Here is a 284658-nt window from a genome sequence, read left to right as displayed (position 1 = left end):
GGGATAGATCTGCAAAGCTTCTGTGCAGTCCTCCACACCCACCTTGGCTAGACATTTGGAGGAGGCATATTTGTCTCCGTAGAAGCATTGCTTGGTAAAACTGTTCTAGCTTCTTTTCTTCAGACATAGTCCCACACTGCTCTTTAGAAGGAATGCAATGTAGATCTCTCCTCCTTAGAAACTGACTTTGGCCACTCAGAGTACAGACAACTTTTATTAGCTGTAAATAGTGTTTTCCAATGGACAAAGTCCGTGCTGTCTACACAAGGAAAATGGCCCGTGGTGCTCCTAACATGCCTCCATTGAAGTTGAAGCAGTGCGGTTGCTAGTGTAGACAGGGTTAGCCCATTTTCAACACTGATGTAGAAAAGTGCACAGGATGTCTTATTCCTCCATGCATCTAGCTCACATTCTGTAATGAGTGATGAAAAAAATTGACCCTCATTTACACTAGTAGTGGCTAAACCACTTTTAACAATCACTGCAGGGTAGATGCCAGAGGCGGAGTTGTGGTTGACACCCATACCACAAGTCATTTTCCTAGTGCAGGAGTTCCAAGCCTAGGGGAACCCCAGAGAATTGGGAACAGATTTCAGAAGCATTATGACCACCCATCCTTTTCCCCTCTTGCCCTTACATGGGGGAAAAAATGTTTTCAGCCTTTACAATTGTGGAGATAATCTGCAGAATATGAATAGAGCATAAACCTATGCAGCAATGCCTGCCTGAATCTGCAATCAACCTGAAACGATAGCTCAAGGATTCTTAACTACCATGTCCACCTCATCTCACTAAATGAGAGGGAGATCCTGGCTAGATCTCAGCTAGATGGGAAGGCAGGTCCCTGTGGGATCACAGTATGGAAAACATTGAGAACCACTGTCCTAGTGTAAGCAGGGCCTTAGTCATTCGCTTTTATTGCCAGCTGGCAATAAATTAGCTTGCTACTGTCCTGTTTCTGAGGCATCTCTAATAAGGACAGTGTCTGTTAGTGATTTATACTTGGCATTTTCTAGATAAAAGTTTTTCCACTTTAACTAAACTTGAGTGAGATGCCATTATTTCTCTTGCCAGCTTCATTCCTACCAAGTGTCTCTCACCATCCCGCTTCTGCTTCTTTTTATAGTTAAGTGCTATAGGGGAAGATAAGAGGAGACTTGAGCCAACCTGTGCCAGCTCAAAAGTTCTATGGCTTCTGCCTGTTCCAATGTTCACTCATTTACCTTGTCTGTGGGGAAATATTCGTTACAGGTAAGAAAAATTATCTAAGGGCCAGCTCCTCAGTTGCTGTAAATCACTGAAGACAATGGAGCTATGCTGAATTACACTAGCTGAGGAACTGGAGCACCAGAAGGATTTTAGAAAAGGGAAAAGGAGTGTCTTAAAAGATTATTTAAAACTGATATGTGTGCTGAATGCCTCCTGAGGCCTAGTTGGGGGTGGGAGGGGGGGCTTATCACATATGAATCTGGGATTAACTCAATATTCATGAGAGTTTTGCTGTTCTCCTTTAACACTTTCCAGCTCAGTATTAAATCCAGCATGGATATCTCACAAACTTCCAAGGTTTCTGCCCAAGCTTTGTATGTTCTCCAGCATGAGAACTTATGGGGCACATACCATGAGTAGGACAGAAATCTGTTTCATCACTGTGGACGCACTGCAGCGTGTGAGGAAGGAATCTTCAGATGGCCCATCTACCTACCTCAGATAGTCCCCGTCTGATGTCATGGCTACATCTGACGGAGAGCACAGCACTGTGCTTGGAGAATGCCCATCTACAGTCATTCCAGTTGAGGCAAAAGCTCTAGACCATTAGAAACTCTCTGATGGCTTCTGCTGGTACCAAGTTTTTGTGGCCATTTCTTACAGTGGGAAAGGCATATCACTGAAGCTCCAAATCAACTCAATCAGAGAGGGCAGTGTCGAAAATCCCTGCCACCCACTTCTCTCAGTAATTAGGAAGCCAGAAACTCTTCTCCCAAAAGAACAAGAAAGAAATATCCCCATAATATGAGCTCCTATATTCACCCTCTTAATTCATTTTTAATGTCTCCAAGGATTTTGCCTCTCAGTCCATCTTGGTTTTTGGCTTGGCAGCAGGGGCGGCTCTAGACATTTTGCCGCCCCAAGCACGGTCCCACGGCTGGTCCCACTGGTCCCACGGCTTCGGTGGACCTCCCGCAGGCGTACCTGCGGAGGGTCCGCTGGTCCCGCGGCTTCAATGGACCTCCCGCAGGCGTGCCTGCGGAGGGTCCGCTGGTCCCGCGGCTTCGGTGGAGCCACAGGACCAGCAGACCCTCCACAGGCATGCCTGTGGGAGGTCCACCGGAGCCGCCTGCCACCCTCCAGGCGACCAGCAGAGCGCCCCCCGCAGCATGCCGCCCCAAGCATGCGCTTGGCGTGCTGGGGCCTGGAGCCGCCCCTGCTTGGCAGACTCGATGAGAATGAACCATTAACCAAGTCTGATCAACTGTGCAGATACAGACTAACACGGCTGCTACTCTGAAACCTGTTAAGAGGGAAGGAAACAGAAAGTTATCCTGGAAAAGGTACAGATCAAATCTCTGAACATAAAAGTAAATTTCAAGCTAAAGAATGAAAAGTGGAATGACATGTTTCATGCCTGGTTTGATAAAATATTTTGCAACACTGGCAAACTTAACAGCTATTATTTTTAAGTATAATCTTTATGACCTTAAACAGTCGATAAGGCAGTTAGAGAAAATGTTTGTGAAAGGTTGTGCACTTTCCTAGTGAACTAAGATTTTCCCTCTCCCCTCCCATCCAAGGCTAACATTCAAAATGGAAGCTTGGCACTTGCACCCTGTGTCGGAACTTGGAAGCTGTTTGTTTAGCTTTCCCCAAGATATTAGCTAGGCAGCCTTGCAAAGCAGGGCAAGAAAGGGAGCCCTGTGGAGTGGCACAGACGTCTGAGAAGCCGAGGGTGCATAACTCAAACTGCTCAAGTTTATTAAAACAAAGTAGGTCAGTGGAGTTGCCCAGAGGGTTACGTAAGGCAGAAAGCAGCACTCCACAGGAGAGAAGGGAGCCGTTTAAAAGGCAAAGCCACTCCAGTTTGTTTATGGCCGGAGATAACTGACTTGTGGTGTGTGTCTCTTCTCCGACCCTGACAGAGTAAATCACGCTATTTATCTACAGAGCTGATGAGGATTTGGACTGGCTGTTGTTTTGTGAGCTGTGAATTAAAGCAAATGAGGTTTTAATAATTATTAACATTATTCTATTGTTGTTATCAGAGCTGACAAGGGGGAGCGGGGGAAGCCGGTACAAATTACCGAGGCCCGGTGGTCCAGAAGGGGGCCCAGGGCCTGGCTTCCCCGGCTTCGTCATCCCTGTTAACCTGTCCGTCCTTGCTGGGGGGCATGAAAAAAAATTTTCACCAGGGCCCGAACCCGCTCTCGGCGGCCCTGGTTGTTATCATAATTGCATTTGGTCCCTGAGAAGGAAGTGTCATGGCTTGCAAATCGTTTACTTGCAGGAAATCTTAAGGATTATAAAAAAAACATATCCCTGATTCCTCTGAAAAGGGTGTGTTGTGAAGGGTGGGTTTTAAATGGTTTGTAAGCACTGGACACAGCAGTGTGTGCATGGAAGCAAGGGTTCGGAACGTCGCGGTGTAACAAAAAGTCCATTTCAGGCAGCTGGCATTCTCCCTCAGACCTGGAGATTAGAGCAGAGGAGAATAAGGTATTTGGGGAAGCAGGAAATGCCTATTTGGCCTTCAAATGGGCCTGTGCTGTGCTAATTTAGCCTTCTGGCTGCCTGCAGCTCCTCCTTGCTTTCTGCAGCTCCAAAGACACAGCCTCCAATTTTGAACAGCATCGACTCATTCTGGGTATTTTGGGTGCCGGCCTCAGGCAGCCTGATTTTCAGAAATGCCGAGCACCTGTGCCAACTCTTGACTTCCAGTGCAGCTGTAAGTGCCTCTTCCCCTCTGAAAATCGGACCCTAGGCATCCAAATGAGGGTACCAAAAAAAAGAGGCATCCAAAATTAGAGGCCATGCTTGAAAATGTGGCTCCCTCCCATGGTCCCTTTTCATGTGGCCTCCCTGGTAGCCCTCTCCTGGCTCATGAGATAAACTGGACCCCATATTCCTGCAACCTCAGCCACATGGCAAGCCACAGCCCAGCCTGCAACACTGAGAGATCCCCAAGAATAAGACATAACCCCCATGTCGCACAGGAGACCATGCGACTGAAGGGGATCTGATACTGTGGAAGGACACCTGACATTCTTTATACAAGTATCAGAGGGGTAGCCGTGTTAGTCTGGTTCTGTAGAAGCAGCAAAGAATCCTCTGGCACCTTCTAGATTAACAGACGTTTTGCAGCATGACCTTTCGTGGGTGAATACCCACTTCTTCGGATGAAAGTGAAGTGAATACCCACTTGCATCCGAAGAAGTGGGTATTCACTCACGAAAGCTCATGCTGCAAAACGTCTGTTAGTCTATAAGGTGCCACAGGATTCTTTGCTGATTCTTTATACAGTTAAGACCGGTGTGATACATCAACCTTCTTTGTTCCTATTCATAAAGTGAATGGCTGGTCCAAAGACACTAGTTAAATCCAGCCTGGATGAATGGCTCCCCATCCATAGCAGATAAGCCAAACCGCCCATTTAGCATCTCACAGCACAGGTCCCTTTGCAGGAAACGCTTGGTGCAGCGATGGGGACATTTACCCACTCACCAGTTTGATGGAACTGTTTGCATTTTATACTGATGCGAACTTGCCTTTGAAAGTTGCCAAGGGAGGCTTAATCCTCCCCGCTGGTTCTTCACCAGCCCCAAACCCCGCGCCCCAGTGGGCCTGCACAGCTACACAGGCACAGGCACTGCTTGCTCTATCTTTCCTGCTCTAAAGGGGTGTGTCCCTGCAAAGGTGAAATTGGGCAGGGGTGGGAGGCGAGCTCTCTGCCCAACTGCCATGGCAAGGACCCTGCTTTCACTCTCCCTTTCATGAGCACTTTCCCTTTCAGGCATTTCATGAGACAAGAAGGTGGAGCCAACAACCAGCAATGGCTACTCTGACTTCAGTGGTCCTACACTGAATCACACCAGCTGCTGATCTGGCTTTACAGAGCACATCCAATAGTGTCCTAGTCAAGCACTCAGCTCTTTCTGAAAGAAACCCACAGAAATGCAGCAACCCATCAGAGGGTAGTCAAACTGTCCAACAAACCCCCTCTTTGCACCCAAACTCTCTTCTTTAGGGCCATTCCCCTCCCCTGACAGGCCTGCCCCTGTCTTGCAGGGCCTTGCTGCTCTATGAAATGTATTTCGCTTTGGCACACAGATACCTTTGCTCAGCTGGATCTGTTCTCTTATAGGGTCTCCCTTACTCTCGGGTGCCCCTGGAAATTTGCCCTTTTTGCTGCTTTCTACCAAGACTCATTAAAAGGGGCCAGTTACATTTTGCTATGCATGGAGGTAGCCATGGAAGTGGCTACAGTGGAAAGGATTTTGCTGTTGCATGTGACCAGGAGCCTAAGCCCTGGGAGGGGAGAGGGCAGTGTGAGTGATATTCCCCGCAGTGTTGAGTCTTTGAAAAGCTGCATTTTCTAGCCCTTAAAGATTGCCAGATTCTCACAGGCTCCAAGAGGCAAAAACTTAAAGCAGGTCTGTGCTCTAGTGAGTAACTGATGTAATTACGCCCACTTGTTACACGGCACAGCTTTCTCCAGTGGGGGGAGGGGGTGGATTCTATCCAGGAGGTGTGTCCCTGATGACAAGCCATTTGGCCAATCACGGAGCGGAAAGATCATCACATTCATACCAAAAAGAAAAGAAACCGCCCTGGGGTATTTATACTGGGGGTGGGGATCAGAGAGCGAGAGCTGGCAAAGAGAGAGAATAGGAGCTTGCAACTTTGTTAACAGACTGCAGCTGAATCTAACAGGCCAGGTCCTTCCTGCTGCAGATCTTGCTTGCCTCTCCCACTTTCCTCACGCCATCGGAAACCTTTGTGAGCTGGAGTGAAAAGTTCAGCTGCTTTGACTGGCCCTTCTGTCCCCCGCTTCCTAAGCGATCCCTACACTGCATGCCTTGGGACCCTACCAAGGGCTGATCCGACCCACCCTTCGCCATCAGGGGCCTCCAGGAACCCAGAAGGGGAACCAGAGAGGCAGGCAGTCCCCCCCACAGGGCAGTCACCTGTTCTGAATAAGCATTGTTTGACATTTCTGTGTTCCGGTGACAGGGGCTGCCTCAGTGCTGACTGGGAGCCCCGCTGATTAATAATTACCCATGCAGTGCGCTCCAGCTGTGCCTACCAGGGTGGGATCCGGGTTCGCTCTATCTATGTTAAACAGCCAGAGAAAGAGAAGGCAGGTTTACTTTTAACCAGGGGGCAAATGGTCAGAATTTAGAAATGCTGAACAACCAAAAAGATGCAGGTTGAACTTTTTGTTCTTTCCCTTAGAGGAGAGAAGCAGGGGGTCCGAGGGAGAGGGCACCGAGCCGGCACTCAGGAGACCTGGGCTCTGTCACTGGTCTGCTGGGTGAGCTTGGGAAAGGCTCAGCCTCTCTCTGAGCATCTGTATCTTCTCCTACCTTTAGTCCTGGCTCGTAAGCTCTTCGGCAGGACTGTCTGTGACCGTGTGTTTATATGGCACAATGGAGCCCTGATCCCAGCAGGCGCTACTGTCACACAAAGAGTGCATAATAATAGAAGTGCCTTTCACTGCACAAGGGGGACAAATAATAGGCCGGATCCTTCTCTCAGTTAGGAGAACAGCCCTGGAACCGAGAGGGGAAACAGGACCAAGATGCCTAGCTCTGTGGACCAATGTCAGCTCCGGAAGGCTCCCATTCCTCACCAAACAATAAGCCACTCCCCACACTAGAGCTCTGTCTGGGCAATTTTAGAAAAAACACCAGGCGCCATCTGAACCTTGTCAACACTAGGGCAGCTGCTAGTGCAGTGGAACTGGTGGGAGGATGGGGAGGGGGAATAGTTTCCTAATGCACAAGCCAGCCTCAGAATGATAGAGGTTAGGAAGAAAAAATCCCTGCATTCACGACTCCATACCTGCCTACTGTGGAGTTTGTTACACCTTCCTCTGAAGCACCTGGTGCTAGCCACCATCAGAGACAGGCTACTGGGCTAGATGGATCTCTGGGGTGATCCTATATGGCAGGAGTAGTCAATTATTTTTTGTCAAGGTCCAAGTTTCTTGGTTGAAGTCCAGACTCCAGAGAAGAAAATAATAATAGAAAATAACAATAATGATCAGTAAAAAAAGATTTCCAGGTCTGTTCAAAAGCATCTGGTGCTCCAGATTTGACCCACGGTCTGCCTATTGACTACCCCTGCCATATGGCCACTCCTGTGTTCCTAAAATTCCCTAGCATCGATATGGCCTGGTGGAAAGGCTTGAGGTGTACATAGAGCCCTGGAGGCCAGCAGACTCAAGCTATCGTAGGTTAAATTATTTCTTTTCATTTTATGCTGAACCAGAAGGGTCACAGCTGTAAGAAGAAAGAATCCCTCAGCAGCAGAGAGCTGATGACAGGCACCAGTAGCATTCCAAAGCTTCAGATGCACATGACTGAGAAGATATTTAGATCAGAAAGGGGCTGATTTGACATGCAGGTGCCCAAGACCCGCATTTGCTCAGAGGCCTTGGTTAACTCAGCTAGGAGCAGGGAGGAGCAAATGGCACTGTTGGCTTTTTGCTTTGTTCCTGAGTGAAAGAGATGGATCCCACCCCCAGGGAAACCATCTGGCAAAGGATTTGAGGTGACATGATGAAAAATGATTTGCTTTCTGCCGTGAAGGTGGGAACTACTGGGGGTAAGAATCTTTCCTCTCCGTTGTGGTGGTGGGTGAGCAGCAAGGACACACACACAGACACACACACACACGAGTCCTCATGCTGCTGCTGTCACTGGATCCAGGATGGGAAGGCTCAGAGAGGGATCAGGGGCTCATCAGGAAGCAGTCAGCTCAGCCTCTTGCTCTTCTAATGTGACATTCAACCCCTATGCAGAGGGCCCACTCCAGGCCAATGCACCACTTAAGTTGGGATCTAAGTAGTGCCTGGGCCTTACACAGGTCCTTTGTATGGGGGTGAATTTCACCCCAGTGGGTTTATCCCACTCACTCATTTCTGTTCTCTGTAAGGACTGGAACGCCCCAGCACAAAGGCATGAGCAGCCCCGCCGGGGTGTAATGGGAGTTCCCAACCAGCAGTGTATGGCCAAGGCAGAGAGTGTGAGTCTGACCTCATGCTGGGCTAACTCCACTGCCTTCAACACAGTTTTACTACCTGGAGTGGGAGCAGCTAGATGACTCATGCAATGACTGACACAAAATGGACTGGCCCAGATCCTCCACTGGTGTAAATCAGCAGAGCTTCACTGATGTCAGTGGAGCTATCTTGATTTACCCCAACTGAGGATGTGGCCCACCAACATCAATGGAGCTGCGCCAACCTACACCAGCGGAGGCTCTGGCCTATAAGCTTTGCCCCCTGGATGTGACCTATAAATTCTGCCCCTGGTGCTGAGCCAGGCAGGAGTCACAGGGTAACTCCAACGGGGTTTTCTCCCTTCCAGGCTCAGCTGCTTTTTCATGGCCCTTCTGCACAAAACTGTGCCTGGCTTTAACTTCCAGAGAGCCAAGGAGATGGGTCCAAACCAAACCCCACCAAAAGGCCAGGCATGTGCTTTGATTTATTGTTTGTGGGGAGAGGGGCGTTTTATTTGCTTGTCTGTTTGGTTTGAATGAATCACAGAGCAGGTGAAGGCTCTTGCATTTTCCCTGCTGGATGGCAGCTTTTCCTTGGTCATGGCACGGTTACCTCTGGCCAGGCAGCTCTGGGCCTCCATGGAAGTGAGGGGGTGGGGGACCTCACTCAAAGAGCTGCCCTGCCACCTGCTGGCAAGAGGGAGACAGCAGGCGACCTCAGTCAGGCTTAATTAAGAACTTCCTCTCTGGACACTCAAGAGATTTAACCCTTCTGAGGCTCTTTAGCCTTCTAGGACGTGTGTGTAGCAGGAAACTTCTTGTCCAAGGTGATGGGCGAGAACATTGGTGCTCTGCTCAGAAGACATCCAGAAGATACAGAAGGATGTGGCAGGCTTCTGTGATACCCCGCCCTGCAAAGCTTCCTATCCCACAGTACAACTTTGGGCCACGCAATGTCGTCATTCACACACAATTGTCTCACCAAACCCTGAGCAAACAACACCCAAGGGAGAGAGATGGGACTGGCTGGAGAGGCCAGTGATGAAAGAGATGTTTCCAGCTGAGCTGGGACATGGGAGATTCAAGGAGGGTGTTCCAGGAGGCGGGCACTGCAGAGGGAACAGGGAATGGCTCTTGTTCTGACAGTGGCAAGATTGTGTGAAAGGAAACCAAAGATAAAAGCGAGGCGGGAGCAGGGAGAGGAGGAGAGAGAGAGAAGGTCTGGGAGGTCAGCTGGAGTGCAGCCATGGAGGGGTTGAAGACCAAGAAGGGTGACTTTTAAATGAACAATGGGGTGGAGACATCTGAGGATGGGGTGATGGGGTGAGTCGCAGCATTCAGCACGTGTTGCAGGCTGGAGAATGGGGACTTTGATTATTTCAGCTCCTTATTCAGTGGAGTCCCAATGCCCTAGATGAGTATTCCAGCCCTGGTGGAGCCCAAGCAGCAGCATACGCAGGCACTGACACACACCCCTACCCCCGATCGTGGCCTCTGATTGCCTGGTCAAAGTGGCACGGGTGAGGTTTTCAATTAAGGAGATGTGTGGAGGAAGTTGAGGGTCAATGATCATACCAGGTGTACAAACAATGGGCCTGATCCTGGTCTCACACCAGTGTAGCTCCCTCAACTTCAATGGAACCAGGAGGAGGGAGAGGGAAATCAGGCCCAGTGGCTGCAGACAGGAGATCTAAGTAGAGCGAAACAGAGAGGGAGTTCTGTTGGGGATACACCACTTGCTCAAGAGAAGCTGGGAGAAAATTGTACGTTCGAGGAAGGCAAGAGAGTAATGGAGAAGCCAGCAGATGAAAGAGATGAAAAGCAGAGTATCATCAGGGTAAAAGCAATAGCTAAGGTTACAGGCAGAGATCAGTGACAGTGAAAGGGAAAGCAGAGAAGAGAGCTGAGAACTGAATCTTGTGAGGTTCCACAGAAGCATGGAGGGAGTCTTGAACCAGAGAAGGCCTCAATGCCATAAGACAGAGAACCCGTTGTTACTGATGGGTAGATGAAACTCTCCCCTGTGCACAGTGCCAGCATGATGTCTATATGCCAGGGCTGCCCAGAGGGGGGGGGCAATTTGCCCCGGGCCCCACAGGGGCCCCCTCGAGAATATAGTATTTTATAGTATTGCAACTTTTTTTTATGGAAGGGGCCCCCAAAATTGCTTTGCCCCAGGCCCCTTGAATCCTCTGGGCAGCCCTGCTATATGCAACATTTTAAGCCCTCAGAATTAAGAAGGGGATGGGTCTTGTGCTGTCCCGTGTGCACAGGACTGAGGTTGACCCTGTAAGAAGAGAACCCTGGAAACTCCCATCTGTTTTGCATGAAATGAATCATGATATCCTTTACTCCCACCCCTATCGGTCCATTTCATCACCCAGTGTTGGCTGCCCTTGCCAGAACTGATGGCTTTCTAATTCTATGCATGGAAGGAGGCTGACTCAGAAGTACCACTGGCACTGGCCCTGCCCCATATTCCCTGAGACAGAATGTACCAGTTGCCCTGCACGCCTTAGCCTAGGGAGCAAGCGCCCAGAATTTCTTCCTAAACCCGAGGCTTACTCATATGCTGCCAAGACAGTAGGCTGTCCCTCCCCTTTTCAGATGGAAAGTCTGTCATTAACTGCCCAACCTGTTGGTCTGCACAGCCACCTCCTTGGTCCCCAACTAAAGGATACCCCCATAAGAGGAAGGGACACATAGGGCTTCACAAATGACAGGAACAGAGTATAAGCTAGATCTACAGGTGGTATAAATCCGCACGGTTCCCATTATATCAATGGGCCAGACCCTCAGCTAGTGCAAATCTGAGCAGCACCATTGACCAAAGTGGGCTGGGGCCTCGGGATGGGGAGGGGGAAGTTTGCTGCCCTACATTTCCCTGTGAGCACATATATGGCCAGCTCTTCAGCTGGTATGAATTGGTACAGCTCCATTGAAATTAAATAGGCCAGATCCTCAGCTGGTGTAAGCCAGCACAACTCCATTGATAACAATGGAGCCATAAGAACATAAGAATGACCACACTGGATCAGACCAAAGGTCCATCTAGCCCAGTATCCTGTCTTCAGATAGTGGCCAATGCCAGGTACTTCAGAGGGAATAAACAGAACAGGTAATCATCAAGTGATTCATCTCCCGTCACCCATTCCCAATTTCTGGCAAACTGAGGCTAGGGACACCATCCCAGCCCATCCTGGCTAATAGCCATGGATGGACCTATCCTCCATGAATTTATCTAGTTGTTTTTTGAACCCTGTTATAGCCTTGGTCTTCACAACATCCTCTGGCAGAGTACCACAGGTTGACTGTGCATTGTGTGAAAAAATACTTCCTTTTGTTTGTTTTAAGCCTGCTGCTTATTAATTTCATTTGGTGACCCCTAGTTCTTGTGTTATGAGAAGGAGTAAATAACACTTCCTTATTTACTTTCTCCACACCAGTCATGATTTTATAGACCTCTCTCATATCCCCCTTTAGTCATCTCTTTTCCAAGATGAAAAGTCCCAGTCTTATTAATCTCTTCTCATATGGAAGCTGTTCCATGTCCCTAATTTTGTTGCCCTTTTCTGAACTCTTCCAATTCCAATATATCTTTTTTTAGATGAGGCGACCACATCTGCATGCAGTATTCAAGATGTGGGCGTACCACTGATTTATACAGAGGCAATATGATATCTTCTGTCTTATTATCTATCCCTTTCTTAATGATTCCCAACATTCTGTTCGCTTTTTTGACTGCTGCTGCATATTGAGTGGAAGTTTTCAGAGAACTGTCCACAATGACACCAAGATCTCTTTCTTGAGTGGTAACAGCTAACTTAGACTCCATCATTTTATATGTATAGTTAGGATTATGTTTACCAACATGCCTTACTTTGTATTTATCAGCACTGAATTTCATCTGCCATTTTGTTGCCCAGTCACCCAGTTTTGTGAGATCCCTTTGTAACTCTTCGCAGTCTGCTTTGGACTTAACTATCTTGAGCAGTTTTGTATCATCTGCAAATTTTGCCACCTCACTGTTTAACCCTTTTTCCAGATCATTTATGAATATGTTGCATAGGACTGGTCCCAGTACAGATCTCTGGGGGCACCACTATTTACCTCGCTCCATTCTGAAAACTGACCATTTATTCCTACCCTTTGTTTTCTATCTTTTAACCAGTCACTGATCCATGAAAGGACCTTCCCTCTTATCCCATGTCAGCTTACTTCGCTTAAGAGCCTTCTGTGAGGGACCTTGTGAAAGGCTCTTTGAAAATCTAAGTACACTATATCCACTGGATCACCCTTGTCCACATGCTTGTTGACCCCCTCAAATAATTCTAGTAGATTGGTGAGGCATGATTTCCCTTTACGAAAACCATGTTGACTCTTCCCCAACAAATCATGTTCATCTATGTGTCTCAAATTCTGTTCTTTATTATAGGTTCAACCAGTATACCTGTGCCAATTTATACCAGCTGAGGAGCTGGCTGTATATGTGCTCATGGGGAAATGTAGGACAGCAAACTGCCCCCCTTTCCACAGCCAAACATAAGAAAGGCCATACTTGGTCAGACCAATGGTCCAGCTAGCCCAGTATCCTTTCTTCTGACAGTGGCCAATGCCAGGTGCTTCAGAAGGAATGAACAGAACAGGGCAATTATCAAGTGACCTATCCCCTAGTCTAGGGACATTCAGAGCATGGGGTTGCATACTCTGACCATCTTGGCTAACAGCCATTGATGGACTTATCCTCCATGAACTTATCTAGTTCTTTTATGAACCCTTTTATTGTTTTGACCTTCACAGCATCCCCTGGCAATGAGTTCCACAGGTTGATGGTGCATTGTGTGAAGAACAATCCCAGTTCAACAAGTGACTTGAGAAAGGAGAAAGTTTACATCTAACAAGAAACCTACCCAAGAGCTTGGCATCTGGGCATCCTTTGTGCTGCCAAACCAGGTCGCTCCAATGCTCAAGCCAGGAGCAGCCCAAGGACAACATAGCCCATGCCACATTCCAAAATAATAATAAGAAAAGCCTGAGTTTTGTTTGGCAGTTGATGGTGGTGTGCTACCTTCAGCACTGGTGCTTTGGGAGTAGGGGAACAATCACTTGGCTGTATAATGTACTTGATGCTCCACCTTTTACCGCTATCCCCTTGCAAGAAAAAAAACAAAAATTGAGAAGACCAGAAGAACTCCTCACCTGTCCAAGGTCTCATGCAAAGTGGAGGAGACCTTCAGCTGTGTTACACTGCATTTTTGGAGAGCCGTGGTGTTTCACTAGACAGGATCACAGGATGACTGAGAGCCGCCAATGTGATATGGCCGTTAAAAAAGCTAATGCAGTTTTAGGATGCATCAGGCGAGGTATTTCCAGCAAAGACAAGGACGTGTTAGTACCATTATACAAGGCACTAGTGAGACCTCATCTGGAATACTGTGTGCAGTTCTGGTCTCCCACGTTTAAGAAGGATGAATTCAAACTGGAACAGGTACAGAGAAGGGATACTAGGATGATCTGAGGAATGGAAAACCTGTCATATGAAAGGAGACTCAAAGAGCTTAGCTTGTTTAGCCTAACCTAAAGAAGGTTGAGGGGGGATATGATTGCTCTTTATAAATATATCAGAGGGATAAATATTAGGGAGGGAGAGGAATTATTTAAGCTTAGTACCAATGTGGACACAAGAACAAATGGATATAAACTGGACACTAGGAAGTTTAGACTTGAAATTAGACGAAGGTTTCTAACCATCAGAGGAGTGAAGGTCTGGAACAGCCTTCCAAGGGGAGTAGTGGGGGCAAAAGACATATCTGGCTTTAAGACTAAGCTTGATAAGTTTATGGAGGGGATAGTATGATGGGATAGCCTAATTTTGGCAATTAATTTGGCAACTGATCTTTGATTATCAGCAGGTAAGTATGCCCAGTGGTCTGTGATGGGATGTTAGATGGGGTGGGATCTGAGTTACTACAGATAATTCTTTCCTGGCTGCTGGCTGGTGAGTCTTGCCCACATGTTCAGGGTTTAACTGATCACCATATTTGGGATCAGGAAGGAATTTTCCTCCAGGGCAGATTGGCAGAGGCCCTGGAGGTTTTTCGCCTTCCTCTGCAGCATGGGGCACGGGTCACTTGCTGGAGGATTCTCTGCAGCTTGAGGTCTTCAAACTGCAATTTTGGGACTTCAATAACTCAGACATAGGTTAGGGGTTTGTTACACGAGTGGGTGGGTGAGATTCTGTGGCCTTCATTGTGCAGGAGGTCAGACTAGATGATCATAATGGTCCCTTCTGACCTTAAAGTCTATGAGTCTATGAGTAGTATCTGGCAAGTTTTGACTCAGCCCCCTGGGTTTCCACTGCCAGGTGAGCTCTCTCTTGGAGCCACAGGGCATTTGTTTTGGGGTGGGGAGCACTGCTTCTACTGAACAACACCATCACAAATGAAGCCTATGGGGACTGAATGACTCAGGGGAATGGGAATGGTATGGTACATAACCCTTCACTTCTAGATCCCTGGTTCAAATCCAGCTCAGGCTGTAGTGCCTGATAGCCATTCCCTTCTCATGGTGCTTTGACAGCCTGAGTGGAAGATACCAATGATCTCAGTCCAGGTTTCAGCAGACATATCTGTCCACACCAGGCAAATTCAGAAGAGTGGGTAGAAGAAGCAGCCTTAGGAGTGGACAGGGAGGGGAATACAGGCTCCCACACTCTCTATTTTGGCCACTCCCTTGACTTGGTCTTTGCCCAGCATGGTTCTCTCCCAGTCTCTCAGTCCCACGAATTCCCTCTCTGGCCTCTTTGTGAGAGAGGGTGTGACACTGCGCCCCATATTCTTCATAGAAACATTGTTATAATATGATTATAGCATAACTCTGATCGACAGGGCCAGCGACGGGCAGCGCGGGCGGCGGGCGGCGGCGCCGGGCGGGGGCATTTTGGCGCTGTTGAGCTCGGTTGAGCTGCGCGGCGCGCAGGTCCCACCACCTGAGCCAGCGGCGCGCCGCGGGGCATGACCGCGGGCGTCCCGCCTTTCCCTCCCCCCGCTGAGCCCGCCGCAGAGCTCGCAGCGGGCGGGGTCCGTCCGGGCGTCCCGCGGACCGCCCCGGCGCCGGCGGCAGGAGCTCAACCGAGCCGAGAGGACGAGAGACCCGGGACGGAAGAGGGCGCGGCGCGCGCCCGCCGCGCTTGGGGCAGCGTGATTTGTAGAGCCGCCTCTGACTCTGATATGTTTTGTGCAAGATAAGGCATGTGAAGTATCACTGGAAAGGTTATGATTTGCTAAATATGATTATCCTATTTGTATGCATGTATCGTGTATGTATCTAAAGTTAATTGACTATGCATCTGTACTACCAAAGTATTTGCGTCTGGGAAATGCCCACCAGACAAAATGCAATCAGTCTGGCTGGCTAGCTAACTGGGGACCAGTCAATGGACCATTAGAGAGAACAATAGGTCTTTGAAGATGCTAATCTCTCACCTTCCTGAGAAGCTTTCCTGGGCTGCTACAAACAACCTCTAACTCTTGGCTGCTTTGACACTGCAGGGTCATGTGATTAAGTCATCTGGTACTGCATTCCATGTTAGAATACCAGTATTTTTCCACCAGGGGAGGGGAGATGGGAACCACACTGGAAAACAATGGATTCTCGCCATATGTAGAACCTATTTAAGGCAGGGGAGAGACATAATCAGGGTTCATTCTTCACTGATGTGAACATCGAAGAAACAGAGACAAAGTTGGGGAGAGGACTGAGCCCAGGCTGGGAAGGTGTCTGGTCTGTGAAAGAAATATCTGAAGGTTTAAGCTGCAAGCAAGAGCAGCCTGCCTTCAAGAACCTCTGCAATCTGCCTAAAACAACATTTAGGGTGAGAAATTACTACTTGTAACCAGTTTCTTTAGTGTATTAGGCTTAGCTTGCATCTTTGTTTCATTTGCTAGGTAATCTGCTTTGATTTATTTGCCATCCTTTATAATCACTTAAAATCTATCTTTTGCAGTTAATAAACTTGTTTTTGTTTTCTCTAAAACCAGTTTGTGGAATTCATAATGCGGGGGGTGGGGGACAAAAAGCTGTGCATATTTTCCTCCACATTGAAGGAGGGAGCAAATTCCATTACCTTACACTGTACAGTTCTCTGTGCAGAGCAAGATGATACAGTTTGGGGTTTACATTCCAGAGCGGGGGTGCACTTGAGTGCTGGGCAGTTCCCTAGCTGAGCTTTCCCATGCAGAGCTTATCTCAGCATCAGTGTGAAATTGCAGCTGGGTGTGTCCCTACCTGTGTGTGTGCTGGATAGCAGCACAGTGTAAAGGGAACCCAGGCTGCTGGGGCAGGCGAGCTCAGTGGTACCCCAGTTCCAAGTGGCACCCTGGCAGGGGGTAACCTGTCACAGAGGGAGCTGGCCCATTGGAGTGGAGGGTCAATGTCACTCTCGTATCTTCCAGGAAGCAGGGCCCAGGTGAGGGCCCATCTCCTGCATATGCAACTCTTGAGTCCCACTGTTCCAGTGGACTACAGCTGTCGTGGGAAGTTGCAATTGAGCAGGGTGAGGCGGTTACTTCAGGTAACATGGGGCAGCCCCATGGCGGGCTTTAGAGATGGGGATTGAAACCTTGAATTTGACCCAGAAGCCAGTGCTGAGAAGGGAGCACTTCACTCTCTCCTCTCCATCCTCCTTCCTTCTGGATAGCTTCGCTGCTCCGCCCTGAGCAACTCTTACAGCTGTCAGCTCCCCGCTTACTCCTCTTTACCTCCTGTTCCCACCTTAACCTCACTTTCCTGCCCCCTCCCCATCTTCTCTGACCATCCTGATAGTGTCAGGTGAGAGCTCTTCTTCTCCTTCATTCCCCTCTCACCTCTCCTCCTCCTTCACTCCTCTTTCTGTCTATGAGGTCTCCCAAGGACCAATCTCCATCTGGTGTAAAAAAGCTCAGCTCCAGGGTCAAATGTCCCAAACACCTCAGCCAGTCACTGTGACCTCCTTCCATCCCACCTGCTGTCCTCCATGACACCCTCCTTGATCCCTCACCTTCAGCCAGCTCTCTCCTCTGTCTCCCATCCCTCTTGGCACATGGCTGTATTCCCTCGCTTGAAAGGCCTTGCCTCAGTCCCACTCACTCTAACTTTGCACCTTCATTCATGCGGCCCCTACGCTCAGAACAGCCTCTTTCTTCCTGCCTGCCACAGCCTCTCTCTCCCCTCCTTCAAATCCATCCTTAACCCGCACTTCTTCCAAGAACTCTACCTGCCTTGTTTGCCTCATGTCGATCTCCCCACTCTGCCTCATGCCAAAACCATTGCACCGACTCTTGTGTTTGGATGGCTCAACCCCCTGAGGGCTCGTCTATAGCTAGGATTTTTGCCTCACTGCAAACCCTGGGGTGCTGCATTGGTGTAAAATGGGACTTACTCTAGTGTGACTTGCCAGACCGGTGTGATGTGTCTGCACTGTGGTTTTGCACTGGCCATGGTTAAAAAAAAGAGAAGAGGGTAAACAAAGCATTTTGGTGTTCCAGGCTGGGCTATGGCATGGTAAGCACTTAGGGTGTGCAGAGATGTCCTTATTTTGAACTGGGTTTAGGTTAGTATATTGCATAAAGTTGAAAAAATAAATGTATGTTTTTAATGGTTGGCAAATATATTTAGCCAGTCCACACATGCTGTAGCACTGGGTAGCTCATTGCAGATTTTTACAGGCCACAGTTTCCTCAACTGATCCTTTGCTGAGTGTAACTAGCTGGTAGATAACACACCATGTCAGCTGTGGTGATCGTGGAGCCAGCATTTACTTATCACAGGAGAGTAGGAGTGTGAAAACACTTTATTCCCCAAATGAGATGGGAGCCAACTCCATATTCCCCAAAGGAGAAGTGGATAAACTCCCTTTACCCCCATCTACACTACCGTGCATTGGTGTAGCACTAATGGTGCAAAACGACCAAATGCAGACACACCCTTTGGTTGTAAGCTCTTTGGTGTTGTCAGTGGGTTGGACCATATGTTTGTAACACGCAAGCCTTGGAAGCGATTTTTATTATGAACACTAACAACAAAGGTATTAAAAAATGGCTGGCATGATCAGACAGGGAGTGATGTCAGTGAGGACTGTTCTTCTGAAATCCCCAAGAGCATGGGCAGATGGGAAGAAGCTAAATGGAATTGAGTGAAAAGGAAATTTATTCTCTTGTTTTGTTTTGTTTTTTCCAGGAGATGGGGGACTCCCAGAGGAAAACTAGAGATCAAAGCAAGCTAAAGGAAGTGAACAGCAGGGGTTGCTCTAGACATTTTACCGCCCCAAGCACGGTGGCATGCCTTCAGGCAGATAGGGGTTGCTCTGCTGTAATCTCTGCTTAGCCTGTTGGCATTTCTCTCGTATGCTTTTCCTTTAATGCCATGCTTCCTAGAGATCTCACCAACATACCCGCACACGTGCTTTACCAGCCCGGATGCCATGTTGATAACTCACTCCTTGCCAACCTGCCCGCCTGTGGATCAGTCTTGTCTCCTCTCCTCTGACCACAAAAGCAGGCACCTTGGTCTTCCTCTCTCAGATCAAGCATTGCCACCACCCTAGCCCTTGTCTGGCACATCAGAGAATGCTCTGGTAACATAGCCTATTTTTGTTCCATTCTCCCCCTTCTTCCTTCCTAATGACAGATGTGCCACAACCGCATGATTCTCTTACAAATCCTCTGCCATCATCTACCAGTCTGGGTTCCATTGTTTGGCTGGCTGGACAGCAACAGAGCTGGCAGGTATTGCCCCAGGGCTGTGAGGTTTGCCTTGCTCAACTGGAGCTACCCACTTCTAGCCAGGGCATGGAGGGGCATCCAGAAATCCGGTTACTTTCTGCTCCTCCTCTTCCCCTGTATTTAACCATATTATCCCCAAGTCACGAGAGGCACAAATTACCCAGCCCTCTCTGCATGCCTCTGGACCTCAGGCTGTATACCATGGGCCGGATCGTCAGCTGGCATAAATCAGCACAGCTCCATTGACTTCAAAGGCTTTATCCCAATTTATACCAGTGAAGGATCTAGCCCCGTCTGCCTTCTAGAGAGAGGCAGTCCTTAGCTGAACAAGGCAAGTCTCCTAGGCCGCTAGACTCTACGCTCTTCTTCGCCCTTCAATTAAATAAACTTGTGATGCTGGTAGGAGTGGGGGAAAGATGCCACTATAAACAAGTATGTACACCTCACACGCTGCCCTCTACGCTAAGCCAGCTTCACCCCACAAAGGCGCCCTGCCAAACTTGAGTACGCTGGCAAAACAGGTTGGCAGAGCTGTTAGACTTCGCACAGCCATCCTGGGAATCAGCAAAGCCACCATGTTGTGTAATCACAGGCTGGAAAGATGGCTTTTTGCCAGCCAAAAATGAGATTGACGTGAAAAGAACGTGTTCCGGAACAGTGCTATTGTGGAGCATGTACATACAAGGATTCTGTTCATACAGCTCAGGTGGTAGCTAGGGGATTTCTCATGATGGCTGCCCTTTTTTCTGTTCCACCCACTTATATATCTTTTGGATAAGGCGGGAATCCTTTGTCCCTCTCTGGGTTCCCACCCCTCCTTCTCAATGGAAAAGCACCAGGTTAAAGATGGATTCCAGTTCAGTTGACATGATTACAGGTCACTGTAAGACTTCATTACCCACTTGCCAGCACACATGTATACAAGGAGACTTACAAGTAAAACAGAGACATCTGCGGTCAATTGTCCTGGTTAATGGGAGCCATCAAGATTCCAAACCACCATTAATGGCCCACACTTTGCATAATTACAATAGGCCCTCAGAGTTATATTTCATATTTCTAGTTTCAGATACAAGAGTGATACATTGATACAAATAGGATGATCACACTCAGTCGATTATAAGCTTTGTAATGATACCTTACAAGAGACCTTTTGCCTGAAGCATATTTTAGTTACATTATATTCACACTCATCAGCAGACTTTCATAAAATCATATAGAGTGCAACGTCACACCCTTCTCCTGAACTTACTGCCAGAGACTTGGACACTGACCATGGCGGAGGCAGTATACCTAAAATTCGGTTTGGGGCTCCCCTCTGGGACAGACACTCCTGTGTCCCCCAAAAGGGAAAGAGACCCTGATCCAGCTGTGGGCTCACAGCTACCAGCTATGACAGACCTTTCACTGGCCCTTTCACTCAGGTTGGGCTTGCTTCCAGCTACAGAGCTCTGCCACTCACCCAGCGCAGAACAGCCTGTGCAGAACAGCAATATCTTAAGGTCAATAACTCAAAACCTCCTCATTTAATGGTGCCCAGTGGGAAGGGTCACTACCTACCCAGGAGCCACAGTCCCCTCTCCAGCTTTGCCTCCCATCTCCTGTGCATTCCAGGGACAGGCAGCAGCGTCCCCTCAAGGGGAAGGTTCAGTTGGATTGCCACTCCCACACAGGTCATATACATGACTTTGTGCCAAAAATGACATTTATGGGCCTGTAAAATGTTAATTGGGCTTGCGATGGTCCTGGAGGCTGAAGGCTTGTCGTTTTCATGGCAGCGCTGAGATTTTCATGCCAGGGTGTGACACAGATGTAAGTGACAGGGCACGCATTCTCTCTCCTTCACACTGATCAAATGGAAGGCTTTGTTCTAGAATAATAGCGAAAGAAGTGCAGGCTTCCAAAAACTGATCTTGCTGCCTCTTCCCATGCAGATGTATAACTGTAGAAGTCTGTGGGATGTACCCACACTAGCTAGACATACCTGCATGTGCACCCGTAAATAGATACCTGCACCCGCAGTCATCAGGGTTGTTCCTAGGGTCACATGTACAATCACACACATTTAATTTGCACATGTACTTGCACTTCTGCATGCCTGATGTCAGTGCCTCAGCTCACCCACAGTGATGGCAGCTGAGGATCTGGTCAACATAGTCCGACTCCTCTGCTCCTAGGGTGATGCCCCTCCCCTGACATGCTGACACACATGATCCCCTAGACAGCACTCTTCTGCACATTCACAGGGATGCTGTTCCCTGTGCGACATCTGGAGGAACTGGCCTAGCGGGCTGAAGGTTGGCTGGTCTGATTAGGGGGATTTAGACTAGGAAATGAAGTGGGAGTGCAGAGTTTGCTTCATGGGGAAGATAATCCTAAAGGTCAAATTGTAACAGAGGAAAAGGAGATGGAGCAATTTGCCAGGAAGTAGCAAATAACCTCTTAGATGCTAGGAGATGGACTGAACTAGCCCCGCAGAGCTGTGGTGGGGTCAATCGGATGTAATCTATTTCAAAGTGCCTGTGAAGGGGGAAAGCAAGGGGTAGCACTCTGCAGTGAAAGCCTTTGCACACTGTGACCCAAGGAGTGAAATAACCAGCAGACCCCGAAGGACAGGACAAAAAGCAAAGCTTAATGGCTAAAGTTAGACACACATCATAAAGGGGGCGGGGGGAGCAGAATCAGAGTTAGCATCAGCTACAAAACGTGCGCAGCAGAAAAAAAGCAATCAATAAATTCCTGCCTAATCACATACCATCAATGGCAAAGTCCCAGCACTGGTAGTCATGGAGGATTTTAATTACAGTTCCCACGTGTCTGCTGGGAAACACACAAGACTGAACACCAGCCAGCAGGTTCAATGGGTTCAATACCATTTTTCTGATTCAAAGAGACCAAGTGGGTTGCTGGCTCAGGGAACCAATAATGAGATATGAGCCTTTCACCTCAAGGTCACTTTCTAGTGACCCATGCTTCTTACCACCAGATTGCTGTTCACGGCCTGTGTGAAATGACGGGGGAAACTTGGACCAGTTCCTAGTGGACCAGCACCTGTCACACAAAACGCACGTCCACAACCGGCACTAATTGGCCCCCTGCTTGACAGCCTCAGCAGAGCCGCCAAAGAGTGAACGGGCCACCGTGACTGAACTCCCCTAGAGGTGGTGTCTGTAAGTCAGAACTGTGATACACCTGCCCTGCTCCTGCCTGTGCTGAAGCTATTTGGGGATCAGCCATGGGGAGACATCAGCCCAGCAACTTGCACCACGGCTAAAATCATTTACAAGCCCAGGCACTCTTGGGAAGGCTTTCGAAGGAGAGCAGTTCCTTCCGTCCGCAGCGAGAAAGAGGATTAGGAAGGTCTGTCCCCTTTAAGAAAAGAAGAAAAAACCCATTCAGAAGGCTCTCCCAGCTGACGCACAATGGAATTCCACCTCCTTGCCTAGCACAGAAATGATAATTAGAGGTTCAGCAAACAGGAGAGAAAGAAAACTGCTCCTTGCCCTCCCCCAGTCTCATGACTTGTGTCACACGAGGGGAGGTGGTGGGTGTGCTGTGCGGGGCCCAATTAGCTTTTTTAACCCTTTCCTTTCCCTCCCGGGGCTGCTCTTGGGGAGGCCCTTCCCCCACACTGTGAGCAAGTTCAAGCTGTTTGCATTATTGGCTGGGCTGATGTCTCAGTGTTGCACCTGTTTGTTCAAAGATCACATCTAGACAGAGCTATTTGGATCCATCCCATCTACATTTCCCAGCAGTCGGCATCTCTTATAACCTTCCCGGCCACAGCCTGGCGGTTTATCAAAGGTGGTGGCCGTGTGCGCATGGCATGCAGGTGAGGAAATACTTGATGAAAACTGCTTCCTATGCAGCAGCTCTGTCCAGTCTGCTTTACTGGAATTTTTCTCCTTTGGGGGCAATTTTTCTCTTCCCCACCTGCTTTTTCACATGCTGCCAAGTTCTCTCTGTCGACTGCAGAACAGACTTTACCAGGGACAGTTCATTTTCAAAGCCCAGCAGCATGGGGCCTTTCCAGCCCCAGAGCCCCACTGGTTATAGAAGGGATTGTGCAGCTCCATGTACCCACAATGCCTTGAGATCTTCACTTTGGTTTTCTTTTCCAGTGGAAGTAGGACCATTCAAAGTAAGAGCCACATGCTGTGGTCAGAGCTCTGCCTGAGCGTCTCAGCTGCTCTTCGCTCCCAATTATAACACCTCTCTTGAATCCAGAGTTCCCTCTGACCCACAGGGAACCTGGCATGATGCCACTGCTTATAACCGAACAGTATTGACATCAGAAATGCTGAATCCTGACACCAAGATTCAGGGAGATTTGGGGCATCTTAAATGAATTCCACAGCACTTGGAGCATTCTTTGTGTGCATGTGGGGTTTGTTGTTGACATGTATTTTTCATGCATTTTTTAAAAGCCAGGACCGTGCACTGGGTCCTCAGTAATTAGGGAGCTGGGTGTGCTGTGCTAATGCACCTCGATGCTTTGTTTGTTAGTGACTTCCACACATTTCATGCACCATTCTGCACTGCAAATGCTATCTGGATTGGTACAGCTCAGCCAATGCCCCTCACCCCTGACCTGCAGCCCCCCTGCTATCCCAGCCCTGGGTTCCCCACACACAGTTCTGCCAGTGCCCCTCACCCCTGACCTGCAGCTCCCCTGCTATCCCAGCCCTGGGCTCCCCACACACAGCTCTGCCAGGGCCCCTCAGCCCTGACCTGCAGCCCCACTGCTATCCCAGCCCTGGGCTCCCCACACACAGCTCTGCCAGTGCCCATCGCCCCTGACCTGCAGCCCCCCTGCTATCCCAGCCCTGGGCTCCCCACACACAGCTCTGCCAGTGCCCCTCACCCCTGACCTGCAGCCCCCCTGCTATCCCAGCCCTGGGCTCCCCACACACAGCTCTGCCAGTGCCCCTCACCCCTGACCTGCAGCCCCCCTGCTATCCCAGCCCTGGGCTCCCCTCACACAGCTCTGCCAGTGCCCCTCACCCCTGACCTCTGTTACTCCAGTCAAATGCAAGTTCAAACGCTTTCCAAAGATGTCAAGTTTGCACAGTACACTGTACATATCTTCTGTGTCTTCTTCAGCAACAGGTCCGCTGTTGGCGCTCAACAAATACTAAGTACTAATGACATTAATCTCTGCCTCGACGAGGTGTCACAGCAGTAGCAGCGTCCAGGAGTGTAGGGCATTTTTCACACATATGGCCATTTAGCGTTATTATCCATTCAGGATTCCAAGGCAGGCTATCACAGGTGGAGATGCTATTTCTGCCTGGCAGCAGCTCCTGAACCAGGATTCACCAGCAAGCCAAATTTCCTGGAGGCTTTTTGATTTGGTCACTAGAGGCAAAGACAAGCTAGCCCTGAAGTCAGGTGTCCATGTGTGCAAGTCGAATAGTCCTTCTGCTTCCCCTCGCTCAGGCTCCCAATCTCAGTCACGCAGAGTTTGAGAGGGCAGGGCCCTTTGGTTCAGCTAGGAGAGTTCACAGATCAATGCCAGTGCAACTGTGATGTGAGCAACACTGTAAGGGCTTGGTTTTGTGCAGCCTCCCCACCCGCTGCCCCTCACCGTCCCTTTACCAGGGCTGATGATATTCCTGCTCTCAAAAAGGTGGTACCAAGATTGCTCCATATCCAAAAAAGACCTGTGGCTTTAAGAGTCTGATCCAAAACCCACTAAACTCAATGGGGAATCTTCCCATTGACTTCAGTGGACATTGGTTCACGTAAGGCATGAGCCAGAGTCCAGTGTGTAAGGGAAACATGGAGTAGGATGTGCTTCTCCCTTCCCATCAACCATCAATCAAGCACAGGGAGCGAAAGGCTGGCCATGCTGAGCAATGCTGCAGGGAGCAGCTCCAGCCACAGTTGAGTTTTAATCCATTTACACTCATGTTGGTGTCTTCAGAACTCCAGGGTCCCCAGTCCAGGCTGTGCCGTGTTTCCAAGCTGGAGTCAGGATTGGCAGGTGTCACGTGAGGAGAACGAGCTCTAACAGTGGAATCCAAGAGCACAGGGCTGCTGCTGACTATGGTCAGCATGGGAGCCATGTCCTTAGCCTGAGGAGCTGTGTTTGTCAGACCCACCCAACAGTGACACGGGGTCTGTAAGAAAGTACAGGTGTGAATCCTTTCAATGCACACAGCTTGTACATGCTGAGCAGCTGGGTGGCCTTGTTGCTGGCCTCTGGTGACAAGAGGACCCCAAGAGGTCGTTGTGTCAAAGGGCAGCAGATTCTATGGGATTCATGTCACTCAGTAAAACTTGGATTAACCAAATACACCCGACTTTAATGGTTTCTGACTCCCCCTTGTACACATGTTTCACAGGATGGTTACATTTGTACTTTATCAAATACACCGGGTATAGGAAAGGAAGGGACCATTCTCCCCACCCCCGCTCCCTCAGGCTGCCATTAAGTCTGTTTGCCTGTGATTCCTTCCAGCTGACAGAGCCAGTCTGCTAGCCGTTAAGTTAAACAGAGCTTGTCCTGTAATAACCCCGTTGAGGCTGCTAATTGGTACCAGCACCTAGTCGATGCCTTGTCCTAGCCTCTGGCTGGCAGTTAGCTGTGCGGAGCTCCAGCACCGAGAGTTCAGCTGTAGCCCCTGCTCCAGTCACCTAGCTAAGGGGCCCTTACCTCACTGTTGCCACTTCTGAGCCTCCTCTCACGTTTTATTCTGGAATAGGGACTTTTACATCAGAGCAGGCCTGGGGGCATAAAAATCCTTATTACAGAAAGCAACTGACCTCGTCCATGTTCCCCCACTGCTAGAGTTAAAGACAGAAGTGTTTCTTTCTGCCAGAACCAGCCACAAAGTCATCATGAACCTCTCCTTATGACATCACAGTGCGTTGCCAAGTAAATGATGGTGACATCACAGCCTCACAGCAGCATATGGCTTCACTGCAGGGAGAGACTACATTGCAGTTATACACCGTGGTACATGCATTAGCCCAATAAGAAAGGCTGTGAAGAGGGCTGCCTCTGCTGAAACACTGAGAGGACTGGAACTTTGAAATACACATTGTTCACTAAGAATGCATAGCACTCATACAGCATTGGGCTTTATGGCTTGTTAGGGACAGGCAAATAACCAAAAATAGGTCCCAGGGATATTCATCCAGTCCATTTGGGATGTGTTCATGTATCACACTGGCAAAGTAGATGTTGCAGCCCATGCTACAGGCCAGTCCACCACAGGATAAAAACCTAGTACTCCTAACAGAGTTATTCCTGTAGCTCAAGTAGCAGCACTGCCTCTTTTGATCCTGGGGGTTCTGAGTTCAAATCCTGATGATGGCCTATCCGGATGTGATTATATTTATCCTCTTCACATTCATTTTCCAAAAGTATTTGAGAAATTGAATTTATTGGCATAAATGTTGGCGGGACTCAAATTTCAGAGTTGCGTGTGCCAGCATTCACAGAAACTAATTTTTAAAAGTGCTCACACAACTATTCACTGCACAAGGGCTTGTTTGCTCACCCACTCAGGGAACAGAAACAAATACCACAGGACTTATATGAGGAGTCACCGCAATAGCACTTGTGGAATTTCAAATATTTGCCATCGGTCAAGTGAAAAATTTCAAAAAAGGTATTTATCACATCAACTAAATCAACAAACAAAATTCAGGGAGATCACACCTACCTGTGAATATTCTGCAGACTGACAAAAGGGGCAGAATCTGTCTGACAAATTGTCTATTGTTAAATATTTGCTCAACTCCAGTTATTGTTGGTCTTTTGTTGCACATTTCCTAAGTGATTAACTAATTAATCAGTGTCATTGTCCTTGTTTTACAGATGGGAGAATGGGCTGGTGTTCAGAGGTGCTGAATATTGCTGCTCCCAGGGATATTACTGGAGTTGTAGTGCTTAGAACCTCTAAGAATCAGGACCCTTTAGGGGTCTCAAGTTGGGCACTGAAAGCACCTCAAATTAGAGGCCACTTATGAAAGTTTGGTTCTAAGGCCCAGATCCACAAAAGTACTTCAGATCCTAACTTCCATTGAAATCAGTAGAAGTTAGGAACCTAAATACCTTTGTGGATCTGGGCCTAAATGACTTGGTCAAAGTCACCTATAGACTCCAGAGCAAAACTCGGATTAGATCGCAGAAGTTCTTGGTGCCCGAGTTTGATCCTCTAGGCAACGCTGCTTCTCTCTGACGAGCCTGCTATTTGGTAAAGCTCCCCTGCAGCATGAAAGTCCTTCAGGAGGGCTCCCAAACAATAAAGAAATAACCTCTTTGGCATCCTTCACTGTACGCCTTCTGTGTACACATAGGGCAGCGTTCTCCTGGTGAAGCCCTCAGACCCCCAAACGTACACAGGAGCCTCAACCAGACCAGACACAGATGCCATTAACCCCTGGGTACTGAGTCCTGACACTCTCTAACTATTCCTCACATGGGATCCACTTCAGAGGGATTGGGATAGGAGATCCACAAATCAACAGCAGACCATTCTCCTGGAGTCCACTGAGGCAGCGTGGCCCCGGAGGCGCATTCCACTGCCTGAGAAATGCACTATCCAGTAGTCCCTCCACAGGGAAGTGGGCCACACCAACACACGCAGCGTGGGAGAACAGGTATCGAATATAATTGCCCTGCTCCCAGGAAATATGTTTATGCAGCCACACTCTGGGGTCCTGGGCAGTAACAGAGAAGGGGTGTTGGGATCCCCGCTGGGACCCCATTACAGGAGGGGATTCTCTTTCTTTTGCTCTTTACAGAGTTACAACCTTGAAAGCCTTTTGCGGAGACAGTAAGGTCCTTTGAGCTTATTTACCAGATTCTCCTCCTCCTAGTTAGGAGCTGACCCAGCCTCCCAGGGCTTCTTTGCATGTTTGTTATGGAGCTGCCCATGGTTTGTGCCACACAGCTAATTCTGCTTACAAACACACAGCTCCCTGTGCTGCCCTGTAGCCTCCAAAACATCCCATAGAGTTCAAGCAATCATTCAGCCCAGACCTGAAAATCTCTGCACTTGCTTCCTCTGCAGGGATATTAATGAGCCCAGGTGGCAGGGGAGACTGTTCAGAGGAGCAGAATTCACCCTGGTGGTGGTCTTAACCAAAATATCCTCCATCCTCAGCACTGCTATGTTTCAAGGTGGGGGCCTGTCTGCTCCCCTCCATCCCAGTGGTACTGCATTTCCATGGCACTGCGCACAGAGAATGTGCTGTGGGATGAAAGAGGCTCTAGCAATGGAGATTGATAATTGATTGTGATTATCTACTGTGATTTGTTAATTTGGGGGAATACCATGAGGAGGGAACCTTCTTTAATCAGGGAAGAGGGTTTGTAACTAGGTGATCTTAATTGAGGTGCATCAGCCCCAGGAGGGAGATGGACTAAACCTGATGTCTATGACCTTAAGTGATGTGAGAACCTTATTGCGTGGTTGGAGTGGTGGGAGTGTGGATTTTCTTGCCCCACCCAGAAGGACCAGCTCCATTTAAAAGCGAGCAGCTGCACTGGTAGCTGGAGAGAAAGAAATTGCATGGGTTTGGCAGGCTGTAGAAAGTCTGGGTACTTAATAGTTGGGGGGTTGAAATGTGCCTGGGCTGGCAGAGCAGAGGTTAGGCTAAGTCCTGAGCAGCAGCAGAAAGGATCTGAAAGCCAGATGGTTCTTGTTAGAGGTTAATTTCCTTGGTGTGAGGGATAAAAGAACAGGAGGGGCTGAAGTAGTTCCTAGTGTCTGAGGAGGGGAAAGCCCAGTGAAAAGTACTTGGGGAGGGGAGAGCGCCACTAGCACTCCCCCTTTCAGTGTGTCCTCCAGCCATCCCAAGTCTTTCTGCGTGACCCTGCAGCAGGGCAATAAGAGTAAATTCCAAGGTCTCTGCTGAGCTGAAGGCCAGGCTAGGTCTCTGCTCCACTCACTGTGGCTAGGCCAGAGCAGGGCTGTTGGGAGAGGAAGGGGAGCCCTGGTTGGGTGAAAGGAAGGGCCAGGAAATGGGTTAGGAGGAGTGCTGTCTGCAACCCACAGGATGGCAAACTGTACCCAGGTGTGGGCTGCTGGGTGATGTTGGCCCTGGATCCCCCAGACCACAGAGAGTCCCAGCATGGTGGTTATTTATCTGCCACGTCACCCCATGGAGATGAGAAAGGGAAGGAGACTGGGTTTGTCAGGAGTGGGGAGGGTGTGCTCCGGAGCCCCAGATGAGCAGATCACTAAGTCTAGTACATCTTCCTGTGCATGGGGAATCCTGGGCCAGGAGCTGAAAGAGCAGCTGGTTTCCCTGGCCACCTCTAGACAGTTTATTTTATGTTAGCATTGGTGTGATGGCCCTGTTCCTCTTATGCACGTGAATGGGGAAGGGGACACATGCTCACCACACCACTCCAGTCAGCCTTTCCATCTGCTACAGTAAGGGCCCCATGGCTGCCTCAGTCCTGCATCCAGCTGGGGTGTTGTAAGGAAGCCAGGAGTTTAGTCATGGTACTTTCCTAGGTTCCACCCACTAAACACCAAAAGGGGATTTTGCAGTTCATCCTATCACCCCTCTTCTGTCTTGTGCACTTTGATGAGCAGTGAAACTGCTAACAATGGTCACCTTCCAGTGTCATCATTAGAGTCCAGAGTTAACATCTCATTGCAGTAAATAGAAGATAGTTCATGTTTCTTGGTGCTTTTGTTTCAAGCTGTTTGCAGACTCACTCCTTTTTAGTGCTATCAGTTTGCATTTTTAAAGTTATAGCAACCATAAAGGGGGGAGAGACTGAGGTTGCTTCTTTTATGGAAGCCTAGATTTTGGAGCACAAGATGACAGCCTCGAGGTGAAAATAACAGCTCACCAAGCTGGCCAAGTTCCACCCCTGCAGGAAGCAGTGGGAAGGGGGCTGTGAGCAGTGACAGTCCCTAAATCTGAGGTGCGCAGTGGCAGAAGAGCTGGGTGATCATCAGAGAGGCTTGCGAGGGGAACAATGGGGTGGGGAGAAGCAATGAGTTTGGAACTGCCTCAGGCACCGCGTCTTAAGACCGGTCCTGTGAACTGGCAAACTTCCCCAGAGAGACCTGAACCAGACGCTGATCTGACCACTTGGCATCCAGAGGAACTTGAAGAGCGAGAGTCAGGAGGTGGTTCCAGGCCATTAACTTCTGCCAGCCACCAGAGGAAAGAATGGAACTCGATCCCAGATATGCTGAACGCTGATGGACAAACCTCATTCATTCATCTCTGAATTATTTAAAAGTATAAAAAGGGATGGGAAGGCATGGAAGAAGCAGGAAATAGCAATAAATAGGCACGCATGACATCCTGCATACACAATAAAGCTGCTTGAATTATTCTTTATGAACGGTTTGGCAAACGTAACTCCTTTTTCAAACCAGTTCTACCCACTTGCTATTTGTAATTACCTGGTGGGAAGTTTGTGAGGGGATTTTAGCCCACAGATTCCCACAGGTACTCTTCGTAGACAGATTATTGGAGGAATACCACCTACCTAGGCATTTGTGGCTCTCGTTGCTATAATATCAGCCTGCCTCCTTAATATCCATGCACTTATCTACACATACCCCCTAGCAGGGCAGGAGAGGGTTGTTATTCCCATTGTTCTGATGAGGAACCTGAGGCGTAGAGATTGTGACTGGTTCAAGATCATGCAGTGAGTTTGTGCTAGAGCTGGGAATTGAACCCAGAGCTGTCGAATCCCGGGCCAGTGTCCTTTAATCACAAAACCATCTTTCTGAATTCATTATTTGAGTTGTCACATGGTATTGTTTCTGTTCTCTGATTGGCGGCCCTAAACTACTTCCTCTAGTGAATGTTTCAATGAATGCATCTCAGCTACAGGAGCCGTCTTCACTTTTGATGAACAAAACTTCTCCTGCCCTAATGCTGATGGACAGAGAATGAGAGAGCTATGAAGGGGGCTCAACCAAAATTCAGTTCCAAATTTGAGAAAATTACTATTCGTAGGGATGATTTGTATTACAGCAGTACCTGGGGGCCTCCACTGAGATTGGGGTCCCAGGCTGTTATGTTCAGAACATACATGTGGCAAGAGACAGTCCCTGCCAAGAGCTTACAACCTAGGCAAGATAGATACAAGTTGGGAGAAAGGTGCTATTTTCCCTGTGTTACTGAGGGGGAGCTGAAGCACAGAGAGATTAATCAACTTGCCCAAGGTCCCACAGTGAGTCTGACAGAACCAGGATTGGAACCAAAATCTCCTGGGTCCCAGTCCAGTGCCTGACCTACAAGCCCATCCTTCCTCTGGTGAAAACTTTTCCCCTCTGTTCATCAAGCTCTTAATTCACAGCAAACATACAGAGCAAAATAGAAGGCATTGGGGGAAATGTTATATTCCCAGATACGTCCTTAACGGGGGTCCTGACAACATCCTGCAAACCAGACCCAGCACTGCAAGTATATATGACCGAGTCACTTCAAACAGAGGTTGCTCACGTTCACAATAGCAAAGATAAATGGTGCATCCTAAACCTGGAACCTAAACACATACACTGACCTTTAATTAGTCATCTGTTTCCAACGAGGCGGACAAGCCGGCTGTGAACTTACCTCTATCTTAATTGCACTGATAAGCTTTCCCTTTGCAGCACTATCAAGCTCAGCTCTGTGCTGCTGTATGTGCCCAGTTGCCAAGGAGCGATGCAGCAGGCTGGAGCCCTTCACAGGCACTTGCAGGGTTGTTACTCGCCACCTTCTGAACAGCATGCGCTGTGCTGGGCAGGGTCTGGGGTAGCGCAAAAACAATGAAACTCCGTTCGTATATATCAGCGAGAGAGCTGGTCTGTGCCTCTGAGCAACCTCGGAGGGTGGGAGCAGAGATGTTACAAAGAGAGTTTAGGGTGCAGAGAGAGAGGCATAAGAAAAGAAGCTGTGGTGAGTAAAGATCAGTTTCCCCCAGTCCAATGGGTGAAATCTCACCCCATTATTTAAAATAAACTCCTCCTGGTTCTTGTCACGCACCCATCAAAATCTAAGCCAAGCCTGAAAGCTCCATACCAGATATGAAGAGCTCCCTGCCTCTGCTCCTGGCTCTGCCCTATGGGAGAGTGATTGCAGGCAATCCGACCCCATTTATATCAGCACTGATTGTCTGCCTTCGTCTGCTCTAAAACGTGGAGCTGCAGGAAACCCCATGGCAGGGCCAGTGGGTCTGAGAAACCCCTGAGAAGGATGAGCCGTGTAAAGGGTTTCGCTGGCATAGCTTCCATGGTATTCCTCCCAGTTCTCAGACCCTCCGGCATTTCCCCTCCACCTATGGTTTTTATTTCCACGGACTGAGCATCACCCTATGGAGCCCTAGCAAGGGACATAACACGGGGTAGGTCACTCTTGTGTCAGAAGCAAGCCCCAGGATTTAGGCTTGCAATCATTGCCCCGCGTGCCGTGGCGTAATGCCAGGGTGCAGCATTGCTCATGGCTGTGTTGGACTGGACGTTGCAAGGCAGTGGCTCTGCACAGTGACATCAGTGCTGCGGGTGAGATGCTAAAGAGAGAGTTTCACTACTGGCATGTGTGGCCAGTGCATGCTGTGAGCTCCCTAAATCTGGTGCCAAAGCAGGATTTTTCCCAGGTTTAGTTCAGGAGGAATTTAATGGGTCTCTGCGGCCTGTGTACGTATCTGGGCTTTGCTCTGTAATGTCCTATTATGCTCAGGTTCTTATATCACATGGATCACCATGACCGCTGAGTGCTCTTGAACCCAGGGCGGCCCACTCCCAGCTCTCCTTTACTTCTCTGTTTGCGGCACACGTTGTGTCACATGACTGTCAATCATCCTCACTACAATCAAGCTTTAAAGTCAATGGCATTGGAGCTGCAATCACATGGCACGTTCCTGTGCAGCCCCTTGAGGCACAGCCAGACGGCAAGGGGCCCCCAGCAACCAGCCAAGCCAAGGTGATCTGGAGCAAACAGGTCTCTAGCTTGTCCTTGGGACACTGAAGAGCCCTCAGGCTGCTCCCTCATCCCTTCCACTTTTTGCACATTTTTTGAATTTTCTTTTAGCTAGAGATTACTAGGTGCTTGGGGATAACACAGTCTCTCCTAGGCTCCACCAGCCCACCTAGATGGTGCAAGGTAGGAAAAGCAGTCAGGTGATTCAATCCAGATGCAGAAGGAAGATCTGATGTCGGTTCCGAAGCATGCAAGAGCCTTGTTCTTGAGCTCAGGCTAGTCTAGGAGAGGAAAGTAGAGTCAGGGTATGTCTACACTGCAGCTGGACACAAGCCTCTCAGCCCAGGTTGATAGTAAGGCTCACACTAGCTGGGTTCTAGCTAGGACCCTAAAAATAGTAGCTTTCAAGCCCACCTGCCCACCTGGGTCTGAACTCAGATGGTGAGACAAGTCTCCGCCGGAGCTGCAAAGTCCACACTGACATAACCTCAGTATTTGTAGGCAGTTCATCTGGGAGAAATAATGTATTTATACTGCTTCAGAGGCCAATCCCACACTCACTGAAGTCAATAGGAATATTTACTTTTACTTTAGTGGGTTTGATCAGTCCTTAAATGTCAAACACTATGTACTGATGCACAGTCGTGCACTGGCTTTTCATGAAATGTCTGTGCATGCTTCTCCCCCCAGCAAAAAGGACATGAACCCCTGCTCTCCCCTGTGTATTCTGCTGTGGCACATGGGGGCCTGTTGGGCAGCTGGCATTGTCAGGTCTGCAGAGATCACCCAACCACAAACACAATCAGAGCAGGTGACTATAGAGTGAGGCTGAGCGCAGGTGGTGGTGACAGTAGCCTCTCTCTCTGGCTGTTACCTGAACAGACATCAGTGGCTGTATTGCCATGATTTCCCTCATATCTTTATTACAGGCCCTGTCTGAGTCCAGTTCTGTATCTCCACCATTGCATACAGTGGCCTGTTTTGCACCTTTAGGTTCTGCCATTCCAGATGTCCCACAATGAGTGCAACACTCCCTGATTGCTCCAGGCTGGAGTTTGGGGCTAATCCACTTTTGCCCTTTGTCCATCTGCATCTTCAAACCAGCCTTGTCAGAAGTAGTAACTCTTCTTTGCTGCTGGCGGCTATAAAAGGTGGACAGTGGGGCCCTCAAGGTTCTGTACTAGGTCCCGTGTTGTTGAATACATTTATTAGTGATCTGGAAAGGGGAGAGAGCAGTGGGATAGAAAAATTTGTAGATAACACAAAATTATTTAGGCTATTCGGGACCAGAGGAAGGTCAGAGGGATCTAACCACACTAGGTGAATGGGCAACATTACGACAGGTGAAATTCAGTCGTGACAAGTACAAAGTAACACGCACTGAAGGGAAAAACTTAAACTACGCAGACACCTTTCAGCATTCTAAAGTCACAAACTCCAATAAAAAAAACTTGAACAACAGTCTCCAATGAGAAACTGCAGAATTGGAATTAATTTGCAAACTGGACACCATTAAATTAGGCTTGAATAAAGACTGGGAGTGGATGGGTCATTACACAAAGTAAAAACTATTTCCCCGTGCTATTTTTCCCCCTACTGTTACTCACACCTTCTTGTCAACTGTTGGAAATGGGCCAGCCTGATTGTCACTACAAACGTTTTTTTTCCTCCTGCTGATAACAGACCACCTTAATTGATTACTCTTGTTATAGTTAGTATGGCAACCCCCATTTTTTCATGTTCTCTGTGTATATCTATCTTCCTACTGTATTTTCCACTGCATGCATCCGATGAAATGGGTTTTAGCCCACAAAAGCTTATGCTCAAATAAATTTGTTAGTCTCTAAGGTGCCACAAGTACTCCTGTTCTTTTAAATTAGCTGTATCAGCTCAGAAAACCAACCTGGGTATCACTGCAGACAGCTCAAAGGAAACCTCTGTTCAATGTGCAGCTGCGGTCAAAATAGCTAAATAGAGGTTCAGATGCATATGGAATGGGATGGGGTATAATACAAAGAATATTATAATGCCATTCTATAAATCGGTGGTGCAGCCTCAACTAGAATACCGTGTGCAATGTTGGTCACCCATTTCAGAAAGGTTATTACATAACTAGACGGGGGTTCAGAGATGGGCAAAAATAGCCAAGGGTTTGGAAAAACTCACATGGGATGAGAGATTGAAAGGACAGGGCTTGTTTATCTTCGAAAGGAGACAAATAAAAGGGGACATTAAACCAACGTATGAAATGATGAATGGTCTAGAGACAGGTGATCCGGCACATCTGTTCTCCTTCTCTCACAATGCAGGAACGAGGGAAATTAAATTCAAAGGTGGAAAATTCAAAAGTGATACAAGGAAATATGTTTTCACACATTACACCAGTGGCTCTCAAACTTTTGTACTGGTGACCTTTTTCACACAGAAAGCCTCTGAGTGCGACCCCCCCTTAGAAATTTAAAACACTTTTTTATATATTTAACACCATTATAAATGCTGGAGGCAAAGCAGGGTTTGGGGTGGAGGTTAACCCTTCACCTCCCTCCATGTAATAACCTTGTGACCCCCTCAGGGGTCCCGACCCCCAGTTTGAGAACCCCTGCATTACACGATGGAACACATTACCACAAGATGTTGTTGAGTCCAAGAACTTGGCAAGATTCAAAAGGGAACTAGACCTTTATATAGGCATCGAGGATATCCAGAGTTATAAATAACACCAAAGTTTGAAAGAGGTATTACACCTCATGCTTCAGGGCTTAATCCATCTCTGTGTTACAGAGCAGGTTGAGACCTAATGTGGAGGTAGATTATCCCACATGGACCTACTGTGGAGTTTTGACACCTTCCTCTGAAGCATCTTGTATTGGCCACTCTCAGGGACAGGATACAGGACTGGATGGCCTTGGGTCAGATCCAACCTGGCCATTGTGATGTTCCTATGCTATCATAAAGTGCCACCTCCTGAAGGGTGATTCAAAGTGTTAGGAGCAGGATTCAAGTATCAGGAGGTAGCCATGTTAGTCTGTATCCACAAAAACAACCAGGGGTCCAGTGGTACCTTAAAGACTAACAGATTTATTTGGCCATAAGCTTTCATGGGTAAAAAAACCTCATTTCTTCAGATGCATCTGATTGTTATCCTGCTTTCCTGCTCCTTGGCCAATGGCAGAGTTGGGGAACGATTGGGCCAGTGTTCTGGCCTTCTCTGAGATCATTTATTCCCTTTGTGCATCACACTATGAACACAGTTCTGTGTTGTGGCTGATAAATAGACTTAGCACTTCCAAGTTGTATTGCCTGGGGTGGCTAGGCATTAATAAGACCCAGAGCTTCTGAAGTTTACTGCCTGGCGCACTGTAACTACAGGTCATGAGGTGACTTGGCCTGTCCTGGCTAAGGATTGCAGAGCAGCCTGGCATGTCAGAGGATTACTTTCTGGTTCAGGACATTTGACGGCTGTAGGGCGACCTGGAACAGTTGAGGATTATTGCCTGACCCAGCATGGCTAAGGGCTGCAGGGTAATGTGGCCTGATGTGGTTGACGATTGTAAAGAACTCTGGTTGAGGATTATCGACTAGTCCGCCAGTCTGAGGACTGCCGCACCAGAGTCAGGCAGCATTCTATTTGTTAAACAAGCCCTGTTTTCCTGGCACCGTCTTTTCATTGCACTTACATCCCACATCAGTGGAGAGGAAAATGTTGTTCATCACTCACCAAATGCCCAATTGACTATGTGTTTAACTTTTTAGGCAATCATTTTAAGTGCAAACAGCTGTAACAATGGATTTTTATCTTCAGTGTCTCAGTATGGGATGTTTTTCCTCCCCTTTAAACTTGCTAAAGCAACCTCTCTGCATGGTACAAAGTTTCTAGTCTAACCAACAGCAGCCCCATGAGACAGCACAGCCTGGAGCCAGGTAATTTGGATGCACAAAAACCAACAGGACGTCAAGATCAAAGTCTTAGACAAGTCAGGGTAATTAACTATTCAAACTCAATGTGTCAGAGCACATAGCAAAGCCACAGGCTGTTATGCATTCAGGGAGATGGCCCCAAAACACATGAGCATCTTCTCATGAAATTTCCTCACCCCGCTGCTCTCAGCCTTCCTATCTATGACCCTAAGATAGCCCCCATTACCATACCTAGCCTCACAGCGTGCCTGGGAAGTAGGGCAGTGCCGTCACCCCCATTTTCAGATGGAGAGCTGAGGCACAGAGAGACTAAGTGACTTACCCGAGGTCACAAACTACATCTGTGGCAAAGCAGAGAACTGAACACTTCTGAGTCCCAGGCTAGGTTCCCTAATCACTGGACCATCTTTCTATGCCTTGTACTCCCCCATCTGTGGGGCATGATATGAAATCTGGCCTGTTTTCTGCGTTGTTTCCCTTATTCCTCAAGCAGTCCTGGTGATTTCATTGGCACTGTGAGCCCACGCCACGTGGCCAGCATGGAAGAGGTTAAGGAGGTGCTTTGGGCTAGAGTGGGACCTCCCCTACACGCCTGCAAATCATGCCAGGACTGAAGGAGGCGCTGAAACTCAGATGGGAGCAAACCCAGGGAGGGAACAGGCTGCTGAGCTCACGGTGGGATCCCAGATTGAGGTCTGACAGCCAGCAAAGCCTGTGCCCCTGCAGAAAGGACAACGCAGGCCCCCTGGGCTAAGAAGGGGAAAGAGACTGAGACGTGTACTGGAGACCCAGTGGGCTCTGGGGTGGCCTGAAACTTGCAAGGCCCTGTGACGTGGGAGATGGTGGACTCTCCTCCCCAGAGAGTTCTTTGAATTTGCTTTAAAGGTAGAATTGGACAAATCCTCCTTTTGAGAAGTTTGGTATTGTTATACACAGGACAGAAAACCAGCCCGACTTTGCTCAGTGTGTTACTGCAGCATCTATCTATCAGGGACCGCAGCAGCGCCCCAAAATGAGGCATGACCCTCCTCCTGTGCTTCTCTTAAAGTGACCTTGCACGGCATCAGATAAAACGCTACCGTGTATTACAACACACAAGTAAACAAAACAGACAGGGATCCGTTGCTATGTACAAGCTATAGGCCTACAGTATTGTTAAAATCACGGTATCGTTTAGAGGCCTCAGCTGAGGTTTGGGCCCAATTGTGCTAGAGGCTGTACAAACACAGGAATAAACAGTCCCTGCCATGAGGAGTTTATAATCGAAATAGACGAGAGCCAGAGGGCAGGAGAGGAAACAGAGGTGAAATGATTATTCGGGGTCACTAAATAGGTCCCCAGTACCAGACTATATGATGCATCAGTGTTGACCTCAACAGCCAAATGACAGTGTTGTCTTAGAAACTCCAAACCTTCCTTCTATCCATAACCCATTCTTGTCAAGCAGATTTTATTAAGGGACTATATGGGCAGAAAATCTGAGATGCTTTGAATGTGCTATGAGCTTAGAGAGACATTACCCATGTTGTCTATTTCATGCCCGCAGATGAGAAGAAGGCATTTAACAGGGTAGAATGCAATTATCTGTTTCAAACATCTTAAACCCTTTAATTTTGGCCCAAATTTAGGAATAAAACTATATCTTTATAGAATAACACCACAGCTAAAAAATTCTAGCGCTGTTATTCTGTCAGCTGCCTTCTGCCTTGCTTGGGATACCGGACAGGGCTGGCCACTTTCCTCTCTACTTTTGGGTCACGCCCTTAGAGCCTTTCACATTTTGTTGGTGGAAATCGACTTGGCATAAAACGTGTTCAAATGGATATGTGGACAGACACCTGTCAGGGATGGTCTGGATAATACTTAGTCCTGCCCAGAGTGTAGGGGACTGGACTAGAGCCTTCTCCAGGTCCCTTCCAGTCCTATGATTCTATGAGGGGGTGGTGTTTTATGAAGAAGATCTGCTGCTATTCCTTGGGAATTCTCTAGCTGCACCATAGAAACCTAAAAGCAACTATACAGGAGATCACGCTATATCAGGTTACAGAATAAACTGCAATAAAAGTAAAACATTGTCCCTTTCTAGACTTTGTCCTCATATTGAGCTAGTGGAAATTTACACTTGCTCTTTAAAATTGCAATGTACATATGCTGTTACAAAGTCTTGGGATGAAATTCACCCCTGTTTGTGCAGAGGACCAGCAGGACGGCTGTGCATCACTGAAGTCCCACCTATTTCCTACATTTTTCCAAACTATAATTACCGTAATCAAACAGGAAGGAACACAAAGTTGGTCAGTATCCACCCCAAAGCGTCTTTGCATGTGGGAGGAATATAACTTCAAAATATTGAATATTCTGATCTGGCACAGGGTCTGACAGACACATGAGCTGTGGTAGCAGTGAAATGCCTCGGTGAATCATTGAACAGTGCCTGGGGCTACCAATGGCTCAGCTACATCCACATCGTTACCAGTCTGGAAAAAACAACCTGAAAATTATCCAGGCTATAAACATCATTATAAACCAGTTTGGCTCAGCTCTCCTACAATTAACAAAACACACCCTAAACTCCCTCTTCATTCTCAACCGTGTCATCCTTATTGTGACAGACCCAGGCCAGTGGGGTACAGGAGTCTGGTAGAGGGCAAATATACTGGTCACTGGGTGAGTAGTTTTCTGTTCCCTGAGTGACCAGAGCAGGGGCTGCAGTAGAGTAATCAGGAACCTGCTAGAACCAATTCAGGCAGACAGGCTGATTAGATCACCTGCAGCCAATCAAGGCAGGCTAATCAGGGCACCTGGGTTTAAAAAGGAGCTCACTCCAGTCAGGCAAGGGGGAGCCAGAGGAGAGGAAGTGCATGTGAGGAGCTGGGAGCAAGAGGCGCAAGGAACTGAGAGTGAGAGGGTGTGCTGCTGGAGGACTGAGGAGTACAAGTGTTACACTGCTCTACAGCCAAAATGCTTCTGAAATAAATGTAGTCAAACTTTACTAATTCTGGGTCACTGAGAACGAAAATGATGCTTAAAATTGTTGATTGGCTCTAGTTTTCAAGTTATGCTATTGGGTCAGTATATACGACCCTTGACTTGGGAATGGCGGAGGATAAGTGAGTTATAAAGGGAAGGGATCTCAATTTAAACCAGAAATGACTAAAATACATCTTTGACTGGATCTATGAATAAATCTATGACTGGGTTTGGACAGTACTTGCTTTTTAGGCAAAACAATGAATGATGCAATCTGAAGCTGGTATTGCGTCATACATGATATGAATTGCGTCATACATGATATGAATTGCGTCATACATGATATGTTATTCCTAGAAGTCATGGATGATGCAATCATAACGAAGCTTACATCACTCTGCTGAACAAATTGCCCTATATCAGCTCTAGAAATCATACAGTGTCGTGCTCTCTTATTTGTCAGTGTTTGATTTTGCAAAGGGACACATTTCTGTTTAGCCAAAGTGAGCAGAGATGCCTCGTACTTGTGTGAACAGTGCAGATAACTTCTGCTATGTTTGTGGTGAAGTGACTTTTGCATCACAAAAGCGCAGTATAACCACTATGGTTAAGAAAGCCTGTCACCTTTATTTTGGCTGCAAAATTGGAGATCAGGACAAGAGGTGGGCCCCACACATATGCTGCAACACTTGTGCAACAAATCTTCGTTAGTGGTTGAACAGGAAAAGGAAATCTATGCCTTTTGCAGTGCCAATGATTTGGAGAGAGCCAACAGATCATACCAGCAATTGTTACTTCTGCATGGTGCCTCCAGTTGGGAAAGGGTTGTCAAAGAAGAAAAAGTGGACTGTGCATTATCCAAACATTCCATCAGCTATACGCCCAGTACCCCACGGAGAAGGACTGCTGGTTCCTGATGCACCAGAATCATTCTCACTTGAGTCAGACGAGGAAGAGGAAGAGGATGAAACTTCTGGTCCTGAACCATCAATGTCACAGGACCCACATTTTCTCCCATCCTCCTCCTCTGAACCACACCTCATAACACAAGGTGAACTGAATGACCTTGTCAGGAATTTGGAACTACCCAAGAGTAAGGCAGAGCTGTTGGGCTCCAGGCTACAACAGTGGAATCTCCTGGCAGGTGATGTTAGGGTTTCCATGTTCCGTGACCGTCAAAAGGATCTTGTCCCATTCTTCTTCATGGAAGGTGATCTTGTAGCCTGCAACAACATTGGTGGTGTGATGGCAGCCCTCAACATCGTTCACGATCCAGATGAGTGGAGACTGTTCATTGATTCATCGAAGACGAGTCTTAAAGCTGTTTTACTGCATAATGGCAATGTTTTGCCATCAATTCCAGTTGGTCATGCAGTCCATATGAAGGAAACCTATGACAACATGAAACAAATTTTGAGGTGCATAAACTATGACCAACATCAGTGGCAGCTTTGTGGCGATTTGAAGGTTGTTGCTCTCTTGCTGGTCTGCAGACTGGATACACAAAGTACTGCTGTTTTCTCTGCGAATGGGATAGTCATGCAAGAGATTCCCACTACATCAAGAAAGATTGGCCACTCCGACAGTCATTGGAGCCTGGGAGGAAAAGTGTTCAGCATCCACCACTTGTTGAATCAAGGAAGATTTTGTTACCACCCTTACACATCAAGCTGGGTCTGATGAAGAACTTTGTCAAGACCATTGACAAAACACAAGCAGCTTTCAAGTACCTCCGTGGAAAATTTCCAAGGTTAAGTGAAGCTAAGATAAAGGAAGGTGTCTTTATTGGTCCTCAGATTCATGAACTTCTTCAAGATGATGCATTTGACCATGCACTGCGTGGCAAGGAAAAGACGGCATGGAAAGCCTTCCCGTTAGTGGCAATAAATTTTCTCGGAAACAACAAGGCAGACAACTACAGGTTGTTGGTGGAAAACCTCCTCAAGGCATACAAAAGCCTTGGTTGCAACATGTCACTAAAGATACATTTTTTGCACTCTCATCTAGATTTTTTTCCACCGAACTGCGGAGCAGTGAGCGACGAGCACGGCGAGCGATTTCACCAGGACATAGCATTTCTCCATTGTTGCAATCAGGGCAAATGGAGCCCATCAATGCTTGCAGACTATTGCTGGACAGTGACAAGAGATGCTCCATTTAATGAATACAAGAGACAAGCCAAGAAGCGCCGAGTAGACACTGAATAGGACTAAACTAGGTACATAATAGTTTTTTGCCTTTTGTTTCATAATAAATTTTATTTATATAACCCTTTTGCTGATTTTTAAAGTGTTACATAAACAGGTGAAATATTATCATGTAAAGCAACCATAAACACATGAAAAGACCTAGGTTTACAATTTATGATTAAAACTCTACTATCTACACAATATACATAGACATAAAATGTAAAAACTTAAATATCTTAGAAACAGTAGTCAATCAGTTGTTTTAATTGTCATATTTGAATTCAGCACATCAAAATACATAATAAATAGCACATTTTATCTCTGAAGCAGACGACTTCTCAAAAATTGTAGACCAGTGTTATCAGACACCAGGGGAAAGGTCCTGTGGTGAGGATAAGGAAGGTGTTTGGAGGAGGCCATGGGGAAGAAGCCCAGGGAGTTGTAGCTGTCATGCAGCTGTTACAGGAGGCACTAGAGACAGCTGCGATCCACAGGGCCCTGGGCTGGAACCTGGAGTAGAGGGCAGGCCTGGGTTCCCACCAAACCTCCCAACTCCTGATCAGACACAGGAGGAGTTGACTCGGACTGTGGGGAAGATCACTGAGGTGAGCAAATCTGCCAAATAAGCGCAGGACCCACCAAGGTAGAGGAGGAACTTTGTCACATTATATACAGGTGGAAAGTAGAAGCATTAATTAGCCTCCTTAGTTATTAAGTATACACCAAATGGAGACTCTCTTTCAAAACGATAACTTGTTGGTCTTTCATCAATTACAAATCATGTATCCTTTACCTAATCCTTGTAAGCTGAAACGTGATCTATGTACTTATATGGTCCCTGTCAGCAAACCCTCACAAAAATTTTTATTTATCCTTACAACACCCCAATCTGGCAGGGGAGTCTCATTATCCCCATTTTAGAGATGGGGAACTGAGGTACCAAGAGATGCAATGACACGCTTACAGTCATGTAGGGAGCCAGAATCTGAACCCAGATCTCCTGAGTCCTTGGCTAGTGCTTTAATCACAGTGGCATGCTTCATCCAATGAGACATCTGCGGAGTAGTGTAACTGCAGTACAGTCGATGAGGCGCTCAGCTGTGATCCGAAATTACTTGTAGTTCACATTTAATATGGGGATTTAGAATGGGCCTGTTCATTCCCAGTATGAATGATTTCTGTAATGGGACAGGGCCTTCAATCTGGCATTTTCAGGAAAGCATGGGGCTCGTTTTCATAGGTTCATAGCTGCTAAGGCCAGAAGCAACCATTATGATCATCTAGCCTGGCTCCTGGCAGAACACAGGCCAGAGGGTTTTTTTAAAGTTACCCACTAAATTAAATCTCATTAAATCCCACTGTTTCTGAGTGAAGTACACATGGCTGTAGAACCTCTTCCTCGTCTGCCTTCACCTGTAGAACCAAGCGCACTCAGATCCCAGCCCAGGATGGGTTTGACTCAGCTGCAGCGAATGTGTCATATTCAAACCACTGCCACTCACTCTAGCAAACTTGACAGATTCTCTCCTTTTTTTAATGACACTGCGTGACTTCTCCAGCATCAGTGTGGCTCACCCCTGACTTGGGCCACCACCACTGGGGCGATAGGGGGAAGTTGAGATGGAATTACCAGTCTTAGTCTTTTAAACATGGGACAAGATCCTCAGCTGATGTAAACAAAGCAACAGTTTCATTTAAGTCAATGGAGTTACTCTGATTTACACCACTGAGGACCTAGACCATTGTTCCTTAACTCGTTCCCAGCCTAGCGCGGCTGAAACCTTAAAAAAAGAATTCATGGAAACAAAGGAGGAATTTTCCCTTGTCTCATCTGCAGTCTGTCTGCTTTCCCATTTTACTTTCTCATCTTCTTCTGCCATGTAGGCAAGATTGTGACATCCCAGCCCCACGGCCTGTAGAACACTTATGTGAGCGACAGATGGGATCACAGAGTATCTAATATTTTTGATTAATATTTCTATTACAATTTTGACCATAAATACATGAATTACAAAGGAACAGAAGTTGGGGGGCAATTTTGATACTCAACCTTCTGACAGACTATAAATAGCACATAGAATAAATAGACAACTGTCAATTATGGGTTGCAATTCCAGGCTTACCATGTAGACAACACCTGTTAATAGACCACTCTTCCCAGTTTATTTATTTGTTTTTAAGATAAAAACTGTTTACAGTGATAAACCCCAGGATGACAGACTTACTATTTTCTGTGAAAACGCTACCACGTAATGATCACTTGCAGGTGTTTTTTTAACCTACTGTACTGTACTTATGTTATTTCTTTCATGCCAGTGGTGAAGCAGCACTTTAGGGTGTAGATACATGCCAAACACATGCAGAGAAGTTACTTTTGCTTATAAATGAGGCATAACCAAAGAAGGGATTTGATTGGCTGACAAAGCTCTGGACTGTGTGGTTGCCTAGCGGTCACTGGAATGGACTGCAGCTCATTAGTCTAGTGTTGCTAAGAAATGTAACTAAAAATGTCATAAAAATCAGGGAAACAATCTGAGAAGAGGAGCTGAGGTTCCCATGTGGCCTCTTAGGAACGTTCTCCTGGCAGGAGACGACTCCTGGGAGAAATGCTCTTCAGGCGTTTCTGACTAAATGTGCTAGCTTGCAGATTTGCAAAACATACCCATAACTTTACTACAAAAGAAAGAGGTTTGGGACATTTTGATCAGGAGGAAAAGTGAGATGCTTTTAAGCACGATGATGAAAATTTGAGGAAGAAGAGCTGTGGTTTTGCCCTCAGCAATGGAGGTGAGCCCTTTGATTGTCAAGGGGACCTGAGAATGTGGCTTGTTGGACTCTCCTCTGCACTGGACAGCCTCAATGGTCAGAAATGTGTGTTTCCTCTTCAGTGGGCTAAATGATTATGTCCTTTTCTATCAGATGTCAGCCTAGCCATGGCTATGCAGGCCTTTATCTCACACCTGCAAGCCAGGCTATTGCACCATGCTCTATGTGGGGCTACTTGAGGGCCACCTGGAAGTTGCTGATCGTGCTGAATGCCTTCTCAGTAGGGTAGTTTGACATGGGCCCGTCACACCAAAGCTCCATGCATTGGCTGCCAATTCATTTCTAGGTACAATTCAAAGTCTTGGTCAGTATCTTTAAATCACTGACTGGTCTAGGACTGTGAGAACCCCTCTCCCACTGTGGCCTGCCACAGCCTTTGTAGTCCACAGGGATGCTTTGGCTTTTGGTCCCCAGGTATGAATGTATATGGGTGGGCATTACGGCATACTCCTTACCATGCTCTCAGCTCTGGAATTCTCAAGTCTGGCTACACATCTAGAGCAAAAGGCCTTGCTGGGTTCCTTCGAGTCCAGCATCCTGTCTCTAACAGTAGCCAAAGGCAGATGCTTCTGAGAAAGGGGTAATGCTTCCTATAATGCTCCTAAGTGTGCAATACAATGTCAGTAGGGGACAATGCTTCCCACAGCTGGTGATCAGTTTATGCCCTGAAGTTGGAGGATTGTTAGACCTCATCATTTTCATCCTTGCTAATGGAACCATGCACGCTGTTCTCATTCATATAACCATTTTAATTCATCAAATCCTGTTTTGGACCTGGCTAGTATCCTGTGGCAGAGAGTTGCACAGGTTAGTTACATGCTACATTTTTTAGATTGTCTTTTCTCCATTTATTCTGATATTCGTAGATTTTTAAGGCCAGAAGGGACCATTAGATCATGTAATCTGACCTCCTGTAAAGCACAGGTCATAGAATTTCCTCCAGTTACTCCTGCATTGACCCCAACAACTTGCATTTGACTATAGCATGTCTTCCAGAAAGGCAACTAGTCTTGATATGACGACTCCAAGAGATGGAGAATCCACTATATACCTTGATCATTTGTGTCCTTAATGTTAACAATTTGTGCCTTCATTTCTAATTTGTATTTGCCTGGCTTTAGCTTCCCACTATTGGGTCCTGTTATGACTTTGTCTATAGGTTAAAGCACCCAAACGTACTGCCCTTTTACGTTCACCGAGTGTCCTTTTATCTTATTGGGGTACGGTAAATCAAGGGCCTGACTTGCCCTATTACCAGTCATTATTTTATACCCCACTGTCACGTCTCTTTTCCGCAGCAACTAGTCCTCATTTCTCTCATCTGTATTGAAGCCTCAGATCCCTTTCAGCATTTCCATTGCCTTTCTCAGACCTTTTCTATTTCTGTTCTGTCCCTTAGGAGAGGAGGTGGCCAGACCCAAAAGCAGGAGTACAAGAGAAGACATTACTATCTGCTCATAGAATGGCCAATGTAATATTGAGTACAGCCTAACATTTCATTTGTCTTTGGGTTTTTTACTACCACCCTATAGTGAGCTGCCTTAGAGGACAACTTGTTTGTTTACCTTTATAGCTCCACCTCGTTCCAAAGGAGCAGTTTGTACATGAATTTTATTCAGTTCTTTTCAAGGGACGTTACTTTGCATCTATATATATTGAATTTCATCTTTTATCTTGTTACCCAATTTCCCTTCATTAGTGTATTCAAACCGAAATAATTTGGTATTGTATGTTCCCTCCTTCTTCCCCAGACAAAGGAATAGAACTGGCTGATTTCATTCCTACATTTACATTTTCTTAAAAACACAGTTTTAAAAAAACTTAGCCTCTGTGGGAAAGCTTCCAGGATCCCCACATTCCTCCTCTGAGTTATTACATTTTTCATTCAGATATTAGCCCATCCGTCTCCCCAACCATTGCTGCAGTTTGATAATACACGTAAGCCAGGGAGGGAAAATTGATGGATGTCAACAGAGGGCAGTTATTCTGGAATAAGGTAGGGAAGTAGATTAAGCTAACCTGGAGAAAAGCACTCTTGCTCTGGAGTAAGAGAGTGTCCACACAGGGAATTACTCCAGAATAGCTTTGCGGTCAATTTCTCAATGTAATCAAGCCCTTACTAGTAACTGATTCTACACAAAGTTAAATTGATTGGCCTATTTTCATTGCCAAAGCTGAGAGAGACACAAAATCTAAACAATCAGCATAAATAGCACATTCAAAACCAATAGAGGCCAGCTGAATGATCCTAAAGGAGTCCGCTGTAGTCCCTGTGAGGTACAGATAAGACAATGTATTTTGTTTTATATAAAACCTTTCACTTGCCAGTGTCCCTTCAATAAATATATTGAACTGGACTGATACCCTCTTGTCACACTGAGGCCTGGTCTACACTAGGAGTTTATGTCGAATTTAGCAGCGTTAATTCGATTTAACCGTGCAACCGTCCACACCAGGAAGCTAATTAGTTCGACCTAGAGGGCTCTTTAGTTCAAATTCGGTACTCCACCCCGACGAGGGGAGTAGCGCTAAATTCGACATGGCTATGTCGAGTTAGCCTATGTGTGGACGGAAATCGACCTTAGTAGCTCCGGGAGCTATCCCACAGTGCACCACTGTGTTGACGCTCTGGACAGCAGTCCGAGCTCAGATGTTCTGACCAGCCATAGAGGAAAAGCCCCGGGAAAATTTGAATTCCTTTTCCTGTCTGGCCAGTTTGAATCTCATTTCCTGGTTGGACATCGGGGCGAGCTCAGCAGCACCGGCAACGATGCAGAGCTCTCCAGCAGAGGGGTCCAGGCAATCTCAGAGTAGAAAGAGGGCCCCAGCATGGACTGACCGGGAAGTCTTGGATCTGATCGCTGTGTGGGGCGATCAGCCTGTGCTTTCAGAGCTGCGCTCCAAAAAACGGAATGCAAAGACCTACGAGAAGGTCTCCAAAGCCATGGCACTCAGAGGATACAGCCGGGATGCAACGCAGTGCCACGTGAAAATCAAGGACCTGAGACAAGGCTACCAAAAAATCAAAGCGGCAAACGGACGCTCCGGAGCCCAGCCCCAGACATGCCGCTTCTACGAGGCACTGCATGCCATTCTCGGTGGGTCTGCCACCACTGCCCCACCAGTGACTGTGGACTCTGAGGATGGGATAGTGTCGACAGGCAGTTTCTCGGCGATGTTCACGGATGGGGAAGATGAGGAAGGGTTTGTGGAGGACGAGGCAGGCGACAGCGCTTACAATACTGATTTCCCCGACAGCCAGGATCTCTTCATCACCCTCACAGAGATCCCCTATCAACCCTCCCTGGCCGTTAACCCGGACTCTGAATCAGGGGAAGGATCAGTCGGTAAGTGCTATAAACATGTAAACATTTATTTTTTTTAAAAACAGGAATAAAAACTATATGAAAAGAAGGTCAATGTATATGGGGATAGAACAGAAATCCTCTTGGGAGAGTTCCACGAAGCTCTCGTAGAGGTACTTGAAAAGCCTCCGCAGGAGGTTCCTGGGGAGAGGTGCCTTATTGGGTGCTCCGTGGAAGCACACTCTTCCGCGCCAGGCTATCCTCAGGTACTGTGGGAGCATTGCCTCCACGAGCATGGCAGCATAGGGCCCTGGTTTGTGCAGGGTTTCACGCAGCATGCGCTCTCTGTCTGTCTTAGTGACCCGCCTCAGGGTGATCTCGCTCAGCGACTGCTGCATCTAATTAGGGAAATTAGTGTAATGTTACTATTAGGAATGCTTCACTTTTCCTTTGCATAACAATAAGCGTCATTTAACAGCCACGTGGTGGAGGCTGCAGAGGGGAAGCAAACAGGGATCTTTCCCGGAGACAGCCGCGAGGGGGTGGAACAGGGTCAGAGTTTATGCTTTCCGGATTGCCTGCAGCAGGAGGGCACTGCTATACATTAACTTTTAAGCAACCTAAAGTTTACAGCTTACCATGCCTGGCTGCTACACGAATTCTGCTGTCCTGCCCCACTTGTCTGATCTCCAGTGCAAGACCCCAGGCAATGAAAGCGAAGGCCGAAAATTCGAACTTGTCCTGAGAGCGCATGAGATAGGTGCCGTATGGTCTTGTTCACAGAGACAGACTAGACTGTGTTCAGTGTTCGCAAACATGTATCTTTGCAAGGAAATCACTTCCTTTTTCCCATCACACAGCTGCGGCTGTTTCCCGACCTGCCCCGGCATCCCCCTCACAGAGGCTGGGGCAGATTAGGCGGCGAAAGAAAAAGACTCGGGACGAGATGTTCGCTGAACTGATGGCCTGCTCCAGAGCCGAGGCGGCCCAGCAGAGCCAGTGGAGGGAGACCCTCTCTCAGTACCAGCGCTCACACAGCGAACGGGAGGACAGGTGGCGGCAGGAAGACCAGCAGGTGACTCAAACGCTGCTTGGCCTAATGAGGGAGCAAACGGACACGCTCCGGCGCCTTGTGGATGTTCTGCAGGACCGCAGGCAGGAGGAGAGAGCCCCCCTGCACTGTATCTGCAACCGCCCTCCCCTGCCACAAAGTCCTGTCCCCCCCTCACCCAAAATAACAAGAAGGAGGGGCGCTAGGGGCCGTGAAAACTGTCACTTCACCCCAGCAGAGCTCTCATGTACCAAACAGCTCTCATTCCCTAAATTTTGAGAAGTGCTTCCCTTCCTGGCTCACCCAATCCCAAATCCCAGTTTCATCCCCCAACTGTGTAGTTGAGTATTAAAAATAGTTTGCTGTTAAGTACTGTTTCCGTCATGTTTCTTTGCAGAAGACTTTGTGTGAAGGGGCGGGAGGGGTTTGTTAATTGCATAGGACAGCCACCATTACCAGGGTACAGACATGGGGGCAGGATCAACAGCAGGTCACACACAGAGTGCAGTCACTAGGCACCCGGGTCACTCTGGGAGGTGTCTGCTGCCCCAGGTCAGTCTGGGAGGTGTATGCTGCCCCAGGGTCCTAGCGCCTGCCATCCACAAATGGCAAGGCAGGCTGCCCTTACCATGCCCTTCCACCCTAGTCATGAGCCTCTCCGATGCCCTGAGCCCCAGCCAGAGTCCTCATCCCCCTACACCTACTCACCCTTCCCACACACCCCTCACCCCTTCCTGCAAACCCACCCCTTCCTGCACACCCTCCTGTAACCGTCCTCCCCCCAGAGACCGCTGTAGGAGCAGGAGCCTGTCATTCCTCGAGTGTAGAAGCAGTCTGTACATCACTGCACACCGTACCCACCACAGTCTGCGTCCCTGTTTGAACCCTTTAACGCGAATTCATTAGTAAAGAAAACTTTGTTAATTAACAATGTTCCATTAACTTTATTTTTAAACGTCTGTTGGAAGGGGGGAAACCTGGTGAACGGGGTATGTAACCGCAGAAAAAAGTCAACAGTAACTGAAACAGGGGCAGGTTCAGCTTCTCTGTAAAGAAACTGGACAGTCATAGGTTATCCTGCTCTCTGAGGAACCTAGCTTTCAAAGCCTCCCGGATGCACAGCGCTTCCCGCTGGGCTCTTCTAATCGCACGGGTGTCTGGCTGAGCGTAATCAGCAGCCAGGCGATTTGCCTCAACCTCCCATCCCGCCATAAAGGTCTCCTCCTTGCTCTCACAAAGATTGTGGAGCGCACAGCAAGCTGCAATAACAATGGGGATATTGGTTTCGCTGAGATCCGAGCGAGTCAGTAAGCTCCTCCATCTCCCCTTGAGATGTCCGAAAGCACACTCCACCACCATTCTGCACTTGCTCAGCCGGTAGTTGAAGAGTTCTTTGTCACTGTCCAGGGCGCCTGTATAGGGCTTCATGAGCCAGGGCATTAGCGGGTAGGCTGGGTCCCCGAGGATCACCGTAGGCATCTCCACATCCCCAACAGTTATTTTGTGGTCCGGGAAGAAACTACCTTCCTGCAGGCGTCTAAACAGACAAGAGTTCCTGAAAACACGCGCATCATGAACCTTGCCCGGCCACCCGACGTAGATGTTGGTAAAACGTCCCCTATGGTCCACCAGTGCTTGCAGCACCATTGAAAAGTAGCCCTTTCTGTTAATATACTGGCTGGCCTGGTGGGCTGGTCCCAGGATAGGGATGTGAGTGCCATCTATAGCCCCACCGCAGTTTGGGAATCCCATCGTGGCGAAGCCATCTATGACGACCTGGACGTTTCCCAGGGTCACTACCTTTGAGAGCAGTAGGTCAACGATTGCGTTGGCTACTTGCATCACAGCAACCCCCACGGTAGATTTGCCCACGCCAAAGTGGTTCGCTACTGACCGGTAGCTGTCTGGCGTTGCAAGTTTCCAGAGGGCTATGGCCACTCGCTTCTGCACACTCAGGGCTGCTCGCATCCGGGTGTCCTGGCGCTTCAGGGCAGGGGACAGCAAGTCACAGAGTTCAAGGAAAGTGCCCTTACGCATCCTGAAATTTCGCAGCCACTGTGATTCATCCCAGACCTGCAGCACTATGCGGTCCCACCAGTCCGTGCTTGTTTCCCGGGCCCAGAATCGCCGTTCCACAGCATGAACTTGACCCATTGCCACCATGATCTCCGCGGCGCGGGATCCCGTGCTTTGTGAGAGGTCTGTGCCACTCTGACACTTCATGTCCTCACCGTGCTGCCGGAGCCTCCTCGCCCGATTTCTCAGCAGCTGACTGTGGAAGAGGTGGACGATAAGGTGCGAGGAGTTGACAACGGCCATAAGTGCAGCGATGATCACAGCGGGCTCCATGCTCACAGTGCTGTGGCGTCCGTGCTGTCACTGACCAGAAAAGTGCGCAAACAGATTTCCCGCAGGCGCTTTCAGGGATGGAGGGCGGGAGTGACGGTTGAATGACGACAGTTACCCAAAACCACCCTCGACACATTTTTCCCCCAGCAGGCATTGGGGGCTCTACCCAGCATTCCAATGGGAAGCGGGGACGGCGGGAACTGTGGGATAGCTGCCCAGAATGCACCGCTTCCAATGTCGACGCTTGCCCCGTTAGTGTGGACTCACAAAGTCGAATTAGTGTCCTTAGTGTGGATACACAAATTCGACTTCATAAGGTCGAATCCACAAATTCGACCTAAGTTAAATCGAACTACTCTTGTAGTGTAGACATACCCTGAGAAGTGTCCATTTATTACGCCTCTTTGCTGCCTCTCTCCCAACTAACTTTTAATTCATAATCCAGGGTGAGATGTAACGTTCTGTAATCCCTTTCACCTTGTGTGAGGGGCTTTATCAAAAGCCTTTCAAAAATCAAAATCAATTACAGCCCCCGCTTCTCTTTTACTTGCTGCTTTGCGACTTCTCTCAAAGTATTGCACTGCTGTCCTCCCACCCACCCCCCATTCTGCTGATGCACCTCGATCCTGACCTGCAGCCCCCCTGCTATCCCAACCCTGCGCTCCCCACACACAGCTCTGCCAGTGCCCCTCACCCCTGACCTGCAGCCCCCCTGCTATCCCAGCCCTGGGCTCCCCACATGTAGCTCTGCTGATGCCTCTCAGTCCCATGCTGCAGCCCTCCTGCTATCCCAGACCTCTCCTCCTTTCTCTCTGTCCTTCATTCTTTCCCTTTCTCTCTCCCTTCCCCGGGTCTAACAGTCCCTTTACATTCATCACATTAAAGAAAACATTTCATGGCCATCTCTTTTATCTCCTTCACTGAACAGTTAATCAGAAAAAATGCTTTCATGTTGCTAAATCAGGGCCAGTGGGCAAAGCCGGGCTGACAAAAGACATTTCCCTCTGTCATTAACCTGGCCTAAATAGTATTAATTACACAGGCTGCCCTTTGATTGTTGGAGTGTGGAAAGAATTGGGGCTAGTGGCAAGGCAGAAAAACGCCAGGCTTCTCCCCTTCCATCTTCCACCCCAGCCCGGAGATGATGCCTGTTTGCCTCACCTGTCTGGCCTTTAGGAGTCACTCACTCGTCCTCTTCCTCCTTTCCTGAACAGACGTGTGAAGAGGGGGAGCAGGACCTGTGTTGTCGATTGTCAGCAGGGAGAGCACCCTGTGGATTCACTAGGACCTGCAGGGATAGGGACATCTTGGAGGAATGGTTGAGGGTAGGAGCTAAGCCCTCCTGAGCATAGGTGCTAGAACTAGGGGTGCTGCCTCACCCCCGGCTTGAAGTGGTTTCCTATACAAGGTTTACAGTTTGGTTCAGTGGTTCTCAGCACCCCCACCATAAAAACTGTTCCAGAGTCCCTGCTCTCGGGTGAGCTGCTGCTTCTAGCATCGAGTCAGCCCAGCATGGGCCGACTGAAGAAGTGAGTCCCTCGCCACGTCCCTTTGGTCCCGCGGTGTTTGGGAGACGACAGGCGTGGGGGAAAGGCCCCTTGCAAACCTGGACCCAGCAAAAGAAACATCAGGAGAGTCAGTATGCAGCTGTTGCTTCCCCTGATTGGCTGCGTGGATGAAGGGCAGCCGCCCTTTCTAAAACCAAGGCACTGACAGTGGGTTTTCAAGTCTGAATACATTGTTACCCCCTTGCTACAGGTGTGGAGGGCCCTGAGGACAGGGGAGCCCTTCTGAGGTTTGACAGGGAAGGCGGGCTGGGGAGCCACGTGCAGTGAAATCTGGGAGGAGGGCAGGGCCCGGTGCGATCTGGCGAATTCACCACTCCATGATCCAGCATGAGAGACAGCGTGCTCCAGCCCTGGCTGAGAATCAGGAGACCTGGGTTTTATTCACTGACTCCTCCCTCTGTTTCTCATCCCAGCCTTTGTGTGTCTCTTTAGACTGTAAGTCCTTCAGGGCAGGGACTGGCTTACCCTGTGTTCGCACAGTGCCTGGCACAGTGAGGGCCAGTTCTAAGCGATACTGTAATGCAGATAATACGCCTTCCCTCACTCAGCAGCCTCAGGGCCACTCCTCAGCCTGGGGGTGCAGCTCCCTCTATTGCAAACGTGATGCTGTCGCCTGTCTGGCTCTGAGGCAACATCTCCTGGTCTGGGGCAGGGGGTTAGGTTCATGTTGCACTGGCGACATTAGCAATTAAGTGGTTAGTAATTTTGCAGAAATGGTCTTTAACAAAACAACACAAACCCTCAGACACATGACTCATCCCCAGAGCTCTGAGCTGTGTGTATACAGACCCGGACACTGCTCGGCCTCCGAGTGCCACTTCCAGCCGTCCCTGCGCCATTCCAAACTGAGCCCCGGGTTGGTTGGGGCAACCACAGGAGGAATGTGCCCAGCAGTCACTCTGCATTGCGGAGATGCTCCCCTGGGCTCTCAGCCGGGGGGTCTGAGTCAGCGATGCTGCTGTTCTGGTTTAAGCTGGCTGAGACTCCTGTCCGTGGTGACCCTGCACCATGGGGATAAGCTCCATGCTCAAGCGGCTAGAGGGAAATGTGGTGTGAGGCCTGGAAGCAGTGGATACCTCAGAAATCATCCTGGGGCAGCTAGCTGGAGCAGCTCTTTAATATTCACTTCCGGTGCCAGCCCTGTGCACTCCCGGTATAGATCATGATCTGCTTCTCCTTTTGGGACTCGCATCTGGATAGAGCTGCTTTTCTGCAACACAAACCCAATCACTCCCAACTCTGCCTGGCGTCCGCTCCCCGCAAGCCCTTTCTCTCCTACTGTGGCTTTGCCCATGTGTCTCCTCCCCATCCCAGGCCTCACTCACTTTCCACTGAACGATCTTGCTTCATTTGACATTGCTTTGCACTACCACCTTGCTCTCCGGGGCACTGTGGTGCTGTCTCCAATATGGCCTCCATTTGGAGACAGTTAGAGGCAGTTATTCTGACCCATAATACACTTATCATACACTCACACGTTTATCCTATATGTGCTGGGAAGGGCTGCTCTTCCTATGTCAGGATAATGGATTGGCTTCTCAGCTGGCGTAAGTCGGCATAGCTCCATTGAAGTCAATTTATGTCCTCTAAGGACCTGTCCCAGTGTTCTAAAGATGATGGGCCAAATGAACCCCTGGTGTCACTCCATTCACCTCAGTGAAGGTGATACACCAAGGGTGAACGTGGCCCAGTATCTCTGTTTACCAAGGGCTTCTAAATCTAATGGAGTCATTGAGTTTAGGGCCAGACGGATCCACCAGATTATCACTTTGATATTCAGAAAGACAGTAAGGCTGCATGTGCTCCAAGCTGAGTTAGACCTAAGATTCTGCAGGATTCTGGTGCAGCAGACTGGAAATTCTGCAGCAGCTTCATTTACATCTTTAGACACAAGCATTTATTGAATCCCATATGCAAGTGACTAATCCATTCAGGACAGTTGCCCCCAGACTATGCTTTTTTATATTAAATTCAGTGTATTTTAAGTTGTTCACACATTTGCAGTTTTCCATAGGCCAGTGATTTTTGTATCAATAATGTGGAAGTTTGGGCAGCTGTCAGAGAGTTGGAGCATGTGGGGTTGGACTGGGAGGCAGTTAGGGATTGTGGGATTAAAAACACATTCGCTGAAAGATTCTGCTAAAATTACCAGCAAAGAAATAGTAAACAACTCTGACATTTGCATTGTCACCACTAGGTTTCAGGATTAACATCTTATTGGGGTGAATGAGGACAGTACACACCTCTTGCCACGCTTGTTTCTGGCATTCTGCTGATTCAGAAAGATGTGGCTGCATTTGTTAGTATCAGTTTCACGCTTTTAAGGTTTTCTTCATAACCATGCAGGCTAGACACTTTTTTACAATGAAAACTTGGAACATAGGGAGATAGGAATGGCCAGACTGGATCAGCCATGGGGCCCCATCTAGTCCAGTATTCTGTCTCCCACCATGTCCAACAACAACTGCTTCAGAGAAAGATGCATGTAACCCCACAGCAGTCAGTTATGGAATAATCTGCTCGCCAAGAAAGTCTCTCTCCAATCCTCATTAGTTAGAAGTTGTCTTATGCCTTGAAGCCAGGGGGTTTCTAGCCCTTCCAGAACGCCTGTTATTTTTTTAATTTGCTTGTTTTTAATCCCTCCTGTTGTAATTCTGGGTAATAAGATACTGGGTTCTGGAGCATAATTCTGTAGCAAATAGTGGTTTCTGTGGCAAATTCCATGGGCAGCAAATTCGTAGGATAAATATTGCCTAGGCAGAGCAGATGATTGATTGAGAGTTGTGTGTGGTGATAGGCACAAGGTGCTAGTATTACAGATCATCATCATGTTAACATCAGGGCACAGTTCCTAGTGGAGTTTCAGTGAGTGACACATTAGAATGGACTTTAGTCTCTCCTTTGCCCTGGGCACTACGCCAGGTGTCCTTGAAGTTCTCCATCAGTGCTCCTGAGCGCCACATTTGGGATTTCGCTGCCACATGGTGGCATCCATTCTCTCCTCCTGGCCCCGGGATTCCATCATTTGCTGTGGAGAGATTAATGAAGCTGGAAAGAGCCTTGCTCAGCTCGGGGTTCGCTTTATTCTTTGAGCTCTCAGTGAGCCATTTCTGAGCTTCTAGGAGCTTTTCCAAGAACATTTTCCTGCACAAAAACATCAGTGATGCTGGCAAAAGCTTTTGAGTTGTCAGATACTTTACGGGCAACATTAAGGTTTTGTAAATAAAAGGGTTTTACAGAACCTAGTAGCAACAGAAACATTCTCGCAAAATATTCTAGCCTTTGATTGCATTTAACCCCTGCAGGGTTTGTAACCTGAATTCAGTAGCATATCAGGATAGGCGAAGCAGGATGTGAGACTAACGTGTCTGTTTCAGTTGTCCAAGATGAGTGAAATGCAAAGAGCCAGCATTCACCGGAACTAGCGACCAGATTGTCAGATCCTTCCAATGGGGATATGCCAGGCGTTAGGGTAGAGCTATATGGCTGAATATCATTATTTAGCTAGTCCTGTCCAGCGGGGTCCCAGGTGCTCTGATGTTTCCGCACCATGCTGAGGCAACAGACAGACTTGCATGGGTTCAGGTCGGGGTCAATGCAGCCCAAAGAAGCTGAATGAAGGGACACCAGATGTGAACTCAGAGTCAAACCAGCTGCTTCTCTTTGTGCTGTGCATGAGGCGCTCTCAGATGGCAAACTCATGGAGAGATGCTCCTTTGCCTGGTACACTTCCCTCTGAGCCCCCGGGGCCCATCGCAGTACTGCGTGGGACACTGCAGGTGGCAGCATTGGTGAGCAGACATAGGTATCTGGGAAACAGCATGAGCAGCAGAGGGATAGGTTGAGAGTATGGGGTAGCAGGTCCATCTGACTGCCCAGAGGAAAGTCTGAAAAGGGCCACTTGCTTTGCAAAGGATCCTGGGGGTTACTGCCCGGAGGGAAACTCCCAAACTCTGAGGCCACTGACGTATGAATTGATGAATGTCACACATCCAGGCTGCTCCTGCCCGTCCCACGCCAACAAATAGCGTGAGGGCTTCTCAACAGCAGCTCTCTGGACCCACTTCTCCCCAAACCTTTCAAAGACAGTGAGTTCCATCAGCCCCTCTTCATGCTCCATGGGTCTGGGCACACGGTACAATCTCCACCTCCCTCTTCTCCCACTGCCTCCTCGGCTGAAGGCAGTAAATCTAGTCCTGTCAGGACACCTGATGGCAGGGTCACTCTCCAAGCTCTGGCTCGGGGAGGCAGTCAGAACAAGGAGGGCATGGAGAGATCAAAAGGAGAAGGGAGAATGTCATAGCAAAGGGAGAAGACTGAGAGGTGTGACCTCCCTGGAGGGAGAGGACTTTATCTAGGACAGGCCAAGGGGGTACAGCTAAGACTCAGGGATGAAATTACTGTGGGAAATGCAAGCCGAATATCAGGAAAGGCTCTGTGAGATGAGAGCCAGGAGATGGTGGGAACCCATCACTTAGGGGCTTAAACCTGGATGGTGCAAAGAACAGACTATAGAAAGCAATCCTCCACTGGCCCCCGGGAGGGGGAGTAGATGGAACCGAATGGGGCTGCTCTGTCTTCAGTGTCTGTAGTTCTGTGACCCCCAGTGGTGCCTGGGGGCAGAGGGTAGCAGAGGAGGGGGCTGTGTGAAATAGGGGCCCAGGGCAACAAAGAATCTAATCTTTGGATGAAGTGCTTTGTCAAGCCAACCAAGAACCTTGTATGGAAGCAGAAGGAAAGTATCAGAATCATCCGTGTCTAGTTGTTAAGTGTGTGGGCCTTGGAGGAGGAGTTGTGGGTTCTACACAGCCTGATGTGCCCATGAGCTAGCACCTTAGTCTGCCTCAGTTTCCCCATCTCTAACAGAAGACAATAATAATGACCTACCTGAGAGGCCCTGTCCTCCCTATTTCACGGGTAGTCTCTTGTGTTAAGAAAGAGTATTCTTGGATGCAGGAGCTGGGTCTCTGCAGCTCCCCAGCCCAATGGAGCCTGCGTCCAAACGGGGTAGCTCAGTGCTACGGTGACACAAGTAAAGCGTATTAGCATTGGGAGGCGCTGGAGAGGTGATAAGTATTATTATATCCTCAGCATCAGAGAGGCTGTCACAGAACACATCAGAGAAGGTCTCTCTTTCATCTCCGTGCTCTGAGCAGACAACTCTGTGGAGTCTCTTACAACAACAATAGGAAGAACTCTAATAGCCTTGCAGCGTGGAGCCCTGCCAGCTCCTCCGAGCGGCTGGTTTGGTGACCATTAAAGAGGGCACCTTCTTCGCTTCCCCCTCATTACCTTAGCTGGCTCCTGCACCTGGCAGCAGAACAGCAGATGCTCTCCAAGGATCGCTGCGTCGGAGCGACTTCACTCGCAGAAGGGCCACCTCCATCTCACCCCATCCCCTTGCTGCCCAGTCTTGCAGAGCATGAGTTGTTTTCCAGCCCCCTGAGGTGGCTTGGCATGGTGGGCCTGGATGGTGAGCAGCCCAGCACATCTGTCCTGAACAGGAAGGGGCATGCATGTGCCAAGGCAGTGGTTCTCAGCCAGGGGTACACATACCCTGGGGGCACATAGAGGTCTTCCAGCGGGTACGTCATCTCATCTAGATATTTGCCTAGTTTTACAGCAGGCTACAGAAAAAGCACTAGCAAAGTCAGTACAAACTAAAATTTCATACAGGCAATGACTTGTTTATATTGTTCTATAGACTATACTCTGAAATGTAAGTGCAATGTTTATAATCCAATTGATTTATTTTATAGCAATATGGTAACAATGAGAAAGTAAGCCATTTTTCAGTCATAGTGTGCTGGGCCACTTTTCTATTTTTATGTCTGATTCTGTAAACAAGTAGTTTTTAAATGAGGTGAACCTTGGGGGAACGCAAGACAAATCAGCCTCCTACAAGGGGTCCAGTAATCTGGAAAGGTTGAGAGCCACTGGGCCACCAAGGAGATAAGCATAGCTGCTATATATAGCATGGTGGGTGCAGTGTGTGTGAGTTTACATGTGAAACCTGCAAAGAAAATGCCATGGTACATAGCTAGATCTGTGCCCCTTGGGCAGGGACGCACACACACACACACTTTCACCTAGAGATGTACTAGTAACCTAGCGCCAAGGGGCAGCCTCCTGCTGGGAAAGGGGTCTCAGTTCTTGTCTTTAGATCCCAAAGCACTTTACAAAGGGGGGATGGAGGGGTGTCGGTCTCATCCCCATTTTACAGATGGGGATGCTGACCCATGGTACATCAGTAGCAGAGCCAGGACCTGAATCCAGTTCTCTTGGCTCCCAGCCCAGTGCCCGGGCCACTGGCACACGCTGCCTCCCAGAACTAGCTAGCCTCCAGAGCTGGCTTCCCCTGGCAGAGGGAATATTGTGGCTCTCTGGGATGTGCCAAATTTCTATGGGTCTGACTTCTGTTTCCTGCAGGAAACCAGCTTGTGCTGCTGTCCTCTTACACAATCAGTGCCCTTGTGCCACCCAGAGGGTGTGAAGCCACAGAGCTAGATGACGTCTTGTGCCCCATCTGGCTTCCTCCCCAGCTCTGCTTCTGCCCATTCCAAACCCTTGCCTCATAGAGCAGCAAAAGTTAGTGAGCATCTTTCTCCCTCCCTTGGGACCGGCCTGTGTGTCGGCAGCAAGAGTCACATGAGTGATAGGGCCGGTCGGAAAGCTGGCAGGGTCACTGGAAGGCAAACACTGACTCCAACACAAATAAGAGTCCCGTGGAGGGAGATGGGACATCTTTCCCACCGGGGTTATTTATAAACTGTTTATCAAAGGTTTGCTGCTCTTGGCATCATGGGCAGCAGGCTATTTTTGGGCAGATGTTGCAGCTCTCTGCAGAGATGAGCTAGCACTGGCCTATGTCTTGTTCTCCCTTACACTACCCACCCTCCCTGGGACTCTGATGCAGACCTTCCATGGGATTATTTTTGTCTATTTACATACATGCAAACACACATGCTTTTGAAACAAAATCTCTGCACCCAGGCACATTCTCATAATTAATCCCAATCAGCAAACCTCCTTGTCCTTTTCCATCACCACTGACGACCCAGCTATTTCTGTGTTTACAGAATCTTCCTCCCTCTTCCCCCCACACCCACCACCACTTTCTCCTGCTGGTGATGGAGACGCCCATCCTGAAGACGGGAGAAAGTATCTTGTGGTTAAGGCACAGGACTGGGACTCTGGAGATCTGTCTTCAATTCCTGTCTCTGCCACAGGCTTCCGTGGGATCTTGGGTAAATCCCATAGCCACTCTGTGTCTCTCGGGGATATTGGCAGTTCCCTACCGCACCAGAGTATTGTGAAATTTCATTAATGTATGTTTCTGAGGAGCCATACAGGGAGAGAGTTGGCAGAAGTAGGAATTAATAAATGGCAAACTCTCTGAAAGCGGGAGGTGGGCAATGGAGGAGAGACCTCCATGCTTACCAGGTTCCAATGAGCAGCAATGCGCGTTGCCATTAGAAGCAACAGCCACCTTTAAACACAGCTTCTGAACAACCCCAGGCATCTCAACATGGGGCGTGTGTAATGTTCCTGTTTATGAAAGAAGACCATGCTGGGTACATAGGGCTGAAATCCAAGCTGAAGGAAAAGGTGGAAAAGTTTGCTTGGCCACTGGAGACTCTGAGATTCGAAGGAAGTCAGACCCGATAGAGACAGGGGTGGAGATGGAGGGATGTGGAATCAAAATATAATGGAGGACAGAGCTTTCTGAAACAAAAGAATTATTGTCTCTACGTGCATGCAAAGATTATGGAGACAAGCAAGATGCACTCTGAACTATGGGTTGTCATTGTAATCCAGTGGAGTGACTCTTCTAATCATAATTGCAGTACCAATGGGTCCAGTCTACATGGGAAAGATAGTTGGAGAAGAGATAATGTGAGCCTGTGAGCTACAGTTCAACATGAAGAATGTGCTGGTAATGTTCCTGGGTTGGGGATACAAAGCATAAAACCAGAGGAGAAACAGGAGGGTGTGCCCACATTTGGGGTACAAGCAGCCATGATCCAGTGCAGGAACAGACCCAGGCATTTTGTGAGCCAGGGTGGATTTTAAGCACCCGCATGCACACACTTATTCTCCATTTATGCCCCTCTTGCGTCCAGCTTTATGGTAGCTCTTTGCACTTTTACTCCTAGTGCAGAAAAAGTGACAGGAGAAAGCATTACAATCCATCACAGTGCCCTGTCACGAAGACACAGCAGAGAAGATGAATGCAAGGAACAAGCCACTTCCAGCACAGCCTTCCAGGAAGTTAGTACGCGGACCTCAGGTTAGAAAACCTCTGCACTAGAAATGTAAAAGAGGAGGCAGAACTAGAGACTGCGCTAGATGTGGCCATGGAAATGGGCCACATATCTGAAGTGAAACTGAAACATACAACAGGTTGGAAGGAGAGGCAAATACAAACACACATAGATACGTGTGATACAAATAATAACGCTCACGGCACATCACTGGGGTCTGTGTAGGCCAGACTTCAGAACTGCGAAAGGGGCAGTCCCATTTGTTAAAACTCACTATATTATCGGTGCCCCTAAGCTTCCACCAAACCCCACAACCCCCAGCCCGTCTGCAATAGCCCAAGAAAAAAGCTGCCTGGCCAGAAGGTTCACAAATCTGTGCCGTGGCAAACCAAGGGGGAAAATGGGCTCCAGAGTCTTCTGGGAGAACGCCTCGGCAGCAGCCCCCTCATGCTTTACAAGAGGACTCCAGCTAGAGGGCATCTGCTGATCTCAGGGTGGTGCATCATGGGAAGAGAGGTGATCTCTCAGATAAGCAGGACCCAAACCATTTAGGATTTGATAGGTTAAATTCCACTCAGAAGTTTTTAGGGAGTCAGTCCGGATCCCAGAGCGCTGGCTGAACATGCTTCCAACGTGTAGATCTGCCTTCATAAGCAGGCTTCAGAATTCTGCACTGGCTTCAGCTGCTGCAGGGTCCCAAGGAGCAGTGCATTCCAGTAAGGAAGCTGGGGGAATGGGATGGGGTATTTTGCATGTCTTGGGATAATTCCTGTGGGAATCATCCTAGGAGTTGAACTGTGGGACAGAGTATTCTACCAAGCTGCGGTGGGGTTGGGCCCCAGGCTGGCGTTGAAAACCCCAGCTGCCTCTAAGGGAAAGAGTTTTCAATCAGTCAGTTAATGCTGCTTCGGCACTAGGATCTTGCACGTGGCTGAAATGTAGATTCCATCCTCTTCCCCTCTATAAACTAAAACAAAGATCCAGGCAGTGAGGAAGTGACCCCTTTGGAGGCAATTCCAGAGTCGTGATGGCCAGGGCATCTCTCTCCAGACAGACAGACAGACAGGTGACTCTTTCCCCCTTGCATCCTCTCTTTCTCTCGCCTTGAGCCGCGCATGAAATTGGAAAAAACCCCAAATTGCATGTGGACTGGCAGCCAGACAACAAGAGTGGGAGAAATGCCGGGACACTAACGGCTGCCAGGCCCTTCTGGGCAGTAGGGCATGTACGTGCGGCTAGCAGCGTGCGAGCCAGCATGTGCCGGTGCTGAGTGACACGCACGGCTCTGCTGGCAGGCTGAGCAAACGTCAGCTGAGGGTTCTGAATACAGTCCAGATCAGCTGGTAGGGAATAAAACAGAGGATGGTAACTGCTTAGCCCCTGCCCTCCCTTCATGGGGGCTGCACCTGGTTCCTATGGCTTGGTGCTTAGAAAACACAAGAGCAGCATGTGCCTTCCGGCACGTTAGCCTTCTCACACAGCCCATTGACCAGCGCCTCTGAGGTAGCACCGCAGACCCTGTGGTGGTTCACTGTGGGATCCAGGTGCCCACTCTTTTCCAAGCACTCTGGCCAAATTTTAATCTTGGGTTGGCCCAAGTTCTACTGAGCCGTGGCTCCAGCCACCAGCTAACCTGCGTCCCTGTGGCTTAAGGAAAAGAAATCATGACCTTTCAATCAAGGACACAAGCCTCCCACACTGACCTAACGGAGCCTCTCCTGTACAAATCATGCTATTGCCACTTGCGTTCTATTCATCTCAGCCCTTCTCAGCAGTTTGCAGGTCTGAGTGCCCTTGCAGAGTTAACCAAGCACTGAGACATCCCTCAGTTCTACCCTGCAGTCCAGGTCTGGCTGCCACCCTGCAAGGATCCTTGCTCTCACATTATCATTGCTAATTAAGGATGGGGAAAAGGGTTAGGATAAAAAGAATCAAACCCAGGGCAATGGCCCAAATCTCAAATTCAGTCCTCCTCCAAAAACAACTTCACCTCAAATTTTAAACCCAATATTATGCACCTCTGCACCGTATTTCCCATGCCGTCTGGAACCAGACCCTGCCCCCGGAATCTCATGAGAGATGTTCTTATGAGGCTTCCACCCCAATTTCTCTGAATGAAGGGGTTTGGAGAAACACCCTGACTTGCAACTTCTTAAACGAGATGAACCGAAGCCGTGAGTCACCTCTCAGTAGCGTAACTGCTAAGGGTGTTCAGGTGACCCGGCTGTGATAGGAAAGTTCCAGCAGTTTCATACACTGGACCATGGACACGTAGTCACTTGGCTAACCAAACCCATGCTCCGAATGACTAAGGCACTGAAATGCTTGAGGGAAAGATTCAGAGAGCCTGCATAAACCCAAGGGGCTTAAGGGGGATTAAAGGGGCCAAAAGACTTGTTGTGGGTACTCGTCACAGGGCTGAACTTCACTCTGAATGAATAATAGCAGGTCAGGGGGTTAATTCCTTAACTAGGTGTTGTATCTGTATGATAGCCTGGTACGGAATGGTCACACGGCACCAAGATTCTGTGATGGCACCGTGAAAAATGCCACAGGCAGAGAGAGGCAGGTGTCACTCAGGGGCAGAGACAGCAGGTTTGGCACTAACCAAATCTATGCTTGTAAACGTCTCATTTGTTTCTCAGTTATTTACTTTAACAGAGTGTCTGCTTCTGCTTCCAGGCCTCCAGCCACTAGGCAGCAAAACCACTACCAGCTATTAAATACGTGACACATTCCATCCACTAGCTATTGCATTTGGACAGCTTTTTCCATCTCCATGATGTTGCAGGACCTAGTAAGACAGTTTTCTAGCTCTAGTTGCTGCAATCCAAAGGTTCCAACACTCTCAACAAACTTTACACTACAAATTATATACTGTACTGAGAGCTCTTCCGGCCATATTGAAAAGCAGCCAGATCTGGAGCGGAACGTGGGAGCTGTGTAACAGCACACAGCAGCACCACGGGGCCAAAAGTGAAGAATCTCTTACACAGGAGAAATGGAGGTGGCTAGAATTTAGTCAGGACGCCAGGATTAACCCCACATATATTGCACAAATGCTACAGGATCTTTAATGTGGCAAAGAGAGCAGGTTTGGCATCTCAGCTGAAATAAGGCCTCTCTAACTAGGATGAGTTCCCTAACACCATGGGGCGCTGGCTCAAAGTGACGAGCGCCCCCAATGAATCATGCATGCCATTTCTTCCTGCAGCACCTGCATCTTGACTGGAAGCCTCTCCTCCAAGCAATGACCAGGACCAACCCCCTTTAGGTTTAAATCTTGCCTCAGAACGGATGAAACGTGAGTTTGGTCTCATCTGAGTCCTTATTTGGGCCCATCAGATCCTGGTATGATTGCCAGTGTGTCTGGTATCAGGGGTGCTGCAGGCCAGGCCTGAGTGACAGAGCTACAGCCTGGATGTGTGAATTCCTAGCAGGGTTGCATAGGGTCCAGACTGACCTTCTGCTTTATCTGATGGTACAGCCTGAGGATTAGCAGGATTGTTTTAACATTAGTTTTAAGGGAGCCCATCCCTTTAAATAAGAAGAGAGAGCAGGGCCATCATACACGTTCCTCTGGGCTCACTCCATCAGGTCCCAAGGACAGCAGCCCAGCCTGGGGCAGGGTCTAAGAGGTTTTTGCCATCTCATCTATGAGTCATAGGGCAGAGTTATTGGCCCCACGTGCAAATGGGGCTGTTCAGAGAGACTGAGTTCCACTGTGCGCATGTTGGGAGAGGGGCAGGGTGAAGGTAAGGCATAAGGAAGCAGGCTGGGACACAGACAAGTTATGCTGGCTGCAGTTAATGGGCAACGCTTGCTGACAAATCTGGAGTCTGGGATTCCCCACACTATCATCCTGACAGCCATCTAAAAGCAGCCTGGATTGTCCCCAGCCTTGTGCCACTAGGGGAGAAGCAGAGAGTCAAATCCAACCAGGGCTTGCTTTTTGTATGCGCTTGAAAATGAGGGAAGGGGGCTGCAAGCAGTACCTGGCTCTAGGCAGGGAGGTGCTGTGCAACATCCCCCTATGCAGTCCTGTCAATGCCTCCCACCCCTGATCTGCAGCTCTCCACCCCCGCCCCCCCTCTATCCCAGCCCTGGGCTCCCCACACACAGCTCTGCCAGGGCCCCTCACTCCTGACCTGCAGCCCCTCTGCTATCCCAGCCCTGGGCTCCCCACACACAGCTCTGCCAGTGCCCCCCACCCCTGACCTGCAGCCCCCCTGCTATCCCAGCCCTGGGCTCCCCACACACAGCTCTGCCAGTGCCCCTCAGCCCTGACCTGCAGCCCCCCTGCTATCCCAGCCCTGGGCTTCCCACACACAGCTCTGCCAGTGCCCCTCACCCCTGACCTGCAGCCCCTGAATTGTGTAGCGTGAATTAATTACACAGTGGTTTTATTAGGTGCATTCACAGTGAGACCAAAGCTCTCGTCTTCCTTGGTGACGATGCCACATGAGAACCCAGCTTTCCAGAAGCAGTTGAATAACTCGTAAAAATCCTGAGCTCTAGAATGGCGGCAGGTTCCCCTCATGGCTTCATTACCAAAGGGGATGAGTGACATGGAGCCGCAGCATGTTCTTAAGCAACTTTTCCCATAAACATTGTTCTGAAGTATTACACTGAGAAAAGCAAACCTGGCACCGAGCTGAATCGCGACTCGGGTGGGTGGGTGGGGTGGGGTGGGTGGATGTCTCAGGAAACCAGAAATGGCAAATGGAGCATCAGTCACTGGGATCTGACCCCAAGTTGGTGGCAACCAAAAGTTGTTCCTATGTGCTCCTAGTGGACAGGCATCCATGTCACAAAAACCCACAAAAACTATGTCACAAAAACCATTGGCACTAGCTGACATCTTTGCAGGCAGTCTGCAAAGAAGCCAAGGGCTGAATAGGCTACAGAGCTTCCTCTTGGCCTCCAGGAGTGGTCCCTATAGATTCTGAGTCAGATCCTCAGATGGGGACAGCTGCATTGACTGTGAGGCTATGCCCGTTTACACCAATCGAGAATCTCAGATTGATGGAGCTCAGCAGAAGACAGCACATGGGGGTAATTAGCCCCTTCCTTGCCATTCTGGGATAAACTGAGACCTTCACTCTTCAGTGCTATGAGTCCAGCAGCTCAGTGGGGATGTGGGGCCCTATTAAATAATGTCAGATCCTTTGAATCCCTGTAAATGTGTTAAGTGCTGGTACCATAAGGCACTGCCCACAGCTACTCTGCTTAACATGGGTCTTCCTGGTCACATCTGCTCACTTTACAAACACAGTCACGTATTGCCAGCCAGCCAGCAGAGCTAATGTAGCTAGGGAAAAGCAACCTATTCCATTCTGCCTTTCCCATCGTCAACTGGCTATGCTCACAGTCTTTGTTAGGGAGCAAGAACACAGCTAGATTTCCAGAGACGAAGCTAAGTGGGCAAGGCTATATGTGAGCAAACTCAGTAGGTACATAACTACAGACATCATCAAGAAGATGAAGAACCCAGAGATAGAATCATAGAAATGTAGGGCTGGAAGGATCTTGAGAAGTCATCATGTCCAGCGCCCTGCACTGAAGTAGGACCAAGTATACCTAGACCATCCCTGACAGGTGTGTGTCTAACCTGTTCTTAAAAACCTCCAATGATGGGGATTCCACGACCTCCATTGGAAGCCTATTTTAGAGTTTAGCTACCTTTAGAGCTAGACAGTCTCTCCTAATATCTAACCTACAGCTCCCTTGCTGTAGATTAAACCCATTAGTTCGTGTCCTGCCTTCAGTGGACATGGAGAATAATTGATCACTGTCCTCTTTATAACAGCTTTTAACTTATTCTCAGGTTCCCCCACTCAGTCATCTTTTCTCAAGACTAAACATGTCCAGTTTCTTTAACCTTTTATCATTTTTGTTGCTTTCCCTGGACTCTCTCCACTTTATCCACCTCTCTCCTAAAGTGCGGCACCCAGAACTGGACCCAGCATTCCAGCTGAGGCCTCACCAGTACCAAGTAGAGTGGGACAATTACCTTCTGTGTCTTACACACAACGCTCCTGTTAATACACCCCAAAATGTTATTAGCCTGTTTCGCAACTGCATCGTTGACTCATTCAATGTGCAATCCACTGTAACCCTCAGATCTTTTCCAGCACTACTAGCACGTAGCCAGGTATTCCCCATTCTGTAGTTGTGCATTTGATTTTTTTTCCTTTCCAAGTGCACTACTTTGCACTTCTCTTGATTGAATTTCATCTTGTTGATTTCAAACCAATTCTCCAATTTGTCAAGGTCATTTTTAATTCTAAACCTGTCCTCCAAAATGCTTGCAACCCCTCCCAGCTTGGTGCCTGTCACAGAGTGTGGGGAAGTCAGGGCCCTGCACCCCTCTTCCTGAGATTCACCGTGACTCTCAGCCAGCCAGTAAAACAGAAGGTTTATTAGATGACAGGAACACAGTCCCAAGTGGAGCGTGTAGGTACAACCAGAAACCCTCAATCAAGTCCTTCTGGGGGGTTTAGGGAGCTTAGACCCCAGCTCAGGGTTCCCTACATTGCACCCCCCAGCCCAAGACTGAAAACAAAACCTCCTCCAGCAGCTCTCTTCCCCTTTCCCCCAGCTCCTCCTCTCCCTTGTTCAGTCTCCCAGCCAGAAGGTGTCACTTCTCCCAACCCCCCTCCTGGCTCAGGTTACAGCTCAGGTAGCTTCCTTCAAGGGAAGTCCCCCATCCCCAATGTAACTCCCCTGCAACATTCCCAGGTCAAATCCGCCCTGCTTCCTGCTCCGTCACAGAGCCATCCGCAGATTTTATAAGCCTACTCTCCACTCCATTATCCACGTCATTAATGAAAATATTGACTATTGCCAGTACCTGCTCTTTGTCTCTGGGGTAGCTGCATTCATTCAGTTCTGCTTTGCAGCCATTTTAGCCAGTGGAAGACAATTTTCATAGGAGCAAACACACAAAGTGGGGACCTTGCGAGGACACAAGAGGCCTACTTCTCTTCTCACTTACACTAGTGTCAATCAAATGTAACTCAAATGAGATCAATGGTGTGACACCAGTTTTACGGGAGTGGATGTGAGAGGAGAGTCAGGCCAAAGGGGTTTGCCAGCATCACAGGAAACAAGAAGGGTTTGGTGCAAATGCAATTGGGGTTGTCTGGTCCAACAAAAACGTGAGGGCAGATTCTCAGCTGGTGTCAATTGTCATAGCCTCATTTGAGTCCGTGGTGCTAAGACACTCGACGTCAAGTGGGGAGATGCCCCAGGATGACGTGGCTGGCCAGTGGGAGGCAGTGCTTTGCCGTGTTCAGTCTTGCTGTAGCAGGCTGCGGCATGGAAGCATTATAAGGGCTGGTTTCCCTGTTGTGCTGTTGACTGCCTGTGTGGGATCCTCCCCAGGGGAATGAATAAGGGCCTGGTCTTTTATCTCCCCTCTTCCCTTCCCCTCCATTCACTCGCACAGGGAAGCAAAGCTCGGTGCATTGAACTTTGTCCTTAACATCTCCTCGGTTGTTTTGCTAGTAACTCCGGGGTGATCCTGGAAGCTGCTCAGATGACATTGTCACTCCCGATGCAGGAGTGCCCTGTGCAAAGGTGGGGATGACTGAGTCACACAGAGGGAACCTTTGTGCAGCTGGCATGTTCTCTGCATGTTCTCTTTACCTTTCTAAATAAAACCGTGATGACAGAACTGCCAACAGGAAAGGCAGCTTTTATTGGGTTGATGCAATCCATAGTGCTATCTGTCTGGATTGATTGTCAGCTGGGGTTTCCCCCATGCATGCTGGGCGTCATCTCATTCCCAGCAGCCGAGAGAAGGAGGTGAGACTGCTCTCTCCCCTCCAAACCTGGTTCCGGTTTATTATTTGTTTGTGTTACAGAGCACGTAGACGCCCCAGCTGAGATCAAGGCCCCATTGTGCCAGGTTCTGTACATACACATAGTGACAGCCCCTAGCCCAAATTGCTCGCTGTCTGAACAGACAAAGGCCATAAATCAGGGATAAGTAGGAGTGTCTCCCACCATGCCTATGATCCTTGTTCAGTCAGCTAGGTCTGAGCAAATACCGTCCCACTGGTCCCACAGAAACATCACTTTGCCACTTACCCACCTGCTGAAACATTGCCCAGCTGCACTGGGAAGGTGGGAAGTTCCTCCCGCCCGCTCTAGAAAATGAGTTGGGGTTGGTGGTGAGGAAGGGAGGGGCCAGAGGACTAAGGGGATGGGAGAAAGAGAGGGAGAGACTGGGACAGAGAGGGGAAAGGATGAGCGAGTGAAACAGGGAAAGCAAAACTAGAGAGGGGAGAAAGGCTAAATGACAGAACAGAATGGACTGGAAGAGAGAGAAAGGTTTGGGGGAAGGAGGTGGGGGCATTATAGTGTCAGTTTTCTGAAGCAGGGCTTCTCTCTTCTTTTGTCTGTCCGGCCTCCAGCATATAGCCCTGAGGTGGCTGGGGCCTCAGAGCATGGCTGTAACATAAGATTAAATACAAAAAAATTGGGGGAGACAAATGGAAACATTTTGAAATGGTGAAATTTTAGGGAGGGTTCCACGGGTGGAAAACATGGACATTGAAAAGAGAAGAAATCCAGGCACAGAAGGGGAAGCCAAGACACAATCAGATGCAACTCAAATGGGAAAAAGACAATGAACCAAACTATGGAGGACAGCAGGCCTGGTGGGAAACACTCTGGCACTGTTATACACCTCCAGTGGTACTAGCACCACCGTAATTCATTCTGGAAACTCCACAGCTCGCTCCACAGTAAGTTCATTCATCCTTTACAGTTGGAAAGTCTGGACCTGACCACAAACTTATTTTCCATACTACTAGCTGATGATGATGGAAAATGTTGACCCCCAAGGACCAAGTATTTTGGGTCCTGACAGGGCCGGCTCCAGACCCCAGCGCGCCAAGTGCGCGCTTGGGGCGGCGTCCCGCGGGGAGGGCGGCAGGCGGCTCCGGTGGACCTCCTGCAGACGTGCCTGCGGAAGGTCCGCTGGTCCCGTGGTTCCGGTGAACCTCCCGCAGACGTGCCTGCGGAGGGGCCGCTGGTCCCGCGGCTTCGGTGGAGCATCCGCAGGCGTGCCTGCGGGAGGTCCGGACCAGCGGACCCTCTGCAGGCACGTCTGCAGGAGGTCTACCGGAGCCGCAGGACCGGCGACCGGCAGAGCGCCCCCCGCAGCGTGCCGCCCTGCTTGGGGCGGCGAAATTACTAGAGGTGTTGAGGTTGAGCGCTTCCCGGGTTTGTGCAACTATCCTGAGAGCTCTTTGGAATTTCTTTTTTAACATTGTAAAAATGACAGTCTTCCAATCAGGGAACAGATAAAATACCACAGGACTTGGGTAGCCCCTCACCCCTGACCTGCAGCCCCCCCCCCCCTGCTATCCCAGCCTTGGGCTCCCCACACACAGCTCTGCCAGTGCCCCTCACCCCTGACCTGCAGCCCACTGCTATCCCAGCCCTGGGATCCCCCCCCCACACAGCTCTGCCAGTGCCCCTCACCCCTGACCTGCATCCCCACTGCTATCCCAGCCCTGGGCTCCCCACACACAGCTCTGCCAGGGCCCCTCACCCCTGACCTGCATCCCCCCCACCCCTGCTATCCCAGCCCTGGGCTCCCCTCACACAGCTCTGCCAGTGCCCCTCACCCCTGACCTGCAGCCCCTGAATTGTGTAGCGTGAATTAATTACACAGTGGTTTTATTAGGTGCATTCACAGTGAGACCAAAGCTCTCGTCTTCCTTGGTGACGATGCCACATTAGAACCCAGCTTTCCAGAAGCAGTTGAATAACTCCATATATATAGCAAATAGCTGAAGCAACTAGTTCCTAAACAGCTGATTGGCTAAAACAAGTTTGCATGAAGTGCTCATTGGACAATTTTGAATCATGAGCAACTTCATAAAGGTCAAAGCCTGTTTATGGGTAACAACCAAAGACACAAAAGGATGAAATAAATGCTTAGTTTTCATACGTTTTCCCACCTGTGACTAAAGGCAGTCAGTCTTGCTCCGGTCCCCAAGAAATGGAATGGATGAGTCTCGGAGGTGTTTTCTGTCTCTAAGAAGCTCTTATATGAAGGTGGATTGAAACACATGCTCAAAGTCATGGCCTTTGTCACGAAACCATGGCCGTGCCAAACCACTGTCCTACTTCTGAGGTTTGTGAGTAAGAGATGATTCCCACTGACCCATGCTTAAGAGATGAGCTGTTCTGTATGCTTGGTGTCCTGCATTCCACTATGGACTATGGTCTGGCTTATGCTGGGTTTCTCTTTTCCATAAGCATTCATCAGAAATCAGCTGCACGTGGGTGATGATGATTGTCACTCCAAGCAGGTGTGGTAGCTGAACATTGGGATACTAGGCAGTGCTGCAGGTAAGTGTCCCTCATTATGGAGCTGTGTGCGCCTGCTGGCTTTAATGTAGTTAGCATGGGTAACTAGTAGCGCAGATGTGGCGTCATGGGCTAGCAGCCCAAGTATGTACCCTGGGTTTCTGGCAGGCTGGTACTCTGGCTGCTAGCCCATGCTGCTGCATCTCCACTACTGTTGTCACCTGAGCTAGCAAGATTAAAGCTAGCCTGGGCATGCCTGGCTATGCTACACCCACACCTTCCCTTGCAGGGTAGACTTACCCCTAGAGTGGAGCACTGGCTGGGCAGAGTCTAGGCCACGTCCATGGCGTTTGGCGTGGCATGCAATGTTTCTATGGGAGGAGTGCCGTGGCTGGGAGTCCCACAATAGCTGAGAGTTGCTCTAAGGAGGACGCACCTTGTTTGCCTGAGGCAGTGTTTACATGCATGGTGAAGGTCACCATATACCCTCTCCTTGGCACCCCGGGGTGCTTAAGCAAACAGCCAGGCCTGCAGGCATCTCTCCTGTATCTCAGTGTGTCAGTATGGACAGCAAGAAACCTGCACTCCTATCACTCTGTGTAGTGGAGGGCTTCTGGAGCCACCCTGCCAGCTGTGGGACTCCCACCCTCCCCAGACTTCAGAGCACAAGCTCCAGCCCGAGCCCCAACATCTACACAGCTATGTTTAGCCAGTGTGTAGACCTGGGCTCGGAGACTCGCTGCTGCCAGTTTCGGATTGTCATGTGGACGTACCCAAGTGACTGTGGCTGTGCAAAGAGAGACAGGAGGGCAGGGTTACCTAACTGGGAAGGGAAGCCCAGGAAAAACAGCAAGAAACCCGCAGGTCCCGAATGTGCCCTCACCCACAAATATATATGGGGGAACCCCCTCTCCATTAGTTCTTCCCTAGCCCTTCTCTCTGGGATGGTGCTGCTTCCCTCCTCCTCCTCTTTCAGTGCTGTTTTTTCCAGGGCAGATTTGTTTTCCCCATGAGGTGATTAGGATTCGTTGTCGTTTGTGCTGTGCCCTGAGTGCACACGGCGCTTTGCAACAGGTGAACTGTACCTGTCCTGAAGCCCTGCCAGTGGGGAAGCCCAGGCAGGGCAAGCTGTGGGTGCCCAGACAGGCGTGGCTTACCCGCAGGCACCTGATGGAGAGGGAGGAGGAGGCAGGGAGGCTGCTCCCAGCGGGTTGGGTGACGTGGAAGAAGTCACGGAGCCAGGAGTGAGAGAATGAGATTAAGGGTGCGGCAACCAGGAGAGAAACTTGGGAGGAACAAAGTCTCAGGAGGGCGTGTGGGAGAAGGTGAAGGTGGAGAACTTGGCCTGGAGGGTTGTTTCACGGTGCTCAGGAGGAGAGCAGCGTGGAAGGCAGCTAGCAAGGAGGCTTGGGGAGAGGGGGAGATCTTCTCCGAGAGGCTGGAGATCAAGGGTTGAAGGGTGTTTCCCCAGTACAGAGTAATGGGCATGCTATGGTCCCACTCTGTGTGGAAGACCAGATCCAGCCTGGCCATCTGGGGGACCAGCACGTGCTCCCTCCTCTCCCCACCCCTCTGGCTCTGCTGGGTTATCAGCAAATGGGCAGCTGACATGGCTCCACTGGTCTTTCAGTCTCCACGGTGATGGCATAACCCATTCCCAGTGCTAGCTGTTTGAGCCCCAGGGTGGCTAGCTCTGCCATGGACACACAAAGGGCCCCACTCCAGCCTGCTACCCCCTATTTGGCGGTCAGGGTCACTAATGCTCTGCCTGCCCCCTGTGAACCACGGGTAGGAGCTTACACTTAAAATAGGGTCTGTCATTATCAGGGCAAAGACGGCGAGAGAGGCCAGTTTCCACACTGGCTGTGCCATTAGGACGTGTGCCAGCCATCAATGAGTAACCATCATCCATGCCTTATACAAACATTGCTGCATGCGGGCAGATGTGATGGGAGGCACAACCACAGCTCCTGCTCTCGTGGGAGCCCAGCAGAACCGCTCCTGGTTTCCTCTGACCTCCTCTCAGCTGCATGTGGAGATTTGCATTGGCAGAGCTCAGCCAGGGAAGCTTGCCCACCCTGTCCCCACGCTCCGTCTCTTGCATATGTGAACGTTTGCCTCCCTTGAAAGGAGAATATTTTCAAAGACATTGTTAAGCAGCAGCATCTTAATTAGTGGTGGGCAAACGGCAAAAGAGTTGGACTTTCAGCTGAGAAATGGATCCTGTACAGCTCTGCCAATCCACTTCACTCCTGCCCTACAGCACCCCAGCTAATTGCCCCAATAGCTCTGCAGATGCAACTTAACCCTGATCTGTGGCAGCCATTGCTATTCCTACCCTGGATTCATCACACACACAGCTCTGCCTATGTGCTATGTCCCTCAGTCTTGTCTTCTATTCCCCCCGGCAGTTCCAGTTTAAGGCCGCCCCAAGAGCTCTGCTGATGCCCCTTAATCCTGATCTTACTGTTGCTACTGCTGTACGCCCTATATCGATTGCTTAATAAAAAATCCCTTATAAAACCACAGAAAAGCAAAATATTTATGCTACATTCAGAAAGGGAATCACCCAGTTCACGTATCTTGGAAAGTGGGCTGAATTTGACAACAAATGCAGCCAAGTATCAAGCTGCTTATCAGCTAGAGTTCATTAGGTCTATTAATATTGATAGTCTCTCACCATCCAGTACAATCTCACTACAGTGCTTCAGCACTATTGCTTCCAGACTCTACAGTCCTGGCCCCATGATGCAGTACTATATAGACATCACACCAATAGTTAACTAGTTGCCTCTATCTGGCTGTGAATGGGAGCCTTGAGCAATTTCTCTCTGCAAGCTTCCAGGTTCTCTCTTATAGACAATTTGCTATAAAAATGAACCACATAAAGTCCCATGTGCGGCTGGGAAGTCTGTTTCCTTCAGTTTAGCTGATATAATGGAAAAGGAGGTTCTGGGACACCACAGGAGGCCCAGATGCTTTAAGATGGCCATCCTCAGAGCAGTCTGGGATTCCTTGTCTGTCTCCTCCATTCACCAGACCTCTGCTCTGTATTGGCCTTGGCGTACTGCTGGAGCAACCCCCCTTCATGCTTACCAAAGTGACTACCCAGGAGGCCTCGGGGCAACGCCCATTGGGAAAACTCTGCAGCCACTGAGTCTCCTTGAAATTCAAGAAGTTCCATTCATAATGTAATAACCATCTCCATTCCCCCCAAGCACCTGGGCAGGTAGGGGCTCTTCTTCCCCTGACCTTGTGTACCTTCTCCTCCTTTGAATAACCTCTTAAGCATTTTAATGGGTGTAGCTTCCACAGCGACACATTCTGGTGGCAGTGGGTACATGATGGCTTGAAATGAGATATACGTGCCTAGCTGGACAGTGCGAAGGGGTTAAACTTCTTCACTAGGGCATGGGGGAGGAACCTGCCACATCCCATAAAGACTGCCTGAGCTTCCAGGCACTGAAGGGAGGGGCCTTCATCTTGGGCTCATTAAGAGGCAGCCATAAAGAGGGTGGAGGCACTTTCTCTTACACTGATCAGGGGATTTACAACGGCCTGTCCTGAAGCCTAGTGTTTGTTTACTCCTGTCGGTGAGAAAGGGGAGCTTTCACGGCCCTGCCAAGGAGAAGCCATCCTGGAAATCTGACCCTGGCAAGAAGGAACTTGTTTGTTTGCTCCCCTGAGGCAAGGGAACCATCTGATTACCACCTGAGGACTTTGGTTTGCCTTTCCCTCAGAGGACACAGGCTCTCCTTGGAGACCAGGGAGAACTGTTTATTTGTCAGTTGTTCTCCACAGGCGACACTATATTTCTTAACCTCTTCCTGAGGGTCCCTTAATAATAACTCTTGTTTAACAGCTGCTATGGATCTGTGCTCCTTGCTGGCTGGAGACAGGGCCCACTGTGCACATGAGGCAAAACTGACCATGCCCTCTCATGGCTAAATAAAACCCAGTAGGCCAACCGAGGCCCTGATTCCATGTCCTGGTCGAGCACTGGCACTGGTGTGCAGGATTAATGGATTCCAGCATCTGCACACAGAAGGGAGACAATACACAGAACCACCCCCAAAGCCCACTGCTTGCATGTTTGACATTAGAATGGGTGAACAACTTTATAAATGAAAACACCTACGCACACACTTTTCAAGTACGGACACTGGCAAGCATCAATGGTTAGCCGGTGCATGGTCAGTGCTTCTGCACAAACAGGGTGTGTACAATTCTTTAAACAGCCAAAACTGTGTGTGTGCAACAGGGGAATGCTTTTATAAGTCATCCTCTCTTAGTCCCTGGTGAGAGGTCACTGGGCTTCTCTGACTGCTAGCCCTGGCTCTGATATCAGTTACTGTTTTTACAGCAAGAGATTTCCCCCTGCTTGTGCCTCCAGAATAAAGCAGATCACATTACTCCATCTCCTTATGGGCTCAGCTAATCCCAAAGGGTTGGGTGGTTCTTTGCGGTTTAGTAGAAGCGTATTGAATGCACTGATAGCAGAGGAGTTAGTGAGAAGCCATTTTGTCCTTACCAGCTGGGAAATGCATTCCCCAGCCATCCTCCACTGACCAATGGAATTCCACGTGCCAAGGGACTCGCCAATTCCACGAAGCTCAGCTATGGTGCTCGGAACTCTATTGTGTTCCGAATTAGAACCACTGAGTCACTCGGGCTCTCAAACACAGGGGTCAGGTTGGAGCGAGAAGGGGGAGAAAAAAAGCAGAGGTCCTCCTCCAAGCTCCACCCGCAAAATGGGCTCTGCCCAGGGGACTCACTGGAAAGGAGGTGCTATTTACAATAAACGGGAGAGGTTCAAAATACATTGGCATGTGCCCCTTAAATCCTCCCTGAGGTCATCTTGAATATGCCCATGAGCTCTGCTAGACTCCTTGATTTAGGACAGAAGCCAATAATGGTATCTCACAAAAAGCCACACATTTGTGACACCAAAATGAGAGGTCACTCACAGTGACTTCTGGGGATCTACTCCCTCTCCTCTCTTGTACACGAGGAAAGAAATCTTTAATGATGTTAAGTATCAGAGGGGTAGCCATGTTAGTCTGGATATGTTGACATTAAGGAACAGAAAAGGTCATTGGTCATCAGGCCCTTGAAAGCCTTATAAACATGTGAGGTCAATCTCCAAACCACTCCACACCAGTTCTGTGTGTGCAAATCAATGGCCCATTGTTGTGGTCTGAGCAATGATGGCTCACCCTCCAGAGAGGACAGTTAAGTAAAAGTTGCCACCACCTTACTTAGCAATTCCTATAATTTGTTGAGGAAAAAAAAAACATTTTGGGCTGAGGGATAGCTCAGTGGTTTGAGCATTGGCCTGCTAAACTCAGGGTTGTGAATTCAATCCTTGAGGGGGCCACTTAGGGAACTGGGGTAAAAATCTGTCTGGGGTTGGTCCCCCTTTGAGCAGGGGATTGGACTAGCTGACCTCCTGAGGTCCCTTGCAACCCTGATATTCTATGATTTGCAGGGCCAGTTTTCAATGGGGTCTCAGCCCAGCCTCTGCTGGCACACTTGCAATTTTCCATGGGCATACAGTATATTTGCCTGGGCACTACAGCCCCAATCCAGCAAAGCACTGAAGCATTCAGCCCTGATTTCAGTGGGAGTCTTCATGCACCTAAATGCTTTGCTGCATCAGTGTACATCTGACAGCATTTTCACATGCAAATGTCATCACCTGCAGGCATAAATACTAGAGCAAGGCACCAAAGATTGCATGAGCATCAGTAAAAGTCAGGATCTGAAACTCAGGCTGTCTCTGAAGAACTTTCTATAGAACTGTGGGACATGTTTTAGGATCTCTTCTGGATTGGTTGGTTTGTTGAGTCCTGAGGAGACATGACACACTTAGCTCTCAGTTTTTTCCTGAAGAACTTATATAAGATCTGATGAAGATGGGACCCTGGAGATTTCTGCAGCTGTTTTCCACGCTGTGTTTTCCTTGCCTTCAGGAAGGTTCCTGTTGCTAGTTACAGGGAGAAATATTTGCACCCTACCCACTATCCATCTTGGATCGGTGGTTTAATTTCAGCCATAAACACTGGCTTGATTTATCTTTATTCCTCACTTCTTAACTAGGACATAGTTTGTTTGGCGTCTACCCACCATTGAGGTGGGACATTCAGGAAGCACTCTCTTCTGGCTCTCCTAGAGACATGTGATGTAATGACCATTCTCGTGATCATTAATAGGGAGTGAACCTGGGACCTCCAAAGCTAAGAGCCTCTACAACTCAAGCTAAAGCACTTCTTGTGTGGCATCTCTAGCAGACTCTCACCCTCTGTGCCTGATCCAGAGGGAAACACTCACTGAATAGCACTGACGACTGGAGGATAGCTAATATGACACCATTTTTTTTAAAAGGCTCCAGAGGCTATCCTGGCAATTACAGGCCAGTTAGCCTAACTTCAGTAGCAGGCAAATTGGTTAAAACTACAGTAAAAAACAGAATGATCAGACACACAGATTAACACAATTTGTTGGGGAAGAATCAACATGGCTTTTGTAAGGGAAATCATGCCTCACCAAGCTATTAGAATTCTTAGAGGGGATCAACAAACATGAGGACAAAGGTGATCCGATGGATATAGTGTACCTGGACTTTCAGAAAGCCTTTGACAAGGTCCCTCACCAAAGGCTCTTAAGCAAAGTAAGCTGTCATAGGATAAGAGGGAAAGTCCTCTCAAGGATCAGTAACTGGTTAAAAGATAGGAAACAAAGGGTAAGAATAAATGGTCAGTTTTCAGAATGGAGAGAGCAGAGGTGAAAGTAAGCCAATACACCCCAGTACAACGTACCGGCAAGAGCTGGTACGCCAAACCAGAGCAGCCTGGCTTCCCCAGGCAGCAATTTAAAGGGCCTGGGGCTCCCAGCAACGGCTGGAGCCCCAGGCCCTTTAAACTGCCGCCAGAGCCCTGCTGCCAGAGCCCTGGAGTAGCGGTAGGGCTCTGGGGGTTATTTAAAGGGCCAGGGCTTCTGCTGCCTCTACTACCCTGGGCCCTTTAAATAGCCGCCGGAGCCCCGCCACCCCTACTGCAGGGCTCTGGGGGCTATTTAAAGGGCTGGGGCGGTGGAAGCAGGGGAGTCCTGGGCCCTTTAAATAGCCCCCAGAGCTCTGGAGTAGCGGCAGGGCTCCCACTGCCTCTATGGCCCTGGCCCTTTAAACTGCTGCCAGAGCCCCCGGCTGCCACTCCTACCCCAGGGCTCTGTCAGGCTCTGGTGGCTATTTAAAGGGCTGGGGCCATAGCAGTGGCCGAGCCCTAGGCCCTTTAAACTGCTACCGGAGCCCCCAGCTGCCCCTGCTACCCCGGCGGGGGAAGGGAGGGCACTTACCGGTACAGGGTGGGCCGGGACTGGCTCTGACCCCTCATCCCTGCCCCTTCCGCCTCATCCCACGCCCCTTCTGGGGGCCAGAGCCGGCCCCAACCCAGCCCCATTCCGGTAAGTCCCTATGTCTACTTTCACCCCTGGGAGAGAGATAAATAGCGGGGTCCCTCAGGGATCTGTACTGGGGCTAGTGCTGTTCAACATATTCATAAATGACCTGGAAAAGGGGGTAAAGAGTGAGGTGGCAAAGTTTGCAGATGATACAAAATTATTCAAGGTGGTTAAGTCCAAAGCAGCCTGGAAAGAATTACAAAGGGATCTCACAAAACTGGGCGACTGAGTAACAAAGCCGTGGATGAAATTCAATGTTGATAAAGGCAAAGTAGTGCACATTGGAAAACATAATCCCAACTGTACATATAAAATGACGGGATCTAAAGTAACTGTTACCACTCATGCAAGAGATCTTGGAGGAGTCCTTGTGGATAGTTCTCCGAAAACATCCACTCAATGTTAGGAACAATTAGGAATGCAACAGATAATAAGACAGTAAATATAATGCCACTATATAAATCCATGGTACGCCCAGACCTTGAATACTGCATGCAGTTCTGGTTGCTCCATCTCAAAAAAGATACATTAGAATTGGAAAAGGTATAAAGAAGGGCAACAAAAATAATTAATGGTATGCAACAGTGGAACTCATTGCCAGGGGATGTTGTGAAGGCCAAAACTATAAGAAGATACGTTCATGGAAGATATATCCAACAATAGCTATTAGTCAAGATGGTCAGGGATGCAAGCCCATGCTCTGGGTGCCCCTATGCCTTTGACTGCCAAATGCTGGGACTGGAGGACAGAGAATGGATCACTTGATAATTGCCCTGTTCTGTTAATTGCCTTTGAAGCATCTGGCATTGGCCACTGTTGGAAGACAGGCTACAGGGCTAGATGGATCATTGGTCTGATCCAGTCTGGCAATTCTTATGTGAGTTCTTTTGCCCAGTGACAGCTGGACGTTCATGTGCCACATTGTTTGCCAGTGTAGGCTGATGCACCTGTATGAAGCACAGAGTACAGTGACTAGGAAATGCAGCAGGTCGGGTGGAACTAGTATTGATTCTGCTTTCAAAGACATCCTTCTTACAGGCCTGCAAAGTTAAGGTTGCTTACTGGAACCAGTCAGTCAAATCTGCAGATCTGAGGATGTGTGACTAAGAACTTCTTCCCAGATTATTCTTCATACAGTAAAAGTCCCCTCCGAAAATGAGGACTCTGAGGGAAAACCCTCTTTGTGGCTAATTCTACCCTTGGGAGCTGTTCCAAGATACAAAACAGACCTTTAATTAAATGGCAGGGGGAGATGCATTTTCTAGCAACTGGCATTCCACACCATATGGCTTGCTCATACAGCAGTGATTTTTGTTGTCATCAGCAGTTGGTAAATTAGGGAAATTTTACAATTGCACCACGTATCCTGACTCAAAAGGAACAGAGTTTCAAAGTAAAACCTACTATGTGCCCTCAGTCACATACTCTTCCCAGCTGCACAGTGATGTATTTCAGTTGCAAGATAATAGTGGATGACTTGGAAGATTTCTGAACTCTGACTGGATGGATGGGGACCATCTACACAGGCCAGATGCCAAGTATCAATGTGCAGATGGCCAATAGGCAGTTACTGGGGGTGGGGGGTGCAGCATTTACACTGGGAGAGGGACTGGGACAGAGAGAAACAATGCTGATGTGTGAAGAAGTTCCTTGATGGAGATTCTGCTAGCCAGACATCAAGCGGGATAGTTTGGGTGTCATCCCTTTATCAAGGAAGGAACAGGGCAGTTGTGTGTGGGCAGAGGGAAAGACAAGGAAAATGAATGACCAGCAGGAGAGCTGAGACCTCTTTGGGGAGTTCACAACACTGGAGCCCTTTGGTGGAGCAGAGAAATTGTACTGGCACTGCCAAGGCTGCCAGTTGCCAGGGCTGACAAGCCAGCACGTTTCACCAGCACTAACCTCTCTGACTCTTATTTATCTTTCCCACCTGGCCCGTGCAGACTTTTATGAGATTGCTCTCAGTCATGTGAGGGCTGGTTCTGCCGGGACACACGTTACATTCTCTCTCTGTGGCACGTAGTTTCCTTCTTCAGTTCATTTGTTTGTTTCCCGTTCTGTTTCTCTGTTTGCTTTAAGGACTTATTATGTGAATGCTTGGGCCTTATTCTCCCCATACCCTGCACCTTGGGGAGACATGGTCACCCATGCAAAGAGGGTGTGTGGGCATGTTCAAGTCTGAGCATTTTATACTCACTAACTTTGCACAAGTGCCAATGACTATGAAAGGCAGGGAAGGCCTGACTCTTTAGCTAAGTGGCTTAAATGTTACTTACATGAGACAGAAATGACCTGAGAATGACCAGTGTCTGTGTCTGGTGACCAGGGCCGGCTCCAGGCACCAGCGCAGGAAGCAGGTGCTTGGGGTGGCACATCCGGGTCTTCGGTGGCAATTTGGTGGCAGGTCCCTCAGTCCCTCTCAGAGGGAAGGACCTGCCGCCGAAGTGCTGCTGATCGCGGCTTTATCTTTATTTATTTTTTTCCTTTGCCGCTTGGGGCAGCAAAAAAACTGGAGCCGGCCCTGCTGGTGACTGGTCTGCTAATCATTTCCAGAACTCAGGGTGGGAATTAAAGGGCCAGATTCTCCTTTTGCTTACACCAGTGTAACTCCCCTTGACTGCAGTGGAGTAACTCCGCCCTTAAGTGAAAGAGAATAAGATGCAAAGAATAGATGTTGCCCTGCCAAAGTGGCTCAAATGTAGCGTATTGAGAAGTGGAGTCCCAGCCTCTATACCTAGGAGAGGCTGCCCATAAACATTTGCAAAACTACTTCATTCACTGTCCTCCTCCACATCCCTCCTTACGGCTCTCCTCTGTCATGATGCCTTGGAAAAAACTTGACACTGGTTAGGCAGATGGCATGCTGTGCCTGCCACTCATCTCACTGTTCATAATCACAGCATTATCGCTGCCTTCTATTTAGACTGTGAGGTCTTCGGGGCAGGAACCGTCTTTCTGTTATGAGGCTGAACAGCACCTAAGACAACGGGGCCGTGATCCCTGACTCAGCTCCTAGGTGCTACCTCAGCACAACTCCTGAGAGTTCAGCATAGAATCATCGCCTCCTGCAGCAGCGAGAGATCCGTCAGTCCAGATACGCACTTGGCAGGGAGGTGCAGAGATTTATACTGAGCAAAGGATTTGATGTCTGGCCTCCTCCAGAAGAGAAGCAAAGACAGGGCCAGTGGGTTTGTCAGCAATGTCCCAGAGAGGCTGTTACCTTCTCAAAGGTATTTGGAAACACTCTAGCTCAGCACTCACCGCAGACACCCAGACCTTCGTCACCTCCAGTCGAGCAGTTCACTTCTTCTAAGGCTTCCCTTGACATTAGTGTGGAAGCATCATCATCTGCTCAACTGCTTTTTAGTATACCGGTGTATGTAGCTCCCTCCTGGGGCACCCCAATCCCCAAGAGTGGTGGAGCCCCTTATTCCCCCTCCTCAGTGTCTCAGCAACCTACCTTGGGACCCATGCGCCCTGGGTTCTAAGTGCTCAATACCTCCCCCTAGAGGCCAGCAGCATACACTACCAGATAACCCCTACAACCTCTAGAACAGGGGTCGGCAACCTTTCAGAAGTGGTGTGCTGAGTCTTCATTTATTCACTCTAATTTAAGAGTCCGCGTGCCAGTAATACATGTTAACGTTTTTAGGTCTCTTTTTATAAGTCTATAATATATAACTAAACTACTGTTGTATGTAAAGTAAATAAGGTATTTAAAATGTTTAAGAAGCTTCATTTAAAATTAAATTAAAATGCAGAGCCCCCCGGACCGGTGGCCAGGACCCGGGCAGTGTGAGTGCCACTGAAAATGAGCTCACGTGCCGCCTTCGGCACACATGCCATAGGTTGCCTACCCCTGCTCTAGAACATTACAATGTGTAAGTTCAGGAAATCAAGGACGACAAGATAAGGTTAAGCAAATGTTTTATTCCAGGAAACGATAGGGATAAAATAAGGCAGGCGAAAAGGTAGAAGCCAGGAGCAAAAGTACAACTAAATAAGCATCTGGGATCACACATTAATGAGTGACTAGCCAATACCATAGCCACAACTGAACACTCCCTCCTGTAAGTACTCCAAAGCTCACAACGAGGAAATAATAACAGGAATTGTTGTCAGTATTAGTATTAGTTTTGCTGTAGCACGTAGGCGCTCTAGTCATGGACCAGGACCCCATTGTGCTAGGCACTGCAACTTAGCTGATTGGTAAAGTCAAGGAGAAGGATGGTGCCCTTCACCAAGAAGCCAATCTCACTCCCTTCTGGGTGGAGTGGGCCATCCCTTGGCTTCCAGAGCAGGGGGCCCTCCCAGGCTCAGCTGGCAGTCAGTCCTCACTGCTGCAGCTGAGCCTGGGGGCTCAGTCTCGTCTTTGTGGAGCTAGGGGCTCCAGGTTAGTCTCAAGCCCAGTGACCTGAGAGAAAAACGGGGTCTTCCCTTCTGCTGCAGGGAGCGACTCCAGGGTGGCTTCTCCACCAGCAGCTGTAACCTGACACCCTGCAGCCAGCGCTCTCCCACAATCCCTGTCCCTGCTCAGGCTCAGCCCCAACCCACATGTTGGATGGTCCCAGCCACATGCAGGCTCTCTGGAGCCTTCAGCTTGGTTGTCTGCCCACGTCAATCAGACTCCTTCCCGGTAACTCCTCCTCTTTCCAGACATAGCACCTGTTCAGGCTCAGCTCATATCAGGGTGGTCCCACCCATGTGCAGGGTCTCTGAGCCTGCAGTCAGTTGCCCTGCCTGTCAGTGAGGCTTCTGATCTGACTCTAGCTTCCACAGGCAGTTTGTGCCTCTCCAGCACAGACAAGATGGGCCGTCTCAGTCCCCCGCCCAACCATTTTAATTGTTCTCTTTGGGCTGCCACCACTGAACCACTCTGAGAGCTTGAGAGGGAGGCTTAGAAAGATGTATTCTTGAGGTTACCTGGAGAGAGAGGACTATGGGTGTGAAGAGGGAAGCAAGCCTGGGGTGACATGCCTTGAGTGCCATGAAGACGTGTTAAGTAACCATGTCAGAGCAAGAAGAGCTGTGCCGTGAAATAGAGATTAAGAGCTGTCTGCAGGGCATATGCAGAGACAAAATGGGAGCCTTTGGAGAACCAGCCTCCCCAAGCAAGGAATCCAGCTCATACAGCAGAGGTACTAAGGCCTGGTCTGCATTTAAAAATTAAATCAACCTAGTCACATCACTCAGAGCTGTGAACAATTTCACCCTCTGAGCATCACAGCTAGGTCGGCATAACCCCTGGTTTGGATGCAGCTAGGTTAATGGAAGACACTTCCAACTCAGAGATACTTTATGAATAGTCTCTGTTTGCTATGAATGCTGTCCTGAGCTCAGGACTTCCGATAGGTTCAATTAACAGATCTGGTTAAATAACTAAGATAAAAGAATATGTCTGGTAAAGGCAATTTTGGGCCATGTCCAAGGAACTCCATAAATCTGAATCCGAGTCGTTTCATACTGGCACACACTCTGAAGAGCAAACATACAATCAGGAGTGGGAATTAATTACCTGGGCTCATTTATCACCGCTCTCCTTTGCAAACGAACACATGCTCACACCCTGTCTCAGTGCCAGGCTGCACGTACAGTAGGAGCTCCCAAGCTAGGATCTGACTAAGAGTTGCTCAGGGTTACTTCTGCCTTCTCGGTGCTGCTGCAGCACGCCCAATGCCTGCTGAGCCAGATCCTCTCCCCACTCCTCACCCCGACCCCAAGCTGGCTATGTGCCTCAGAGTGCAGCATGTGTGAGGTGCTGGGAGGTGAATCCCAGGAGTCTGCATCTCTGTGACCAGGTGGCCCGTCACATTGTTGGTGCCAGCCTCTTCCAGCTAGTCACGAATAGCAGGTGCTGCATGTCCCCTATGCCCACTGCTGGCTGGGGCATTATTGCATGCCCACGCACCAACGGAGACAGCACTGGGGAGAGCTGAGCCAGCTTCCAGGAGCAGTGGGCCAGTAATAGAGAGCCAAGGCAGCCCTGGGAGAGTGTTGTAGACAGGCATTGGAGAAGCATGGCAGGGTCCATCACTGGGTATATTTACACTGCAGCTGGGCCTGAGCCTCCCAGCCCAGGTAGGCAGACACGCACAAGCTCTACTCCAGCAAGCATGCTAAAAATAGCAGCACAGACATTTCAGCATGGGCGGTGGCATGGGTTAGCCATGCAAGCACACACCTGCGGGACCCCCTGAGTCTGAACTGGGGTGGCTAGCTCATGCCGCCACCTGTGCCCACCACCTGTGACACAACATTCTCACGGCTATTTCTGGAGCACTAGCTCAAGCAGAGCTAGTGCATGTCCATCTGCCCAGACTATCTGGGGCAATCGCCAGGCACACGAGAGCAGTGTAGACACCATAGGAGCTGAAAGTTTAACTGAGCTATAATCTGTGACAGACATTGCATCCTCATGCAATATCCTCAGGGATCCACTGTTTTAAATGACTGGCTTGTGTATGATTTGTGTTCTCCTCCATGGGGGAAGGCTGCCACAGCTCCTCCAGGAACTAACTACAGTGGGTGGGGATTAAGGCAAATCAGACAGGTTGTAACCCCGCCCAGAGGTAGGACTAGGTAAATACTAGTTCAAACTGGATTCTCCACAGACCAACAGGCAAAGAAAAGGCTTTTGGATAAATGGCCTGAGTTTTAAATAATTCAGGATCGTCTTCCTGATCCAGTAAAGGGACAGGCCCTTCGGTCCAAGAAGGACCCCCAATCCTTGTGGAAGGGTTGGAAGGGCTTGACCTACAGGACCCCATAAGACTGATGGGTGACCTTGGGTAAGCTTTTAGCATGCCTGCTGGTTCTTTTGTTGTTGTGTTTTCTCTGTAATGCTTTCACCTTAAGAATAAATGTGCTTGCTTAGCAGGAGCAGTGTGGTAATTTGTAACTGCAGGCAGTACACTGGTCACAGCCTTCGGAGAGAAAGCAAAGCACCAGCAACGGCCTGTTTAGGCAGTCAGGCTTGCTGGGGATAGTACAGCTTAAATTCAGAGACCCCAGTCAGGTCACTACCCAAGAGAGGAGATGGCTCCATTGTAGACCACGGAGGGGGAACACAGGTACAGTTACTCTGAAATTGTGACATCTCCAAATCCATCCTGCGGTTTGAATTGATTGGCCACAGAGACTGGAATATCGATCAGGATGCTAAGCAAAACAACTCATTTAGTTAAATTAGCCACATGTGAGGTCAAGTGTTGCCTAGGTCTTTCTGCACACATAGCATCTCCCGCTACCTAGCTGAATCCATGGAGCAGCCACCATAAGTTCAGGGCGGGCCCTTCATGGGCCCTCCCTCTGCTTCTGATGGGCTCAGTCTATGATCACCCCACATTAGCCTATGACACCATTGGTCACTGAGAGCTGATTCCATCAGGGTCATTCAGCTCAGTCCATTCCAGGCTGCTCAAGTAATGTATAATTCTGTGGCTGAATGCCTGAGCCTTTTAAGTTCTCAATGCTATAACATGCATGTTCTTTGTTCCTTTCTTTTGTGCCCATGCCAGTGGGAGGCCTTGGCTGGAGCACAGAGTATCTTGATTCAGGGATGACGCTGAAAAAGTGGAAATAGAGGAAAATAGCGTTCTGTGATGCCTGTTGTCCCAAAGGATCCCCAAATACCTTGTGAACTATATAAACACAAGACTCACCTTGCCCACAACTGAAATGCAGCCACCACTAAGGCAGAACACAGCAGCTATTTAACAGCATGTGCCTAACCTACGCAAGCTACAGCTGTGTGGAACAAGAAGTGAATAATGTATCCAATTGAAAATGCAGTGGGAATTTAGAGATGCAGGATGAAAATAGCCATTTGGAATTTGGCCAGGACTAGACCCTCTAAATCTTGCAAAAACACTCTAAGATCTATGGTGACCTGATGTGGTCAAGATATCTCTTTTAGATCTCATCTAAAAGATAGCACTACCTGCAGCATAGCACCGCACTGGGGCATCAGTTCAATATTGAGCCAAAGGGACGAATGCCCCTGAGGAATGCATACTTAATAACCAACACCACTACTGCAGCACACTGGGTTTTCCTCTGAGCTCTCTTGTCTATAGATTGACTGGTCCTGACTCGGTTTGCACTGTGAGATGTGTTACAATCACAACATGAGTTTGGTCTGGGATAAGGATGCAAAAGGCTCCCAGAGGCTCCATCTCTGAGAGGTTGGAAGAATGAAGTTCCTGATCCTTAGGAAAGAGGTGGTGTGACTTCAGTACATAACATTCTGAAGTCCCAAAGAAGAGGGAAGACATATAACTCTTGCTGGGGAAAGCAGCTCAGGAATGAGAACACAGAGCTAGCAGAGGAGTGGGCACTGAGCGATGACACAGCACAAGATCTATACACACACCGTAATTCATGTGCGGAATGAACTTCCAAAGCAGTGGCCAGGAAAGGATTCAACCGTGAGTCAGACAGGCACTTACACAGAGGAAGGAAACCACACAGAAGACAAATGCCAAGCAGACAGTTGGAGAGAGCAAGCCAAACTGCACCACCTCCTCCTCTTCCAAAATGCTGCTTTGGCACTCAGGTAAGGTAGATTTCTAATAAAGCAACAAAGTGTCATATTGGGTCACTTCACCTGCCCAACTGGGATCAATGGAAATAGGTGAGATCCAAAACTCATGTACTATTTAAAATACAGTAGCAACAGACCTGTCCAGGACATCATGCATGCAAAGTTTATGTGTGTGCATGCACGCCCATGGATGCCTTATAAATGGAGGGGATGATGCTCTGCAATCAGTAAACTGACACTGTTATCCCACCACCACCATGCACACAGATGGTTTTTGTCTGTGTAAACCACTGCTTGCCTTAAAACATCTGGCCACGTCTCCCCCTCCCAGTGCATTTACAATGTATGTGCATTAGCACTGTACGTTATAAATTAGTGACAGCCCAAAAGATGCAATTTATTTTGGTACAGATAGTCAGCGCAGGGACTAGTCATGCACTGGAGAAGTCTCACGTGTTAAAATTCTGTCACCCTATCTAAAGGGGAGGTTGGGGTGATTCCCTTGACTTTGATGGAGTCTCTCTTTCTCACGCACACACCCCTGGGTATTGCTAATGAGGACTTATTATTGGGGTTTATTCATAACATTTTTCCAAACAGCAAATATATTGCCTTTGGAATGGATCAGCTCACACTCAATGTCACACAACTTCCCAAGGGGCAAGCCCCTCCAGGAGAGGCCCATTTCAGATGACACCAACTGGACAGCACCAGTAATAAACTCTGTATTTCAGGAACAAACTCCATTGCTTTTCCTATCAGATTGTTCCCTGGGGATGCTTCCTTGGCTCTGTGGAAGCATATCTGTATTAAGGGAGCACTTGAGGAATCAATTTTCTTTTCCCTTTATCACCCCTTTCTCTCTGCAGCACCCAGACACCTGGGATGTGGGCTTTATCACATGCTAAAGGTGGAAATTACTGTTGGAGCCCAAGCCCCTTGTAAAGCTTTTCACAGCACATGGTTTCTTCCTTTCAGCTGGATCACTGGGGGAACTCCACGGATGGATCTGTTAATACTCTGCATTGATTCTGATGCTAAGCAGGTTGCTAGAGACAAATCCATACCTGCAGGACCTGATGCTCAATGGGTCCTTAATATTTTTCTCCTTTTGAATATACTAAATTGCACCAAGAAAAAGAAATCCTCCCCCACACTCTGAGGGGGCTGCAAAGTCTTCAAATAACACAAGCTGATCCAGTACCAAGACAATCAATCCGCTCAGTGTATTTGTATGGCCCCGAAGTATCCTGCAAAGCCCGCTTCAGGGGTTTGCCCAGGGGTTCCCCCTCCTTCCTCGTTGATGGGAAAACTTTATTTAAATGGACAAGGGAACGAAAAGATTTCCCCATCTGCCCCTGTGCCCTCCCCCCCCAGCGTGAGCAAGCAAACGCCAGGACCCCAGCCTGCACGAGGGAGGGGCGCCTCCAGTGTCAATACAGACCTGGCTAGTGGCAGGTCTGCACTGCCAGCTATGGGGCTGCCCCAAGCCTGGCCGCCCCACGCATTACTGCCCTTCAGCCCACCCCCGTGTGCCCGGCAGGCTCAGAGCTGCTGCCCCGGGCGCCCCCCAGCCATGAGCCCGCGGGTGGGGGGGGGGGGCGACGGGGCGCTTCCTGCACATTGCGGACACGCAGCCCTGGCTGCTGCACAGGCGGTGGCTTCCCCCCCCTCGCGGCTCCCCGCGGTGAAGTCATCCCCCGCCGGGCGCAGCGGCCACGAGGAAATACGCGCGCGCCAGGCAGGCCGGATGCGCACGGGGCCAGCGGCGCGGCGCGGCGCGGCGCGGCGGGGCGGGCAGGCAAAGCCGCGCGCGCGCGCCGCTCCATGCTTCCCACGTGCTGCCGCCGCGCCGCGGAGGTGGGGACCCGCCGCCATGTGCTACGTGCAGAGCCGGCCGTCCGCGGGGGGGAGAGGCGGGCGGGGCTGCCGCAGGAGCAGCTGCCGCCGCGGGGGCTCGCTGGGGGCCGGGCGAACGTAAGCGAGCCTCGCAGGGAGCGCTCGGCTCTGCCGCGCCCGCCCAGAAGGAAGGTTTCCAAGCGCTGCCTGCTGCTCCCGTCTCCGTGCTCCCCAGCAGGAGGCGGACGGACGGGCTGCGGGCGGGAGAAGCTCCTCCAGGCCCGCCTGCCCCCGCGAGAAGCGCTGGGGAGACGAGATCATTGTATCCTTCTCGGTGTGTTTCCATCTCCCACACCCCGGCAGGCCGAGTGCTGGGGGACCCTGAATCCCCGGGGAGTCTGGAGGGGACCCCGAGTTGGGAGCGGGTGGCAGGTCGTCAGTACAGGCTGGCTGGTGTAGCGATGCAGAGGGAAAGGAGAGAGACTTTCCTGCCTGCCCTGGGGGCAGCATCCTGGCTCAGTCATTGCTGGCACCCGCTCCACTCCCCAGGTGGTGGCTTCTCTGCCTCTTGCTCCTAACGCAGCTGCTGATGGTAGAGAAACTGGGGTTGCACCTGTAGTGACCAGCCAGTGCCACCCACCCACCTCTGCTTGCTCATGACTGAGAGTCCCTCTCACTCTGCAGTAACCCATGAGTTTCAGGACCGTTCTGTGCTGTAGTCTTAGAGGGGAAAGGAGAGGGATGGAATATTCCCTTCTGCACTGCCAGAGGCTGAGAGATGCAGCCTGTCAGTTCAAGGAGCACCCCTGGGATCTCCTGTGTCATCAAAGCAGCCCCCAAGCTCCTACCTCCTGTGAAAGTAAAGCAGGGGCTACAGTACCCAGTATGAGTTCAGTTAAACCCAGCTGGGACTGCATAGTCCTATCCCATGAGATGCTGAGTGTCCTCCATACCCATGTCCTCAGCACCACATAGGAGGCTCTTTGCACCCTACAAGATCAGGCCCACCATCTGTAGGCTCTTTCTTACTCTTCATTGTGCTCAAAATGTGGCGCAACTCCCCACCCCCACCCTACAGTGTGGCCATCACCTTGGGCTGTAAGAGATGCATCGCCCCATGTGTGCACACTCATTCCCACACCACGAGTGAGAAAGGAGGCAAAGGTCCCTGATTAGAAGATCTGACATAACAACCATCTCCCTCCACCAGCTGGGGAAAGTCCATTAATGCCCTGTGGGGCAACCGGGGACAAGCTCATGAGAGAATTTTCCCCTTGGTGCGTGCTACATGTCTCCTGCTATTAAAAGGCATTGCGTGGGGTCTCTATGGATGCACCTCTCACACACATTCCCCTCCCCAGAATCCCTGTCTGTAGGATGCATGGGAAGCACATGAGCTGAAATTCCACCATGATGAGACACTGGGATGCTAAGCATTTCTCCAGATGCAAGTCAGGACTGCCAGGGAGACTGGGAAAATAACTGTTCTTAGCATATGTCGAGGCTGTAAAATGTAAGTCAGTCTGATCATGCTCCAGTGTGGTTAAATGCAGGCCAGGGACCCTATAGTGCTCATTTCTCATCCTGTCTCCAGGCTCCCAGCTGCTCAGGAAGTTATGTCTCTGTCAGCCACTGATTGGGAATCCATTACACTGTCCCAATATGACCCAGGCCCTTGGGGCTTCACTCTGCTCTTGCTTCCGCTATTGTGCAACAAGTGTGACTCCCTGGAAGTCAGTGGAGAGATACCAGTTCTAGCAAGAGCAGAACCAAGCCTGTGGTTCTTCATGTTTGCTTGGAAGAGACAATGTTAGCAAGGGCCTTACAATTAATATTCAAAATGGCCCCTTTAAGAAACAGGGGCTGCAATAGGGAATGGCCAATGGGCAAATATTTTGAAGTGTTTGGGGTCTCCATCATGTCCAGTGGCCATCAGCCCCAGGAGAACAAACCAGGGTGCAGTAAGCCCCATATCATTTCTGAGGGCTCAGAATTCAGTAGAACCCCTTTTTCATTAGCCTGCCTCTTCCTCTGGCATCCTTTGCCATGGGCAATGCATGCCAGGTCATTTAGCAGAGTCTTCTATGGAAAGGTAGCATTAGAGTCAGCAAAATTAATCTTTACTGCCCTGCCCTCTTCCCAGTTGGAGATGAGATGCCATCAAGCCCATAAGGATGGCTTTTAACTCCATGCATATACGTACAAAAGTTCCACTGGGGAGCTCTCCACTGGACATCAGGTGATGCAATGAAACAGTCTGCGACCAGGTTCTCCCCCTGCCTTTTACAATTACCAAATGAGAATAGAACTTACCTCCACTCCAGTCATCTCCAGCCACCTGTGGGTCTTGCTGCACCAACTTCATAGCTTACCGGCAACAAGCTTTGGCACAAAACTTCCCTTGGACAAAGTTTCTGGAGTCAGACCTACTGCAGTGAAGGAGTCAGATGGGGACAGAAGAGTCAGATGGTGTGATCACCACATTTAGATATTGTCAATTGGCTCCTAACGGAGTGTTGCTATCAAAGTCATCTCCGATCAGCCTCCCATTGTGAAGACTTATCTCTATCTATGTATTTATAATAAACCACAAGATTGGTCTCTACCTCACTTCTTTCCATATATCCTACCCCAGTTCAGCTCTAAGGACTGCACATTGTATTCAAGGGTTGAAGCTGCCCTCTGAGAAGGGTCATTCCATGTATCTGCTGGCAAGCTGCTCTCCCCACACTTTGTATCCCGCACCATGTGAGGGGACCAGAAGCAGCCCGGAATGTAGATGAAATAACCACAGTGCCATGAGCTGGTGGCTAGTTCTCCTGGGTATCGGTCTGGTGCCTGGATGAGCTATTGCCACATAAGCGAAGCAAAGGCTTTCCGACAAGGTCCCTCGTTCATCTTCCAGAGGGAAGGATGTCCTCAGCTAGCGGGTGGTGAAGAGAAGGTGAGGAGGATGGTGCAATCATTTGCTACAAAAGAGTAACTCAATGCAGACATCTCCTTCCACTAGGCATCTCTCTCTCTCTCTCTGTTGTTTTCTGACCTTCCCTGCCTCCTCCTCCCCTTGTCCAAGAACAAGAGTCTAAGAGCAAGAAGAGAAAAGCACAGCTGCAAATTGAATCAATCCTCTTCTGGCAGGAATGCCTGCCCAGCTGAGAGCGCTCTTTCCTAGACACAAATCGGTACCAAATGGAACAGATGGAAGAAGGCCAGTGTGGGCCGGAGAGTCACATACCCAGACCTTGATGAGGAGTTTAAGAACTAGAAGCCTCGGCAGATGGTTGAGACTGGTGTGAGGCACTGCCTGCAGCTCCCAGGGCTGACAGCCACCCAGCTTTGTAAAGGAGAATGGGCAAACAGGCTAGGGTGAGGGTTAACTTTTGTCAGTGTGAAAAGGTAGGAGACTCCAACGTTCCCTGTCAGAGCTCATGGGGGGCAGGACGGATGGTCTTGTTTTGTATTTATAGCATCAAGACACCTGGGTTCTTTTCCCCTGGCTCTGCCACAGTGAATCTGTGGCACTTTATGCAAGTCATTGCCAGCTCTTCATGCCTCAGTTTGACCAACCGTAACATGGGAATAACGATACTGACCAAGATGATGAATTCATTCCTGTTTGTACAACACTTTGAGACCCTCCAGTGAAAGGTGCTGTAAATGTGCAAAGCTGAGCTGGGCTTTGACAAGGCTGGCCAATTGAGACAATTGCTTTAGGAGAAAGAACGGTCCTGTGGCTTAAATCAAAGCTAAGTACCCTGGAAATGTGGGTTCAGTTCCTAGACTTGCCATGTGGTCCTGTGTAAATCACTTAGTTGTGCTTTGCTTCCTCAGATGGAGAATGTGATGCTTCCTCAGGCTGCCTTGTCAATATAAGATTTTCAGGGCAGGGACCATCTCTTGCGTTATGGTTGTACAGCACCTAGCACAAAGCGGGCCTTGATCCCAGCGTGGGCCACTGGTGCTATTGTAATATTAATAATCATTAGCATTAGCATCGATTGTGTGAACTGCTGAGAGCTATAGTGGTGCTGCAAAATCAAAAGCGGTACATGAAAAAAGAACAAGTAGTGCTATTTATTGAGCACTGACAGTGTGCCCAGTGCTATTCAGACCATAGCGGCACAGTCCCTGCCAATAGCTTACAATTTAAAGAGGAGTTGGTATTATTAAAATCACAACTTGCCTAGCAAGAACTATGGCTTATTGGTCACTCTCTATTAGCCCCAAAATAGCAAGCAAAAGGGGCCTGTGATGACTAATGGAGCCTGCAAATGTATCTCCAGCACTCAGTGGCTATTAATTTGTTTGTTTAACATTGCCAGGATTTCTGAGAAGTTCCGCACCATAGCACGGTGTCTGAACATGCATTATGTCAGTTAACAATACGTCAACATCTTATCAGTCTGAACGCAGTGGGTAGGTTAGAGGGTGGTAACTGAAACCTAGCCCACTCGTGATGAAATTCAAGACCCTGGATTGGGCCAGAGGCAGGATCAGCAGCCAGTGCAAAGAGCAGAGCATTGGCGTGTTATGCTGTTGCCACTCTGCCCTATTTAAATGACAGCTCAGTGGCTTGTCACTAGTTGGAGTTTCCAGGTGGCCTTCGAAGTCAGCCCTAGTCCCAGCAAGCTGCAATGGTTCACCCAGGCAGTGACCGAAGCCTGGATCTCCATAGTTAGGTCCCCACCCAAGAGGAAAGGGCAGCTGAAGATGAGGAAAAGGTATTAACAGACACAAGCCCAGGTTAACCAATGTGCACTCGATACACTTGCACCAGACCCACATCTCGGGGAACCTCGACAACCAGACTTGGGTAAGTAGTGTTACAACCTGGTGCACAGTGTTGCAGTGTCACTCAGGTTTGGCCCACTCATGAGGAGGAGTGGCCAGGCAAAATTTGAGTGAAGGTGGGGGGCCCAATTTTCCATAGTGCAGGGGACCCCCAAAATGATTTAGTCTGACACTGCTGCCTCCTGTGATTTCAGCAGCCCTGGGGCTGTGCACCATCTGGACAAGAGGGGGACAGATGCATTCCAGTTGGGTTGGGTTGACCACTCCTTCCAAAATTTGCCAACCAAGCCTTCCAATCAACATCACCTCTGTCTAAGTGAGATTGAGCCTGAACCAGATCTTTTGATCTGATCTACCATTCTGAGACATTGGGGAGCCACACTGTCCGTGCTTCACAAGGAGGGGATCTGTAGCTGACTGATCTCTCTGTATTTATGGCATTGCTTTAAAGCAGGCAAAATTGCTTCTTGCCTGGAATTCCCACCCCCTCTCTCTGCATTTTCCAGATCCGCTTGAGTGGTTCCCCTCCTACTCCGGTCAGTTTCATATTCTCTTGGTGCCATGCATCCCTTAGCTTGGTGGAACCCAGACACAATAGGAATTAGAGAAAAAAAAGGCAGTGGAATTACTGTTTCATCAAGTTGTGAAAAATGGTTAGAAGCTATTGTAAGGATCTGAGCACGGGCACTGAACCACATGGGATAGGCTACCCTTGTTCCCCTGATCTCCATTGCAGCTGGTAAGCTGGGTGGGTGAGTGTGTTTCCAATTACTCAAGATTCAGGGAAGGAGGGAAGCGAAGGAAGAAAGTGATGTGAAGACTTTTCTCCTTCTTATCTTCAGCAAAACATGACCACCACTTTACCAGCAGACACCATTAATAGCTTTTATAGGTGGGGCTGGCCCATCACTTCCCAATATCAGACATGGTCTCAGTTGCTTATAATTTTCCAGACTCTAATGGTTTGAGCAGAAATTTTCCAGACGGGGTATCTGCCCAAGGCAGAATTTTTTTTGGAAAATTTAAGCCAAAACAGTTTAGCTGTTTCTGAAAATAAGAAGGGCAGTTCTAGGTGGGCAAGCAGACCTGAACTTCCAACTTCAGGGGGTTTTTGCTCAACCGTTCAGGGAGGGCACCAAAAATGTTTTCCAGCCCAGCCAGCAAAATAGCTAGGGTCTCTTCTGAGACTGAGGGTAGGGGAAAATACCCAGGTTAAAAAATTCTGGTGACCTTTTCTTTGAACAGCTCTGGTGCGCCTCTCCCCGTGCTTTGGAGCAGGGACTTGAAATTTGGCAGGCGGGTCTTTGTGTCAGGGACGTGTAGAGAATTTGTCCAAATTTGTCCAAATTATAAATCCTTGAAAAATCACCATTTGCACGTACTCAGTAAAGGCTTTTTTTAGCACCTAAATTCCCTGAAGAGTCCATCCACACTGGACATGCTCCAGCCTGGGGTTGAGCAGGATTTCCCTGCAATTACAGCTCTGGGCTGTGTTGACTCTGAATCCGGGCACCTGACCTGAGAGCAGGGAGATTGTGTCTCCTGTGCTTTCAGTGACCTCCTTGCTGGTCCCAGGAAATGTGGAGAAGGAAGCTGCCTGATTCAAATGCCAAAGGGACCAGAGCTGGAGCAGCAAGGGGTGGGAATAGACTGGGACGAGGAGTCTGGGGGGAGGCTAGCAGGGAAGAGATAGGGAAAGGCACTGGGTTTGGGGTTCAGGGGAGTCTGGGACTGACTGGGCAAGGAGACTGGGAGCTGGGAGCCAGTAGATGGGGGAAGACGGAGATAAGATGAGGGTTTGGATTAGGGGAGACTGGGACTGGCCAGGCAAGGAGACAGTGACTAAGAACCAGTAGGGCAAGGGGAAGGGAGACAGATCTGATGAGGAGCCCAGGTACAGGGGGAGAACTGGGACTGGCTGGGCAAAGCTATTGGGTCGATGAACTGGGAGCCAGTGGGCATGGGAACGTTGAGGGAGGGGAGGAAATCGAGGCCATGATAGGAAAGAGACAAATCAGATGAAGAGCCAGGGGAGCAGGGAAACGGCAATTCCGTGCCTTATTCACTCCACACCCTCCAACTTCTGCATCCAACTAAGAAGGAGGGTCCTAAACAACAGCTTCCTGCACTACCCAACCCTGATCCATCCCCAGAGCAGGTCCAGCCAGTGCACTCAACGAGGCAGGAGGGCTCCTGTGGAAAAAGTAGGTGGTCATGTAATTAAAGGCTGTATCATAACGCATATACGCAAGGGGGGTGATATAAGATTGCCCAGATAATCTTCACTATGGCATTCCCATTTTTTGAGTACTTGACTTTGCAACTTTAATGTTTTTTGAATGTAGTGTTGTGTGTTTGCATGTGTTTGTAATATAGATTAAGGGTCAGATCCCCAGCTGGTGTATATCAGGGCAGCTCCGTGGACTCCAGCTTAGCATAAGACGTATATGTATGTCCAAAGTGGTGTACAGACATGAACATATTCATCAGAAACTAATCAAACAGTAAATCAAAGTATCACTGCCAAGCGAGCGGGGAGAAACTTTGCCAGATACAGTAAGACCAAACCCCTGAAATGTTTTTGAGCTTCAAAGGAGCTTGGTTAGTTTTGTTTATTGGTGGGGAGAGGGGAGGGAAGTCCTTATTTTCAATGTGATGTCCTGGTTTTGCTTGGAAGCAGAAGCACTGAAATATCACCAGCTGTGAGGACTCCAGCCCTATTTCCAGGCTATTGAAGTGCAGAGGGTTTGGAGAAAGTTCAGACAAATATTTGAACCTTGTGAGTCTTTCTTTGCAGTAGCACCAAGAATCTCCCTCATGATCCTGCCACGTTAGCTCTAGGCATCAATGCAATCAGTCTTTCAAGGAAGTTAGCCCTTTGTGGGGCTCATACTCTCTGCAGATGAGCAGCTAGTGCCGCTAGGCTGGGCTCTACTTCCTACTTTTCTTTTTTCCCCTGAGGCAACTTTTTTCCCCTTGTTTTCTGGAAATGACTCAAAGTCATGAAGTGGCAATACATCTCCACTTTTCAACGAGAGCCACAAATGAAGCACGGCGCAAAGCTTTGCAGCATTTTTTTGGCAAAAATAACAAACAAACCATGAGAGCAGAAAGTTCACGGTCTAGTGCTGTCTGCCACACCAAGCCTAGTGACCCGTCTTTCAGCCAGTGCGCCAGAGTGTGACTCCTCTCCAAAGGAATTAAAAGACTGAACTATGAAAAGAATGGGAACTGTAGATATGTTTATTTGTAGTACCTCACTCAGCCACTAGATGTCTCGGTGCACAGCATTCCAGAGAGGGTATAGAGTGGACCCTGGCAAACAAAGCAGACAAAGCTGGAACTTGAATTGTGGGGAAGCTTTTCTTTTCTTTTCACCATCTGTATTTATAACCATTTTCTTTATTAAATGCCACCTCTCTAGGTCAGGTCAGAATTTTTCCATTAAAACTGTTTTGCACCAGAAAATTAGTGGGTTTTTTTTTTAATTAAATTACATTTTTCACGAACAGTATCTTTCTGTGGAAAAAGTTGATATTTTGTTGAAAAACTGAATGCCTGGAAACAAAAATCAAATTTCATCTGACAACCAAAATACCTTGAATCCAAAATGCCACTGCGATACCACACAGGAGTTATGGTTCAGGGGCTTCGTGCTCCCATTCTTCTCTATGGCTGGGCTCCTGGACTTTTTCATTTTCTATCATGCGCTGTAGTCAGGCAACAGCTGTCATCAGCCAGAGCAAGACCAAGGTGCATCATGGGAGACAGGGAGCCTGGCCTACACAGGAGAATCAGAGCCCAAGAAACTTGAAGTACAACGTCCATGAGGCATCACAGAATCAAAATATTTAGGCTTCAATTTTTTGCCAAAAACCTGACATTTTCTGCAGGGGGAAAAAAACCTGTTTTTTGATCAGCTTTACTCCTCTTTAGGAAGGACTGTGGGGAGAGCCATATATCATGTCAGAAACAAAAGGGGTGAGACAGGCAAGGTGCACATTCTCCCTCTATCTCCAAGTCACAGAGTAGAGCATTCTAATGGTCACCTTAATGGGAAGGCAGCTGGATTCTGGCCATCCAAGAAAACAACAAAGCAGGAGTGTTGGAGATGAGGAAGAGGTTCAACTCTCAGGGACAGGGCTTGGGTGCTGAGGGCATTTTGACATGAGATACTACCAAAGCACCACCAGCTTTGGCAGCACTGCCCCAGGAAATAACCACTGGGCAAACCCAGGTATAGTCCCAAATACACAGGCAAAATGGCTTCTCACTGCCATGAATCAGCGGGCATGTTTCTGCTGGCAGGTCTCTCACCATTCTCCTCATCTCAGCATTTACAGAGTTGGCCATGCCGAGTGGTGAGCTGGTCTCTGTTGTGGTACCGGCCTGAGACCATGCCGGGATACGTTCATTAGTCTTGGTCAGTGCATAGAATAGCTAGGCCTCTCCTCATGACCCTGAGAGAAGCATTAGGCCGAAAACGCTTCCCTTTCTAAACAGTATTGGCTGGACTGGCATTGCCCAGCTCTGTGGCTAGGAGAAGGATGCAGAACTGTTCTGGCTGGGGTAGTCCAGCTCTTTCCTTTTTGTCTATTACTGAATAAGAGAGGGTGATCTACGGCCCCTGATGGGAAGTGACATGGGAGGGAGCAGGGAGCCTGGCTGTTATAATTCACTCTCCCTCATGCCCGCTGATTCATGGCAGTGAGAAGCCATTTTGCCTGCGTATTTGGACTATGCCTGGGTTTGCCCAGTGGTTATTTCCTGGTGTAGTGCTGCCAAAGGTGGTGGTGCCAGGGGACCTGTGCTGATTAAGGACAGTGCAACGTGCAGCAGGCACACTGAGAAGCACTGAATGGTCAGTTATTTGTTGTTCACCTGCAGGGTCTCCCTGGGGCCAAAGTAGACCAAGCGCCAAGGCTCCTTCCATCTTATTCTCTCCCTTCCTGGCAGAGCCTCACATCTTGGTTACATCATCCACCCAGAATCCTCCACAGGATGCATCAGCATTTCTCCTTCAGCTGCATGGATGGGTCAGTGCTGACTTATCTGAGGCTCACCCTCTCCCCAGGGATGGACCACAGCACCTCTCCAACCCCAGGCCCCATTCCCTGAGTGAGAATCCTGTTGTCAGCAGCACGACAACTCACCATAAGGCAGGTTTTTCCAGACCTTGAATCATTCTCAAATCACTCTTTTTTGAACTCTCTCCAATCTTTCTACATCCCTATGGACACAGTATTCCAATAATGATCTCACTTGTAGTGTATACAGTGGTAATACCACCTCCATACTCCTGCTTGCTATTCCCCTGCTTGTCAACTTGCTTATTGTGTGAACTTGTTTGTGTCAAGAGGGTCTTGTGATTGAGGCACTGGACTGGCACTCAGAACACCTTGTTCAATTCCCAGCTCTGCCGCTGACCTTGCTGTGTGACCTTGGGAAAGTCACTTAATCTCTCTGCATCCGAGTTCCCCAGCTTTAAAACAGAATAATAACCCTTCCTTTCCCCTGCCCTGTAAGCTACTCAGGACAAGGATTGTCTCTGACAACAGCGACCATAATGGGATCATGGGTTTATCTAATATACAGTAATAGTGTAAGTACAGTCACAGATATGACTCTAAAGCCCAGAAGATGCACACCTGGTGAGTGAAGGGGGCTGTTTTACCTAGTCATGTTTCTGACCATGACTTCACTTAAGGCAAAAGGACACGCCTTAGTTTGTGGTCCCATCACTGTGCAATTATCGCGGGTCATCGCTATAGCTCGGGTGAATTGCTCCATTTTTTTGCTGCTGTTAAAGCAGAGGAAGGCAGCTTAAGCCCACAGAAGGGAGTAAGCGTGTGAAAAATGTTCCCTTTTTCAAAACTACCATTAGCCATTTGCAGACCTTTGTATTTGCTCCGAAACTCTATGCCAAGTCTCTGTCTGAGGCTCATTGCAAACACTCCAGCTACATAATCCCCTCCGGTCTGGGCTCCTAATGGAAATGCCAACAGACCCTTAAGCACAGCAGCATTGCTAGATTCTCCTGTAATTAAATGCACACACAAAGAAAAAGGTATAAACAAGCATGATAAGTTAACACTGGGGGCTGTGATTGAAGGCATCTCCAGTGAAGTCTGCTGCTTGATTGTGTGTCACCATTTCATGAGTTGGAGAACGGGGTCTGACTGTAGGCATCTGTACCAGATGAGCTGCCATACTAGGTATGGTGTAATGAGAACCTCACAGTGACATGAAGCAACTCACCCAACCAAGGTCACACGGCAAGACAACAGCATCCCCTGACTCCCAAGCCTGTGCTCCTTCCATAGAAGGGAGGTCTGCATCCTGTCTAAGGACATTAGGAGGAAAAAAGCAAAGAATTGCTCCTTCAGAGTCTCACCCACCCTTGCTCTCCGTCTGAGGGCATATTTCCCGTGCGTGACTTTGTCCTCATTTCCAAGACAACCAGCTGAGATGTCACAAACAGAAGATTCTGACACAAGAGCAAGTAAGGGACAAGACACCGGTTTCTCTTGTCCCTCTTGTTTTTTATTGCTTTTTAAAAGATTCCCAAGAGAATGCTCCCCAAGAATTCCCTATGGAGTTCTTCAAGGACAACAAAGCATCCCAAGTACCTCTCCAATATGGAGGTGTTGCTAAGCACCACAGGAGATGCTGCAGGGCCCTGTTTTACCACCCATGTGGGTGAAGAGCTCTCCATCTGGATTATCGTCACTCACAAATCCCTTGCTGTTTAATGTGTGTCTGCCAGTCAACACTGGGCAGGGGTGAAGTAGGGCAGTTTTGACTGTTACGGTTGAGTGATTGTTTCAGGAGGCAGTAGGGCCGGTGACAAAGACACATACAAGGGAAATCCATCCACCAAGTGTTTCCATCACAGCTACCCCGGGGCCCAAGGGAAATGGTGTCATGGAGAGTATCACTAGGTAGCTCCAGGGCTATTGCACATAACCCAATACAGCATGCAACACACACAACCGCTTCCTAGTGCATGCCAGCTGACATGGTAGCAACACCCATCTAGTCTGGAACTTGGGCTAAGAAGTTCTCATGTTTGCTCAGGATGCTGATGTTGGCTCATGATTTCTGAGGAAGTTACTTTACCCGGATTTCTTTCCCTTTTTGTCCAGTAGCGTTTGTCTGGTTTTTTTAGGCTTGTTTTGATTTAGTTAGTTTTCTAATTTTGCACAAACGTCTAGGGTGCTTTAGAAAATAATACAGTAAATATTTGTTTCCACTAAGCCCATGACAAAAAGACATTGAGATGCACGCACAGAGATGTGCTGTGTCTCTCACAGACGTGTACACATAGAGACACACAAATACACACACAAACTAGTCACAGGTTAAGGCTAAAGCCTTACCACTTTTCCATTACAAAAAGTCCTTTTTCACTAGGCTTACCAAAAATTATCCCCACCTGAAACAATTTTATATCTATATTAATCGATAAATAGATAATTTCTTTGGACAATAATCAGCAGAATCAAATGTTGCACTCACAAAGAATTAATAAAAAGACCATTTCCAGCCTGCAACGCAACACCTGACCCCAGCCTGTGCTTTCATAGCTGAGTTAATAAGCCCCACACTAAACAAATATGGAGGGAATTCAGAATGGAAATGTTAAGAGACATAATTCCAGGGGATGTGAATGGCTAATTCTGTACATCCAAATAAAACGGGGGAAATAAACTGAATGGAGCCATGTATAAGATCATATGAAATGTAAAAAGGCTTGTTGTTCAGCACGCACGCTGCCTCGTCAATCTCGAGTTCTGTTTAAACACCCATTCTTTTGGCTTGGCATCACCTCGCCTCTGTGGCTGAATCAAAGGAGGGATGAAATAATGACACAAAGATTTTTAAAAACTCAGCTCCAGCTGCAGCAGGGAGAAGCCTGAAGCGAAACGTGAGAGCGTGTGGCTCTTTGTTAAGGTTTCCTTGGCTATAGAATATGGTATATGAACCGCCTCATGTATCCTATTTGTCATAGGGAGTGAAAGCTCTTAAGGTGGCTCCTCAAGTTCTCTCTCTCTCTTTTTTTTTTTATTGGCTATTGCATTGGGCAAACTTCCCTCCTGAAGGGACCCCCAGTTCCTGGTTATTCCCTGCTGGAGCACCCCAGCCTCTGAGAATTGGATCAGTCTCTCTGTAGATGGTGGGTGGTCTGGTCTTTTTTTCTTGTAACTGCCACTTTGCATCAGGAAGCTGAACTCAGCACTTCTTGTCGGAAGATGGTTCCAATTTATATAGGCCTCATGGAAATAAATACATACATTTTCTCATATGTCAGCTGTAATTTATACATGGCCTTCCTGACAAGGCAAAGCTGTGTGCCGAAGCTGGTCAGGAAGCATATTTGCCAGTTGCACACAGCAAGGATTGGTCAGTAATAGTTTTTTAAAAATATATATATAGGAACCACTACATGATTTGCTTCCCAGTTGATCCTGCCAACGGAGGAGGCAATTGTACAGAGCCAGTTATAACAACCCATTGGCTAAATCCACAGATTTTAGCTCCAAAGCCCCAGCTGAGCTAGAGGGCGGCACCCATTAACTAGGAACAGTAGCAGGCAGCTATACTCTGTGGATCCGCCGCAGACCCACTTGGCGGGTGATGGTGATGGCAGATTTGGGGATGCAGATACATGGGACTGAGACTTGGCCAACTCTTTTCAGACCAGGGCCATGGAAGAGCCCTCAGCTGGGAACTGAGTCACTACCAACCTCAGCCAAATCTAAACCAGCAAATAGAAAGGGAAAAGCTCTTTATCTCATTCCTGCCCCACCAGCTCCTGAGCTGCCTCGCCCCCTGCCTCCCACACCAGCTCTCCTAATAATGTCTGAATGGGAGACAGCCTAATATCTCATTGCAACTGGCCATCCTAAATGTACATAGAGGGCTGGGAGCTCTGCTGTAGTTCGTGAGCATAATTAGCAACCGGCAAAGCCGGAGAGGAGGAACTATTAGGAATGTATCTGACGGACAGAAGGCCTTTCCACAAGCACCTCTGCTCTGTCCAGCTGCACCCTCCTCCCTTCTGGTGCCAGGTCTTCCCACACCAACCCAGCAGCTGCACTGGTTCCGTGTGCAGTACCCTAGAAGGCAGTTAAAACCACGGTGACCAGCGCCACGCAGCTGAGGAGCTATTAGCCATATTGTTTAATCTAAATGAATGCTCTGTAAACATGAGCACTAATTCCTTTCCCGTGAGCTACACAGTTTCTCTTAGATGCTTTCACAGATGCTGTGGCCTGTTGCCCTCATCTCTGTGCTCAGATCTTCTCCTACCCTCCTGGTCACCACGGCCATGACAAGTCATCGTGACCGCCTACAGAGGGTTTTCTCCCTGAGCGTAACCTCCCCCAGGATTCTCTGCCACCAAGGGCACACTGGAAATACACTACAGCCACATCCTCATCCTCACAGACGGCCGAGTCACCGTCTCCTCCATCCTTGTCACCAAATCCATGGCATGGTTCTTAGCAGCCCACTTAGCATTAAACTCTGTGCTGATGGTGAACAACCCCCACTGAACGGGATGGGATGAAGCTGCCTTGTGCTGTGGGAACATTTTTACACGATGTCGCCACAACAACTTTTCCCCATAACCTGTGAAGCCTACGCCCCAGGGTGCAGGTGCTGCAGTGAGGAGAGATGGGGGCCTCCATTCATTTGGTTTTCCTATTGGAATAAAAGTGCTTCCTCAGAACAATTAACCAAGGAGGGAGGCAGCACCAGAGGGCAAACCAACTGATCCTAAGGCAGTGGAGTTTGTTCCTGTACCGGTGGCACAACCAGGCACGGTGGCACGCCCCTGTAATCCCAGCTACTTGGGAGGCTGAGGCTAGTGGATCGCTGGGGTTCTGGGCTGCTGTGCACTATGCCAATCGGGTGTCCAGTGCCACTGACAACCTGGCCAGCGGGTGGCTGATGGAATGGCTAGAACAACATGAACAATGTGTTGTGACGGGCACTCTCTGTGAGGCTGATGGACCGATTGATCAAGGTAACTGCGGGCACAGCCCAGTGGCCAGCTTGTGCCATCTGAAATGGGGGTGGGTTAGGAGTGAAGACCATTCAGCGGGACTGTCGTCCAGAAAAATCTTAGAAAACACTTGGTCTATTCCAAAGACAAGACACTTGGGCTTTGGAAGTATTTGCCCCAGAGATTAGTCCTCTCTGACAGGGAGGCTTTAGCAAACTCTGAGGGGTGAGGGCGGAGGGACGCTATTAGAGGCAAGGGAATCACCCCAACCTCCCCATTCAGTGTGGTGACAGAGCAGATCACTGGGTGGAAGCCAAACTCCCGGATATTCTAGTAGTTGAGCTCCTATTTCCCTGGAGAGGGGCTGTATCATCCTTAGAGGGGCCTGGAGTCACTGCCACGGTTCTTATCTGAGCACATCTCTGCTGCTGCCACATCATGAGACTGAATCACCTGTCTGTCCATAGAGAGCCACTCCTTCAGCTGCCTCCCAGAACGCTGAATCCGTTTCATGACGCAGCGTGTCTGTGTCTGCCAAGGGACTGTGCAGTGCAACGAGAGGGCACACAAGGTGGCCATGTGATCCCTCACTGCTATTCCTAGGCTCTGGGGAAGCTGAAGGATTTTGTCACATGAAACAAGAAGCACCCGATTGCGGAATTTAAGCCAGGTAAATCCAGCCGCGGTGACAGCCAACTCCTAATTAGTTCATTGCATTAGAAAGGCTGGGCGCTCATAATTATTACACTGGGGTGTCCTACGTGCAGGTCTGGGCATTCCATCCCTGTCATCTGCTATCCAAAATGGGGGCGGGAGGAGGAGATGCTAGGCAATGCCTGAAGGCCAACAAACTCAGGCTCTATGGGACCCTTTGGAAAACAAAGTTCAGTGTAGAGGGTCCTCTACTCAGAATGTCCTGCTTCCATGATCTCCCACTGGTTTCTTTGGTCCTGGGCCTCTGAGTTTTTGAGGGGACATAAAGTGAACAATTTGCACTCACCAAATTCATGACCTTTAGCAGATGATCAAGATTCCAATAACACAGCTCACTGATTTCCTTACCCCATGGCTTGGAAATGCTGCTGGCCATTCATCGGTCTGTTTTTCCTGTCACTTATGGCATAGAGTAGCATGTGCCTCCCAAGGAGTGCATGCCTGTTGAGCAATACACGCATACATGTGAGCAGCGTAGCATAGCACAGTATACACGAGCCGTACAGGCCTGCTGAATAGGCTCTGTTACCTACAGACGCCCAGTTTGAGGTACAAGAGAACTGGGGATGTTTGCAGCCTGACGTATTTTTATGGCTTGACAAATGGGCAGAAATATTTTGGGCCCTCTCCCGCCAGTTTCCACTCCCCTGGGTTTTATTATTATTCATTCATTTCTCAGAATTTTGTGAAGAGATGCCAAAAGCTGTGGGCATATTTGAACAAAGCTACTGATCATTAGCATGGCCCTGCCAAATTCCCTGAGTGCCAGTACTACGCGGTGACCCTTTTCCCATAAACCCCATCAAGCAGGGCCAGAGCCGCAGCATGCGTGCCATTCGGCAGCTCAGAGTCACACCATGAGCATATTCCCTTCAGCACCGGCTGGCCCAGGTGGAACGGCATTGCAGGGAGCAGCGACATGTCTGGCAACGAGCTGTGTACTTTGGAGTCACTTTCCCAGTATTGGTGGCCGGAGCCAATCCATGGAGACCAAATAGCTTCAGCTCCTCCTCAGAATAGGGGCCAGCCACGTGTTTGGAAAGCACAGAGCAAATAAGGAGGCACTATCACAAATCAATAATAACAATCCTCCCAAATAACTGGCGCTTCCATTCTGAGAAGAGAGTAACACAAACTAGAGGTGGCAACGGCCCACTAGACCAGCCAGGATTGTTCCATGCACTCTCCAGAACTTCGTATTATTCATGCTCAGTGGGCTTGTAACAGTGAAAAGCTCATTTTAACTTGCCAGCCAGGATTTCATTGCTGATAGGCCAGGCGAAGGTGTTAGCCAGACACGTCTCCCACCAGGCAGGTACTGTAGTGCAATAAGGGGATTATTGAGGCAACTCCAGCACTGTTGGGTCTTGTTCTGCTTTTCCTGTCTCATCCTTCAGGTATATGGCACGTCGCTGTTAAAAATAACGCCACTTTGCTTTGCTCAAGCACTGCTCTGGCTGAAGGATCCCAAAGCATTTTAGAAACCAAACATATCAATCCCTAAAGTCACCCCTGAAGTGCAACCACCTCTAGGGTGGGATGCCGCAGCTGCTTAACGCCCCACGGTAACACTCCACATCTGCTTCAGTTGAAACTTCAGTGGAATTTAGAGAGACACGGTGGGTGAGGTGGTATCTTTTATTAGACTGATTTCTGTTGGTGAGAGACACAAGCTTTCAAGCTTACACAGAGCTCTTCTTCAGGTCTTCTTCAGGTGGAATTTAGGTCAGGCAGCTAGAATTACCCAGATTGGACTAAAAGCAGAAGCCCAGAATAGTGTCCAAATTGTACTAAAGGTACAATGGGACCTTTAATTACCACAAATGGTCAGGGGCTGAGTTTTATGTTTCATCTGAGACAATTCCTTCCCCACCAACACCCATACTGGGCCATTGTGATGGGTCCTCACTCAGAGGCAGAGGGCAGAATACCAGCTGAGGCACAAACACCACTTTCTGCGGCACAACACTGCCCCTGCTGCTACCATGCTGGGAAATCGGTTCAGCGCTCAGAACAGGTGCTTCGGCTCCACTCCAAAAATCACCTGCTGCTGACAGTTTGTGCAACCTAGCCACCACTTTTCATAGCACCCTGGGTTTCTCCAAGGCAGTCTCCCATCTGTGCCATTGACTCAGCCTCCTCGGCCTTATCTCGTGCTGACTGACATGATCCCAGCACAAGGTGATCTGGCTGCAGTCCAAGAATTAGAACAAAGGGTCTTATGGAAAATAAAAGGCTCTTCCTCCTGCAAAGAGTCCTGCTCTTGGGGGTCTTCTTGAAGGTCCCCCTCTGAGCCTCTTTGCCCCAGGACCTCCCAGACACAGAAAATGGAGCCTCATAATCTCAAACTGCCAACTCAGCCATCTGCCTCCTGAGAAATGTTATTATATTACCCCCCACATGACACCGTGAATCAAGTGGGGGAAAACCAGTGACTGTAGGTTTTCTTCCTGCCGGGAAAGGAGAGAGACTGACTCTGCCAGGACTGTGGGCCTCATCCAAACCAGTGAAAACAATCCAAAGCTTCCCATTGACTTCAATGAGCTTTGAATCAGGCATAAAACCCCTTCCATAACCCACACAACCTTTTCTCTTGTGGGACTGCTAATGTTGCATTTAACGCCCCCGTCCCACCCAAGATCCCATCAGTAACTGGAAGCCACTGCCACATATATGGCCCTATGTGATGACCAAATCTGGAATCTCCAAAGTTATTCCAAAGTGCTGAACTATTTATTCTGTGTCCCCAACTCCACCCACAGCAAAATGCTGGGAGTTTGTTCTCCTTTTTCTCTCCATTTTCAACCTAAAGGGTGATGTGTAACTCCTGGGAGTGGGGCAGGGGATTCCAGCCTTTGCCTGTGTCACTCCCCAACGGCAGCCAGGAGGAGGTTTCGGGGGGTTCTGATATAATCCATAGAAGTGGGGGAGCAAACTAGGTGTTTTTACCTTCTTACATCAGAAGGAAATGGCAGCCATGAACACTTTGTCCCACATCTCTTAAAATCTCACAAAAAAACACACACACAATCAGTCCTGACAGTCAAAGTGGCCCAGGGCCAAAATTCAGATAGAAGGTCCACAGGGCAGAGACTGTCTTGTCCTCTAGGTTAGTATAGCACATTCAAAGCACTTGACAAAAGTGGTTCAGCAGCCTGATCTCCAATTTTTGGAGGGGGAAATTGTGACTCCAACAGGCTAAGGGACTTGGACCCAAAGTCAGGAATAGAACCCAGGAGTCCTGGCTCCCTGCCCCCCTACTCTAACCATTAGGACACATGCCCCTGGCAGAGGCTGGAACAGACCGCAGGAGTCCTGGCTCCCCGTCTGACCCCCCCCCCTCCAGCTCTACCCCCCTGCAGGGCAATTTGAGCCCTTTCTGCCCTTACCTGGGCAGCAGGGGGAAAAATCTGTGCCCAGCACCCGAGGCTGGGAACTGCGCTAGGGCACCTTAAAGCGGGGCTTGCCCCGTGCGCTGCCTCCCGCGCCGCTCGGAAGCAGCTGACTCGCTGGGCGGCCGCCAGGGCAGGCGGGTGTTGGATCACAGAGCTGCAACGTGCAGCCTGACATGTAAACTGCGGGCCGGCCTATGCTCCGCCAGCTCCCTCCCGCCTCCAGCGGCTTCTCCATTCATAAAATCGGGCGGCCACTGCCCCCTAGTTTGCAAACGCGAACTCGCCTCCCGGCCGGCCCCCTTCCGCGGGGCGGTTGTTTCCTCCACGCACAGGGACACGCACACACACACACACACCCCCTCCTCCAGGGACCTGCCTGCTGCGGGGGTGCTATGCCACCCCACCAGACAATCAAACCCCAGGGCGCCCCTTCCCCAGCCCTTCACCCCTCCACACACACCCCCTTAGCGCTCCCCATCCACCACATACACGCCCCCCAACCCCTGCCCCAGCCTCCTCCTCTGGTTCCAGGGCTGAGCTGGACAGAGTCTTTGTCCCCTGCTTTGTGTTTGAGCTGCATGGTCTGGGGCTGCTTTTCAGTTCCTAGGAGCAGGGACCCAGCCTCCCAGTGACAACAGGGAAGAAGCCCCACTCCATGGCCAGGTGCCAGCCCTAGTCTGGGGTTTCATAGAATTTCTCCCGGAATTGCCCTCCATAAGTGCCTCACTTCAGGCCAGCAGGAGCACTTGTTGGATGGGCCAGGTGACCCAGTACTGCCTTCCTTGGGGTGTTCACAAATCATGAGACTGGCTTAAAAATCAGGAGAGTTTAAGAAACAAAAATTAGGATCTTCTTTCTTTGGCTTCTGCACCTCCAGGACACCCCAGGTTACGGTTTCAAGTGTTTCTCTGCAACCATGTAGGCTAGACACTTTTTATTTTTAAGTGACAGCTGAGAGTCTCCTGTCACATGACTCCAGGAACTGGGCCTTTACAAAGAACACCGACCAGCAGGTGACTCACAATAAAATTGTGAGAGCTGGCAACATTTCAGATCTTTGCATCCCAAGCCCCATGCAGCAGCTTGGTATGTTCCCCATGCTCCATCGAATTCTACACATGGCCAAGGAGGATTTTTGCAGGGAAGGGTGGAGGGGGCAGATACAAACTCAGCCCTTTTTCCACTGACAAGTGGACAATGGTGACAGTTCCAGGGCCCTTTCCCATCTCACCAGGCTCTCACTTTCTCTCAGGCATGGGGAAAACACACAGTTCTGTGCTCCCACGTTGGTATGCACCAGGGCAGATACTCCTTTCCATGGGGAGCAGGAGACAGTGGCTTGTGGGCCATTTGGTTTGGAGCCCTTGCAGTCTCTTTGCAGTAAACTTGGTTCAGTTAGAAGCCCCATCTCCTTGAGCTGACCAGCACGGGTAAAGTTAGGCCTGGTCTACACTATGGGGTTAGGTCAAATTTAGCCCATTCCGTCGACCTAAAGGGCTCTTAAAATCGACTTCTGTACTCCTCCCCGGCAAGGGGAGTAGCACTAAAATTGACTTTGCTGGGTCAAATTTGGGGTAGTGAGGACACAAATCGACGGTATTAACCTTCCTGGAGCTATCCCAGAGTGCTCCATTGTGACCGCTCTGGACAGCACTTTGAATTCCGATGCACTACCCAGGTACACAGGAAAAGCTCCGGGAACTTTTGAATTTCATTTCCTCTTTGGTCAGCATGGCAAACTCAGCAGCACAGGTGACCATGCAGTCCCCCCAGAATCATAGAGCGTAGAATGTTTCTATGCTCCCCCTATCATCTCCATCTCTGAGGTTATCGCAGATTAGAAGGTGAAAAAAACACACTCGTGATGACATGTTTTCTGAGCTCATGCAGTCCTCCCGCACTGATAGGGCACAGCTTAATGCTTGGAGGCATTCAGTGGCAGAGGCCAGGAAAGGACATGATGAAGCGTCTTTTGGGGGAGCAAACGGACATGATGATGAAGCGTCTGTTGGAGTTGCAGGAAAGCCAACAAGAGAACAAACCCCCACTGCATTCACTGTATAACCACCTACCCTCCTCCCCGTGTCCCATAGCCTCCTCACCCAGATGCCCAAGAACGCGTGTGGGGGAGGCTCCGGGCACCCAGCCACTCCACTGCAGAGGCTGGCCAAAGCAACAGAAGGCTGTCATTCAAACAATTTGATTTTTAGTGTGGCTACAATAAGCAATGTGGCCTTGTCCTTCCCTCCTTCCCCACCCTACCCAGGCTACCTTGTCCGTTATCTCATTTTTTTAAATTAATAAAGAAAGAATGCCTGGTTTCAAAATAATAGTTACTTATTACTTAATAGAAGGGGGGAGGGTGGTTGGCTTACAGGAAGTTAAAATTAACAAAGGGGGTGGGTTTGCATCAAGGAGAAACACACAAAATTGTCACACCGAAGCCTGGCCAGTCATGAAACTGGTTTTCAAAGCCTCTCTGATGCACAGCGCGCCTTGCTGTGCTCTTCTAATCGCCCTGGTGTCTGGCGCAAAATGATTGTCTGCTATTGCTTTCATGGAGGGAGAGATGACTGACGAAATGTACCCCAAACTACCCGCAACAATATTTTTTGTCCTATCAGGCATTGGACGCTTAACCCAGAATTCCAATGGGCGGCGGAGACTGCGGGAACCGTGGGATAGCTACCCACAGTTACCCACAGTGCAACGCTCCGGAAGTCGATGCTAGGCATGGTAGTGAGGACGCACTCCGCCAACTTAATGCGCGTAATGTGGACATACGCAATCGACTATATAAAATCAATTTCTAACAATCGACTTCTGAAAATCGACCTAATTTCATAGTGTAGACATACCCTTAGAGACCTATCAGCATTGCAAAGCCAACAGCCCATCTTAGTCAGTAGGAAGAAACAAACCAAAGCCCCTTGATTCCTATCATCCAGCTGCTTCTCCATGGCAGCAGAGCAGTCCTCCCTCTTCTGCTTATTACCCCTTGGATTTTCCAGTTGTTCGTTATCATACCCCCTCTCCGGATCATTATCCCCATGGAACGGAGCGTGAAATTGCGGCACAGTGAAGGGGAGTTACTTGCCCAAGGTCATGCAGCGATTCAATGCCAGAGTCAGGAATAGAGCCCAAGAGTTCCCAGGCCTGTTTTCAGAGCAGCAAGGTCTAGTGGTCTGAGTCAAGACAACGGAAGCTTATCAGCTCAGGCCTCTCCCTTCTTGCAAGCTGTCTGTTCCCTGGACCTCTTCCATGCCAGCTAGGTCCACTCAGCCAGCAGACCCAATATCATAGCAAAGCAGGAATTGGAGGGGGCGTAAATCTTGGCCCGCCTGTGTGCTTGTGGAACAGAACTCCTTGCGCATGCACACGCATGTCAGTGTGTGCATACGTGTCTGTAGCGTGTGCATGTCTGCGGTCTGCTGGTTAATAAAGCTGAATGGAACACACTGCCTGACTTTCTCCAGGGAACAGAAACCACCCACTAGTGAGTGCAGTGTGTACAGAATGAGCTAGCCGTAAATAGCTGGAGGATAGACAGCGTCTCTGTACGTGAGGCAGAGCACGGAGAGCTGCACCTGAGGTAGGCACGGGCGCTGCTCATGTCAGCATCATAATGGAGACATCATTTACTGATGCATCCGCGCCAGCCAGCCAGCTGTCCCTGTGCATCTGTGCCCCCCTCCACTTCCTCCAGGAGAATGCAATGCTAAAAGGGTCCCTAACACCCAGTGCTGGACACAAAGGAGATGGCAGGCAGAGAGCACAATGGGGCTTGTTTTAGAGGCTGTCTGATGCCAGGCTCTGTGGGCAGGGATATTCAATCTATGGCACTTGCCTGCTAACCCATTTTCCTGCTCTCTACTCACAGTTGCTTCCGCCCCCTTCACAGGCTTTCCCCTAAGGAAGAGAAGACTTGGCGCCAACACACCCGGCTGATTTTTTTCCGTCTGCATCACTGTGCTGAAACCTCTTTGTTCTCATGCCAGCCTGTTACTCAGAGAGGCTGAGGCCAAGTAGAACTCATTCCACACGTGTGACCCAGGCAGGACCCTAGCCACGCAGCTGGGAACGACCTAATAGACCTCATGTCACTTACCCACGGGATATCTGGCACACTAAGCATCCCTCCATCCCATCGAAAGAGGCACAGAAGCTCCCCGCCCCATTCCCACAGGAAGAGTTGTGTAGGCCCTACAGCAATACAGCCCTAATAGTAGCCAATGAGGTGTCATTTCCAATGGCCCCACCCCAGGTCCACTTCCTTTCATTACACTTCCTAAACGCCTTCACTCCCCGTCAGCCCTGCCGAGGGACACCAGATGTCGAGGCCCACGTGCACGCTGGGAATCCTGCACATGGAGAGCGCTGTCAAAGTGCCACTTTTACTAGACACCTGTGGCTGCCCCATAGCTCTTGCCTTGTAATAAAGCTCAGCAGCTGTTGGTGTGGAGCCGGGGTCCCCGGGAGATCACAGTGTCGTGCAGCACGAGCACAGTAAAAGGAGGCTGCTGGCCACTCGCTTAGGCCAAGCACATTAAACATTAGAGGGAGGCTGGCCAGAATCAGGGCGCTCGGAGGGTAACTGGAGGCAGCTGAGGGAGTAGAATTTTCCAATCCCAGACTGATTCTGGGGGACAGATCAACAGTTTCTGCCTCTCACCCCCGTCCGGTCTCTCCCCCCCCACCCACCCCCATCACTTCATCCCTGCCGCTTGCCTGTTTCAGTGGCTGGCTATTAAATGCTGCCTCCACAAGGATCCCAGCCCCTGAGTGACACCGTGTGGCCATTGTCTGTTCTGAAGGCTTCTCTGCAGACACAGTTGACAATCGAGCTATTTATTGCTATCTTCACACACTTTCCCTCCTTGCTGCTGTTTCTAGGATTCCGCCTCCCTCCCCTGCTTTAATCTGTTTCCTGAAATATACCATTGATCCTGCATTTCTCCTCTGCTTCACTATCACCACAATAACTGGCTGCCAGGTCAGAACCCGAGCGGGACGGACAGTAAATAGAGAAGGATTCAGTTGATGAGAGAGGTCCATGCGCCCTCTGCCTGGTGCTTCTGCAAATCCTGTGAGCTGAGCTACGTCTGTTCTGTGATCCCACCCTGAGGCAGAGCCATCACTTCCTAAGACTGCACCGCTGCGCAGAACACAACCCACCATTCCCACACATGGTGCCCAGATGACATCTCCAGCCTGGCCCCCAGGAAGTGACCCGCATCCCCCACAGAGCAGCGAATTTGTCAAGTGTGGACAAAGTGAGCTGCAGGTGGATACTGCGTGGAGCTGACAGCCTTGAGGAAAGGAGGGAGGGACTTAGCCCACTGGCTGCTTGGGGCAATGATCACTGGAAGGTGCTCAGATGCCATGGTGATGGGCATGGTATAAAAACCCAGATGGAGATAGGTCAGACAACAGGAAGAGTTGTCTGATCTCCAAGTTCTAGCCCTGCCACTGTAAGAAGGGAGAATTGGGTATCAGCAGGGATACAATGGGGAAGGCCAGGAGGCCGGCCCCGCCCCCCTTTTCGGCCCTGATCAGAGCCAGGGGGCGTAATGGTAGAGCCCCTTCACTGCTGCTATGACGGATGGACGCCAGGGTCAAATCCCAATGAGTGGTGTTGCAACCTGGCGCATGGGGTCACAATGGTACTCAAATTTGATGCAGCCGGCAGGTAACCTGGCCCCCTCCTTAGCTAAATTCTGTTTGTGCTCCTGGGTATCAATTGGGGGATAACCCTGCAGCCCAGAAGGAATCTGTCTTTGTGTGAGAAAGCTGGTGTTGGTCTCCAAGCCCAGACTGAACGGTGCCGACATATGAGCCAAGTCCCTGAATCGCACACCCGCACTGGAGACCTGAGGCTGTGCCCATCACAAAAGATGCCCAGAGCCTTCTGCACAGGGACTGAGTCAGAGTGAAGCCAGCAGGGAGGATGGGCTGGGAAGGAGCAGGCCAGCCCTTCATGCAAACCGACTTTTAGCACGTTAGCAGAGCAAAACTAACACTCATGGGACGGAGCCACAAACTGGGCCTGAGCACACAGCATGTGGCTGGCAGTCCTGCTGCCCATCAGCCAGGGAAAAAATAACAAATGCTTTGATAAAGCAGCACGCATGTGTCCAGGCACTTCCTGCAGGTGCTAATGCATGTCTGGAAGCTAAAGAATTTCAGTTAACGTTAACTGATGTTACATTCTCTTACACACACACACACACACACACAGAGTAAACATGGGGCTGCATGCAGAAACCTCTGTGAGCACACAAGTAACGTGTGAGGCAAGTGTGAGCAAAAGTGCAGCGTTCACACACAACCAATCGTGCTGCAAGCACTCTCCCTTGCGATTTCTGCCAGTTATATAAGTTGGCCTTCTCCCTGGCACAAAGCTGAATCACTCATATTGGGGCCTCATCGGGTCCCTGTTCCCTGGTGAACTTTACCAACCAGAGAGCACTCAGGCTGCATATATCATATGTGTGGGACAGGAGGTAAGAGACAGAAAGCATGAAAAATGGGTCAGATTCTTACACTAAAGGTGGAAGCTGCAGGTCAGAGGTGAGGAGGGGGCACCAACAGAGCTGTGTGTGGGGAGCTCAGGGCTGGGATAATAGGGGGGCTGCAGGTCAGGGGTGAGGGGCACCAACAGAGCTGTGTGTGGGGAGCCCAGGGCTGGGATAGCAGGGGGGCTGCAGGTCAGGGGTGAGGGGCACTGGCAGAGCTGTGTGTGGGGAGCCCAAGGCTGGAATAGCAGGGGTGAGGGGGCATTGGCAGACCTGGGGTGGGGCAAGGATGGAATAGTAGGAGGCTGCAGGTCAGGAGTGGGCTACTTCTCTTGAAAGCATGGGACAGGAAGTTCTGAGAGGCTCTGTGCAACCTCCCCTTCCACAGCTCCGCACGCCCCTCACTCCTGATCTGCGTCCCCTTCTTTTCTGCTCCTGAGACGACCCATCATTCCACAGCGTGTGGTGGTCTTGTGCCGGGAGCCAAAGTTCACTGGGGAGTAGAGAGAAACCCATCAGAGCCAAGACCACGTCACTTGTGATCTCTGAAACTTTCACCCCTGCTTTTCTGAGGCACCTGGACAGAGCTTGACTGGGGAGGACACTAATTTTCAATTCAAAGTGCTGAGTTGGGTGGCTGAGGATGTGCTAGGTGGAGCTTTTCAGTCATTCACAACAATGCAGATATGAAACCCAAGTCTTCCCTCTGCTCAGCTCTGCAAGGTGCAATGGAGCCCAGAGGAGTCTCCAGTTGCTACTTCTGCCTATGATGGGGGTAAAGCGCCCTCTGCCAGCCAATCCCTAGCAATGCAAACACCAGCTCCAGGTTGGGACTGGAAGGCTGTTTCCAGTGAGACTTAAAGCAGCCAGAAAAACCCATTGCTTGGTGCCAAAACCCCTGTGGCAGGTTTAGCGTGCCAAGTATGTCTGAGCAGGGGCTGTTTAACTCAGAAACACTAGAGCAGGGGTGGCCAACCTGAGCCAGCACACCAGGTGTCCGTGGAGGGGTCGTAACTCTGCCATCCTGCTCAGGACTTTCTCAGATGCTCCCCAGAGCTCAGGCGTGTGCAGGGGCAATAACAATCACTATCACTATCACCAGGCATCCAGTGGGCCCTGGCTTCCCAGAGCCTTGGGCAGGGTTTGCCCCTATCTCTAGAAGTAATTGGCAAAGGTACTGGACAGTTTAAACAGCTTTCCCTGCTTGGAACTGGTTGGAGTTCAGAGAGATCTCAGATTGTTCAGCCCCTCTGTCCCAAGCCCGGCAAGGGAGATCATGAGCCATTCGAGCAGCACACGGCAGTGGGCCCGTTCAAATTAACATGTGTTGCAATCAGCAGTGTGGGGGCTTGTTTAGGGATGCTGGGGGAGAAGAAGGTGTTATATTTGTAACCAACATGTGAGGGGAAAAATGAACTCCCAGTGGGTTGTACAACTGGATGGCACAGAGCCAGATTGCTAGGAAGCGTGTCCAAAAGTCCAAAGTCCAAGCTGGGAATGCTACTGAATTGCGAGTAGGGAACAATCGCATATTCTGATATAGCCCCCTCCCCCTCCTCCCAAATCAGGGCTATGGGACTCTTGTATAGAAAACCAGCAGGAAGAAACCTCAAGAGCAGGAGAAACTTCCGTTTGTGCAGTGAAATTCACCCCTCTGGCAAAGGGGCAGCAGCAAGCCTACGCGCCATCTAAGCGGAATGAACAATGAACGAGAGGAAAGTCAGATCAAAAGCTAAGAAGGTCTTATACCCGTGGGACATTCCTGCAAACCTGTGCTTTCGGCTCCACATTTGTGTAGGTTGTTCTTGCCTCCGGTTATTGATGGGGGTGGGGCAAGGAGGAACAGGGTGAAAATGAACAAAGGAGAAGATAGGCTGAAGAGAAATGTCCTCGCCGGAAGATGGAATTAGGCTGTAGAATTTTCTCCACAGAGATGAGGTGGGGAGCCCCAAGACATGGGAAACTTAAAACTGGACAGGACCAAACACTAGTGAATGTATAATAAGAACCAATTCTGCATTGGTCCCTAGGGTATAGGCTGGATGGGTCGCTGAATCCAATCTCAAATCACTGTGATTCTCCTACATCAACCTTGATTCTCTATGACAATTCTCGGGAAGTCCCCCCTGGACACAAACACTGCCTGGCTTTGAATTGCCAGAAATGCCTTCACCTCTTCCCTGGAATCCCTGTTTTCCACTCTCTGCGTTATCCATGAAGATCAGCAAGTTGGGCCAGATTCGCCCCCTCTGCATTGTGCAATTCCCACGGGTGCAAAATGGGGAGAAAAGGCCATTACTGGTTTGAGTGAGTGGACAATTCTGATTTGGGAGCTCTTGCCCCACCCTTTTCATAGGCGTAAGTCCCCGTGGGCAGGGGAGGGTTGGGTCCCATGGAGTCTTTGCACTACTGCCAGTCACCACTACTTCCGACACAGAAATAATTGGATAGATGAGAACCAGAAATCCACAGCCCTGGACGGAGACCAACATCGCGTGCTACACTGGGCCACTGAAAAGCCAGCAGATGAGGACAGCTGCCCGGGCAAGCTCAGGAAAACCGGCAGTCTTAGCGGTGAAGCCTTTGGTGTCTCATTCCTAGTTTGCTGAACAGCCCCCTAGTTGGGCTGGATTCAAACAGGTGCTGGTAGAGAGTCCATTCCCCATCTCTGTTCATGGGAGCCAGCCATGTTAAACCACAGGGACTTTTCAGACAAGGTGGAGAGTCGCCTGTGGAATGTTGGCAGCCAGAGGTTACTGGGCTGCACGGCCAATCACAATAATGAGCCGTATTTGCTGACCAGCGCCAGCAAGACTCGCTCCGCCTTGCGGGAACCAGAAGAACCCGAGACCAGGATTCAGCTGCCGGGACCGCATGCTGGGCAAGGAGGAGGTCTCCTGGCCACATGGGGATCCTCTGCAAATAGGCCAAGTCTCAAAGATCCCCGAGAGGAGCACGGCTGGGAGATGGCACGGGGACAGCAGGAACAGAACAGCTAGGAAAGGGTAGGGAGAGGCTACGTGATCCTTCTCAGGCAGACCTGATCTTATTAATAAAAGCTGCTTCTTCCCAAGGCCTTGATAATCTCTCCCGCGGCAGATTATTTACAGCTGTGGAATTTAATACTCCAATGAACAAAGCTTCCCCAAGCACGCTGGAGAGAGTGGAGGTCAGACTGTTAACCCTTCTCAGCAGCACCTAAGGCTTTCAGCTCCGCTATGGTGCCTGTTGGTGCAGCTGTACCCCATTGCACCCTGGTGCTTGGTAACTAAGAGAAACATTCGAACACCCACCTGGAGAGAAAATGTTTTACTTAAGCAGGCACTCCAATTAACAGGGCACAAGGGAAGAGCTTGGTCCCAGCTGAGGGTGAGGAGAGGTGTCATGTTCTTTACACTCCAGGTGAGTCTGTAGGGGGCGCTCTCCCATCACAGCCCGTGCTGCCCTCACTGCTCCAGCACCGGGCTAGGGGGCACCGCACTGCGAGAGGGCCTGTGAATCTAACAGCCACCCGCAGGGCTGAGGATGCTGGAACAACTTGTATAGTGGGGGTGCTGAGAGCCATGGAACCAAACTGTAAACCCTGAATAGGATGGAAACCGCGTCAAGCCAGGGGGTGCAGCAGTACCCCTACTCCCAGCAACCATGCTCGGGGCTGAGGCACGCTGGCAGGGAATGGAGAAGGTGTTAACCAGACGCCTGCACTGACCCCAGCCATTCTGGGGCAATGCTAGGGTTTATGCTGTGGGCAGCTTGCGGGTCGGCGGTGGTAGTGAATGAGCGTGCATTGCTGCAGACTCAGGTAACTGAGGGAGAGGCGTGTTCATGCAGAGCCAAGGTGCCTCAGGGGCCGCTAGGGTCCCAGCCCCGCCCCTATCAACCTCCTCCTCAAGGGGCTGCAGTACCCAGTCTCTCTCTGCAGTATCCATGAGCTCCCATCTTCCTCCCCTCTTCTCCAGGCCATTGAGTCCCAGCCCCTTCCCCCACACCCCCCGCCAGTGGCACTGAGCTCTAGCCTGGGTGGTATCACGACATGATATATGTATTGTTCCTAAAATTAACACATGGTATGAAGCATAAGGGGGGCAACTGCCCCTCCCCACCGCCCTACCTAAATGGCACTCCTGCTCATTCCACCCCAGAGGTGGCTGCATGTCAAGGGGCCGGGGGGGGAGCAATTCCTGTCAGAGCAGTCTGTGCCGTGCTTTGAGACAAAGGCACCATGAAGACGTGAGCTTCAATGAGTAGTTCTGTATAAAGGCTCAGGGCAGGCTGTTCGGCTCTGGGCCAGGGCTGAGTGTCTCACGCAAGCCCCTGCTGACCTCAGAGAATCCAGCTCTGATAATACAGCAGGGCAGGCACCTGACATCACAGACACTTGGCCAACAGACTCAGCCTTCAGAATGGGAACATTACTGGCCACAGCTAAATTGTCCAGCACAGGGCTCGCCCCCGCACATTGGATATCAGGCTTCTCCAGTACAGGGAGTCATCACGCCCTGAGAATCCCCACAGAGGACCTCTGAAAAGAACCCGAATCCAAGTTTGGGTAACAGGACAGGAGCAGGTGAGGTTATTAGCAACCAGCCTGCTAGGTGGATGAGACACGCTGTTAGAATTCTCTAAAGACAATCACAGGCAGCAGGGTCCATAATAACTGACACCAGAGTCCAATTAAAGCAATAGATACAACCATTTGGGGCTCATTAGACAGCCAATCTCACCCTCACACACACCCAGGACAGAAGTGGCTCCTTTCCTTTCTGGCCCCCACCAAATGAAAGCAAGGCCCAGTCTACACTTAAAACGTGGGTCGACATAGCAACGACACTCTGGGGTGTGAAAAATCCACCTGCCTGAGTGCCGTAACAATGCTGACCTACCCTGGCTACTGCCACTCTGGGAGGTGAAGGTCCTACAGCAATGGAAAAGCCCCTTCCGCTTCTGTAGTCTGCAGCTACACTACAGACTACACTATGCCAGCATAGCTATGGTGCCAGAGCTGTGCTGCTGAAATCCCCGTAGCATAGACCTGGCCTAAACCACCCAACTCTACATTTAAATTGCACAAGAGGGTCAGGGCTTGGATCACCCAAGAACCAATAAATTCACAGCAAACCCCCAATTGAAAGTGTCCTTAACTCACCCCTCTGATATGACCCTCTCTTCCATGCGGCAACACTATGGCACAGCAAGGCAGCTCACGGCAACCTGCCAGAGCAGGACCCTATGTAAGCCACACACTTAACACTATTAACTGTCCCACACCTTCATTAAACAGAGTGAAGGTGGCCTAGTGCTGCTTCATGCCCTCCCTGAACCCAGAGGGTCACTAAACTTAAACCTCTGAATACCAGGAAATAAAGAGTAAGCATCCTCTATACCATACCCCATATAACCTTAACTCTGCCCCCTTTGAGCAATGGCCCTATCAGATCATTGGATGGTATCCTTCCCCAATAAAGTGCCAGAGAGTAATGAGAGGCAAGGGGGAATTAGCTCGTCTCAGATAGGATTAAGGTTAGTTTTAGCCAACATGAGCTTGCTGAACTCAAACTACACTCCGACAGTCTGCCTGCTCCCAACAAACCCCGGAAGACTTGCCCAATGGTAACACCTGTTCGTCCTTCTCCCAAAGACTCCATCTAGAGCACTGGCTTCAGTCGGCCCTGACTCGGCATTGTGGAGCACTGCGACATGTGCCCCAGACATCGTGGGGGATGGGTCAGGTTTGGTTTGGCCCCAGTGCATGGCCACCTCCGTGGCCGGGGGGGTGGTGGGAAGGGACAGACAAAGGGTTTGGGATGTCACCTTAACTCAGTCTTGCCTGGTGTCGCCACTCTCCCCGTTCTGGGTGAGCACACGGCAGTGCCAGGCAACCTTCCCTCCATGTTGGGGATGTTTTGGGTCAGTGAATTTCCCTTCTTTTTGAAGAGGTAGTGAGAGGGCCATGATTGAATGGCCTTGGGTGGGAGGGGACGTAGGGGCTTCATGGGCACAGCCCATTGCCACTCCACTACCAGCAATTCCCTCCTCCTGGCCCTACCATGTTCCTGCTAGGGATGGGGGGACAGAGGGCACAGGGGGAGAGGGAAGGTGGTAGCTGATGAGCTGTCAAGTAGACATCTGGAGGCAGGAAGGAGGAGTGTTTCAAAGGTCCCTTTCCCGTTAGTTGGTAGGGATGCATTATCCACTGCCTGCCCAATAGAGTCACATTTATGGCAGCTCCATTAGTCTCAGGCAGCAGGCCCTCCGCCTGGCACATGAACTCCCTGCCCCACCAGTGAGTTCTGCTAGGTGGAATTGCCTCCTCTTGCTGTAAAGTGAAGTGATCGGGTGTAAAGGTGCTACTCAGACTGCAAATCGTCCTCGCTTCAGACCTGCCAAGCCTCACTCAATGGGATTAAGCATCAGCCCATTTTTCCAGGCTCTTGCCAGTAAGGATTTTTCAATGAGACATTTCACATAGGGAGATTGCTCCAACTTGGGGCTTCCCGAGACACAACTGGCCTTCAGGGGCGGCTCTAGGAATTTGGCCGCCCCAAGCACGGCGGCACACCGCAGGGGGCGCGCTGCCGGTCGCCGGTCCCGCGGCTCCAGGGGACCTCTTGCAGACGTGCCTGCGGAGGGTCCGCTGGTCCCGCGGCTCCGGTCGACCTCCCGCAGGCACGCTGGGGTCTGGAGCCGGCCCTGCTGGCCTTAGCCTCTCCCACTGGACCCAGGGAAACTGTTTGCAACTGCCCCCCAAATCTAACTAATCCCCGTGCCCTGCGATCACCACTATGGACAGCACCGGGCTTGGGATCCTGCGAATGGGGAGCTAGCAGACACTTTGGGCCCCAGCCACTGCAGGGTGTTGGGAGCATTCTGGGCAAGAGGAGGTTCTTACCTCAGGTCTGGAACTCTGGGATCCAGGGTAGCCAGCACCCATTGTATAAAAGCAGTGCTCCTATGGCCCTCCCTTCCAGGCAGAAATCTAAGAGCACAATTACCATCAAAACCTGGGGGGAGGCAGGTTTCCCTCCAGTCCACCCATTACTTTTCTCTCTTCCTCGCCAGCTCATTTTCTCCCTCTCATTTCTATTTCCTCTCTTCCATACACCCACCTGTTCACCCAGGGGCGGCTCTAGTGATTTCGCCGCCCCAAGCACGGCGGCACGCCGCGGGGGGCGCTCTGCCGGTCGCCGGTCCCGCGGCTCCGGTGGACCTCCCGCAGGCACCCCTGCGGATGCTCCACCGAAGCCGCGGGACCAGCGGACCCTCCGCAGGCACGCCTGTGGGAGGTCCGCCGGAGCTGTCTGCCGCCCTCCCGGCGACCGGCAGAGCGCCCCCCCGCGGCATGCTGCCCCAAGCACGCGCTTAGCATGCTGGGGTCTGGAGCCGGCCCTGTGTTCACCCCACCCTCACCTCTCCATCCTCCCCAGTACTAAGCTGCTGCTTCTTCCCTATCATTCCCAATTCCCCCCACCTTGCTCCTCTCCTGTCATTCTCGATTTCCCCCACCACATCTTTCTCCTGTCCCACCCCTCGTCTCTGTACTACAGACTATCCACAGCCACCTTGCTGCATGCTAGATCCATATTGTTGTCCTGGTACTGTTCATCCTACTGGCTCTGTTATTTTAGAGTGGCCCTTGTTGTTGTCAGGGAAGCAGCAGCACTGAGAGGCCCGAAACCACGGGGTTGCAATCTAGAAGCACTGAGAAGTTCTGTGTCCTCCCAAAGCGGCGGAGGTGAGGGCAGAGGCAGATCCTTGCCATCCGTCCTGTGCTCACTCCACTCCAGCAGGCAGCCTGTCCTGCCCAGTAAAGCCGCTGGCTTTGTTAACAGGGGGGAGGCAGCTTGTGGCAACCCGAGTACTCTCAGCAGTAGCCCCCGATAGCCACCATTTGTGCAGGGGTGGTGGTGTCCATGCTGTGCGTTTATGCCCAGCTGTAGGGTGGGTGTGGGGGGAAACCAGGGAATCTCCAGGAAAAGGTTTCAGCCTAGGGAACGGTTTCCATTTCGCAGGCCCTCTGCAGTGAAAACGGCCAGACTGTGTCTTATTTCAGTGGAAGCAGAGATTACCTTTGACACTTAAGCCTCAAATCACTAGAAGCAAGTGGCTACAGACTTCACAGGCCCTGTGCCAGCACCTCTCAGCTACAGCATGGGGAGGGCTTTAGAACAGGGGCACACAGATGCCCACACAATAGGAGGGATCCCTGAGCCACAGTGATTACAGCTCCCCCACCCTGTTCCTTAGCTGGGCCCAGGCTGAAGTGGGAGCTCTCGCCCAGCACATACTTCACAGGTAGAACCTTTCCCCCTGGCTGGGACCAGGCCGGTTTGCCAGTGCAACCTAGCCCACAGCCCTCAAACTCACCAGAGCAAATTCCCCCAGGGCAGGGGAGGCCTCCCAGAATGAGGCCAAGCTGCCTCCCCACAGGCTGCCACTCCTTTGTCCTGCTGTGGTTGCCTGTGGCTTGGGAACGCGCTGACAGAGAGAGATTTCAGCTATTTCATGTCAATCAGGCTTAGAGATTGCACCGTCCCTGGGAGCTCATCTTCACAGCCTCCTGGGCTGCATTTTCACCCCCATGCCGCCCTCTAGTGGCCAAAAGAGGGTCTTTGTGTAGAGATCTGCTCTGGCTTATAACGCCACTAACCTGTAAGTTCTGGTAAGGCTCTCCCTAATAGAAAACGGGAGGTGCACTATCTGGACACAGCTGGTAGAGATAAGGACAGCAGCAGTCTCACCTTTCAGTCTCCTGCTTTTGTGGTGCTGGTGGTAGGGGCTCAGGCTGGGCTTTGCTACGTGATATCATAACAGGGTCTTACTTCATTCAGTATCAGACCCCCATTGCAGCCTCGCTTTCGCTGCTCTGGTCAACGCTCATGCTTCCCCCAGTGGTCCTCTGGCTCCTGGCCCTTCACTCTCCCACTCTTTGATGTACCAGTTCTCATGCTTCTTAGTGACTTAGCCCTCCAGCCCTCATAGAGTCCCTGCCCCCCTCCCCCAGGCGGGGGAGGAATTTAAATGCAACAAACCAGATGTCCAGCAACCTCATGCTGGGTCTTCCCATTTGATCCAGGTGCACCCTCAGACACACCAGGCTGTAGTTCTCTTCCTGGGCTCAGCTGGTTCACAGAATGGGGACTGCCTCCCACTCTCACTGGAAGTCCCAGCCTTGACTCCTAACCAAGAGTGAGTGTCAACTCCCTTCAGCATCCCTCAGCACTATCCTGTCAAGGCTACTTCCTTCCTCAGATACTCCTAGTCCCCTTGTAGCAGAACTCCAGGCCCTGGCGCTCTCTCAGCTCCCAGCGCTCTCTCAGCTCCCAGTCTCCTTGGGGTAAGGAAGCATAACCTGGGCCTCAGGAGAGACCTCCCCCACATCTTTCCTAACCAAGCATCTCCTAGAAGTCTCTCCCTCTCTAGCCAAGCACGCTGTTTCTTCTAGGAACGTTTCACCCCACTGTGCCATCACATTATATCTGGGTACCTGAACCCCAAACCCACCACCAGAGCAGGACCCCACCTCCCTTTAAAGGACCAGCCCACCCTATAACAGTAGTTCAACGTCTGGAGCTTTTAATCCTATGCAAGCTCCACATCCAGCACATCGTCTGATAACAAACCCTACATGGGCCACCCCGGTGGTTAGCGCTCTGGCCTTTCACTATGAGAAAACAGGTTTATTTGGCAATCCGCAGGCCAGCAGGACTTCAGAGTGCCTCAGAGGCAGCACTCCCCACAACCATGACTTGGGGTGCAAACAGAACATCTATTACTAGTCACTAGGACAGGGGCAATGTTTGGTCGTCTTGTAACTCCGCCCCCTCTCCCTTTGCACAGGGGCTCAGTGGCAGGGCTCCAGGAGTGGCTGCTTGGGAGACACAATGGGAAGAATGCCTTTGGGAAAATCAGGCTCCAAGCCAGCTTCACAGGACTGGGCAGGACTCCACCCACACTGGGCAGATTTTCTGTTTAGTATATACATCACTTGGCTCTTAGGTATGAACATGAACGGGAGATGGAGGAAAGAGACAGAGCTGTATTGTTCTCATCCATCCTGTGACAGACACCTTAGCAGGGAAAGGATTTGAGAGACTGGTTGTAGGGTAAGAGGCAGAACTAAGCCATGAGCAGTGCAGATGTACAGTAGAACTCTAGTTTGGACAGTTCTGTCTCCACCTCTGGGGCCCTTGGTTGCATTTCCTACTGGGCGGCTGCTTGAGCCTGGGCACTAAAAAAGGCATGTTCCAGGTGACAACTTTCTCCCCAAAGTATAACTAGTGGAGGATGCTTGTTGCAAAGTTAACAGGCAGCCCTGAACTAGACACAAGGCCTTGAGTTCCCCACGGGAGTTATCTACTAAATTATTGGTAGCCTCTGTCTCCATCTGAAGGACTCCCACTGGGCTCCTCTGCACATAGCAGAGGCAAACACGCGTAGAGAGAGCATAGGTGGCAAGAGAAGAACATTGGAAGAAAAAGTGAAGATGGAGGAAGAAAATGTAAAACAAAGCCCATATTGCCCTGAACAAAAACCAGCAACAAAGGAGATAGAAATTTTGGACTGATCAAGGGAGGAGCCAGGCAGAAAACAGGGGGAAGCAGCCTGTCTACCTCAATACATTAACTCTATAGCTATCCCAACCCACAGTTATTGGGGATCCTATAATTCACACTAGCATTGGGCCTGTTGGGACATATGCCTCTCCCAGCCATGAGCGAAGATAATTTTGTAGGACACAAAGAAATTACTTAATATCTTCTGTGCAAGCCATGCAGTTCTTTTTCCCCTGTACCAGCCCAGATGCAAGAACCGTTACCTGGCATGAAATCACTACAAGCAAAAGGACTGGAGCCAGAGCGCATAACACCAGGGCCACATTTATTTCTGGTGGGCCACTCTCCAGCAACTCATTCCTTGCTGGGACAAGACTGGTAAAAAAAACGGCAGTAGGTTCTATACAGGATATTAGCTTAGTTGTCTGGCATGTCTGCTTACTAATCTCATCTGTTAAGGATTTAGTTCCACGTATTTATTTGCTTGCAAATAAAAATGTCTCTTTACTGTTTAATCCTAAATACATTCCATTGTCTTGTCCACTTCCCCCTCCCCACAGCAAAATGCTGGAGAGTTTTGAGACTCCCCTGTGAAATATTTAATATCCTAACAGCAGGGTCCACTTATCCCAAAAGAAATGCATAAGCCTGATGTTCAAAGGTTAAAAACTGGAGGATGTTTGCAAACTGTTAGAGACTCCAACCCTTTCTAAGATGATTGCAAGACTTGAGTGGTTGCTTATGCAAGAAACACACATAATGAAATGGATGTTTAAATGATTTACAAAGTAATAAGACAAGTTGGCTGTCCCAAGTTCCTGCCCATAGTGGATCTTATAATCATGATGGTAAGGATGGACCCCTTGCTGAAGCCTAAAGCAGTGGCAAGGGACACACTTTGGAAACATATTTTTATCCTTGCAAGTTCTGGACCCAGTGAAAGAGCTTGTATAGCAATTTTCCAATGCCTCATTTTCCCCAGTATTTACATTAGGAGGAAGTCTGACTTCTCCATGTCTTCAGGAAGGATGGATAGGACAACTGAGCTGATGGGACTTGACAGGAAATACAGCTTCCTGGAGATGAGGGTGGCTGTTGAGGTCAGAGGAAGGTTTCCTAAAGGTAGCATGGCAGAATATTTAACAATACATATACTCATTCGGTGAGTTTTTACTTGAAAGGCTTTAGTCAGTAGCACACGGTTATGATGAGCACTCAGACAGCTGTACTCGAAAGCACTTTAACTTTAATGATCTAGTAGCAAACTATACCATGGTGTGCTGATTTTTCTAAATCTTGGTTGGTTTAACTCAGGTCATTTTAACTGTAACTGCAGTGGCAGAAGCTGTGCAGGAGCAGGGATTTAGCCCTGCAAGCCTGATGCTCCCTGAACCAGGTGGATTAGCAAGGTTCCTCTGATAAACATTCAACCACTCAGCACTGAAATCCTTCACAAACCAAGAATTCTATTTTTCCAGGTAGACCTTTGCTCAAAGTTCCTAAACATAAGTATGCTCAATCGCAGCAGTCTAACATATTTATGATCTGTGTAAGGATCTCCTGGGATTCTAAACAACTTTAAAACAGGGAAAAGTTTGTCTTGGAACCATTTGACAGTAATCCTTTCAAGTTACTTCTGTAAATCAGTGACAACCACCACATAAATTACACGCTGAACAATGCATTTTAGTTCATGGCTTGCTTTGAGTTGAGTAACATTTAATTTCAGGGAACAGAATCTGGGTTAAACAGGCAGCAGATCATTGTTCAAGTTAATTTTTCAAGAATGGCCTTCATACAAAGCATCAAATGCTTAGTAGTAAAACAAGGCTTTGCAATGCACACATGCAAGCTTCAGCTCATAATCACCTATGATGAAAAGCTAGTACTTTAAGCAAATGCACCTTCTAAGTGCCTTTGGTATTTACTACTACTGGGCAGCTGGACCTGCCTGGAATTCAGTAATTTTGGATTACTTTTCTCTCTCCAACTTTAGCATATTTAACTTCAGCTGACAGCATGAACAAACCTGCAACAAGCACAGCAAGTAACTGCTAAAGATGGCAAAGCTTGGCCCACCCCAACAAGAAAAGCAATGCTGAATGTCTGGAGTGCCTCCACATATGGTTTATAAATAGGCAATTCAGATTAAAGATGGCTTTCAGCGTTATAAAATCCCAGCTGCAAGACTCATTCGGGTGGTAGGGAGCCACTAGAGGGCACCAGGAGTGCAGAAATAGTGAATGCTTAAGTCTTCATTCCCTTTAAGTAGAATCTTGTGATTCCTTTTAGGAACCAATAGGGTCATTTCCTCTGCCCATGGCTAAAACGGATCAGTAATATTGTTATAACAAATAAAACACCCACTGCTACTCCTCTAGGTGGAGCATTTTAAAAGGGTTACAGATGTGATTTAACTTAACTCATGGGATTTTCATGAGTTCTTTTTCAAACCGGAGCCCTAATTGTATTGCATCAGCTTTATGCAATCTCCCCCAGTCCTTAGCCCGCACTTCCTAAGCCCTGATGCAACATCATAGGACAGGTGTTTGCTTCCCATGGTAGCAGATGCCTATGCCACTCTGTGGAACATTTCAATTCTGCTTTTAGAATAACATTCACAGCAGCTGAGACTCCCTAAAAGTATCCCTTATAGTTCTGGGCCCACACTCAACCAAAAAGGACTTTATACGTCGACATGTTTGCAACTCCCTACGTTATGGTGGAACGATAGCAAACGCAGGTTCAGGCATCTAATCTAGCTGCATTTATCACTGTAAACCATCAGAAGTGGAGTTCCTATTGACCATAGAATCACAGAAATGTAGAACTGGAAGGGACCTTGAGAGGTCATCTAGTCCAGCCCTCTGCACTGAGGAGGACCAAGTATGACTAGACCATCACTGACAGGTGGTTGTCCAACCTGGTCTTAAAAACCTCCAACAACATGGATTCCACAACCTCCCGTGGAAGCCTACTCCAGAGCTTAACTGTCCTTAGAGTTAGAAAAGAGGCCCTTCCCTCTATCAAAGACACAACAGGTCTTGCACAGCAGAATGACATAAATGTCCCCTCAAAGCAGGGAGGGGTTTGTTTGGAAGGAGACTGCTATCAAATGAGCTGGAGAAACTGCCCTCAGTTTAAGCTAGAGTTAGTCTTCTCTTCTGCTCGCCACAAGGCCGAGGACCTGGAAAGCAGAAAGTGTGGAGGTGCAAAAAGGAACTTGAAAGGATTTAAAGGGAAGTTTTCTAAAAGAGACTGGATCTAGTTTAAACCCAACCTTTAGGTTAAGTTTTTAAAAAAATGAAAAATATTAGGTTGAAACACACTCAAGAAACAGACTGAAAATAAGCCTTCCCCAGCAGTGTTTGCGACCTGAACCCAAGAGCTAGTGAAGAGAACCAGAAAATGAAACTGACTAGTTATTTCCAAAGCCTTCCTCTGGCTCACACATACATTTCTTGTCCTTCCCTACAAGATCCTACTCACCTGAGTCCTGGCTTGCATCTCAGATCTTATCACTTTGCCTCATGCTCCCACTTGTTTCCTCTCCAGTTCTCACCTCTTCACCTTATTCTGGGGTGCCCGCAAACATGGAGCAACTTCTCACTACCAATGTGAGCAGTCCCCTAACGCTGTCCTCACTACAATCCCTCCTGAAGACCGGCTTTTTTCTGCAAGGTCCACAGAGACTAGCCCATAACTTAACTGCCCGTAGCACTCCAACATTTCATTTCAATCATATACTTTTCTCTGGGTCTCCCCCTGTGTCTTATCTGGGTCATTTAGACTTGCAAGATCTTGGGGGCAGGAACTGTACTTATTTGTGTGTTACACATCAGAAAACACTCTCAATATGCAAGTTGCCAGAACTGAAAAATGCAAAAGAGTAAAAAAACAGTATAAATGATTTTCTAACTGCATCACATCTTTTTAGATGGTTTTGCCAAAGCAATCTTAAAAAAAATACTCAGTGTCTTAAAAATCTTTTATTCGGCTGTAGATCTTAATTCATGAGTAGAAGACAAGTCTCCCAATGAACCTCAGTTCTCCTCGGTTCCTCTTCTAGGTTAAGCTGAACCACATGGAACACTTACTCTTCCAAAGATCATGCAGCAGAACAGCCTGAGACCTTTCACAGTCTTCACACTAAGTGCTGGGCAATGGCCAACACTTTAGAGAACTCTCCTTCGCGCTTCCGCAGGATCAAGGGTATTGGGGTTTTTATTCTAGTCCCCGTTGGGTTTCCATTGTCTTCGATGAGCACCACATTGTTGGAATCAAATCTAGGTGTCATGCAAGGGCCAGGCATCCTGTGACCTACAATTAAAGCCTTTTTCTTTTCTCCTTTGATAGCCAGGAGAATTTTATCCCCCACTTTACCAACTCCAGTCTTGTTATACACATGGATGCATTTGGGCGGCCGATGGTACGGCGTGTTCCCCAAGGCACTGTTGTCCACCACTCGCACGCGGGTCAGTTTCTGTATCGCACTGCATGCTCCAGTGATGCTGGCAAAAGAGAAGTAAGAATGCTAGACAGAGCTTCTCAAACAATCCTTGGTGATCAAGGGCAAAGCCCAGCACAGAATCAAGCTGTTACATGAGCCAGTGATAAGGAGTCAGTGAGAAATACATACCATACTGGTGACACATCTACTGCGTGCAAAGTGTTCTTTGAAAGTCAGGTGCTACTTTGGGCTTCACATACAATTTGCTAAATGTAAACAAATTATTCATGCTAACCGGGAGTCAAAAGGGCCACTCTACTCTGAAATGTGCCTTTAAAACATGACCTTGTGGAGCCTCCTGTTTATTGCACCCCTTAGCACCTCCAGATGCAATGTGTTCAGTTTACAAGTGAAAGGATTTGGGGTTTTTTTTGTCAGTGCCACAAACAGCACCAGGGATCTGAGAATCAAGCTGGGCTCTTTGTTTCTTGCATGTCCTCATTAGTAATAAAGGTTCTGCAGAATAAATTCTCCCTTCAGTGACACCTGTGAAGTCCCACTGCCTTCTGCGAATGTGCACAGGTGTCACTTAGTAGGAAATTCTCTTCATGATTCAAAAGAAGGAACAGAGCGCGAGCTGGAGTCTCTTAGCTATATTGGGACTAACGAGAATAAAAAGAAGTACAAATGTGTTTGTTAAATCAGCAGATCTGATTCTGAATACACTCAGGAAGGGCAGGGCGGATCTGTACAGAAAGGGGTCATTTTTACATGTTCGCTTTTCAAAGTAGAACATCACTTAAAATACTTTTTTTTTTTATTAGTCTTTAAAATATCAAATTCGAAGTGGTTTATTGGCCCCATTCAAAGAAGACACCTGGCCAAAGTCTAGGAAAGTCTCTCACCACTACAAACAAAGGCCCTGTTCAAATCCACTTGACCAGGCCCCTTAGGCCCATACTAATCTGATCGCTGGCAGACATCAACCCAGTAGTTTGTTTGTGAATTACACAATGACCACTCAAATTACACAATGACCACTTCAGGATGAAAGGCCAGCCTATCCACCCAGGTTCTTTCTAATTTTATAGAGCATCAACTATACAGTAACTAAATCACAACATCTAGATCCCTCGTTCCCTCTGGAAGATGGGGAGCATGTGCACACAACTTTGGCCCCCACAAGGAGTGGCACAAACTTCCTGGCTCATCAAGTGCAGCACACATTTGTGAAACGGGCATTTTAAAGAGTGCCGGGAGGCAGGGGGTTTATGCCCCAGTGCTGCACAAACACAGAACAAGAAGATGGTCCCCATATAACGGGTACAGCCTCATATTGTTAGCACCACGTGGCTCCAGAGCCTCTCGGTTTCCCAGTTATCTACCATCAACACCTTCTTTGCCACTATCCTTTTAAAAGTCTCGGGGACAAATTCTGATCCCATTTACCCCAGTGTAAGTGGTAGTCCGTGGTCCTCATTCCAGATATCCATATAAATGTAGCCCATGGTACTAAAGAGGTGAGGTACTAAGCTCCTTTTATATGGAAACTGTCCTTATTTGCCTCAGATACTGAGCTCAGATACTACAGTGATGGGTGTGACATGAATGACTAATAAGTGAGTCAATTTAAAACACCAATCCCCCTGCAAACTAAGGCCTTGGCTACACTTACAAATTTGCAGCGCTGGAGCAGGGTGTGAAAACACACCCTCTCCAGCACTGCAAATTGCGGCGCTGCAAAGCGCCAGTGTGGTCAAAGCCCCAGCACTGGGAGCGCGGCTCCCAGCGCTGTCCGTTATTCCCCACAGGGAGGTGGAGTACGGACAGCGCTGGGAGAGCTCTCTCCCAGCGCTGGCGCTTTGACTACACTTAGCGCTTCAATGCGCTGCCGCGGCAGCGCTACCGCGGCAGCGCTTTGAAGTGCTAAGTGTAGCCACAGCCTAAGGCTCTAATCAACCCTGCAATGAGACCTGTGTTGGTGGCTCCACATACCCACACAGAGCATATTGCAAGATCAAGGTCTTAAAGGCTAGTCAATGCATTGCAGTATGTGAAGTTAATGAATAAATGCCTAGAGGCAGGGACAGGCACTTTCATTGTTTTCTTTTAATTTAAAGGGACACTGTCAAGATACAAGAAAAGAATTTTTAAAATTATTTTTGGTCTAAATACCAGACAATTAACACTAGAAGAATTCTAAGCATGTAACTGACTTTTCAGCACATGGGGCATGTTGTTATCTTTTCTGCATTTCACTCAGCTGGCAACAGTAACAAAGCAGCTTTACCTTCTGCTCCCACGCCCTGATCTTGCAATCAGATGGGCACAGGAAGACTCTGAGACCTACTCAGCACACAGGCACAAGATCTGCTCACAGCCACTATCACGTCTTGATTGTCAGGCACCAGCATACGCTGTTGTGTTTGGATTGCTTAGGCAATCTTTTGAATGGCTTTTCATAGACTGTAATGACAATTTTTCTCTTACACTGTTTTTATGAAATTAGAATGACGACATTTTGTATTAGAGCTACTTAACAATGTCCCTTTGAATATGAAAAACACTCAGTTAAAAAAACAACAACAACAGGCTCGCAGTATTTGAAAAGTACCTGAAGTGCCGCTGTTCGACTGCTCTGTTTACTTGGGTTAACAGCAAGTCCAGTCGCCTACTCAAGAAAGCCATTGAGATTCTGGTAACAAGCCCTGCACGAGAAACAAGAGAATTATGGATTCTGGAAACTGGATAGTGCTGATTTCAATTTTTTAAAAAAGGTAAATCATAGGCTGGAACCTAAAAGACACATTTGGGATGTACAGTACATTGCACTGCTGGGCATAGATTACTTGAGTGCTGACAGCATCCTCAGCATTGTACAAACCAGAGCAATAGTCCTTATTTGAATCCGACAGTCAGACATAATGCATAGGCAGTATGTTCAATATCACTGCAGTGCAGTTTTCTACTTAAGGGGAAATATATCACTGTAGTGCCTTTTCCCTCTTAATGCAAGCCATGTAGACATTATTTTGGGAATTGTGGGCATGAATGGAGAGAACATAGTCACTATGTAAGAGACTTTATTCAATCATTAACAGCTACTAAAATTCTCTCTAAAAAAAGGCCCAAAAAATTCTGATTCCTTTAACGTGGGTTTCGATATAAAATCTGTGGGTTTGTGGATTACAGGAGGCAAGTCACTACAGAACATGAAAGAAATGAAGCTCCAGCTGCCACTGATGGTGTTCCAAATCTTAGCAAGCAGCGGGCATTCCTCAGCTTGTTTCTAGACCCCAATACTATTTCAGGGCTTGGCTACACTTGCAGGTGTGCAGCGCTGGGAGGTACAGCTGTGTAGGGAAAGCGCTAGAGTATGGCCACACTGACAGCTACCAGCGCTGCAGTGTGGCCACATTTGCAACATTTGCAGCGATGTTGGGAGTGGTGCATTATGGGCAGCTATCCCAGCGTTCAAGTGGCTACAACGTGCTTTTCAAAAGAGGGGGGTGGGGTGGAGTGTGACAGGGAGCGTGGGGGAGAGAGAGAGAGAGCGGATTTTTGGAGCCGACACTGTCAGCTCCCTGCTTTGCAAATTCTGACCATTTCCCGGAGGCCTCATTCACTCTTAAATGCAAACAGCCTGCAGACCAGATAAGCAGCTGCTCCGAGGGACTCTTTCCCCTCCTGTGCTGTTTCTCTCCTAAAGCAAACACTAGCTGTAGACATTCATCCCCCTGCCTGCCTCATTCACAGCAAAAAGGAGCTGTGTTTGTTTTTTAGATAAGCAGCTCTGGGAGCCCCGAGTTCACAACAAAACAAAGAGAGGCATCATAACAAAACAAAGAGTTCTTTAGTTAAAAGCATTATGGGAAAATTCTGCTGGAGGCCAATTACAGTGCTTTTGGTGGCCACGCTGGCGGAGCAGCGCTGCATCACCAGCGCTGCAATAGTTATACCCGAGGCAGAGCAGGAGCACAGCCAATGCTGCAGCCAGGGAGATGCAGCGCTGTATGTGCCTTGCAAGTGTGGACGGTGCGTAAGTTGCAGCGCTGTAAACCCACCATCAGCGCTGCAATTCTCCAGTGTAGGCAAGCCCTCAGACAATATTTCCCCACTTGCGGTGCCCACAGGAAACTATCTCCTGCAACGTAAGAAGTTATTTCAGGAGCCAAAGCTTTCAGCAGTATTGCTATTCTTAAGTCTTTGCAGCATTCCAACCTCATTATAGCCTTTTGTAAAGACTTGGGCAAGAATTTATCAGATACCAAAAATACTATCAAAACTAGATTCCCTGACTTTCTCCTGGGCCTATATTTTAGGTGCTTCTATTTCTCTGTATCTATGACCATACAGAATAACGGGACTCTTTCAAACAAGGCTCCCTTCTGCCTCTCTTCTTCCTGAAGCAGCCCTTAAAATACAGTTGCCACTTGTCTTTTAGCCAGTTCTGATAACCTTGGGGCCATGTTCTGTATACTGGCACATTTTAAGGACCATCTGAAAAAATCTGCCGCACCACTTCTGCGCCAACACACACACACAATATACCGGTAGCATGTATTTTTAACTGTGCTGCAAGTGGCCTCACACATCACGTGGGCAGGTTTTGAATAAGAGGCTTACCACATTGGAAGTGTGGTATTTTTTGTGGCAAAGAAACAAAACAAAACAAAACAAAACAAAACCGGGAAGGGGGGAGGGAGGAGGAGATAACAGAACCTGGAATAAATTAGCAATATTTCCATTATTCCTAAGGCAATCACCTTCACTGCCCCAAAAGGTGTGTTTTTAAAGCAAGAGAGCTAACACTATCTCGCTGTGAAATACTAGAAGGAATAAGACTCTGTAGTTTTTACTTTGATGTAGCCAGGCAAGCTCAACTATGGCAGGGAGATATAGTAACTTTGCCTAGCTACATGAAGGGTAAGACTACCTATGCCTTGACTCCATTAGGATTTTACAGCAAGAGAGCTTCAGTTACCTCACCCTAAACACACACAACTTTCCCTGTAGTGAAGAGAGAGACTTTGTCCTCAGTTTTGCTAACACTCCTATATATGCTTAATTTTACAAATGGAAGCAAAACTAAGCACATACATGAGTGTTTGCAGGTTACTCTCACTACCTCCAGAGCCTGTGTCTAAGGCAAGCCATGGATCTTTCCAACATGAGAAATACCAGTGCCAACAAGATCCATGAGAAATACCAGTGCCTGTTTGTCCCTTTCCCGTACCATACTGTCTACTTAAACTCTAAATTTGCTATCTGTCAGCAACAGCCTATCTTTCCATACGAGGATGATGTCTGCCAAGGGGAAAAAAGTCATTGATGAGACATCAGATGGCTGAGGAGTCCAATCAGTGCTCTACAGTTTTTTTCATATATCTATGGCAGGTGGTTGCTTGGAGACAGCACAGCTGCTGGCCGGGATGCTGTACCCTTTCCTTCCTCCTCTGCCGTTTCTCGGCCTCTTGAGCAAGGCGATTCTCTTCAAAACGGGCTGAGGCTTGATGTATGATGCGATGCCATAGCAGTCTATTGGCAGCCAGCTCTTCCCAATTTGTGGGGTCAATGCCTCCCTTCTTAAGATATACTTTCAGGGTGTCCTTGTAGCGTTTCCTCTGCAGGTCCTCTTACCATGACTGGCGTTAAGCAGGGTTATTGCCCCAAACCTTTTTTCCATCTATCTTGCTGTGAGCTCGATTCTTATTCGTGACCTTTCTTCTGGAATTGGGATTGAGTATTGCATGGACGGCGAGCTCTTCAACCTGTGGTGTCTTCATTCTAAAGCGAAGGTCACCAGGACTGTTATTATCGACCTTCAGTATGCTGACAACCGTGCTATCCTCGTGCACACTGAGGCTGATTTGCAATCCACCCTAGATCTTTTCTCAGGTGCCTATCATAGCCTGCAACTTTCCCTCAACATTGGGAAGACTAAGGTACTCCACCAGCCTGCCCCACCATAAATTGCCCCCCTTCTCCCACAAATTGTCATCGGTGGTGAACTCCTGGAAAACACTGAGCCCTTGGATGTTTCTAACCCCGAATCCTCTGTGTGGCACGAGATTACACAGCCACTGACCCAAGACAGCCTCTGCCCTGTTAAAGTGGACAGTGTTCAAGAACTATGTGTGATCAGTATTGCATCTTTATAGCAATGATGAGAAACTCTTCCATCCCCTCTTCCCCAACACATTCTGCTAGTCTTAACTTTCCCTTTGAGCTGAAATGCCCCCCACAATTCAGCTCATGCAGTGAAACACACTTTGCACTTAATACTGTATGAACAGTAAATCAGATCTTCAATTTGTTTGCCTAACATCAGCATTTCCCAACTTCCCAAGGAATTGAAAATGTAGACCACTGGCAGCAAGAGCCCAACAGGTCAGCCGTTTTTTGGTCTACTGTACTGGGTGCCAGACACTCCCAAGTTTCGACCCAGCTCCAGTATACTCTGGGTAGCCTTTAAGAAGTCATTTATCCTCTCTGCCTTAGTATCTCCATCTTAACTCCAAGGGGCAGATTAATTTTTTACTGTCTGTATGGCGGGATGTGAATGCTAAGTATTAAAAGCCTGGTTTAATGCTGGTTTAGCAGTCATTATAAAGCACTAAAATCCATCCCACCAGTTGCAGCACAGACCACTTCAACGCTCCAGAGAGCTGTTACCACACGCTGGCAAATCTTCAAAGTGGACCAGAGAGGAGCCGACAGCATTTGGCACATTCTATTAGAGAAGTAACCGCAACCGTGTGAATAACAAATTAACTTAGTTTTCTTCTTAAGTTTGCTTTCCAGTGTCATTTCTGTCCATGTTTCGGTGCTTTGTGGTGTGTTTGTAAGATGCTCTTCCCAGCCCCTCTCAAGCCTTATACAATGCAATCATTGTTCCTTTGGGCACTTCCAAGGGCCACTCACCTGTGGGTGCTATTGCCCAATCAGCACATGAGGGTGCTTTATAATATCTGAGAAAGGCAAGAGAATATTACTGTTTAATAGTTAAATATTAACATTCTTCTGATTGTTGACTCGTTCATGCTAGTACAGAAGAGGCCAGTTTTCATGTAGACTAACATTTGTACCATCTTCGTCATGGCCACTGCCCAAAACTAAGACTCTAGATAGCCACCAAACCAAAAGCCAATTTCATACAGTATAGAGTTTACATGACAAGAGGTGCTTCTAGTCACAGAAATGATCGTGGCACTGCAACACAGCAACATGTCTAGCGCACTTAAACGATGACTACATGTTAAATCCGTCCTTTCTAATTTAGGTCACACGGCTGCAGCTAACTCTAGCAATGACTTTTATTTAATATTGAGAGGGTCCAAGTCTGTAAACCCACGACCTTGAAGCTCTTTTACCCACCTGCCCCCAACCTGACCAGGTATGCTGTAGACTCAAACGCAATTTTTTGTTCGGAATAAGTTTTAGAAAGAAAAAAAAAAAAGTTAAACAAATATTCGCTCACCCAAGTGACCCAAATCCTAGTCTACTGATTAAGTTTGAACGTGCACTAACCCACTGCAGTAAACATTCCATTCTCAAGTGTATTGCAGCATTCTCCCCACTTCAACAGGCCTTCAGCGGACTTACACAAAGCTCAAATACTGCACAGGAAGAGGAACCATTCATTGGTCACAAACCACTGAAGGCTATTTATGCACTGCACCATTTCCAAGTGCTGTATTAAAACTCCCAGCTTACCTTACCCCCTCTCCACTAGGGAATAAAGATGTGTTTTATTAATCTTGCAAATGTGTTTTCCAACAGAAGCAAATACACTGCAGTTCTGGAATATTCCACTCCACTAAACAAAGTGGACAACCCGGAATATTTTATCTAACACACATGGGCCCTCATTTAACTAATATGATCTGAGGCTGTCTTACCACTAAAATAGCAGCGACCATGTGTGCTTACTCCCAAAGGAAGCCGAACAATCCACAAGTTGCTGAGTACCTTCTTCAGGACTCAAACCACATGGGAAACAAAACATGAGTCTTCAAATTCTCTTAATTTTATTTGTGAGTCTGCTAATAGGAAAGGTGGCTTTTTTTTCCACTTTAGTGACGTGTTGCAAGACCACCTCCCCTCAACTCCATTTTGTATGATAAAACCTTAATGCCCATTGCAGGGGTACTCTGTCTAGACAGTAACCATTATTACTACATACATTTCTATAGCTCAATCCAAGTGATAGAAGCACTCAGATACAGATTGGAGAGCACTCTGCAAAAGTGTTTACTAATGGCACATTAGGTCACTATAGGATTAAAAGAACTTTTAAAACAAGAGGACAGAACATTCACTTTTAAGGGACACAATTAACTTGAAATCTAGTCCGTTTTAAAAATGAGTTAACCACCTGCTTCCAAATCCCCTGGGAATGTTTGTAGTTTCACAGTCACATTTTCCTATTTATAACTTTTTTTTTTCCTGTCCCATGTTGCTAGGTGAAAGGGCAAACACTGAAACCAACTAAGCACAAAATTGCTGTTAAATGCACAAAACAAAACAGAAAAACAGGGAAAAACATCTTTTCTCGCGCTCAACTGTAGTAATCTTATGTTAGTAGTCAGTTTAGCAGGGTCTAGCCTGCCCATTCTCTCACACTGAGACTGAGAAAAAAGTCAAATCCTGGGCACTAGGACGTACAGATTTTAACTGAGTTCTTCATTCATCATTAAAACGAAGGCGATGAACTCAAGATGATATGCACAATGCAAATGTCTGAACATGCAGCAGCAGTGTATGGGTTTGTTTATTTATAGAATGTCTGCCAACGTTCTCTACAAGAGCCAACTGTGAGCTACAGTAGCTCAACCGATTCAGTTTTCTTCAGAAAGAGAGAGATGTGATTAAGAGCTTGTGTGTGTTAAAAACACAAGATATTCATTACAAAGGCATAATTGGTTTTACATTAATGACAGACTATAGAGGCCAAAACTCACACAGAGGGACTTAATTCTTCTAGAAATCAAGTTTTATGAATAGGACTGGTTATTAACCAGGGTATTTATTGGTTCAAGGCAATAATAGAAACTCATTATACCTGTGTTTTGAGAAGGAACAATTCTACTTTTGCATAGTTTCCAAGTGAATCACAAAAATTTGGAATTGGTTGTCAGGATCATAATTAACCAGGAAAAAAAATAAAGAACTAGTGTTCCAAATTGAGATTCAGGACTTTCTTTTTAGTGCTACAGATGCCTGAAAACTTTGTCATAGTAAAATTCCCACTCAAATCTTTTTGGATTGCAAACTAATCCAAACATTAACTTGCATAACTGGATTTTGCTTTCTAGTCCTCACAGAGCGTGCACGTGCCTGTATATACACCTCAAATCTCAAAACAAACTTCTCTCTTTTAAAGATTAGTGAGGTCTAGTGGACAGGACAATAAACAGGAAGTCAGAAGACTGGGTCTATTCCCAGTTCTACCACTGACCTGTCTTCACAGCAAAAAAAAAAAAAAGAGGGTGTGGGGGTGTTTACCCTGAGATAGCTAACTAAGTCAGCTGTCTCAGTATCAAATCTTGGTGCAGACCAGGCTAGTTTTTACCCTAAGGTAACTAGTTGAGGTCAATCCCAGGTCAGGGCACAGGGCTGACCTCTATTGGCTACATCAAGGTAAAAGTTGTGTGTGCTTTGTCTCCACTGGGATTTTACTGAGAAATAGCTATCTTGATGTAAAACTGCCTTCGTCCAGTATCAGGGGGTAGCCGTGTTAGTCTGTATCCACAAAAACAACAAGGAGACTGGTGGCACCTTAAAGACTAAAAACCACTTCTTCACATGCATTTGAAGATGTGGTTTTTTACCCACAAAAGCTTATGCCCAAATAAATCTGTTAGTCTTTAAGGTGCCACCGGTCTCCTTGTTGTCTTTGTCCATTTCACCTTAGACCAGGGGTGGGCAAACTTTTTGGCCTGAGGGCCACACTAGGGTTGCAAAACTGGATGGAGGGCTGGGTAGGGAAGGCTGTATCTCCCCAAACAGCCTGGCCCCTACCCCCTATCTTCCCCTTCCCATTTCCCATCCCCTGACTGCCCCCCTCAGAACTCCCAACCCATCCAACCCCCTCCGCTCCTTGTCCCCTGACTGCCTCCTGGGACTCCACCCCCGATCCACCGTCCTTGCTCCCAGTCCCCTGACTGCCCCGATCCCATCCACACCCCACCCCTGACAGGCCCCTGGGACCCCACATCTATCCAACCCCCATTCCCCATCCCCTGACCTCCCCACACTTCCACCCCATTCAACTGCCCCCTGCTCCCTGTCCCCTGACTACCTCCCAGGGCTCCCCACCCCTTATACAATGCCCCATCCCACTTACCATGCTGAGCATAGCATGCAGAGCAGCATGTCTGACTGCCATGCCGGCCGGAGCCAGACACACTGCTGCTCTGCTCGGCAGGAGCGCGCAGCTCTGCCACCCAGAGCGCTGCCCGCACAGCGGCATGACTCTGCAGGCGAGGGGAGGGACAGCAAGGGAGGGGCTGGGGGCTAGCCTCCCGGGCTGGGCAGGATGGTCCTGTGGGCCGGATGTGGCCTGCAGGCCGTAGTTTGCCTACCTCCGCCTTAGACTCTTTGTGCTTGTCTTCACCAGGCATTTACCACCTTGCATTAACTGCCTACGGGTATGTCTTCACTGCAGTTGGCCCAGGCATTTACATGGGTGCTGCCCAATCCCCTCCTATCAACATACAGAATCCCGTCTCCCAAAGTTTCATGGTGCTTTCAACCCAGGCTAGCTGGCACAGCTGGAAGTATGAATAAGAATCTTGGTTCCATTTTCATTCAGGCTGGTAGCTCACCCACTTTGCAGGGAGGACTAACTCATTTGAGCACTGATAGTCCTCTGATGCCTTCCCACAATTCCCTCCAAAGGACAAATTCTCCCACAATCCACTGGGACAGAATCAGACAGGCCCAGCATACTACAGCACAAAGAACCACGTGGCATGGCCCCGGAAGTCTTAGTAATACACCCAGGTGAGTGCAGCAGTAGGGAGGACACAGAAACTTGGGCATGGCTTTGCACTGTGGCTGCTCACACCCAGGTTAAGCTAACCAGGGTGCTAATCAATTTATTTAACTCTGCATATCCCAAAGGTTGTTACAAGGAGGAGAAAGAAAAATTGTTCTCCTTAACTTGTGAGGCTAGGACAAGAAGCAATGGACTTAAATTGCAGCAAGGGTGGTTTAGGTTGGACGAAAGCTAGATATGAGTCAGCAGTGTTCCCTTGTTGCCAAGAAGGCCAATGGCATATTGGGCTGTATTAGTAGGAGCATTGCCAGCAGATTGAGGGAAGTGATTATTCCCCTCTATTTGGCACCGGTGAGGCCACACCTGGAGTATTGCGTGCAGTTCTGGTCCCCCCCACTACAGAAGGGATGTGGACAAATTGGAGAGAGTCCAGCGGAGAGCAATGACAATGATTAGGGGACTGGGGCACATGACTTACAAGGAGAGGCTGACAGAACTGGGGTTAATTAGTCTGAAGAAGAGAAGAGTGAGAGGGGATTTGATAGCAGCCTTCAACTACCTAAAGGGGGGTTCCAAAGAGGATGGAGCTTGGCTGTTCTTAGTGGTGGCAGATGACAGAACAAGGAGCAATGGTCTCAAGTTGCAGTGCGGGAGGTCTAGGTTGGATATTAGGAAACACTATTTCACTAGGAGAGTGGTGAAGCATTGGAATAGGTTACCTAGGGAGATGGTGGAATCTCCATCCTTAGAGGTTTTTAAAGCCCAGCTTGACAAAGCCTTGGCTAGGATGATTTAGTTGGTGTTGGCCTGCTTTGAGCAGGGGATTGCACTAGATGACCTCCTGAGGTTTCTTCCAATCTTAATAGTCTATGATTAGGAAAAACTTCCTGTCAAGGTGGTTAAGCACAGGAATAAATTGCCTAGGGAGGTTGTGGAACCTCCATCACTGGCAATTTTTAAGAGTAGGTTAAACAAACACCTGTCAGGGATGGTCTAGATCCAGTCCTATGATTCTATGAATTACCTGAGGCCAATGTTTCTCACCCTTTCAGGCTGGTGGCCCCTTGGGGGAGGAGGGGGGAGGTGTTTGTTTACAACCCCATTATTAATTTCCTGTAAGAGTAAAAATGCATTGATCCTTAGAAGACTAAACATAAACAATGTTTGGGGAGGGAGGTATACTGGACCCTGAAAGATGTGCCAGGAGTGGGGGAGCAAGATTTTCTTTGCATTAGACTGCAATAACATTTTCAATCATTTTCCTGATGGTCACACCAGTTGAGAAATGATGCCATTTGTTGATCCTTAAGAGTCTCTAGCCTCTGTTTGCCAGAAGCTGGGAATGGGGGACCAGGGACAGATCACTTGATGATTCCCTCTTCTGTTCATTCCCTCTGAAACATCTGGTATTGGCCACTATCAGAAGACAGGATACTGGGCTAGATGGACCACTGGTCTGACCCAGTATGGCTGTTCTTATGCTCTCAATAACAAATTTTGTAAATTGTAATACACATGGCATAGCCAAACCAGACTTTCTGAAAGGGTCTGGCATAGACATATCCATTGTCTGACTTTTCTAGTTATACTGTAAGCTTATTGAGGCAGGGATGGTCTATTACTATGTCTGTACAGTACTAAAATAATGGCCCCCGGTTTTGGTTGGGGCACTAATATAATACAAAAGAATAACCAGGATGGCCTCACCAAGCCCTATATAAACCTGAGTTAAGTGTCCCTTGCGTACCAGAAAGGTTACAAGGAAGGGCCAGGTGTAACAGAGAGGCTGCAGAGTTTAGTAGTTTACTTTTGTGAACATGCTATTGAGACAGGAAAGAAAAACAGACACTTTGTGCTTACAGGGGACAGGCTAGCACTGCTTCTATATCCTGGGAATTTTCCCAAAATCTGGGAATTTGTGAGTAAAATGTTTTGAATGAAAATTCCCAATTTCCCAAGTTGAAACATTTTACTCACAAATTCCCAGGTTTTGGAAAATTTCCCAGGATACAGAAGCACTGTAAAAAACTTTATCTGGGAATTTTTCACCAGATTTGGAAAATTTCTAGCACTAGGTTGGGAAAAGTTGGCATTATGATATAGAAGCACTGCAGGCTGGAAGACCATGCAGCGACAGTCAATAGGTGGACCGTGGGCCATATTCGGACCACCAGACACTTTTGAACAGACCCTGAAATCTTTCCATTTACTTATTTTTTTTCCCCCTGGAGTCTGGAAATTTGGACCCTGACAAAAAAATAACGGACTCCCCCGATCTACAGCGACCCTGCACCTAAAGAAAACAGGGCGATGCGCAGAGGAAGATGCAGCAAGACTCTGGGGCGGCCTAGGCTGGGAAACGAGTACGGTTTTAGGACATCTGGTGAGGCCCATCTGCCCCTCGAAGCCCCCTGCTGTGCACCCAGCCGGCAGCACCCGGGTGTAGCAGCAGGCGGCCATGGCCCGCCCCAGGGCTGCCTACAGCCAGGCACGCCGGGCAGCGCCCCCGACACTGCAGCGCCCCGCACTCGCTGGGTTCCCGAGAGCGGCCCGCGGCGGGGTCCCGTCCGGGGCGGGCGGCTCTCGCTGCCCCGCGTGGCGCAGGGAACGGGCCCCTCCCGGGGCCAGGCAGCGCCAACCCCGGGGCGCGCAGCGAGCGCTGGCCCAAGGCCACTCGAGGAACCCAGGAGTCCGGGTCTCCCCCCACCCTCCCTCCGCGCGTGGCCGGGGGCCAGCGCGCGCCCCGCTCCCCCAGTCACTCACAGGCCGCAGGCTTCCCGCGCCCCCGGCTCGATCCCAACACGCATGCGCAAAAGGGGGAGCCTGGGCGTGCAGAGAGAGGGGAACGATCCGATCACTCGATGGGAGGGGCGCGCATGCGCATCAGCCTCTGGCGCGGAGCGCCGGAATTGCCCCTCCCACCACCACCTCCTGCGCAGGGAGAGACCACGCCCCCTCGCTCCGTGTCTCCGCCTCCTTGTTCTTCCAGCTGAGCCGGTGAGCGGCTGGAGACTGAGCTGGTGTGTGGCCGGGGCGCCTCCCGAGTGTGAGTGCGGTGCTGCACTCCCCGCTTCGGAGGGGCCAGCTGGAGCCCTTGGGGAGTCCAGCAGCAGGAGTGGGGAGCCGGTCCGTGCTGACACTGGGGTAAGTGAGTAGCCTGGCATACACTGCATTGCAATGGCTCGTTCCTTTCCCCACCCTCCGCCCCCCGCCTTTCTTCCCTCTGCAGCAGCAGCTACAAGGACCTGTCTCCAAGGCAGCCTGGAAATGTGAATGTCTCCCTCTGTGTGTGTGCACCTCTCCCGCCCGTGGGAACGGCTCTCTCCATTCCCGCTCCAGTATCGGTTTCCAATAGATCTGTGGGTGTGCGCGTCGCTTAGCCTACCTGCCTCTGGAACAATGGAAGCGGGATTACTAGGGAGGTGGCTCCTGCAAATGCCTCATTTGCCTCTTGTGTGATTCCCCCACACACACCTTTACGGAGCCCAGCAGCGGGCTCAGAGGCTGGGATACAGGGTATCCAGGGCTGCCCGCTGACACACACTAGCCTCATCGCAATAAACACAATGACTCATTCACCATTTTTGTAGAGGGTGTTTTTTTTTTTCTTGTTTTACCTGGCCCAGTCATGTCTCCTTGCAGTTCCCTGACTCTCCCCCAATGTCAGAAGCAAATCGCCAAGGAGGAAACGCTGTATTTTCATGCTTTTGAGGCTGGATGTTAGGATTGATCCAGGTTTTACTGTCAGGCTGTGTGTGTGTGTGAATCAAGATGGCAAGAGGAGGCTGAGTGCTTCTTTGTTGTTCTCCCCTTTTGGTGGGCTGGGGTAGTGTGATGTGATGTTGGTTCATGGTGCTGCAGTCTCCTTCGCCCTGATGGAAGGTGTAGTTGAGGGGAGTTACTTCATGCTACAATCTCACTCCAGAGCAGCTCTTCAAACTGCAACAGTATTCCTGGGAGAGAAGCCTGGAAGATCCAGGGCTCTGGAGGCAAAATCCACCATCATCCTCCTCAGTCAAAGTTGAATCCACCCTGCATCTTCAGGGAGCTAAAGAACTTCCTTGCTTCTGTCCAGTAGCTTGTTGTCTGTCAATCAGTCCGATCCTTTTAATGGTGCCTGGCTGGACTGAAAAGACTCTGAGGCAATGAGAGTGCAGCTAACAAACAGCTGGGATCTCTGTCAGGGACCTGACACCGAGGCACCAGAAATGCTTTCCTCTGGCTGGTTTGGACTCTATGGGGCAACTATTCTTCTCATCCCAAGCAAGGGTGTAAAGAAATGATTTTACGTTAAGCTAGATTACACCTGCTAAACCCTTTATCTGCTGCATACTGACCTCAGCTATTTACTTGCTTACTTCTTCTCCCCACCCCTTTTCTCTTCTCTCCTTTCACTAGTGCTTCACCACCACCACCTCCTCCTCCTCCTCCTCACTTTCTTCCAGGATGTGTTTCTCCTGCTGCTCTGCTATAAATAAAAAGTTAGCTTAAAAGCAAAGGAGGCAACCAGGAGAGCTGTGGTGTGAATCCTGAGCTGCTGCCATTCCTGTTTGTTGTGACTTAAGAATTGTGCATTTTAACCTCCCTCCTTCCATTAATGACTGCAACATTGTCTAATTTTATTTCAAGTCATGGTGTCAAAGTTAAAATCAAGACTCACAATTTGTCAGACCACTCTGTTTTTATTAGCAAAGCGCTTCGCCAATAACATTCAGATAATGTGAGTGGCCATGCAAGATCCAAACAGTCTTATTTATACAGATAAAAGAGCGGGAATCAAACAAAAGGACAAAGGAGAAAACAGCAAAATTCACCTGGGGCATAGCATGCATATCCTACTTCCTTACTAACTCCTATCGATCTAAGGCTAATGCTTCACCAATTGCCCTTAAACGGTGCAAATTGTTCTATGTTAATGTCTGTTTTCCTGACACCTGGACTCCAGCATTCCAGCGACTTTCCTTAAAGGTACAGACAGCATTTCTTTAATCCTATCTATTTTGTAACATAATTCATTCTACTTTCACAATGGTGTGCTAATGTGGGTCACCATCTCATAGTATTGACCTGCTCTTCCCCCACACCTGCCCCAGGGATGAATTAGCTAATGTTGAGCCATGTACAGTACCAGATATGTGCACAGTATTATGTATTATTAAATGGTGTGGAGTTGAAACCCAGCTTTGTTCAGATTTGTCATTCTGGATGCAATTTATTCTTTTGACATTGTAAACAAAATACTAAAAAACTTGAATTTGTAGTGAGCAATTAAAAAAAAAGTATTTAGGGGTCATCTCATGGCCCTTCTGGCCACACAGTATTGGAAAATGGCTTAATATTTTTTAGCATCAAAAATTTTGTTTTGAGTATAACATAACCTACATGTGTATGGCCTTTTTGAACAGTAAGGGGGAAAGTGTGAATGGGGAAGGAGGAGCTGTTGAAGACTGGAAGGGGCATGAATGGAGCATCCAAGAGCCTTGTGGGGCTCTTGGAACTTTGATGTGATTGGCTGTCAGTTTTGGTACTGATGGCATTGGTTCTGAAGTTAGCGCCTTCTTAACAACGGTGTGTCTTCGTCCCACTTACAGGCTGAACTGTACAAGAAATGTTGGGGCTTTGCCTCTTTGATGTTATTGCCATCAGCATTTAAAAATGTGAATCACATGGTATCCCCATTTATCTAAGTACCAGTCCTTTCTGTGTGGAGATTCTAACTGTCAAATATGTATTATTAACTAGTTCTCCAGCTCCATTTAAACAGAAAAATAATAAACATAACCTTGTCCTCAAAGAGCTTGTAATTTAAGGCCCTGGTTCTAGTCAGATCCGAATGGGGATACCCTGCACCCTTGGGTTACAGTTTCAGGACTATATGTAGTGGGGTTAGAATGCGTAAATATTGATGTATGTAATCAGTGGAACCTTGCAATATTTCTGCAGCTACAAAAGTAACATAAGAAACCATATTCCTGATGAAAAGCTGATGCCTATAGCTATACCATAGGATCCCCCCCTCGATGATAAATTACACAAGTGACAGTCATAGCATCTTATCCTTTGCATATAGCATGATGTATATCCATATCACTTGGAGGGCCCGAACCCAGTTGTGACTAGCGGGAGTCTAACGATATGATGATGTACCTATACCCCTGACAGCTAGTAAAATGAAAAAGAGGCGAGTTGGACCATTTGTTGGTTGTGATAGTTGACAGTTCCCTGCAGGAGGGCAAGGTGTCTGCTTCCCTTGAAGGAACAGCTGTTAGGCTTGGTTTCATTGGCTGGTGACCTCCTCCTAGTGACAGACAAAAGACCTGTACAGTGCAGTTCCTTGCTGTCTCAGCACCCTGGACTTGGATGAAAGTGAGTGGGCTGAAGCTCAGCCCAGGTAGGACAGGTGATGCTGGTGTGGAGGTAACTGCCCCTTCACTGAGGGAGGTTTTCAATCTGTGGGTGTTTTTGGGTCCCTGACTGACCACCATGGCTGCAGAATGAAAGCACCTTTTTTTCATTTATCTCTGGTAAGGCGTCTGTCTCTCTGTTGAGTACTCACCACAGTTATAGAAGCATAGGACTGAAAGAAACCTCGAGAGGTCATCTAGTCTAGTCCTTTGCACTCATGGCAGGACTAAATATTATCTAGACCATCCACGACAGGTGATTGTCCAACCTGTTCTTAAAAAACTCCAATGATAGAGATTCCACAACCTCCTTCAGCAATTTGTTTCAGTGCTTAACCACCCTGACAGGTAAGAAGTTTTTCCTAATATTCAACCTAAACCACACTTGCTGCAACTTACGCCCATTTCTTCTTGTCCTATCCTCAGAGGTTAAGGAGAACAATTTTTCTCCCTCCTCCTTGTAACAACCTTTTATGTACTTGAAAATTGTTATCATGTCCCCTGTAAGTCTTCTCTTCTCCAGACTAAACAAACTCAATTTTTCAATCATCCCTCATAGGTCATGTTTCTAGACTTTTAATCATTTTTGTTGCTCTTCCCTGGACTCTCTGCAATTTGTCCACATCTTTCCTGAAATGTAGCGCCCAGTATTGGACACATTACTCCAGTTGAGGCCATTTCAGCACAGAGTAGAGCGGAAGAATTACTTCTCGTGTCTTGCCCACAACACTCCTGCTGATACATCCCAGAATGATATTTGCTTTTTTTTTTTTTTTTTTGCAACAGTGTTAGACTATTGACTCATATTTAGCTTGTGATCCACTATGACCTCCAGATCCCTTTCCGCAGCACTTCTTCCTATGCGGTCATTTCCCATTTTGTATGTATGCAACTGATTGTTCCTTCCTAAATGAAGTACTTTGTATTTGTCCTTATTGAATTTCATCCTATTTACTTCAGACCATTTCTTCAGTTTGTCCAGATCATTTTGAATTTTAATCCTATCCTCCAGAGCACTTGCAACCCCTTCCAGCTTGGCATCATCCTCAGACTTTATATGTGTACTCTCTATGCCATTATCTAAATCATTGATGACGATATTGAACAGAACCAGAGCCAGAACTGATCTCTGGGGGACCCCCACTTGATATGCCCTTCCAGCTTGACTGTGAACCACTGGTTACTACTCTCTGGGAACGTTTTTCCAACCAGTCATGCACCCACCTATAGTAGCTCCATCTGGGCTGTATTTCCCTAGTTTGTTTATTCTTGCCTCTGACTTTCTGTGCTGTGCATGGGGCTGGCCTTGAAAGGACCGGCTGGCACAGAATGTCAGAGAGGGTGTAGGTGTTAGTCTATCTCTAAAAGCAACAAAAAATCCTACTTTATAGATTTATAGACTAACAGCAGCATGAGCTGCGGTGAAATACTACTTGTGATCTGAGAAAGTGGTATTCACACACAAGCTCAGCCTGCAAAATGTCTGTTTGTTGTCTATAAGTGCCACACAGATTCTTTGTTGCTGGCACAGAATGTAGCTCCTATTAGCCAGAGGTGACATTACACCAGTGGCTTCCTCTTCTGTTCCAAGTGCAATTTGAGATGTTGATATTACTCTATAAAGCTTGTGTGTGGAATGGGTCATGACCACCTGGGAGACCTGCCTCTCTTCCCCCAATGCACCATTGTGAAGACTGACAGCAGCTGGGAGTGAGCCAAGATTGAGGGCATGCAGGCAGATAGGAGTGTCAGGCAGATATGTAGAAGTTAGGGGGAGGATAATAACACTTCTAGAGCCTCCAAGAGTCTTGAAGCACTTTGCAAAGGTTAAATATTATTCCTGTCTTGCAAGTGGGGAAACTGAGGCATGGGGGGGTAAAGGACTTGCCCATAGTTGTACACCAAGACAGAGCCAGGGCTAGGACTCACTCTGCTGTCCTTCAGTCCCCTGCTCCAACCACTAGGCCAGTGATGCTCAGACTGTGGCTCGCAAGTGGCTCTTTAGTGTGTCTCCTGCGGCTCTTTGCAGCATGATATTAAAACACAGTGTGATTTAATTATTAACCAAACAGGATAGTTTTACTACCGTATTTTCCGGCGTATAAGGCAACTGGGCGTATAAGACGACCCCCTAATTTTACAGTTAAAACATAGGTTTTGGCCTATACTCGCCGTATAAGACTACCCCTCCTTCCGAGGGGGGGAGCCCAGAGCTTTTTAAATCCCAGCCGCGGCCGGGAATCAGAGGGCTCTGGGCTGCTCGCTGCGGTGGGGAGCCCAGAGCCTTTTAAATTCCAGCCGCGGCGGGGAGTCAGAGGGCTCTGGGCTGCCTGCACCCGCGGGGAGCCCAGAGCCCTTTAAATCCCAGCCGCGGCGGGGAGTCAGAGGGCTCTGGGCTGCCCGCTGCGGCGGGGAGCCCAGAGCCTTTTAAATCCCAGCCGCGGCCGGGAATCAGAGGGCTCTGGGCTGCCCACTACGGCGGGGAGCCCAGAGCCTTTTAAATCCCAGCCGCGGCCGGGAATCAGAGGGCTCTGGGCTGCCTGCTGTTTATACCCGGTGTATAAGACGACCCCCGATTTTTGGGGGTTGTTTTTTAGTATAAAAAGTCGTCTTATACGCCGGAAAATACGGTATGTTATTAACCAACTGTAGTTGTTAAAATAATAATATGTGCTCAGTCATTTTGCTGTGAGAATAATATATAAAATTTAAATATTTCCCGTCATACTATTTAAATACAAATATACAGTATTATAGTAAATGAAACAATAAATTCACACCACCGTGGCTCTTATGGGTAATGTTGATCGCTAATTTGGCTCCTGACCCACTAAGGTCTGAATAAAAACAACAAGGAGTCCGGTGGCACCTTAAAGACTAACAGATTTATTTGGGCATAAGCTTTCGTGGGTAAAAAAAAACCCACTTCTTCAGATGCATGGAGTGAGAATTACAGATGCAGGCATTACACACTGACACATGAAGAGAAGGGAGTTACCTCACAAGTGAAGAGCCATTGTTGACAGGGCCAATACAATCAGGGTGGATGTAGTCCACTCCCAACAATTGATGAGGAGGTGTCAACTCCAGGAGAGGACAAGCTGCTGAGTGTCACTGCACTAGACCACGTTGCTTCTTCCTACCCAAAAGCGTGTCCACTGAGGAATGTAAATGCCACACACAGCATCTGGGATAGGACTGTGGGCAGCTCTAGGTCCACTGCTGGTTATATAGCTCCAACTGAATGGCGGACAAGTCGTGAGGAATGCACTGGGGTCGTGTATGGGGGGGAAAGAGGAGCTTAGGGTGCCCGTTACACAGACCTGAAGCCCAACGCTATATATGTCTGTGCCCGGGAAACACTGTTCTAGATGAACAGTACATGCTGTACCAGGAACCCTCCCCCCCACCTCTGCCTGTTCTGGTTCATGGAGCACCTTAATCTGGGAGAGATGGTCATTGGCTGTTTGGGAGGAATGTCCATTTCCAGTAGTAACTCATAGTGAGCAAGTGGTTTGTGTTAGTTCTGGTCCCCTTTAGGACAACGTATCCTGACTTCTTCTGCAGGTGCCTCACCCCATGACTGGAGAAAACCTTTGAGAATACATTGTAGGGGTAAACCCCACCTTGTGACCTGTGGCTAGACTAGATGGGCTTTAATAGCTTTTTATCCTTCTCTAACGTTTCAGAATCTGTGCAGAGAGCAAACCACTCAGCTAGTAAGTAACTCCAGGAGGACTCCATGCAAACCAGAAATAGCAAAGCATTAAGGCTATTACCTCTAATCACTGCAATTAGCTCATGTCTTACCTAGAAGATGCCTTTTCCTCTAGAACCTTTTAGCCTGAAGAATATTCTCTTGTCACTGAGGGAGGGAGTCTATTCTACCTTAGCCATCCAGTTAGCACTGGTGGGAATTATGTGGGAATGAGGCACTGAAGAGGGTAGGGAAGAGACCCCAGTGGGGGCTGGTGAGTAGACTGTGTTACACAGTGTTCTGTGTGTTTTTGTTTTTGTTGTAGTAAGTAACCTTGGAAAGAACTGAGACTACGGGATTTTCTGAGTATTTTGGCTGTTAGCTCTGTAGTCAGGAGATCTCTCCTGGGGCTTTGCATGCTGGTACCTCTTCCTCTTTGACACAATATTGCCAACCTCAAACATCTAAAAATCATGAATCGGGTACAAAAATCCATGGAATTTTTAAAAAACATTTGGTTCTGAGCCTTCTTGGTGCCCCCAGTTTGTTTTGCCAGCGTTTCTCTGCAGCCATGAGACTAGAAGACTTTTACAAAGAGAGAGAGCTCCCCCCTTAACTCTTGCCTCCAGGAGCTGGGGCTTTAAGAAAAACACCAAATATCATGAGATTTGTGATTAAGCCCTAACATTGGCAGCACTGAGTTTTGTCCAGTGCTAATTATGCTTTCATGGAGCCAGGTTGAAGTGCCTCAGGCTGCAGGTAGCCTCATGGAATTCTCCCACAGCCCATATTGCTACCTTCACCTTTAATACTGAGATACAGCCTGGGAAGAGTGCACATCCCAGCATGCAGTGCTCTATCTTCATCCAACCAGTCCAGATGGCACATTGCATGCTGGGGCCCATACGGTATGTCTGCATTGCAATGAAATTAACACCCGCAGTTGGCCCTTGTTGGCTGACTTGGGCTCCGGGGCTGTAAAACAGCAGTGTGGACATTGAGGCTTGGGGCTGGAGCCTGGTCTCTGGAACCCTGCGAGGGGGGAGGATCCCAGAGCCCAGCACAGGGCCGCCCAGAGTGGGGGGCAAGTGGGGCAACTTGCCCTGGGCCCTGCAGGGGCCCCCACGAGAGTTTTTCGGGGCCCTGGAGTGAGGTCCTTCACTCGCTCCGAGGGTCCCAGAGCTTCTTCCGCTCCGGGTCGGCGGCGGCAATTCAGCGGCAGGGGGTCCTTCCGCTCTGGGACCCGCCGCCAAAGTGCCCGGAAGACCTGCGGCCAGGGGTCCTTCCGCCCCAGGATCCGCCGCGGGTCTTCAGGGCACTTCGGTGGCGGGTCCCAGAGCGGGGGGGCCCCCTGCTGCCAAGGACCCCAGGCCCCCTGAATTCTCTGGGCGGCCCTGGCCCAGCCTGAGCCCAAATATCTACACTGCAGTTTTATAGCCTCACAGCCTGAGCCCCATGAGCCTTTAGCCTCTGCAGGAGACACCTCCGCATTACAGCTAAGACAACTGGGATCCGCTCTGTTGGATATAACTATGTCCAGCCCTGGGGCTTCTGTTTGTTTTCCAACCCCTGTTTAGTTACCAGCCTCTGTTTGGGAGCCCCTTCCCCCCACTGAGTTAATTGCAGGCAAGCAATGATTGTGGCTCCAAAAGCCAGTTTGCATATCAAAGGATCTGTGAGCTGTGGAATCTGATGCCTCCCCTCCCACACCATGGCTTACTGGAGTTTGGGGTAAATCTGCCCCCAGGTTTTTCTGGTTAGCAGTCCTGGGAGAGCACAACCCCCTGAACTGCATCTGTGGCTTTTAATAAATGTATTGTCAAAGCCTATTCACTGTAGAGCTGCCTTCCAAAACATGGGAACAAAACAGATGAGAGCAAATCTAAGCACACGCCCTTGGTGCTATTCCTTTAAGTAGGAAGAGTCGCTCCCTGGGATCCTGCTGCAGCCCTTCCCCTAACTCATCTGGAAGCTGTGTCATTTGATTGCTAGCCCTTCAAGGCCTTGCATATTCCTGCCCGTGAAGTGCCTCGGGCAACTTAGCATTAGACAAATAACCAATAAACAGGCTGGACAGAGGCCAGAATTTGCCCTACTTTCCCCCCTGGGCCCGTGTAACCTTATTCTTGTTTCAGCCCATGAGTCTGGATGTTTTATTTTAAAATGTGTGCTAACCATGCCAGCCTGCATCTCTGTCCCCATGGTTACAAGCCAGCAAAGACAGCCCTGGACCCCTGTGCTGCCCTGACAGCAATGAGGACATCCCCACCCCCAACTCTCCCCAGCGCCAAGTTGTCCCAAACGATCCTGCTTGGCTCCCCGCTCACAAGCAGACCCTATAACAAACTGGTCTGCAGCCAAGCCCATTTTGTGAAGGATGGTTTGTTATTTCCTTGTATGCTCAGTACTGCGTGGTGCATACAAATCCAGGCAGTGTCTGCCCCAAATAGCTTTGCTAAGGAAGCAAACTCCAGTGAGGAGCTTCTAAAGGGGACTGGAAACTCTGACCAAGAGTGGGGAACTAAATGATGGGAAATCCTTGGCCGGTTTCCGATCTAAAATTTGGTGAGGCTGCTCACAGGAAGCTGTTACAGCAGATGGCAGCTGGGATTTCTGGGGATGCCTAGGAGGAGGCTGGTGCTCCCAATGTGTACCATGCAGGAGGTCTCCTTGCCCTCGGCCCAGTCCTGTGATCTGCTGGCTGGCATAGCCAGGGCAAGGAGAGAAAAGCGCAAATAGGATCCAATTCTTGATGCATATTTTCTGCTCTGTATTTTCCACATGATCTGCTGACCACAGGAAGGAAACTAAAGGCCTGTGGAAAGCTGGAATTGAAAGGACAGGACTTCTACCCCTGAACTGGTTCTGCAGAGTCCCAGATCGTGCATGATGGACTCGGAGGCCGGGACGGGATGGTTGCAGTTCTTAATGGTGCAACTGCACTTTCTCTGAGATGCCACATGAAACTGAGCAGGTCTAGTCAGTGCAGAGCTAAATCTCCTGCTTTCTGCTGTATCTGAAAGGCTTGTGGATGGGCAGGGCGCCAGGAGGAATGCATTTCAGTGCCACGGCTGAATGGGCCCAACTGTCCCCACCTCAGTGGGTGGGGACCATACATTCAGAGCTCTGATCTGAGACAATGGAGATACTGCAGCTGAGGGAATTAATTGGACTGGCTGACGGTGTGGCTTCAAGGAGAGCTTTCCCTTTCAGGCTTGTGTACACTTGCAGAAAGGGGACCTGAAACTTCTCAGCAGTGCAGCACTGAGCATGAGTAGAAGTGCAAATGCTGTATAGAGGGATTTACCGGGGACAAGGTGCTAAAGTTGCCCCATGGAAGCATTTCCTCCCCCCACCCAAAGAACAGGAGTTACGGAGTCAGTTAAGCTTAGGGTTGCCAGGTATTCATTCCGGTCCAAAAGGGACCCTGGCGGCTCCGGTCGGGGCTGTTAAAAGTCTGGTCAGCAGCACGGCAGGGGCCTGAGGCTAAGGCAGGCTCCTGCCTGCCCTGGCTCCGCACTGCTCCCAGAAGTGGCCGTCAGGTCCTTTAGGCACATGGGCTGCCAGGGAGGCTCTGCATGCTGCCCCTGCCCTGAGTACCAGCTCGACAGCTCCCATTGGTCATGGTTCCTCCCTGGCTTCCCATGTACCTAGGTGCTGTAGGGACCTAGGAGCCCCTTCCTGGGAGCTGCGGTAAGCACCGCCAGGACCCCGCCCAACACCCTGCCTCAGCCCTGAGCCCTCTCCTGCACCCCGAGTCCTTCATCCCCAGCCCCACCCCAGAGTCCAGACCCCGAACCAGAGTCCTCACCCCCTTGCACCCCAACCCCCTGCCCCAGCCTGGAGCCCCCCTCTCAATTTATTCTTGTCCCAGAGTTAGTCTGGGCATCAGCTACTTGTTTCAATGCAAATTAGCAGCAGGGAACCCATGACCCACAGCGTGAAGTGTAGAATTTTGTTCTCCATCCTGTAACATACCATGTTAATTCCTCTCTGCTCCATAATTCCTCTTCACATGCACCCCATCATACAGCCTCACACAGACCTAGCAGGCAGTGCTTGAAGATTTATTCCTGCTCTTCCCCAGATCTGCAGAGATACCCCTGCCTTCCTTCTCCCCCGTCTCCCCCCAACAGCCTTTTACTAATGTATGAATGAGTTTAGAGGAGCCCCACTTGTGAGGTCTGTTCTGGGAAGGTGCTAATGTCACTACTTTAGGGGAAGGGGATGCTCTTCCTTGGGCACTGTGCATGGCCGTGATCCCAAAGGCTTGTTACATCAGCACCAGAGGACAGGAGAACTGCAGCCAGTATTTATTTCTGAAAGCTCCAGGTACCAGAGCAGCTGCTCTATGATCATTCAGTACAATGATCTCAATCAAGTCTCTTCTTCATACTCCCCTCCCCTCTAGTCTCCTCCTAGAGAAGTGACCTGTGTGGACCTCTCTGCTCCTGCATTGAACCCTTGGATAGTGAGATTCCTGTTCTCTGTCTGTTCAACCTCAGTGCTACTGATCTGATCTCTCCCTGAAACAACCACCCTCCCCAGGCTAGCCCCACATGCTCTTGTATTGGATGTGCTCTGTTTGTTGCGTTTCAGCCTCTTCTTTTCTCCCTTGATTCCTCTGATTCTCTGTGATGTATTCGCCGGCTGTGAGCCCCTTCTCTTCCCTGAAAGGAGTCTGCAGATGTGAGGAGCTCCTGGGATTCTCTCTTGGAGGTGAGGGAGCTGGGAACCTACAGACTCTTTATCAGCCATGGTTCTGGCTTGTGCTGAACAAAGCAGCCCCGCCATGAGTGCAAGGAATCTGTGAATAGCTGCGTTCACCTGCCGTCCCAGTTGCAGGTTTGCTGGCTGTGCCAGCAGAGGGTGGAGTGTGACTCACAAGCAATGTGGCACATGGTTGCCTGTCTGAGATGTGATCTCTGAAGATCCTGTGTCCCAACATGCAATACGTCCAGGCTGCTTGGATCAAGAGAGAGCATTGCATGCTGCATTCTAGGTGCCACAGGACTCTTCGCTGCTTTTACAGATCCAGACTAACACGGCTACCCCTCTGATACTCTGTAGTCTCTGATGACCAACTATGTGTTGAGAAGGAAGGCAGCTCCAATTTGCTCGTCTCCTGCTGCAGCTCTAGGTTGGGTGAAGTTTGAAAACTCCAGTGCCAACAGAGGAGAGGATCATGTGCTGGTCCATCCTGAGTTTACTAATTAAATAGAGATCTTCAGCAGTCAGTGTCCCTGAATCACCCCAGCAGCCTCTCAAAGTCAGTGAGCAAAATAGGAACTCTGGGCTCACCACTGGACTCCCTTGCAGAGGGGAAGCTCAGATGGCAACAGGCCGATGTTTATTGCACTGTGAAATAGTCACCAAGGTATTGTATTCACTGGCTGGGGCTAGAACCTGATAGAAACTCCCAAGGAAATGTGGCTTTGGCAATCCTCCTGCTACCATCTCAAGCTATTTCACCAAAGGTGCAGGTCTCTGCTGCCTCTGCCTCTGTCCACAGTATCTAGGTATCCCTTTGTCTGAGACTTTGTCCCCTTCCATGCAAAGCTGGTGGGCTATGGAGGTTCAAAGGTGAGCTGAAGTTAATGTAACTAACATCCCTTCCGCCCTCCCCCTCTCCCTCCCCCATACACACACGTGTGTCACTTATGCTTGTTGAGGAGCTTTTGGACTCCCTAAGACTATGGCCTCGGTTACACACAGACTTGCATTGGTTTAGTTAAACTGGTGCAATCCTCTGTGTGGGCATTCTTATTTCAGATTAAGAGTGGTTTATTTAGAGTTTGCTTAGTCCCAAAAAAGCCATTCTAAAACTAAAATGAGTGTGTCCACACAGGGGATTGCACTGCTTTAACTATATCAGTGTAAGTTCACACCTTAGGTGAAACAGGTGGCTGGCTCATGTAGATGAACCCTTAGACCCACTTACTGACATGTAATTAACACACTGTCCATGAGTCAAAGGGGAGTAAGCTGGTGAGACTCACATACCAAGGGGCTAGGACTGAGTTACTTTCCTTTCTATACACCTAACAGCTTTGTGTGTGCTTATAAGACAATGAAGCCTGTGGGGGAAAAAAGGCTGGGGGGAGGGTTTGCTTCCACATGCTGAGCCCTTCTGCATCCAGGCTGGTTGGTCCTGCACAGGAAGTGTCACCCCACCATCCAGAACGTAGCCTGGTTTCTGTAATCTGCTGGGCACCTCCCCGCTGGGCCCAATGGACTGGGGCACATGACTGAGCTCCTAGGCTAGCAGGCGGAGGGAGCATGTCCTGTAATTCCCCTCTCGGTTAGCCATTGAGCCGCCTTGTTCTTACAACAACACACAGCAAGAAGAGGGGGAAGTACTATCGGTCAGGAAGTCCCTCCAGCCCCAGCAGGAGTCCCTCCACTCTTCTGGAGGCAGCTGCCTCACTGTCTGCTTCCCTCTCAGCCAAATTCCCTTGCCTGTTGTTACTGTTGAGTCATCAGATATGAGGTACAGGCATGGTGGCTCCTTCAGTCCAGGCAGCTCTGCTGTCTGTCCATCCAGAATTGTTCTGCAATGTTCACTCCTTTTACACATACACCTTCTCCGTACCTCGCGGTGTATGCAGCCCTACCCACCTACATTCCAGCTCTAGGTTTCTGTAGTGTGTCCGTCTCCATGGCATCTGTGAGAGCAGTCAACACAGGTCCCAGTACTGCACGTACCAACTTCCCAACACACCCAAGCTAGTCTTCTAGATCGCTAGTGAAGTCAGATGAAACCAAATTTAATGTTGGTCCCTGTAACCCCCGCTAGACCACAATCCTCAATTCAGTATCTTGTCATTTATAGCTCCCCATTGTTTAGGGTCAAGTTTCCAGTGTATGCAACAGAGTTCCTACTCAAGCCTGTTTGAATTAATATTGAGAGTGAGACCTGTTGAAACACTGCCGCAAATGCTCTATTAAACTCCAGCTATATGAGGGTGCAACTTTTCCTTTGTCCATTAATACTTTAATACTATTCAAAATAAAACGTGATCCCATTTGTCTGGCAAGATCTCATAGATAAATCCATGCTGCCTGTTGCTCATGGTGTGCTGTAGTATCAAGGCATGTTTCATTATCTTCTATAGCAGGGGTAGGCAACCTACAGCACATGTGCCAAAGGCGTCACGCGAGCTGATTTTCAGTGGCACTCACACTGCCCGGGTCCTGCCACCGGTCCCAGGGGCTCTGCATTTTAATTTAATTTTAAATGAAGCTTCTTAAACATTTTAAAAACATTATTTACTTTACATACAACAATAGTTTAGTTATATATTATAGACTTCTAGAAAGAGACCTTCTAAAAATGTTAAAATGTATTACTGGCATGTGAAACCTTAAATTAGAGTGAATAAATGAAGACTCGGCACACCGCTTCTGAAAGGTTGCTGACCCCTGTTCTGTGGGAAGGGAGGGGATTTACGAAGTCCAATTAGGCTCTTGATTCCTGTTTTGAAAGTCAGTAGGAGTTGGGTGCTTATTTATACTTCTGAAACTCTGCTCTTCCCTTCCCCCAGTGGTTAATTTCTTTTTTTCCTTTGAATCTTTGTTCCATTATTTGAGTGGGAATAAAATTTTGACTTATGAGAAGTAACTGCAAAGATCGTTCTTGTGTCCTTGTTGGAAGATCAATATTCCAGGAGGTATCAGATGTAATTGTCAGGTGGAGAGTGAGTGTGTCCAAAGGGAGTGTCAAGTGAAATAGCAATGTGGATCTCTCCGAGCACAGTGATAACAAATTAATCCTACGATCATGTCAGGATAAAGTAGGAGTGTCCTCGAAGCAGCTTTGCAACTCAGAAGATATAAGAATAGAATCCTAGAAAGGAAGGGAAGTTGAGAGGTCATTTAGTCCACACAGACACCCCCTTATCCCCATCACATGCTGAGGCAGGATCAGCTATACCTAAATCCTAGACTGTTCCTGATAGGTGTTTGCTAACCTGTTTTTTTAAAGCTTCCAAAGATGGGGATTCTGCAACCTCCCTTAGTAACCTAGTCCAGTGCCTAACTACCCTTTTAGTTAGAAAGTTTCTCCTAATATCTAACCTACATCTCCCTTGCTGCAAATTAAGCCCATTACTTCTTGTTCTACCTTCAGTGGGCATGGAGGACAATTGATTCCTGTCCTATTTATAACAGACCTTAACTTATTTGAAGGTTGTTCTTAGGACCCCCCTCAGATGTCTCTTCTCAAGACTAAACATGCCCAGTTTCTTTAGCTTTTCCTCATAGATCAGGTTTTCTAAACCTTTTATCATTTTTGTTGCTCTCCCCTGGACTCTCTCCAGTTTGTCCACATCTTTCTTGAAGTGTGGCACCCAGAACTGGGCACAATATTCCAGCTGAAACCTCACCAGTGCTGAGCAGAGCAAAGCAGTTATCTTCCATGTCTTACAAGTGACCTTCCCATTAGTACATCCCAGAATATTAGCCTTTTCTGCAACTGCATCACACTGTTGGCTCATATATTCAATTTGTGATCCACTATAACCCCCAGATCTCTTTAGCAGCACTACCACCTAACCAGTTTTTCTCCATTTTGTATTTTTTGCATTTGATTTTTTTCCTTCCTAATTACTTTGCACTTGTCTTTATTGAATTTCATCTTGTTGATTTCAGATCAGTTCTCAAATTTGTTCAGGTCATTTTGAATTTTAATCCTGTCCTCCAAAGTACTTGCAACCTCTCCTAGCTTGGAGTGACACACAAATTTTATAAGTATACTCTCCACTCCGTTACCTTACTTATTAATGAAAATATTGTATAGTACAGACCCAGAATAGACCTGCAGGACCCCACTAGATACATCCCCACAGTTTGACAGCAAACCACTGATAACTATTCTTTGAGTATGGCCTTTCAACCAGTTGTGGACCCACCTTATAATACTTTCATCTAGACCAGATTTCCCTAGTTTGCTTATGAGAATGTGTCAAAAACCTTACTAACATCAAGTTATATCACATGTATGGCTTCTCCTCTCTGTCCACTAAGTCAGCAATGCTGTCAAAGAAATAGATTAGGTTGGTTTGGCATGATTTGTTCTTGTTGGCCAATAGTTATTACCATATAATCCTTTAGATGCTTACAAATTAGAACATAAGAACGGCTGTTCTGGGTCAGACCAAAGGTCCATCTAGCCCAGTCTCCTGTCTGCCGACAGTGGCCAATGCCAGGTGCCCCAGAGGGAGTGAACCTAACAGGCAATGATCAAGTGGTCTCTCTCCTGCCATCCATCTCCACCCTCTGACAAACAGAGTCTTGGGACACCATTCCTTACCCATCGTGGCTAATAGCCATTAATGGACTTAAGCTCCATGAATTTATCCAGTTCTCTTTTAAACCCTGTTATAGTCCTAGCCTTCACAACCTCCTCAGGTAAGGAGTTCCACAAGATGACTGTGCGCTGCATGAAGAAGAACTTCCTTGTATTTGTTTTAAACCTGCTGCCTATTAATTTCATTTGGTGACCCCTAGTTCTTGTATTATGGGAATAAGTAAATAACTTCTCCTTATCCACTTTCTCCACTTTGCTCATAATTTTATATACCTCTATCATATCCCCCCTTAGTCTCCTCTTTTCCAAGCTGAAAAGTCCTAGCCTCTTTAATCTCTCCTCATATGGGACCCTCTCCAAACCCCTAATCATTTTAGTTGCCCTTCTCTGAACCTTTTCTAGTGCCAGTATATCTGTTTTGAGATGAGGAGACCACATCTGTACGCAGTATTCAAGATGTGGGCGTACCATCGATTTATATAAGGGCAATAATATATTCTCTGTCTTATTCTCTATCCCCTTTTTAATGATTCCTAACATCCTGTTTGCTTTTTTGACTGCCTCTGCACACTGCGTGGACATCTTCAGAGAACTATCCATGATGACTCCAAGATCTTTTTCTTGATTTGTTGTAGCTAAATTAGCCCCCATCATATTGTATGTATAGTTGGGGTTATTTTTTCCAGTGTGCATTACTTTACATTTATCCACATTAAATTTCATTTGCCATTTTGTTGCCCAATCACTTAGTTTTGTGAGATCTTTTTGAAGTTCTTCACAGAACTGCTTCACAGTTCTTCACATTTATGAATAAGTTGAATAGGATTGGTCGTAGGACTGACCCTTGGGGAACACCACTAGTTACCCCTCTCCATTCTGAGAATTTACCATTAATTCCTACTCTTTGTTCGCTGTCTTTTAACCAGTTCTCAATCCATGAAAGGACCTTCCCTTTTATCCCATGACAACTTAATTTACATAAGAGCCTTTGGTGAGGGACCTTGTCAAAGGCTTTCTGGAAATCTAAGTACACTATGTCCACTGGATCCCCTTTATCCACATGTTTGTTGATCCCTTCAAAGAACTCTAATAGATTAGTAAGACACAATTTCCCTTTAGAGAAACCATGTTGACTTTTTCCCAACAATTTATGTTCTTCTATGAGTTTGACAATTGTGTTCTTTACTATTGTGTAGACTAATTTGCCCGGTACCGACAGTAGACTTACCGGTCTGTAATTGCCAGGATCACCTCTAGAGCCCTTTTTAAATATTGACGTTACATTAGCTAACTTCCAGTCGTTGGGTATAGAAGCCGATTTAAAGGACAGGTTACAAACCCTAGTTAATAGTTCTGCAATTTCACATTTGAGTTCTTTCAGAACTCTTGGGTGAATGCCATCTGGTCCCGGTGACTTGTTAATGTTAAGTTTATCGATTTAATTCCAAAACCTCCTCTAGTGACACTTCAATCTGTGACAGTTCCTCAGATTTGTCACCTACAAAAACCAGCTCAGGTTTGGGAATCTCCCTAACATCCTCAGCCATGAAGACTGAAGGAAAGAATTTGTTTAGTTTCTCCACAATGACTTTATTGTCTGTAAGCGCTCCTTTTCTGTCTCTATCATTGAGGGGCCCCACTGGTTGTTTGACTTTTTAAAGGAAGTCTTTTTATCTCTCACTGCTTCTTTTACATGGTGGTTAAGCCACGGTGGCTCTTTTTTAGTTCTTTTAGTGTGTTTCTTAATTTGGGGTATACATTTAAGTTGGGCCTCTATTATGGTGTAGGGATTTCACTTTAGTCACTGTAATTTCTGTTTAACTAACCCCCTCATTTTTGCATAGTTTCCCTTTTTAAAATTAAATGCCACAGTGTTGGGCTATTAAGATGTTCTTCCCACCACAGGGATATTAAATTTTATTATATTATAGTCACTATTTCCAAGCGGTCCTGTTGTTATTATTACCTCTTGGACCAGCTCCTGCACTCCACTCAGGACTAAATATAGAGTTGCCTCTCCCCTTGTGGGTTCCCATACCAGCTGCTCCAAGAAGCTGTCATTTAAAGTATCAAGAAATTTTGTCTCTACATTTCATCCCAGGGTGACATGTTCCCAGTCAATATGGGGATAATTGAAATCCCCCAAATTATTGAGTTCTTAATTTTGATAGCCTCTCTAATTTCCCTTAGCATTTCATTGTCACTATCACTGTCCTGGTCAGGTGGTCGATAATAGATCCCTACTGTTATATTCTTATTAGAGCATGAAAGTACTAGCCATAGAGAGTCTATGGAACATGTGGATTCACTTAAGATTTTTACTTCATTTGATTCTACATTTTCTTTCACATATAATGCCACTCCTCCCCCCATACACGACCTGTTCTGTCCTTCCGATATGTTTTGTACCCTGGAATGATTGTGTCCCATTGATTGTCCTCAGTCCACCAGGTTTCTGTGATGCCTGTTATATCAATATTCTCCTTTATCACGAGGCACTCTAATTCACCCATCTTATTGATTGTTTAATAATTTGTTCCAGCATCTTTCCAGGTATTAAAGTTAGGCTGGCTGGTTTATAATTCCCCGCATCCTCTGTGTTCCCATAATCGCTAATGGTTCAGAGATTGCTTCAGCTAGTTCCTCTTAAGTACCTTAGGGTGACCTTCATTAGGCCCTGCTGACTTGAATACATTTAACTTATCCAAATATTCTTTAACCTGTTCTTCCCCTATTCTGGCTTGTGTTGCTTCCCCCGGTTGTTAATGTTAATTGTGACGAGATGCTTAAACACAATTAACTTTTTTTTAGTGAAGAGTAGACTGAAGCAAAATGTGCATTGAACACTTCAGCCTTCGCCATGTCATCTGTTGTTAGCTCCCCTTCCCCACTAAGTAGCGGACCTACACTTTCCTTCATCTTTCTCTTGCTCCTAATGTATTTATAGAACCTCTTCTTACTGCCATATATGTACCTTGCTCGGTGTAACGCATTATGTGTTATCTGACATTTAAATTAGGTTGTGTCAAGAGGCCTCAACTAGGTTTGGGCCCCATTTGCTTGGCATTGTACAAACTTTATAGTGAATGACAGTCCCTGCTGTAAAGCTTACAGTTTAAAAGGCAAGACACTACAGGTGGCTGAGACAAAAGAGCGAGACGGTGTGGGATGGCAGGTGAATGCAGCTGTTGACAGATCCCTGGCAGTTACGGCAGTGTTGCTTTGTTTAGAAGTGCACAAGCCAGACGGGGTTGATAAAGATGGGTTAACAAAAATGTAGGATATGTGCAGTTCTATGGAGCCCATTTTGAAGATCTATAGGAAATAGGGTGACCAGATGTCCCGATTTTATAGGGACAGTCCTGATTTTGGGGTCTTTTTCTTATATAGGTGCCTATTACCCCCCACCCCCTGTCCTGATTTTTCATACTTGCTGTCTGATCACCCTAATAGGAAAGGGTGCTCCATAGGTATAAAAGAAGGACTGGAAGTGCACTGTTATCGATGGAGAAGTAATATGATTATAGGCAGCTCAGTATTTTTTCTGTATTCTGTAAAATGCTGTGCATGTTTTATATGCAGTATTGTCTATGCAGTGTTGCAGTTGGGGAAAGGGATAGAGGAATTAACTGGGTTGGTTTTATACCTATCTATAAAATCAGTGATGATGATCTAATAACAAAGAAAAAGAATGTTGGCTTAGATGAATGTAAACGTGTGCTGGAAACTCCCAGACTTGGGCCTGGTCTAAACTATAAAAGTTAAGTTGACCCAGCTAAAAATCCACACTGCTCATAGTTAGGTAATTGGTATATCTCCAATTATTACCTATCTCCTAGAACTGGAAGGGACCTTGAAAGGTCATCTAGTCCAGCCCCCTGCCTTCACTAGCAGGACCAATTTTTGCCCCAGATCCCTAAGTGGCCTCCTCAAGGATTGAACTCACAACCCTGGGTTTAGCAGGCCAATGCTCAAACCACTGAGCTATCCCTCCCCCCTACTATAGGTAGTTACACCACCTTAACCTTTGGTGTAGATAGCGCTAGGTCGACAGAAGGATTCTTCTGCCTACCACCACTTGGGGAGGTGGATTAACCCCTCCTGTCAGCATTAACAGTCCCCCAAACAGCCTCTAATTACCTCCCACACAGCCCTAGTGTTTCAGAGCAACCTGACCTTGTACCTCCCTAGCTGTTATTCATGGATTATTTATAGAGTGCAGATTGCTCCTGATGACTTCTCCCTGCCTACCTGTTCTATAAAGCTCAATTTTTTTTTTCCTGAGGAGCTGTACCCGGTTAAATCCAGAACTAATCTCTTATTACCCTTTATAGTGGGACAAGTAAGGATTTGATTTAGTTTTGAGGTAGATTCACTGCAGTTCTCCACCACCCACTCCAACACAGGTGCACTTACCGTGTACCTGATGTTCGCCTCCCCTAGAGGTACGTACACAAGTGTACAGCCTGCGTACACCTGCATTGTTATCCTCCACCTTTGTATAATCACAAAACTGCTGCCCCCATGGGCTTGGAACAAGGCCCTGCAAGTTCCCATGCCAAGAAGCAATTCTTAGTACTATGCTTCACTGGGTTGTACAGTGCTGGGCCTCTACATGGGGTGAATCTTATCCACTCTGAATGAACTGCTGGTTGGGTTTGAAGTGAGTTTGGGAGGTTTCGCTTGGTATGTCCCCCTCCCTTACAAATGGCATTTCGGAGCCATCTGCTGTCAGCATTTGTTCTGCAAAATTCCTCCCACCCCTGAGTAATCCTAGCAGGAGAGAAGCCCAGGCCTGAGACCCCTACACTAAGCATTGCTGTTGACAGAGCATTGGTGGAGAGACAAGCAGTTGGCCCCTTCTTACTCAACATGTCTGCACCTCTGCGGCCTTTGAGTCACAGCCGCTTGCTTTGCTGATACAAACAGGTTTTACTCCTGGGGAGCCAGTACAGCAATGGGAGAGCAGGCCTGACTCTTTTGCCTGGTAAAACAGCAGCAGTGTGTGTCAGGAAGGTGGAGGAGATGTTGCTGAGAAATTAACAAAGGTAGCACTTCCATGAGGTGTATCAGTTGCTTTCCTGATTCTAAGCACACTTTGCACCTTACTTATTTTAATTAACTGTTAAACATCCGATGTAGTCCCAGATAAGAATGAAATATGAAGCGTAGGGCATGTACATACAGCTCCCATTGACTTTAGTGGATTTTGGTTTGGGCTCATAATATGTCCGAGTTCTACTCACCATGAGTAGTTCTTCCCTGTACATGAGGGGAGAAATATGTCCATGCGGTCTACGTTGCTGAAGTATCCCTATCATTCATGTATCCTCAGCCAGCTGCCAGTTCTTTGCCCTGATCGCACTGTGACGATCCCGCGTCCTCCCCTCCCATGAAGCCGATCAAATAGTTTATTAAATTGGTGCGTTGTCATTCTGGGTGGATCTGCTTGGGTCTCATAAGTGAATAATGCAGCCAGTGGAACTCTCAGAGCAGAATGGGGAGCCCCTCTGCCTGTCTCCTCTTAACTAGATGTGTGGGGGAGAGAGGAAGAGGGCGCAGGCAGCAGCAGGAGAAAAGAGGAGGTGGTGTCGGGGTGCAGACTGATAGTGATTCTTAATTGGCCATCTCAAGTAAATTCCTATTAGGCAAAGTCACTTCCTGCAGCACTGTAGCTGTCTTGCTACAAGTGGATGACATCTACCATTCTAGCAGAAAATTTCCTATTAGGAAGGCTATAGGAATATCTGCGGGGAGCCATGTAGTATATACTGTAGCTCAGCGTGTTACAGTAAAGGTTCATTTTCCCCAGGCTATCACATGTGTAGGGCAGGACTTTGTTGCTTTTGAGTGAGATCTGCTTCGCAAGGAATATTTACAGTCCCCAAAACAGTCAAGCCAGCTTCCCACAGACATGTCTGTGTGTGTGCATGCCAGCCCATTCAAGCTACCGCTTAAATTCACTTAGGCTATGGCTACACAGCAGCACCGGTGCAGCTGTGCTACTGTAGTGCTTCTAGTGCAGACGCTATCCCACCAACACAGCGGTGTCCACACTGGTGCTTAGCTCAGTGTAACCTACGTCGCTCGGGGGGTGGTATCCCTGAGTGACATAAGTTATATCGACCTAAGATGTAGTGTAGCTGCAGCATCAGTGGGGAGTACTGCTTACCTCAGGGCTTGAAAACGCCCCTTGCCAACTTCCCCTAACGAGTGAAAGTTTGGGTGGGGAGTACCTAAGCTATCAATTTCTGAAGAAGCTAAGCTTTTGTCTTTTCAAAAAATTAACCTTTCAGTCCTCATGTTTACAAAGAAAACGTTCCAAAGGTGCCACGTCGCCTGCAGGCAGGCCATTCCAGAGTCTCGCTGCTGTCAGAGCTAAACCAATGCGGCAAAAGCAGGAAGTGCACTCTGGTCCATTTCACTGCAGTCATTCAGAATCTTGCAGGCCGCTGTGAAACTGATCAGAACCATGTTGGTTGCAATCCTGCAACTTGTCAAGCTCTGAGCAGCAGCAGAGGCAGGTGCTATTCATAAGGGAGGAGGATCCAAAAGTGTAGAGGGTAGGGCCTGGTCTACACATGCAAATTAGACTGACCTAGTTACATTGCTCAGGGTTGTGAAAAATTGCACACCCTGTGCAATGTAGTTCGGTCAATCTAATCCCCTCACTGTAGATGCAGCTAGGTCCAGAGAAGAATTCTTCCATCAGTCTCGCTACCATCTCTCAGCAATGGAAAAACTCCTTCCATCAATGCTGTAGTGTAGACGCTTTCTGCAGCAAGAGCTACCACACTGTAGCTGTGCTGCCGTAGCCACCGTAGTGTAGACACACCCTTCGACCATCCGAGAATCCCCACTCACGGCATCTGGGAGCCTGGGCAGGAGGAAGGGTAGCAGAGCAACAGACACAAGCCTCACCCCCACCACTTGCTGAGCTGTCAAGATACTTTAGGGCAGGTTCCTAGTGATTTGTTATGCCCTGGTTTACCACCATCTGAAATAATAACCCTTCGTCTGTCTTTAGCAGAAGGATGGCTCAGGGGCTAGGGCACTAGCGTAGGTCTTGAAGACCAGGGATCAACTCTCTGCTCCGCCACAGACTTCCTGTGTGACCTTGGGGATGTCACTTCACCATGTCTCTGTGCCTCAGCTCCTCATCTGTATAATGGGGATAATAGCATTGCCCTATCTCATGGGGGTAGTGTGAGGATAAATGCATTAAAAGACTGGGAAGTGCTTTGAGATCTGCTGATGAAACCTGCTATTATCATTATTTAGCACCTTCCATCTGAGAATCACAGGGGTGTTCTACTAACATGTTAACCTCATAACACCCTGGGGAGGGGGGCTATTTGACAGAGGGGAAACTGAGGAACAGAGGGGGCAGTGACTTGCCCAAGGTCACACAGTGAGTCAGTGGCAGGATTAGAAATAGAACCACTGACTCTCCTGAGTTCATTTGCCACAAACCCATGCTGCTTACCCACTGAACTCTAAACCCATGTGATATAAGCCCTAGAGACACTTCTGTCACTTCCACAGGGAGCCTGAGCTGTTGCAGGAACAGAGACTTTTGTAGCACGTGTGTGCTTGTGAATAAATAGCCAGGGGTTTGTATGATGAATGGGGAATTCTGCAGAGCAATACCCAGAATTGTGTGGGGCTTGTGAGTTACTTGACTGTCACATTGGGTAGCTCTGCAAACATCCATGACTTGGCATTTTAGGATTTCTGAGGATGGGAGGAGGTGAGTGGATGAGCACGTGGGGGAATGACTCAGCTGCAGGGGCCGGGTGGGGCGGAGGGGAAGAATATGTATGAAAACAGTCAGGACGACTTTCATCCAGAGGAGCTGCAAAGTGAAACCCCGGGGAAGCTTACTGGGAGTGAGGACTAAATGGAGGGCCGCTCTGCGAGGGCTTGAAGTCCTCCAGTGAGGTTCTTCCCGCTCCCCAAGGTAAGAGAGAACATTGGGCTCAATGTGGAGAGCTGGGGATCAATTTCTAGAGGCAGCCTCTCTGCTTAGCGCTTGCTCCTGTTCTCCCAAGATATGTATTCTGCTCTGCTCTGCTCGTTATTCGCACAGCACATAGAGAGGTGAAGGTTATTTGGGGGCAGAAAATCCAGCCAGGTCCTTTTGCTGTTTTATATACTGTGTTCTCCCTTCACTGTGTCCTCCCCAGTGCCATCCTCTAACCCTTGTCATGAGCAGTCTGGAGTTGTTTGGAACAAGAATGTAAATCTTTAACATGGGCTTCCCAACCAGGGCCCTGTGCTCCAAGCTCAGCCCAGAGCAAACTTCCAACCCACGTATAAGGCCTTCTAATGGGGTCGCTCGCCCCACTGTTGTGGCGCCTGCAGGCAGAGTTTTGAGGCCCAGAAATTGATTTGACCTCCCCCTTAGGAGCACATCCTCTTTCTTGCAAGGGTTCTGAGCCAGCAGCCTAACAACATGTGGGGAAGTGAATCCGGGAAGCACAGAGGAGGAACGGAGCCAGGGGATCCATTACAGAATAATAACTGAGTGGAATATTTCTGTCTGTCTGTCTGTGAAGCAGGAAGGCATTAGCTTTCGCTAAGAGGGACAGCTAAGTGCAGGGTCCTAAAGATGGGCCCAGCGTGATTGGATGATGGGACTCGTCGAAGGGAGAGTGAGCAGATAATCAGATGGTCTTCTGGGAAGAGCCAGGAGTAGGCACTGCTGAGTTCATCTGGATGGCCTTTGAGGCTGTGATCTAGGCATCCAGTTCAAAAACATTGTGTGCTCTGAAACACGAGGGACTATTTCCAAGCACCCAGCGTGGCGCAAAGCTCAGGACCCTGAGGGTATGTCTACACTACAATAAACACCTGCAGCTGACTCACATCAGCTGACTTGGGCTTGCAGAGCTCAGGCCGCTGGGCTGTCCATTTGCAGTGTAGACATTCAGGCTCAGGCCGGAGCCTGGGCTCTGGGACCCTCTCCCATTAAGAAGATGGCATGGGCCCACTTACGTGGGCCAGCCACTGGTGTTTAATTCAAGTGTAGATGTACCCCTAGAAGCCAGAGTCAGTCCCCAAACTAAGCTGACTGGAGCTGTGGGGAGGTGTCTTGTGGGGGCTTCAGAGATCAGTGTTGAGTCTGTTCTTATTTAACTTTTCATGTAACATTTTTCATCTCCTGAGCACTGTAGGCACCAATCTGAATGCTAGCCGCCTCCTGAGAGGCAGGAATACGTGTTATTCTCTTGTTCTTAGAGGTAGGGAAACTGATCAACAAAGAGGTTAAGGGCCTGGCTTTCAGAAGTGCTGAGCACCCACTGCTCCAGATGAGATCAGTGGGAGCTGCAGGTGATTAGCACCTCTGAAAAATCAGTCCCCAGGTGACTTGCCCAAGGTGCCACAGTGCTTCAGTGGCAGAAGAATTCAGCAGTTCCTGTCTCCCAGTGCTGTGCCTTGATCTGGAGGCCACTGTGCTTTTCTTTCAAGCTAGCAATCTGGGAGGCAGTAAATGTCTATTAAAGGTGCAGCTGATGCTAAATTAGGAGGAGCTTGGAACACTGCGGATGTGTAATGGGACGGAGAGCTGCGTGCCCCAATGCACAGAGCTGCAGCTCGGCTAGTAATGCCGGGAGGTGTGGAGGTGATGCTCCATCTCTTCGTGGTTCTGGTGCAGGCACCCGTGGGATACTGCGCTTAGTGTTATCCCAGGCTGGAGAGGCACTAGCTTCTCTCTGTACAGCCCTAGTGAGATCAGGCGTGGAATCATTTCAGGGCCCCTAGAGCTAGAAAAATGCCAGGTGTAGAGCATGGGAGGGAGGGAGAAGACGGGTGATAAAGGCTCTGCTCCTCGGGAGGAAAGAACTGAGTGCAAACAGCTTGGCTCAATGCCAGCTATGCCCAAGGGGCAGCGGGTTTGTTTAGAGGCCCACGAAGGTAGAACTAGGGGTAATGGAATAAAACTGAGCGGAAGGAAGTGTAGGCTGGATGCCCGTAGTATTCCTAATGCTGACATCTCTGCAGCTGTGTAGCAATCCGAGCAGGGAAAGGGTGGAAACCCTTTTGTTTGTTTCTTAAAACTGAATGGGGGAATAGACTGTAGGTAGCCATCCTGCCCTGGGCCGAGGCGTGTTTGCTAGACAGACCAAACGGCTGTTTTATCTGGATCTCTGATTCTACCCCTCACATCCACATACCGTACTTCTCATGATGCAGATACCAGGGCTGGATCTGGCTCACTGTAGTTTGTTCCACTCGACTTCAGTGAAGTCGTGCTCCAGTGGATTTACTCACACCCAAGGCGTTCACTAGCTGGGCTGGAATGCTCTGCCCTGTGCCATCCAGGGGTGGCAGCCAGCCACTCACTGCTGTGCCCACTGGTCTTTGGAGGGCTGGTGGAGCACAGCCTTGTTTCCGTGCTCTGGGATTCCTCAGGATGCCGGTGATGAGGTAAGAAAGGGCAGGCTGCCCGGGATGAAATTCCATCCCGCCTGCTTGTTCACAGGTCTGTGGCAAGATTAAAGTGACAGGAATAGAGCGTAAACAAGCCGCCAGGCTGGAGGTGGTTTTGCCCTCACCCCTGGATCCTTGTACTTCTCCATTTCAGACTGTGGCGGACTATATATAACCCAGGAGCTGGTTGGAGGGGGATGGGCTTGCCTTGTGGGCTGCTGATAGCTGGGCTTGTCTCTCTCACAAGCTGGCCTGTTTGGGGTGTACAGCTCCCTACTCCCTTGGCTTAATGTGGCCAGGGAACAGCAGCAGTGATCTCATTGCAATCAGAGGCATGTTCCCTCCAACGTTTCAGTGATGTCCATTCAAACCCCATGTTATTCAGCCTGGACCAGTGCAACATTTCCTGCCCTGTTGCTGCTGGTCACCCTGGTGTGCAAGTGCTCAGGCACTCCCTTGTGTCATCAGTTCCTTTTGCTCCTTGAGCCATCCAGAGAGATCACCGTCCCTCACGGGGGAGGTGAAGGAGCTGAGTGATGCTGCTGAATGAATCAGACAGGAGCAGAAAGGAAAGAGCTTGGGGCATGGCCTACCACATGGGTTCTCAGCCTGGGGGCTGCAAGCCTCCCCCACTTCCCTTTCCTTATTACCACATGGGAAGGAGATCTCCACTAGATCTTACTTGGCGTGGGTGTCGTCTTGGTATGGAATAGCAGCTCATGGTATGGAAAATAACCCCTTGGAATAGCACTTAGCACAGGAGGCTGAGAGTCAAGATACCTGAGATGCCTTTGCTGTGCCTGAGACTCTTCATCTGTAAAGGGGGGGTGGGGAGGGTACTGCCACATGGTGGGGGGGGGGTAATGTTTCACTAAGGATCAGAAGGCCCACAAGGCCCTCGGAGAGAGGCCATGCTAGAGAAAGACAAAGCATTTGTTCTGTTGGCACACGCGTGGCTCAGGAGCAGGCCATGCTAAGAAAGGCAGGTAGCCAGCTGAAAGCTCCTGGGGGTTGGGGGCTAGATAGTAGTTTTAGCAGCTTTTTGGAGTCCGGCAGTGGCTTTCTAACAGGATTCATTGTCCGAAAGCTCCTGAAGCTGAGGAGCTCTGGCACTGAATCATCCCACTCCTGGACAGACAGCAACGAGTGTTCAGTGTGTGAGCAGTCTGATTGGTTCCTCCAAGCTGAGGGCAAGACGCAGAGGCAAAGCCGAGCAGCAGAAACTCTGTTTGGAGAAGACTGGACTGAGTGAGTGCAGGGGACACTGCCCTGCCAGCTCTTCCCCATTCCTTCACCCTCCCGCACCAGCAGTAAAAAGCGAAGCACCTTCATAAAAGACTCTCGGCTTATCTCTTGCTTGCAGGGTATATTTTTCTGCTCTGTTATTGGAAACCCAGCTAAAGATTCCAGGAAGCTGCTTTTCTGTTGCGTAGTAATGAAGTTCTCGTTGACGCTCGGTATCTGCAGGTATCCTCTTCTAGAGAGAATGCAGACAGCTTTTCTGATTGTTGCACCTGTTGGGTGAAATGATTAGACACAGCTCAAAGCGCCATGAGACCCTTTGACCCTCGCTCTCAAAGCTTAAGGGCAGGGAGATTTATTTAGACTTCGGAATTACTTCCTTTCAGAATACCCGGTAACAATTGCATAGAAAGCAAAGCACCATGTTTGATGTGGGATATCATCTCTGGGGATCTGACGTATTACACAGATAATGTTTGAGAGCTGAAACAGAGAACTCAGTGGGGGCTTGTCCATACTAGGGGGAAATGGTTGTGTTATTTAAAATTGTGGTAGCTAATGCTCCTAGTGCAGGGAGACAAGGTGGCTAAGGTAACATCTTTTATGGACCCAGCTTCTGCTAGCAAATGAGACAGGCTTTCAAGCACCAGAGAGCTCTTCTTCAGGCTCTGTGGCACTCTGCTTGTCTCTTTCACGAACAGATGTTGGTCCAATAAAAGATATTACTCCACACACCTCCTCTCTCATGTTCTGGGACCAACATGGCTACGACGTTGCAAACAATCATAGTGTAGCCAGGACAATCATGTAACAACTAATAATAATAATAATTGGATGTGTTAAGCTATTATGTTTTAAAGAAACTCCTTTTATCTAGGGCTGTCGATTAATCACAGTTAACTCACGATTAACTAAAAAAAAAAGTAATCACAATTTAAAATATTAATTGTGATTTAAAAAATCGTGATTAATCGCAATGTTAAACAATAGAATACCAACTGAAATGTATTCAATATTTTCAGATGTTCTTCTACATTTTCAAATATATTGATTTCTATTACAACACAGAATACAAAGTGTACAGTGCTCACTTTACATTATTTTCATTACAAATATTTGCACTGTAAAAATGATAAAAGAAATAGTATTTTTCAATTCACCTCATACAAGTACTGTAGTGCAATCTCTATTGTGAAAGTGTAACTTACAAATGTAGGGGATTTTTTGTTACATAACTGCACTCAAAACCAAACAATGTAAATCTTTAGAGCAGGGGTAGGCAACCTATGGCACGCGTGCCAATGGCGGCACATGAACTGATTTTCAGTGACACTCTCACTGCCTGGGTCCTGGCCACCAGTCCAGGGGGCTCTGCATTTTAATTTAATTTTAAGTGAAGCTTCTTAAACATTTTAAAAACCTTATTTACTTTACATATAACAATAGTTTTGTTATATATTATAGATTTATAGAAAAAGACCTTCTAAAAATGTTAAAATGTATTACCGGCATGCAAAACCTTAAATTAGAGTGAATAAATGAATACTTGGCACAACACTTCTGAAAGGTTGTCGACCCCTGCTTTAGAGCCTACAAGTCCACTCAGTCCTACTTCTTCTTCAGCCAATCCCTAAGACAAGCAAGTTTATTTACATTTACAGGAAATAATGCTGCCTGCTTGTTATTTACAATATCACCTGAAAGTGAGAACAGACATTCGCATGGCATTTTGTAGCGGCATTGCAAGGTATTTACGTGCCAGATATGCTAAACATTTGTATGCCCCTTCATGCTTCAGCCACCATTCCAGAGGACATGCTTCCATGCTGATGACGCTCATTTAAAAAAATAATGCCTTAATTAAATTTGTGACTGAACTCCTTGGGGGAGAATTGTACGTCTCCTGTTCTGTTTTACCCACATTCTTCCATATATTTCATGATATAGCAGTCTTGGATGATGACCCAGCACATGTTGTTTGTTTTAAGACCACTTTCACAGCAGATTTGACAAAACTCAAAGAGGGTACCAATGTGAAGTTTCTAAAAATAGTTACAGCACTCGACCCAAAGTTTAAGAATCTGAAGTGCCGTCCAAAATCTGAGAGGGATGGGATGTGGAGCATGATTTCAGAAGTCTTAAAAGAGCAATTATCAGGTGCAGAAACTACAGAACCCAAACCACCAAAAAAGAAAATCGACCTTCTGCTGGTGGCATCTGACTCAGATGATGAAAATAAACATGTATCGGTCAGCTCTCCTTTGGATCATTATCAAGGAGAACCCTTCATCAGCATGGACGTATGTCCTCTGGAATGGTGGTTGAAGCTTGAAGGGCATATGAATCTTTAGTGCATCTGGCACTTAAATATCTTGTGATGCTGGCTACAACAGTGCCATGTGAATGCCTGTTCTCATTTTCAGGTGACATTGTAAACAAGAAGTGGGCATCATTAGCGCCTGCAAATTGTAACCAAACTTGTTTGTCTGATTGGCTGAAGTAAAACTGAGTAGACTTGTAGGCTCTAAAGTTTTACATTGTTATTTTTGAATGCAGTTATTTTTTTGTACATAATTCTACATTCATAAGTTCAACTTTCATGATAAAGAGATTGCACTACAGTTCTTGTATTAGGTGAAAATTAAAAAATACTGTTTTTTTTACAGTGCAAATATTTGTAATAAAAAATATAAAGTGAGTATTGTACACTGATGATGATTGTACACTTTATTCTGTGTTATAATTAAAATTAATATATTTGAAAATCAATTTTACAATTCATTTTTGTAATCACTTGATAGCCCTACTTTTTTCCTAGGTTGGACAAGCCAGAGAGATCAGGGAGGCTTCAGTGCTTAAAGAGACCTAGATGTGATAGTGGACAGGAAATTAGACTGACATTTGCAATGTGATCTGAATGGAAAAAAGCCTAGGACATTTTGAGCCCTGAGTGTAAAACTGTCATGTCCCATATCAGGGAGGTGACAGTCCATCTCTGTATGGCTCTGGGATATTGTATTTATTCTAGGCACCTCCTTACCATAAAGATATTGATGTACTGGAAGGAGTTCAGAGAAGGGCAGTGAAAATGATCAGGGGGCTGGAGAGACTTGCTTACCAGAAAAGTTAGAAAAGCTAAATGTGTGCAGCGTGGCTTGGGGACAGCAAAGGGGGATGGGTTACACCCTTCCAGATGTTGGAAGGGTGTAAATGCAAAGGAGGGGAAAGCATTATTTAAGCATGGGACATGGGGCTAGAACCAGCAGTAATGGGATGAAATTAAGAAAAGGAAAATGTAGGTTGTTGGGAGACATTTCCTGTTCTAAGAGGCTGTAGAACCATTGCCCTGAAGAAGGGATGAAAGTGTCATGGACTGGGATTTTGTTTAAACCAGCCACTACAGGTGATCCCGTAGGGACCAATCCTGCATTGCCAGGAAGACTTGGGTGATCTAGCCAATCCTTGCCTGAGTAGGACTTGTTTTGTTCCCAGCATCCCAGCTGTATATAGTGCTGCTTGGTTAATGACCTCACAAAAGGTAGGGCCCCAATTCAGGAAAGCACTTGAGAACATGCTGGAGTCCATCTTGAGTTAGGTGAACATTTAACTTTAAGTCCCATTTAACTTTAAGCATGTGCTTAAGTCCCAGTCACTTGAATGGGCCATGGTTAAGGTTAAGCATGTACTGATGAGCATTCCTGAATGGGGATGCTTTCCTTGATTTGGGACCTTGGGGTGGGAGGTGCTGCCCAGATGACGAGGCTTTCCACAGGGAGCAGGTGACCTAGGAGGCCGCGGGGCTGTACGGTGCCTCTCTCTGTGCTCTCCAGGCTGTGTCCTGCCCTAGCATCATGGCTGGGCCTTTCCATGGGGAGCAAGGGTATTGGGATGTGCCAGGGCAGGACACAGCCCAGAGAACACTGGGAGAGGTACCGTGCTGCCCCAGCTCTTCCTAACAGGGCTGCAGCCCCATAAACCCACCTGTGGTTGGGTCTCAGAACGTCCTAGCACTTCCTTCCCTGGCTGCAGTCCTGCAAAACTGCCTTTTGCTCATTGGCAACTGTTGGATAATGGCAACATTTTGCCGCTCACCGAGAGAGCTACTAGGTGGAATCTCCTGTAATAAGCAGTAATTGCGTACGCTTTATTTCTCGGCAGTAATTAATCTCTCAGCGTGCTACAAGCCAGCGATGGCTTCCCTGGGTGCAGCTTCCGTTAATGTCTGTCTTGGTGAACGTTGTTTCAGTAGTGATACCACAGGAGGCATTGTACTAGGCAGTGATGTCTTAGGCTAGAAAGGCTGGCGGTCTCTCACTTGCTCACGCAGTTATTTCCTGTAACGTGCGTGGCACGTCTCCTGATCCAGCGTCACGTTTGGCCGTGGATGAAATCTCAGAGCAAGGATGTGGCATCTGAAACTCCCCTGTGCATGCACAAGGAGTAGATTTGTCTCAGTTCCCAGGAGATTCGCTGCCTGTCACTAGGCCTGGCTGCTGTCTTGGGGGGCTGGTGGCTCTTGTTTTGACCAGGTGTACTGATCCTTCTGCCAGTTCCTGAGTGACGTTTGGCATCTCTTGCCTCCCTGCCCTAGAGGCCAGGATGCATTGCTCCATGCAGCGCTTTAGGGAGGAATGGATAGGATCTGCAGCCCTTGGTGTTTTATGGTGCCATGAAATGCCCAGGTTGCCAGGAGATCCCCTTTCCCCACCACGGGTAACGTAAGACCCAGCAGGGCTGTATCAGGAAGCCTGGCAGAGATGGGTAGGCTTATGAGGAGGGAGTGACTTTCTCACCAGACTGTCAAACTGTTCTGCTTTCTCTAATGTGGTGAGCAAGCCCAGTGCTGGACACTAGGGCAGAGGGGCAAAGCAGGGTCTGAGCTCCGCCCTGAGGCAGGGTGTTTGCATGCAGGCCATCACTGCAGTCACGCTCTTCGCTTTTGGTGCGAAGTGAAGTGTAGTGGGTGCAGGGAAGAGTTGCAGGGAGCTCTGAGGGACAGGAACCCTTCGAGTGACACATGGCACTGGCACTGGGCTGGCACAGAAATCCAGCGTGACCTGGCTACAAGGGAGAGGTCACCCTGTGCTCACTACCTGCTCTCCCTGGGGGCTGGGCACCCATGGGCCCACAGAACAGGTACTTCATATTCCATGCTTAAGGAACAAGCCTGGCAGAGCAAGAGGAGGGAGCTCTGAGGTTCCTTTGTACCTGATCCCCAGCTCAGGCCTGAGGTATTTACTGCTGGGAGCAGAGCTGTCTGTGAGCAGCAGCCTCTTGGTGCCCAGCCTGCCTTGTGGTGGGTTGGTGATCTCCGAGGGCGAGACCCCTCCCTGCAGGCCAATGGAAAGGGCCTGTGTTTGGAGGCAGGAGTTCTGTCCGCCTGTCTGGTATCCTGGCTCTGACAGGGACCGGTGCTGGGTGCATCAGAGAAAGGCGCCAAAGTTTCATGATGCACTGCACTGCATTGTTATGCCCCCTTTGGGGGTTGAGGAGCAAGTGGCCTCCCAACCACACCTGTCGAGGCCCTGGAGCATGTGGTGTTCTCTCCACGTTAGTGTCACTCGTTGGCAGGGGGGCAAAGCTTCTCCTTCCAATGAGCATAGTTTGAAGTTTGGGTCAAGTCTAACTGTACCTTTGACCTCTTTCTGTCTTTCCATGGGCACCCTTTCAGGTGACAGGCCTGGGGCCTGCACATCTCTCAGGGTGGAATCCTGCCGTTCACCCCACTTTTCGACTGGGTCTCCAGGCTACAGCACCTCTGTGTACCAACCAGGAGTCCTCAGCAGCACCAGCTGGGTGTGGCACCTGCAAGAGACTTCCCTTTGGGAGCTGTAACCTGTCCTTCATTGCAGTGACACGGAACAGCCTCTTCAAAACAAAGTGTCATTCGTTGATCCATATGACCATAGCACTCAGGGAACAACGGGTTAACATAACCATCCACCAGCACCCCTGGGACTTGCCTAAAGCTTAGGCCTGCTCGGGACTGGGGCTCAGGCTGCTTCCCTGAACACGCCGCCTCTGAGTCCCTGGTCTGCCACTGAGCTTCAGGGGGTGTTTCTTTAAAACCAGGCAGGCCCCTTTGTTCTCTGTTGTCCCCAAGCTGGGGCCCCTTCCCCTTGCCAAACGGCTCTGGTGAGCACACCGGTGTGGAGGGAGACCAGTCATTGTCTTCTAAGTGTTGGTGGCTTTCTGAAGCCATTGAACTGCTTTCCTGGGACATGCAACTGACTCCTTCACACCAGCTGTCAGAGTCCCACCATGACACCAGCTGGCAGGTACAGCTTTCTCCCACTTTCCTCACAGCCAGCAAAAGGGGTTGGGCTGCAGTTCTCTGGCTACTCCTGGAGCAGGTACAGCATCAGGGCAAGCTTTCTCCTACCACCCTCACCCCTGCCCTGGCAGCATCCTCCCTCAGGGCATTCACGCTCTGTGTTCCTGTCACTCCTCGGTATGTCACTGCTGACACTGGCACCCAGGGGGCCCCGGGGTTAGTGCTGATTGGGCTGAGTATGGTCTGGCCTGAGACCCCCCTAACTCACTTCAGGTGAAGCCTCTCCAGCCACTGGATCACGTCATGGTGGATAGTCTGTGGCAGCAGCTGGGCTGGCTGTGCCTGAACTGTGAAGGGGTAGGGACCGAGCCTGCATCCCGCACTGACACATCCCTTCACTGTGATCTTTGTTATCTCACAGATCCTTGTCCAGTGGCAGGATTTAGATTCCACTGCTGGTCCCGGACGTACCTGGGGACCTGTGCCTTGCCTGCATGCTTTTCTTTACGCTCTGCCCGAGGCTGGTCCGTTGCTGTCATTGCTGTCAGTCTCTCTTGGACGCCGATCAGTGTGTCTGTCTGTCTGACTCGTGGAGGTAGCTGAGGGGCATATTGGATACTCTGGCTCCTGAATCTTCCTCAGCCGATGTGGCACGCCTGTCCCGAGCTGCTCTCCTGTTGCCCTGTAATCATCCTGGCCTGCTGGGTGGTCTCTGGCACCGAGGGCCCTTTGCTGATGTCGGCTGTCAGTCAGGAGCTCCTGATCTCGTTCCTTCCTGTGCTTCAGCTGCCAAATCTCTTTTCGTGGAGGGGTTGCTGGGGGAGCTGGACTCTACCCACTGCTGGGGAGTGGCTGTGTTCACCTTTCCTCTGCACCATCCTGTGCAGTGGATCCATCTGCTAACTGGTTCCTGTTATTTGGCTTCACAAGCTAGTATCTGACGCTGGCTAGATAGTTAGTCCTACAAAAATTCCTGACTCTGCGACCTTGCCTGACCTCACTCCTCTGCATTCCACCCTTGAGCCACTGCAGCCACTACCAGACAGTTCCCTGCAGGTGTGAGTCCCTGAGCGAGCACCTCCCGGGAGCAGCAGGGATGGGGAAAAAGTGGCATGACCATCTCCCGCCTGCAAACACTTTGAACTACAGCGTGCTGTGTATGGTATTTCTTTTGGTTTCTAATGAAGTGTATAAAAAGGTCTGCAATTTGCAAACGGCCTCTTTAACTGCAGAAACTAAAAAGCATCCGTAGGGAATCGGGTACCGGGTCCCTGCCAGCAGACCTGAGAAATAGCTAGAGCTGGAGGCAATGCAGTGTCCTGGACTCTGCTCCAAACTGCTGCCTGCATTAACTGCTAGAAACCATTTGCCTCCAGCCCGTTCAGGAGACTTTTTATTTCCCCTTCCTTTTTCCTTTATCTCTTCAATTTTCCAGCTGGAGTACTGAACGGTTCGGGGGCATGAGGGGTTAACTGTGAACTATAAAGCACCTCACGCCAATTTGTGGAGGATGTTAAATATTTTCTGGCCACAATCCTGGAAACGAAGCCCCAGCTTCTTGTGTTCGGAATTGCCAAGTGCAGCTTTCCAGGTAAATGAAGAAGGACTGTTATCCCCTGGGGCAGGGACTGCCTTTTTGTTCTGTGTTTGCACAGCACCTAATGGGGTCCTGGCCAAGACTGGAGCCCCTAGGTGCTCGGGAAATACAAATCATAATATTAATGGAGTGCTTTGTTAAGAGAGCTACTCCTCAGAACCACAAGACGCCGGACTCGTGGGGTTTCCCGCTCCCTAGATATCTGTGGGATCACAGCAACAGCCAAAAGGGCGTCATCAAAGAAATTCTACTGTGTTGGGCAGAAGATGCCAGTATGATTCTGAGAGTGGAAACTCCAGCTGAGATCCCACACCACCGAGTGTGATGTAAAAAGGCAGAGAGAAGCCATCTGGGATCTTTCTTCCTGTTGAAGATGTGATGTTAGTAGGGAAACTCAGTACTAGTGAACTCCATCTGCTTGAACCCAGCCTAGTGAGGAATTGGGGACCCTCATAATTCACCAGCACTCGGGGGGGTGAGCTAGATGAGGTCAACCATGGCCCAGAGAATAGTGCTGATCTTGCCTAGCTACAACGTGGTAAAAGCTACAAGTGCCTTTGTGTCCACTAAAATTTGACAGCGAGAGTTTTCACCCTATTACATTAGTTATCTCACTATAAAGAACCCCATCTTTTTGGCCATGAAGTCCTAGCCAAAGTGGAAGATACCACGTGAAGACTGAAGGAAGCAGTGTTATTTCTGTCATGGTGAATATCTTCACTGATGATCTAGAGGGAGGAGTAAACAACACATGAATGACGTTCATAAGGGATATTAAACTGGGAGGAGCTGAGAATGCCAGCAAGGACAGGAAATGCAAAGGACTTAGAGAAAACTGAAAAATAGGCAGGAAATAACTGAGATTGACCATGGAGAGGAAATGGCCCTAATACATCATGGAACTATCCAGAACAGTAATGGCTGAAAGACTTCAGGCTGACAGCAGATTGATAGGCGTCTACAGTGAGAGATGGCAGAGAAGACGACCTCTGCATGCAGAGGCTTTAAGCCACGGTATGGCTTGGATTCACCCACACCTGGAATCCTGCATTGCATTCTGGGAACCTTTAGTAGAAAGCTATTGAGAGATTAGCGGGAGTTCTGCAAGGAGGAATTAGAATGACTAGTGTTCTGGAGTACCTGAAAAGAGCTAAAAATATGTAGCTCAGATAGGCAACAATTTATAGAAGAGGGAATGAAATGTTGTACTAATTATATGAAGCTCATGATTTTCACAAGCGACTGGTGATGTTGGGTGTCCAACCTGATTTCACAATGAGTTGAACACCTGCCTCTAGCAACCTGGCCCATTTAGGGGTCTCAAGCTGAGCACCCAAAATCACAAGTCGCTTGTGAAAATCTTGGCTGAACTGTGCAGACACAAAGGAGAGAGAGGAATTAGTGTGGCCCAAGGAGATTTAACTTGGAGGAACTGGGATGAAATTAAGAAAGGGAAATTGTTATTTTAGGCTGAATCTCCAAAAACTAAAAATAAAATAAAAATAAAAATAATCTTCCTGACTCTGAAATCTCTCAGGCTGGGAAATAATCTCCCAAAGGCAGGGGAGAGAAGCCCATTGCTTGGCACCCTTCAGACTGCTCTGGCCAGAGCTCTAGACCTTGTACTGTAGGGCACAGTCCTGTACTGGGCACCAGTGACGGGTTAAATTTCTAAAAGCTTTTCTTCGTGTCTGTGGATATGTCTACAGGCTGCAGTCAGAGGTGTGACTGCAGCATGTGTAAACATTCCTGAGCTGGCTTGGACCTAGCTGTCTCTTTATTTAAAAAAAAAAAAAAATAGCAGCGAAGCCGCAGCACCACTAGGCTGTATAAGCCCGCCCAGGACTTGTAGCTGTGCTGGGAGTGAGACGTCTGGGGCCTGATCCAGAGCCCACTAAGTCCATGGAGAGATTTCAAATGGAAGTAATGCTTAGCTCTTAGGTGGTGCTTTACTAGGTTCTGCCTAGTCCTACTGAGGAGGCAGAGGGCTACACAAAACAGTGATTGAGTGCCGAGTGTCTCGCCCAATTAGACACACCAGGGTGGAAAAAAAAAAAAGGTTTATTTGAGATGAGAAGCAAGGGATGCTTGGAGGTACACATACACATCAGATCACACACCCCAGACAAGCAGCTCCTCTGTCTATACATGATCTAGCTAAAGCATGTCTATTACCCCCCAGCCCTCCTCCCTCCCCACTACCTCTCTTCCAGCCACCATAGGGTTGTTCCCTCTGTATACTGTCCAGTGCTTTGTCCAATCTAGTTTTAAATATCCCAAGTGATGGGGTTTCTGCTGCTCCCCTTAGCAGATGACCCCTCAGCCTAGCAGACTGCATTTCTCCCTACTCCCTCCAGCTTGTCGATACTTCTCTAGCACTGAATTGCCCAGCAGTGAATGCTGGGTTTTGGGGGTCTGGTCACAGCTAAGTCATACTGTATGGGCAGCTCCAGCCCTCCTGTGATGCCTCCTTGCGTGCAGCCAAAATGATACTTGCTTTTTCTTCTTGCTGCTGTCTTACATTAGCGGCTCCTGGCTAATTAGCAAGCTCAGCCATTTGCAAGCCTCCGAACCAGCTGCTCACAGAGCCGTACTGTTCTCCCCAAGGATTATTCTTAATGGGCAGTATCTTTCTGCTCTGTGTGACTTGTAGATTATACGTTCTGTACAAAGTTCCATTGAGCGAGTTCCCCAGGCTCACTGCTAACAGAGTGAAAAGGCTCCCAAAATGCACCGATCATCATCAGCTACATTGTCGCAGCTGTGCAGCAGTTCAGTCCTCTCTAGGTACGTCTGCACTGTAATTAGACACCCGCAGCTGGCCCGTGCCAGCTGACTTGGCTCATGGGGCTCAGGCTGCAGGGCTGTTTAATTGGGGTGTAGATATGTGGGTTCAGATTGCAGCCTGAGCTCTGGTTTCTGGACTTGCTAGTCCAGCGCTCAGGCACCTCAGTAAGGCCCGCCTCGCAGAGGTGTTCGGATGGAGGCTATCATGGCTGCTGTTCCAAAGTGCCTGAGCCCCGCACTTTCCAGAGCGGGCGTCTGTCTGTCTTGCTCACAGAATCCCAGCAGGAGCAAGGGCCAGGATTCTAAGGTCGGCTGAGGAGCAAAGCAGATCTGCGAGGCACTCAAGTCTGGAGGGACGGGGCTGCTATTTTTATTGCGCGCCCGGGTTGCTCTCCGCCACAGTGGAGTTCAGTCCTGGGGTAGACTGTCTCCTCCCTCAACAAGTAGCTCATTGTCAGCTGCCCTGCCAGAGCCCGTCTGGTGTCAGCCCCTGCTGCCCGGAATGCCAATGACTTGATGACTGAATGGGAGTCAGCCTCTTTTGCCACTGTGTCTCAGCTTGGCTTAGCTTTGCAGCATGCAGCAGCGTGCAGCAGTCTGCAAAACCTCCCTCTGCAGCGCGGCAAATTGCGCGCCGCAAAGCGCCAAAGTGCCCAAGCCCCAGCGCTGGCCGCCGCGCTCCCGTGTTCCCCATTGGGAGGGGGAGACAGGGGCAGGCTGGAGAGAGCTCTCGCTGGCGCGCGGCGCTGACACTAGCGCGCAAAAGCACTGCCGCGGTAGCGCTTTGAAATGCAAGTGTAGCCAAAGCCTTAGTCCGCAAGGTGCTGGGCTGAGGAATTTCACCCAATCCTCTCCAACCTCTCCTACTCCCTCCCCACCCCCATTCACCTTGCCTCTGTAGAGCTGCTCAGTGCTCAGATGGAGTCTGTAGAGCATAGCCAGTGATGCAAGAAACCAACTGATGCTCTGGGTGGAGGAGACCTGTGCTGGTTAATTTCTGCAGCCTAGGGTTGGCGTTGGAGCTGCACCTTTAGATCTGGGTATGTTCCGGAGCACTGCAGCTTAGTGGCCTGGCCTGAGATCTGTGAATGGATCTGGCTCTGGGATTCACTCTCTTCTTGATGCCTGCAGAGGTGTGAAAGTGTTAAAGGCCCCAGTGAGGATGCATTCCCAATACAGAGAGACTTCTAAGGGAGGGTGCTGGTCTGGGGGAACTCAAGCCATGAACTACTGTGGAATATGAGACAGTTACATGCCCTCTCTGCAATACTACCCCAGCGCCTTGGCCCTTTTGTGCCCGGCGTGGGGGCAGTGTTATTCATTATGAAAGGATGAATGGATTATATGTATTTGACAATCCACTTGGCGTGTAAGGGGCTATTACAGCTGTAAACAAGTCTATATGAGAGAGTCCTATAGTGAGTGCAGAAGGAGCAGGGTGGTCCTGGGGCCGGAGCACAGGATGAAGACTTGGGAGAACTTGGTTCGATTCCTGGCTCGGTCACAAATTCCTCAGTTTTCTGTTCTGTGAAATGGGGGGAATGATCCTGCCCTACGCGCCCTGCTGGAAAGCTAAATTCATTGTCTAGGCAGCGCTTTGGTGTCTGGGGCCGGAAGGGCTGGAGGAGGAGTCATTTTAAGATGCTGTCACCTGCAACCCTCCCTCTGCCCTTCAGCTGGCTCCTGAGTGTTCTGTGACTACAGAAATGTCACCGGTTGCAGTGACCCAGTGTGGATGGAGTCGGACTCCCAATCAAACAAGGAGGGTTTGCTAACGTGCACATTATCTTCTCCTCCCGCCTTCCTTCTCCTTTCCTGGCCCAGTCTGAAGCCCATAGTACCACCCCTTCCCCACCCCACCCCAGCTCCACGCTTACCTACGAGCACTAAGGACCCAGGAGGTGTTCCCTGGAAGTGGCTGAACTGTGGCTAAGAGAACCCCTGGCCAGGCAGCTATTGCAGGTTATAAAATGTAGATAAGGGAGTGAGTCTCTCCCCACCCTTGGAGTTTCCAGTGAGGTTTCTACAGGGAATTTCTAGAGGCTGGATCATCATCCCCCATTGGGTGGGAGGGTGAAATATACTCTGGGTAATGGCCACAAACTGCAAATTGTGACACAGATGAATGAATTGTGCCATTAATGCCTGTGCAGCACTGATCAGTCTCATCCTAACTGTTGCCACATCACTGCCCTGTCCTGGCCCTTTTCCCTCCACGTGCTGGGCCCTGCCCCTCCAGACATGCACAGGCCTCCGTGGGCTTGATGCCAGGCTGCAGCGTGTGATGCTGGACGCTTTCCTCTGAGCTGTGTTGCTATGGCCATATGTACTTCCTAGCCTGTGGCTGGCAGCCTGGAGCGGGAGGCGGGGCTGAGAGAGGAGTTCCCTTGTCCTATGGTTCTGTGTTCCAGGGCAGAGCTGCACCTTGGGGAAGAGACAGACATCACGGGTGGGGAGTTTGGGTGCAGGGATGGGCCTCTCTTGTTGCAACATGGGATGTTTTATTGTTCATAGTAGGAGACATGCCTCCAAGCCCCAGGGCTTCACCCCCAACAAGCCCCCCATGTACAAACACACACACACACACAGGGCACCCAGAAGCAGCTGTGAAGTGTCACAGGCCACATTGTTGTTCCTGGTGTCCCTGGAGCTGCCATATATGATGATCTGTCAGCTGCACAGTCCCAGGTGCCTGCAATAGCCAAGCACAGTAGGGAGGCGACAGGTAGCAGCAGTGTTAGGGGAGTTGCCCAAAACTGGTAGAACTGGTCTGTTTGGGGCAGGGTCTGTATCCCGGTTAGTGGGGCAGCTCATCATGTCTGTGGAATGTCTCTCTGTCACGGCAGCTGATTGCTAGGAATGTCATGCAAGGTTTGACCCTAATTCCCATCCAAGAAGCCTGGACTCCCTCCCTTTCTCTTTGCCTTATTTCCTCATTCCTTTATCCTTTTACACGCTGAATCATCAAACTCTGGGCAAGTCTGGGAGAGGTGAAGAGACCCTTCCTCTGGTGGGATGGACATTTAAAACTCCCAAGCATCTGCTCAAGTGACACATGAGGCACAATCCCAGCCAAGTAGTCCAGTTCAGACCCAGGCAATACTGGTGGGACACATGGAGCACAAAGGTGTTTCGGTGCAAGGCCAGTGGTGGGTGTGTTTGTGAGAGAGCAGTGTTATACCCAGTGTATCTTGGGAGAAGCAGAACAATCTACAGTCACGGAGCTGGGTAGAGAAGTAGGATCTAATTTGCCCATCAGCCTCCTGACCTGAGACTCCCAAGTCTCTTAGATGGAGGAGAACCCTTCAGGGAGGCCGATCTGTAGCTGCCGGCATGTGGTTGGTGCTGGTGGATCTAATTATGGTTCTCAGGTCCTGCTGACTGGACACTTATGGGTTTGGGTGCTTTCTGGGAAATGACACTGGTTACTGAGGCACCCCCACCAGAGCTGTGAGGAAGACAGATGTGTCTTTGCCCGCACACCCTACTGGGGCAGAGGTGTGTTTTCCTGTGGTCCCGTCTCCAGCAGGAACAGGGTGAGATGTCTGGTGCCCGGTGGGAGCGTAGCCAGCTGGTGCAATTCCTGTCGGTTCAGCTGTCTGGGAGAGACATGCCCACGGCTAATGCTCTGGCTAGCCAGCTGTTGAGGCTGGATCCAGGAGCAGATGTGGACAGTGAGTGTATGTTAAGCTGTCTGCTCGGGCAGGTTGCGTGAAAGTGTCGATCCAGCCTAAGACCTGGCTTTCACCTTCCAAGCAAAAGGCCGATGTGGGTGGCTCTGGGACAGAAATGGCAAGTGGCATTTCTCCAGCCGATCCCCAGGCCTGTACCCAGAGTCTATTGCAGGGGGCACAGGGAAACCTCCCTCCATGAGCGCTGCCCAGAATGGGCACAGTGCTTCCCCTCCTGGTCCCACAGGCATTCACAGACTGAGGGACCTCGCTCCTGCCCGGCCATAAAGGCTTGGGCCATTCTTGGGATTCTTCTCTCACCCCTGTTCATTGGCCGGGAGTAAATGTCACTGCCCATTGCTGTGCCAGGGCTGGGCCCTCCTGCTGCGTCAGCACTGACTATGCTGCACCTGGCACCCCAGTGCCACGGGTGGGCTGGGGCAGGGGACAGCTTTTAACTGAACGGTTGTCCTGTCTATCTTCCATCCTTGCCCAATGGCTTAGGCTTGAGGGCAGCTCCCCTTCTGTCCTCCTTGACCACACACCACACTTTTCACGAATTGCTTCAGAGAGAGGGGGGGGAGGAAATCCTCCACCTCAGCCAGGCTGGGAGAAAGCTGACAATGGGCATGGTAGCGTCCGCTGGCGTCTGTGAAGGAGACGGGAATTGTCACTAGAGACAGGTGTACCAGTACAACGAAATAGCAGTGAATAATTCTACACTGCAGCCCAGGATGGATGAGAAAGGACCAAAGATAAACCTGTCCCATCTCTCTGAGAACCCAGCCACAGCTTCCACCCTTGAACTAGCTATTTAACACCCAGGCCATACGTGTCCAATGTGTCCCACTGCTGACAAGGCACTGGGAGTTTGCGGCTTCTTTGGCTCTTCTCTCCTCGGTTCCTCAGGAAACTCAGAGCAGACTCAGCATTACTTAGTCACTGAGCTCCCTGACGTTACCTGATTTGCCAGTTGTTAATGCCCAGTGAGTCACAAGGCTACAACCCGGCCCTTCCTGGTTCCCAGACCTCATTTCAAGCCACAAGACCAGGTGGTGACCAGCTGAGCTAATCAGGTAGTGGTGAAAGGTTCTGAAGCTGCAAAGCACTAGGTAGGTACTCAGTGTTGCCACTGTGTCGGGGTCCATCATTTCTGGTATGTGTACCACCTGAGATGTCCCCATTAGGAAGCAGAGCAAGGGAGATTTTTTTTTTTTTGGAAGGGGGTGGGGGGATAGCTCAGCGGTTTGAGCATTGGCCTGCTTGAGAGGGCCATTGAGGGATCTGGGGCAAAATCAGTACTTGGTCCTGCTAGTGAAGGCAGGGGGCTGGACTCAATGACCTTTCAAGGTCCCTTCCAGTTCTATGAGATAGGTATATCTCCACATATTATTTGAAAAAAATTTTAGGGGGGAGGGATAACAGCAGTTTGAGCATTGGCCTGCTCAACCCAGGGTTGTGAGTTCAATCCTTGAGGGGACCACTTAGGGATCTGGGGCAAAAATCAGTACTTAGTCCTGCTAGTGAAGGCAGGGGGCTGGACTCGATGGCCTTTCGGGGTCCCTTCCAGTTCTATGAGATAGGTATATCTCCATTATTTAAATTCCAGAGAGCTTGGAGGGGTGAAAAGGAGGGGAGAAGTCCTTCTTGGAGTCATTGCAGACTCTCCAGACCACTTAGGCAGCTGGAAGCCCTCTGGTGTCTGAACCAGTGCTTCCCTTCTGCACGCTTGTCTGTCTTTGTAGCTGACCTGAACCACAATATGGCATACCTGACATGGCAGTTTTACTTCTTTCCTTGGCCAGTACCTCTCCACACTGGTATCTAGAGATTATGCAAGAAAAACTCAGCGCATCCAAGCAAAGCCTGTCTGAACTTGCAGTGCTGGTGCCAAAGAACACCTACATTTATCCCATGTGAGAGCTGGAGGCTTCTGCTTCCAGCCATGCACCAGAACTTGGGCTGTGTCTTTAAGAAATAAATGCTTTCAAAATGTGCTGCCAATTAATACTAATGCTCTGCACTAATTCAATCAGCTTCTATATCAGAGGAGTCAAAGCAAGCAAGAGCTGTGCCTGGTAGGTTGTTGGTTTTTTTTAAAGGCACTGGGGTGACCCTGGGAACCACAGACCAGTGAGCCTAGCTGGTTGGAATAATTTTAAAATGGTATTATAAAACACTTAGCTATGGACTAACCAGTGTAGCTTCCACAAAGGAAAATCGTGTCTCATTAATCAATTGTGATTCTTTGAACATGTCAGTAAAATAGTGGTAATGGAGATCTGGTCATCCTAATTTACTGAAACAGTCAAAAAGCCTCTAATAAAGTCTCTCACAAAAGGCTATTAAGGAAACTAGTGATGGGAGGAGATGTACTGTCATCGATCAGAGGCTGGATAAGTGACCAGTAACAAAAAATTGGAATAAATGGTCAAATTTTCACCATGGCAAAAGGTTGAAAGCAGGGTACCACAAGGTTCCGTACTAGGATGGTGGTGTTAAATATATTTATTAATGCTCTGGGCAGGAGGGTGAGCAAAGAAGTAGCCAAATCTGCACATGACCTGGAATTTTTTAGGTTAGTCAGGACCAGAGAAGACTAAGGAATGCCAGAGTGACATGCCATACAGCTAAGTGAAGGGGCAAAATAATGGTAGATGAAACTCAATATTGAGAAATGCAAGGGAATGCACATTGAAAGGAATAACTTGTATATTGCTCAGCCATCGCAGGTTCTAAATTAACTGTAATACTTGGGGAAAGACTGGGATGGTTCATTAACAACTTCTGCTCATGATCCTCAGATGCATCAGGAATAGGATAGAGAAAAGTACTGAAAATATTATCTCATTATGTAAATCAATGGCACAGCCTCATCTGGTAGGTCAGAAAAGTCCTTGCAGGCAGAGGAGGTATTCAGAGATGGGCAAGAAGATTGAGCAGAGGCTGGGAAAAACTTTGCATGAAGGGAGATCAAAATAACTGGGACTGTTTAGTTCAGAGAGGAGGCACATATATGTGGACATAATGGTGTATACAACAAAGAATGGTCTAGGGAAGGGAGAGTGGATGCTCTTAGGCTATGTCTACACTAACACTTTTGTCGGTCGGGGTGTGAAAAAAACACACACCCCCAATTGACATAAGTTACTCCGACAGAAGCACCGGTGTGGACAGCCCTATATCAGCAGCAGATGCTCTCCCACCTACATAGCTACCGCTGCTCATTGGGGTGGTTTAATTATGCCGATGGGAGAGCTCTCTCCCGTAAGCATAGAGCTGCATCAGTAAAGCGGTGCTGTTGTAAGGTCTCTAGTGTAGACATAGGCTCATTTACTCTTTCTTATAACACAAGTGAAAGGAAAATTGAAAGAGAATAGATTTTAATGTGGATAAAAGAATATGGTCTGATTCAGCATAATTAATCTGTGGAACTCACTGTCATAAGAAGTCATTGAGGCCAAGAGTGTAGCAGGATTCAAAAAAAGTGTTGGCCTTTCTGTTGTTAATGAGGCCATCCAGAGTTACACTGAAGAGGACAGAAACTCTCCTGTTTCAGGGCACGTGCCAGCCGTCACCTGACAAGGCTAGGAAGATGCTTCCCTATAGATGTTTTTTTCCACAATTGCCCATTACAGGGATCATTACACTTTCCTCTGAAGCATCTGGTCAGGTCACAGAGAGGATACAGGGCTAGATTGCCATTCTGGATCAGCCCAGAGGTCAATCGCTGTGTTCTAGATCCACAAAGGTATTTTGGCTCCTAACTTCCATTGAATCCAATGAGAGAGACATGGTGGGGGAGGTAATATCTTTTATTGGACCAACATCTGTTGGTGGAAGAGACAAGCTTAACAGAGCTCTTCTTCACTGCAAATGACAATTGAATTCAATGGAAGTTAGGAGCCTAAATACTTTTTTGTGGGTCTGTTCCAATGTTCCCAACTCATCTCACACAAGGGCCATTGAACAGCCATCCTGCCGTTGTTGATCATTTGCAACCTGGGGCAAGGAGGAAACTGGAGTCACAGAGGTTAAGGCTCCCACTCTTGCTGCAAGATCCCCAGAGCCAGCTTCTGACCTCTCCTCCACCTTCTGAGCTTGTGTTTGGCTCCTGGGTTCAGGCAGCTTTGCCTGGAGTCCCCTCCCCACCTCAGTACGTTTCTCCTTGGAAATCCTGTGAATGGTTTCCTGGGGATTCAGATGGTCTGCAAGCTCCAGTTCCTGAGAACGGCGTGCTGCAACTGAGCAAGTCTACTGGGCCGTGGCTTTGCCAGGGCCACTCTAGCATGAGCACCCAGGTGCCTTTGTGATTGCCCCTGCTGGCGTTGGGAGCTGCAGGCAGAACCAAACTGAGTGAAGGGCTGCTGGGCCATGTGGAACTGGCCCTTGGGAGGCAAGGATGCACAGGTGACACGTCCAGGGCTCCCCTGGCCCAGGCATTCACATACACCTGGCTGCCAGGTGCCCCAAGCTCCTCTTTCTTCTTGCTATCATGGTCCTTTCTTGTCTGAGCTGTATCTAATTGGCTGTAATGACAGCCGTTCAGCTCTGTTACTGTGGCTGTGGCTGAGCTAAGCAAGGCTAATTACTATACAGCTGCAGATATTGCATGGAGAGGTGGGGAATGAGTCTCAGGGGAAACCATGCTCTGAGCTGTGAGGAAGCTTAGCCCTGTCTCTGCAGGATACATGGCTGATCCTTGAGCAGTCTGGTTTACCTACCTAGATCCTCAGAGCAAGGCTCTTTCAAGCTAGCCAGCTCTGGAGCCTGACCTGGGTTTGCTTTTTAAGGGTTTAGCCCTTACAGCTCCTCAGGGTCCCTCCCTCTACCGCTCCCTGCCCCCTATGGCCAGGCACTGCTCCCATCCTCACCTCTGCCCATGCACGGATCTGATGGACACAGCTGGAGAATCTGACACACAGAGCCTGGGCAGCCATTGGACAAAGCAAGCTTTCCCCCATGCCCTGCCCTGGAGGGACCTACCTCTAGAGAGGAGATGGATCTCCATTGCCCATGCAGTCCTTAGACCAGGGGCGGGCAAACTTTTTGGCCCAAGGGCCACATAGGGTTTCGGAAATTATATGGAGGGCCAGTTGGGGAGCCTGTGCCTCCCCTGACAGCCAGGCGTGGCCCAGCCCTGCCTCGTATCCAACCCCTCCCCCGTCCTCCCACTTCTCGCCCCGACAGCCAGCCCCGGACTCCTTCCCCCTCCAACCCCTCCTGTTCCCTGAAGGCCCCCCGGGACCCCTGCCCCTGACTGTCCCCCACCCCCCGCATCCAACCTCCCCCTCCTTCCTGACTGCCCCACCAGGACTCCTACCCCCATTCGACCCGTTCCCCACCCTCTGACCGCCCCACCCCCTATCCACGCCCCCACTCCCTGGCCACCACCCTGAACTCCCCTGCCCTCTATCCAACCCCACCTGCTCCCTACCCCCTTACTGCGCTGCCTGGAGCACCGGTGGCTGGCGGCACTACAGCCTGCCGCCCAGCTGGAGCCAGCCACGCCACCACGCAGCACAGAGCACCGGGTCAGGCCCCGGCTCTGCAGCTGCGCTGCCCCAGGAGCTCACAGCCTGGCCGCCCAGAGCATTGCGCCAGTGGCAGAGCGAGCCAGCTGAGGCTGCAGGGAAGGGGGAACAGTGGGGAGGGGCCGGGGGCTAGCCCCCTGGGCCAGGCGCTATGGGGCCAGGCAGAAGGGTCCTGCGGGCCATAGTTTGCCCACTTCTGCTGAGCTAGACTGAAGCTGCCTACAAGAGGGCTAATCGCTGCTAATTGAGCTAGTTCCTGTGACAGCGGTGGTGTTTTGTGTGAGGATGATGGGGCTATTTCTTTCTTTTGACTCAGGTCTATAAATAACTAATCTCTGCCTGTTCCCGATCCCCTGGAGTGGCTGACACTCACTTGTGCACTGCTCCCTCCAGCACTTTTTCCGGTCCTTTATCCAGTCTAGTTGTGAACATCTCGACTGATGGAGTTTTAGCCCTTCCCTTGGGACAGTGCGCAGCCTCCTAGATCTCAGCCAAGGTTTCTGATACTCCTCTTCTGTCGTTTCACTCAATCGCTTCTCCTTGACTCCCCCTCCAGTCGCTTTCCCCCTCCTGATGTTCTTAGCTCTGATTTCTAGCAGATTGTTACCATTTTCTCCTTTAATTGTCAGTTTCATATTTCCCTCCAGCCTCTTACCATTTTTAGATGATCCATAAGGGTCCTCTTTAGAGCCCATTGAAGTTGGTGGAAAGATTCCCATTGACTCCAATAGCTGTTGGATCGGGCCCTCTAGGCGTTCCGGGTTTGTTGATACCCCGTTGTGAAGGTCTTGCTCAGAGCCGGCTGCAGTATTTAAAGTGGGGTTTCTCCAGCGCTATATCAGACAGGGCCTCCGCTCTCTGATCTGCACGCAGCCCAAAATCGCAGGGGTCCTTATTTAATTTTGCTGCTCGGCTCCATTGCAGGCTCCCGTGTCATTCGCTCTGAGCTGCCCAGGTCTCTCCCTCCCACAGAGTATCTGTTTCTCATTCATTTTGCCAGGATGAATAAAGCTGGCTACCTCTCACGTTATTCGTCCCTGATCACTTCGTCGCAGCTTGTCCTGGCTGTCCTGCTTTCCCCTCTCCTCTCTGATGATGTCAGCACCCCCTCTCTCTTATTCGCACCGGTGAATTTAATTTAAGGTGATGTTTGGCTTCTTTTTCAGATCATTAGTGATACTCTTAAATAAAATCCCAGCCTCCTCCCAATTCTCACTGGACACCGCTAGCCAATCAATACACTGCTGTTTGTCATGGCCTTTTGTTTACAGTTCTTCCACCAGCTCCAGTCCATGTGACTATGTCTCAGCTGAGCCACTGGAGAATTATTTTTTCAAGAAAGAGCTCCTGGGACACAGCAGCAAATCTCCCTTCCCATGGACCAGCGTCCAGACAGCCTTGTGCTGTGTAATGATGTCCGAGCTCTCAAGCTAAACAGGGTGGGGCTGGCTTGGGACTTGGATGGGAGATGTTCACGAAAAACCCAAGTGTTCCAGGAAGTAGTGTTGGCCATTCAGTAAGGGGTACTCTTTTTCCTCTTGGTCAGTAATGAACCAGCGTCCCAGTGTGGTGCTTGGTCCTTTATAAACCACCCTAATGCTGTTTCTGTTCTCGTCACTGCTTCTGAAACTGTGATCCACTGTGATCCCAGCTCCTCTTTTCCCCCTTTTAAAAGATGGGCACTACATTAGCCCTTCTCCAGTCTTCCGGGACCTCTCCTCTCATCCATGGGTTTGCAGATATTATTGTCAATGGCTCCAAGTTTCTTCAGCTAATTCTTTCAGCACCCTGGGATGAATAGCATCAGGCCCTGCTGATTTAAATTCATTCAAATTGGTTAGAAGATCTCTGACGTGTTCTTTACTTATTCTGAGCTGCATCCCTTCCCCTTTTATTGTCTGTGGTAACTTCACTAGTTGTCTGGTCACATGTTATTTTTTGAGAGAATTCTGAAGCAAAGTAGGTCTCCTCTTCCCCAGTCCTTTGGTACCTCCCTGGCTCTCCAGGACTTCCCACACGTGATCGCTGGCCAGTTAGTAACTTCATTAGCCAGCTCCCTTTGAGACTGTAACGCAAGAGGCCGCTGTGCAGAGGAGGCTGGATGGAGGTTGTGGGAGATGGCAATGGCTGAGCTGGCCCTGGGATCTCCTCACCTGCCGCTACCTCCTGTTAAGCGGGCTGCAGACTAGTTGGTCGGGTGTGTTTTTAACTGTGTCTTTTCCCCCCTCCTCCAGGTAAGACGATGAGGCAGTAGAGATGCATCCCTTCCTGTCTGCCACCCTGGGCTCACAGGTGACTCATGCTAACAGCACCAAGGATTACTGCTACAGTGCCCGCATCCGCAGCACTGTGCTGCAGGGCTTGCCCTTTGGGGGAGTGCCCACCGTCCTAGCCCTTGACTTCATGTGCTTTCTGGTAAGTCTCCCGCACCACTGTGCTGTTGCCGTTTGCCGGCGGGGGAGGGGAGGTGTACGGCTGTGAGGATGAAGGATGGACACAACTAGTCAGGACTCCTGGGTTCTATCCCCAGATGTGGGAGGAGGAGTGTAATCTACTGATTGGAGATGGGGCGCATGGGAGTCAGGACTCCCAGCCCTGGTTGCCAGCTCAGGAGAGAGAGTGGTTAGAGCTAGGACTCCTGAATTCTCCTCTCACCTTTTGTGAGCAGGTCACATGACTGAATTCTCCTCTCACCTTGGGCAGGTCACATGACTGCTCTGTGCCTCGGTTTCCCCTTGGTGAGGCAGGGATTATGACACTGACCTCCCAGAGGCAGTGCGGTTCTGAAGCTCAAAGAATTAGCACCTGCCAAGCGCTTTGACAAAGCACTAGAAAAGCACAATATTGTTCTCTCCTTACCCACCCGTGTGCTGCTTTAACGTAGCCCCCTCCCCTGGCAGCGGTAGCTGGCTGGCTGGGGAACCCCGGCTCTCGGTCATCAAAGCACAATGAGTTTTTTTTCAGTAGTTTTAAGAAAAAAATGCCACGACTGTGTCCCTGCTGAAATGACGCGGCAAGGTGCGGGCAGGGCAAGCTTGCCCGGCAGCCCTGCCAGAAGGAACAGCGCCAGGGAGTTCAGTCTCCATGGTCTATTCAGTCCTTTGGTTTCTCTAGCTGGGCTGCCGACGAAAGGGCCAGTTAGGGCCAGCTGAGACTATCGTGATGAGCAGACTCGGATTCAGGCCTCCCAAGCCCGGCTTCGTGCTGCATCCCTCCAGCCCTAGCTCACGTCACGCTAAGGAGTGGCCTGAACTTGACAGGCAGGAAGACAGGGATGGGGAGAGTGTCGGGGCTGGGAATGTGGAGGTTTGGGGTGGCCACTAGGGCGATTTATGTGACTAGGGCCAACCTAATGCCAAAGCAATGGGCTCTCCTGCCTTGCCAGCCCCGAGCCCCCATCCGATTCTTCTGCTGCTTCCTGCGTAGTCCGAGAACAGATGGCTCGATCTCCGCTAGTGATATCAGGGCTTGGGAGGCAGCAGGGGGTTATCTGTGCTCTGGAGAACAGGCCTATTATTATTATTGGTTTGTATTACCATAGTGCCTAGGAGCCCTAGTCATGTGCTAGGTGTTGGACAAACGCAGGCTTGATTTGTGTGCGTGGCTGGCAGAATGGATGACCCAGCATGCTTCCGCTCTGCCTGTGCATCAGCCAGCAGCCGCTCCTGTGGGGCCTTGAAGCTAACAATTCCCTCGCTCCCCCCCAATTCACAGAGCTCCTTCATCTGGGGTCTCTGTGTTGGATCCACATCTCTGGCGTGGCCTGCGTCAGCTGTAAGTTGTGGGCACATGCTGCTCATGGCTGGCTTGTCTCCTCTCAGCCCTTGTCCTGCTCGGATGCATTTCTGGGCTGGGACAGGATCAGCTGCGGGCGAATGCTGCCAAGCCCTGCTGTGGGGTGCTTTCAGAGGAAGGAGCTGTAATATGCAAGCAGTGAAGTTCCCAGCCACTCTTGGAGCAGGATGGCAGCTGGGGAAGGTACTGGAGCTCTGGGCTCTGGTGGGAGAATGCTACAGACTCACTCCAGGGAACAGATGTGGGCAATCCTGCATCCCAGAGTCCCGTTTTCTGAGTCTGGGTGCCCATGTTGGTGCCTTGCCAGGAACTGCAGGGCTGCACCCAGCACAGCCAGAACAGAGCAGATTGCAGCCCCCTTGGAGTCCAGGAGTTCTGCAGTGCACCCCCGTCCTCTGCGCTGTATCTTTTCCCCACCCCCACCAAGAGCAGGCCTCAGGGAAGCTTTTGCTCTCCTATCGTATGCCGCCATCCATTCAGCTGCAGTAGCTGAGCCACCCAAGCAGAGCCTGACACTCGCTCTGTAGTGCTGCCACCTCTGACAGCAGGTCAAGCTGTGATAGCGCGAACGTGGTCACTGGGAGGATCTCGTGTTTGTGATGTTGGATCCCACTTCCCCATCAGCGCCTCTCTTTCCAGGCCTTGCTGCGGCACCTGAGTGACAAGGGTCCAATTCCTTATGCCATACGAGCAAGCCAAGCACAGATCCAGCTGCTTCCTCTGTCCCCTGCCATTGTTCTCTCCATGCCAGGCAGATAGGTGGTGGGGGAGGGGGGGATCAGGGAGGGCTGCTTCCCCAGCCAGAGGGGCTTTGTCTCATAACTTCCCCTTTGCACTTTTGCAGGCACTGTTGTTTGTCTTTTCGATCTTGCGTAAAGTAGCCTGGGACTATGGACGTCTGGCCCTGGTGACTGATGCTGACAGGTAAGGTCAGGATGGGGGTGGGCTTGAAGAAAACAGGGTACAAGGTTAAACCCTCTGCTGTGTGCCCAGATGGCAGGGGAGTGGGGAAGGAATAGTGCTCAGGTTGGTCTGACCCAATAAATCCCAGGAACAGGAGTCCCTGCAGCCCAACATGCCAACCCTTTGTCATTCTGACTTCATCCCTGTGCAGGAGCAAACCTCTGGGGGCTCTGGAGGTAGGATTGTAATGTATGACTTATGATTCCTACAGCAACAGTGTGCACAATACTTTGCAGGCGCTACAACACAGGACAGCTCCCTGCCTTGTGGGAACAGCAGTGGCCCAGCAAGGGATGGGCAAGGAAGAGGCTATGGGAGGGCAAAGTCTGACGCAATAACGACTTTGTTAGCTGGAGGGGATTGTACCTTTTCTTTTCTGTACTGGTTTCTTTTTAAGTAGATTGGGAGTCACGGGCTGGGATTTCAGGTACTGTAGCTCTTAACTGTGCAGGTCATGGCACTAAATCTGAGGAAGCAAAGGTAGCCAAGCGTGGATGGCTGAGAAGCAGGGCTCTGAGCTGGAAGCGTGAGCGAAGTGAGTCTGGAGAAGAGATCCCAGGGAAGTTATTGATGGCTGTGTTAGTGGCTGAAGGGAAAGCTTTCCCCCTAACTGCTAATGGAATCTTAGTCTTAAAATATAATTGAACATGGCTAGGCTAAGACACTGCCGTGTGGATTGAAAACTGGCTGAAGGACTGAGCCAAGGGTTCTGATGATGAAGTGCAGTGTACCAGCTGGAGGAGGTGTCTAAAGATCCCCGCTGGGTAGGACCTTCTTTACTGAAATGGCAGAAGCGTGTGTGAATGTTAATGAGTCTGTCGCAGGGCGCCAGCTCGACAGTGCCGCAACAAGAGGCAGAGTAGGTTCAGGGGCTGCGCTGTTCTCCTTATTCCATGACGTTCCTTGTTTCAAATCCCAGCTGCTAGATGATCTTGTGTTGAGATGCTGCTCAGCTCCGGCAGAGAGGGCCTTTAGAAAGGTACATTGCACCCATGTACGTTCATTCCAGTGCCAAGCTCAGGCCTCTAGACCAGCATTTCTCAGCCAGTGGCTCACAGCCCCAGGGGGGGCACCAAAGGCAGTCAGGGTCATGGCAAGGAGTTGGAAGAGTTATTACACTGTAAAGCACAGGAAATCTCACATGCCCTTACACTTCAGTGTCCAGAGTTCTCTGCCAACCACCCCCACAAATGAACTATCCAGGCTTGGCGCTGTTTGCATTGATACATCTCCTCCTCTTCCTTTCTATACAGGGGGGATCGTGACATTTTTTGACAAGGAATAAGGGGTCACCAGCCTGAAAAGGGTGAGAGAGACTGGCCTGGGCCATGCTGCCTATCTCGTATACCCAGCACCCACTGCCTGCCCTTGTAACTGGCCCGGTCTGCTCTTCCCCTTTGAGGGGTGGCTCTGCCCAGGTTCCCCACTTGTTCTTCAGCTTTAGGGGGGACATTTTTTCTCTGTTGACTTGCTCAGTCCCTTTGAGAACTGTGCAAACTTCAAATCTCCCTGCCTGGTCCTCTCCTCCCACCCACCCACCAACACACCTTTCCTCCAAACTTAGCTCCCTCAGACCTGGGTGCCCTCCGGAATGCTCAGAGCCTCCTTCTGTGTGGGATGGGCCCCGCCTCACACGATAGGCGAGGTCCTATTCAGTCCTGGTGCAACCCATGCCTGCTGGGTGTGGTGCTCTGTCCCCCTCTAATGATACCTAGACCACTTAGAAATTAATGAGTCTGCTGCAGCCTCAGCTAAGAGGCATGTGCCTTTTAGCTCATGCATTAAGCTTCAGAGGTCCCAAGTTCGATCCCATCTGCCGACAACCGGGGTCTATTGGCGTTACACTGGCACAGCTTGGCTAGCAGGTGGATCCTCGCCCTGTGCTCAGACAGCCTGCTGCACTTGCTAGCACCTATCTGTGAGTAACCGCATTATGTCTGGCATTATGTCAGGGTGCTGCCAACTGGAAGAAGAGCTGCAGCTAACATGGAACAAAAAATGCCCAGCTGGCAAGCTAGGGCACTAGGAGGCCCGGAGGAGAGTCGCTGAGACAGCAGCAGGTATTGGCAGCAGAGCATCCCCATCTGTGTGCACATAGCCTCAGTAGCACGGCCATTGGTGGGGGCTGGTGTGAACTGGCAGGGAAGGGCTACATGGGAGAGTTTGCAGGAAGCCATGATCCCCGCAGGGGAGTTGAGGGGGGCACTAGTTTGAGAACTGTGCCAGTTTCCAGCTACTTCATGCTGGGCTTCTAGCAGACAAGCAGGTTCTCCTATCCATCCTGGGGCAGGCAGCAGGGAAAAGGCAACTGGGATGCTGCTTCCCTGGGGAACACTTTGGATTTTCCCATGAAATGTGGTGCCCAAGTGCTGCTAGCTTTGGGTTGGGACAAAAAACCCAGCCCCCATGGGATCCTAAAGGTGACAGCTGGCCAGAGCCCAAAGACACTCTGTGTCTGTGCACTGATGTACGACCCATGTACGGAGACACAGCCCCTGCCCCAGGGGGCCTGCCATCTCAATTAGACAGACAAACCTTTTGCCCCTCGGGTAACCCACGGCAGGGACACACTCCATGCAGAACAGATAGGAGCTGGAACAACAAAAATATCCGTGTGAGGATTTTTCTGGCCACCTCTTGTTCCTGACTGAGGCAGGGAGATGGTGAGAATGCCTCTTCCAGTCCTGTGCAGATAATAGTGGGGAGCTGGTGCAGAGGCCAGGGCCATGCTTTCAGGTCCTATGTTTGCTGCTGATGTGGATGGGAAGAGATTACATCCCTCAGGTCAAAGAAGAAATCTGGGGCTGAGAGTAGGCAGCCAGAGTCCTGTCGCACCACAAGGGAACACAAATTGCTCTCCCCCATCAGTAAATGGACCCATAGGGCCGATTCATCTAGCGGCAGGAGTGGGGATGGGAGATCTCTGCAACTGGATCCTTGGGAGCCGTAGCATGAAATGTTTCCAGTTAACATGGAGCTGTTAAAGAAAAGGGTGCAACAAAGCCCAACATAATCTTCAGCTGTGAGCCTCTAGGTGGGATACAGAAAATGCATTTAGCAGAGGACCACTAGGCATCACTTAGAATGATAAAACCCAACTTTATTCAAAAGCAGCCTGCATTGCTAAGCAAACAGGCATGCAATTACTATGAAATCAATGAGTGATCAGTCCACTGACAACAGCCTGATGATCCTGGAACCGAACAGGGCCCTTTGGACGTTTATTGGAGCTCCTTCCAAATTAACAAATCGACTCCTTTTATTTTATAATCTATTATCATACTACTTAACATTACACTGCCCCTTACCATAATTACATTTCCTCCTCCTCCTTATTGGCTCTTTACATTACACTTTATGTAAAGGAACATCTGACCCAATGTCCTTCCCGTACTATCAATACAGACAGAATTATAATAAACATTCACAATTCTCAAAAACACTCATTAGAAACCCTGCTTGAAGCAGTTGTAACCAAAACATAACGGCACCATAACCCTGGCTCACGTCCTTGCTAAATGCAGTTTTCCCATCTTACTGTCTCCAGCTCCTCCCTAACTCACAACCTCCATTCCCCTGACTCCTCTACACTTAGGCTAATTTAGGCCCTAAATGCAACTTCCACTAATTTCTTAATCTAAACCATCCTATAGGCTGCGCCTTGCACACTGTGCGTGGGTGGCCCTGATTTGTCTCCACTTCTGCTGGTGGAAGCTGGGTCAGCTGCATCAGTGTGTGGCGGGAAAGGCTGCATTGAGGGCCAGGGCCAGAGGGCAGCACCCTCAATCTGAGGCTCTCCCAGATAGGTGCTTCCCTGGCTCCAGTGCTCCTGGTCTTCCCTCATGTCACTGGTGACTCTTTGGCCCCTGCCAGGGAGGAGAGAGTTCTGTGATGTGACACTTTCATGCAGCCCATTCGGGATGCACCAGACAATGGAACATGGGTCAAATCCTGCGTCCCTGGGAGTCAGTGGGGTTTTACCATCATCTTCAGTGGTCTCCGCCTCTAGGAAAGGCAGAGCAGCTTGTCCTAAACATAAAACACAGGGCCTCCTTCCCTCTCTGTCAGTCTGGGCTGGCCGGACAGCACTGTAGGGAGAGGCCTCCAGGCACAAGAACCGCTCAAGGGAAGGAACAAAAGAGAGACGGGAAGGGAGGCTGAACCAGCGGGTTCCTCTGACTTAGCCTTGCAGGGATCTTGGCCTAGCCTGGAACGGCAGCACCAGATCAGCGGCCCCAGTGAGTGCAGTTCTCTCAGCTCACCAGGCTCGATTCTTCAGCAGCTGGCCCAGTCTGGGCTGGAGCTGGGCTGACATTCCCAGGGAGGGCAGTTCCTGAAGATCAGCTGGTGTTTTCCCTTTCTTTTGTAGCTGCCATAGGAGGATCCCACTTGGTTGTGGTGACCTCTCTGCTGGAATGGCAAGACAGATTACTCAGCACGTTTGTAAAGAGCTGTGCATCATGGGTACGCGTGACTTCCCTGGGCCTTACACTCGTTTTGCACCAGGACTAGGGAGTGGAGAACTCATTTCACCAGATTTAGGAGCCACTTGTATATTGTTGGCTCTAGATTTGGGACAGAACTTGGAGTTTTGGGGGTTCCCTGAGTTCTGGGCTGCTGTGTATTTCCTTATTTAATTCCCTGAGGCCGGGCAAGCTAATCTGTCCTTGAAGACACTGTTTGCATTGGCTCAGGAGGGAAAAACAATGTTTGTTTCATTCCGTTTGGGGAAGCAATAGTTTAAGTGATGGGGAAAATGTTCTGCAAAACCCCAGATTTAGATGCAAACTCAAGTAGAACCTGAGAGGTTCCCAGAGTCCAGCACATCCTAGGGTCTCCCACTCCAAACTAAAGACCCTTCTCTTGACTGCCTCTACTGCAGTGCAGATCTCATCGGTGTGTGTTACAGACGGAGCCAGCATCAGAGGTATCAGGGTTCCCCTCCCACTCTGAATTCTGGGGTACAGATGTGGGGACCCGCCTGAAAGACACCCCCCCCCAAGCTTATATTCTACCAGCTTAGGTTAAAACTGCCCCCAGGCACAAATTCCTTTCCTTGTCCTTGGATGGTATTGCTGCCACCACCAAGTGATTTACACAAAAATTCAGGGAAGGGTCACTTGGAATCCCTATTCCCCCAAAATATCCCCCCAAGCTCCTTTACCCCCGTTCCTGGGGAGGCTTGAGAATAATATACCAACTAATTGGTTAGCAGTGTGAGCACAGGCCAGACCCTTTGTCTTCAGGACACTGAAATCAACCAGGTTCTTAAAAGAAGAACTTTATAATAAAGAAAAAAGTAAAAGAATCACACCTGCAAAATCAGGATGGAAGGTAACTTTACAGGGTAATAAAAAGAGGACTCCCCTCTGGGCTCAGCTTCACAGTTACAAAAACAGGAATAAAACTACCTCTGTATCATAGAAATTCACAAGCTAAAACAAAAGAGAACCTAACGCATTTTCTTACCCTACTTACAATTTCTGTGGTTTTAGATTGATTATTCCAGGCATATTTTCAGGAAATGTTGTACCTGCTTGGCTTCTCCCTCCGTCCCAAGAGGGAACAAACAAAGAGAACAACAAACAAATCCTCTGCCCCTCCTCCCCCCTCAGATTTGAAAGTATCTTCTTTCCTCCTTGGTCCTTCTGGTCCGGTGCCAACTAGGTTATTTAAACTGCTTACCCCTTCACAGGTAAGGAGATTCAGTGCAGCTGCCAAGGAGGGATTTTATGCTACTGCATACATAAAGGTTGTTACCCTTCCCTCTATATTTATGACAAGAGATGTGCATGAGATTTCCAGACAAATGTGACAGGGCCTTGTCCTGAGGAGCCTGCAGCGTGCTGGGAAACTGAGTGCTGCAAGGAAGTTTTTCCTTTATTTTCTCTCTCTGATCTGATTGTTGACAGGTTTCTCCCCAGGATGGTGAGGAGCAACCCAGCGCTGTGTCTACTGGGGCCGAGGAGGCTCCCTGTGGGTACTGCAAAGTTCCCATTGTTGTAACCCTCCCTTTTTGTCTCTCTGCCCCCAGGCGGCGGAACTGGCACATGGAGCGAGAGGAGCGGGAATAGTATGTTGTTGTTTTTTCAGGGTATTTTTCCTTCCCTCTCTCTCCTGTTTTTTTCCTTTGGAAATGACTAGGGGTTCAGGGCTGGGATTAGTGTCTCCTGATCAATGCAGCTTCTTCAATCATACATCAAAGCTGGGAAGGGACGGGGCTTGTTCTGGTCCCTCTCAAACAACAACAATGCCACTGTGATCCTGGGAGGGTACCACAGCACTCACCCTGCTTCACCACAAATTCATGTGTGTGCTGGAACAGAGACAGGGACAAAATCATGCCCGTTTCCAAAGGCTCGTTGGGTCCTCACACTGCTTACCCCTAGATCTTTTCTTCCACCCTTCCCCTATGTGTCTATGGATAGAGAGGCAACAGGGATCCTTGGGCACCCTGGATACAGACCACCTGTCATTATTGCTGTTTTATTGGGGTGAGTAGGGAAAGGGGTTTCTCTCACCCTCTGTTCAGAGATAGGCTTTGATCGTATAAGCCTTAAGGGAGCCAGAATTCAGCTACCACACCTGAAGAGTAAGCAGCTGTGAATAATGGACTGGTGCACTGTCCCATCTTCCCAATCCCTCCCTCCAGCTCAGCCAGTAATGCAGACATGAGCTTCCTATTACAGAACCATTGCCAGCACCACCTGGTACCTTGGCTTGGCACTGCGCATTGTAGACCCCAGCAGCGAGTATAGCTGCTCTGAATAGCCCCTTGTACAGCCACACATTCTTCTTGTTTCCCCACTGGGGATGTCCCTTTGCATTTTGACTTCTTCTTAAAAATGTTCCATCTCCCACAGAGCCACAGCCTAGAACATAAGAACGGTCACGCTGGGTCAGACCCAAGGTCCAGCTAGCCCAGTATCCTGTCTTCCGACAGTGACTGGTAACAGATGCTTCAGAGGGAATGAACAGAACAGGCGATCATCAAGTGATCCAGCCCCTGTCATCCAGCCCCAGCAACTGGCAGTCAGAGGCTTAGGTCTGATCACTGATTCTTTCTTGTGCTGCTTTAACTGGCTACACTGTCTAGCCTGGATGGGGGGTGATTGGCTCTCACCGTCATGCAGGACCAGGGTGGGAGGCAGTACGCAGCAAACTGGTGCCTGTCTTCTAAGTTCTGCTCAGCACCAGGGGCGAGCAAGGCAGCAACAGAAACTGACAACATCTCGGGAGTGCTCTGTGCTTGTCAAGTTCCCATTGCTGCCCCGCTTGGCACTGGAGCCAGGTCATAGGGGCTGTGGGCAGGGCACGTGAGGTAGCAGAGGACCATCCTGCCGTTTTCCCCCACTCTGGCACTCTTGGTCCTTTGTGCAGAGCCACAGTCTGCAGCCTTTGGCTTGAGAAAGCGTCTCGCCCTCGTTCTGTGTGTCTGGCTCACTTGGGGTGATGCAGGAAGCACCAGTGCCCAGTCACTCATCCTCCTGCACGTGGGCCCTGGCTGGCTGATGGGACTCAGGCTAATGCTGCGCTGCCGGCGTGGGGACTACAGGTGGAGGGCTGCTGCCTGTAGCCGTGTGCGCCTATGCAGGGAGAGAGCATCTCATGCTTGTCCCAAATCCTGCAGCTTTTCTTGTGTTTGAATCTTGGTGAGGCTGTGTGGTGAACTGTTCCCAGACTAACTTACCTGCCTTTTTGCTAACAATGTGGGTGCTGGGCCCCACCTAGAGAGAGGCCCCATCTCTCCTGGCCACGGTGCTGGCTGGGGGGAGGCGCAGATCTAGCTGTGGGTTCTGCCCGGGGTGATGCAAGCAGGTACTGGTTGCTCTTTGAGTCCATTCAGTGTGAGCGAGGCAGCAGAGATGGGACAGACCTTTCACACCACCCGCTACCGGGGCCTAGAGCAAACACGTCCAGAGAAACTCCGCGGCTTCTCCCAGTTCTTCCTCCCTCTTTCTCAGCCAGCAGCAGGCACAGGCCTCGGGGGGGCGGTCTCCCCAACCTGCCGTTTGAACCTTGATGTGAGGCTCACCTCCAAGTCATGGAGCTGAGGGAGGAAACCCCGGCCAGACCCCTCCTCCTCCATGGCTGACAGCAGCTCCCCTCCCCCAGTTATAAACTGGGCCCGGACACCGCACCCACGGAGAGGCAACGCCAGCCACAGTGAGCCTGGTAGGTTCCCACTGTAACGTTGCTCCTTGCTAGCAAATATCTGGCAGCTTCATGTGCTGTGTTTTTGTGTCAGTCTGTCCCTGCACACTCCTGTCTGTCTGCTTCCGCCCTGGGCCTCTCCGTCATCTGGCCCCCGGGGAGCCCCCGCACAATTGGTGAGTCAGCCAGTGAGTCAGCTGAAGCGAAGGAGAAGGCCGGCTCCGTGCCATAAGGAGACCAGCCCGCATCTCTCAGGTAGGAGTGGGGAGCTCACAGCCCTGCAGGGCTCCCCACCCACGCGGCTGCCTGCATCACATCGACATCAGGCCGCTGCAAACCTTCCCTGTCATCTGCCTGGCAACACGTTGCCCGCTGGCTCCCCCTGGTGGGTGCTGTATGTGTTCGTTTCCCTGTGCACAGGATTTTCACTCCTCCAGTGAGTCATAGCTGCGCAGAAAGCGAATTCTGGATGATGCAGATGGGGGGGAAGGCCTGCCCGGTCCCATCTCGACCGGCTCAACAGGCAGGATCAGGCCCTACAGCAAGTTTTGCTAGAGCTTTTCCCAGCCTGGCGTTAAACGTCCTAGTTGCCAGCGCCCGGTGGGAGCCCAGGGTATCTCACTTCAGGAAGTGTCTCCCAAGTGTCATTCGGAATAATCCTTTTGTTAATGTTGCAGCATTACTCATAGACTTTAAGGTCAGAAGAACCATTATGATCATCTAGTCTGACCTATGCCCCCCTGCATCCCCCTAAACAGACCCTCTCCTCCTCCTCCCCACACTCAGTTCACATTCTCTCATTGCCGAGCCAAGCTCGTCTGATTTAACCCGCCTTACTTTTTTCTCTAAATTGGTCCCTCGCTGCCCTTCTCTGCACACCCTCGGTTTGTTGTCTTTCTGGTACCGAGGAGCCCAGAACAGAACACAGTCACCCAGCGATGGAGCCAGAGAGAGGAGCTAGCCTCTCCCTGCTCTGGGCCATAAGGCATGTGGAACTGAGGGGCCCAGAGCTGAGTGCGGGATCCCAATGTAAGTCTCCCAGGGCAATGGAGAGAAGGGCTCTCCCCTGTGGAGGGGTGTGTCTGCATATGGCGCCTGAGACCTGCAAGCATCTGTCTCATCAGCTTTTCGCTCTTATTTCTTCCCACACCCCTTTCTAATCACCCTTTGCTCATGGCATTAATTCCTATGTAGGTGGCAGCTGGGATGGAGGGAGAGCTAAGTTCTTCCAGAGCTGCTCTGCTGTTCTCCAGTCTCTTCTCAGGACACTTGGCAGGCAACACGTATCATCATAGGCCTTACCAGGGACCATTTGCCTCTTGCTGGGCCCCTGACCTCCCTTGGGCTCTTCTCCATCTGATCCTCTGCCTGGTAGTGCCTGTTATGAGGGTCCAGTTTGAATGGCTCCATGTTTCCCTCTGTTCCTATTGCTGCCAAGTTTTCCCACTTCCTTCAATTCATCCCTCCTTTCCCCTTCCAGGGTTTTAGCCTGCTGGGACTCTCCCACTGTTTCTCTTCTCGGTGACTTCAGCTGCTCCTTTGCCCACAGCTCCAATCTTGTCCAGAACAGCAACTAGCTTGTGGCTTATCTGTGCACAGCCATCTTCGTCTTTGCTCATAAAAAGAGGCCTTCTGCATGTCCCACATCAGCCAGCCTTGAACGCTTCAGCAGCAAGCTGCCCCCAAATCTGCCATACCCAACTGCTATGTGGTTCAGGGCCAGTGCTGCAGAGCTGAGGTCCAGCTGCCACAGCATATGCTGTATCCCAGCCATTGTGTGCTCCTTGAAGCAGGTCTCTGCCTACTGGAGGCTTTCAGGGCTTAGCCATCTCCAGACCTCCCCTCTTCACTGCTAGAACTCTCTGAGTGTCCTGCTGTTTATAATTCCCACCTCAGGTAATCACATTGCTCCACCTTTGCTTCCTCAGCAGCCTAACTCCCACTTTCTCAAGCTCCAAGTGCATGTTCAGGTCCCCCGCTTTGTTCTCTGGCCTCGTTTCCTTCTCAGCTGTGATGCTACTACTGCAAAGCATTCCAGGATCCTGACTTCCATCATCACCACCTTCTCTGGGCAGAAATTACCTCCTCCCCTTCTATTGCTCCCTGAACAATTTGCTTAATCCAGATAATTGGTGTGGAAAAGGGGTGAATAGAAAGGTGGCAACATTTGCCGACTATACAAAATTACTCAAGATAGTTTAGTCCAAAGCTGACTGCAAAGTGCCAAAGCGATCTCACTAAACTGGGGGGGTGAAGAGGGGTGGGAAATAGCAAATGAAATTCAGTGTTGCTAAGTGCAAAGTGATGCACATTGGAAAACATCATCCCAACTATACATATAAAATGATGGGGTCTAAATTAGCTGCTACCACTCAAGAAAGAGACCTTGGAGTCCTTGTGGATAGTTCTCTGAAAACATCTATTCAATGTGCAGCCGAGTCAAAAAAAGTTAACAATGTTAGGAACCATTAGGAAAGGGATAGATAATAAGACAGAAAATATTATAATGCCACTATATAAATCCATGATACGCCCACATCTTGAATACCGCGTGCAGATCTGGTCGCCCCATCTCAAAAAAGATACATTCGAATTCAAAATGGTACTGAGAAGGGCAACAGAAATAATTAGGGGTATAGAACAGCTTCCACATGAGGAGAGATTAAAAAGACTTGCACGCCTCAGCTTAGAAAAGAGACAACTATGGGTGGATCTGGTAAAGGTCTATAAAATCATGACTGGTGTGGCTAAAGTGACTAAAGAAGTGTTATTTACCCCTTCACATGACGTGAGAACAAGGAATCACCCAATGAAATTAATAGACAGCAGGTTTTCTTCACACAGTCAATCTGTGGAACTCCTTGCCAGGGGATGTTGTGAAGGCCAAACCTATAACTGGTTCAAAAAAGAATTAGATAAGTTCATGGCGTGTAGGTCCATCAATGGCTATTAGCCAAAGATGGTCAGGGACACAACTCCACGCCCTGGGTGTCCCTAAACCTCCAACTGCCAGAAGTATCTGGCAAGGCCCATTGTCAGAGAGAGGATACTGGGCTAGATGAACCATTGGTCTGACCTAGTATTGCCACTCTTACGTTCTTATTAACCCAGCCCCCTACGCGAACTGTCTTCCCTCTGTTTTCCTAACCCTTTGAGAAGGAATTTCCAGCCAGACTCTGCAGTACGGACCCGGCTGAGGCTATGAAGCAAACCCTGCCGGGCCTGGCTTTGAGGAGCAGGGAAGGAACCTCAGCCAGGCCTCTCCTTTCGCCTGCCCCTGTGTTTCCCAGCTCTAGGGTTTCCAGTTTCAAGGGGGGGCAAGCTGCTACTCCCAAGCCCCCCTGCTCTTGAACCAGCTTGCAGAGCATGAGAGGGAGTCATGATGGAGGTGTGCAGGCAGGACCAGAGAATAAGGGAAGAGACGCTCAGGGTGAGGAGTTGGGGAAATCATGGAAGAAATCATGGAGTGACGCATGCAGTCTTCCATTCCCAGCTTCTCGTAGAGGTTTAAGGTAGCCCCGAGAGTGGCCAGTTAGGGACCTCAGTGCCTTTCTCTGAACCTTTTCCAGTTCCGCTATGAGCTTTTTGAGACGGGGTGACCAGAACTGAACACAGTATTCAAGGTGTGGGCGTACTGTGGCACTATGGTATTTTCTGTCTTATCATCTGTCCCTTTCCTAATAGTTCCTAACATACTGTTAACCTTCTTGACCGCTGCTGTGCATTGAGCAGTGGTTTTCAGAGAACTATCTACAGTTACTCCAAGATCTCTTTCTGGGGGAGTAACAGTTAACTTAGAACCCATCACTGTATATGTATAGTTGGGATTTTTTTTTTCCTAATGAGTGTTACTTTGCACTTATCAGCATTGAATTTCATCTGCCATTTGGAATGATCTTGGAAATGAAATATTTTATAATATTTTGCATGAATATATTTGCTACACTGTGTGTTTAACATACATACTACTACTTTTTTTTTTAATTCACTCTCACACCAAACCACTTATTCATCCAGAAGGACATAGCAATTGACCCATCCCAGTGGTCCATCTTTTCCAGGATCCTATCTCTGACATTGTTCACTAATGCCAAGTGCTTCAGAAGAATGTCCAAGAACCCCTCTAGGGGATAATTCTAGAACAGTGGTTCCCAAACTGGGGTTCGTGAACCCCCGAGAGTTCACGAAATGTTACAGGGGGTTCTCAGGAAAAAATTCCCTAATGGCGGACAGAGCTGTCCCTAGGGACCCCGGGCAGCACAGGACCAGCAGCTTGGAAGCCCCTGGGCTTCCAAGAACTAAGCAGATCAAAGCAAGCATCACTATCACACTGAGGAGATTTAAACTTCAAGCCTCCTTATAAGAAATGGAAAAGGAGGTGGATATTTTTTTGCTGTTTTTAATATTAAATAGGCAGTTAGTGTTGTTTTTAAAATTATGATGAAGAACAAGTTTAAGCTTTGTTGTAACGTGTGTTGTTTACCTGAACTGCTCAAGACCTGAATGCTTGTGTAAGAGGAGTTGGCTTCTTAGATACCTTCATGCTGTTTCACATCTGATACTTCTTGATGAAACATAGGAGCCTTGTTTTATAACAGGCTTAATCAAAGTGATACAAGCTACGAAAGTGAGATCTTGGAAGAGTGTTGCCGTTTTCATAATGTAATAAAAATACTGTCATGATAAATAATAATTAATAATGTGTAATAAGCATGTCATAAAAACAAATTTTATATTTCCAAGATCACTGCTTTTATAATTTATACTTAGGTAAAAGAGAAAATCCCTGGAAATACTCATTTTTAGGAGGGAGTTCGCAAGACTTCACATTATGGTGAAAGGGGTTCACAGGTTGTTAAAGTTTGGGAACCACTGTTTTAGAATAACCTCCCTGTATAGGAAGCCCTGGCAATTGACGATCAGCTGAAGTGTTTCTAGCCCTCAAACATTTCTATCCTAGCTAGTAACTGTGATTTTATATTTATTCCTATAAATGTCTCTTTCTTACTGTCTTTTAACCTTGCTTGGCTCTTGTCCTCAATAATATCCTGTGGCAGAGAGTTCCACAGGGTACTGTTCACATTGTGTGGGGTATCTCTTCCTTTCATAAGTTTTAAAGTTTGCCTCTTAATTTCATGGGGCACCTCCTTGCTGTTGGGTTTTAAAGGGGAAAACTGGAGCTCCCAACTGACCTACGTGCTACTGACCTACCATTGGTTATTGTGTGTCCCTTTATTGGGTCACCTCTTATTCATCGCCTCTCTAAACTAAACAGTCCTAACCTCTCCTGTGGCAGCCTTTTCAGGCCCCTCTTCACTGGTGGGTATGGCTGTAATCTACTGTGTCCTTGCTGTCTCCTGTGCATGTGCACAGACTCGTCATGTTCTCTGAGACTGTCTGAGCTGCTGCGGGTGTCTCCAGCCAGACCTGGGAGCGAGGGGTTAGCAGGGAGAGTGGAAGGACAGGGAAGCTGCTCACACCTACTCCCCTCTGTCTGTCCCTGCGAAGGCCGGCAGAGCTGGGTGTCTGTGAGACTGGCCCTGTGCACTGCAGCACACCCCTTGTACTCCAGTCTGAACAGTGCTGTCTGAGGAGGGGCTTTCCACTAACAGCTGTCCTCTCTGCTCTCTGAGGCTCTTCTCTCTCCATCTCACCTGGGGCAAACTGACCTGAATTAACCTCTGACCTCCTGGGTGCTGCTTCCTGGCTGAGCTGCTCTCTCCTCCTTCGTTAACCCTTTGATTGTCCCCCCTCTGTAATTTCAGCGTGGCATCCGCTCTGCACTCCGACAGCCACGACCGCTATGAGCGCCTCACCTCCGTCTCCAGCTCCGTGGACTTCGACCAGAGGGACAACGTGAGTAGCAGCAAAAACTAATCCACTGCCTTCCAGCTGAGCAGCTTATAGGCCATCACACGTTAGCCAAGTCTCCCAGCACCTGGAGGAATGGGGCGGTGTCATCATCCCTGTTTTGCAGAAGGGAAACTGAGGCACAGAGAAGGGAAGCCATTTGCCCAAAAGCCACATGTAAATGAGTGAGGGAATAGAACCCAGGAGTCCTGGCTTCTAGTCCCATTCTCTAACCACTAGACAATACTCCTCTCCTAGAGCTGGGAAGGGAACCCAGGAGTCCAGGCTCCCAGCCACATCCCTCCAACCAGTGATTAGATGTCTAGCTAGCAAACTGTAGTCCCAAGGAGAGGTGGCTGGTCACATGGTGCTGGCTCCTCTTCACATCCAGCTGCTAAACCCCATTACAAGCTAGATATGTTTCCCTACTGCCCCCTTTTCCTGTCAGAAGCAGCTCTGGTGAAATGAGATGGGTCTGGGTAGGCCAACAAATAGGAGGGTGGTTCCCAGGAGACATGCTCTCTGACCAGGTGTGCACCATACCATGAGAAGCCCTGGCCTGGTTCCTGCTGCCTCTCTAGTCCATCGTGTGTTCCTCCTCTCCTGTTTGATGGCTGAGGTGGCCCCTGGGGATGTGACCCTGCACTGGGATAGCTGACTTCCTGACAGAGCTTCTGTGCTAACATTGGGGTCTGCACTGTCCCCACCGCCCACTGTAATGTAGCAAAATGGCTGCTTTGACCTCATGACTCAACTGGGAGGATGACCAGCCAGTTGGTGCTGGTGTTGAGCCTGGCCCGTGTCATATGCAGGCAAGTGACTGATGTGTCGGGAGAACTTGTGACGGGGTCCTACATACCTGGGCATTTGTGGTCTGTGTGCCCTTTTAGCTTCCCTTTCGTGGCAGGGGGAACCACTGGGCCTGGGGAAAACAGGGAAGAGGAGCCTTATATTGCCTGGGGAGAAGAGAGCAGTAGGGCTGGTCTCCTTGGGGTCTACCAAGGGGGAGTAGGGCTGAGAGAACCCTCAGTAACCTGGGGCTCCCATTGTCTCTCCGCACAGGGCTTCTGCTCCTGGCTGACAGCCATCTTCAGGATAAAGTAAGTGGCCCTTGAATCCAAGTGTTGATTCTAGAGCTTAGCCACTGCCAGGGCCCAGAGACCAGTGGGGGCAGTGGAGACCTGGCGCTGTGTGGTTGTTTGTTGCTTGTCATAGCATCTGGAAGCCTCACGCGGGGCTCAATGCCCCCTTGCGCTAGGTGCTGTACAAGCATGAAGTAGGAGACAGCCCCCGCCCCACAGAGCTTACAGGCCAGCTAGAAAAGGCAGACAAAGGAAGGACTGTTCTGTTTTACAGCTGAGGAATTGGGACACAAAGAGACTAAGAGTACATCTATGCAGGCATGGTTCCCATTGCGGCTAGATAGATGCACGAGATCTGCTTGAGCTAGTGCCTAAAAACAGCAGTGTGGCTGCAACAGCACAAGCAGCAGCTTGGACCAGCCACCCAAGTGCAAGCTCGCTTGGCCCCTGGGAACATACATATGCTGCTAGCCCGCTGCGGCCACACGCTCGCTGGAGCCGAGCTAGCGCACATCTGGGAACTGAACCTCCCAACGGCCGTCTTCAAGTCCTTGGGGTCGGCACCATTACCCCCTCTGGCAGATAGGGATCCCGCAGGGGTTTAGGTGACAGTGGATTGCGTGGGCACAGCTGCCTGGCAGGCCACCACGAGTGAGCCTCACGTCCCCATCCTGCAGGGGCTGGGAGCAATTGCAGCAGGTGGACGTTGGCTAGTGGATTCGTGTGCAAGGCCAGACTGCAAGGTGCTGAGGTCCCTAACTGGCCGCTCCCTGGGCTAGGACTGAGGGCTCTGCAGCTCCTCTAAGCGATGGTGTCATTAGAACTCCGTTAGCTCTGGTGTGAGGGGCTAGTGCTCCGGGTGCTTAAGGCGCCGAGCGCGACCCATGCGGGTGCCCCTGGCGCTGGGCACCGAAGGGCTATTGGGATTTGGCCCCATGCCCTTATTAGGTAATGCCTCATCACCTTTGTGTCCTTGCCAGGGACGATGAGATCCGGGATAAGTGCGGGGCCGACGCAGTCCATTATCTCTCCTTCCAGCGGCACATCATAGGGCTGCTGGTGGCCGTGGGCGTGCTCTCCGTGGGCATCGTGCTGCCCGTGAACTTCTCAGGGGACCTGCTAGGTGAGTGCGGGGAGGGTGGGCTCTGGCTGACCCTGTTCCCTTCCCATCTTTGGAAGGGAATTAGCCAGCCCTGCTCACAGCAGCCGAGCAAGAGTCCTGGCGGCGGGGGCTGGTCAGTCCACGGGCTTTCGAGGTGAGGGAGCATCGCTTCCTGCCCTGGCCCTACAGTAGCAGCTGGGAGCGCCTGCTGGCAGGGAGGTGGTTGTGGGGGCAGGGGGTGGCTTTACTCTCGGTGGGGAGGGGAGTTCTGCTGAGCCCTCACCCCCTTGCAACTCAGCCAGGAAAACTGGAGCTCAGAAACTTAACCTTTGACCCTTTAGCCTTTCACGGGGATTGCAGGGTGACTCTATTTTCAGAGGCATTGCAGGGATGACTTCCAGAGCAGCCCTGCCCTGCCCCATGTCTCCCCAGCCCAGGCACCCGAAACCACAACCCTCTGGATTGAATTAAAGGTGTCTGTCTCTCTCTCTCTCTCCACAGAGAACAACCCCTACAGCTTTGGGAGAACGACGATCGCTAACCTGAATTCTAGGTACGTCGAGGAGGGGGCGGAGGGGGCCCTTGGAGTGTGTCAGGTGGAGCCACAGGGGGGAGCTGCCCCAGGAAGGCCTGGGAGGCTGTCCCAGCTCGTTCACTCTGCAGAGCCAGCTCCCAGCCACTGTCTCCAGAACAAAAACCCCGGGGCAGCCTCTGGGATGCCACCACTGAGCCCTGCGCTGGGTAGCAGCCTTTCAGCATGCATGCACTATGCCAGCCAGTTGGACTGTCCCCAGGTACAGTGCCCTTGGCTGGCAGCCTGGCCCTGGAGGGAGTGGGGTAGCCCACGTTGGCTGACTGGCCAGGCACAAGATGGGGGTGGGTTCACTGCACTGACGGGTGGCGTCAGCTGAGTGATGTCTCTCTGGTGACAGAAATAACCTGCTGTGGTTGCACACGTCCTTTGCCTTCCTGTACCTGTTGCTGACGGTGTACAGCATGCGTCGGCACACCTCCAAGATGCGCTACAAAGAGGATGACCTGGTAAGGCTGGCGTGGCCTCCCACCAGGATTCTCTGCTCTTCCAGCCTCCCTCTCTCTGCCACCCCAGCCATGCCTCCCTGTTCATGCTGGGAGTGACTCCCCATGCAGGGTTCTTGCCCGCACCTCACCCCTGATACAACTGTAACAGTCCCAGGGTCTCCAGGGCCCCCACTGGGTGAGTTGAGCTGCAGCAGCGAGTATGCAATCTCCTGTCCCTTCCCACTAGGCACTGCCTCTGCTAGGTACGTTCTAGGTTCCCCCACTGAAACCCACCTCGCCGCCTACAGTTAATGCCCCCACCCCATCTCTGCTCAGGCAGCTGTTGTAGAACCATCTCGCCAGGACAGAACCTGGGCTGGAGCAAATGTTGGCTATGTGTTGGGTTGCCCCCATGCCAGCCAGTGGGGGATGGGAGACAATCTGGTAAATGTGGAATCCTGGGCACTGCCAGGAAAAAGTGAGCCACTCGCCTGACATTAACCCTGACGTGGCTTCACCTCTTGGTCACAGCCTGGTGTCCTGTGCTGCCCTAGTTTGGGTTCCCATACTGCCCTCCCCTTCCCTGGCCCCTTTGTCTCTTCCAGGTGAAGCGAACTCTGTTCATTAACGGGATCTCAAAATATGCTGAGTCGGAGAAGATCAAGAAGCATTTTGAGTGAGTCTGTGCATGCACGCTGGGTCCCAGCTTGAGCTACTATTTTTCCTCTGCAGAAAATTTCAACTTTTTGGCAAACAATTAAAAACTATAAAAATTTAATAAATTTTTTAAAAAGGATCGTCACCGCACTGTTTCATGGGAGTTGTAGTTCAAGTGCCTCGTGCCTACACTCTGTTATGTGGGCTCGACTACGTCTCCCATGATGCACCAAGTGCCACAATGCATCATGAGTGATGTAGTCCAACAGGGGAGCCTGGTTCGTAGAGGAGAATGTGGACATAAGGCACCAAAATGACAATTCCCATGGCGGCATTTCTGAATTGACTATTTTTGGTTTTCAGATGTTTTGGGTTTTTGTCAAAAAATCAATATAGAAAGCAGCCCTAGTCCCAGCCCTCAGGGGAGAGGGAATGCTGAACTCTTCAGTGCCAACTCTGTCCCTGCAGAGATCCCTCTGGACACAACCAAGCCAAGGGATGTCAGGGGAGATGATGGAGTGGGGGGCGGTGGCTGAGGTACACCCAGACCCTCTCCAACAGTAAAGGACTCCCCCCACCACCACCTATTTTTAGAAGCCCCACAATGAGACCCTGGTTCTTCTAGGGGCAAAGGACTGAAGAGGAGCCCAAGAGCACTGCTTTACAAGCAGGCACTCTCCTCCCCCCCTCATTCCCCCATAAGAGCAGAGTGCATGGGCGATTTCCCCCCACCCACCCAGCACAGCTTTAGCAGAATTCCCTGATGGTTGGGACTAGGCCTGATAATGGAGTCTGGGTGCCCACCCGCCCCCAGCAATCCCACCGGCTGCTGGAGGATTTGTTTGAGGTGCTGCTTTCCACCTCATCGCTAATGAGCCTGGAATTGTTTCCTGTCCGCAGGGAGGCGTATTCCAACTGCACTGTGCTGGAGGCGCGGCCCTGCTACAACGTGGCCAGGCTGATGTTTCTTGATACAGAGAGGTAAAGTTGGGGGCGGGTATGGATAGGGGGCCCCCAACAGGCCTAGACCAGAAGTGTTGCAGAGAGCACACGGGATGCATCTGGGGTGAGAGGGTGAGACTCCGCAACAGGAGGGTTACAGAGAAAAGGTCTGGGGTGGTCTCAGGCTAGTCCTTACCTAAGCCCTGTCTGCCCCACTAAACAGCAAAGGAATTGGGGACTGTTTGACTCAAGTGATAGACTCTGCTTGAGGGGCCCAGGGCTGGGATAGCAGGGGGGCTGCAGGGCAGGAATGAGGGGCACTGGCAGAGCTGTGTGTGGGGAGCCCAGGGCTGGGATAGCTGGGGGGCTGCAGGTCAGGGCAAGGGGGGTATGGGCAGAGCTGTGTGTGGGGAGCCCAGGACTTTGAGGAGACATTAAGCATTGGTATTGGGGGCATGGCAGAGTGGGGTAGGGCAGGGCTGAATTACCTGGGCTGCTCTGGGGTTATCAATCTGCTTGTATGGCCCCCACCACAACCACAGTGTCTGATCCGCGTAGATCATAACGGATTTGACTCTCAGCCCCCCTGTGAGGCCGGGAAGGATCAGAACTGAGGCCCAGGGGCAGTGACTTGCTGTAGTCACGCAGTGAGCCTGGGATTGTCCCACGCCCCAGCGTGGTGCCTTAAGTGTCCGTGACGTCATTAGTGATGTAACCCCACCTTTGGACTGTGCAGCTGTGCCGGCGAGGGGGGACAGTTAGTTACACACTCCTAGGGGCCCTGGTTATTCACCCTGGTGTAATGAAATCCCAGCAGCCTCTGCTTCAGCCGAGTGGGAACCTTCTTAAAAAAATACATATACAAGATTCACATACGCAGAGAGAACCCCTGCCCCCCACGCTCATGTCTGATCCCTCCCCCACGCCCCCTGTGCTCTCTGCCAGCACCCTCCCTGCATTCTCTCCCTGATTGTTACCCCTGTGGTAGTCACAATAGGGGGAAGGGCCTGTCTGAGCCTCTGCTTCCCCTCCCGCCGCCTCCTCCTTGCAGGAAAAAAGCAGAACGTGGGAAAATCTATTTCACCAACTTGAAGACCAAGGAGAACGCCTCGTCGATGATCAACCCCAAGCCCTGTGGCCACCTGTGCTGCTGTGTCATCAAGGGCTGTGAGGAGGTGCGGGGGCAGGGGGTGGAAGGGCACTAGGCAATAGCATGAGTGGCTTGGTGGTGCTGGGAGACTGCCCCCATGCTGCTCCCAGCCCCCACACAGAGGAGGGCTCGCCCCCCAAATCCTGGCTTACCAGCATGTTGCTGTCCCCTTGTCTGCCCTTAGCATCTCCGGGGCCCTCCAAGGAGAGGAAGCTCATTTTCCTCCATTGTTGTTACTGTCCCTGCTGCTCCTTGCTAAACAGCCCCCTGTCCCAGCTCCCACACGTTTGCCTCATTAACTCTGATTCTTGCAATCCTAATACCAAGTGGAGTTGATGCACCAAGCGGTTGGTCCGGATTAGCCCAGTTGTGCCCCCTGCCACTGGCCATAGCACACGGGGAGGAGCGGTGTCACCATGCCCTTTGGGGGCGTGTCCGGCCTGGGGCCCGAGAGGGCAGCAGCCTGGTGGGGTTGCATGGCTCTCGGCTCTGATCCGCCTCTGTGTGTCCAGGTGGAGGCCATCGAGTATTACACCAAGCTGGAGGAGAAGCTGAAGGATGACTACAAGCGGGAGAAGGAGAAGGTGAACGAGAAGCCTCTGGGTATGGCCTTCGTCACCTTCCACAACGAGACCATTACAGCCATGTGAGCGCAAGGGGCCCGCCATGGGACTAGGGAGGGGACGGGAGGGAGAGTCACTGTCATTTGCAGGCAGGCGTGTGAGCGCCTAGAAATAATGCCCAGGGTCCCCTCCCAATAGCCTGGGGCTCAGCCTCCCTGATCTCCTCCTCTGGGGAGGCCTCACTCTCTCTCCCTCTTCCTCTTGCTTCCAGAATCCTCAAAGACTTCAACGTGTGCAAGTGCCAGGGGTGCGTGTGCCGCGGGGAGCCCCGGGCCTCCTCCTGCAGCGAGTCCCTCCATATCTCCAACTGGACCGTCACCTACGCCCCCGACCCACAGAACATTTACTGGTGAGCAGCCCGCGCAGCAGGGCTAGGGAGGCACGGACAGCCTGGTAAAGGCCTAAGTCCAGAGTGCCCTTGGCAGCTGGGGGAAGAGGGAGCATCCCCATTGACAGGCCCAGAGAGCTGGCTGGAGGGGTTAGCTTCCTCTGAAACATCTGGGTGTAGAGTCACAGCTTGGCTGGACCATGGGTCTGACTCAGAATGGGGAGCAGTGGGATCTGGGTGGCTCTAAAGGGGGTTCAAGCCCTTGAAGAGTTAATGTCCTGGGCTCTGCCCAGCACAGACCAATGTCTCTGGCTCCCCTCTGCCTCCCCCATGATCCTCTCCTGACTGGCTTCTGCACCCTGTCTCCCCCCAGGGAACACCTCTCCATCCGGGGTTTCATCTGGTGGATCCGCTGCCTGGTTATCAACGTCGTCCTCTTCCTCCTCCTCTTCTTCCTAACCACTCCCGCCATCATCATCACCACCATGGATAAGTTCAATGTCACCAAGCCCGTGGAGTATCTGAATGTAAGGCCTGCCAGGGGGATGGGTGCAGGAATGAGGAGCCCTCCCCTTCCTCCTATCCCATCCTGTGGCACAGAGTGGAACAGCCCTGGGGAGGTGGGGGTGGGTCACGAATGTGCACCGGTCCCTCCACCTCACCTATCCAGACGGGCTAGGCCTGGGCCCCATCAGGCTGAGCAAGGTCCCTACGGGTCTCAAGTGCTCCTGTGTGGGATGGGGAGGGCCTTGTCTACATCACTGCAGTGCGGGCACTGCTCTGTTACATGAGGGCAGAAAGCAGCCAGACTCCCTGTCCCACCTCCTGAGCTGCAGCACTGCAGAGCCTGTTGGAGTAGAACGGAGCACATGTTGTTGGAGCCAGAGCGTTGGAGGTGGCTGCATTTGCAGGGGAGACGTGAGCGGCCAAGGATTCTGCCTGGGACCCTACGAGAGGCTGTGAGAATCCCTCTCTTGTCAGAACCTGGGCAAACAGGCAATCCCCACTCTCCCCAGGAACTGCCGGGCTCTTCGGCTGGCAGCCAGCACTCAGTTTTGCATGCATGGCAAGTGGGAGGAAATCCTGGCTCTCCCTACCAGAACAGAGAGTAAGAAAACACTCGGCTGACGTGCCGAGGGACCAAAGCGTTATGAGAGCAAAGGAAAACTACAGGGGATACAGTGACTGCATTAGGCTGCCTCTACACTTGGGAAAATCCCCAGCCCAACAATCGGCGTAGCTGCACCCTGGCAGATCCCTACATGGAGACAAATGAGTCCCAGAGCAGGGCCTGGGCTGGTGCCTCATTTCCCTGCCCTATACAACTCCCAGACTTTCGCTTCTCACCAGGGGATAAGGCAGAGGTGCTGCAGGTTCCCATCCAGGATTCCCAGGTTGAGGAAAATGCCCCTATTGATACAGTCCCCAAAGGGGCGGAGTCATGCTCAGCTCTGCTGGCCGCTCTTGTCCTCTGCCACTGGCGATGCAGCAGGTTAGCCCGCTGCCCTCCCCGACGCGCCCTGCCTCCAGATTTGCATTGACTGCAGTGAACGGTGTGTTCTTTGCCTTCCCAGAACCCCATCATCACCCAGTTCTTCCCCACCCTGCTGTTGTGGTGCTTCTCTGCTCTGCTGCCAACCATTGTGTATTACTCTGCCTTCTTCGAAGCTCACTGGACCAGGTAAGGACAGCCAGCACCTGCTCTCAGCCTGAGCACTACTGCCAGCTGTGTGCTCAACACCTTGCACAAGAGCAGGCATCTTTGGCCTGCTTGTCCCATTCCTTCCACCTAAGATCCACCTGTAATTTCATTTCCTGGCGTAAACTGTAGGGGTGCTGTGCTTTGCAGCTGTTAATCAGATGCTGGACCCCACCTCAGAGGTGGCTGCACTTCAGTGAGTGGATGAACTGATTGCAATATGCACAGTCTGTTAAGCTCTGTGGGCTCCAGATGGCTGGCAGGCGTTGCGTGTGTATGTGTATGATTGTTACCATTATGTATTCGTGAGCCAAGATATTTGCTGTGTCGGACCCTGCTGCCCTGATCGCATGTTGTTAGGTCACATGGCTCAGCCTGTTTGAGCTGAGATTGCTGCAGTCCTGCAATCAGCGTCTCTAGTGGTCTGAGCATAGGGCTGGCAGCCTGGAAATCCAGAGTTCTAATCCCAGCCGGGTGTGACTTTGGGCAAGTCATATCCCTTCCCTGGGCCTCACTTTCCTCAACTGTGCAAATCGGAGAATGATCCCAGCCCCCGCTGGAGATCTGTGATGGTGAGTTAGACCCGAGTCTACACTCGCAGGATGTGCCAGTAGTGCAGCGTTGGCTGGGGGTGATGGTTCTATACCAACAAAAGTGTGAAATAAGGTGAACCGGTATAAGCTATACAGACAAAAGCCCGTTTTAGCCAGTATAAGATGTGTCTACCCTAAGGGAGAGCTTTACCATTACAACTACACCAGCAAATCTTTTCTGGCCTCAGTGACTGTCCGTAAAGCACCAGGCATGATGCTGTTTGCATTCACTCCTGTGCTGATTCAGGAGGAGCCCCTGGAGGGTTGGGGGTGCTGGGGCTGAAGGGGATATACTAGGTGAGGGGAAGGATGACTCAGTGGTTAGAGTGCCTGCCTGGGGTTTAGGGGACCGTGGTCAATTCCCTGCTCTGTTACAGATTTCCTGTGTGACCTTGGGCAAGTCTGTCCCCCTCTGTAGCCTGGGGATAACAGCACTGCCGAGGGGAAAGACATTACAGATTATGAGCCCTCAGATATGCCAGCAATCCCCCACTTATCTATCTGTTGTACTCGTTTGCCCTTCACATCTCCTGGCACCAAATTTTTCTTCTGTGTTTGTACAATGCCCAGCACAGCGAGGGGCTGGTCCTTGATGGGCTCCTAGGTGCTACCGCAATACACATAATTAACAATAATAATAGTCAAGTACAAAGGACAGATCGGTACCAAAGGGGCCTAGAGGGTGCATTGTAAGTACTTGAGATGGATCGCTAGACGGGTGTGATCACCCACCGGGAGGCTCCCGGTCCACTTGCTAATGGCCTCCCCTGTGCCCACAGGTCTGGAGAGAACAGGACTACCATGCACAAGTGCTACACCTTCCTCATCTTCATGGTCTTGCTGCTGCCTTCGCTGGGCCTGAGCAGGTGGGTGAGGAGGAAATGAAGGCAGGTCTGGAGACCCAGCGCTGCATGAAGCACTGGGCTGAGGATGCCCTTGGCCAAGTGCATTGTCCTGTATCACTGGGGAGACAGCCCTCACACCCATCTGGCTCTTCTCTATTTCCTTCCCTCTGCACGTAGGGAATTGTTCCCCTGGAGCGTGGGATGGTGGCAGTTGCCCGAGAGCGATGGGGTTGGCCCTTTTAGCTCTGTGGAAGCTGGATAATCTCTCTCCGGTTGCACAGGGCTTAGATCCTGCTCAGCTGGCCCCTTACAACAAACCTATTAAATAAGCACATTTGTACGAAACCAGCCAATTCCCCATTTTAGCCAGGTGGGGGCAGGATGCAGCCAGCCTCCCCACATGTTGCAATGAAGCGTCACCCTTTCAGCCTTTCTCCTGAACCCACTTCCCAAATCCTCATGCCAGTGTTCCATGGCAGCACTCACAAAGCCACCCCTAATGGTGTCCCACCAGCTGTCTGCTGCTAGGATAGGTCCTTTGCACTGGAGGCCTCAGAGCCCAGGCTGCACTGACATGAAGAGCGAATGAGGGAGAGTGTAAAGTGCTCCAAGAGTAAAGAAAATTCTCAGGGAGTATCTGAAAATACCTGATGCTGTACCTGTGTCTCCACTGATACCAGCTGAGTAGCTGTGTGACCCCAGGGGGCTCCCACTTGAAAAGGAGCCCATCAGTTAAAATAGTCACGCTTCTGACTGAGAATCTTTTACTGGCTCTGCAAATAAGCGCATACAAGGTCATAGGCTGCAAAATGTGGGCCTAAACCTAATAGAATTAAAAGAGAGAACAAGGATTTTTTTTCTGCTTGTTTATTCTGTGTGTTTGAGGGCACGTTGGTTCAGGTCCTCAAAGGGATTAAGGCACCTAACTTCCACTGATGTTAGGATCTGAGCCTTTGGAGCTAGTCAGTTTCACTGTTTCCCTTGCATAGGCGGGGTTCACCTGTTGTTTGTTTGTGTGGCTCTTTCATCCAGCAGAGAGAGAAATGTTTTTAAAAACAAGAAAATTGTGATGCAGGGAGTGGGGCCTGAAACTACTTTAAATCCATTTTTTTTTAAATTAATTAGACTTCAGGGTCATAGGACGCAAGCCACTGATGTGTCAGGAGGCAGGAAGATCAGAGCTGCAGCCAGAGACAGCAAAACATTCCCACAGCTCTTGTTAGGGCAAGTTCTATATGTTTTCTTCTCTCTCTCTCTCTCTCTCTCTCTCTCTCTCTGCGTGTGCGCGTGCGCTAAAAAGAGCTGTAGAAATTGTCTGCCGTTCCCTACCATTCTGCTCTTCCAGTCTTGATATGAATCCTCAGACTGACAATATCACTGCATCCTTATTTCATCTTTCATTTTTATATGTATAATATAATGTCAAATGTTTTAGTCATTTTTTATATTGGTTCAAGTGAGTGGAAACTACTTCCTATTTTAGTGCAGTTTTCCTTTAAAGCAAACATTTAAAGCCCCAACATAATTCCCCCCAGGGTCAGCAGAGAATTGCAGCAGATGTTGCTGCTAACTCCCCTGCAGAATTGAGTGAGGAAGTACAGGTACAGTGATGCACATGGGCTGGATGGCAGAGACAGACATCCCGGCACAGTCTGAGCCCTCTTTCCCAGTAGTCTCACCATATACTAAAGCTTTCCTCCTCTATACATACGGTCCTGAAGACTAGAAGTGGGAGGACGGCGGCACTCTCTCACATATACACGTCTGAGTGCATCCGTGTTCCAAGATTACCGTGTATTCGCAGCAGGTGTTGTTCCAGCTCCTGAGATGGGTCGTGACCACGTATGCATACAGCTTGTGCTCCTTGATCTCCAAACGTTTATGTACTCACACTAGACTCTTTGTTTTTAATTGTTCTCCCTAGTCTGGATGTGTTTTTCCGCTGGCTGTTTGACAAAAAATTCCTGGATGAGGCCGCAGTGCGATTTGAGTAAGTGGTATCTGAAACCAGGGTTTGGGGAAAGCCTGTCTTTGTAATTGTGACTCCTGCTGGGACTGGCGTTTGGGGGGAACTCACCCCACAGCCTGTGCTCCTGCCCTGGTCCATCCAGTACCTCCTGCTGAGAGCGCCTGAGACTGGCATAGCTGGGGAGTTCCCCACACCGACAGTGCTCCTGCCCCGTTCCATCCAGTGCCTCCTGCTGGAAGAGGGGGCCTAAGCACTTGGGAGGTCTTCCGAAGCCAAAGCTGCTTCTAGAGATGTTGAGCTGGTTCTTCCTAGCCAGATTTATTTCTGGTGGGGAAACGTGGTGAGACTGGCCTGTTAGTGGTAAAACACACCAGCTTCCTAGAAATTATAATGTTAGGAGGAAGGGGCGGAACAGTGACCGTTGCCTGGCAGTGCCAGCCCTGGCCAGCTTCCTCTCTGCCCATATGCTCTTCCATGTCTGTGGCTAGGTTAAGAAGCATTACTTGCCTGTCTTGCTCTCCTCCCCCCTCCAGGTGCGTCTTCCTGCCTGATAACGGGGCCTTTTTTGTGAACTACGTCATCGCCTCCGCCTTCATCGGGAACGCCATGGACCTACTGCGCATCCCCGGCCTGCTCATGTACATGATCCGCCTCTGCCTGGCCCGCTCAGCCGCTGAGCGGAGGAACGTCAAGCGGGTACGTAGTGGAGCCGACCCCATCTCCCCTAGCAGATCCTGGGCACGTTCGCTGCCGCGCTCGGAGACCTGCCCCGAGCACCCGATGCACGTCAGGCCCATGGTGAACAAACTGGGTGTGTTCCTGTAGTTGTAGATTTGTGCAAGTGTGCACCTGTGAGTCTGTACCTGTGCAAGCTGCACATCCAGACGCATGCTCACGCATAGGTGTACGTTGACTAGTGTTTAAGGAAACAGCTTGCTAGCAGGTATTGCGTCAGGAAGATCAGAGCTGCAGCCAGAGAGCCTGGGGAGAGCGGGGGATTCCCACAGCTCTCCTTAAGGCAACTCCATGCGGTGCTGCCATGTGTGCGCTCACAGACAGGCCCATCCGCAGAGAGCCTGAACAGACTGTTGCACACGGACAGAGCAGTACACGCGCTCCTGTGCATACACACATGCTTCCCACTACCGGGGCACTGGGCAGCTCTGTGCGCCATACTGATGCGCTCTCTGCTTCCTCCCACAGCACCAAGCGTATGAGTTCCAGTTTGGAGCCGCCTATGCCTGGATGATGTGCGTCTTCACCGTGGTCATGACCTACAGCATCACCTGCCCCATCATCGTCCCCTTTGGTAGGTGGCCCGGCGCCCCTCTGCCTTGCTGCGCATGGAAGGGCTTGCAGCCAAAGGCAGGAGGGAGATGGTGTCTTTCATTGCCTCCAGTGGGGGAGCCCCATCTGGAGGGTGGGATTGGAGGCATTACCCTGGTTAGGGTAAAAAGTTGGGAAACTGAGTCACGAGTCCACCCGATTTAGGCTTAATCAATTTTCACCTTTGTTTGTACAATTTCAGACAGTTATTGTCACATACTGTCAACATACATTTATGCCAGACAATTAATAACAGACAAGACAGAATTGGTAAATGGGCCCAAGTTACCACATTGTGGGGCACTGGGAAATCCTGCCACCTTCCATGGTAGTCATTGCCTTCTCTGATCCCTCGGAGGGGTCCTTCAGTTCCCTCCTTTAGTTTCTGCCGTGGTGTTTCTGCCGTGGTGTTTCTCCAGTGTGGGCCCATGTTCTCTTAGGTCTTTCATACATTTCTACATTACAGATCACTTCAATCTTTATTCAGTCGGCTTTTAACACATTAGCTCTTTGGGTTTGGGATAACCCATACGTTACTTCTGCACAGGCTTTAATTACCCAGCTTCAGCATTTTTCCTGTTCGGTTTTGCCATTTCTGGTCATGTCATTTTATGTCATCCTGCCCTGGGTCTTCCCATGAAGACATTTTTTTGTTGTCACAGGTTTCTCTCTTTTTACCTCAAAACTTCCAGCACAATACGTACCTTTGTTCTGTCAGCAGTAACATCGTTTTAAGCAGATCAGCAATTCTATGAAAAAGAAGAATTGGCAAAACCACACTTATGCCACCAAGGTCTTGGCCTAAGTGTTACCTCATCTGTGCTCATTCGCTGTCCAGAGTTACAAATCCTTAACCTAGAACTAGCGACGCGTTTAATGTGACCAGTTAGCCATCCTGCATACTTGCATTTCATTGTTATAAGTCAGTAGATGTTATCCCTTAATCTGTTTGGGGAGGGGAGTTTGGAAAGCAGGGCTATGATTCTTTAATGGCACAATTTCTTATTTTCTTTAACCGGGGGTTTACATTCCAAGCCCAGTTTTGTTTGTGAACCATTACAAAGAACGGTCATTAGAAATGTCCCTCTGAATACATTTTGAGGGATGTCTTAGATTTAGGGCCTTGATATTTAGTTGTTGATGGCACCCCCACAGCCCTACTGTGGCATGGTTTCAGTCACCTGGGTCCGGTATTTGAGTGTGTGTGTGAATGAGACCCTTCAGAGAGCCAGTCTGTACATAGACTCACAATGGCTCTCGCACCTCCTTGGTGCCCAGCATTCCCAGTGAAGAGACAAGTGAGTTACCAGCTGGAAGCTCCACCCACATGCCTGCTGCGGTTTCTCACCTGGCCATGTATTGCACAGACCAGGTAAGCGAGATGATCCCCCTGCTCCCTACCAGGAGGCTCTCTGCTCCCCCCATTCCAGGGGATGGCTGCCCCTGGTAACTGCAGTGAGCACATCTGCCAGGCTGGGCAGTGAGTGTAGATTTCCCAGCTGGAAGAGAAAGGGCCTCGGTCGTCTTTGCATAACAGCTGTTTCTGCTCTGTCTCTTGCCCAAAGACCCCTTTTGTCCCAAAAGAACGCTTTCCCAACTGGCAGTGTGTCCCCCCTGCGGGGTGACAAGTGCATGTTGGTGGTGGGGAGCGAACAGACCTATTGCCCAGTCCAGCTGATGCTGGAGTCCCTGAACCACTCTGTTTGCTGGCAGATCATAGTCTCCGGAAGAGGGTGGAGAGCAGTGATCTAGCTACATATTGCTCCATACTTGGTTGATTGAGAAGCTTCTCTGTTCAATATTATCATGGGCCTTGTCTTCTGGTCCCTGAAACCTCTTCTTGGTGAGGCCATGTTTGCAGAGCTCATGCCTAGAAGGGTGTGCCAGGCCAGAGGTTCTCAACCAAGCAAGTGTGTCCCTCTTGACACTTGCTGTAGTGGTCAGTGCTAATGCCCTGCCTGATGCCAGTGTTCCAGGAGGTTGAATATTTGGTGTGGCACTCGATGCTTTGCCATACATAGGTGGCACCGGCTTCTGCTGGCACTAAGGGGCACAAATAATGACATGTACAACAAGTACATGTGTCACTGTGGGTGCTCAGCTGCCTGGCACAGCAGCTCAACTGGCGGAGAGGGGACTGGGAGTGTGAAATAGGATGGAAATAGATCACGCTGGGAAGTCCTCCTTTAGCCCCGTTGAATGAATCCTTTCCTTTATGGAAAGTGTGGCTCTGCGTGGAGTGAAACTCCCCCCATCACTCTGACCCCTCTGTTCAGCGGTGGGGTGGACACTGGAGAAGGGCCTTCCCAGTAGGCGTGGTAGGGAGAATTATGAGGCTTCATGTGAGTATTGGCTAACTCACTCCAGCGTCCCAGCACCTTGAGTTCAGAGTCGTCTCCCTAAAGTCCAGCCCTGAGCAGCCTTGCGGAGAGAGCATGCTGGCACCTGTGAGCCATTCCCTGATCTCCCACTATCCCCTGCTGCTGATCCTGGAGCCCAGCGGCCACCTCGCTGCTCTCGCTCAGTCTCTCTCTCTCTCTCTCAGGGCTGATGTACATGCTACTCAAGCACCTGGTTGACAGGTACAACCTGTACTACGCTTACCTGCCAGCCAAGCTGGACAAGAAGATCCATTCGGGGGCCGTGAACCAGGTGGTGGCAGCCCCCATTCTCTGCCTCTTCTGGCTCCTCTTCTTCTCCACCGTGCGCACAGGTAAGCCTGGGGCGAGGGGAGGGAGCTAACGGGGCGAGTGGCGGGTGCCGAATTGTAAACACCTACTCAGCCTGGCTGAGGAGTGCTGGGCTCCCCGTCCCCCCAGCACCGCGTGCTGGCTGTCCCCCCTGGGTATGGGGCAAAGGGCCAGAGGCCCCTGGGGGTGGTGAAGCCAGCGGAGCTGCATGCTGGGTGTGCGACTGCCCTGACTGTGACCCTTTGCCTTGCCCAGGGTTCCTGGCCCCCACCTCCATGTTCACCTTTGTGGTTCTCGTGATCACCATTGTGATCTGTCTGTGTCATGTCTGCTTCGGACACTTCAAATACCTCAGTGCTCACAACTACAAGGTGAGGCCCCAGGAGGCACTGGGGGTGGGGAGTGTCTGGTTGGAGGGAACCGTGGCTGAGGTGATGAGGGGTTACCTCAAGTTGGGCTGGTAGGGAAGCTCCTCACAGGGCCTTTCCCCTTCATTATGGGCTGCCTTGTCTAATACCTCCTGCCTCCCCACTCACATGCAGGTGGGTGTCGTTGGGACAGGGCTCTTCCTCCATCTCAGGGCCACCGCCACTGGTCTCGTGGGCGGCAGGAAAGCTTAGTGGGAGGCACACCCCCTTGCCAGGCCCCATCTTTGGCCCATGAGCCTGTTCCCTCTCCAGCCTCCTGGAAAAGGAGCCTTGTGGGGCTGCCCCTGAGCTGGGCGCTCAGCCCCCCGCAGCCCAGCCATCGCTTGTGCGCCCAGGTTCCCTGGTCAGATAAGGCTCCCAGGGAAGGCTTGACGGGGTCAGTGGACCAGCTGCCCCGCCATCTCCACGCCATGTCTCCATTTCACTCTGTTGACCTCTAGATTGACCACACGGAGGTGGACGCCGTGGACGGGAGAGTGAACGGGCAACCTGCCGCCGTGCCGCCGGCTCCCAAATCCGCTGTGAGTCGCCAGCTCTCCCGCTGCCCTGCGTCTCTCGGTTTAGGACAGGGGAAGGGGGCTGCACACGTCTCTTCCTGTCTGAGGGCCTCACTCCGGGCCTGGCCCAGCCGGCATCTGTGGGGTGCAGGCGGGGCTCAGAAGAGAAGGCCCTTCCGCATGTCCCTCGCCCAGCTGAGATGAGGAATTGCACTGTCCGTCTCCTCCCTCCCCCCCTTGCGCCCCTGATGCTGTTTGTTCACTTTTTGCCTCTCTCTCAGCTGGGACAATGAAACCAGACTGGTCAGTTCCCCTTTTTGTTTCACTTTCTGGCTCTCGCCCATCAGTGCACGTTGCAAACGCTGCAGGGCCGGAATGCCACATCCCAGCACCAGCTGTTTTCATTGCAATCTGATGGAATGAAAACACTTTGGGGTAACCCCTCCCCCTCCTGCCCAGCTCTCTGGGGTCTGGAGTCCCTGAGGGTGCCCCTTTAAATCTCTCCTGAGCAAACCGGCTCTGGTACCATCAAGTTATTTCCAAGGCCAGATACTCTGCTGCAGCTAAGATCTGCTGGGGGTCGGGGGGAGGAGCCTCAAGGAGCTGGTTACATCTGCCTGACTCTGCCCTCATCTCCACTGTAAGTTAGAGCCACCTGGGGGCTGCTCTGACCTGTGTCAGCTGGCAGTGATCTCCAAGAGGGCATTTGCCAGCTGGGGATAGCTGGACTGCAACACATCCCAGCCATGCCCTTCATTCCCTCATCTCCTATACCAGGGCTCTCTGCGCCTCCTACAGGAGCTGGCTACACCAGTCCTGTACCCGCTGGGGACTTCCCCATGCCAGGGGGCTCTGAATGGCACAAAGGGGACAAGGAAGTGGGGCTGTGAATCCTTTGCATCGTCGAGATTTGTCCTGAGAGCAAACAGTGTGTGACTAGTAAAGGAAGGGCTGGATTCCCCTCCAGCAGTGTGACTCCACTGACTCCGGATTCACCCCAGCGTACGGGGGAGGCCTCATCGGAATGGCTGCGTGCATGTATAGAGGCCGCTGCGGCTAACATGGCCTTGTCACCATTTCCCAAGCCCACGCAGTCTTGCTGCCACGCGCTCTCCAGTTACCAAAAGCCCTGTCTGGTAAAGTTCTGCAGTGACATGGCTGATCTGCAGATTGGGGAATGGGGGGAGGGCAGAATTCTGACTGCTCCCATTGGCCCTGCAGCCAGACAGGTGCCCTGTGCTGAACTCCAGCTACTTGATGGGGTGGTTTTGTCCCTCTGGGTTAGATCCCCTGCCACTCCTCATCCCCACAGCAGGGAAGCTTTTTTCCAAAGGGCCTCCATATGTGAGTGCCCAGCTTGAGCCATCTTAGAGGAGTTGATTGCCAGGAAGTGCTGGGCACCTGTCTTCTGGGGGGGGGAAATCAGACCGCTTTAATATCAGGCCCTCCAGTCTTGTAGGAGCCCTGACCGCCACCATTCCCAATTCTCCCACCCCTGGCTCTCTGGAGGGTTCAGATGTTTCCCGAGGTCTGGGGGTTACCTGTAATGGGACATCAAGAGCTGCACCCCGGGCCCTGCTGCTAGCATTTCCCATCCAAGCGGCGTCCCTGAAATCATCCAGCTCCTCTCTGTGCCCCCGTGCCATGCTGAAACCTGTGCATTCCATGCAGTAGGAGTTCCTTTCAGCCCCAGCATGCCCTGCACTCAGCATCCCATCTGCATGGTGCTTACCCACCCTACTGCGCTGCTGTGGCTTTCCAGCAGCCTGCACAGAGCTAACCGGTCTCTTGTCTCCTCTCCACAGCAAAAGTACATCGCCCAAGTGCTGCAGGATTCCTCTCCAGAGGGTGATGCGGCCGAGTCCGAGGAGCAGGGGTCCCAGGACGAAGAGCTCATCAACCCGGACGGCATGAACGACACGGATTTCCAGTCGTGTGAGGACAGCCTGATAGAGAACGAGATCCACCAGTAGCGACCCCAGAGGGCAGTTGGGGCAGGGCGGTCCCGGGAGCCAGGGCGGCCGCTGCGAACAGAGAGAGAACCGAATGGAGCCGGGAGCGTGGCAAGGAGGATGCCAGCCCCTGCCCCCTCCCACCTGCCCGGGCCGCTGCCCTAACGCTCATTCCAAGGGTGGGAAGGGGCCGTGCATCAAATTCTCCATTCCCTGCTTCCGCCCCTGCCCCGCTCCCTCTCACTCCCGTCTGGGTGGGTGAGAAGGGACCTGCTCTTACTAGTTACCTTCTCTAACACTTACTGAGACCATGAGACCCTGGGAAGGGGAAAGGAAGAGGAGGAGGAAGATGACTTTGACCCTTGCTGCTCCCATTCTGGGGGGAAGAGGACCCAGGGACAGCAGAAGCCTGGATGCTTTGAGGCAGCAAATGTTGGGGGGAATCTCCGGTCTCCAGTGGCCTCCTCTCTGCCCCCCATATCTGGAATCTTGAACACTAATAATTTATTAGATTTAAAAGAAAAAAAGCTTTAATCAAGGTATTGCAACCCCAGCTAGTAGCGGGCGGCTGGGAGCCCGGCAGCCAGCACTGGTCCTAGCTGCAGGAGGAGCAGTGCCCTTGCGCTGCGCTGCCCTTTGCCCTGTGGCTGTGTCGCACACACGCATGTACATCGGTGTGTGGGTGCCCTTCCCCAGCCCCTGGCTCTGTGGGACGTGAGGGCCACGGTCTGGTTTGGGGGAAGTGTAACAACCTGGGCCTGCTCCTGCTCTTCCCCGCCCCCCCGCAGCCCAGTGCTGGTGGCAGCACCCAGCCGAGTGCGGGGAGCGGGTGTCGCCCAGTGAAAACCGCGCTGGCTCAGCAATGGCTGGAGAGCACATCCGGATGGCGAGGATGGTGGGAGGACCCCTCGCAGGGCGAGGGGAGCGTAGGGGCTAGCACGGGCGTGTATCCTATCCAGCCCGCACGGCCTTTTCATGTCTGGTAGCTGGAGCCCAGTCAGGCCATGGTGGGAGCTCACCATGGGGCATGTGGTATTGTTTTAAGTGGCGTTATTTTGTACATTTTACCCCCCCCCTTAAAATAAAAAACTGACACCCAGCTGCCGCCGCCCCCCGCCCATGCTGTCCTGTGTCTGCGCAGCGGGGCCAGCAAGGGGGAGGACTGGGGTCAGCTTTCCCTGACTGCTGTGGAGTGGCGCTGGGCACTGAGCCAGCTACCAACAGGCACTGGGGCTGACCCTGATTCCCTGGCCCAGGTACACAGCCCTGGCTGACCCCTCTTGTGTGTTTGGTTCCTGCCAGCGTAGGGCTGCGACTCCCCGTCCCCATTGCTCAGGCAGTGTGAGAAGCAGCCTCTGCCATCCCGCCTCCCCCAGCCCCTGGGAGAGTTGGATCCCTCTTGTGAACTTGGTCCCAGGGGTGAGTGTAACATGCTGCTGTGGGACTCTCATGGGACATCACTGCCTGCTGAGCGTATTTCTAACCCTGCCCCCTCCGACCCTTAGCACCACACCCATGCTAGGCTGGATTTGCACAGGGGGCTGCGTGCCAGGCAGAGTGAGCAGCAGGAGCACAAAATAAACCTCCCTGATGGTGAGCTGTATTTATTTTCCCTTGCCTCCCTCACCCTGCTGCTCTGTTCGTTGGCCACTGCCGGCCACAGCCCTGACTGCACACCCTACGTGGACACTGCTCCAATTAACTGCAGCCAGAGCAGCGCTTGGAACCCAGTGGGTGTATCGGAACCAGTCGGAGCTGGCTCCCAGGAGGGGAGTAATAAATCTGCCTTGGTCCTTTGCTAGCAACTTCCAGCCAGGAGCTCAAAGCACTTTATAGACCCTAAAGAGTCAAGTCTCAGCCTTCCCCATCTCTGCTCCCAAGAGGGCAGTCAAAATCGTCATCCCCATGGTACAGATGGGGAAACTGAGGCACAGCAGGGAAGAGACTTGCCCAAGGTCACACAGCAAGTCCAAGGCAGTTTGGAACCGAGACCGGATGTCCTTCCTTTACCCTGCCCCTCTAATAGGAATGCCAGAGTCAGAGGCAATAGCAGGACTGGCTCCTTGATGTGAGAAGACAAAGTGATGAAGGGCTCAGACACTGGCTCATTCTTAGCAGCTAGCTGAGGGCTGGAGCATGTTCTTCTGTGGTAGTGGCTGAGAGAGGGTGGGCCCGGTGGGTTCCTCGGGCAGACTTCCCCTCCCCTCCCCTCTAGAGCTCCCTGTTGAAATGCACATTGTTTAATTTTGATTGATTTTCCCCCAGGACAGGCTAGAAATGAAGCACAGGGCTCTAAGTGCTTGTGTCCAGACTAAGGAGCAGGGAGGATGCTGGCCCCTTGGCTGCCTATTCCCATCTGCACCACCCCCTTCACCCCGGTGTAGTGGGCAGGCTGCGGTTGCTCTGTGTGTGCGGCTGTTGGGCGCGGTCCCGGGGCACTGCCTGGGGGGGGAGCTGTGTTCTAACTGGCACCGTGTCTGTGTCGAGCTGTGTATAATACCCTGTATATATTTGTGTAAAAAAGAAAAAATGGAACTTATCAGATTGCCAGCCTCTCTGTGTTGAATGGGTTCGAGCTGGCGGATGCAGAGCCACAGGCACCAATGGAGGGTGGCGGGTTCTGCCTGGAGCCTAACCCCAGAGCTTCAGGTACGTGTGGGGAGGGCAGTGCCCAGATCCTTGGGCACTGTGTGTGAGGTAGGCCATGCCTGGAGCCTAACCCCAGAGCCTCAGGTACTGTGGGGAGGGAACTTCTGCCTGGAGTCGGAACCCAGTGCTTCAGGCAGGGGCAGGGCGGGTGGGCTGTGCCTGGGGCTGGCACCCAAAGCCATGGGTACCATGCGGGGGGGGCAGCAGGGGGGGAGGCTCTGCCTAGAGCTGGGAGCCGGACCTCAGGCACCATTGGGGGTGGGGGGCTCTGCCCAGCCTGGAACACAACCCTTTCCCCGTGTTTAGTGTGCTGACAGGCCTGGAGCCACACGTGTTCCAGGCCCCCTAACCATCTTCCTCTCTGCATCCAGGATAGACTCAGACTCACCTGCCCAGAACCCAGCCTGGGCTCCTGGTTGCCACACACTGAGTCCCGCCTCGCCCGAGGTGCTGCCTGCTGCTTCACTCAAGCCCACTCTGCCTGTTAGCTCCCATAGGGCCTTTTGCCCGAGAGCACACAGGTGTGGGGTGGCATTTGCCCCTACCCCCCCCCCACTAGTGGCAGAGACTGGAAGCAGCCCTTGTAAGCTTCAACAGCCCCAAGGTGGGGCCTGTAGTGAGAGCCCTTTGGTGGCAGCGTGTGACAGGGTCCTCTCTTTCTGCCTGAGTTAGGAGGGCTTGCTGGTGGGGTAACAGTCCAATAACCAATGGTGCGGGGGGCACCTCCCATCCTCAGCTCCTAGGCCTTCCCTCTAGCTGTGGTCTGGCTCCAATATCTTGGCCTTTCCTGTAGGGAGACAGAAGGGAACTAAGGTCTCTGGGGAATGTGGTGTGCATGGCTGGTGTCTGTTACCCACTCTGTGTGTGTGCTCTCAACAGCCCAGTGTCTCCTCTCTGACTATAGAGGGAGGGTGGCTATTGTTGCTTTTCTGTGCTCCCTCAGCCCCCACCCAGTGCCTGTGCTGCCCCTTAGGCTTGGAAGCACCTGGCCCACCTGCACACACATGCCAGGTGTATGGCAAGGGGGAGTGGGTCTTCTTCCAACCCACCACACACAGTCCCACCTGGCAGGCAGGGCCCAGCTGAAGCTTCCTTACCTCTAAGAATATTTGAATCAGACACCACCCCCCACCCATCCCCTCTGCTCTTCAGTTTCACCTTCTTGCTGCATCCCCTGACACGTCCCCTCCCTGCGCTGCCCAAAGGACCCCCAGGCCCACCCCTGCATGCCCCCAAGAGCAATGCTTGGCACTTCCAGACCACGTCACTAGTTCACAGCACTGCCAGTGCCCAGGGGAGCAGCCTCTCATGGCTAAAGCAGTTGGGAGCCTGACATACTGCAGGAAAGCAATAGAGTGTTCAGTGGAGAAATCAGCTGGTGTGGGGAGCCCAGTGTGTCTGGGTGAGCTGCAGTTCCCTCTCTGTGCCCAGGACAGACTATTGCTCTTTTATAGCGGCGGGTCCCAGCCTCTGCTCTGCAGAGAGATGCCAGGTCGCTTGGGGCTAGCGCCAGCTTGTCTCCAGCTGGTTCTACCAATCTCCAGTCTCTTCATTGCAAACGAAACCCTGTCAAAGCAGATGGAAAGAACAAGGAGCCAGTCTGACTGCCTCTTCGGGGCCTGCTGCTATGCAGGAAAGAGGTGCCACTCCCAGGGACCAGAGCCGCCAGGAGGAGAGCACTGTGCAGGGGAGAAGAGAGTGATGCAGCTGGGCAGCACGGCGTGGAGCAGAGGAGTCTGGTGGGTCAGCCCTTTCAGGTGAGTAGGAGAGAAGGGAGCCAAGTCCCAGGCAGACACGTGCCAGGGAGAGGGGGAGCCAGCACAGGTCGGGGGGGCGGGGATGAAGAGCAAAGAGAAGCAGGGTAAGGTTTGTTTTCAGAACCCCAACTGCATGATAAACTATTAAAGAGCAGCAGCCCCTTCCGATGGCACGTATCCCAGGGAGCTTAGTGACTCCAGGGATGCAATGCAGAGGTTGGAGGGGAGCTGCATCCTGGGTGATGGTGACTGGCAGGGCACGAGTGCAAATGGGGTGGAGGGGCCCACAAAACATTCTTCCATCGATATATGGCCCATGCTGTGAATACGCTTGGGCGGCCCTGGGCTCCTGGGGCAGGGGCAGTCACACACGGGGCAGGAGCCTTGGCTCCTCAGCAGGCCCCGGGGAGGGCTGGGTTCAGCAATGCCAGCTCCTGGCAGCAGAGGGTGCTCACGGAGCAATCATTGGGTGGTTTACTCTAGCTAGGTCGATGGCAGGGGCCGGGTTCCCCTTTGCTGGGGGCTGCCTGGCTGCTTTGCTCTAGCCTGGCAGTCTGGGCAGGACTCAGACACTCCTGGCAAACGTCCCTCCTGGGCACGAGCGGATCCAGGCCCTGCTCTGGGTGTGGTGCCAGGCATAGCTGAGGCCTGACTCAAGCAGTGGGCTGTGGCTCCAGAGAAAAACGCAGCCGACTGTCACTAGAATAAGAGGAGGAGAGGGCTGGGCTCTTAAAGGCACAGGGGCCTTTCTGTCCCTGCTTGGGCCATGAGGCACCGTCTGCCAGGGCAGGCCTGCTCACCAGCTGCACCTCTCCACTGAGGTGCTGGGCCTGCTCCTGCTCCCCTAGAATCAGTGCCCAGACTGTCATTGACTTTGGCAGGAGCCGGAGCAGGTCCTCTGGGAAGGGGGGTTTGGGGCCCAGGGGGATACCCAAGGCAGGGAACTCAAAGCAAGGTCCCTAGTAGCTGTAGATTAACAGCGGAAACACCAGCCCCAGAAAGGAGTTGACAGGGCAGTTCCAGAGGGACAGGGCGTCTGGGGGCGAGGGATGTAGATTTCTCCAGCTTCCCCTGTAAGTCACTGACTATGCCCCCTACCCACTGCTTGTCTCCACTTGTAATGGTCCCATTGGAGCCCTTGTGGCTCCCACCTCCTGGGTCTGAGATAAGGCAGGGTCTAGAGCTAATGGACAATTCAGCAAGCGCTTTTCTGTACTGAAACCAGAAGGAATGAGTCCATCACCCAGCTCCTGAGGTGCTTTTGAGCCCCACATCAAGCCTGAGGCCTTGATGGGCTCTCTGAGCAGCTCTGCCCACCCAGAGGCTGCACAACACATGCAGTGAATGCACAGTTCTCGTCAGCTGCCTTTGCATCTCTTCTCAGGGTCAGAGGTCCCAGCACCCCTGCCTCTCTCCTCCAAGGGCTCAGTAACCCATCTCGCGCCCACCTGTGCTGTGCCCGCTGTCTCTACAGCTGAGCTACCCCATGTCTGTCCCCTGGCTGGTGAATAGGGCTGAAGGGATATGCCACTAGCTCTTTCCCTCAGCCAGGGTGGATCTTCTCTCTGACCTGGCAGCACTGCCTCCAGCAGAACTGGGAGTGGTTCTGCAGCTCCATTGGGCTTGGCCTGTTCTTTCCTAGCTTCGTCTGTTTGACCCAGTCCACGGGGCAAAGGACCCTGTTCTCTGGTTCCCGGCTTCTTGTGCATCCCACAAAAGGTTGCTGGGTATTTTGGAGCTAGCCCAGGACCAGTGGGTGACACCTAGGACAGGAGGGGTCCCAGCAGGGTGTTCTATTAATGCAGCCAGCTGGCTGGGGATTCTTAGGGGCAGGGACTGCCAGGCTCTGACCCCAATGCTGCTCCCTTGGAGCTAATGGCAAAATCTCCCACTGACCTCAGTGGAAGTAGGCTGAGGCAGGAAGGGGTGAAAGCAAAGATCCTCAGCCAAATCTAACCTGCTCTAAGTATGCAACCTCACTGGGGTTGGGACCTCTTTACAGCAGGGCTGTATCTTCCCATTCTTCTCTCTCTCTCTCTCTCTCTCTCTCTCTCTCAGCCCCTGGGGCATTTTCCTTCCTGCAGCTAATTCTAGTTAGTACCTGGCCATCACTGCCTGCTTTAGCCTGTCAGCAACATGATACGCCCTGGTCATACCACCAAGGCAAACCTGTCCTCCAGGGCAAACCTGTCCCATCCCCCCCTCCACCCCCCCAGACTCCTGCCTTTCCTGTGCCTAGGGAAAATAAACAAAGCAGCAGCTCAGGTGAGCTTAAAACAAACACTGAGCCAGAGCTTCTTTTGCCAGGACCCACCCAGCCACATTCGCTACACGGTCACCCAGCGCAGCATGCGCAACACCCCTTTGTGTGCTTGCCCAGCGCTGCGCAGGCAATGCCAGGTGCAGGCACCCCTCCCCCCCGCCCATGCATTTGCCCTGCACATACAGTGCCATGCACAGTGTCCTGCATGCTCACTCAGCACTCTTGCCTGTGTGTGTAACACACACACACCAGTGCATGTGTGCCTGCTCAGGACACAATACTGTGTGCAGTCCCTTGCACTCACCTGTATACCCATACAGTCCTATAAAGCTATACGTGCAGCATACACCTGTATAGCCAAACTCACTGTACAGACCCCCACATGTGTGCAATGACACACACACATCCAGGCCCCTGTGTGCAGCACACCCTTCCCTCCCACGGGCTGTGACAATGGGTATTACCGAAGGGGTGGGGGGGGAACGACAGTGGCATCTTGAGGGAGAACTCTATCAGGTATTTCATTTCAGTGCATTAACTCCTAGTCTGCGCTGCAGGGGATCTGGTCCCATTGAGGGGCATTAAGCGCTGTGGGTGGGCTGCCGTCTGAGGTAGGGATCCCCTGTCCCTGGAGACATGGGCAATGCCCTTCCCAGTGCCCCAGGGAGGGGATGCTGTCCGGATCACTGCCCTTCATGCAGCACATCCAGGGCAATTCTCAGAAAAGTGCCTGGAGTGGCTGGAGTTTCCCTGTGAACAGCTGGGAAGGATCCATTTGGCTTAAGGCTGCTCGTGAGGAGCAGGACCTCTTGGTGTTGGGGAAGCAAGGCCCAGCCCCAGGACATCCCAGGCTGTGTGAGAGGAGTGTCCTGCCATTGGAGAACGAGCAAAACACACAGCCCGGCTGCAAGAGGCATAAGTGATCGTGGTGAGAGAGCCCTCCTCATTGGGAAGGAAGAAGGCAGCAAGTTCCAGTGGCCTGCACATGGGAATAGGAGCCAGGCTTATATTCCTGATTCTGCTACGGATGTTTGTCACCTTCTGCCTCAGTTTCCCCATCTGGAACATGGGAGGATGATCCTGAGCGCTCTAAAGTGGTGAAAGTGTGAGGTTAATTCATGTCTGCAAAGTGCTGTGTGCTTGGCATGCAGGCTAGGAAGGCTGGGTAGTGTTTTGTGTGCCCTCTGCTGGATGGAATCAGAACTACTCAAGTGTGTGTCACAGACCCTATACTATTAATGGAGGTTCTCCTTCACTCAGTGGTTAGATCCTCCACTTTTGGACCCGGGCAGGCCTGAGCCTCTGCCTCAGCCCATGGTGGGAGCCAGGCTCTGAGCCTTCTGCTGACCCCAGGGTCAGCCCCTCTGGATCCATCACTGTGCAGGCGCCTTGCTTTCGGAGTGAGGATCCCTTTGGCTGGCGTCTCGGAGAGCTGAGGCTATTAGTGCAGCCTCCTCACCCCTTGTAACGTGCCCTGACGCAGCTGAAGGGCGGTGCAGGATCTGCAGCCTGGCACACGGGGCTGGGTGAACCCCAGTTAGGGAGGAAATCCTGAAGTGGGGCGGGGAAAGGGAGGCCTGGGCTTCTCCAGGGAGCAGCTCCAGGGCAGGGAGTCAGACAGCAGCTGCTGTGCCTTTAATTTCTCTGCTCATACTCCCCCCCCCTCCCTACACACACACTCAATCTGAGCTGTATGCTCGGCACATCCTGCCACCAGGCCAAACCCCACCTTTCCTCTGTGCAGAGCCAGCAGCGGAGCTAGCGAGCCGAGCCGGGGCGAGGGAGGCTCCCAGCACCAGCGCGGAGCCAGGGAAGAGAAGAGAGGGAAGGGCCCCTCTGGGAGCAGCCCACACAGTAAGTCTCTGCACTTCTCAGTCCCTCCGGCCACGCTGGGATCCGATTAACAGCTCAGCTACTAGAGGCTGCTAATTTCAGGGCCTGCCTGGGAGGGAGGGGCTGGTGGCAGGGACCCTTCCTGGCTGGGCACTCGTTCTTCCTGGCTGTGACAACTGCTTCTGTGTCTCAGGGAAATGATCAGGTGAGTTAGGGCCGTGGCACTGGGCTCCCCCCCCACCCCACCCAGATCTCTGAAAGTCTTGCGGGGGCTCACAGGGCTCTGGCTAGACGTCTGTGCTCCAGGCCTGGGGATCCCCTCCCTTAGCAAGAGTGGGAAGAAGGGGAACTCCCGCCCCTTTGCCCCTGGGAGGGCAGCAGTGGCATTTTCTCTCCCCCCCGCCCTGTGAGTGTCTAGGGCATGTGCAAGGGGAAGCGGCTCTGGGCTGAAGCCAGCTGCTGTGCTGCACCCGGTGCCTGTGAACCGCACAGGGACGGCAGAGGATGTGGGTGCTCAACCTGAAACCTGCCTGGGGCCCTGGGCTAGGGGTGGGTTGTTAACTGGATTGTTGTTCCTGCTCTGGAGTTGGGCCCCCTAGCGCTGCTCAGCGATGCCCTGGGCGCACCCGCCTTGTGCATTGCGGGGCTACCAGCCTAGGGGAAATCCCAGGGGGCTCTTTCTTCCACCCCTCACCCACGCTTCCTAACTGGCAGTACTGCACTTCCCCAATGCACCCTGTCTGGAGAGGAGCCTCTCGGTGGGGGCGGGACAGATGGGCCTGGAGAGGATCCTGCCATTCTGAACTGAGAGGTTGCTGAGAAATAAGGTCCCTGGCTCTGGCAGCAGTTGTGCTGCAGCAGTGGGGGCCCTGTTAGTGCCTCGATAGAGGAGGCTGCAGCCCGCTGTCCCTGTGGGGCTCGGGGTCTACAGTTGATCAGGGCTGGGGGCTATGTGAGAGCGGGGGGAGGCTGTGCGTGAGAGTGGCCGTTTGTTTCTTGGCTCCCATTCCCGTCTGTTTACAGGAAATAGCTTTCCTGCTCCAAGGCTCTGTACTGGGCCCAGCACCCTGTGGAACGATCTCCCCCTGCTCGAGCACCTCTGAAGATAGCACCTTTCCATTTGCTCAGCTGAGGTGTGAGACTGGCCCTGGCGGCATTGTGGTTACTATAGATCCCAGGGCATGTTTCCATGGAATTGATATGAACTCCCTTGGCCTGGCCAGATCCCAGCCTGGGTAACTGCACTGTGCTGTCCTGCTGGGCTAGTCCTGCTGTTTCATGTGAATCCCTGCCTTGAGCTCCTGTGTGTAGTGTTGCTGTCTGATGTGTTCCACCCCAGAAGTGGCTGCACTTCGGTGCTGGGTGACTGTGTATTATATGTAGTTTGGGAAAGGGGTGTGGCATTCCTTGGGCTGGTGGGAGAGAAAGTGCTATGCGAGCCTTGGGTAACTCTTTATGTTTTGCTGGGTGTGGTGGCCCAGGTGGGTCCAGGCCTGGTTTGAACTAGACACAGTTCCTGGGCTCTTCTGTGTGGTCTGAGCAGCCATCCCGGGATGCTGGGCTCCTCATGGAGTGAGGAGAGCTCAGCCACGCACAGCAGTAAGTCCAGCCCTGAGGCTGCTTGTCCTGTTTCCTTTAACTTTCTAGTCCTGGTGTGTGTGGGTGGGGGGGGTTACCCCCTTCTCCGGTGGTGCAGGCCTGTGCTGTGATGTCATTACTGCAGAGATGCGGTGCCCTCCCAGCTCAGGCAGGGATGGTAAGCAGGGTGCTTGTCGTGTTGCAACAGGCTCTTGATGCAAATCTCGTGGGTTGGCACGGAGCCAGGTTTGTCCAAGATGCTTTGTACACGCTCTGCTGCATCGAGTGCTACCCACCTCCAACTAGCTGTGGGAGGCTCCTGCAGGAAACAAGGCCTGCAGCCACTCCGCACCTGGTGGGCAGCGCCCTGCAAGCCCAACGGTTTCAGTCCTGGGTGACCAGGTCAGCTCCTCAAGGAGCCTCCCTGAAATGCCTGGGGACCAGCAGTGGTGGGAACAACTGGACCTTCAAGTGTGTGTTTGGGGGCGCTGCTGTGATCACAGGCCAGAAGCAAAGGGACCTGGACTTCCCTCCAGAATGGTCACCTGGGTTCTGTATGGAGCTGAACTCCTGTGCACTTGAACAAGGGTCTGCCTGGTGGGTCACCCTGCTGTGGGCGTCAGCATCACACTGGGGAGCCCAGTGCATTGTTCTACAAAGCTTTGAGTTCTGTTCCCACCTGGGGGGAGGATCAGCAAATCCGAAAGAGTTGGCCCCGGAGTGGTGGCTGGGATGGTGACAACCTGGCTGGTAGGAATTGATGGTGATCCAAGGTCTAGCTGGGGGCCAGTCTCCCCTGGTGCAGGGAGCTTGGAGAAGCCAAGTCCTGGCACAAAGCTGGAGGGGGAATTGGTGAGACAAACCCTATTGTGCAGCTGGGGAAATGGAGGCACAGAATGGAACAATGGTCTGCCTATGGGGGCACAGCGAGTCAGTGGCAGAACTGGGATTTGAACCCAGGAGTCCCGTGCGCCTTCCCTGACCAATAATGATTGCAGCCATCAGCTAATAGGGCTCAATCTGGGCATGACGTCACTGGGGGCTGAGTGAAGACAGAACTGGTGTACAGGGGCAGATTAGGGTTTTGGGGGGGGGGGGAGCAAGTGGGGGCCCCACCCCTTCCGCCTGCTGTTCCCCCACGGAAATGGGATTGTGGCACGGGGGCTTGCACTGCTCTGCCCGCCCAGTGCTCCAGCAAGCCCTCGTGCCCTGACCCCCTCCCCGGCAGGAGCGCTGGGAGCACCCATTTTTCCAAAGCCCCTGGGCACAGGCCCCGTTGACCCAGTGGCTAATCCTCCACTGCTGGTGTAGGGTTCGTTTGGCTGGTGGAGAGAGGCCTTTGGAGAGTGGAAGGGACAGCTGGATTGGATCAGCAGGAACAAGGAAAGTGTCTTCCAAACCAAACAAACAGGGCAGCTGTCTCACCCCCCGAAAACGTCGCTGTGCTGCTAGCGTAGGCTGGAACGGCTGAGAGAGGGAGCAAGCTGTCCTAGGCACCCGTTGCTCCTGGCTTGGGAAAGGGAGTGAAGCCAGGGGAGGACTTTGAAAGAGATCTCAGGGACTCCCAGGGCTGGAGTCAGCCCTGGTGTCACTGACTTGTTACACTGAGGAGAAGGCACTGCATGGAGAGATGGGGAAACCTATTGGGTCCCATCTCATCCAGCTCTGGGAGGTCAGTGCAGCGCAGAAATCCTGTCTAGTGCCTGCCTGGCTCCATTCTACGCGGCCTGGCCATGGGGCTCCCTCCACTTCTCTGGGGTGGCAATTCACTAGCTGCATCCATCTGTCCCCGATACCAGAGCCTTCCCCACACACCCCAGGAGAAGCCCATGGAGGAGGGTGTGATTTAACTGTTGTCGCGGCGCAGGATTGCCCCCCAGGAGAGCAGTTCATGGCTGTCCGGAATTAGTGGCAGCCCTGTTCTATTCCAGTTCTTGTGCCTTGCCCATCACCATGGTATTGGAGCACCCTGCCCAGAAGGGGGTTTCCCACCAGGAAGTCTCCAAAGTGTCGGCTGGACGCTGGGCCCCATGCTGCAGCTCTGCTGGGGAGCAAGCTTTGTGGCTGAACCAGTATTTCAGGGCCCTGTTGGTAGCAGTGTGTTTCTGGGGAGCTGTTTTCCAGGAGTCTGTGGAGCCAGAATTGCCCCCTGGCATCAAAAAGATGGATGCTGCTGGAGGGGGCCTGCCAGGCACAGAGATGGCCTTGGCACTCCCTGGACGACAGTTGGCTTGTGCCTCTCTGAAGCACCATCCACAAATGTGCACCCTATATGCCCACCCAGGGAACCCATTGGCTCCATCAGCACCAGCCTGCAGGGAGACCTCTGTCTGCTCCTGCTCAGCTCGCATCCAGACCAGTTCCCCCATGTGTCTGAAATGCTCGTCACTCCCTCAGCACTCAGGAGGCCTCCAGCATCAGCTGCTGGTTCCCCTCCTTTGTGAGCACAGCAGCCATCAGGGCCTTCCAAAATACACTGAATAACACGGCTAATAATAACCTATGCTGTGCGCTATGGATGTCTGTTCCTGCTGGGCAAGGCTCAGCTTATCCACAGGCGGCTTGCCCAGAACAGGGGGCTGCTGCAGAGCTGGGAGGAGCTATAAATCTTTGAAGAGGAAGCAGGGGTGCAGGAACCCTACAAAAGAGGCTGCTAGTTTCTAGCCCCCCTGGGGATGAAGAAAAGCTTGTAAACATTCCCAGCGTGTCACTAGCGCAGAGAAGTTTGCCTGAGTCTGCAGACAGCCTGAAACCATCGCTCTGTGAGGGCAGCTGCCCCCATCCTGGTGGGGAGGGGGCTGTTCACTCAGCTGATGATGGAAATGTCAGCATTAACCACTCTACTGCTGATCACCGCATGCAGGGTGGAGAGGGAGGGTTGGTCTATAAAGATCTATGCAGCGTGACTGGGAACGGCAGCTTATTTTGGTGCCACAAGTGGGTGACACTTAAGAGATGACCCCCAATTATTTTTTCCCATCTGGTTCCTGGAGCCAATAAGCCAGAGGGGAGGATCAGAGAGCTCCACCCCCGGGGAGCTAAACCCCAGGAGCAGAGAGGGGCATTTCACACAATGCTTAGCCTGAGCACCATTGTTTTGCAGGACAACAGTCAGTCCCTGGGGTGTCTGAGTCACTTGGGCAAGCCGTTGCTGGTTGCTGGCGTGAGTATGTGCAGTAGGGAGGGGACATGTAGCGCGCTCAGTGCAGTGGCGAAGGGCTGGTGCTGCCGTTGGGGAATGCTCTTTCCCTGGAGTGACAGTGACATGGGTAGAGCATGTTCACACCCATGTCAGCCCTGCACAGGCCTGTCGGGGAGGTAGGAAAGGGCCCAGCAGAGCAGGAGAAGGCTCGAGGCAGGGGAAACCGCAAGCCAGGAAACAAAGGCAGCACAGATGACTATGCCTAGTGTTGTTCCTCGCCCTGCCCTGCCCTGCCAGTCAGAGACAGGAGGAGCTAGCCCAGGGGCTTCCTGGATGGGAAGGTCCTTGACCGGTACACCGAGATGGTGTCACTATGAGGTTCTGGGACACACAGAGGTACTAGTGCTGTAAACCCTGGGGTGGGGAGTTGGCACTGAGAACTGGTGGGGATGAAAAAGGGGATTCACACTGTGGTAGGGAGGGACACAGGGATGGGGAGAGAAGCAGAATTGGTACTGCCTGGGGAAAGGGGTACTGGACATGCGGAGGGGAGTTGACACTGCCAGAGGAGTGGGCACCAGGGGCATGAAGGGTGATTGGGGCTGCGGGGGGAGGGTATATTCTCTCCCTCCCCACCTCAATGAGCATCAGAGCAGATACAGCTGGTGCCACCATAGGGCACCCAGTGTTCAGTGCCCAGTTTCTTGCCCATCCCAAGGAAGCCAGCAGAAGTATGGCATGGGATCTGAGCAGGGGGTTGGACTAGATGACCTCCTGAGGTCCCTTCCAACCCTGAGATTCTATGATCTGCCAAGAGCCATCCCAGCAAATACCATCCACTCCCTCCTGGTACCAGCAGGCACCCCCAGGATCAGTGGAGACCTCCTTGTGGCCCGGCTCCACCCACACTGTCCTGTGCTGAGGGTTGTTGTGGTGTCTCTCAGCGCTGGGCTGCTAGGTGTCCAGTCCCCTGCCATTCTGGGGGGCTCTGGCATGGGTCCCCCCCTGGAATAGAGAGGATCATGGCTGGCAGTAGGGAGGCTGTGAAGAAGGCGTTACAGGCCCCAGGGCAGGATTTCTGGCAGCAGAACATGGAGCCTAGCTTGGCTGTTGCAGTGAGATGTCCTGGGGGTAGCTTGGGGTGATTGTCTGAGCTGGGGGAGAAAGAGCAGAAGGAGCGGAAGGGGCTCTTTGCTGCCGTGTGCAAAGAGACTTCTTGTGTGTTTCCAGCACTAGCCCTGCTGAGTGTCGCTCCCTGTAAGATGAGGAGGAGCCAGCATTTCTGAGGGGACAGTGCAGGGATTCCAACAGGCCCTCGGGGTGATGTTTTACCTGCTGCCTCTGTGGGCACTAGTGCCAGTCCTCAGAGCAAGGCCTCGGTTGTGCCAGCCAGTGCCCACCGCCTCATGCTGAGTAGTGCCCCCATGTCTGGGCTCTGGAGCGGCAGTGAGGTGGGTCAGAGCTGATTTCATTGGATGGGGTGGCACAGCGCACTGGGCCCTGACGCTCTGGGGATCCCAGTCCCATAAACCCGCAGGCCCCAGGTGCTGATTAAATCCTTCAGAGGCAGGGACTTGGCAGGCCTTTACCCTGTTTGTGGTGGGCTCCCCACCTCCGCCCATCAGTCGTTCACCCAAGAGGGCGATGGGTCCCAGTCACAGTAAGGGAGGCTGGGGTTTGGCCCAGTGATCTAGGCTTGATTGGCTGTGGGGCCCACCCCCATATTCTGGGATGGGAAGCTGGTGACTGGTAGGGGGAGGGCCAGCTGTGTCCCCAGCACTAGTGGGAGTTGGTTAGTTGCACACACCCCGAGCAGGACAGAGCTGTGGTCCTGCTGGTCTGGCATCCAGTCTCCAGCAGGGACTGACGGCTGGGCGCCTTGAAGTCCCCCTGCATATGTATGCGCCTTTCCCTCCTGAACACCATTGTGAATAGAAATGTGGCCTGTCAGGCTGGATGCCACGGCCCAGTTCTACACAGAAGCGACAGTGTCTGTGCTATGGAATGGGGTGTGGGAATGGCCCCTGACTGTGGGAGGCCACCCCAGGGATCCTTTCTGCATGGCCAACTGGCCCCCACTTCGTCACTTGGTTTCTGAGTAGCACTTCTTAGTGGGAGAGGCTCTCCTGGAGCAGATGGTACTTTCCCAGCAGAGGTAATGCATGGGGGGGCATGCAGGGTCACATGCCCTCCCAGATTGCTCGGTCACATGGTGTGGCCAGGCCCCCTCCATGCAAGCCTGTGAGCTGCACAAGGCAGGGAGAGGCAGAGACAGGAGGAATATCTGGGAGCTGCAGGGAGGGGCCACTGCTTTCCAGGAAGGGGGGGCATTGCTTTTCAGGGGGAAGGGGCTGCCTGGGGGGCATGACTCAAGCTGTTCTGGGGTTGTGGCCCCCTTCCCCCACCATCAGCAGGCAAGGGTCTTCTCTGTTTCCCAGAATCATGCATCCTGTCAGCTCTGGGCTGGGGTTGAGTCACTCTCTTCTGCTGGGGGAGGGCTGCTCCTTCTCCTCCCTCTTGTCAACCTTTCCAGACTACTGTAACCCCTCCAGGAGTCTGAAGTTCGAGTCCCGCCACCCAGGGATGTAGCATATCGTTTAGCTTCACGAGGCCTCTGTGGTGTGGGACCCTGGTCAATTGCCCAGCTTGCCACCCGCTAACACCTGTCCTGCACTTGCTACCCCCTTAAACCTGTCCTGCACCCTCCCTGGGGGTTGGTTGGGAGCGAACCACTGCTCTAGCCCACTGAGCATTGCTGGCTCTGGCCTGCAGCCTTGCAGAGATCTCGCCACTTGCTAATAGGCCCTCTGAATGTGCTGACTCAGTGCAGGCTCAGCCAAGGACATCTCCAGAAGGAAGGGACTGGTGCAGGCAAAATCTGCAGTGCTGCAGGGCCCATCCCTGGGAGGGGGGAGCCAGAGGAACACCCACTTCCAACCCCCTCCCTTTCCCCCTGAGGAGTTCCCACGTTCCCACTGTGACCAATTTCCCCCCCCGCCACACACACACACCTGTGGTTTGTCTCAGAACAATATCGCCAACACCTTCTCCCCCACCAACCAGCAGGGATAGCTAGAAGTGGGTCTAGGACAGTGGTTTTCAAACTTTTTTTCTGACGACCCAGTTGAAGACTGTTGATGCCCGTGACCCAGCGGAGCTGGGGATGAGGGGTTTGGAGTATGGGAGGGGGCTCAGGGCTGGGGCAGGGGGTTGGGGTGCAGGAGGGGGTCTGAGCTGGGGGTGCAGGCTCCGGGGATGAGGGATTTGGGGTGCAGGAGGGGGATCTGGGTTTGGGGGGCTCAGGGCTGGGATGCAGGAGGGGGTCAGGGCTCTGGGCTGAGGGTGGCAGGCTCTGGAGTGGGGCTGGGGATAAGGGGGTTGGAATGCAGGAAGGGGCTCCGGGTTTCAGGGGGGCTCAGGGCTGAGGCAGGGGATTGGGGCATGGGCTTACCTCCAGTGGCTCCCGGTCAGCAGTGCAGCTGGGGTGTGGAGGCAGGCTTCCTACCTGTCCTGGCACCGTGAACCATGCTGCACCCCAGGTCCGGCTCCTAGGCAGAGGTGCCTGGGCACCACCACCCCGAGCTCCCCGGCCAATGGGAGTGTGGAGCTGGTGCTCGGGGCAAGGGCAGCGCGCAGAGCCCCATGACCCCCCTGCCTACGAGCTGGACCTGCTGCTGGCCACTTCCAGGTAGGGACTTCTAGTTTTACTAGTAGTTTTTACTGACTGGCTGCCAGGGTCCCTGGGTGCTGAGCAAGGCAACCCAGTGCCTCGCATTCCACGACCTGGTACAGGGTCGCGACCCAAACTTTGAAAACCAGTGGTCTAGGAGAGTCCCAGCCACCCCCAGGAGGCACTATGGGGAGTGGGGCAGGAGTGCTGGGTCTGGCAGGTCTCCAATCTATTCCAGTCGCAGCCTGATCACACAGGAGGCGCTGTAAGCAGCAAGAACAGAGCGCTGGAGTGAAAAGTTCATTGCTCTGAAGTCCTGGTGGGCAGTGATGAACAGTGGGCACATTGCCTTTGGTGGGGGCGATGGGGGCTGAGGTGGCCAGGATTCCTGCGTGCTTGGCCCCTTTCCAGGCAAGTCCCAAATAGCTGTTTGTAGCTCTGTGCAGAGTTTCAGCAGCGGAGCCGCCCCCCTCCCCAATCTGCTCCCAGCTGGGGTCCAGGGAGCTCTGTTTGTTCGGCTGAACACCATTGTGGATAGAAATGTGGCCTGTCAGGTTGGACGCCGTGGCCCAGTTCTACACAGAAGCGACAGTGTCTGTGCTATGGAATGGGGTGTGGGAATGGCCCCTGGCTGTGGGAGGCCACCCCAGGGGTCCTTTCTGCACTGCCAACTGGCCTGCCGTGCGGTCATTTGGTTTCTGGGCTCCCTCACAACAGTGTTTCAAAAGGAAGATGGTTACTGGGTTGGACGAATTTCCAGCCTGTTAACGTAATGGCTGAAAGTAATAGTCAGAGTCCGGCATACAGCAGTCAGGTACTGTGCAAGCTTCTCCAAAAGGCTCCACCATTGCATCTCAACCTGGGCTCCCCTCACACAGCTCTGCCAGTGCCCCTCACCCCTGACCTGCAGCCCCTCTGCTATCCCAGCCCTGCGCTCCCCACACACAGCTCTGCCAGTGCCCCTCACCCCTGACCTGCAGCCCCCCAATTATCCCAGCCCTGGGCTCCCCACACACAGCTCTGCCAGTGCCCCTTGCCCCTGACTTGTCTCTTCTCTGCCTAGCCCAGATTCCTCTTGCAAACTCTGTTCCCATGGGGGAGTCCTGTCCCCAGCCATCCCTGAATCTCCTCTTCCCCCACCCCCAGCCTCACACACGCTGCTGTGCCACATCTCATCTCCTGGTGCCTTTTTCATCACAGGGGGAGGTGCTGAAGCTAGCGCTGCCTGTGCCTGGACAGCTGCACCATGATGCCCTTTGGGGGAATTGCCTCCCGGCTGCAGAGAGACCGGCTGCGAGCGGAGGGGGTGGGTGAGCACAACAATGCTGTCAAGTATCTGAACCAGGACTACAGCACCCTGAAGCAGGCTTGCCTGGAGAGTGGCACTCTCTTCGAGGACCCCCAGTTCCCAGCTGTCCCCTCCGCCCTCGGCTTCAAGGAGCTGGGGCCAAACTCTGGCAAGACCCAGGGGGTGCGCTGGAAGCGCCCATCGGTAAGTGCCTGGCTCTCTCCTTTGTGGGGCCTACAACGTCCATCTGGATCCACTTGGCCAGGAGGCCCTGAACTGTGAGAGCTGCTCTGCCATGGTGACGCAGGTGGCCCTGTCCCTTACACACTGGATCCTTTTGCATGCCCTGAACCCTGGTCCCCAATCTGCCAAGCACTCTAAACCCCTCTGCCTGCTCCAGGCCCCATCTCCTTCAGAAACCCTCCTTCCCCACAGATGCCCGGAGCCAGAGGTGCCAAGGGAGTTCTGTCTGTTGCACCCTCAGACCCGGTTGCCTTCTGTAGTGAGTTCCTTTCCCCTTAGTTAGATCTGGGCGTTGAAATGTGGGGGTTGGTCTCTGTCTCACCCCTGCCCTTTCTGGATGGAATTGGACCTGTGCAGGGGTGTGAGCATGTTGCCTTCAGTGACTGGGGGCCCTCGGTCTGTGTAAGCCCTCATACCATTGCCACTAATGAGGTTTGGGGCCTGTGGCTCTGCCGCAGAAGGTCTCAAAATGTTTCCCCACTGATCCCTTTGGAGTGGTTACAGTCAAGGCCCTTGCCCACTGCTGGTGGCAGTTGGCACCCCTCTCCCCTGGGGGTGCTGTCAGACACTGCCACATGGTCACCCCTGAACCAGAGTCCAGCTGATACCTGCTGTGTAGAGATCAGAGTGCAGATCCTGCTGAAAGCTTGCACCAGTATTTGAGTCTCTCTGCTCCTCTGCAGGAAATCGTGGGGGACCCTCAGTTTATTGTTGGAGGCGCCACAAGGACAGACATCTGCCAGGGGGCTTTGGGTAAGTACTGTCCATCCAGGGCCGCCCAGAGGGGGGGTAAGTGGGGCAATTTGCCCCGGACTCCGCAGGGGCCCCACAAGCCCTGGCCCAGCGGCGGTCCAGGTCTTCGGCGTCAGGGGGCCCTTCAGTGCTGCCGAAGACACGGAGCAACTGAAGGGCCCCCTGCTGCCGAAATGCCACCGAAGACCCGGACCATCGCCAGGTGAGTACAAGCGCCACAGCTCCCCCGCTTTGCCCCAGGTCCCCTGAATCCTCTGGGCAGCCCTGTGTCCATCCAATCCCTGCACAGCAGCACCTGGGGTTCAATACAGGGCTGGGAGGAGGTGTTTGTGTGAGGAGTGTTTGAATGGATTGAAATTGGGGGGCCCTTTTAAGTGCAAAGAGGGGATCCTGGTGGCAGGGGCTAGGGTTTTGTAAGGGTCAGTTTCCCAGTATTCTCTTCAGGAGTTGGGGGATTGACCCCAGTGCCCCCGCTGAATCAGCTCTGCTATTACTTCTGTTTTTCCACCATAATCCCACCAAGCCCTGCAGCTCTGGTTCCATCCTGGGATCTCCTTCACATCTTGCCAGGATCTAAGAGGACTTCTCTCCTGCTTAGCACTATGGAAAGGGCAAGGGCTTGCAACCCCTTCACCACTACCGTGTGTGACTGACTGTTGGTTACAGTAGTCCCTGAATGTCCCAGTCAGGAATCCAGGCCCCATTGTGCCAGGCACTGTGCCTACATGTCCGTAATAAGCCAGTTCCTGCTCCAGAGAGCTTTCAATCTTGGCATGTGATGAGAGACAACATTAAATGAACGTGGCACAGGGCAAAGTAACAGTGCTCTGACTGAGGAGGCCGCTCGCTTGCGTAATGTTTTGTGGGCAGCATGGTGGAGGTGAATTGGAAGGACTGTGCAGTGGCTCTGCTGATTTTCCCAGGGAGTGCCTTCCAGGCATGAGGGGGGCAAGGGAGAAAGCACAAAGGTGGCCAGTGGTCAGCAAAGGCTGACAGGGTTAGATGTCTGGATAATATATTACAGTTGTTAGGTAGGTGGGGCTGAGCTGTGATAAAAACCTGAGCTTGTGTTTGATGCCTTGGAAAGCATAGGTGGCGAGTTATATGGGCCCGTGGTGCCCGTGCTCCACCAATGTTTAGGAACGTGGGCCCAACCTCACCCAGGTTTGAGCTTACCATGCTTTGGAGGGCCCTGCACTTCAGGGGGACACAGGGTCCAGGGCGGCCTGGGGGGTTAGCGGGGGGCCTGGCGCCAGCAGCAGTGAGTGACCCGGCCCCAGCCTCCCTTGCTCCACCAGCTCCTGGCACCATTCGTGGGAGGGGATGGAGCAGGGGCTGGCTGGGGCCGGGCCATTCACTGCTGCCAGCGCCAGACCCCCCACTAACCTGCCAGGCCACTCTGGACTCCGCTTCCCCCTCAAAGCGCGGGGCCTGAGGCGGTTGCCTCAGTCCGTCTTATGGACGGGGTGGCTCTGCTTGGACCCATTCTAGGCACCACCAAAAATTATACAAACCTGGGGTCCGTGGGAGAGGGGGGCAGGGCAGTGGAGGGACCCAAAGAGGAAGGTGACACAGAGTGAGCTTAGCTGGCAAGGTAACCTTAGCAGCAGCATTTTGAATGGGCTCAAAGGGAGCAAGATGATATGGAATCATAGACATGTAGGGCTGGAAGGGACCCTGAGAGTTCATCTAGTCCAGCCCCCTGTGCTGAGGCAGGACCAAGGAAACCTAGACTGTCCCTGACAGGTGTTAATCTAACCTGTTTTTAAAAACCTCCAATGATTCCACAGCCTCCCTAAGTAATCTAGTCCAGTGCTGAGCTAGCCTTACAATTCGAAAGCTTTCCTGATGGCTAACCCAGATCTCCCTGGCTGCAGATTAAGCCAATTACTTCTTGTTCTACCCTGAGAAAACATGGAGAACAATTGGTCACTGTCCTCTGTACAACAGCCCTTCACATATTTGAAGACTGTTATCAGGTCCCCCTTCAATCTTCTTTTCTCAAGATTAAACCCATCAACTCCCCCCCATTTTTTTAACCTTTCCTCATATAATCATATTTGCTAGACCACTTATCATGTTTGTTGCTCTCCTCTGGCCTCTCTCCAATTTATCGACCTCTTTCCTAAAGTGTGGCACCCAGAATTGGATGCAGTACTCCAGCTTGAAACTCACCGGTACCCGAGCAGAGCTGGACAGTTACCTCCTGTGTCTGCCGTACAACACTCCTGTAAATACAGCCCAGACCTACAACACCCCTGTGAACTTGGACACTTCCAAGCATTCGTCAAGGAGAACTGATGATGGGAGATGATGATGATTTTGGTAGCGTAGCCAGATTTTTAAGATGCTGCATAGGAAGAAGTGGCAGGATTTAGATACGGTTTGAACATGTGGATCTCGAGAGTAGGGTCTCCTAAAATACTGTGTGCTGATGTGTGTTAAACAGCTGCTATGTTCCACCCCAGAGATGGCTGCATTTCAATGTCTGGGGAAGTGATTACTGTGTCTAGTTTGTAGAACCCCTTGGGGGCTCTGGGAATGTCGGAACTGCCATGGGCACAGCAGTATGAACCTGCATGGGGAGCCACAGAGCCAGGCTGGGCACAGTCTCTGGGAAGAGAGGTAGAATCCCTAACTCCCTTACAGCAGCCAAAACTGGGCCCCAAATTGCAGTTAGTACATGAATCTGTCCAGGAGAGAGCCAGGGCCAGAGTAGAGGTGGGAAGCTGCAGGCCTGGATCAAGAAGCATAGGCAGAGCTGGGTGGATGGGCCAAGACTGGAATGGTCCAATGGGGAGGGCTGTGGGTCAGGAATGAGGGGCATTGGTGGAGCTGGGGGTGGGGCCCCAAGACTGGAAGAGCAGGGGGAGTTGGTGGCCAGGACTGGGGGGCACTGGCACAGCGGGGTTGAGGCTGGGCCACTCTCTGGTGTCCCCATGGCATCACTGTACCTCCAGGACAGGCGTGAGTGGAGCGGGTGTTCTGGGCCTGGCCGTGCCTGGGCAGGAAGTTCCTAGGGAGCTGAGTCACAAGGGGAGGGCAGCCTGTGGCTTGAGGGTTGCTATGGTGATGGTGTGTGAGTTGGTGCCGTGACTATATTTAGAATTCCCAAGGAGATATCAAAACCAGGCCCTGCACCCAAGTGTAGTCCAGGGCACGCACACACCCCAAGTCCAGTCCAGGGGCCTCTGAGTCCAGGCCTGTTCTCCTGCTGGGATCTTCCCTGTTCTGCCTCCTGGGCGCTCCCTCTGCATCCCCACCCCTGCCAGCCTGTGCCCACTCTCTGCTGCTCCCCGACCCCTGCCAGCCTGTGCCATTTCCCTGCTGGATTTGCCAGTTACCAGAAAAATAATTTAACCTGCCAGTTTGTTTTTATTTACATGGGTCTAAAGTTTTGCATTATACTCCCAACACACTGGTCTGTCTACTGTTAAAAGTGTCTGTGTCCAGCTAAAGATGCTACAGTGTTCCCACTTCTGCAGTTCAAGCAATAACAGATGAAAACAGTTGAAAATACAGCAGCTGTCTGCCCACCACCACACACGTACACTGTGTGTGTGTGTGTGAGAGAGGGTTTGAGTCACGCGAGAGTGAGGAGACGTGTGAGGCACGTTAAATAATGGAAGATCAGGGCGATGGTGTGAGTGGTCCTACTACACCCCGGGGGAAAAAAGCTTGCATCAGAAACTGCACATTCAATGACAACTGGCTAAATGAGACAGACTGGCTGGCAAAATGTGCTGATAAAACAAATGCCTTTGTTATCAGTGACGTTATCAATCTTATCTAGATGTGTTCTCTCTCTAGATACTATAAGGGATTGTTGGGGTGCGGGGGTTGCAGAATTGCCTTGTGGTTGGGGGTTGGGCTTGCCTCGTGGGGGAGGGGATGCCAGTTTTTTGGCATTTCAGAGGTGGTAATCCTATCTGTCTCCCTTAGCGCCCAGGCGTCTCCGCCCTCAGCCACTTGTCACTCACTACATGGTTCCTGCCCGCAGCAGGGCAGCCTGGCTTGTTCCCTTCTGACTGACAGGAGCACCTGGGGATGAGGCACAAGCTGGCTGGCCTCCCAGCAGTTCCTGCCCTCCCCCATTATTCCCGGATGTTCTGGGGAGGAGTGTGAACCCCTGGGCACAGTGCCCAAAGCCTGGGGTCTGTGTGGGTCTGTGTTTCCATCCCCCTCAGTCAGTGCCACCTCACCAGGCCCTGGGTCCTTCCTGCAGAGCACGTGGGAGGATGGAGGGTGCTGGGGGGGCACATCCTTCTGCTTACACAGGGCTAACTAGGGGTGTTGTGGGGGTGGAGCATCCTGGGTCTCCCTGCCCAGCATCCCTGGGAGGAAGTTGCTGGGACTCCCCCAACCCACCCCTGTTAACTCCTTCACTGCTGGGTTCTGTGGGCCCCGGGGATGCGACTGGCTCTTGTATCATAATGGGCAGCAGGCTGGAGGATCCCATGTGGCGCTGCGCAGGGAGGGAGCGGGGTGCAGTAGAGTAGGGAGGGACACAATCTCTGGTCCCAGTGACTCAGCAGGGAAGCTGTAGGGAGGGAGAGGCTGGGGACAGGTCTGGCGGCTGATCCCAGCTCCCTGCTCTCCAGGTGACTGCTGGCTGTTGGCTGCCATTGGCTCCCTCACCCTCAACGAGGATCTCCTGCACCGCGTGGTGCCCCATGGACAGAGCTTCCAGGAGGACTATGCTGGAATCTTCCACTTCCAGGTAAGGCCCAGAGCAGGGCAGCTCCCCACCCCACCGCAGGTGCTGCAGAGCCCTTCGAGATAGGTCCAGTTCGCTGAGGGCCCAGGCCTCGGAGTGGAATCCAGGCCTCCCCCGTGGCCCTGGCCTAAGACCGTCTACACTGAGTAACTCCTGGGCTCTGTCCTCTCTGCCCCAAGTTCTGCAGCTGTCCCTGTCCAGGGGAGCCTGGTCTTGACCCACTCACCCCAGGCTCTCCTCCCTCCCCAGATCTGGCAGTTCGGCGAGTGGGTGGACGTGGTGGTTGACGACCGGTTACCGACCAAAGACGGGGAGCTGGTGTTCGTGCACTCGGCAGAGTGCTCCGAGTTCTGGAGTGCCCTGCTGGAGAAGGCCTATGCCAAGTGAGTGCCAGCCTGCTGGGCCTGGGGCCAGTGGGATCAGAGAGGGCAAGGGGCTGAGCGGGGAGCACATCTCTGGGGATCCCATCCAAGGGGTGTCTCCTCCAGTGGGCTCGCTCCTCTGATTTGGGGAGCAGCTGGTGAGTCCCAGTGCTGTCTGCCCTGGCGTCCCGCTCATCCGCTGGCTCTGTCTGGTGTGCAGGCTGAACGGCTCCTATGAGGCCTTGTCAGGGGGCAGCACCACGGAGGGCTTTGAGGACTTCACTGGGGGCGTGTCGGAAATGTACGACCTCAAGCGGCCGCCCCGCGACCTATCCAGAATCATCCGGAAGGCGCTCGATAGAGGATCCCTGCTTGGCTGCTCCATTGATGTAAGGGGTGCCCCTCTTCCCTAAGGGGCTGGGGGGAGGTTGGGGCCCCTTCTTCTCCTTCCATGCATCCCCCTCCATGCCCAGTTGCCAAGGGGGAAGGTGTAAAATCCTCCTTAGCTGTGTCACAAGCCCCTTGATAGCGAGGGTAACCCCCAGCTGGTGTCCCCCCAGCACCCCAGCAGGGCTGGCCGTAGCTTGAGGGGTGCGCCACCCAGATCTCCCCCACATGAGGACAGCATGGCCCCCTGCTGAGCCCCAGCAGCGGGGGCTGGGGAGCAGAGCTGGTTCACAGTCCCTGTAGGCATCTCTATGGGGCTAGTCTTGCTGGTGGGGAAGGCCTGTGGGTGCAGAGAGATCATTCATGCTGCTCTGTCCCACTGGAGGGTTTTGGAACAGGCATGTGTCCCCTTGTGGTGAAATTTTGAATCAGCACCCATTGATCTGCCATTTCCAAGGGAGCATGTTGGGGGCCATAAAACCAAAATCTCCCAAACAACTGCAGGGGCAGGTCAATCCAACCCTCTGAGGAGAGGAGCCAGAGGGTGGGGGGGGCTTCAGCATTAGCCGCCAGCCTGAAGGGTCCCAGGGGATGTACTGTGCAGTAGAAGGATTCTTTCCTCCTCCCACAACCTGTGTGTGTGTGTGTGTGTGTAATATAAAAAAAAATATGGAGATATACCTATCTCATAGAACTGGAAGGGGACTCCAAAATGTCATCGAGTCCAGCCCCCAGCCTTCACTAGCAGGACCAAGTACTGATTTTGCCCCAGATCCCTAAGTGGCTCCCTCAAGGATTGAGCTCACAACCCTGAGTTTAGCGGTCCAATGCTCAAACCACTGAACTATCCCTCTTGTACAGGCAGCCCCAAAGTGGGCAGTATCCATTCATCACCCCCTGCCCCCTCAGCCCCTCCCAATGTGTCTTATTGCAGCTATCACTCCAGCAGAGCCCTAGGTGCAGCTGCTGCAGTGAGGGGGAGCAATTTCTGTTGGGTACCACCTTTAGGGAGAGTGACTGCAACTTGCTTTTTTCATATGGAGACTATAGCTCCCAGCATGCAGTGCGCTCCACTTAGAGGTGAATGGCTGGGCTGCTGGAACAAGGCATGCTGGGGCTTGTAGTCTCCATGGAGAGCATCGCCAGACAAGTGAGGGTGCTCAGGGCTTTGTTTTGACTTTTATATAGCACTGAGTTCAGGTGTTTGCTAGGCAGGCACTCGGGGCACAAGCAGGGGCTAGGTGGCTGGCTGTCATGGGGAGTTGAATAGATTGGCCCACATCACCAGCCCTGATCCTTTGGTTGATAGTGCCCGGTCCCTCCCCGGGGCTGGAGCAGCTTGGGATGGGGGCTCTCTGTGGGCAGGCAGCACGTGTCAGTGTCTCCTTAGCTAGAGGAGGAGGTGCTGGCTCTGGGCCAGGGGAAATGCACCAATTCCTTGTCCTCTCCTCTCAGATCACAAGTGCTTTTGATATGGAAGCAGTGACCTTCAAGAAGCTGGTGAAGGGGCATGCCTACTCTGTCACAGGCTTCACTGAGGTGAGTGGCTGCCTGGGACCAAGAGAAATTACGTGGCTCAGCCAGTGACATCAGTTTAACCTTTACCTCTGAATTTTGCCAGGTGGAGTACCGGGGTCGCCAGGAACAGCTCATCCGCATCAGGAACCCCTGGGGTCAGGTGGAGTGGACTGGAGCCTGGTGTGACGGGTGGGTGAGAAACGGGTGCCATGCCAGCATTGTGTGGTCCTGCTGGGAGGGAAGTCTTGTTGTGTGCGGTCCGGGTGCTGTTTGCATGGCACTGCTAAGGGAGAGCTCGCAGTGCGTGATGCCCATGCGGCAGATAAAAGTGCAGCTCCAGCGTGGGCTCTGAAGTGTATGGCACTGGGGCGTGTCAGGGAGGGTGGCACAGTTCAGTATTAGTGTCCCCTGTCTCACTGCCTCTCTCCTACCATCCCAGGTCCTCTGAGTGGAACAACGTGGATCCCACCCAGAGGGAGGAGCTGCAGCTGAAAATGGAGGATGGTGAGTTCTGGTGAGTATCAGCAGAGACAGATGGTGCCATTCTCCAGCACCCAAGAGACGGGGCAGCCTGCACCTGTTCCAGATGGGGGGTGGGGCCATAAGATTCTGATCCTTGGGGGATCACATTCTTTGTCCTAATTGGCTGAACTCCTACCAAATCAGGAGCCTAGGAAAGTGTCTCCATCTCCCCAGTTAATAACTCTGCTCTTCTGCGGCCCTTCCGTCCAGCCAGACGCTACAGAGCTGGCCAGCCCTCCAGGCATGTGAGCGGGACCTGTCGTAGCACGTCCGCACGCCACATCCTGTCACCTCCGTTCCTGTTGCAGGCTGTTGCCATGGTGGTCCTGCTGTGCCTCTCACCTTCCCCAGCGCGCCACTGAGAGCGCCTGCTTCTTGGCCCGGAGTTAGGGCAAGGGAGTCCGGTGGGGTTTGTTGCCCCAAAGATGGAAATAGAGCTGGGGGATTGGCAGAGGGCTTCACTGCACACAGCTCTGCTAAGGGAACCTATCCTCAGGGTGGGACGCAGCCAGGCTGATGATATGAAGGACCCCAGCTGGGCTGCGTGGGGCTTGGGCCAGCAGGAGGGACACTTATTCCAGGCTGCTGCCAGTGAACCCAAATGAGCCCCCTCTGCACTCAGCCTTGTTGGGGTGGCGATAGCAAATAGGACTGGGACAGGAATGTGAGGGAATAGCCTTTCCTGGCGCCAAGCATTGTTGGCTCAGACAGCAGTGGGGGGTGGGCTGGATGGGACCCCCGGAGTGTGCCCCTTGTACCTCTCCCTTGTCTGAGAGCTCCTGAGCGGTGGGGCACAGGGAAGGGGTTAGAGCCAGGAAGGTGAGGGCCCCCTGGGTGGGAGACCAGGAGCTCCCCTGCACCCCACCCCCCCCCAGCCTCCCCAGCACCGTTGAAGAAACCCCCTGGCGGAGAGATCCAAGCTGTGCGGAGTCTCAGTCTTTTCTCTGCCTCCCCTCCCCCATGTTCAGGATGGCTTTCAAGGACTTCATGAGGGAGTTCTCCAGGTTAGAGATCTGTAATCTGAGCCCTGATGCCCTGGACAAAGACAGCGTGAGCAAGTGGCACACGACTCTGTTTGAAGGTTCCTGGCGCAGAGGCAGCACAGCAGGGGGCTGCAGGAACCACGCAGGTACCACTCACCACCAGCCTGTTCCTTAAGGGTATGTCTACACTGCAGTGTAAGCCTAGGGTTCGAATTCAGACTCAGGCCTAACCCCCTTTATCTTCCACACACAAATCGCACAAACCCAGGGTCCCAGGACCCCAGAGGGGTGGGGGATCCAAGCCTGAGTCAATCTGGGACCCGGGGTTCAAGCCCTGTTGCTCTGCAGTGTAGACACAGCCCCACTGGACTCATGCTCTGGGAGTCTGCCAAAAGTATTCCATGGACCAACGTCCTTTGTCCTCTGGACAGCCAGGTTTGGTGAGCAGTCAGGTTTTCCCACACTGCACCACTAACAAAGGGCTAAAGCAACCATGTCTTTGGGAGGGCACTAGGAAGTCTGGGATATGGATAGCTGGACTTGCACTTGCCTAATGCATTGTAGACGCTGGAGACCCAGGTTGGGACCCAGGATTCAACAGTTCCTAACCTGGGGTTACAAATGAGTGTAGACACTCAAGCCCTAGGTTCACAAACTCAAGTTCTACTAACCCTGGGCTTACATTGCAGTGTAGACGTACCCAAAGACTCCAGTTTTCATGTGTGTGTGATCAGGGAGCACGGTGATGCTCTGTGAGCGGGTCTGCCATGGGGTGGGGGTTGTGGGGCTTGTCCCTGTTCTGGAAGAAGGGAGCCCCTGGGCGAGGAACAAACTGTAGCCCAGCACATCTGAGCCCTGCAACGAGGAGGGAGTGGCTGGTGATCAGAGACACCGGGCAGGATGCAGGAGCCTACTCCTTGCATAGCATTCGCTATGGGGAAGAGGGTGCGATGGGGGAGGAGGCTCTGAGGCCTGCTCACCTGATCCATTATTCCACCTCCTCTTTCCTGCAGCCACTTTCTGGATTAACCCCCAGTTCAAGATCAAGCTCCTGGAGGAGGATGACGACCCCGAGGACAATGAGGTGGCCTGCAGCTTCCTGGTGGCCTTGATGCAGAAGCACCGGCGGAAGGAGCGGAAGATGGGGGGAGACATGCACACCATCGGCTTTGCCGTCTACGAGGTAGCCCCTGGGTGTTGCTCAGCACCCCTTAGGGGTGGGGAGTCCCCCATCCTAACCCACATGGGGGCGGCACTGCTGAGCTCCAGAGGGATCCCACAAGCCCTGTTAGTGGGGTGACTTTCGCCACTCGCCCCCCATACAGCACTGAGCTCAAGAGGCAGTGGGCAGGGCCTCCGCTTCCCACACATAGGTCCTGATCTCTTTCTTCTCCCTTCCACAGGTCCCAGAGGAGGTACGTCCTGAGCTGCCAATCCCCACTGCTGGAGTGTGTGAGAAGAGGAGTGGTAGGGCTGGCAGGAAGGGGTTAATTCAGAGCCTGGACTCTTGAGGTCCATCAGCCCTGGGGATTTCCTGCTTCAGCCTTTCATCAGTTCCATCAGCCTTCTAGGGCGACCCCTGGCCAAGCCTTCCCTGGGCTGGCAGTAGAAAGCATGCAAAGTGTGCTTGGCAAGGGAATGCCAGGAGGAGCTGGCTGATGCTCGGCCTGGCTAGTGTCCTGGGCTCAGCGTGCTCAGGTTGGGGGGCAGGAAGATCCCCGCCCCCTGGAGCAAGGGTGGCCAACCTGTGGCTCCGGAGCCACATGCAGCTCTTCAGAAGTTAATATGCGGCTCCTTGCATAGGCACCAACTCCAGGGCTGGAGCTACAGGCACCAACTTTCCAATGTGCCAGGGGCTGCTCACTGCTCAACCCCTGGCTCTGCCACAGGCCCTGCCCCCACTCCACCCCTTCCTGTCTCCTCCCCGAGCCTGCCGTGCCTTCGCTCCTCCCCTGCCCCCCATAGCCTCCTGCATGCCACAAAACAGCTGATCGGGAGGGAGGGGAAGGCGCTGATCAGTGGGGCTGCTGGTGGGTGGCAGATGCTGGGAGCAGGTGGAGGGAGCTGCTGGGGGGCTGCTGACGTGTTACTGTGGCTCTTTGGCAACATACATTGATAAATTCTGGCTCCTTCTCAGGCTCTGGTTGGCCACCCCTGCCCTGGAGTAATCGCTCACTGCAGTGTGTGCATGGGGCGGAGGCTATCTTCTTGCCTCCAGAAGCTGCAGCATTGGTCAGTTTGAGAGACCAGTCACTGGATTAGCTGGGCTGGGCTAGTCTAACAACTTCCTGGAGATGGTCTGTCCAGGGTGGGTAGGTTTGATGGGTGCCCTCCACCCCAGAGCCCTGAATCTGCAGCTGTGTTAGTATTCTAGTGTGTCCAGGGCCCTGGGCAGCTCCCTCCCTGCCCATGTTACCCATGAGTGTGTCTGGTCCCCAGGCCAAGGGCTGCCAGAACGTGCACCTGAAGAAGGAGTTCTTTCTGCGGAACCAGTCCCGGGCACGCTCAGAGACCTTCATCAACCTCCGGGAAGTGAGCAACAAGATCCAGCTGCCCCCGGGCGAGTACCTCATCGTGCCCTCCACCTTCGAGCCACACAAGGAGGCTGACTTTGTCCTGCGCGTCTTCACTGAGAAGCAGTCGGACACAGAGTGAGTCCACATGTGAGATAAGTGGCCGGGTCTCAGCCCAGGCTCTGGGGACATGATAGCCCAGCTCAGGCCTGGCGTGGCTCTGGTGGTCCCTGGGCAGATCCAGATGAGTGGGAGGCTTCTCCAGAACATACTGACATGGGGGTGGGGGAGGGCAGTCCCCTCCCCAGGTTTGAGCATTGGGATCGGAGCCCCACACAACTGCAGGGGAGAGGCCTTGTCCTTCCCTGCCCATCACTCCATGTCTGTGTTGCCATGTGTCTCCGTGCTTTGTATCCCCTAGGTGTCTGGTTCCCCCCAGATTAGGGGTAGGACAGGGTCCCCAGGTCATGTTCCTGGGGCCCCTCTCCCCAGGGGTCTCAGAGCTCTGGTTTCTCTCTCCAAACCTCCTGGCCTGTCTGATCTAGCCACACTAGGGGGTACGCCATGCTCACCACCCCCACAGCCCACCACGCCTATCAGGACCCCACTCCCCTCCCAGCTGTCATGCTGCCCCCTCACTCACTGTCTCCTCTTGTTTCCCCAGGGAGCTAGATGAGGAGATCACCGCAGATCTGCCGGATGAGGTAAGAGGCCACCAAACCCAAGCCAGTGGGGGTGCAGGGTAGCACAGTGGGGTATGGGGGGAAAGAGCTCCAGCGGGGGGCTGGCTGCATTCATGTGCCCAATGCTGGTTTGAAATGGCCCCTCGGCTAGAGGACAGACTGGGCTGAGGGGCGGAGAAGGGGGCACCATTGAGGGGGGAGGGTGGGTGACAGTAGAGAACTGGTGGGGAGCTGAAGGGGAGCTGGAGGAGGGGTGCAGAGAGCTCCCCCTGCTGGCTCTTTTCAGTAGGAGCCTAGGTGTGATGGCAGCTCAGCTTTAGTGGGAAGGGAGAGTCCAGAGCTTGTTTAATAACCTGCCCCTGATCTGTGTCACCCCAGGAAGAGCTCTCAGAGGACGACGTGGACAGCTCTTTCAGGAATATGTTCCAGCAGCTTGCAGGAGAGGTGGGTGCTGCCGCTCTGGGCTCTGTTAATGCCGCCCTCCCCCCAGGGCTACCCAGAGGGGGGGGGCAAGTGGAGCAATTTGCCCCGGGCCCCGCAGGAGCCCCCACGAGAGTTTTTCGGGGCCCCTGGAGCAGGATCCTTCACTCGCTCCGGGGGGCCCGGAAAACTCTCGCGGGGCCCAGACCCTGGAGCTTCTTCCTCTCCCGGTCTTTGCCGGCGGGGGGGTCCTTCCACTCTGGGGCAGAAGGACCCCCTGCCACCCAATTACTGCCAAAGCGGGACCCGCCGCCGAAGCGCAGCCGGGTCTTCGGCGGTAATTTGGCGGCGGGGCACTTGACGGCGGGTCCCGGAGCGGAAGGACCCCCTCGTCGCCGAATTGCCGCTGAAGTGGGGACCCCCCGCCGCCGAAGACCTCAGGTCCCCGGAATCCTCTGGGCGGCCCTGCCTGCCCCTCCCCGGGGGCCCTTTGTGCCAGCAGCAGGCTGGGAGCATTCTGAGAGTCAGAAATGGGAGGGGGCCGTGTCTGTATCCCTGTCAGGATCAGGCCCTGTTGTGCTGGGCACTGGGCACACAGCTGAGATGCTCCCTGCCCCAAACAGCCCCCAGGCTCCGCAGCAGGGGTGTGGACATCAGTCTCAGAGCTGCAAGGGGGACGACCCTCACTGCGGCAAGGCTGGGCTGCTCTGTACCGAGCTGGGGGCCCCGTCACTCAATGGCTCAGCCCCTCCTCCCCTCTGGGTGTCGGGCACGACCTGGCTCCATAAGTACTGGGCCTGACCATTTATGCCCCACTTCATTAGAGGGCAAGACCCTGCCCCCTCCCCCATGGAGACCCCGCAGGCTGTGGGTGGGGAAGTCCTGCTTTACCAATGCTCCTAAGTCTTTTCCTGCTCCTGCTTCGTACCTCCTGCTGCCTCAGTGGAGCTGGGGTGGGGGGTCCTGGCCACAAGACTGGCTCTGGCCTATAACCTGGTTTCCTTGGCCGGCAGTGAGGTGCTGCTAACCAGCAGGTCTCCTTCACCGACAGCAGAGAGCAGACATGGGCCATCACGCAGCACTTGGGGGGGAGGGAGAAAATCCCTGCTTGGAGGTGATTTGACGGGGTCAGAAAGGGGTCCAGGTGCTGCCTGAACCACGCCTGGCACCAAGGAGACCCACCACCCTGGTGTCTTGTGAGCGAATCTGGGGAAGGTGCCCAGCTGAGTGGAGCGGATGAGGCATCGCTAATCCTTTGCCCTCTCGCCAGGACATGGAAATCAGTGTCTTCGAGCTCAGGACTATTCTGAACAGAGTCGTCACCAGACGTAAGTGCTGCCCCCGGTCTCTCCCCCATCCTTGCCACTGTCGTTCGCTCGCTCCCCTGCCCTGTGACTCATTCTCCCAATAACAGCGTCTCCTTCCCCCACCCCCAGACAAAGACCTGAAGACGGACGGGTTCAGCATGGAGTCCTGCCGCAACATGATCAACCTGATGGACGTATCCCGCTGTGTGATGGGGAGAGGGGGAGCCTCTCCCATGGGGACCCACCCTTCTGGCAGAGACTCCTTTTCCCGAGCTGGGGTGGGGGATGGGTTTGGTTTGGGTCTCTGACTCCCAACCCAGGTAGTTTCAATAGAGGCCCAGCCCAGCATGGCTCCCCAGATGTCTACTCTGTACCCCTCGCCCAGACTCATTTCTTGCCAGGAGGTTAGATTCTGGCTGTAGCAACACCGTGGGCCCTTGCTCCAGTGCCTCTGACCTGGCTCGCTGGCCATGGTGCGGGCTGGAGCAGCAGGCTTTCTGGAACAAGCTTTCACTTCCTCTCCATGCCCGCTGCCCAGGGAGCTGTGCCTGCTCCAGCCCAGAGCCTGGCCACACCCTTAGTTTCTCTTCTGCCTCCCGCTTTGTGAGAGGAAGCACCCCGCCGCTCAGTTCCCTCTATTAGTACACTCTCATGCACCGGGCCTGGGACCCTTTGCTGCCCAGCAGTGACCTGCTCCATCTCTGGGCTGGGGGTAGACACAGGGAGACCTCTGGCCCCAAGTGGGACTGAGTGAGGGTATACCAGGTTCTCACCCAAACTCCTTCAGTGGAGCAGCATCCCCCTCCCCCATTGTTCTGTCTGACTGCTGGGGATGGAGTGGGGAATCAGCCACTGGTCTGTGCTCCCGGCTCACACTGAGAGCCACTAGGGCAGTGCCAGGGAGTCACGATCACTGGGGAGCAAGAATTCACCACCACCACAGCCCACCTTCCACTGCACCCCGAGATGGATGGGAGCACGTGCCAGTCCAGCTCTTAGAGCCACTCTGATCCCCGAGCCCTTCACAAATTGTGTGTACACAGTGCCATAGAAATGCAGCCACCTCTGGGGTGGGGCACAACAGCTGTTTAACTGCTGCACAGCACAGCAGCGTGAGGGGATCCTGTGCCCAGTTCATGCAACAGGGGAGGGAGAGGGGCCAAATGGAACTGAGCAGATTAGAATTTGGTCTGGCTAAAAGCCCTGTTCTTATCACAAGTACCCTGGGATCTTGAATGAACACAAGTGGCCAGGGCCTTTCCCTTCCCAACCTCTTCCTGCCCCTCCCTGCACTCAGGGTTGCAGACCCTTGGCTGGTCACTTTCTCCTTGACTCTGCTCCCCAGAAAGATGGCAGCGCCCGCCTTGGCCTTGTGGAATTCCAGATCCTGTGGAACAAGATCCGGAGCTGGCTGGTAAGGGGGTGGCTTGTGGAGCGCTGGAGTGAGAGACACTCCTCCGTGCTGGGCTATGGGGTGTGGGGAAGGAAGCGCCAGCCTGGTCTTCACTCCCACATTGTGTCATTGCAGACAATCTTCCGCAACCATGACCTGGACTCGTCAGGCACCATGAGCTCCTATGAGATGCGCATGGCTCTGGAATCAGCTGGTAAATCAGGAGGGCATGGGGGAAGGTCCCTGGGCTGGGATAGGGGAATATGTTGAGCTTGGACCCTGCATGAAAGTCCCTGGCAGCTGGATCAAGTCTGATACCTTCCTGGTGCCATCAGCTCAGAGTCCGCCAGCCATGGCATTAGGGTCACACCTGAGATCTCTCCTGGCTTCCCAGTGCCCGGGGTCTGCTGACTGCTCTGCACTGTCCGTACTGTCCGTAATCCTGTGGTCACAGCAGTGCTAGTCTGAGGGCCTTGAGACTAGATGAGTCTGGGATCCAGGCAGGGTGGGCCTGACCTCTAACCACTCCATTGTGGGGCTGGCTTCCTGGCAGAGGAGAATCCAGGGGACCGAGTGGGCTGCGTATCCCAGCTACGGATTGGGGGAGTGAGCTGTAAGCAGAAGGCTAGTGTCCCCCAGCCCATCGGCCCCTTATTGCAGGATGGGCTGGATTCTGTTTCCACCTCCCAGTTGTCACTGAAACCCAACGAGTATGGCCCCCTCTTTCTGTAGCCCATCCCACGCTCCCCTGGGGACTAACGGCTTCCCCCATCTCTGCCCTCCAGGCTTCAAGCTGAATAACAAGCTGCACCAGGTGGTGGTGGCACGCTATGCCGATGCAGACCTGGGCGTGGACTTCGATAACTTCGTCTGCTGCCTGGTCAAGCTGGAGGCCATGTTCAGTAAGTGCCATCTGTAGGGCGCAGCAGCACCCGGCAACTTCCAGGCAGGAGGTCCAGAGGAAATCTCACCTGCAACCAAAACTGGCAGGAGATCAGGGAAGCCAAGTGGCATTGTCTGGGTTGGGGGTGGGTTAACACCTCTGTTCCTACTGGAGCCTGGAAGAAAACCTTGATTTTAAGCTTCACCTGACAGATAAATATCAGGAGGTAGCCGTGTTAGTCTGTATCCACAAAAACAACAAGGAGACCGGTGGCACCTTAAAGACTAACAGATTTATTTGGGCATAAGCTTTTGTGGGTAAAAAAAAACCTCACTTCTTGCATCTGAAAAAGTGGGTTTTTAACCACGAAAGTTTATGCCCTAATAAATCTGTTAGTCTTTAAGGTGCCACCGGACTCCTTGTTGTTTATCTGAAAGATAGCATTTCCCCTAGTGGGGCTGATGGAGTCAGAGGGGAGAGTGCCCCCTACTGATGAGTCACTGACATCACCCACAGCAGCAGAGCCCCACTGAGGATGCTACTGGGCGTTAGGATTGACTTGCTGTCACGGATCCGCAGGATTGCTGCTACACCACCAACTTTGGAACAGTCTCTAGGAGGAGCCCCTTCGGTGTGCCAGGCCCCCCAGGGGTCTCACTCTTCCTCCCCGGGGAAGCCACAGGCCCTCACTGCCTCCTTAGACTGGACCTCTGGGTCTTCAGCCCTCTTGCTTCACCCAGTGATCTCTGTTCAGCAAGTCCAGCAGAGATAGACTCCTGGCACAGACTTGGACACTCGTCAGGGATGAGTGCCCCCTAACAAGCATTTGCATTGACACACAGGCCGCATGGTCAAAACAGTCGGGTTTATTAGTCCACTGGAGCACAGCAGTGGAAGTCCTGCGGGTAGCTTAGAGAGCTGAAGGTTAAAGCATAGTCCATTCTGGTCAGCCCAGCCAAGCTGGAGTGAACCCCTTTGTTCAAGCTCTGTCCAGGTTAGAGCTCTGACTCCTTCCAGCAGCCAACTCTTCTCCTCCCACCTCTCCACGCCTTTGTTGAGGGGTCGGGGGACACACTTCCTCCGTCCCTCTGGGTGGTTGGCTACTAGGTGTCAATGTCCTGGTGAGTAGATTTGCCATTGTCTTCTCAGATGCTCTATTGACCTGGGAACTAATGCCCTTCACTTAAGTGCTACAGCTGTGCCGATGCAGCATTTTAAGTGTAGACCTGCCCTTAGCCTGCTCTGAGAGTCCTTTTCCACCCACTGGGTTACAATGCAGCATAAAGGGGAAACTGAGGCATAAACAGGCCTCATAAAAATATTCCCACTTTGTCACAAAGTGCACCCTGGGTTTTCAGGGAGATCTCCCATCCAATTCCTGATTCAGTCTGACCCTGCTCAGCTTGCAGAGCTGGGCTGGTATCAAGGGTGGGCTGGCTGTCCATATTGAGGTGCAGCTGTGACATACTGGAATTGCCCATAATCAGTGGCTCCCACCCCACATGGTGTGGCTGTACAGCTGCTAACCCAGGGGCTGGGCATTCAGGGGAGGATTCATGGCTGAGAGGGGAAAGGAAAAGCTTGTGCCAGCTGCCCCCTGAGCAGCTCTCGCTCCTTCTGCCCCCTGCAGGATTCTTCCGCAGCATGGACGCCGAAGGCACCGGCACAGCAGTGATGAACCTGACCGAGGTGAGAGCGAGCCCTGAGCAGCCAGAGGGCAAAGGGAGCTCTCCAGTGGAGCTGCGGAAGCTGGGTGGATCCTGGGGTGTAAGGGGGATCTCAATTAGAGAAGGGGGAGCCCTCCAGACTCCTGGGGTAGGGGAGGGAAAGAAAGTCCTAACCCAAAAAATGGTGGGGAGGGGGATGGCAGACCCCTCCCCTCCACATCCTCCCTCAGCCAGCTCTCTGCAGCTGCGCCGGCTGCTGGGCAGCATTCCTAGCTCAGTGAAATCCCCAATAGGAACAGATCCTGCCTAGGGCCTGGTTTCCTCACCACCCCCATCCCCTGCAGCTGGGGATGTGCCCAGCCCTGGTGCCCATCTGATCCCCTGAAACAGAACCACCAAGGCTTTAACTCCAGCTGAGTTGTGGACCAAGCTAGTGGGCTGGGGGAGGATCATTACTCTAGCCCCTGCCCCTCCAACCCTAGCCCCAGTTCGTTCACTGTCCCCCTATTGGTGGCTCCGTCCAGGTGGAAGCCCAGGCTTTGGATCCCGCTCTGTTGCAGCCTGGTGGGGCAGCAGTTTGTGGCTCCCTTTCCCCACCTGCCCATTCGCTCTTTCATCTCCCCACAGTGGTTGCTGCTGACGATGTGTGGCTAGGAGCAGAGACGGACCCGTGCCGGCTGAAACACCCCGCTGGGCTGGGACACCCCACAGTGCCTGTCCCTCGGATTTACAGACATGAAATGTCCATCATCACCCCCGCTCCTTGCCTCTCTGTCCCTCTCCCTCCCCAGCCCACACTGAGCCCATGGCCCTGACCCCACCTCCCAGCAGGACACACTCCAGCGTCGTGTTGCCCCTTTTCGACCCAAGCGGCTAGTCAGTTTGGGGCTCTGTGGGTGTTCCAGCTGGGAGGAAAATTTGGCACTAGGCCAATCTCTCTTTGATGCAGTTTTGTTTATTTGCAAAGAATGTACAAAGTCCTGTGTCTGTGAAGGCAGAGGGAATCGAACAGCAGGAACCAGTTTCCTTGGTTCACAGCACCAAGATTTGTCTTTTCACCTGCACCCCGGACCCAAAAACCTTTCCCCAGGTTTCTTCCGGGGTCAGCCACCGTGCTTTTCCTTCCTCCCGTCTCTCTCATTCAGTCTGCCACACAGTTTGTGTTGTTCCCCTATACACACACACGCACACCTGCTGACCATACCCAGTCGTACCTTCTGCCCACCAGGTGCTAGTTTCTGGGCAGACTATTAGGTTTTGTTTCAGGTGTGACCCCTTAGCTGTCTCTTATGATGGACTTAAACAAGGGACTTATTCACACATCAGTTAGAAGCTTTAACTCAACCCACAACAAGGTTTCACCCAGCTTGTAACAGTCCCAATGGCCAAGCCTCTCTAGCTCAATCCCAATTGTGGGCATGGCTTGTACCCCGTAATAGCAGGAGGTTGGGGAGGGCACATGGGGGTATGCTGCATGTCAAGTCATTGCACATGGTCTTCAGACCAGCAACTCTAGCTGCATGTAGCAGGGTGCCAGTAAGGGATGGAACTTGACTGCAGGGTGCAGAGGACCTGGCCCCCCAGGGGGGTGGGGAGGTGGGTGGGATCTGTGTCACTTCCTGGGGGACTGCTCTGGCCCATGCTGGCCATTGGTGCCAGTTTGATTTTGTGAGTGAATCCCACCAGGACTCAGCACTGGGAATCACGACCCTGCATCTTTGCTAGGGGCTGGGCAGTGAGCTCAGGGGCTGAGCTGCAGCCAGGGTGGGGTTTGCCTCTGGTTAAAACCAAGCATTTGAAAGATCTAGTGATTCAGAACCAGGCAGTGGGACTCTTGGGTCCTGTTCCTGGCTCTGGGAGTGGAGTTTGATTTAGGGTTGTAGGAAGGAGCTGGGTGTCAGGACTCCTGGCTGCTGAGCTGTTCTAAGCACTTACACGCTTATCACCATACTGCCTGAGCACCTCCTAAACATGGCCATGACCAAAGTATAAAGCCCCCTTGTGGGTCAGGAGTCTTGGGCCCTAGCCCCACCTGTCACTGACTCGTGTGGCCTTGGGCATGTCTCTTCGGCCGCTCTGAGCCTTAGCCCATGTCTACACTAGAGAGCTTACAGCAGCACTGCTGTAAGATCTCTCATGTAGCCACTCCGTGCTGACAGGCGAGAGCTCTCCCTTCAGCATCATAAAACCACCCCCACGAGCGGCGGTAGCTGTGGCAGCAGGAGAAGCTCTCTTGCCAACATAGCGCAGTGCACACCGGCACTTCTGCTGGTGTAACTTATATCGTGCAGGGGTGTGGGGGTTTTTTCTTCACACCCCTGAGTGACGTAAGTTACACCGACGAAAGTGGTTGTGTAGACGAGCCCCAGTCTCTTCACCCCAGGGTTGCTGAGTGCAAGAAGTTTGTGGTGAATGTTACTCTTCTGCCCCCTGCTGTTTTGGAAGGGGCAGCACACCCTCTATCTGCCCTAGAGAGAAGTTTAGGGTTTTCTCTCCCCTGTACCACCCCTCTGGTGTCTTGACAGGAACAGGGTGTGATTCCCTCCCCCAGGGGTGAGTTCCTTTCTTGCCCCCTCACTTCATGGCCCCTGTGCTGCTGCTGCAGTGGGGTGGTCCTAGCCTGGGCTCCGTCCAAAGCCCCTGTCCTGAGGCAGGGGTGTGGGCAGCGGCACTAGCACTTGGCTCTCCACCCCACCCCTTGCCTATGCATTTCTGGAGGATATGGCTGTGGAAATAACCACTTCTGCTCGCCTGGCGGAGCTGCCTCCCCAGCCCCTGCTCACCATGTAGCCTGGATAATAAATAGAAATCTGTACAAACACCGCCTCTGCAGTGAGTGATTGGGGGCATAAAACTCTCGCAGGGGCATGGATCTAAAGCCAGCCCCTGTGCACAGCCTGGGCTGCTGGGCCAAGTAGGGGAGTAGCCCCTGTCTGCACTAGAGCAGAGCAAAGGGTCTGTCCCTCCCCAACAGTGTCTGGGGATAGAGCCTGGGAATTAACCCTTGGGCAGTAGGGTGGTGGCACTGCTCCCTCCCTGCCCGGTGTGCCACAGCATAGTGGGTGCTGTCAGAAAGCGTCCCCCACCCCCATCTCTGCTGAACTGCGGTGGAGGCTGAACCAGGGTTTGGGGCAGGGGACTGGGCAAGTGGTGCAGGGTTCTGAGTGAGGCGACCAGTCTGTGCCAGGGCCCAGCTCCCGCAGGGCTGAGATGTGCAGCTGTGTCAAGGAGAGGCTGAATGGAGCCCAAGTTGCAAGGGGATTCTGCTTTCCAGGGTGCATGGGAAGGTACAGCTACCTCCTCTTGGGCACACGCAGAGGGGCAGTGCTGTCTATGGGAGTAACAGGAGGGAGCTGGGGCCTAACATGCCATTAGCCTTCCCTCCCCTGCCTACAAGTTGGGGGGGCAGCCTTGTTCCCCCTGGGAAGCTCTGTGGACCAACAGGCAGGGCTGGGCTGGAAGGAATCCCCAAGCCCTGGCAACAGCTGCTGAGGGGAAACCCAGCATCTGCCCTAGAGGACTCTTGGTGGGGACTAGGGCCACAGCTGGCATTTCTGGGGGTGAAGTGACTCAGCTGGTGCTTCTGGAAGTGACTCAGCTGTGGTGTCAGAGCGTGCGGGGCAGGGCGAGAGTTGTGCCTTTAGCAGCAGCTCGCCAACTTGCAGACGGGCAGGGCAGGTCTGTCAGTTGCAAGGCGGGCGGCTGATTGCGCGCGGCGGCGCGGCTCAGCGGCAGCTTCTATGTTCAGCTGTCGTCCCGGCGGCGCAGCTTCTGTCTTCGGCTGAAGGGGCTGCTGCTGGGCGGCAGTCGCGGAGTTTTTGCCCCAAGCAGCTCAGCCTCGCCCGCTGCAGCTGCAGCAGGGGGCAGTCTGTGCGCCGTTAGGGCGGCACGCGCATTTCTGCGGCGGCGGCAATTCAGCGGCAGCTTCTATGTTCAGCTGTCCGCGGCGGCGCAGCTTCTGTCTTCCGGCTGAAGACAGAAGCTGCTGCTGAACTGCCGCTGCCGCAGAAACGCGCATGCCACCCTAACAGCGCACGGACTGCCCACTGCCATCTGCGGCGGCAATTCGGCGCGCTGCTTGGGGCGGCGAAAACAGTAGAGCCGGCCCTGAAGTGACTCTACTGGGTTTCAGCTTTTTTCCATGCTGTCCTCTGTGTGTGCTGCTGGGGGTGCTGTCCCAGCTCTGGGTGGGGGTGAGATGGGGTGAGGCTGCAGGCCTATGGTTGCATTAGAAGGGTAATTAGCTAGGTCCCTGCCCTGAAGCACTGCCTGCCCTATGCCCTGGGTATAATTTCCTGAGGCATTTCTGCCTGGCAATCACTAGAGGGAAGTACAGCTCTCCACAGCCCGCCTGGCAAAGTCCTCAAGTGCCAGTGGGCCGTGCTCCAGCAGAGTGGTGCTGCTGGCTCCAGGCCTGGAAGGAGTCCATGTTGAAGTAAGCAGAGGGGCTCTGGGTTTGGGAGGCCAGGAAGCATTTGGCGAGTCAGGCTGGCTGGGCAGCATGACCCCACCCTGTGCTGGGAGCCCAGCCCAGCTGCCATCCGGTGCAGTCATTTCTCACCTACAGGAGTCACTGGAGGGGAAACGCAGGGCTGAAGAGCAGCTCTTGAGCGAGTGCCCTCGGGAGCCTGCCAAGTCGCTGCAGCATTTATTTGGGGGGTTGGGAACCAAACCAAACTTCCTACACTGATAAGCCCACTAGGCCAACAGCCCATGAATTGAAAGTCAGGCTCCATGTATGTTTCCATTTAGATGTCTGGGTCAACGTCCCACCCCATCCTGGACGCTTGGGTGCAGAGCACTAATCTAGCAGCCATTCACCTCCAGGGAGCAAGAATCCTGTGCAGCTGAAGTGACAGTCAGTGTTTGGGTAACACGTGTTGGATTGTCCGCCCCAAAGAGACCTCAGGCAGGAATAGCAGAGAGGGCTGCAGGTCAGGGATGAGGGGTGTTGGCAGACCTGGGGTGGGGAGCCCCAGGCTGGAATAGCAGGGGGCTGCAGGGCTGGCTCAGGGAACATAAAGCAGGATTCACCATTTCCCCTGAAGCAGCTGGCGCCCTGGACTAGGAAGAGGCTGGGCTCCAGGCCATTTCTGCATGCTGTGTGTGTGTCAGTGTGGCGGTCACTGTTTACTCCTGAGAGACAAGGTGGGTGAGGTCATATCTTTTAGTGGAACAACGTCTGTTGGTGGAAGAGACAAGTGAGTCTCTCTCAGCACCAGAAGTTGTTCCACTAAAAGCTATGACCTCACCCACCTTGTCTGGCTCCTATCCTGGGCCCGATACAGCTACAACAACTGTTTATTCCTGGCATTCGTCAGCACAGAAAAAGTCAGTGCTTGCCACATGCAAGTCTGAGCCGGGGGGGGAGGGGGGGACATCCCTGGTCCACATTAGCCCCCCACTAAATAGACATTGCACAACTTCTCTGGCTTCAAACAGCCTGGCCACCTGAAAAAGCCCTCATATAGCCCAGGGCTACCAGGCACATCACAGGGCGCCCATGTGTTTTGTGATGAGGGGCTGTTCCTTCCGCTTCTCTTGGCATTTCCATCCATTGTGCTTATGGGGGGGCAGGGGCAGAGGGGAACGCTCAGACAGGATGGGGTTAAACATGCAGGGGAGGGTATGGTGTGGAGACTGGCCTGCAGCTCTGGGCCTCTGGCCCTGGAAAGGAGACCACACAAGGCACGGCACTTGACCCTGGGTAGGGATTGTGGGAGGCCAGAGAATGCTGCTGCTTCCTTTGAGATGGTGCAGGTCACAGCTGGATGTAAAGAGCTTCCAGACAATCGGCACAAGGGAAGGAGGTGGGGAGGAGGTCCTTAGTCTATATTGCTCAAAGCAGAGTCCGTGCTTGGCTTCGGCTGGTGGAATGGCTGCTAGTACCCAAAGAGGGAGTCCTGGGCCAGCCCTCCTTGGAGCAACCCTCCCTGGGTGTGGGTGAGGTTAGCGCTTGGGAAAGGAGGAGCTAAGAGCACTTGCAGGGGCTGCTTTCCCTTGGGCTCCCCAAGTTGTGCCAGACTAGTGCACACAGCTTGGTGGGGTTTGTTCACTGAGCGAGCCACGGGCTCTTGTGCACTGTGCTGGGAGGTGCAGCCTGGGAAACGAGTGCCCCTTCCACAGCTTCCTCCATCCCCCGCTCCTCTGCCTCCCCCCCACCCCCCAGCTTTCCTCACGTCTTGGAGCTGAGCACCTCTGGGAAGGTTCCCTTTGCCTGCAGTGCAGCTACCTGACTGGCCGAGCTACCTGTGCGTGTGTGTAAGGGGCAGCACTGGCCTGGAACCCTCCAGCCCCCCTGTGCAGCTCATTGAGCCCTGTACAGAGACAGCATGGCGGGTGTGTGGAGACAAAGGGGCCTCTCAGCTGGGCCCCCTTGGTGGGGGCTGGAGTTTGAGCAACAGTGATTGGCTAACAAGCAGAAGAAAATCAGAAGCAGAAGTGGCTTTTTTTGCTCTGCCAGCTGTGGGGACTCATCACTGACACAAAGGACCCAATTGTGGGGCACCCTCTACCATTGGGCTGACAGGTGCCCCAGGCTTTGCCTCGTTGACCAGGCCTTCTGGGCAGCAACTGGTGGATTATTCCCCATGCTGCAGCTAGCCAGTCTCCTGGGACGGGGGAGGGCAGCTGATGTCGCACTACCCCAGAGGCTCATGTTCCAAAGGGGGCAACAGCGAGGCCCAGCTGGGCCCTGCACCCCCCTCCCACCCCATAGCAATTCCAGTGCATAGAGGCCAGGGTGTGAGCCACCCCTTGATGGATTCAACCCCGCAGGGCTCCCTTAGCCATTGCTAACACAGAGCCACCACTGCCAGCTAGAAGTGGCATTCACACTCCTGCCTCCCCCTGCACCTTGGGGACTGCCACGTGCAGGTATAGGGCAGACAACTCGTGCCCAGCCTGCTCTGAGATCAGCCAGCAGGGGGCACTGTGGGGCAGCTGGGCAGTCAGAGCTGCTCAGCAGGCAAGGTGAGCGAGGTGTGGCAGGAGGTGATTGGAGCCACTGAGCGGGCAGAGTGTGACGGGGTGTCTGGAGCTGCTCAGCAGGCAAGGAGCACTGCAGCAGTAGCAGGCAGTCAGAGCTGTGTAGCTGGCAGGGGATGCCATGGGGTGGCCTGGGGTGGTCAGTGGGCAAAAAGCATTAGGGGGGCAGTCAGTGTGGCACTGCAGGAAGGTGGGTGGAGGTCAGAGCCATTTGGTGGGCAGGGAGCCAGGAACTGTGGCCAATGGAAGCTGCAAGCGCAGCGTTTGCAGGGGCTGCGCTTGCGGGCAGCACACAGAGCCCCCTGCCCCTCCCCAGGGCCGTGCCAGCTGCTTCTGGGAGTAGTGCGGGGCCAGGGTAAGCAGGGAGCCTGCCTTAGCCCTGCTGCGCTTCCGACTGGGAGCCACCTGAGGTAAGTGCCTCCCAGCCAGGGCCTGCACCCCACACCCCCTTCTGCACCCCATCCGGGACCCCCCTCCTGCCCCCAAACGCCCTCCCAGAGCCTGCACCCCACATCCGCTCCCACACCCCATCCGGGAGCCCCCTCCTGCCCCCAAACTCTCTCCCGGAGCTCACACCCCTCACCCCCTCCCACACCCCAACCCCCTGCCCCAGCCCTGAGCCCCCTCCCACACCCAAACTCCCTCCCATAGCCTGCACCCCACACCCCCTGCTGCATCCCAACCCCCTGCCCTAGGCTCAGTCCAGAGCCCCCTCCCACACTCTGAACCCCTCGGCCCCATCCCCTAGCTCGGTGAAAGTCAGGGAGGGTGGGGGAGAGCGAGCAACAGAAGGAGGGAGGAGGGAGTGAGTGGGGCAGGACCTCAGGGAAGGGGTGGGGCCTCAGGGAAGGGGTGGGGCGGGACAAAGGTGTTTGGATTTGTGTGATGAGACAGTTGGCAACCCTAATTACTAATTACTGACATTACTAATCCTTAGTCCTGCCATGAGTGCAGGGGACCGGACTAGAAGACCTCACGACATCCCTTCCAGCACTACGATGCTCTGATTTGGAAATGGCAGAAGAGGGGAGCTTACCTTCTGTGGCCTGGTGGTGGGGAGGGTGCCCCCAGAGACCAGGATTCTCCTAGGTTGCAGGGGGTGCGCCCAGGGGCTGGGATTCCCCTGGCTACCCTTTATGCACCAACAGACTGCAATGGGATCAGATGGTGAAGGGTCAGGATTCCTCTGGGGAGGGGGCCGTTTCTTAGCCATTCCCTCCTACGGTCCCCACTTCCCAGCCCCCTTGCCCCTGTGTCCCCTGTGGGGGGCTATCAGTGCCTCTACTTGAGTGACGCCCTCCCTGGGCCCAGCTTGGCCCAGAGCCTAGCTCAGCTTTGGGCCCATCACTGGCAGCCGAGGCCTTCCCAGGCCTGTGAGCATTAAGCCTGCACAGTCGCTGTGCCACTTCCTCTGGCGGGGCCTTGGGCCAGGAGCTGCCTGAGGGTCTTTTTTCTTGGAGCCAGCAGCTTGCACTGCTGGCTGGGGTCAGGCCGTGCTTCGGAATCTGCCCTGCCCTTAGGGACTGGCTGCCCCATCAGGTCCCTAGCATTTGTTTTCAGTGCCAGCTGCTCCTGTCTATCCTGCCCCTCCCTCCCCCCCGCCAGCCCATCGGGTGCCTCTGAGTGCGGGGAAGGCATGGGGGATTCGCAATCCATGCCCAACTGGCCCTACCAGCTGCTGCTGCCCATAGCAGGCAGGCTCTCTGGCCCGCTCTCCCCATCAGATGTGGGTTTCACTCTCCTCCCAGGCCCACGGCTGCAGGAATTCCAGACCCGCTGGCACAAAGGAGCCTTTGTGGGGGGAGGGGGGGAAGCACCCTGGAAGCTGGCTGCTGCTTCTCAGAGCTCAGCCGCTGCTTCTGGCAATCATCTCACGACAGTCAGGCTGGGGAGAACTGCTTGGGGGGCGGGGGGGACGACAGACTGGAGCCTGGGAGCCTCTGTATACCCAGAGCAGGCACAGCCTAGGCAGCAGCAGGACAAGCTTCATTGTCACCCTGCAAATGTGCCTCATCCCTGCACTGGAGGGGAAGATGGGGGTTCAGTGTCTATGGTCAAGCTGGTCCTTGGTCTCTTTGCAGAGGCTGCCCATAAATGACAATACTGGTGGGTTTTGTCATGGGGATTCCTGGTCACCAAATATCCATCATGTGCTACCAGCTTGGGGGGGCCTATATAGGAAAGGCTCGCTGTCCCAACCTCCTGAGCCTTCTGGTCCCCTCTCCACTCCACTCCCGTTCCCAGAGCCTCACCAGCCTGCGTCAGGGGATGGGTTCATCACATCAGGATAGAACCATCACTGGGACGGCAGCTAAATGAAAATACAAGAGCAGCCCTGTCCCTACTCCCCCCAGTCCCTTGGGAAACACCAGCAGCTCCCGGGGGGCCTGCCACATCCCTCGCACCACTCGGAGCGGCACTGCTTGTGTTCTGCAGGCTAGGGGGCAGCAATAGGCCCAGGCCCCCTGTGCGGAGAGGCTGGCTGCTGGGAGAGTTTGAGTACAGCATTTTGGGGGGGACGTCTGGAGGGAGGGATGTGGTCCAGATGGCAGGAGAAGAGGAGTCTGGCTGCAGCACTAGGGACAGATGGGAGGCAGGGTTTCTGGGAGGCAGCAGAGAAGGCTGCAGGCTGTAGGGATGGAGAGAAGAGCTCTGCTTTGGTGACCGCGTCTGGCATGCAGGATGGCGGGCAGCTGTCAGACCCTGCCCACACCAAACAACTGGCATCTCAGTACCAGCAAAGCGGGGGGAACATGCGGGGCCTGGCTCCCTCTAAGCCTCTTGACACACTCCATTATCCAAACTATAGTGAGAAAACCCCCTCCCTGAGAATGACTATCCCACATTCTTCTTGCTCAGGGGTCTGTGGACTCAGTTGTCACTGCCCCGCCCTTCCCCCCCTCCCCCCCCAGCACAGCACTGCTAAGGTCTGCCAGCCGCTGCTGCCCAGGAGAATTCCCCCTATCAGCTCTCAAGAAAGGCTTGGATCCCAAAGAGAAGCCTCCTTCTGCTCCCAGGAGCCAGGACACAGAACCCCTGAGACGGTCTGGGGAACCTTGCCAAGCTTCCCTGCTAGGGGACTGGCAGCATGATGCTGAGCAAGCCCTGTGCCAGTCTCCAGTGGAGGTTGGGCTTGCTGGTGGGGATTCATCCCGCTGGATGGCTCCCTCTTCCACATCAAGAAGAACTCTGCTCAGGCCAGTCAACTGCCCACAGGAACTGAGCACTGGAGCAGGCCCTTGCTCACCCCATGCCACAAATCCCACAATTCCCGCATCTCGCTTGCCCATGTGCAGGGAGCAGAGCTGTATAGAAACTTGCTGCATGATTTCTGACAGGCAAGGGCTGGGGCCACTGAAGAGCCAGCAGGTTCTCACTCCCCTGTATGCACGCTGGCCGGCTTTAGGCCGATTCCCCCGATTCCCAGGAATCGGGCCCCGTGCCTTAGGTGCCTTTTTAATTTTTTAAATTTTTTTTACTCACCCAGCACCCGCGGGGGGGTCCGGGTCTTCGGTGGCATTTCGGCAGTGGTGGGGTGGGGGGTCCAATCCAGGTCTTTGGAGGCATTTCAGTGGCAGGGGGGTCCTTCTGTGCCGCGTAAGACCCGGAGTGGATCCTCCACCGCCGAAGTGCCACTGAAGTGCTGCCGAAGCCCCGGACCGCCGCCACGTATTCGAATTGGGCCCCACAGTTCATAAAGCCGGCCCTGTATGCATGCTACCTTGGCCTTCCTTCACCACCTCAAGCCAGCTTCCCCCAGCCCTGTATGGTCAGTGACACCACCTGCCATCTGCTTTGTGTCTAATCTCCTGAAGTGCCTCCTATCGGGGCCTGATGCAGTTCATTCGTCTTGTCGCTTTGTTGTTCCCTCCACTAATGGCATCTCCCTTCTGCTTTCTGTGTCTATCACCACTGTTTCTGCAAAGGCAATGGTATCAGAGGGCAAAGGTCAATGTTATGGACTAGCCAGCCTCCTTCCCACCTTCCTTGCCTGATCCCTGAGCCCAGCTCTTGCTTTGTCTGTACAGATTGTACTCACTCTACTTGCATGAGTCTAGCCTGCTATGTCCACTCCCAGCCGGAGAGGTTCTTTTGGGGGTTAGTGGCAGTCTGGTATCTGGAGTCAATGAGAGCAGGTCAGGCTATGATCTGTTCCCTTCCAATGTGCTGAATTCTGCAGCACTGGCCCTTTAAGTGTGCCTTCTTAGAGGCCACAGGCCAGGAACCTTCTCCCTGGGGAGCATTTCTCACTGACAGTGAGATGCTGGCAGGCTCTGTCCCTTGGGCCTGCTGTTTCTGCACATGGCTTGTGGGCTGTGACCTCACCCTTACCCGGCAGGAAAAGGGGTTGGGCCGTGGGCAGTCCAGTTCTCTTGAAATTTGGGATTCTTTCCTGTGCTTGGGGTTACATCTGTCCTGCCCCAGCCACCCTCACGCCCAAAGGAAGCTGCACCCAGCAGCGGGCATAGGAATGGGCACATTGCTCTGGGGACAGCCATCTGCTCTGATGGACAAAGGGACGTTCTTTCCAGACTCTCGATGTGTCACTGCACAAGTATTCCCATCAGATCGGCCACAACATGTGCTGTTATATGGAGTGAGATGCTCAGACTTCCATCTCTCGCTGGAGAACTGCAGATTCACACCAGGGCCCTCCCTGCCCTGTCCTAGCACCAGGGCTGGCTCCAGGCACCAGTGCAGCAAGCAGGTGCTTGGGGCGGCCAACAGAAAGGGGCAGCACGTCCGGCTCTTTGGCGGCAATTCGGCGGTGGGTCCCTCAGTCCCTCCTGGACAGAAGAACTCGCTGCCGTATTGCCACCGAAGAGTGGAAGCGGCGGGTTAGAGCTGCCGCCGAAGTGCCACCAATCGCGGCTTTTTTTTTTCGCTGCTTGGGGCGGCAAAATTGCTGGAGCCGGCCCTGCCTAGCACCTTCCATCTGAGGCCCTCAAGGCACTTTGAAAACATGAGTGAATTCTGCCTCCCACTCTCCAGGAGGCAGGGATGTGTTGTTTTCCCTATGGTAAAGATGGGGAAACTGAGGCACGGAGAGGTTAGTGACTTGCTCAAGATTACACAGTGAGTCAGTGACAGAGCTGGGAACAGAACCCAGGACAGGGCTAACCTATGTCCCCTCTGCTCTAAACAGTAGATACCACTCCTCTACCAGAACAGGAGCCCTGGAGTCCTGATTCCTACTCCTCTGCTCCATCCTCTAGCTCATGTTCCCTTCATCATCACATTCATATGCACTTGGGTGAATTTACCACTCTGAATATGAAAGGTATGAACACCAGCCATGCCAAACCCTGAGAAACAACAAGAGCCCCAGGTCCTAAATACACCCCAAAGTGCGTGTGTAGGGAGATGGGGGACACCTGACACCTACATTCTTGCTACTCATAATCCTCCACACATGACACCCAGACTGCCTGCAGTGGGGACAACTGTGCTGGGACCCATGGAGAATCCTGAGCTCAAGAGGGGAATTAACTGCAGGGGCAGCTGGTGAAACTCCAGCCTTTTTTCATGCCAAAGCCCCTGGTCCTAAAGAAGGAGGGGGGAAAAATACAGGCAGTGGCTGGTGCAGAAAGAGCATTGTCTCTCTCTGGCAAGGATCCCAGCCTTTCGAGCAGCCTATGGCCGCTGCACTCCTCACCCCAGCATAGGTAGGGCCAATGTAACCTTGGGCAGGGATCTATGGAGTGGTAGTGAGCACAGCACATCCCAGTAGGAGCCACTCACAACACCTAAGGCAGTGCCAAACCCTCCCCGAGCAGGGGCAGCCTGTGCTTTTTGGTCTGTGCACTGGGAAGGGGTCATTCTTTAGGTTGCACGGCCCTATTCTCCAGAGGTGAGGAAGGGGAGATGTCATCAAGCAGTGCAACTGTTTGGACATGGGGAAGAGGTGAGGGAGCAATATAGATGTACGGAATCAAATGACAGGCCCACTAGGGTGGGGGTGTAGTCTAAGGGTTAGAGCAGGAGGCTGGGAGTCAGGACTCCATTCCCAGCATGGCTGAGGAAAAGTAGGAGACTAGGAGGCAAGGGAGTTGTGTTCTGTTCCCAGCTCTGTCAGTGGCTCACTGTGTGACCTTGAGCAATGCCCTTCCTCGCTGTTTGCCCCCTTGTAAAATGAGGGTAATGAGCCTGACCTCCCTGATAGGGGAAGGGCGCTCAGAGGGTGGTTTGGCAAATGTTTAACCACTCCAGATCCTTGGAGCAAAGCAGCTATAATCAGGCAAAGCGTTATTAGCATTATTACTAGTCCCAGCAGCTTGGCAAACAAACCCTGCCCCACTTCATCTGATCTCTGGTATTTGGCAAGCCCCTTTCACAGGGGTCTCTGAGCAACCTGGGCCTTCACTGAAACAAGGTACAAGCAAGTTATTTCTGCTAATCCCTGCCCTTGTTACCTTTCGGGCTTGACACTCATAGCCTGACAATAAACAGATTTCTACAAATTGTATTCGCGAAAGACCCTTTGTTCCACAGGGCCTCTCCCTGCTCTGTGTGTATCTCTATAGGTTGGGTAACCTGCATACACAATACAGCTAGGAATGTACTGAAATATTTTTGTTCTTGGCTGGAGTCTCTCATTCTCCCATCATGACGTGGAAACCCTCAGCACAGCCATGCAGGGTGTTAGTTCACTCCCGCTCAGGCAGGGCTTGCAGTGTGCTTTGGCACAGGGAGCTGCAGGCTCTCTGGCTGCTTCCATCCACGCAACACCTTGCATGGATTGGCATCGACAAGCTTTTGCGCCTTCTGTAAGCCAGTCCACACTGGTCTGACGCTAATCGCTGAAGCTGCAAAAGTCCTCTGTGCGATAGGGGAATATTCTTACTCACATTGTGCTGATGAGGAAACTGAGGCACAGAGGGGGCAGTGACTTGTCCAAGGTCAACACTGTAAGTCAGTAATAGAACCCAGGAGTCCTGATTCCCAGTCAAGTGCTGTAACCACTGCCTCTCCCATACAAGGTGAAAATCTCCCAGCTGAGAGAGTATAAACCCTAAATGGCTTCATTTGCTGCATCTTCTGGGCTGAAGGGTGCTCCCACTACACTCATGCAACCCTGCTGACACCAGTGGGGAGGAGGGGTGGCAGTGGGCAAATACTGGCATTAGGGGTGTACAACATGGCATGCCGGGGTGGCAGCCTTTGTATGTCAGCGCATGCACTCTGTGTGTGTGAGAGAGAGAGCAAGCGAGTTCATTCCAGGCCTAGGACACAGGAAGCCTGGCAGGCCCAGGAGCGTCTAGTAGGCAAGTTCCAGGAGGGTTACGTCACTACTGACCCTTGCAGCTCTCATGCCTGTGACAGAGCTGTTGAGTGACTGTTTCTGCTTTAGGAGCAGAATGTCTCCGTGCTGGGGCTGGGCCAGCCCCCTCATCCCAGTGTTCATCTCTAGCTCCCCGTGAGAAAGCTGCAGGGCTGGGAAAGGTCATGGCAGCTGAGCTCACTGCAGTGGCTTTCCGCTGGGATCGTCTGGGCAAGGGATGGGCCGCCTCAGGACGGGGCTGGAAAGAAAGGCGAGGCGTGCTTTCGGTCTCAGCACCCCTGGGCCCCTGCAGCATTTTGAAATGAGCTGATAAGCTCCAATCTTTATACTGCCCATTCCCACCCGCTTCGTGACTCCCCAGTCCAATGCCTAGTCCAATGCATTCCCAGGCGCTGAGTACATTAGCCCCACCCTGGGCACCTGGGCAGGCACTGTGTGACTCAGGACAGAGAGACAGCTGGAGCTAGGGCATTCTTTCAGTGGGGGCAAGTGGGGGGGGTTGTCTGGGAGGGGGAGGCAATCTCGGCACTCTTGGCTAAATGGGGCTGTCCCCCATGAGGAGCTGGGGAGCTGGCAGGGCTCAGCTGCAGGCAAATGAGATCCTAGGCACAATGGGCAGAGGGACAGAGAAATGAGTGCTGGGAGTAAATAAGGCCCTAGTGAGACTCCACCTGGAATGCTGTGGGAGGGCTGGGTCTACCCCACCAGGGAGGATTACTCTGGAGAAGGGGCAGAGGAGGGCACCAAAGCTGATGCTGGCCCTGAAGGGTTTGGAGGAAAGGTTGAGGGGCAGTGGTTTGGGATTCTGCCTGGAGAGGCGATGATTCTGAAGGGAGATTTGAGGTTTGCACATTTCTCAAAGGAATCGAGCGAGTCACTCGAGAGAAACCATCCCCCAGGGGAGAGGATTTGACCTGAACCTCGTCAGTCACCTCCTCAAAGGGGAATGAGCAGACTGGGTCAGTTAGCAGGGTAGGCAATTGGAACGGGGTGTATGAAAGAGTATGAGGCAGCTTGATCTGCATCTTGGACAGGAAGGACCAAGTGGGGTAATGGAAGGTGGGATTCTGGTAAATGTGAAGAGTGGGAATGAACAGGTGCTAGTTAGGGACTAGAACTGGGGGATCTCAGTGCCAGAGAGAATGCCACTGAGACACAGGGCTCTTTTCATCAGGCTCTATGGCCCCTGCCTTATTGTTCTCATCAGCAAATCTGTATGTATGTGTCGGTATGAAAGCTCAGCGCTGTGGGGCTAGGACTTCTCGGAGCTTTTCCCTCAGTCCCTATATGGGTGTTTAGCTAGAACCTGACCCATAGATTCCAAGCAGGGGTGCTGGCAGGGCCGGCTCCAGACCCCAGCGTGCCAAGCGCACACTTGGGGCGGTGTCCCGCGGGAGAGCGGCAGGCGGCTCCAGCGGACCTCCCGCAGGCATGGCTGCGGAGGGTCCGCTGGTCCCGGGGCTCCACTGGACCTCCCGCAGACATGCCTGCGGAGGGTCCGCTGGTCCCGCGGCTCCGGTGGAGCATCCGCAGGCACGTCTGCAGGAGGTCCATGGGAGCCGCGGGACCGGCAACCGCCAGAGCGCCCCCCGCGGCGTGCCGCCCTGCTTGGGGCAGCACAAATCCTAGAGCCGCCCCTGGGTGCTGGAGCAATTCTTATAGTGGGAGTGCTGAGAGCCACTGAACCAAACTGTAAACCCTGGATATGCTGGAAGCCAGGGGTTGCAGCAGCACACCTAGTTCCAGCACCTATGATTCCAAGGCCAGAAGAGACCATTGTGATCATCTGGCCTGACCTCCTGTATAGCACATAGAACTACCCCCAAAATAATTCCCAGAGCTGATCTTTAAGAGAAACATCCAATCTTGATTTAAAAATTGCCAGTGATGGAGAATCCACCATGACCTTTGGTACATTGTTCCAGCAGCTAATTACTCTCAGTGTCAAAAATTTACATCTTATTTCCAGTCTGAATTTGTCTAGCTTCAGCATCCAGCCATTGGATTGTGTTGTACTTTTCTTTGCTAGATTGAAGAGCCCATTATTAACTATTTATTCCACATGTAGATGCCTATAGATTGTGATTGAGTCACTCCTTAACCTTCTCTTTGCTAAACTAAATAGATTAAGCGTGTGGAGTCTATCACTATAAGGCCTGTTTTATAATCCTTTCATCATTCTCATGACTCTTCTCTGAATCCTCTCCAATTTATCAACATTCTTCTTGAACTGTAGGCACAAGAGCTGGACACAGTATTCCAGCAGCAGTTGCACAAGTGCCAAATAAAGAGGTAAAATAACCTCTCTACACCTATTCAAGATTCCTGTTTCTGCATCCCAGGATCGCATTAGCTCTTTGGCCACAGTGTCACATTGGGAGCTCCTGTTTAGCTTATTATCCACCATGAGCCCCCAGTCTTTTTCAGAGTCACTGGCTGGAGCATAGAATCCTCCATCCTGTAAGAATGTCCTACATTCTTTGTTCCCAGATGTATATGTAACCCCTTTGGGGTCTAGAGAGCATGGCCCCTTTAAATCTTTTTCCCAAAGGGGGAGGGGGAGAGTAAGAAAAAAGGAGGGAAACTCCAGGGGGCAGGGGTGGAGAGAGGAGAAGCAGCATGGCTGGCCCTGGAGAAGGAAGCAGAGAGAACCTGCTGGAGGCCTGAGGAGGACAAGCCTGATCGGGGACAGCCCAGGACAGGAGCCAGGAGAAGTCCTGTGCCGGGGGGAATCACCCGAGAAGGACAGGCCGGAGCTGGACCCAGTATCACGGCTGCCCGGAGCTGCCTGGGGCTGTGAGTACTGGGGCTTGTGTCTCTGCACTGGGAATAAGGAGGGAGGCTGTTAGATAGTTAAGTGGGGAGGTGGCCGCTCTGTGGGGCTTTGCAGAGAGCGTCAGAAGAGGCACCGGAGGGATTTGCTGGGGAGAGTTCACTGGCGCCGAAGACGACCAGGAGCACCCAAGACTCACCACCGGACTGGAACTTTGCTCAGGACTCCTGAACTGGGCTGTCCCCGATCAGGCTTGTCCTCCTCAGGCCTCCAGCAGGTTCTCTCTGCTTCCTTCTCCAGGGCCAGCCATGCTGCTTCTCCTCTCTCTCCCTCCAGCTCCACCCCTGCCCCCTGGAGTTTCCCTCCTTTTTTCTTACTCTCCCCCTCCCCCTTTGGGAAAAAGATTTAAAGGGGCCATGCTCTCTAGACCCCAAAGGGGTTACATATACATTTACATTTAACCATATTAAAATGCATATTGTTTGCTTGCACTCAGTTTATCAAGTGATCTTGATTACTCTGTATCAGTGACCTGTCCTCTGCACTAATTACCTCTGCCCTAATTTTTGTGTCATCTGTAAACTTTATCAATGATTTTATGTTTTCTTTCAGGGTTATCGATAAAGATGTTAAATAGCATAGGGCCAAGAACTGATCCCTGCAGGACTCGACTGGAAACAGACTGTTTGATGATGGTTCCCTGTTTACAGTTACATTTGATGACCCGCCAGTTTTTAATCCGTTTAATATGTGCTATTCTAATTTTATATCATGATAGTTTTTTAATCAACACGCCATGCGGCACCAAGTCAAACACTTTACAGAAGTCTACGTCTATTATGTGAGCACTATTACTTTTATCAACCAAACTTTTACTCTCAGCAAAAAAAGATATCAACTTAGTTTGACCGGCTCTATTTTCCATAAACCCATGTCGATTTGCTTTAATTACATTACCCTCCTTAAGGTTGTTATTAATAGAGTCCCAGATCAGCCACTCCATTATCTTGCTTGGGGTCAATGTAAGGCTGACAAGTCTATAATTACTCAGGTCATCCTGTGTACCCTTTTCAAAAATTGGTACAACATTAGCTTTCTTCCAGTCTTCCCCAGTGCTCCAAGACTTATTGAAGATCAACATTAACAGTCCAGCAAGCTCCTCAGTCACTTCTTTGAAAATCTTGGATGCAAGTTATCCAGCTGATTTAAAAATGTATAACTTTAATAGCCTCTGTTTAACATCCTCCAGAGATACAGGTGAAATGGAAAGAGTGTTATCATCACCATATGATGAGACTGCATCACCTGTTTTTCCCCAATCATACAACAGAAATATTTATTGAATACCTGTGCCTTTTCTGCATTATTTTTGATAATTTTACCATTTCCATCTACCAATGGACCAATACCATTGCCAGGCTTCTTTTTGTTCCTAATATATTTTTAAAACTTCTTCTTGTTGCCCTTAAGTCTGCTGGCCATAAATTTTTCCTTGTATCCCTTGGCTTCCCTTACTAATTTTATACAATTTCTAACTTCTGGTGTATATGCATTATATTGTGG

General features: G+C 51.1%; 3 protein-coding genes and 4 long non-coding RNA genes across 12 annotated transcripts; 3 read left to right on the top strand and 4 right to left on the bottom strand.

The window, feature by feature from the left end:
* Positions 1 to 21755: 21755 nt before the first annotated feature.
* Positions 21756 to 25801, bottom strand: LOC120401831. The gene is made up of 2 exons (XR_005596766.1): positions 25636 to 25801; positions 21756 to 22346 (listed from the first exon to the last, which is right to left on the bottom strand). It is a non-coding gene; the product is annotated as an uncharacterized LOC120401831 (long non-coding RNA).
* A 6786-nt stretch (positions 25802 to 32587) lies between these two features.
* LOC120402285 lies at positions 32588 to 35753 on the bottom strand. The gene is made up of 3 exons (XR_005597111.1): positions 35499 to 35753; positions 33748 to 34089; positions 32588 to 33154 (listed from the first exon to the last, which is right to left on the bottom strand). It is a non-coding gene; the product is annotated as an uncharacterized LOC120402285 (long non-coding RNA).
* Positions 35754 to 89532: 53779 nt separating this feature from the next.
* Positions 89533 to 104941, top strand: LOC120399931. The gene is made up of 3 exons (XR_005595407.1): positions 89533 to 89803; positions 91806 to 94294; positions 104749 to 104941. It is a non-coding gene; the product is annotated as an uncharacterized LOC120399931 (long non-coding RNA).
* On the bottom strand, positions 97498 to 100695 carry LOC120399930. The gene is made up of 3 exons (XR_005595406.1): positions 100531 to 100695; positions 97871 to 98053; positions 97498 to 97587 (listed from the first exon to the last, which is right to left on the bottom strand). It is a non-coding gene; the product is annotated as an uncharacterized LOC120399930 (long non-coding RNA).
* A 24486-nt stretch (positions 104942 to 129427) lies between the features above and the next one.
* On the bottom strand, positions 129428 to 143820 carry MRPL14 (mitochondrial ribosomal protein L14). Its single transcript, XM_039528953.1, has 3 exons — positions 143674 to 143820; positions 132523 to 132616; positions 129428 to 129969 (listed from the first exon to the last, which is right to left on the bottom strand). The coding sequence occupies exons 2-3, from the start codon at positions 132594 to 132596 to the stop codon at positions 129603 to 129605; spliced, it is 441 nt and encodes a 146-aa protein (XP_039384887.1). The 5' UTR covers positions 132597 to 132616; positions 143674 to 143820; the 3' UTR covers positions 129428 to 129602.
* A 76-nt stretch (positions 143821 to 143896) lies between these two features.
* Positions 143897 to 232051, top strand: TMEM63B (transmembrane protein 63B). 5 transcript variants are annotated; one of them, XM_039528948.1, is made up of 24 exons: positions 143897 to 144054; positions 194092 to 194272; positions 196497 to 196576; positions 202650 to 202688; positions 210535 to 210625; positions 211682 to 211719; positions 212682 to 212824; positions 213305 to 213356; positions 213736 to 213844; positions 214429 to 214499; positions 215381 to 215461; positions 216474 to 216597; positions 217085 to 217218; positions 217407 to 217544; positions 217897 to 218050; positions 219098 to 219204; positions 220595 to 220681; positions 222585 to 222650; positions 223163 to 223325; positions 223833 to 223938; positions 226501 to 226668; positions 226901 to 227016; positions 227514 to 227594; positions 229376 to 232051. In XM_039528948.1, the coding sequence occupies exons 2-24, from the start codon at positions 194114 to 194116 to the stop codon at positions 229541 to 229543; spliced, it is 2475 nt and encodes an 824-aa protein (XP_039384882.1). In that variant the 5' UTR covers positions 143897 to 144054; positions 194092 to 194113; the 3' UTR covers positions 229544 to 232051. The 5 variants fall into 5 exon arrangements, with proteins under 5 accessions (XP_039384882.1, XP_039384884.1, XP_039384883.1 ...); XM_039528949.1 differs by lacking the exon at positions 143897 to 144054 and adding an exon at positions 168152 to 168278; XM_039528951.1 differs by lacking the exons at positions 143897 to 144054; positions 194092 to 194272 and adding exons at positions 197869 to 197921; positions 198568 to 198675 and having other exon boundaries at positions 196491 to 196576.
* Positions 232052 to 237891: 5840 nt separating this feature from the next.
* On the top strand, positions 237892 to 268872 carry CAPN11 (calpain 11). 2 transcript variants are annotated; one of them, XM_039530398.1, is made up of 22 exons: positions 237892 to 238045; positions 247615 to 247906; positions 248629 to 248698; positions 253300 to 253418; positions 253665 to 253798; positions 253998 to 254166; positions 255620 to 255703; positions 255786 to 255871; positions 256122 to 256196; positions 257173 to 257333; positions 258201 to 258370; positions 258591 to 258602; positions 259627 to 259838; positions 260365 to 260404; positions 260762 to 260827; positions 262074 to 262131; positions 262240 to 262304; positions 263456 to 263524; positions 263639 to 263717; positions 264289 to 264405; positions 266017 to 266075; positions 266681 to 268872. In XM_039530398.1, the coding sequence occupies exons 2-22, from the start codon at positions 247661 to 247663 to the stop codon at positions 266705 to 266707; spliced, it is 2118 nt and encodes a 705-aa protein (XP_039386332.1). In that variant the 5' UTR covers positions 237892 to 238045; positions 247615 to 247660; the 3' UTR covers positions 266708 to 268872. The 2 variants fall into 2 exon arrangements, with proteins under 2 accessions (XP_039386332.1, XP_039386333.1); XM_039530399.1 differs by lacking the exon at positions 237892 to 238045 and adding an exon at positions 238085 to 238229.
* The last annotated feature ends 15786 nt before the right edge of the window (positions 268873 to 284658 follow it).

This window comes from Mauremys reevesii, linkage group 3, assembly GCF_016161935.1.
Source record: "Mauremys reevesii isolate NIE-2019 linkage group 3, ASM1616193v1, whole genome shotgun sequence".
Taxonomy (NCBI): Eukaryota; Metazoa; Chordata; order Testudines; family Geoemydidae; genus Mauremys; species Mauremys reevesii.
The sequence above is the reverse complement of the archived record's forward strand: the minus strand, read 5'-3'. Positions and strand labels throughout refer to the sequence as shown.

Coding starts and splice junctions, on each gene's coding strand:
- CAPN11 (XM_039530398.1), top strand. CDS start 247,661: ATGATGCCCTTTGGGGGAATTGCCTCCCGGCTGCAGAGAGACCGGCTG. Junction 259,839..260,364: donor GAGAAGCAGTCGGACACAGA/GTGAGTCCACAT, acceptor TTGTTTCCCCAG/GGAGCTAGATGAGGAGATCA. Junction 262,132..262,239: donor GAACAGAGTCGTCACCAGAC/GTAAGTGCTGCC, acceptor CCCCACCCCCAG/ACAAAGACCTGAAGACGGAC.
- TMEM63B (XM_039528948.1), top strand. CDS start 194,114: ATGCATCCCTTCCTGTCTGCCACCCTGGGCTCACAGGTGACTCATGCT. Junction 213,357..213,735: donor ATCGCTAACCTGAATTCTAG/GTACGTCGAGGA, acceptor CTCTGGTGACAG/AAATAACCTGCTGTGGTTGC. Junction 216,598..217,084: donor TCATCAAGGGCTGTGAGGAG/GTGCGGGGGCAG, acceptor CTGTGTGTCCAG/GTGGAGGCCATCGAGTATTA.
- MRPL14 (XM_039528953.1), bottom strand. CDS start 132,596: ATGGCTTTCTTGAGTAGGCGACTGGACTTGCTGTTAACCCAAGTAAAC. Junction 129,970..132,522: donor GTCGAACAGCGGCACTTCAG/GTACTTTTCAAA, acceptor CTCTTTTGCCAG/CATCACTGGAGCATGCAGTG.